This window comes from Salmo salar, chromosome 06 (assembly GCF_965601325.2).
Source record: "Salmo salar chromosome 06, fSalSal1, whole genome shotgun sequence".
Classification (NCBI taxonomy): Eukaryota; Metazoa; Chordata; class Actinopteri; order Salmoniformes; family Salmonidae; genus Salmo; species Salmo salar.
The window spans coordinates 81148256-81436613 of NC_138296.1; the positions used below are offsets into that span (position 1 = coordinate 81148256).

The 288358-nt window shown below is 43.8% G+C and overlaps 5 protein-coding genes across 18 annotated transcripts in view; 2 read left to right on the top strand and 3 right to left on the bottom strand.

Annotated features, from left to right (window-relative positions):
• The window catches only part of LOC106608119 (heterogeneous nuclear ribonucleoprotein U), a 12086-nt gene extending 5222 nt beyond the window's left edge, over window positions 1-6864 (top strand). Inside the window, exons 6-14 of the mRNA XM_014205850.3 lie at window positions 1-52; window positions 360-623; window positions 856-975; window positions 2404-2532; window positions 2783-2951; window positions 3378-3653; window positions 3936-4414; window positions 4672-4935; window positions 6218-6864. The exon at window positions 1-52 is cut by the window's left edge and continues 61 nt beyond it. Of these exons, the coding sequence (XP_014061325.1) occupies window positions 1-52; window positions 360-623; window positions 856-975; window positions 2404-2532; window positions 2783-2951; window positions 3378-3653; window positions 3936-4414; window positions 4672-4935; window positions 6218-6268 (1804 nt within the window). The 3' untranslated portion in view covers window positions 6269-6864. The remainder of the gene's footprint in view (window positions 53-359; window positions 624-855; window positions 976-2403; window positions 2533-2782; window positions 2952-3377; window positions 3654-3935; window positions 4415-4671; window positions 4936-6217) is intronic.
• Window positions 6865-11213: 4349 nt separating this feature from the next.
• On the bottom strand, window positions 11214-12819 carry LOC106608128 (left-right determination factor 2). The gene is made up of 4 exons (XM_014205871.3): window positions 12552-12819; window positions 12058-12304; window positions 11696-11935; window positions 11214-11562 (listed from the first exon to the last, which is right to left on the bottom strand). Exons 1-4 carry the CDS (start codon window positions 12817-12819, stop codon window positions 11238-11240), a joined length of 1080 nt encoding a protein of 359 aa, XP_014061346.1. The 3' UTR covers window positions 11214-11237.
• Window positions 12820-19516: 6697 nt separating this feature from the next.
• LOC106608118 (serine/threonine-protein kinase MRCK alpha) lies at window positions 19517-137090 on the top strand. Of its 9 annotated transcripts, XM_045721029.2 has the most exons (43): window positions 19517-20264; window positions 20547-20748; window positions 62101-62192; window positions 65753-65836; window positions 67007-67102; window positions 69277-69425; window positions 83638-83731; window positions 85004-85204; window positions 85623-85640; window positions 87541-87679; window positions 87896-88005; window positions 88164-88243; window positions 88990-89156; window positions 89246-89371; window positions 89713-89846; window positions 90890-91132; window positions 91361-91471; window positions 92060-92304; window positions 95214-95319; window positions 97515-97639; window positions 100572-100677; window positions 102176-102327; window positions 102573-102664; window positions 102876-102952; window positions 110265-110303; window positions 111745-111855; window positions 111968-112051; window positions 112213-112318; window positions 112595-112731; window positions 113061-113200; window positions 113327-113408; window positions 113581-113800; window positions 114035-114097; window positions 116612-116865; window positions 117081-117420; window positions 120286-120383; window positions 120483-120567; window positions 120733-120856; window positions 122642-122759; window positions 123001-123121; window positions 123412-123575; window positions 126906-126980; window positions 133645-137090. In XM_045721029.2, exons 2-43 carry the CDS (start codon window positions 20571-20573, stop codon window positions 133777-133779), a joined length of 5421 nt encoding a protein of 1806 aa, XP_045576985.1. In that variant the 5' UTR covers window positions 19517-20264; window positions 20547-20570; the 3' UTR covers window positions 133780-137090. The 9 variants fall into 9 exon arrangements, with proteins under 9 accessions (XP_045576985.1, XP_014061320.2, XP_045576986.1 ...); XM_014205845.3 differs by having other exon boundaries at window positions 19517-20748; XM_045721030.2 differs by having other exon boundaries at window positions 19517-20748; window positions 102179-102327.
• A 159-nt stretch (window positions 137091-137249) lies between these two features.
• Window positions 137250-184035, bottom strand: LOC106608120 (frizzled-3). 4 transcript variants are annotated; one of them, XM_045721035.2, is made up of 9 exons: window positions 183569-184035; window positions 180826-181087; window positions 158029-158225; window positions 153927-154389; window positions 153153-153452; window positions 152565-152816; window positions 139978-140126; window positions 139062-139289; window positions 137250-138960 (listed from the first exon to the last, which is right to left on the bottom strand). In XM_045721035.2, the coding sequence occupies exons 1-9, from the start codon at window positions 183709-183711 to the stop codon at window positions 138702-138704; spliced, it is 2253 nt and encodes a 750-aa protein (XP_045576991.2). In that variant the 5' UTR covers window positions 183712-184035; the 3' UTR covers window positions 137250-138701. The 4 variants fall into 4 exon arrangements, with proteins under 4 accessions (XP_045576991.2, XP_082833141.1, XP_045576993.2 ...); XM_082977015.1 differs by having other exon boundaries at window positions 180826-181422; window positions 183569-183662; XM_045721037.2 differs by having other exon boundaries at window positions 180826-181047; window positions 183569-183661.
• A 12257-nt stretch (window positions 184036-196292) lies between these two features.
• LOC106608122 (CYFIP-related Rac1 interactor A) lies at window positions 196293-238603 on the bottom strand. Of its 3 annotated transcripts, XM_014205860.3 has the most exons (13): window positions 238457-238603; window positions 211726-211780; window positions 205545-205624; window positions 205272-205351; window positions 203524-203645; window positions 203125-203230; window positions 202778-202914; window positions 202566-202643; window positions 202180-202296; window positions 201866-201945; window positions 201592-201718; window positions 201243-201313; window positions 196293-200854 (listed from the first exon to the last, which is right to left on the bottom strand). In XM_014205860.3, the coding sequence occupies exons 4-13, from the start codon at window positions 205342-205344 to the stop codon at window positions 200791-200793; spliced, it is 975 nt and encodes a 324-aa protein (XP_014061335.1). In that variant the 5' UTR covers window positions 205345-205351; window positions 205545-205624; window positions 211726-211780; window positions 238457-238603; the 3' UTR covers window positions 196293-200790. The 3 variants fall into 3 exon arrangements, with proteins under 3 accessions (XP_014061335.1, XP_014061336.1, XP_014061337.1); XM_014205861.3 differs by lacking the exon at window positions 205545-205624; XM_014205862.3 differs by lacking the exon at window positions 205272-205351.
• Between the last annotated feature and the right edge of the window lie 49755 nt (window positions 238604-288358).

Here is a 288358-nt window from a genome sequence, read left to right on the forward strand (position 1 = left end):
TGAAGATTTTGGAGAGACTTACGATGAGAATGACGTTATCTGCTGCTTCATCGTAAGTAGCCTGCCTTCATTTATCCGTAATAGTTGCCATAATGTAATATTCTCAAAATGGACAGGCCGATTTTTAAATTAATATTCAGACTTTCTGTGATGTCAAGAATTCCTCATCAATGAGGCAAACACACACACAATATTTATATGAAAACATGATTTGTCTGCCTGTTCATAAAGTAAAACATTTCCACCTAAACCGGTTTGACGACTTCCTTGTTGGTACCTAACATTTTGACCTGTCAATGTTCCATTGAAACTACAAGCTTAAAATATATATATTTAGGTAAAATTATTTTTTATTGCAGAACTTTGAGGGCGAGGAGGTGGAGATTTCCTTTTCTAAGAATGGTAAGGAGCCAGTTGTGGCCTTCCAGGTCAGTAAGGAGTCCCTGGCAGGGAGAGCTCTCTTCCCCCACGTCATCTGCCACAACTGTTCCGTGGAGTTCAACTTTGGCCAAATGGAAACGCCCTACTTCCCCCAGCCAGAGGGCTACACCTTCCTGCAGCAGGTCGCCATGGACGACCGTGTCCGCGGACCCAAGGGACCCAACACCAAGAAGGAGTGTGAGGTAACTATGGGAACCCATAATGTCACTGGCAGTGACTTGATTGAGACAAAGGCCTCCATAGCAATGGGATCTATCCTTGGGTTCAACCAATATTTCTGAATAAACGGCTAGCAAAATGTATCAGATAAAAAAAATAAAAAAAAAACATTCAGAGGGACTTTTTCTCACTTGTATGTGCATAACTCCTTCTACCATTGTTACTGATCAGTTGTGTATATGTGTGTTGTTTTAGGTGATTGCTATGGTAGGACTGCCCGGCTCAGGAAAGACCACCTGGGTGAACAAGCACATCCAGGAGAACCCTGGGAAATATTACATCCTGGGCAGCGACACCATTGTGGAGAAGATGATGGTCAGTGTTATACTAACTCATAGTGTTTGGAGCCTCCAGTATTTTAGAATGTGTTCTCTCTGCACTCTTCTGAGAATGAGGTTCTAGTTCGGTCAATTTAGTTTGTGAAATTAACTTCCAGTCCTATCCAATGTTCCCTAAAAAACATTTAGGCACTGAACAAATTTCAGGTCTGAGCGCGAACTTGAATGTTGTGAAAATTCTTTGCAACTTCAGCGAGTGTTTACTGTGATCACTGAGGCTGTACCTGCTTTAAGCTAGTTTCAGACAGTGGTCAAGTAGGCTGCTATAGCTATTTTATTATAATGTAGACCAGAGAACCATCAAAAACAATGTAGAGAATGCATCCATAACATTTTAACATGGAAATAATGTTCAATCATTCAGCCTACATTAACCTGTTTATCCACTTGTCTATCAGACAAGGTGACTGAATGTTGTTTGATGCAAGCAACCACTTTACAAATAAAATTCATTATTAATCCCATACCATTATTACAGAGAATCAGACAAATTGTGATACCCTCTGCCTATTGGCTACATAGATTATTCAAATTATTCAAAATACAACACTGCCCTTTAAGACAAAGACGTATACATGTTTTGTTCTCTTCAAATCAAATGTATTTATATAGCCCTTCTTACATCAGCTGATATATCAAAGTGCTGTACAGAAACCCAGCCTAAAACCCCAAACAGCAAGCAATGCAGGTGTAGAAGCACGTAGGGTGCAATCACTCCACCATTGCTGACTACAAATGATCTATAACTGGGCGAATAACTCACTAACTAGCAAAGGATGTGAACAAAATGTTCATACGTGGCTACGTGCAGCTCTCACTTTGATCTCAAAACAAGCGCATCTACTCACGACCACTCATGCTGTAAACGCAGTCCAGCTCAAAGTGAGTGGCACAGATCCATATGTGGCAATGGTCTATTTGCCTATAGGCCTGCTGCAGCTCTGATTTGTTATGCTGCACTGGTTTGTGTAGAGTATGGTTTGATTCGTGCATGTCAATACAATAGAATCCTACTCCGATGCGTTCTGCCTACAACAAAGTCTCTTGCGTAGTTAGTTTTGCATACCAAGTCTTGCATAGTTCATTTTGTTTCTGTATGCTGCTTTGAAAGTGAGTCTTGCGTTGATTTGAACACAATTCCCAAAGTAAAGGGATAGGTTGATAGTGTTAACTAAAGGGGAGAACTCTGAACTTCACTCAAATTTCTAATCCCGTGCTTCTCTGTGCGGGCTGATATTTCTTCTGCGTGGCAGTCCTGGGGGAGCTGCGCACAGCTTAGAGGGAACATTGGTCTGATCCTAATGGTTCTATAAGCAGTCCCTGGTCATTTGGCACCGTAGGCCTATAACCTGTCCTATGTATATATGGTATCTTGGGGCACAGCTATTCATTTTTCTCTATGTAGATTGGCAGCTTGAAGCGTCAGGCGAAGGACACAACTAAGCTCACGGCCATTTCCCAGCGTGCTCCTCTCTTCCTGGGCAAGTTCATTGAGATCGCTGCTCGGAAGAAGAGGAACTATATCCTGGACCACGTAAGACTTCATATTCTATACAATCACAGCCAATGATTTCATACACGTTAAACTGACCTTTTAGTCCGTCTTATTGTGAATAAAGTATTAATCTTTGATTAAACATGGAACATGAGACGTAGGCTAGTATGAGCCGTAGTCTAGCACTGGCCTATATAAAGTGCCAACAAAGCAGCCCAAATCCTTTTTATTTATACTCCCACGATCAGTCAACATTATTAGTAATTTCCCCCATCCTTCCTCTCCCCAGACCAACCTGTCTGCCCCGGGCCAGAAGAGGAAGATGTGTCTGTTTGCTGGGTACCAGCGGAAGGCTGTGGTGGTCTGCCCCTCAGACGACGACTACAAGGAGAGGGCCCAGAAGAAGGCAGAGAGCGACGGCAAAGACGTGCCCGAGCATGCTCTCCTCAAAATGAAAGGTAACGACGTGAGCTACTATACTAATAAAAGTGTTAAAAGTAGACTTGCCTTCTGTGCTAAAAAGCTGGCTATCGTTATCACTAATCCAGAAGCCTTCAGAAAGTTGTAGTAATACGGTAAGGACACGCACACCCAGATTTTAACCTCCCAAAAAACGGACTCGTTTTGTTTTCATATAAGCATGGCTAGCCCCTCGACGCTTTGCCCAGTCGTGGCCACATCAGGATGGGCAGAGTGACCCTCCTAAACTCTGGGTCAGGGGCACTGCCTCTGGACCTGGTGGGAAGAACACAGCGCTTTCCATGATCCTTCATCACTACAAATCTAGTTTTGTTATGGTGGACATCATAAGCTATTATTCATATGCTAGTCTTTCATTGGGGCTGTTATTTTGACCATCATTTAATGGCTCTCTTCCCATATAGGATTCTTCACCCTGCCAGAGGAGGGCGACAGCTTCGCTGAGGTGAGCTACGCTGAGCTGCAGAAGGAGGAGTCCTCCAAGCTAGTGGAGCAATACAAGGAGGAGAGCAAGGCGGCCCTGCCGGCTGAGAAGAAGCCCAACCAGGGGGCCTTGACCCCCAATAGAGGTGTTGTCCGGGGCGGAGGCAGAGGCAAGAACCAGTTCAACCGCGGAGGAGGACCCGGCCAGAGAGGAGTTGTACGGGGAGGCTTCCAACAGAGGGGCAACTTCAGAGGAGGTGGGTTGTTGGCCATATTGGTCAGATTAAGGATTTGCATGGCAGGTTTTGATCCAGTTTTAGCCTCGCAACCAATTGCTAAAATGTTCATTGTTTTGTGTGCCCTGATCTGGTAGAACTGGAAAGGTGAAGTCCAATCAAACCACTTTTTCCAATCAAAGGCTTCTGCCCTTTCACTTTAATTTCTCCTCTAATTATTGAGTAGAAGAGAAATGGCTTCCTAATCATTAAATATGCACCGCCGGTCTAATGTGTGTGTCCAACATGTCTGCCCCCACCCAGCTCCAGGTCCACGTGGTGGGTTCACTCGCCCCCCTCGAGGCTTCATGCCCCCTCCAGCCTTCAGAGGTGGATTTGCCAACCGGGGCAACTTCAACAGGGGCGGCGGCCTCATGGCCCCCCAGCGAGGGGCCCCAAGAGGAGGACCAATTAGGGGCAACATGGGCTACAGGGGTGGAGCCATGAACAGAGGCGGTCCACCAATGAACAGAGGCGGAGCCAACATGAGCCGGGGAGGTGGAGCCAACATGAGCCGGGGAGGTGGAGCCAACATGAGCCGGGGAGGTGGAGCCAACATGAGCCGGGGAGGTGGAGCCAACATGAGCCGGGGAGGTGGAGCCAACATGAGCCGGGGAGGTGGAGCCAACATGAGCCGGGGAGGTGGAGCCAACATGAGCCGGGGAGGTGGAGCCAACATGAGCCGGGGAGGTGGAGCCAGCATGAGCCGGGGAGGCGGAGCCAACAGGGTCAACTTTAACCAGGTGAGTTGGGTCGACGCAGTAGAGAAATACAAGTTGGTCCTGCTTTATTTGAATATTCCCCTATAGAGGGTGTGTAGATGCTCAAACGATCAACTGCAACTTGTTGATATTAGCAACTTGCTAGGATTAGGATTGGTGGATAGTTGAACATTTTATAAACCATCTTTAGGAGACTATCTAAATAGTGTTATAAAAAGTTAATGTTACCGTAGTGAATTGAATAGGGAGATATTAATACGCGTGTTCTCTCTCCCCAGGGGTTCCAGCCCAGAGGCGGCAGCAGCCGTGGAAACTTTGGCAACAAGAGCAGCGGATTTGGTGATGGCAGGAATGCTGGAGGTCGTGGTGGCGGATTTGGGGACAGTAGAAACTCTGGAGGACGTGGCGGAGGATTTGGAGACAACAGGAACGCTGGTGGACGTGGCAGAGGATTTGGGGACAGCAGGAACGCTGGAGGACGTGGAGGCTTTGGATTCGGCATGGACAAGGCTCAGGCCTTCAACCAGAGCTGGCAGCAAGGGGTGAGTCTCCATTTGAGGTCGAAGGGCAAATCCTAACTTGTTAGCCTTGTACTACAATTGATACCATTGACTTTGCTGGTAACTGCTTTGAGGGAAAATGTGCGTGCTGTGACTGTGGTTCTCACCTAGTTACACTACAAAAGTATGTGGACACCTGCTCATTGAACATGTCATTCCAAAATCATGGGCATTGATATGGAGTTGGTCCCCCCTTTGCTGCTATAATAGCCTCCACTCTTCTGGGAAGGCTTTCCACTAGATGTTGGAACATTGCTGCGGGGCCTTGCTTTCATTCAGCCACGAGCGTTAGTGAGGTCGGGGACTCATGTTGGACGATTAGGCCTGGCTCACAGTCGGCATTCCAATTAATACTAAAGGTTTCCGAGGGGATTGAGGTCTGTTCTCTGCGCAGGCCACTCAAGTTCTTCTACACTGATCTTAACAAACCATTTCTGTATGGACCACGGTTTGTGCACAGAGGCATTGTCATGCTGAAACAGGAAAGGGCCTTACCCAAACTGTTGCCACAAACTCAGAGGCCTAGCCCGAACCATGAAAAATGGCCCCAGACAATTATTCCTCATCCACCAGACGTTACAGTTTGCACTATGCATTCGGGCAGGTAGTGTTCTCCTAACATCCGCCAAACCCAGATTCGTCCGTCAGACTGCTAGATGGTGATCCGTGATTCATCACTCCAGAGAATGCATTTCCACAGCTCCAGAGTCCAATGTCTTTACACCACTCCAGCTGATGCTTGGCATTGCACAGGCATTTAGGCTTGTGTGCAGCACCTCGGCCATGGAAACCCATTTCATGAAGCTCCCGACAAACCGTTCTTGTGCTGACGTTGCTTCCAGAGGCAGTTTTGGAACTTGGTGATGAGTGTTTCAATCGAGGAGCTTGTGTGGCCTACCACTTCGCTGCTGAGCCATTGTTGCTCCTAGATGTTTCCTCTTCACAATAACAGCACTCGGTTGACAGGGGCGGCTCTAGCAGGGCAGACATTTGCCGAACTGACTAGTTGGAAGGGTGGCATCTTATGACTGTGCCACGTTGACAGTCACTGAGTTCTCAGTAAGGCCATTCTACTGCCAATGTTTGTCTCTGGAGATTGCATGGCTGTATGCTTGATTTTATACACCTGTCATCAATGGGTGTGGCAGAAATAGCCAAATCCACTCATTTGAAGGGTGTCCACATACTTTTCTGTGTATGTTTATTTTTTTTTTATTTTTTTTTATTTCTGTCTGCGTCTAACTCCCTGTATCTCTGTCCCCAGTTATGGAACCAGAAGCCATGGAGACAGCAGTATCAGCCAGGATACTATTAAAGACTTTCTGATCAAAAGGACTGGTGGAAAATAATGGAAACCCACCACTAGCCACAGACGTCCGTCTCGCCCACCACCTGTTTTTTTCTAGAACCAACTTTTAAATTAAAAACAAAAAATACGACAAGACTATGGAGCAACATTCCACATGAGGAAAGGAGTCTCTTTGAAGCTTTATGGGTTTTTTCATTTGATTTTGTACATTTTATGATATTTTTCCAAATTTTAAAGAAATCCCATGCTTTTAAAAATCCCATGTTTGAGAAATATACCACAACATTTTTGCTCTGCTTTAGTGACCTGTTTGAAAGATTTTCATGGTTGTGCTTTTTCTTTTCTTTTTTTTACTAAATGTAAATATTGTTTGTTGTATAAGGAGTGAGAACACTTACTAACTGAAAGGAACCATCTTTTGAGGCATGGTAGCAATATTATTGTTAGTGATTGTATATGTAGTCCGTAAGCAACAAACAGTTATTTCGCGTCAAACGCCATTATTAGATTTGTCTATTGTTATTTTTCATTATAACGTCAAGCATGTAATCTAAACTCCATAGATCTACAATAAACAACATATTTGCTTTTTTACAAACTTCTATGGCCTATGACTTTTAATTGAGTTCAAAGGTTACCTAAAGTACCTTTTGAATGGGCATTGGCCTGGTTTGCTACTTCAAACAACAAGGACATCCGCCCTCATCTCACCACAGTTGGCGCTTCACATTATGCTACTTATTGATGTAATTCATCCATCGTTGATGCACAACTAGTTTTTCTTTTCATCTTCGATGATAGTTTATTCCTATTGAGTATCTTTTGCAAGGGCGACTAGGGGTGTATTCCCTAGGGGGCAAATTAAACGGGGAGGGACCTATAGAAACCGGAGTTCCTCCAATAGAAACTAGTTTTTCGTTGCGAAAGTTTTCCGTTTTTGATGACACTCCTGTTCATCTGGATGCATTGTACTTTAAATAACTATTTTGAGCCAAGTCATTTCTATAGGACTGTTTCCGTAGGATATTGGAAGCCATTTTAGCACTACATTATGCCTTTTTGATATTGTCATTTTGTGATTTGTATATGTCTTGATATTTAGGGCACGTTACTGATTGTGGAACCTGACGAGGCTTGCTTCTCGGGTGTAGATTGAAGTGTGCTTCCTTTTTTATTTAATTTTCCCATACGTTTATTTGGTGTTGTGGCATTTTTATAACCTGGTTAAGCTTTTATTGCTGCGTTGTAAATAAGACTACACATTAGGCTAGTCCTACATGACCAAACACATTTTCCCATTGTTTACATTTAATGTTCTGTGCTATTTGAACCTAGCCTGAGTGCCAGTCTGTGCTATCATGCCAACTCCTTGTCACTCATTGTCAATGGGAGATGGCAAGAGCACAAACATCTGGGGCCAGGCTAATTTAAACCACTGTTTTAATGGAAGAGTATAAATTATGTGGCTGGTTTAGCACATGTTCAACACTCAGTTGTATGCTATATTGAAAATGGGTGGTGGTAAAAACTACAGTTTGCATTTACACCAGCAAATAAAGGGCTACGTAATGTCAGTGTATACCCACCAATACCCTCACTGACACTAGATGTGAGCGACATTCAAAACTCTCCTTCTGTAGTGTGTGTGTGTGTGTGTGTGTGTGTGTGTGTGTGTAATGGAGGTTCCAGAGACCTGAAGACTTGCGTTAACTCCCGAATGCTACTGCGTTGGCTTAAGATCAGTGGGCTAACAGTCTTGTCACAGACGATCTAGGTGCAAACCAAGTCAGTCAAATGGTAAAGTTGTGTGAACCCTCTGATCAAATGAATTGGTGGCGGTGTAGCTGGACAATGGCAGCTCTTACATTTAACCTCATACAGCTCAGGCCGAGTAGCCTACCAGCAGTGTTAAAGTGATGTGTGTTCCACTATAATAACATTGTGTTTCTAGATCACTGAAAACAAACAATTGTATTGCGAGTCCATTTTGTGCTTGTTTCATTAGCTTATTTAAAATTTTCTGAACATGGTGTACTGTATATAGTTGACCACCTTTTTTCTTCTCTATCATTCCAAATTGTATGGATGACCATGAACTGATTTCCGTTATGCTTCGTGATAATGCAAGTGAAAAATAACTCAACCAAACATACATTTTTCATTAAAGTAATTTGTTTCAGCAATGTGTATTACTTAACTGAGTACTATTCAATTTAATATACTCATTAAGTTGTAGGTAACTTTTGGCTTATCTCCCTGCTGAGATCTCTCTTTTTATTGAAAAATGTTTTGATATTTTGTGTTTCAGTTATGGTTTTCAAGTATTTTTTTTTTTGATTATACAAACTACAGATTCTCCCTCAATCTCCAAGGGGAGGTTTCCCGGACATAGTTAATCCTAGTTCTGGACTAAAAATATCAATTTAGAATCTCTCCATTAAAAGTACTTTTTAGTCTAAGATCAGGCTTAATCGGTGTCTGAGAAACCTGCCCTAAAGGTTACCTTTATATCTGAACGTGATGTAAAAGGAAACCTAGCTGCCTATTGCTGCTGAATCTAACATTTCAGAAGTCTGGATGACACCAGCTGCTTTTTCAAACCAGGAGCACACAACAGGGTGCCTGGGATTGTCTCTTGGTATTGACTTCGAGATGTGTACCCAGACTGCCCTCAGCTCTAAAGCCTTATGTACCCCCATTAAAATGACAAGACCCCCCTCGCAGGCTGCAAATTGAGCCTTGATATTGTCTATAGAGATCTCTCCGCAGGACTATGTCTGGGGCCTATTTATCTGCTAAACCAGATGTAAATATACGCTCTGAGATGTGACAGTGTCTGCTCCCTATTGGAAGCAAACAGCCAGCACACTCTGATGTGAATGACGCTCACCAAATCTGTTTAACCATGCCAGCGCATACCTAATGCTCCTTCACTGAAAGAAGTTATTAGTCATTAGATCTGTTATTGACTTAGTACCAACTAAATACAGTGCTAAATAGGGAGACAAGGTGTAGGCTTAGCTGGAGACAAGTGTACTGTATGTGTGATGGGTGTAAGGATGCCTTGATGGCTATAGCCTGACATAGTGATATTGGTGTAAGAATGCCTTGATGGCTATAGCCTGACATAGCGATGGTGGGTGTAAGGATGCCTTGATGGATATAGCCTGACATAGCGATGGTGGGTGTAAGGATGCCTTGATGGCTATAGCCTGACATAGTGATATTGGTGTAAGAATGCCTTGATGGCTATAGCCTGACAGTATGATGGGTGTAAGGATGCCTTGAGGTCTATAGCCTGACATAGTATGATGGGTGTAAGGATGCCTTAAGGTCTATAGCCTGACATAGTATGATGGGTGTAAGGATGCCTTGAGGTCTATAGCCTGACATAGTATGATGGGTGTAAGGATGCCTTGAGGTCTATAGCCTGACATAGTATGATGGGTGTAAGGATGCCTTGAGGTCTATAGCCTGACAGTATGATGGGTGTAAGGATGCCTTGAGGTCTATAGCCTGACATAGTATGATGGGTGTAAGGATGCCTTGAGGTCTATAGCCTGACATAGTATGATGGGTGTAAGGATGCCTTGAGGTCTATAGCCTGACAGTATGATGGGTGTAAGGATGCCTTGAGGTCTATAGCCTGACATAGTGATATTAATTTAAGGATGCCTTGAGGTCTATAGCCTGACAGTATGATGGGTGTAAGGATGCCTTGAGGTCTATAGCCTGACATAGTATGATGGGTGTAAGGATGCCTTGATGTCTATAGCCTGACATAGTGATATTAATTTAAGGATGCCTTGAGGTCTATAGCCTGACATTGTGATATTGGTGTAAGAATGCATTGATGGCTATAGCCTGACATATAGTGATGGGAATAAGGATGCCTTGATGTCTATAGCCTGACATAGTATGATGGGTGTAAGGATGCCTTGATGGATATAGCCTGACATTGTGATATTGGTGTAAGGATGCCTTGATGTCTATAGCCTGACATAGTATGATGGGTGTAAGGATGCCTTGATGGCTATAGCCTGACATAGCGTGGTGGGTGTAAGGATGCCTTGATGTCTATAGCCTGACATAGTATGATGGATGTAAGGATGCCTTGAGGTCTATAGCCTGACATAGTATGATGGGTGTAAGGATGCCTTGAGGTCTATAGCCTGACATAGTATGATGGATGTAAGGATGCCTTGAGGTCTATAGCCTGACATAGTATGATGGATGTAAGGATGCCTTGAGGTCTATAGCCTGACATAGTATGATGGGTGTAAGAATGCATTGATGTCTATAGCCTGACATAGTATGATGGGTGTAAGGATGCTTGAGGTCTATAGCCTGACAGTATGATGGATGTAAGGATGCCTTGATGTCTATAGCCTGACAGTATGATGGGTCTAAAGATGCCTTAAGGTCTATAGCCTGACAGTATGATAGGTGTAAGGATGCCTTGAGGTCTATAGCCTGACAGTATGATGGGTGTAAGGATGCCTTGAGGTCTATAGCCTGACATAGTATGATGGGTGTAAGGATGCCTTGAGGTCTATAGCCTGACAGTATGATGGGTGTAAGGATGCCTTGAGGTCTATAGCCTGACAGTATGATAGGTGTAAGGATGCCTTGAGGTCTATAGCCTGACAGTGGGATTTTCCCAATCGTGCCTTGTGGAAAATAATAACAAAATCAGACTTCTTAATAAAAAAAGATATATATTTAATTCTGAAATCATCCATAGTATTTACAGCTTAAAAATATAACATTTGAGACAAAATCAGACCGTTTCTTCTGAGTAATACAGTATACAACTCATAAAGTCAAAATTATGAATTAATTATTTACAAAGTGCTTGTGAATAGAATATGTCTCAAGAGATCTGTCATGCTCCCTCTTATTATATTCCCATTTTCAATAGAAAAGTACTTGGAGTTAATTTGGAGGTGCCCTGCCCAGTCCACAACGCTTGACTTCAAACTATGGATATGTTGTCCATAGTGCAGGCACACGACTCCACGATCATGTTGGGGAACTCGGCCACTTCTATCTCCGTGTAGTCGCCCTTCTTGACCAGGTACATCATGGGCAGCGGGGCGCTCTCCGCGATGGTACACTTCCGCTCCCCGTAGCCGTAGTTGCGCTTGGGCTGCTTGCACCCCCCAGCGCATCGGTAGGCCTGGTAGCCCGCGGGTTCGATTATCCAATACTGGGTCCACGTGAGCGCGCGGAAATTGATGAAGTATTTTTCTCTGCAGCACGTGTCCTTATCTGGATTGATTTCACAGTCACCTCGAGACCTAAGCAGAAAATGAATAGGGAGTCGTTAATTAACTTGCACTAATTGATGCGTAAAGGTAGGGTAATTGTTACTGGATCGACGTAACAATATTTAAAAAATATTCTGAATCTGCATAACAAAGCGCGCCTTACCCAAACTCTTCGAGGTTGAGTGTGTAGAGGATCAGTTCAGGTTTTCCCAAGGTGTTTTCCGTCTGGTCCTGGGTGGTAAAGTGGACACTCTTGGCCATTTCTGCCGCGTAGCTGCCAGGTCTCTCGCCCTCGATCCACACCTCCAGGTTCATAGGTGTTTTCTGCTGCGTCTTTGACCAATAGTGCACACCCTGGGTGACATCAAAGCTTATCCAGCCTGTCTCGTGGATGGGGATCAACCTACGGGAAATAAATGGTTGATTAAAAACCTTGCACATAGGTTCTACATTATAAGAACAAAGAACAACACATTGCCTAAAGGAAATGATCTGGACATGACATGGCTTTGCGTAAAATCTTACCTTGAGTCCACCAGAGATGTTGTGTTGGAGCCGTTCTCCAGCATCTCTACCCAGTAGATGGAGACTCTGGCGTTATTAACCGGACGGTGGTTCCTCTTCTCCGGCATGGAGCGCTTGTGAGGAGGGGCTTTCTTGTACAGTTTCAGTTCGGCCATGGTCACCTCGCTATTATGGGGGATGCGGGTGTCCATGTCAAAGACCATCCGTTGCCGAGTGGTGTCCGAGTACACAAACTCCCCATAGATGTCTAATGGAACAGAACATAGAAGTTATTAAGTATTGAGTCTAAAATTCTCACTAACATGAATGGGTTGAAACTATATGTGCACACAAAATGCGAGTAGACAAAACAGTAATTTGTGCACCTGTGCCAAACTCGGTCTGCAACAAGTATGTATAACATCCAAGCAATATATAGCTATTTTTTATATATATAAAAATATATAATCAGATGTATTTATGTCTCAAGCAGGCCTACTAGAAAATGATCTTACCTGCATTTCCTGGGATTCCCCTCAGAATCCCCGCCAAGCTTGGCAGAGACCTGCGCCGCCTTTCGTGGTGCAGCTTCAGCATTGACAGGTATTTATTCTTAATGTGCGCAGGCATTACAAGATTGTCCAAATCCCTTTTGTGAATTTTCGGAACTTCATCCAGTCCAAGTTTTTGAAGCAGTGCATCCTTCATGTCCTTGTGCGTGAAAGCTTTGGAGACGGTGAATAAAGCAGCAGCACACAAAACGCAAGCACGGAGAAAATCCATCATAAATCTTCCAAAAGCGTGTCTTGTCCAGCAAGGAGAAGACAACTACAGTAGCAGAGAAGCTCAGAGCGAGAAAGTGGTCCACTGACATCAGGGGGCCCTTATAAACACCTGGCCCTCCCAGTCAGTCATTGCATATTGAGAATGAGGGGGTTGGGCAGGGGGAACGATAGACTATCTCAACAATAGTGTGACATTAAAAGACACGTCCCCGTCAGGACATCAGAAGTGCCATACTTTCAACGGAAACTATTTCACCAGATTATATTGTATCAGTTTAATTTATAGATGAATTTAAACACCATTCCTCTAAAATCATAAAGGGATTTTATACAACTTATATCCTTCAATTTTAATCAAAGCATTTGTAAAATTCAGTCTCCATATCATTGGGAAGTCTAGTGATGTTTGTGGGAGAAAAAAATAATAAGTTGCAGTAAGAAAACTCATAAACACAGCATAGTTATTGGATTGTTATGGGTTGAGAATATTGAATTGATCCAGAGGCATACATGTAGTAGCCTATTTGTAGTATAGTTCTAAGTAATTTTTGTTTGCAGGATGAGATGATTACAAATTGGTTGGTATTAAATGTTCCTATATGTTAAAATCATCCCAAAGGATGGACACTTGATTGATCAAATATTTTGATCAATACTTAAGTACATTTAATATATATTTATTTATAACAAATGCCTTCCCATTGACTCTTCTTCTTGTTGTCTACATCTGCACAGGTGTTCCAGACAGCCCCTGCCCATGCTGTACCCTCTCAGCCTACACACCCTAATGTGTACATTCCACTGGACAATATAAAGCAAGCCCAGTCTGGCAACTGTCTGTCAGTGTTTATTTCTGTCTGTCTAGCAGCCATTTTAGTTGATCAGGGGCTCCATGTATGGCCCATCACTGGGAGGGGGAGGAGGGGCCAAGGGGATTAGATGTTTATTCCAAACCCATCACCCCTTCTGCCCCTCGGGCAGATTAAAATGATTAGCCAAACAGACAGTTAATCCAAGGGCCGGAGTGAGGATGTGGATTGGGAGGCTCTTCACATGTTGATGATGATCTGATTCCACTGCAGGATTTTCCTTGCCTATTTTGTCACACAAACATTAGAAGAGGGGCTGGTTTTCCTAGAGCGGGCCCTAGTCTGTGTTTGTGTATTGGGGCTTATTTGTTGGGAGATGTCAGACAGACTAAAGGAGGACACAGGAAGAGTAAATGACAGATGCCGGTCAGGGGGACATTGTTAGCCGCATCTGAAGACCACACTCAATGCCCTCTTCTGGAACTACTGTTTTCAAGGCTGTTACAAAATGTTTATTCTACTGAGCCATTTACCTTATGTTCATATTCTTAGATTTTATTATTGTTGTTGCATTGTCGAGAAGGAACCTGCAAGTAAACATTGCGTTGGATGATGTATACCATGTGTATCTTGTACAGTATATACGACTAATAAAAGCTTGAAACTTGTTTCTCCATTTATTAGTTAAAGTGCCTGAAATGTATGGCTGCATACATCCACATCTGGGTCAAATAGACTTGTAAAATACCTAAACTATACATGATTTACTTTACCTGGTACACTGCCTATGGAATGTGCACCAAATGATATGACATACAGTATGTATTTGACCCAAGTCTGCATACATCAATCACTACATCCTAAAGTCTACATAAACATGTGAAACAATTATTTACATTTTAAGAAATATTAAAATCAATACTACTTATATACATTATAGGGTACAATAATTTCCACACCAGTGAACGTGTGATCCTTTCACTAACAAAGTAGTTTGTAATGTAAAGTTGGAATATGCAATAAGATTGTCTGATGATTAGAAACACCACAGGAGACGTGAATTCAGACCAAATGCATTGGGTCAGCCTATACATAGCCTATGGATCTCAGTGACCTCTTGAAAGCACAAAACTAATTTAGTAAATTAAAATACCCCGTGTGATATTTGGCAGTCTTTCCCCCTTCCCTTTTCAATCACAGACAAGACAGGGCGCTGGTTCAAAGCATGGATGCATCTGATTCTCCCAATGTGCCATTCCTCTTCAATCAGAGGCCTGCCAGCTCCTACAATCAACAACAGAAGTGGTAGTTAACATCTCACATCTGCATTAGAAAAGCTGTCCAATTGATCTGTGATCCGCTTCCTTTTGTGAAACATAAAATCCCCCTCCCTATGCATCTGAACATTCCAAAATGGTGTAATGATGCACATGACTGTAAAATCAAACACCCGTTCTCCTTCCATGGTTTGAATTGATTATAGAGAAAGAGATTAAAATTACATTTATCAAAATGTAAAGTGTATGAGTTTCTGTACATTTGCATGGACTTCACTTCAGCACAAAATCAGCAGGCTCGGCCTATTATTTTGAGCATCTCAAATGAGAGAATGAAGCTGTGTGTAAAAATCAATATTGAAGTTGTAGCCCACATTATTTAAATGACATTACATTATTGTCACTAACTTCCTAATTATGCTATATCCTGCCTGATCTCAACATCAACTATTGAAGAAATGCAATGTTTGCACGTGAATTGCTCTACTTGTAGGCTAATTACCCAGTGTTCAAGTGGCCAATGTTGGCCAATAATCCTGTGCAGGGACCAACAGACCAGGCTGGACAGTCAGTTGTATGGGCTATTTAACTGACAAGGCTATAGCCTAATTGTGTATATTTAATATTTTATCACAGTTAATAGGGTCTCCAAAGGAATATGACTACTTGCTTTTATCATAGTAGTTTATTTCTGTCTGTTCAGAGACTATTGGAGACGTATTATCTTGAAAAGGAATATTGTATCAAATTGCCTCTATGCTCTACCTAGGCTACAATAGTATACATCTATCTACTGTAGATGCTTACTTGACAGGTGAGATTCCATATTTGTCATTGTTAAGAAATTATTGACAAACGTGATGTAAATCAATTGAAGTAACTTTTAATTACCTTGTGGATGATTGTCAAATCTACAATCGGTATCTGTATGCAACTCGTTTCGATTCAAAACATCAGTAAAAGGAGTCGGTCAAGTTCCAGGGCTCTCCAATCCTGTTCCTGGAGAGCTATCCTCCTATAGGTTTTCAATCCAACCCCAGTTGTAAACTAACTAACCTGGTTCCGTTTATCAACCAGCTATGTATTAGAATCAGGTGGGCTAGATTAGGGTTGGAGCAAAAACCTACAGGACGGTAGCTCTCCAGGAACAGAGTTCGAGAGCCCCGCGGTAAACGAATGAACATACGTAAGTAATGTCCTTGAATCAAACCTACCGGTACCCCATCCAATAATTATACAGAATTGATTCGCCAGGGGGCGCGGTTGTTCCAAGATATGTCATCAGATCCAATTTGCCACTTCCTTGGCCAAGTACTAGCCTGTGTTGAAAATATAATAAACATGTTTGCTTTATTATGTCAACCCCGATACGCATATTTAATGGAAACAGAATATAACACAATGGTTTTATACCTTCTAGATCATAGGGGTGGTGGAATATTTTTAAACAAAATAAAATACAGCTTTTGAACACTATTTTCAACTGTTAAACCCATAACATGTTTGAACTATTGTCTTTCAAATGTAAATGCCTTTCATGTTGATAGCTCGACATCACCATATTATGCTAGCAGTACTTTTATTTCTGATAATAAGCTGCAAGAATACCAACATTGGTTGATACGCTGGAAGATAATCGTCTAAAGGAGACCAAAATGCGGCATGTGAATGAAGTGCTCATATTACTTTTAATGAAAACACTTTGCAAAATAACAAAACGACCAACAGTCCCGTCAGGTACAAACAACGAAACGGAAAACAACCACCCACAAAACCCCATGAAAAACAGGCTGCCTAAGTATGGCTTCCAATCAGAGACAACGAAAAACACCTGCCTCTGATTGGAAACCATACCCGGCCACAACATAGAACGACAATCTAGACAACCCACATAGAAAACAGAAAACCCAAAATACATAGACAAAAACACCCCCCTGTCACGCCCTGACCAATCTGCTATGGAAAAATGACCTCATGCTAAGGTCAGAACGTGACATAATGTGGAGATAATGAATATTATTGTCAATCAATGAAGTCAATAGTTCACATATTTGACATCTGGTGAGGTCCATTGAAAAATGAAAATCTATTAGATTATTCAAATTTTCCTGGCTGGTAACTGAAGAAAAAAGCTAGCCATGTAAGCTACTTTGTGGCCTATCCCAAAATGATTTAGTGTTTGTTGCTTGCTAATGCTACAACATCTTGTAATTTCATTTAAAAAAAAAGTGAAAGCAGCTCTGGATATACATTTTAATGACCTCCATGTTTGATTGTATTGTCCAGTTCATAACGTGATGTACACCACCCCTATATACACGATTTCACAAATGGTAATTACCACCTTCCCACTTGGTTATGAATGCAGCATTACTTAATGTAATGTGCAGATACAAAAATAAATTATGTTAAGCAATTAAAGGGCCTGTTCTCATTATTAAATGTGTCATTCCATTCTATACCGATCAAATGAAATGCTGAATAATGCACTGAATACAACAGGTGTAGTAGACCTTACTGTGAAATGCTTATTTATGAGCCCTTAAATAAACTAAGTAAAAAAAATCTATAAAAACTACACACAATAAAATTACATGTGGGGGATGGCAGTGGGGGGAATGGCAGTGGGGCAGCGAAGCAAAACCATCATGCATTTTGTGATAAAAGCACCACATTTGTAACAGAGGTAGATTCATGGGTCCCAGCTAGAAGGGATCCAGCTTTTGTCAGATATTACTTTTCGTAGCAGGTTAAGATAATTAACTTAGCAGGTTATGATAATTAGGTTAAGGTTAGGAAAAGGGTTAGGGTTAGGTAAAATGCAAAAAAAACACCCCAAATCTTTTTATGTAAATTTGACAAAAGCTGGATCCCTTCTAGCCATGACCAGATGTATGTACCCTTAAAAGATTTAGATATGGAGCCACCCCAGATTTGGTCCCTGGTGGCATGAATCTAAAGTAAAAGAGTTAAAAGGGCCGTGGCTGCCATATTCCAAAATGGCCACTGTCGGTTATACAATGTTACAATTCTAAAGGCCTTTCGTACTCCTTGTAATATACTATGTGTTACTGTTAAACCTTTTGGTTTTCAGGAGATCCAGGGCAAAAGGTATAGGCCAGAATATGTGATTTAAAAAAATCTAAGAAGTATAGGCGGTTACTTTCTATAGATTTAATGTTTGTAAAATAGTTGTACAGTCTGCAGCCTTTTAGTAAAATGGCTGCCATGGCCCCCAGGGGCCAAATCTGTGGTGGCTCCATATTTTAATATTTCATCAGCAAATCTCCAAATAAAATCTCAGTCCATTTCATAAATTGACTGTCATGGCCCCCAGGGGCAAACTCTGTGGTGGCTTCATATCTCAATCTTTTGAGGGTACATGAATCTACCTCTGTGACAAATTTTGTGTGTTTATCTCTAAATAGTCTTTCTGAATTGTACAATAGTGTTATCCTATGCAGCCATTTTGGGGTGGCTCCATATCTAAATATTTTTCGGGTCCATAAATGTATCTCTGTTCTAAATCTGGAGCCGTTATCTTAAAGCTGCAATATGTAATACATTTTTTGGGTGACTGACCAAATTCACATAGAAATGTGAGTTATAGATCTGTCATTTCACAGGAGGTTGGTGGAACCTTAATTGGGGAGGATGGAGTGGAATAGGAGGAATGGTATCAAATACAGCAAACACATGGTTTTGATGTGTTTGATGCCATTCCATTTTCTTCACTTAGGCCTGTTCAGCTGGGGTTTCTGTGGTAGCAGGACATGGGGACAGGATCCAGAGTGCTTCCAGTAGGATGCATGTGTCTGTTAAGCAGGGTTGGGATCAATTCTATTTCAATTCCATTTGCTGTCATTCTCATTGAAAGCAAGTCCAAGAAGCGGTAGATCAGTTCTATGTGTGCTACTTCTATGCTTCTCTTTCTTAAGTTGTATTTTTGTGTCTTTTACTTTTGGTTTTGTACACCAGCTTCAAACAGCCAAAAATTCACTATTTTTCATTATGGAAAATATATTTCACAGTATATTTCACACTATACATATATTTCACACTACACATGCTTGTTTTGCCACATAGACTGAAATTAGGCTAACTATTATTTTAGCAACCAGGAAATGGCAGAGCGATTTCTGCATAATCTATAAAACAGTCTTTCTGAAGGGTGGGTATGATTTGTGGAACACTTCAACAGGAATATGTTCCAAAAACTTGTAAATAACAAGGTTGCCAACAAACAATGCATACAAAGTTGTATAGCGGCAGAATAAGATACTGGGTAGGGAGTGGGCTGTTTAATGACTTTTTTCAATCACCAATGTCTGTCCTCACTCTGGTAGCCTATGGACAAACATTAAGAATAAGCTACGTGCTGAGTTGATGCCTGTTTGGCAGCTAGTTAGCTAGGTGAATTAATCATGCTACTTTGTATGCGTTTTTTGTTGGCAACCTTGTACTTTACGAAGTTTTTGGAACAGATTACTGTTGGAACTTCTGCAAATTATACCCACCCCTTCTGAATTCCATAATAATGTTACCATCGGTGGCCAATTTGAAAAATGGTTGCCACGCCCCCCTAGGGGCGGCTCCATATCTAAATATTTTCAGGGTACATCAATCTACCTCTGTGCCAGATTTTGTGCTTTTATCACAATATGCACGATAGTGCCTATTTCTTTCAGTTTCGCCACCTAGCTACAACGACCACAGTTTCCATTCACAATATTGTCCGCTATCCTTCCAGTATACCCTCGCGTCCCACAGGACAGCAGATGCTGTGACGGCAGTGTGTGACGGTCGCCATGATGAGCTGGGGTTTTGCCTGCAGCAAGCTGTAGTTCGAGAACCGCAAGCGACCGACGTGGGAAGCAAGGGGGAAGGCAGTGTACTGGATTGGTATGAGCAAGAATGCAGCTTTTTTCTTGACGGGAAAAAGCTCAACCCCTCAGAGAAACCGCATTTTCGACGGATACAGCAATGGACATATATTCGAACCATAGTTTTAAACTGTGAAGAGGGCCAGGCAGATGATTTTAAAATAATTGGATTTAAACGAAAAAACTAGCTAGTTAAGCCTTGCGCCCTTCCATTCTCAGACTCAACAGAGGAGGGGCATTGCATTCAGGCTTTGTAGCATTGCAGATCTAGTGTTGATGCATTTTTTGTCGCTGCAGTTTGGATAACCACATCTCAACAACTCATGGGATTGCTATAACTGCATTCTCACGGGTAATATTTTCATTGGGGGTATTTTTGCCAGGAGACGACTGGAAAAAATACGTAAGGAAATACTACAAGCGGCTTTCATTAGCCTACGTCAAAATCTGCTGGCCAGGGCAGGGTCTGCAATTGTGAGTTCTCCTTTGTGTTTTGGGGGAATAGGATAAATAAAATGAGGAAATATTACATGGCTCACTCACCTCCGAGATACTCTATATATACCTTTGTGAGAGGTGGATCATGATAGTTCTATTTTAGCTCGCTATTAGCTTGCTTGCCTCAAAGTTTTTATTCATTTTGCTACAAGGTGAGACAGAGACAAGCTAAGCGAACTTCTTCTGTTCGTCCCTGGTCAGCCTGCATATAAGGCTTAGCTAACTATTTAAGTGAGTTAATATAATTTCCTCTACTAGCATCACCTGACTACAGTTTGAATCATGTCGGGAGAGGTCCGTTTGAAGAAACTGGAAAAGCTGATCCTTGACGGCCCAGCTCAGTCAAATGACCAATGCCTTAGCGTGGAAACGCTATTGGATATCCTTATCTGCCTGTATGACGAGTGCAACAACTCACCCCTCAGAAGGGAGAAAAACATCTTGGAGTTTCTGGATTGGGGTAAGTTCCCCCCCCCCCCCTTTTTTTTTATGTAAAATGATAATGGTGGTGCAATGTGGCCCCCCTTTTACCACATACCTTTTTATAGTTGTAGAGACCTCAGCACAAGGCCTGGTCATGAAGGAGCTGCTGTCCTCTTAGCCTAGGCCACCTCCACACCTCCGTTTTTAACTTCAAGGCAATTGTGCTTTTTTAGTGTATGACTGCTTTTGGGGTACTTTATATCCAACTTGAGTCGTGTCCCATAACAAATTGACTTTACACACCAACAGCCAATGTTACCATTTGTTGTAGTGGCAGTAGCCAGGCAGTGGCCTAGCACGAGCCCCAAATGTCATGGAACGTTTGCAATTGTGTGTGTAACCTCTCCCCCACTCACGGTCATTGAAAAGCAAAGCACAGGACCACACACAACTTAATCATTTGTTGAAAAAGCGAACTGTGTGTGACGACATTGGTGGTTTAGTTCGAGCACTAATGGAATGCGAACGACCTTTTATCTGACTGGTCCGGTGGTAACTCTGTATGGGTATGCCTTACCGAGATGCCCAAGGGCCAAGTGGGATTTCATTTGGACATTTACCCCGTGTTAACACACAGACCCAGCCAGAGGCCAGGGGAAACACTGCAATATTTACTGCAATTAGGTGCTTTTATTCAGGACTCAGCCATTTCACTTACAGTAGCTGCAAACAATGGAAATCATTTCATCTTTACAAACACCATAGAAACACTATCAAAATAAGTGTATGCTTCATTTAGGCTAAGGTGTTGTAATGTATTGCGAGTACATGTAGCCTACTAAAATAAAGCATATTTCAACACCTTTGGTGGTGTCCTCCTTTTGACCTCTGAGCTTACCACAAGGTTTGATGACATGATTTAACAAATGCTTCATAACATAATTAATCGTGCTTATACCCAGGCCTGTCACATAAAACACCATTCCCCAAAGATGGATGAGACACTTAAATTCAAAATACACCTTTCACTTGGACTTTAATCTTCACAAAACATAATGCTCAAAACATTGCCATTATAAAACACCATCATGTTATAAAGTATTGGACTAGCTATGACTTATGTCATCCCTGATATCCCTTTCATGCTCAGCCCACAACAGTAGACAAACATTACTATAAGGTTTGCTTTTCGTCACTTAGTTTGGTGACCTCATTTTGGTTGATATGGCAACAGACCCTTGTATAACCTGCAGCCATCAGTGAATGGACCAGGCTTAGTTCACCATATCCTTCTGTTACGACCTTATAACACTAACTACCTAGTAGTAAGCAGAAGATTGGAAGAGGTGTTGACCTGAATTACACTATTTTTAAGGCTCAATTATGAAATATGTAACAATTGTTTTAGCTGCTTTGTTTATTTGCTATTAATGGAACATTATGTTCAGCACAATGCTACAGCACTAGCCTTTATTATACACTAATAACAATGTTATAGGCCTAAAACACTATACTGTACTTTATGATACTATACTATAGGCCTACTATCTATGTAGCCTGAGAAGTTGAAGTCCAGATATGAGGAGGATCAGAACAGAAGAAACAACTATCTGTTTTGAGAATGAACTTTTGGTGTGGTTCTGGTGTGGTTCTGGTGAGATGTGGATCTGGCAGGATGTGGTGTGATGTAGTGTGGTTCTGGTATGGTGTGATGATGGTGTGGTTCTGGTATGGTGTGGGTATGATGTGGTGTGATTAGAGCTCGACCGATTATGATTTTTCAACGGCGATACCGATTATGGAGGACCATAAAAAGCTGATACCGATTAATTGGCCGAATAATTTTTATTTTATTACATTTTTTTCCTTTTATTATTTTTTACAATTTCATTTTTTTATATAAAAAAAGTGAAATATATAATATATATATACTGCTCAAAAAAATAAAGGGAACACTAAAATAACACATCCTAGATCTATATGAATGAAATAATCTTATTAAATACTTTTTTCTTTACATAGTTGAATGTGCTGACAACAAAATCACACAAAAATAATCAATGGAAATCCAATTTATCAACCCATGGAGGTCTGGATTTGGAGTCACACTCAAAATTAAAGTGGAAAACCACACTACAGGCTGATCCAACTTTGATGTAATGTCCTTAAAACAAGTCAAAATGAGGCTCAGTAGTGTGTGTGGCCTCCACGTGCCTGTATGACCTCCCTACAACGCCTGGGCATGCTCCTGATGAGGTGGCGGATGGTCTCCTGAGCGATCTCCTCCCAGACATGGACTAAAGCATCTGCCAACTCCTGGACAGTCTGTGGTGCAACGTGGCGTTGGTGGATGGAGCGAGACATGATGTCCCAGATGTGCTCAATTGGATTCAGGTCTTTGGAACGGGCGGGCCAGTCCATAGCATCAATGCCTTCCTCTTGCAGGAACTGCTGACACACTCCAGCCATATGAGGTCTAGCACTGTCTTGCATTAGGAGGAACTCAGGGCCAACCGCACCAGCATATGGTCTCACAAGGGGTCTGAGGATCTCATCTCGGTACCTAATGGCAGTCAGGCTACCTCTGGCGAGCACATGGAGGGCTGTGCGGCCCCCCAAAGAAATGCAACCCCACACCATGACTGACCCACCGCCAAACCGGTCATGCTGGAGGATGTTGCAGGCAGCAGAACGTTCTCCACGGCGTCTCCAGACTCTGTCACGTCTGTCACATGTGCTCAGTGTGAACCTGCTTTCATCTGTGAAGGGCACAGGGCGCCAGTGGCGAATTTGCCAATCTTGGTGTTCTCTGGCAAATGCCAAACGTCCTGCACGGTGTTGGGCTGTAAGCACAACCACCACCTGTGGACGTCGGGCCCTCATACCACCCTCATGGAGTCTGTTTCTGACCGTTTGAGCAGACGCATGCACATTTGTGGCCTGCTGGAGGTCATTTTGCAGGGCTCTGGCAGTGCTCCTCCTGCTCCTCCTTGCACAAAGGTGGAGGTAGCGGTCCTCTTGCTGGGTTGTTGCCCTCCTACAGCCTCCTCCACGTCTCCTGATGTACTGGCCTGTCTCCTGGTAGCGCCTCCATGCTCTGGACACTACGCTGACAGACACAGCAAACCTTGCCACAGCTCGCATTGATGTGTCATCCTGGATGAGCTGCACTACCTGAGCCACTTGTGTGGGTTGTAGACTCCGTCTCATGCTACCACTAGAGTGAAAGCACCGCCAGCATTCAAAAGTGACCATAACATCAGCCAGGAAGCATAGGAACTGAGAAGTGGTCTGTGGTCACCACCTGCAGAACCACTCCTTTATTGGGGGTGTCTTGCTAATTGCCTATAATTTCCACCTGTTGTCCATTCCATTTGCACAACAGTATGTGACATTTATTGTCAATCAGTGTTGCTTCCTAAGTGGACAGTTTGATTTCACAGAAGTGTGATTGACTTGGAGTTGCATTGTGTTGTTTAAGTGTTCCCTTTATTTTTGAGCAGTGTGTATGTATATATGTGTGTGTATATATGTATGTATATGTGTTGTGTGTGTGTATATATATATATATATATATGTGTAATTTATTTGTAATCATGACAATTACAACAACACTGAATGAACACTTATATTTTAACTTAATGTAATACATCAATAAAATCAATTTAGTCTCAAATAAATAATGAAACATGTTCAATTCGGTTTAAATAATGCAAAAACAAAGTGTTGGAGAAGAAAGTAAAAGTGCAATATGTGCCATGTAATAAAGCTAACATTTAAGTTCCTTGCTCAGAACATGAGAACATATGAAAGCTGGTGGTTCCTTTTAACACGAGTCTTCAATATTCCCAGGTAAGAAGTTTTAGGTTGTAGGAATTATAGGACTATTTCTCTTTATACATTTGTATTTCATATACCTTTGACTATTGGATGTTCTTATAGGCACTATAGTATTGCCAGCCAAATCTCGGGAGTTGATAGGCTTGAAGTCATAAACAGCACAATGCTTGAAGCACAGCGAAAAGCTGCTGGCAAACGCAGGAAAGTGCTGTTTGAATGAATGCTTACGAGCCTGCTGCTGCCTACCACTGCTCAGTCAGACTGCTCTGTCAAATATCAAATCATAGACTTAATTATAATATAATAACACACAGAAATACGAGACGTAGTTTCCGGATTTTACCATATTAATGACCTATCATTTCGAAATCAAGACGTTTATTCTTTCAGTGAAATACGGAACCGTTCCGTATTTTATCTAACGGGTGGCATCCCTAAGTCTAAATATTGCTGTTACATTGTACAACCTTCAATGTTATGTCATAATTATGTACAATTCTGGCAAATTAATTACGGTCTTTGTTAGGAAGAAATGGTCTTCACACAGTTCGCAACGAGCCAGGCGGCCCAAACTGCTGCATATTTCCTGACTCTGCTTGCACAGAATGCAAGAGAAGTGACACAATTTCCCTAGTTAAAAGAAATTCATGTTAGCAGGCAATATTAACTAAATATGCAAATTTAAAAAATATATACTTGTGTATTGATTTTAAGGCATTGATGAATGGTTAGGTACACATTGGTGCAACGACAGTGCTTTTTTTCGCGAATGCGCTTGTTAAATCATCACCCGTTTGGCGAAGTAGGCTGTGATTTGATGATAAATTAACAGCCACCGCATTGATTATTTGCAACACAGGACAAGCTAGATAACTACACATGGTTGACGATATTACTAGTTTAACTACTGATTATGTTAAGATTGATTGATTGTTTTTTATAAGATAAGTTTAATGCTAGCTAGCAACTTACCTTGGCTCCTTGCTGCACTCACGTAACAGTTAGTCAGCCTGCCACGCAGTCTCCTCGTGGAGCGCAATGTAATCGTCGGCCATTCCGATTAATCGGTCGATCTCTAGGTGTGATGATGGTGTGGTTCTGGTATGGTATTTTTATTTTATTTCACCTTTATTTAACTTCTCTAGGGCCAGTGGGACGATTTCGTCCCACCTACGTAACAGCCAGTGGAATCCCATGGCGCATTATTCAAATACCTTAGAAATGCTATTACTTCAATTTCTCAAACGTATGACTATTTTACACCATTTTAAAGACAAGACTCTCGTTAATCTAACCACACTGTCCGATTTCAAAAAGGCTTTACAGCGAAAGCAAAACATTAGATTATGTCAGCAGAGTACCCAGCCAGAAATAATCAGACACCCATTTTTCAAGCTAGCATATAATGTCACATAAACCCAAACCACAGCAAAATGCAGCACTAACCTTTGATGGTCTTCATCAGATGACACACCTAGGACATTATGTTATACAATACATGCATGTTTTGTTCAATCAAGTTCATATTTATATCAAAAAACAGCTTTTTACATTAGCATGTGACGTTCAGAACTAGCATACCCCCCGCAAACTTACGGTGAATTTACTAAATTACTCACGATAAACGTTGACAAAAAACATAACAATTATTTTAAGAATTATAGATACAGAACTCCTCTATGCACTCGCTATGTCCGATTTTAAAATAGCTTTTCGGTGAAAGCACATTTTGCAATATTCTCAGTAGATAGCCCGGCATCACAGGGCTAGCTATTTAGACACCCAGCAAGTTTAGCACTCACCAAAGTCAGATTTACTATAAGAAAAATGTTATTACCTTTGCTGTTCTTAGTCAGAATGCACTCCCAGGACTTCTACTTCAATAACAAATGTTGGTTTGGTTCAAAATAAAAGCAGTGCGACAGAAACAACAACACAGAGTTACACATGGAATAAACAAGCGTACAGTCAATAACACAATAGAAAAAAAATAAAGTCTATATACACTGTGTGCAAATGGCATGAGGAGGTAAGGCAATAAATAGGCCATAGTAGCAAAGTAATTACAATTTAGCAGATTAACACTGGAGTGATAGATGAGCAGATGATGATGATGATGAGCAGATGATGGTGTGTAAGTAGTGATATTGGTGTGCAAAAGAGCAGCAAAGTAAATAAAAACAATATGGGGATGAGATAGGTAGATTAGGTGGGCTATTTACAGATGGACTATGTACAGCTGCAGCCATCGGTTAGCTGCTCAGATAGCTGATGTTTAAAGTTAGTAGGGGAAATATAAGTCTCCAGCTTCAGCCATTTTTGCAATTTGTTCCAGTCACTGACAGCAGAGAATTGGAAGGAAAGGCGGCCAAAGGAGATGTTGGCTTTGGGGATGACCAGTGAGATATACCTGCTGGAGTGCGTGCTACGGGTGGATGTTGTTATTGTGACCAGTGAACTGAGATAAGGCGGAGCTTTACCTAGCATAGACTTATAGATGACCTGGGGCCAGTGGGTCTGGCGATGAATATGTAGCGAGGGCCAGGTGTGGGTATGATGTGGTGTGGATATGATGTGGTGTGATGATGGTGTGGTTCTGGTATGGTGTGGATATGATGTGGTGTGATGATGGTGTGGTTCTGGTATGGTGTGGGTATGTGATGTTGTGGTGTGGTTCTGGTATGGTGTGGAGATGTGATGATGTGTGCGTATGATGTGGTGTGATGTTATGATGTGGTTATGATGTAGTGTGATGATGGTGTGGTTCTGGTATGGTGTGGGTGTTGTGTGATGATGTTGTGGTGTGGTTCTGGTGTGGATATGATGTGGTGTGATGTTGTGGTGTGGTTCTGGTATGATATGGTGTGGTGTGGGTATGATGTGGTGTGGTTCTGGTATGGTGTGGGTGTGATGGTGTGGTGGGGTTCTGGTATGATGGGGTTCTGGTATGGTGTGGTTCTGGTATGGTGTGGTTCTGGTATGGTTCTGGTATGGTGTGGTTCTGGTATGGTGTGGTTCTGGTATGGTTCTGGTATGGTTCTGGTATGATGTGGTTCTGGTATGGTGTGGTTCTGGTATGGTTCTGGTATGGTGTGGTTCTGGTATGGTGTGGTTCTGGTATGGTTCTGGTATGATGTGGTTCTGGTATGATGTGGCTAACTGTTGAACTCCAGTAGAAGACATCCACCCCACTGGGTCTCTGATTGGTTATATCGGCAGCCTGTCCTCTCATACCCCTGCTTCTTTTCATACATTGGTTGTGGTGGTGAGGATATCTTAAACACACCATACACCTCGCTTAGTTACTCAGAGTCCTACCCAGGCCAGGTGTTGATGGGCATGGTAGAAGCTAGGAGGGTCCGTGGGTGCTGATGATGGGGTTGATTGTGATGTGAAGGGTCAGGACATCCTTGTCACGATGCTGGATGTTCTACTTTTCCCTGTGATGATTCCAGAGGGGCAGCTAACAGGAAACACAGGAACTGGCTGCTTGGCTCTTTGGGCACATGATGTCATACCAGGAAGTGGCTCAGCTGTGTATTGTTGGTCACTGCTGTCCTGAAGCCTTTGACTATAAAGCTGGCAGTGGTCAGGTCACTCACTCACACTCTCATTTATTAATTAATACACACACACACACACACACACACACACACACACACACACACACACACACACACACACACACACACACACACACACACACACACACATTTAGTGGGTGAAAGGTTCCTTTTCCATTGCCCTGAGAGGGATCACCATCGTGAAGGGGTACTATGGAGTCAGAGGGTGGCCGTGTCATGTCACAGTGGATGTCTTCCCTGAACCCTCACTCCACATCAGACCATTGAAGTGGCCTAAACATAGCAGACCAACAGTCGGTTACATTTTCATGCCCTCCCCCAAATCCTTACATAGCACACATACCCATTTCTAACAGTTTCCCAGCTCAACCAAACAAACCACCTAACCAAAAGAGGGTGAAGCTGAGAATGAATCCTATTTTCTAGCTGCAGGAAGCTGAACCTCCTATATATGAATGACTGGCCCTGGTTTTCTCACCACTCTCTCCCAGAGAGTAGCCGACAACTCGGTTTATTAGCAGCCTCTGAGGACCAAGAGATTTGTAAATGTCCCTCATCTGTCGCTGGGATGACGCCTCTCTCCCGGCTGTGGATCCAGCAGGCCAGGCAGTACTTACAGAACATTTTGGGGTGAATATGAACACATTTGCAGGCACACAGGCTGAATAAGGACCATTACTCTACTCATAAATGACTTCTAAATTAGTCAAACCCAGAGGAACAATTAGCCGCTCTTCTCCCCCCATCCAAGTCTAGACCAATGACACAGTGTGACATTATTTCTCACTTGTGAAAGGATGAAATTAAAATCCCAAGTGGTAGTCTGTCTGAGCTAGATACTGGAACTGTTAAAAAAGGGCCATCTACTCAATGTGTCTGGAAAACACACTGTAAACAAAATATTTGTGTTATTATTTCAGTCCGGTATCATATTGGATTATTATTATTTGACCCTGCTGGTCATTTATGAACATTTTAACATCTTGGCCATGTTCTGTTATAGTCTCCACCCGGCATAGCCAGAAGAGGACTGGCCACCCCTCATAGCCTGGTTTCTTTCTAGGGAGTTTTCCCTAGCCACCGTGCTTCTACACCTGCATTGCTTGCTGTTTGGGGTTTTAGGCTGGGTTTCTGTACAGCACTTTGATATATCAGCTGATGTAAGAAGGGCTATATAAATACATTTGATTTGATCAGTGCCCAGATTTCTGGCTTCAACCGGGAAAACTATTAACAGGCCCAGCAGAACAGGCCCGGCGGAACAGGCCCGGCGGAACAGGCCCGGCGGAACAGGCCCAGCAGAACAGGCCCGTCAGAACAGGTCCAGCGGAACAGGTCCAGCAGAACAGGCCCGTCGGAACAGGCCCGTCGGAACAGGCCCAGCGGAACAGGCCCAGCAGAACAGGTCCAGCATCTTAGTGGTGCTGACCTAGTATCAGTATAGCCTTTTAGATTATAATGAATATAATTCAAATCAAATTTGATTTGTCACATGCGGCGAATACAACAGGTGTAGACCTTACAGTGAAATGCTTACTTACAAGACCTTAACTTACAATGCAGTTTTAAAATAGTAACTAAATAAACTAAAGTACCATAAAAAAAAAAGGAACACAATAAAATAACAAGAGGCTATATACAGGAGGTACCGGTACCGAGTCAATGTGTGAGGGTACAGGTTAGTAATGAGGCTATATACAGGGGGTACCGGTACCGAGTCAATGAGTGAGGGTACAGGTTAGTAATGAGGCTATATACAGGGGGTACCGGTACCGAGTCAATGTGTGAGGGTACAGGTTAGTAATGAGGCTATATACAGGGGGTACCGGTACCGAGTCAATGAGTGAGGGTACAGGTTAGTAATGAGGCTATATACAGGGGGTACCGGTACCGAGTCAATGAGTGAGGGTACAGGTTAGTAATGAGGCTATATACAGGGGGTACCGGTACCGAGTCAATGAGTGAGGGTACAGGTTAGTAATGAGGCTATATACAGGGGGTACCGGTACCGAGTCAATGAGTGAGGGTACAGGTTAGTAATGAGGCTATATACAGGGGGTACCGGTACCGAGTCAATGAGTGAGGGTACAGGTTAGTAATGAGGCTATATACAGGGGGTACCGGTACCGAGTCAATGAGTGAGGGTACAGGTTAGTAATGAGGCTATATACAGGGGGTACCGGTACCGAGTCAATGAGTGAGGGTACAGGTTAGTAATGAGGCTATATACAGGGGGTACCGGTACCGAGTCAATGAGTGAGGGTACAGGTTAGTAATGAGGCTATATACAGGGGGTACCGGTACCGAGTCAATGAGTGAGGGTACAGGTTAGTAATGAGGCTATATACAGGGGGTACCGGTACCGAGTCAATGAGTGAGGGTACAGGTTAGTAATGAGGCTATATACAGGGGGTACCGGTACCGAGTCAATGAGTGAGGGTACAGGTTAGTAATGAGGCTATATACAGGGGGTACCGGTACCGAGTCAATGAGTGAGGGTACAGGTTAGTAATGAGGCTATATACAGGGGGTACCGGTACCGAGTCAATGAGTGAGGGTACAGGTTAGTAATGAGGCTATATACAGGGGGTACCGGTACCGAGTCAATGTGTGAGGGTACAGGTTAGTAATGAGGCTATATACAGGAGGTACCGGTACCGAGTCAATGAGTGAGGGTACAGGTTAGTAATGAGGCTATATACAGGAGGTACCGGTACCGAGTCAATGAGTGAGGGTACAGGTTAGTAATGAGGCTATATACAGGAGGTACCGGTACCGAGTCAATGAGTGAGGGTACAGGTTAGTAATGAGGCTATATACAGGGGGTACCGGTACCGAGTCAATGTGTGAGGGTACAGGTTAGTAATGAGGCTATATACAGGAGGTACCGGTACCGAGTCAATGAGTGAGGGTACAGGTTAGTAATGAGGCTATATACAGGAGGTACCGGTACCGAGTCAATGAGTGAGGGTACAGGTTAGTAATGAGGCTATATACAGGGGGTACCGGTACCGAGTCAATGAGTGAGGGTACAGGTTAGTAATGAGGCTATATACAGGGGGTACCGGTACCGAGTCAATGAGTGAGGGTACAGGTTAGTAATGAGGCTATATTCCAATGGTACCGGTACCCATTCAATGTGTGAGGGTACAGGTTAGTAATGAGGCTATATACAGGAGGTACCGGTACCGAGTCAATGAGTGAGGGTACAGGTTAGTAATGAGGCTATATACAGGGGGTACCGGTACCGAGTCAATGAGTGAGGGTACAGGTTAGTAATGAGGCTATATACAGGAGGTACCGGTACCGAGTCAATGAGTGAGGGTACAGGTTAGTAATGAGGCTATATACAGGGGGTACCGGTACCGAGTCAATGAGTGAGGGTACAGGTTAGTAATGAGGCTATATACAGGGGGTACCGGTACCGAGTCAATGAGTGAGGGTACAGGTTAGTAATGAGGCTATATACAAGGAGGTACCGGTACCGAGTCAATGTGTGAGGGTACAGGTTAGTAATGAGGCTATATACAGGAGGTACCGGTACCGAGTCAATGAGTGAGGGTACAGGTTAGTAATGAGGCTATATACAGGAGGTACCGGTACCGAGTCAATGAGTGAGGGTACAGGTTAGTAATGAGGCTATATACAGGGGGTACCGGTACCGAGTCAATGAGTGAGGGTACAGGTTAGTAATGAGGCTATATACAGGGGGTACCGGTACCGAGTCAATGAGTGAGGGTACAGGTTAGTAATGAGGCTATATTCCAATGGTACCGGTTACCCATTCAATGTGTGAGGGTACAGGTTAGTAATGAGGCTATATACAGGAGGTACCGGTACCGAGTCAATGAGTGAGGGTACAGGTTAGTAATGAGGCTATATACAGGAGGTACCGGTACCGAGTCAATGAGTGAGGGTACAGGTTAGTAATGAGGCTATATACAGGAGGTACCGGTACCGAGTCAATGAGTGAGGGTACAGGTTAGTAATGAGGCTATATACAGGAGGTACCGGTACCGAGTCAATGAGTGAGGGTACAGGTTAGTAATGAGGCTATATACAGGAGGTACCGGTACCGAGTCAATGAGTGAGGGTACAGGTTAGTAATGAGGCTATATACAGGAGGTACCGGTACCGAGTCAATGAGTGAGGGTACAGGTTAGTAATGAGGCTATATACAGGAGGTACCGGTACCGAGTCAATGAGTGAGGGTACAGGTTAGTAATGAGGCTATATACAGGAGGTACCGGTACCGAGTCAATGAGTGAGGGTACAGGTTAGTAATGAGGCTATATACAGGAGGTACCGGTACCGAGTCAATGAGTGAGGGTACAGGTTAGTAATGAGGCTATATACAGGAGGTACCGGTACCGAGTCAATGAGTGAGGGTACAGGTTAGTAATGAGGCTATATACAGGAGGTACCGGTACCGAGTCAATGAGTGAGGGTACAGGTTAGTAATGAGGCTATATACAGGGGGTACCGGTACCGAGTCAATGAGTGAGGGTACAGGTTAGTAATGAGGCTATATACAGGAGGTACCGGTACCGAGTCAATGAGTGAGGGTACAGGTTAGTAATGAGGCTATATACAGGAGGTACCGGTACCGAGTCAATGTGTGAGGGTACAGGTTAGTCAAGGTAATTTGTAGGCAGGGGTAAAGTGACTGTGCATAGATGATTAACAGTGAGTAGCAGCAGTGTAGAAACAAAGGAGGGGGAGGGTGGAGGGGTCAATGTAAATAGTCCGCGTGGCCATTTGATTAATTGTTCAGCAAGCTATTAAGGAGCCTTTTGGACCTAGACTTGGCACTCTTGTACTGCTTGCCGTGCGGTAGCAGAGAGAACAGTCTATGACTTGGGTGACAGGGGTCTTTGACACTTTTCTGGGCCTTCCCTGACCAGTAGGGGACCTGATCCCAGATCAGCACTCCTTCATGGCTAAGAAGCTGGGTCAGAGTTAATAAATAACATGCAGAAACACCAGGATATCTCTGCCTTTAATTTGTTCCCCCTCTCTACCACAGGATGTTGCTTCCACACAGAGGGCTTGGCATGGAACAGCTGTAATAGTAGTAGTATGCCAAATCATTTACCTCTGCCTGCTCCCAGGCCAGGTTTTCTCTCTCTCCTTCTCCCTCACTCGCTTGTGCCCTCTGTATGCATGTGTGCCTTACTGGGTGTGGCTGGGAAGTAGCCCCACAGACAGACATATACACACACACACACACACACACACACACACACACACACACACACACACACACACACACACACACGAATATAGGAAGCATACAGACGGTGCATTGCAATCATTCTTTCAACACAACAGGACCAAGAAAAGAAACATTGCCACATACTAAGTCCCCCAAATTATGCTATTAGATAGCAATAAACAATGTATTTTGTGGTGAGATGTTGAGCGTCAAATGTCTTGTGATGATGGGTTAATTATGTGGCCGGGTGCAGGCAGGCCAGTGAAAGCCTGTGGTAGCTAGATAGTGAAGGAGAAGGGAGTGAGTGCTTTGTGACCCTGTGTGTGTTCCGTAGCCAGAGCATCCCTGTATTTTGTGGAGGCTCAGCTGTGTGTAAAAACGCTGACTAAGCCAGGCCCCAGCCCTTCACAGCTCAGCTGTGGAATTTGGAGTGGAGGCGCAAATTTAGGAATACAAAACCTGTTTAGGGGATAGGTTTTTGTCCATAATTTTTTGTTGTTGTAAATTAGCAGACGCTCTTATCCAGAGTGACTTAGTGCATTCATCTTAAGATGGCTAGGGAAGACAACCATATCAGTCTGTTGTTTTTGTTGATGGGGGTGAATAGCCTACTCTTTGAAGAGGTAGTGTTTTAGACCCTCTCTCATCTCTCTCTGCGCCATGCTTTCTGTCATTCTTTTTCTCTCCATTGCAATCTCTTTCCACATCCATCTTCCATATCATCTTTCTCTTTCTCTATCCATCTCTTTCTCTTCCATATCATCTTTCTCTATCCATCTCTTTCTCTTCCATATCATCTTTCTCTTTCCACATCCATCTCTTTCTCTTCCATATCATCTTTCTCTTTCCATCTCTTTCTCTTCCATATCATCTTTCTCTTTCCATCTCTTTCTCTTCCATATCATCTTTCTCTTTCCATCTCTTTCTCTTCCATATCATCTTTCTCTTTCCACATCCATCTCTTTCTCTTCCATATCATCTTTCTCTTCCATATCATCTTTCTCTTTCCATCTCTTTCTCTTCCATATCATCTTTCTCTTCCCTCCATCTCTTTCTCTTCCATATCATCTTTCTCTTTCCACATCCATCTCTTTCTCTTCCATATCATCTTTCTCTTTCCATCTCTTTCTCTTCCATATCATCTTTCTCTTTCCACATCCATCTCTTTCTCTTCCATATCTTTCTCTATCCATCTCTTTCTCTTCCATATCATCTTTCTCTTTCTCTTCCATATCATCTTTCTCTTTCCATCTCTTTCTCTTCCATATCATCTTTCTCTTTCCATCTCTTTCTCTTCCATATCATCTTTCTCTTTCCATCTCTTTCTCTTCCATATCATCTTTCTCTTTCCACATCCATCTCTTTCTCTTCCATATCATCTTTCTCTTTCTCTTCCATATCATCTTTCTCTTTCTCTTCCATATCATCTTTCTCTTTCTCTTCCATATCATCTTTCTCTTTCTCTTCCATATCATCTTTCTCTTTCCATCTCTTTCTCTTCCATATCATCTTTCTCTTTCCATCTCTTTCTCTTCCATATCATCTTTCTCTTTCCATCTCTTTCTCTTCCATATCATCTTTCTCTTTCCATCTCTTTCTCTTCCATATCATCTTTCTCTTTCCATCTCTTTCTCTTCCATATCATCTTTCTCTTTCCATCTCTTTCTCTTCCATATCATCTTTCTCTTTCCATCTCTTTCTCTTCCATATCATCTTTCTCTTTCCATCTCTTTCTCTTCCATATCATCTTTCTCTTTCCATCTCTTTCTCTTCCATATCATCTTTCTCTATCCATCTCTTTCTCTTCCATATCATCTTTCTCTATCCATCTCTTTCTCTTCCATATCATCTTTCTCTTTCCATCTCTTTCTCTTCCATATCATCTTTCTCTTTCCATCTCTTTCTCTTCCATATCATCTTTCTCTATCCATCTCTTTCTCTTCCATATCATCTTTCTCTTTCCATCTCTTTCTTGCACCCTCCCTCTCCCGTGACTCGATCTCTGTTCCAGTCTTGCCCCTCCCCTTTTCTCTCCATCCATAACTCCATCCATCCCCCCTTTTCCTCCTCTCTACTCCTCCATCCCCCACCCCCTTTTCCTCCTCTCTTAGGCCCTGTGTTCTGGTATGGTGACCAGTCAGTGTGTTTTGGTATGGCGACCAGTCAGTGTGTTTTGGTATGGCGACCAGTCAGTGTGTTCTGGTATGGCGACCAGTCAGTGTGTTTTGGTATGGCGACCAGTCAGTGTGTTTTGGTATGGCGACCAGTCAGTGTGTTTTGGTATGGCGACCAGTCAGTGTGTTTTGGTATGGCGACCAGTCAGTGGGTTTTGGTATGGCGACCAGTCAGTGGGTTTTGGTATGGCGACCAGTCAGTGGGTTTTGGTATGGCGACCAGTCAGTGGGTTTTGGTATGGCGACCAGTCAGTGGGTTTTGGTATGGCGACCAGTCAGTGGGTTTTGGTATGGCGACCAGTCAGTGGGTTTTGGTAAGGCGACCAGTCAGTAGAGAAACGCTAGGCGACCAGTCAGTGGGTTTTGGTATGGCGACCAGTCAGTGGGTTTTGGTAAGGCGACCAGTCAGTAGAGAAACGCTAGGCGACCAGTCAGTGGGTTTTGGTATGGCGACCAGTCAGTGTGTTTTGGTATGGCGACCAGTCAGTGTGTTTTGGTATGGCGACCAGTCAGTGGGTTTTGGTATGGTGACCAGTCAGTGGGTTTTGGTATGGCGACCAGTCAGTGGGTTTTGGTATGGCGACCAGTCAGTAGAGAAACGCTAGGCGACCAGTCAGTGTGTTTTGGTATGGCGACCAGTCAGTGTGTTTTGGTATATTGCTTTGAGTTTGGAATGTCCGTGGTTCTTCTCCTGATTCTATATTACCACCTAGCGGTTCTCTAGTCGAGGGTAGAGTAACCTTGGCTTTTGGTGTGTTATGATTTTGAGGATGACCTTCTCTATTTTCAGGTCTACACTGGGCAGTGTGCAGCAGTGGATGTTAAGGCCTTTTTACTGGTACTTTAGAATGACTAATAATCAACAGGCTGGACTACCTCTATATGTAAAGCAGTGAATGCCTATCTGAGGCCTCATATGATGAAATGGATCTGGTGGTGACTAACCTCCCTCAATGTTGTCGTCAACTAGATTTCACTCATAAAATGAGGCTTCTCTCCTTAGCAGACTAATCAGATCTGTTTGTCTGTGCCTTTTCTACACGCAGTCACACTGTATGAGGTCATGTGGTGTAGTGAAGGTTTTTGGGGGTTCCTCTTTTTCGTGTGTGTGTGTGTGTGTGTGTGCGCGTGTGTGTGTGCGCGTGTGTGTGTGCGCGTGCGGATCCTGTTGTTATGGTGGAGTGTTCTCTGACCTCTTCCTCCTTGCCGAGTCACAGGAAGCTGTAGCTAGATGAGCAGTCCAGTGACGCTGCCTTCCCTTGCATGCCACCACATCATCGGGAAATCCTGTGGTCGCTCTGATTGTCATCTCAATTGTCTGTGGGAAGGGACATCTCTGCTGCTGCCCCTATATATAGACCAGTACTTCATCCCTGCTTTCCCCCTAGTGGAAGAGCTGAGAGTGCTGCAGGGACAGGACCATGTCTCTTAGGCTGTCTGTGGATTGGTCAGGTTCTGTCTGTGGATTGGTCAGGTTCTGTCTGTGGATCGGTCAGGTTCTGTCTGTGGATTGGTCAGGTTCTGTCTGTGGATCGGTCAGGTTCTGTCTGTGGATTGGTCAGGTTCTGTCTGTGGATTGGTCAGGTTCTGTCAGGGTGGGAGATTTATTTGACATGAACGTGCCTCTTAGGTCTTAGGGCTGTCTGTGGCTCCGTCAGGTTCTGTCCCTGGTTCTCTGTGGATCTGTCAGGGTGAATGGAAGGGCCTCAGGACTGTGTGCCCGACAGCTCTGCTCATCTGCTACTTTGTTGTGTGTTTTCCTCTTTATCCTCAGAAGACTTGCTGGATGACCTGCTTTAAAGAGACACTTCCTGATTTGGCCTCGTTTTTCATCAACGTTCATTTAGACATGCTAGCGGCTATGACTGAAGGCAAACAAATGTTTCCACTGCTCCGCTGTCCTACAGCACAATATTCTATAACTGGATAGTTTTGTCTCGTCTTTCTGGGAGACAGATCCCAGAAGTAATATCCATACAGGTCTAGGTTACATGTGGGCATATCACAAACATCTCCCAGCTTCACTGTAGATACATCAGCAGAGAATCTATGGATGTGTTCGTATTACAAAGACAAAACATTTTCTGCTGTAAATATCATATTGATGTGCTTTTAAAGACCGTATGCCTACACTTTAACTAACACATCTCAATCAGTTGTGTGTAGAGAACAACTTCAGCTGTCTAACCAGAACTAGAATGACATTCTATTTGTCTATTTGCCCAAATCTAAGGATTTGGGTGTTTAATACACTGACATGCACAGCTCTCTATCTTTCTCTGAAATTCTGCCTTCAAATTTGAATTATCACATGCTTTGTAAACAACAGGTGTAGACTTACTCACAGGCCCTTCCCTACAATGTAGAATACAGTCAAATTATAACAATAGAAAAAAAGAAAATAGTAACACAAGGAATAAATACACAATGAGCAATGATAGCTTGGCTATATTTCATATTATTTAACCTTTTATTTAACTAGGCAAGTTATAAGTTTACTGAGTTGATGTGCAGGGGTACGAAGAAATTGAGGTAGATATGTACATATAGGTAGTGGTAAAGTGACTAGGCAACAGGATAGATAATAGACGGTAGCAGCAGTGTATATGATGAGTGTGGAAGTGTGTGTGTGACGATGGTGTGTGTGTGTTGGAGTGTAAGTATGTGTGTGTCAGTGTGTGTGTGTGTGTGTGTGTGTGTGTGTGTGTGTGTGTGTGTGTGTGTGTGTGTGTGTGTGTGTGTGTGTGTGTGTGTGTGTGTGTGTGTGTGTGTGTGTGTGTGTGTGTGTGTAGAGTCCAGTGTGTGTGTGTGTGTAGAGTCCTGTGTGTGTGTGTGTAGAGTCCAGTGTGTGTGTGTGTAGAGTCCAGTGTGTTGGAGTGTCAGTGTGTGTGGGTAGAGTCCAGTGTGTGTGTGGGTAGAGTCCAGTGTGTGTGTGTCAGTATGTGTGGGTAGAGTCCAGTGTGTGTGTGTGTGTGTGGTGTGTGTGTCAGTATGTGTGGGTAGAGTCCAGTGTGTTGGAGTGTCAGTATGTGTGGGTAGAGTCCAGTGTGTGTTGGAGTGTCGGTGTGTCAGTATGTGTGGGTAGAGTCCAGTGTGTGTTGGAGTGTCGGTGTGTCAGTATGTGTGGGTAGAGTCCAGTGTGTGTGTGGGTAGAGTCCAGGGTGTGTGTGTGTGTGTGTGTGTGTGTGTGTGTCAGTATGTGTGGGTAGAGTCCAGTGTGTGTGTGTGTGTGTGTGTCAGTATGTGTGGGTAGAGTCCAGTGTGTGTGTGAGTAAGTGGGTAGAGTCCAGTGTGTGTTGGAGTGTCGGTGTGTCAGTATGTGTGGGTAGAGTCCAGTGTGTGTTGGAGTGTCGGTGTGTCAGTATGTGTGGGTAGAGTCCAGTGTGTGTCGGTGTGTCAGTATGTGTGGGTAGAGTCCAGTGTGTGTCGGTGTGTCAGTATGTGTGGGTAGAGTCCAGTGTGTGTGTGTGTGTCAGTATGTGTGGGTAGAGTCCAGTGTGTGTGTGAGTAAGTGGGTAGAGTCCAGTGTGTGTTGGAGTGTCGGTGTGTCAGTATGTGTGGGTAGAGTCCAGTGTGTGTTGGAGTGTCGGTGTGTCAGTATGTGTGGGTAGAGTCCAGTGTGTGTCGGTGTGTCAGTATGTGTGGGTAGAGTCCAGTGTGTGTTGGAGTGTCGGTGTGTCAGTATGTGTGGGTAGAGTCCAGTGTGTGTTGGAGTGTCGGTGTGTCAGTATGTGTGGGTAGAGTCCAGTGTGTGTTGGAGTGTCGGTGTGTCAGTATGTGTGGGTATGTGGGTAGCGTCCAGTGTGTTGGAGTGTCAGTGTGTGTGGGTAGAGTCCAGTGTGTGTTTGTGTTGGAGTGCCAGTGTGTGGGGGTAGAGTCCAGTATGTGTGGGTAGAGTCCTGTGTGTGTGTGTGTGTGTGTGTGTGTGTGTGTGTGTGTGTGTGTGTGTGTGTGTGTGTCAGTATGTGTGAGTATGTGGGTAGCGTCCAGTGTGTGTGTGTGTGTCAGTATGTGGGTAGAGTCCTGTGTGTGTGTGTGTGTGTGTGTCAGTATGTGTGAGTGTGTGGGTAGAGTCCAGTATGTGTGGGTAGAGTCCTGTGTGTGTGTGTGTGTCAGTATGTGTGAGTATGTGGGTAGCGTCCAGTGTGTGTGTGTGTGTCAGTATGTGGGTAGAGTCCAGTGTGTGTGTGTGTGTGTCAGTATGTGTGAGTGTGTGGGTAGAGTCCAGTGTGTGTGCATAGAGTTAAAAAGAGTTAGTGCAAAAAGGGTCAATGCAGATAGTCCAGGCAGCTATTTGGTTAACTATTTAGCAGTCTTATGGCTTGGGGACAGAAGCTGTTCAGGAGCTTTTTGGTCCCAGACTTAGTGCTCTGGTACTGCTTGCCGTGCGGTAGCAGAGAGAACAGTTCATGACTTGGGTGGGTGGAGTCTTATTTTTTTTAGGGCCTTCCTCTGACACTGCCTGGTATAGAGGTCCTGGGTGGCAGGGAGTTCAGCCCCAGTGATGTACTGGGCCTTACGCACTGCCCTCTGTAGTGCCTTGCGGTCAGATGCCAAGCAGTTGCCATACCAAGCGGTGATGCAGCCAGTCAAGATGCTATAGAATTTTTTGAGGATCTGAGGGCCCATGCCACAACCTTTCAGCCTCCTGAGGGGGAAGAGCTGTTGTCCTGCCCTCTTCACTACTGTGTTGGTGTGTTTGGACCATGATGGGTTCAAACGTGGACATTGAGGAACTTGAAGCTCTCGATCTGCTCCACTACAGCCCCGTTGTTGTGAATGGGGGCGTGTTCTGCCCTCCTTTTCCTGTAGTCCACGATCTGAAGTCTATGAACAGCCTTCTCATGTAGGTGTTCCTTTTGTTAAGGTGGGAAAGGGCAGTGTGGAGTGCAATAGAGATTGTGTCATCTGTGGATCTGTTTGGGCGGTATGCAAATTGGAGTGGGTCCAAGGTTTCTGGGATAATGGTGTTGATGTGAGCCATGACCAGCATTTCATAGCTACAGACGTGAGTGCTACGGGGCGGTAGTCATTTAGAAAGGTTACCTTGGTGTTCTTGGGTGCAGGGACCTTGGTGGTCTGCTTGTAGGTACTACAGACTGGGTTAGGGAGAGGTAGAAAATGTCAGGGAAGACACTCGGCGCATGCTCTGAGTATGCGTCCTGGTAATCCTTGTGAATGTTAACCTGTTTACAGGTCTTACTCACATCGGATATGGAGAGCGTGATCACACAGTCATCCGGAATATCAGGTGCTCTCACGCATGGTTCAGTATTGCTTGCCTCGAAGCAAGCATAGAAGGCATTTAGCTGGTTTGGTAGGCTTGCGTCACTGGGCAGCTCTCGGCTGGGTTTCCCTTTGTAATCTGTGATAGTTTGTAAACCCTGCCACATCCGACGAGCGTCCGAGCCGGTTTAGTAGGATTCGACCTCCGTACTGTATTGCCGCTTTGCGGGATTTCTTCCGGATTAGTGTACCGCTCCTTGAAGGCGGTAGCTCTAGCCTTTAGCTCAGTACGGATGTTGCCTGTAATCCATGGCTTCTGGTTGGGATGTGTATGTACTGTCACTGTAGGTACGATGTCGACAATGCACTTATTAATGAAGCCGGTGGCTGATGTGGTAAACTCCTCAATGCCATCGGATGAATCCAGGAACACATTCCAGTATGTGCTAGCGAAACAGTCCTGTAGTTTAGCATCCGTCTACGGTGGATCAAGTCTACAGTGGGTGATGAAGTCCCTTCCATGTATGTAATATATTACAGGTTATAGACATGTGCAGTCAGGTGGCAGGAGGGGTGGAGTACATGACACTCCATCCTGGATATGACTTGAGTTTTACTCAACCCATGAGTCCAGCAGGCGGAGTTCAATAACTACAGGCAGATGTAAGATGCAGGAGGATTGCACTCTTCTCATACTAAGTAGCTTACAGAATTATATGAGAAGAATGCAATATGTTAACTTATATAGATATTCTAAACGAAGTGTTTACATTATCTATACTGATCAAAAAATATGAATGCAACATGCAACAATTTCAAAGATTCAACAATTTCAAAGAGTTACAATTAATTTAAGTAAATCAGTTCAATTGAAATGCATTCATTAGGTCCTAATCTATGGATTTCACATGACTGGGAATACAGATATGCATATGTTGGTCACAAAAAAAATTGTATGGGCATGGATCAGAAATTCAGTCAGTATCTGGTGTGTGACCACCATTTGCCTTATGCAGTGTGACACATCTCCTTTACATAGAGTTGATCAAGCTGTTGATTGTGGCCTGTGGAATGTTGTCCCACTCCTCTTCAATGGCAGTGCAAAGTTTTTGGATATTGGAGGGAGCCAGAACATGCTCTCGTACACGTTGATCCAGAGCATCCCAAACATGCTCAATGGGTGACATGTCTGGTGAGTGTACCGGCCATAGAAGAATTGGGACATTTAAGTGCTTCCAGAAATTCTGTACAGATTCTTGTAACATGGGGCTGTGCATTATCATGCTGAAACATGAGGTGATGGGAGCGGATGAATGGCATGACAATGGGCCACAGGATCTCGTCACAGTAGATCTGTGCATTCAAATTTCCATCGATAAAGTGCAATTGTGTTTGTTGTCCATAGCTTATGCCTGCCCATACCATAACCCCACTGCCACCATGGTGAACTCTGTTCACAACATTTATATCAGCAACCGCTCGCCCACACAAAGACATACACATGGTCTGCGGTTGTGAGGCCGGTTGGACGTACTGCCAAATTCTCTAAAACTAACATTAAATTCTCTGGCAACGGCAGTAGTGGACATTCCTGCAGTCAGCATGCCAATTACACGCCCCCTCAAAACTTGAGACATCTGTGGCATTGTGTTGTGTGACAAAACGGCACATTTTAGAGGGGCCTTTATTGTCCCCAGCACAAGCTGCATCTGTGTAATGTGTAATGATCATGCTGTTTTTATCAGCTTTGTGATATGCCACACCTGTCAGGTGCATAGATTATCTTGGCAAAGGAGAAATGCTCACTAACAGGGATGTAAAAAAATGTGCCCAACATTTTTGAGAAATAAGCTTTTTGTGCATGTGGAACAATTCTGACATATTTTATTTCAGCTCATGAAACATGGGACCAACACTTTACATGTTGTGTTGATGTTCAGTATACATATATTTACTTTCAAGTGTAACAGTTGAAGCCCTCGTTACTCACCCTGGCCCAGGAGTAGTCCATTGCGACACCATGGATGAGGGGCACCTCCTTACGACATACAAGACACAAACGCACACAGCACTCACGGGCCTCCTGAGTTGCACAGCAGTCTAAGGCACTGCATCGCAGTGCTAGAGGCATCAGTACAGAACCGGGTTCAATCCCAGGCAGTGTTGCAGCCGGCCACAACCGGGAGACCCATGAGGTGGTGCACAATTGGCCCAGCGTCGTCCGGGTTATGGGAGGGTGATCTGGTGATCTGTCATCATTAGCTTTGCCCTAGAAAATACACAATGTTGTTGTTGCTTGGTGGCATCTTTTATGGGGTTAGCTGAAGCCCTCAAATGCTAGCTAGCTAGTTTGCTTGATTAGTTAGCAGGGCTCATACAGTAGCTAGCCAGTTCAAAACATTATTGAAAGCAAGCTGGCATCATGCATCAAACATGTCAAGTTTGCTTGATTACCGGCCTCCCGGGTTGCGCAGTGGTCTAAGGCACTGCATCGCAGTGCTAGCTGTGCCACTAGCGATTCTGGGTTTGAGTCCAGGCTCTGTCGCAGCCGGCGGTGACTGGGAGACCATGGGGCAGCACACAATTGGCCCAGCGTCGTCCTTGTTAGGGGAGGGTTTGGCCGGCAGGGATGTCCTTGTCCCATCGCGTTCTAGCGAGTCCTGTGGCGGGCCGGGCGCAGTACACGCTGACACAGTCGCCAGGTGTAAATGTTTCCTCCGACACATTGGTGCGGCTGGCTTCCGGGTTAAGTAGGCGTTGTGTCAAGAAGCAGTGCGGTTGGGTTGTGTTTCGGAGGACGCACGCCTCTCGACCTTTGCCTCTCCCGAGTCCGTACGGGAGTTGCAGCGATGAGACGACTGTAACTACCAATTGGATACCGTGAAAAAGGGGTAAAAAAAGAAATAAAAGTTTGCTTGATTATGAGTTAGCTAGCAGGGATCAAACCTGTCTTCAGGTGCAACGTTAGCTATGCAAGTCTTCCTCTCACATTACTTGTTAGGGAGGGGCTACTTACATCACAGTATCATAGCCTAGTATTGGTTCCGGAGCATCGGCTCTCGGACCAACCCAACCGGCTACGAGACAGCTTCTACCCCCAAGCCGTAAGACTGCCAAATGGTTACACAGACTATCTGTATTGACCCTATGGACACTCACAAGACTAGACTGTACAGTGCCTTGCAAAAGTATTCAACCCCTTGGCGTTTTTCCTATTTTGTTGCATTTCAACCTGTAATTTGAATTGATTTTTATTTGAATTTCATGTAATGGACATACACAAAATAGTCCAAATTGGTGAAGTGAAATAAAAAAAGTATTGTTTGTATATGTATTCACCCCCTTTGCTATGAAGCCCCTAAATAAGATCTGGTGCAACCAATTACCTTCAGAAGTCACATAATTAGTTAGATTGCACACAGGTGGACTTTATTTAAGTGTCACATGATCTTTCACATGATTTCAGTATATATACACCTGTTCTGAAAGGCCCCAGAGTCTGCAACACCACTAAGCAAGGACACCACCAAGCAAGTGGCACCATGAAGACCAAGGAGCTCTCCAAACAGGTCAGGGACAAAGTTGTGGAGAAGTACAGATCAGGGTTGGGTTACAAAAAATATCCGGAACTTTGAACATCCCACGGAGCACAATTAAATACATTATAAAATGTTTGAAAGAATATGGCACCACAACAAACCTGCCAAGAGAGGGCAGCCCACCAAAGCTCACGGACCAGGCATGGAGGGAAGTTATCAGAGGCGCAACAGAGACCAAAGATAACCCTGAAGGAGCTGCAAAGCTCCACAGCGGAGATTGGAGTATCTGTCCATAGGACCACTTTAAGCTGTATACACTCCACAGAGCCATTGCTTAAAGGAAAAAAATAAGCAAACACATTTGGTGTTCGCCAAAAGGCATTTGGGAGACTCCCCAAACATATGGAAGAAGGTACTCTGGTCAGATGAGACTAAAATTTAGCTTTTTGGCTATCAAGGAAACCGCTATGTCTGGTGCAAACCCAACACCTCATCACCCCGAGAACACCATCCCCACAGTGAAGCATGGTGGTGGCAGCATCATACCTGTGGGGATGTTTTTCATCGGCAGGGACTGGGAAACTGGTCAGGATTTAAAGAATGATAGATGGCGCTAAATACAGAAATTCTTGAGGGAAACCTGTTTCAGTCTTCCAGAGATTTGAGACTGGGATGAAGGTTCACCTTCCAGCAGGACAATGACCCTAAGCATACTGCTAAAGCAACAACGAGTGGTTTAAGGGGAAACATTTAAATGTCTTGGAATGGCCTAGTCAAAGCCCAGCCCAGAGAATCTGTGGTATGACTGAAAGATTGCTGTACACCAGCAGACCCCATCCAACTTGAAGGAGCTGGAGCGGTTTTGCCTTGAAGAATATGCAAAAATCCCAGTGGTTAGATGTGCCAAGCTTATAGAGGCATACCCCAAGAGACTTGCAGCTGTAATTGCTGCAAAAGGTGCCTCTACAAAGTATTGACTTTGGGGGGTTGAATAGTTATGCACACTTAAGTTTTCAGTTTCCTTGTTTGTTTCAAAATAAAAAAGATTTTGTATTTTCAAAGTGGTAGGCATGTTGTGTAAATCAAATGATACAAACCCCCCAAAAATCCATTTTAATTCCAGGTTGTAAGGCAACAAAATAGGAAAAATACCAAGGGGGGTGAATACTTTCACAAGCCACTGTATATACTCAGTATATTCACACTCACTCACACACACTGCACTGACATTTACACAAAACCCACACACATTCACATACCCTATATACAGTGCCTTCAGAGAGTGTTCATACCCCATGACTTATTCCACATTTTGTTGTTACAGCCTGAATTCAAAATGGATTCAACAAAAAAAATCGCCCATCTGCAACATTTGCCCATTAATCTTTTCAGAATTCTTCAAGGTCTGTCAAATTGGTTGTTGGTCATTGCTAACCATTTGCAGGTCTTGCCATTGATTTTCAAGTATGCAACTTATTATGTGACTTGCCATAACAAAGGCGTTGAATACTTATTGACGCAAGACATTTCAGCTTTTCATTTTTTATAATTTGTAAACATTCTACAACAGAATTTCTCTGACATTATAGGGTATTGTGTGTAGGCCATTTACAAAAACATCTATTTAATCCATTTTAAATTCAGGCTGTATCACAACAAAATGTGGAAAAAGCCAAGAGGTGTGACTAGTTTCTGAAGGTACTGTACACATGCGCACTCATGCCGAGACAGCGCTTACACACACACACACACACACACACACACACACTTTCACACTCATCATATGCTGCTGCTCTGTTCTTTATTATTACTGTTATTCTTGTCTATCCTGATGCTTAGTCACTTTACCATGGCTTTATGTACAAATCTACCTCAAATACTCTTGTCTGGGGAAGATGTTCCAGTGGGCGAGTTCATTTTGTGCGACCCGGTGCCCTGGGTGGGAGGGGTTTACTAATTTTTGACCGTTCCATTGGTCCTCCTAAGGAGAGGTCTCAAGTACTTACTCGTACTATTGGAGACGGTCCCGTAACACACATTTCCTAGGTGGCAAAGGTCCTGATGGAGAATGTAATTTACGGCGTAGTAACAAACCCCCACCTCACAACCCATGCGACCCCAAACTGTTCACACCCCTCTTGTTGGCGGAGATAAAATGTTGCAGTTTTAAAGCAAATTTCCCACAATTCTACACATTTTGCATTGGGCAAAGATTTTTTGTTGTTGCTGTTCTTAAAGCTCATTACCTGCAATTCTATGCATTCTTCCATGTCTTGTGTGTGTTTATGATACCATGGGTCGATGCCCGATCGAGTCATTTTTACATATATAATATTTTGAGGTGAGGGGATCTGCAGTCCGTATTGACTCCGTTTTGGTTCCGGATCTGGTCCGCGGTCCGCCAGTTAAGGGTTGAGGTCCTAGTGCATGGTTCTGACTGTCTGCCTGGTGGCCGACTTGCATACTGTGCCCCTCCCCTCTGCCTCCGTCCTCGCTAACTCGCTATGAAAGATGCAAGTGTTTTGTTCCTGGAAGTACAGTAACTAATCAGTCCCCTCCCGTTACAAAAATGCTGACTCTTAGGAGTCGATTCCTTGCGGAATCGAATCTTGACACTCGGAAGGAGTCCAGGAATCAAACATTTGAGTCGGCTCTTCACCACTACGTCATCGTCTTTAACAATTGGAAATTGTTAGGCAAGTGACAGCATGGCAAGACTTTGAGAACTTACAGAGCATTCGGAAAGTATTCAGACCCCTCAACTTTTTCAAACATTTGTTACATTAGAGCCATATTCTAAAATTGAGTAAAAACATTTATTTAATCAATCTACACACAATACCCCACAATAACAAGGCTAAAACAGGTTTTAGAATTTTTTGCAAATGTATTAAAAAAAAAAATACTATTTTTATTTAAATAAGTATTCAGACCCTTTGCTATTAGACTCGAAGTTGAGCTCAGGTGCATCCTGTTTCCACTGATCATCATTGATGTTTCTACAACTTGATTGGAGTCCACCTGTGGTAAATTCAGTTGATTGGACATGATTTGGAAATTCACACACCTGTTTATGTAAGGTCCCACAGTTGGCAGTGCATGTCAGAGCAAAAACCAAGCCATGAGGTCGAAGGAATTTTCCATAGAGCTCCGAGACAGGATTGTGTGTCGAGGCACAGATCTGGGGAAGGGTACCAAAAAATGTCTGCAGCATTGAAGGTCCCCAAGAACACAGTGGACGGAGCAAAGTACAGAGAGATCCTTGATGAAAACCAGGACCTCAGACTGGAGCGAAGGTTCACCTTCCAACAGGACGACCCTAAGCACACAGTCTTGACAATGCAGGAGTGGCTTTTGGACAAGTCTCAATGTCCTTGAGTGGCCCAGCCAGAGTCCGTATTTGAATCCCGATTGAACAACTCTGGAGAGACCTGAAAATAGCTTTGCAGCGACGCTCCCCATCCAACCTGACAGAGTTTGAGAATCTGCAGAGAAGAATGGTAGAAACTCCCGAAATACAGCTGTGCCAAGCTTGTAGCGTCAGAAGATTCAAGGCTGTAATTGCTACCAAAGGTGCTTCAACAAGGTAAAGGGTCTGAATACTTGTGTAAATGTGATATTTTTATTTATTTATATGTAATACATTTGCGAAAACTTCTAAACCTGTTTTGTGTGTAGATTGATGAGAATAAACAAATTCTATCAATTTTAGAATAAGTCTAACGTAACAAAATGTGGGAAAAGTCAAGGGGTCTGAATACTTCCTGAATGCACCGTAAATGAAAAAAATGCTAACTTTGCAACGTGGAAATGAGGTTCAGTAATGGTAGAACAGGTGCAATGCTTCACCATCTGAAAGGGACACGCCGTGAGACCAACATCATTGCTGGGAGCAGTGCGGATTCTAATTGAAATATTGTTTTAACGGAAATACGATACATTTTGTTCTCCATTTCACATCCCTAGTTTTAGGGGCAGTTGCTCTTTAATACTCCCATAACATGCGCATACACACACCTCATTTATAGTCTCACACATTTTAGGTCTCTCTTTATGTTGTGTGTGTGTGTGTGTGTGTGTGTGTGTGTGTGTGTGTGTGTGTGTGTGTGTGTGTGTTCCTATATTTTTGTATTTCATCCCAGACCCCGTCCCTGCAGGGGGCCTTTTGGTAGGCCGTCATTGTAAATAAGAATTTGTTATTAACTGACTTGCTTAGTTAAATAAAAAATAGTCCCATGTTCCTTCTGGCTACAGATTAGAAAATCACGTCACACTTAAAAAATGGTATTGTTGAATTCCTGTTAAAAGCTTTTCCAGACGTAAATGCTTAGGTATCTTAATGATAATTACCGTCCATATGCTCTGTTTTAATTTAGACCCTTCAGCCAGATTCGTACCCTTAATTGCTTGGTGAATAATATCTTTATGTAAAAAATAAATGCGTGGTCCAGGTTTGTGCAAATTTGTGTCTCCCAAGTGGTCCTCGATAAGCCTGTCTGATATAGTGAGCCAAGTAGGGGGCCTGTAATGCTATTCAAAAAGCTGTGCAATTTAGCCGGGCAATAAATTGACTAAAAGTACAGAGAACTGTTGGTAGCATTTTGCCATTATAGCACAGACTAAAGTGGTAACAATAACACCTGCAATATCCTGGTTATAGTATGGTGATAAGTTATAACCTGGTTATAGTATGGTGATAAGTTATAACCTGGTTATAGTATGGTGGTAAGTTATAACCTGGTTATAGTGTGGTGGTAAGTTATAACCTGGTTATAGTGTGGTGGTAAGTTATAACCTGGTTATAGTGTGGTGGTAAGTTATAACCTGGTTATAGTGTGGTGGTAAGTTATAACCTGGTTATAGTGTGGTGGTAAGTTATAACCTGGTTATAGTGTGGTGGTAAGTTATAACCTGGTTATAGTGTGGTGATAAGTTATAACCTGGTTATAGTGTGGTGGTAAGTTATAACCTGGTTATAGTGTGGTGATAAGTTATACGCAGACAAACCACTTCCCTTGTGATGTCAGTCACTGTGTTGTGAAAAAAGATTAGCCTATTTATGATAATCTGATTTTGTCCTCTTGTTAGACCACATCTACATAAACATGTCTGTCCTGTCCTCAGGAGAATAGGAGGAATGGGCAGGGTATGATGGGCTGTTGTTGTGGACTGCTCACATACTGTTGGCTTACATCACAGATTGGCTTGTTACTCAGTCATTTGATTGTTATGTCAGAAACAAGAACCGAACAACTCCTGGCCTTCAAATCAACCTGGTTACAACCACTGACTGCAGTCAAGACTTCTTCACCTCGGGCACTCATCTAATAGAAGCAATTTTGAAATATCTTCTCTTTGAAATATAATTAATTTATGAGCAGTTACATTTGTCTTTTGTCTTCCTCCTGAGCGAGGTGCACGTTGAGACACGTCCGGGCTGTAGCCAGATGCATATTTCCGGGGATGCTTGCTGCTTATGGTTACAAGTTTCAGAATTGACACCTTAGTTCCTTCAGAGAGATATAATTAGTAGTGTTCTCTGCCATAGGGATTGGCTGTGGCCTAGAAAGTGTCTGCTCTGCTGTGAACCGAAGGACTGCGGAGGAGTGTATATATAGGTTTTTGTCCCCCTCGTTTATTCTTGTAGGCAGAACGTGGTAATGTTGTAGGATTCTTCAGAGTTTCAACTGCGCGGCACCTCTTTTGTACACATTGCATCCTTGTTCGGAACCTAAGGCACCTGCAATGGATAACTGAAAAAGCAGACTAGGCCCAAGAGAAAGGCCTAGCTTACATCTGTCATGTCACTGTCCTTAAACACTGTCTGGTCTAAAACCCCTTCTTCCTATCAGTAACAGAAGACAGCTTACAGGTCAGTACTATGTAATACTTCCTTCCAATATTCCCTGGGTTAGGTCATGATGGTGGAACCAGCACATCCTGTTATTAGCCTGTAGTGTAGTACTCTGATTAGTGTAGTACTCTGTGATGATGTAGTCAGTATAGAGGTCAGCTCAGTACCAGATATGGTGTTAAGGCACTCGCACATCACATTTCACACCATTCTACATGTAAAATCGATGTGCACTAGTTTCACAAGTTACATTCAGAGGTGCTAAGTACTCTCGGCCACCAAACGCTATTGCTGTGTCTGAGCCCTTACGCTGTCCTCCGCTATCCCCAGGTAGTGATCTAGGGTCAGTTTGGCCATTTGATTCATAATGAATAATATTCTATGGATGGGGGAAAAGATGTGCAACATGAAAATATTCTCCCATTTACATTGTAATTTCTTGATGGTCCCTAACTAAACCCCGAGATAAGCTTTCCAATGTGAAACCAACTTTGCCATGGTCGCAGACCAGCTGGCAGAATGTAATTGGCGAAAGAAGTTGACTAGCACTAGCTAGTAGAGGTCGGCCGATTATGATTTTTCAACACCGATACCGATTTATTGGAGGACCCAAAAAAGCCGATACCGATTAATCGGCCATAAAAAAAAAAAAAACAACTTGTAATTATTATTTTTTTATTTTTAATGTTTCTTTTTATTTGTAATAATGACAATTACAACAATACTGAATGAACACTTATTTTAACTTAATATAATACATCAATAAAATCAATTTAGCCTCAAATAAATAATGAAACATGTTCAATTTGGTTTAAATAATGCAAAAACAAAGTGTTGGAGAAGAAAGTAAAAGTGCAATATGTGCCATGTAAGAAAGCTAACGTTTAAGTGCCTTGCTGAGAACATATGAAAGCTGGTGGTTCCTTTTAACATGAGTCTTCAATATTCCCAGGTAAGAAGTTTTAGGTTGTAGTTATTATAGGAATTATAGCACTATTTCTCTCTATACGATTTGTATTTCATATACCTTTGACCATTGGATGTTCTTATAGGCACTTTAGTATTGCCAGTGTAACAGTATAGCTTCCGTCCCTCCCCTCGCTCCTACCTGGGCTCGAACCAGGAACACATCGACAACAGCCACCCTCAAAGCAGCGTTACCCATGTAGAGCAAGGGGAACAACTACTCCAAGTCTCAGAGCGAGTGACGTTTGAAACGCTTGATAGGCTTGAAGTCAAACAGCGCAATGTTTGAAGCATTGCGAAGAGCTGCTGGCAAAACGCACGAAAGTGCTGTTTGAATGAATGAATGCTTACGAGCCTGCTGGTGCCTACCACCGCTCAGTCAGACTGCTCTATCAAATCATAGACTTAATTATAATATAATAAACACACAGAAATACGAGCCGTAGGTCATTAATATGGTCGAATCCGGAAACTATCATCTCGAAAACAAAACGTTTATTCTTTCAGTGAAATACGGAACCGTTCCGTATTTTATCTAACGGGTGGCATCCCTAAGTCTAAATATACCTGTTACATTGCACAACCTTCAATGGTATGTCATAATTACATAAAATTCTGGCAAATTAGTTCGCAACGAGCCAGGCGGCCCAAACTGTTGCATATACCCTGACTCTGCGTGCAATGAACGCAAGAGAAGTGACACAATTTAACCTGGTTAATATTGCCTGCTAACCTGGATTTCTTTTAGCTAAATATGCAGGTTTAAAAATATATACTTCTGTGTATTGATTTTAAAGAAAGGCATTGATGTTTATGGTTAGGTACAGTCGTGCAACGATTGTGCTTTTTTCGCAAATGCGCTTTTGTTAAATCATCCCCCGTTTGGCGAAGTTGGCTGTCTTTGTTAGGAAGAAATAGTCTTCACGCTGCATATACCCTGAATCTGTTGCAAGAGGTGACACATTTTCCCTAGTTAACCTCTCTGGGCTAGGTGGGACGCTGGCGATATTCAAATACCTTAGAAATGCTATTACTTCAATTTCTCAAACATATGACTATTTTACACCATTTTAAAGACAAGACTCTCGTTAATCTAACCACACTGTCCGATTTCAAAAAGGCTTTACAACGAAAGCAAAACATTAGATTATGTCAGCAGAGTACCCAGCCAGAAATAATCAGACACCCATTTTTCAAGCTAGCATATAATGTCACATAAACCCAAACCACAGCTAAATGCAGCACTAACCTTTGATGATCTTCATCAGATGACACCCCTAGGACATTATGTTATACAATACATGCATGTTTTGTTCAATCAAGTTCATATTTATATCAAAAAACTGCTTTTTACATTAGCATGTGACGTTCAGAACTAGCATTCCCACCGAACACTTCCGGTGAATTTACTAAATTACTCACGATAAACGTTCACAAAAAACATAATTATTTTAAGAATTATAGATACAGAACTCCTCTATGCAATCGCTATGTCCGATTTTAAAATAGCTTTTCGGTGAAAGCACATTTTGCAATATTCTGAGTAGATAGCCCAGCCATCACGGCTAGCTATTTAGACACCCACCAAGTTTAGCCCTGGCCAAACTCCGATTTACTATTAGAAAAGTTTGATTACCTTTGGTGTTCTTCGTCAGAATGCACTCCCAGGACTGCTACTTCAATAACAAATGTTGGTTTGGTTCAAAATAATCCATAGTTATATCCAAATAGCGGCGTTTTGTTCGTGCGTTCAAGACACTATCCGAAGTGTAAATAAGGGTCACGCGCACGACGCACATCTTTGAAGGTCAGCATTACCCTTAGCTGTTGGCCTTATTGTGTTCTATCCAATTCATTCCATCATGGGGCATGTTATAAGGACTGGGACTGAGGAACCCCCTTCGTCACCTCCAAGAGCAATCTGATATGCACGTGGCAAGCGTTTGTATATTCACTCTGCCAAAACAGTACACAGGCCCCGGGGCCGGCTCTGGCCTTGGAGTACTCATAGAGACCAGTAAACTCATGTGTTCGTTCATTTGAGAAATGGGCACTTGTGTTCTACTATCAGTAAAACCAGCAGATTCCCTCACAGCTGTATCTCTCTCTCTCTCTCACACTCCTGCATGGTCCACATGTCTCAAGATGTCCCCCCTAGACGGTTAAGTCCCCTCTAAACTAATCTCTCTGTGAAGTTAAGTTTCAACTTTTAATGTCATGTGCACAACTACAGTGAAATGTCTTTCTTGCCATCTCTAACCCCAACAATGCAGTAATCAACAACAATGTAATAGTAAAAATAACAAGGTTGAACAAAAAACACACAAGATTAGGAAATAAGAACACAAAGTAAGTTAGCTGTGTTCAGTGGGGTTTGTAATGACAGACGATCAAATCAAATTCTATTAGTCACATGCGCCGAATACAACAAGTGTAGACCTTACAGTGAAATTCTTACTTACGAGCCCGTGCAGTTAAAAAAAAAAAATATGGATAAGAATAAGAAATAAAAGTAACAAGTAATTAAAGAGCAGAAGGAAAATAATAATAGGGAGACTATACACAGGGGGGTACCGGTACAGAGTCAATGTGCGGGGTCACCGGTTAGTTGAGGTACTATGTAGGTAGAGTTATTAAAGTGACTATGCATCTGTGTGGCAGTAGGTAGGATCCCGCTTCTGACACCAGTAGGGAGACATTCCTGACCATGTTTACTGCTTAGTCTACATTATCTTACATAATTTATCTCTGAAATGAATATGTACTGTCAGAACTTCTCTACCATGGCCCACATAGTCTAGACCTTGATGTCTCCAGATGTTTAAAAAAAAAAAAACATTATGCCCAAAGGGTTTGTGTAGCCTCCAAATGATACAATTGTGTAACTAAACAGTGTATCTGTCAATCTAGGCTGAACTCTGCCAGACAGTTCATGTTGAGCTGAGGTGTCATGTGTTTCACATTACACTAAACAGAAACTCCAGTAAGCCGATGTTCTCATCATGCTGGCATTTTGCTTGATGCGTAGCCTTACAGTAGTCATGACCCAACGCACATCTAATCAGTTTGTCTAGTCCCCACCCGCCTCTCCTCAGCTTTCTTCATATTTGAAGTATCCTGTTTGTGTGTTAACCACAGCGAAAGTGAGGCACTTCCTGTTCCATTTCCAAAACGGCTCGGACTACGCCTACGTCCCTGCGACGCATCGGACAAAATGTGAACAAGATGAGAACATCAACTTACTGGAGTTTTTGCGTAATCGTGTGGTCAAAAGTAGTGCATTTTAAAGGGTACCATTTGGGACATGCCCCATTTCATGCCCTGGTCTCCTAGTACTTTGGAGGGCTTGGGGGGGACGGTGGACGACATAGCTCTTGGACTTCTGGTGTGCAGTGCAGCATTAAAGTCAATTTAGTGCTCCGATGAATGTTTACGTGCTATGTAAGTGATTCCCAGGATTCCAGACATGTTTATGTATTTAGGTACTTGTTAATGATTTAATGGTTGCACCCTCCTCTCGATGATGGGCTGACATATGGCATATATATCACACATGACAAAATACATGCTTTGGATTCTATTGTAGTCCCCTTGGCTTATTCACATCAGTGGAGACATGGAGACTGCGACTTGAAGGGGTACATTTTCACTTGTAATTTGGGTCATTTACAGCATGTTTTTAAGCTATTCGCGATTTACTGGCTAAAAGGTTTTGTTTTTTAAGTTGCCCGGCTGGTTGACACTTGTTGTAAACCGTATATATTTTTACCTCCAGTTTCAGGAAGAGATGTCACTGAGCACTGCCCCTATATATAGGATCTTCCAACCCCATCTGGGATATGGATGCCTGATGAAGACCTAAGGGTCGAAACGTTGTATAAAATCACCTGGGAGCATGAACAATAGTGTGCAGCGTTTTCCTTAAAACATTTCATGGTTGACGCTTGGGTCCCTCTCGTTAGAAGCAGCTTGGGTCCCTCTCGTTAGAAGCAGCTTGGGTCCCTCTCGTTAGAAGCAGCTTGGGTCCCTCTCGTTAGAAGCAGCTTGGGTCCCTCTCGTTAGAAGCAGCTTGGGTAGTAGCCTATTGGAAAGTACACGTGTTATTTTTGTCAACGGCAACGCTGACTGTGCAGCGGTTTCCCCGGACGACAGCACCGCTGACTGTGCAGCGGTTTCCCCGGACGACGGCACCGCTGACTGTGCAGCGGTTTCCCCGGACGACGGCACCGCTGACTGTGCAGCGGTTTCCCTTGCTAAATTTGTTGCCTAATTTGATCATTTATTTAACGAGGAGGTCCAGTTGAAGTAAAGAATCTCCTATTCAATAGAGACTGAGAAGGCAGCTTTAGTACAAATGTGTTAGAACTGCTGACACCGTCAAGTCCTGATGTCATACAGCCATTTTGAGTTTGAGGGGAAAGGTAGAAGTCTGGATACAGATCCCTTATTAGGTGACTAGTGAAAGGCTAGAACTATCACCCTATATTTTATATTGTGCCAATACAAGATATTTTGTAATACAATGGAGGAGGAGGGAAGCAGAAGGCCATTCTTTCCCGGTCAGGTAATGTAGTCAGGAAAAACTCTTGGTCCTAGATAATATCATTGCTACACAACTCTGGTCACGTGGCCATGCAGGGAAAACAAATCTAACTTGAGGAATATCCTTCCAATAGTGCTGTGAAAACCCATTCCCAGGTCTGACCTAGTGTAACAATACAAGGTATCTCTCTGTCTGTCTCTCCTGGAGACAGCATTTTTTTGTTGTTACCTCACTGTGGCCATAAATATTCCCTCTCATAGCTTCCAGATGTCCCCTCTCTCTGTAATGGATGTAGGATGTTGTCTCTCTTCTGTTCAAGTACAGAGAGGGTAGAGCAAATTTACATTGGCACATGTATGCAGGCCAGCACATATGGAGAGGGACTCGTTCAAAAGAACACGCACACCTGCTTACGCACGCAGGCCTAGGCCTAAACACACAGTATTGAAAGCACAGAACACTGCGGTGACGCCTGGTTACCATATTGACCATGACATTAGGTGAATGAACACCCTTGTCTACGCTCTACAGAAGTACAACATTTTCATTCAGCTGCATCGTAGTGTCTGTGGATAATAAACTTCTTCTAATGGACCTGGATCTGGCTGAGGAGCAACATCTGGGCTGAACCAGTCCGTCTGTGGATTAGTCGGGCCTACTCATGTTTTTCTAGTTGTGCTGCATACAGTCACTCACAAATCATGTGGTGTTTCTGACCACCGAAACACTCATATTGGCTCATATTAGTGACATTGTCAGTCTCTCTCTAGTAACAGTGAACTCCGTTGCAAAGCTTTCGCAAAACCATCAAAGAAAAGAAAGACCTCCAGACAAAGTCACGGTTTGGTTGGATAGTCACGTTTAAAGCACTACAAACTGACTCGCGCCACACCTTGACATAGCAACTGTTGCTATGTTTGGCCGACCTGTATATTTTGATAGTGAAGATAAATATGTAGAACAGGAAGACCTTTGTCTGAAGCTCGGAGTAAAAAGGGTGTGATGTCACAGTACATTTCTTCACTGTTGGACGAATCGGCACATGATCGTTGGGTAAATCTGAGCGAAACTGGGGCTGTGTGCGTTTGTGTGTATGAAACTGCACGTGTTCAAGTTCACTACATCCACAAAAAATGGTTTCCATTTATAAATCACAGACTGATCAACACTCTCGCAAGGTGGCTGTGGGCTTGTCTTTGTAGTAAACCTTTCTGCATCGGAATGTAGGCTAGGCTCGTTCTGTGGATATTGACTGCTGTTATTTATTTCTTAGGAAGTAACTGATATCGTCAGTCCTGGGCTGGCATTTGCTCTGTACATTCCTAGTGAGACACCCTTTAACTACGAGCACAACTGTGCATGTCAGCTTTAAGGAAAGGGAGTTGGGCTACAGTGTCTCTCTTCAGGGCCTTTGTAGTGGTAGTGACCTGGCTAGTTTTCGGGGCTTTCAGATAAGACTTTCTCATCATCTTGGTGGTTTTTCCAATGTCTGCCTCACTTTACCCACTCATCAGTGAAGTGCAGTAAGTACTTACCCTACTCTCCTCCCGTACTCTCCTCGCCTACCCCTCTCCGTTAGTAGCCCCTACACATCGTAGCAGACTTGGGATCAGTTGAAGCAAGTCTGAGCGACTACCTACATATTAGAAGCTGATCTACGGTCAGTTGTCTTCAATTTCATGACTTTCAGGTACAGTGTTTATAAACAGTGCCTTCAGAAAGTATTCAGACCTCTTGACTTTTTCCACATTTTGTTACATTACAACCTTATTCTAAAATGGATTAAATAAAACAATTTCCTCAGCAATCTACACACAGTACCCCATAAGTACAAAACAAAAACAGGTTTTTATAAATGTATTAAAAACAAAAATACCTTATTTACATAAGTATTCAGACCCTTTGCTATGAGACTCGAAATTGAGCTCAGGTTCATCCTGTTTCCATTTCTCATCCTTGAGATGTTTCTACAACTTGATTGCAGTCTGTGGTAAATTCAATTGATTGGACATGATTTGGAAAGGCACACACCTGTCTATATAAGGTTCCATAGTTGACAGTGCATGTCAGAGCAAAAACGAAGCCACGAGGTCGAAGGAATTGTCCGTAGAGCTCCGAGACAAGATTGTGTCAAGGCACAGATCTGGGAGAAGGGTACAAAAACAATTATGCAACATTGAAGGTCCCCAAGAACACATCATTCGTAAATGGAAGAAGTTTGGAACAACCAAGACTCTTCCTAGAGCTGGCCACCCAGCCAAACTGAGCTATCGGGGGAGAAGGGCCTTGGTCAGGGAGGTGACCAAGAACCCGATGGTCACTCTGACAGAGCTCCAGAGTTCCTCTGTGAAGGTGGGAGAACCTTCCAGAAGGACAACCATCTCTGCAGCTCTCCTCCAATTAGGCCTTTATGGTAGACTGACCAGACGGAAGCCACTCCTCAGTAAAACGCACATGACAGGCCATTTGGAATTTGCCAAAAGGCACCTAAAGACTCTCAGACCATGAGAAACAAGAATCTCTGGTCTGATGAAACCAAGATTGAACTCTTTGGCCTGAATGCCTGAGCGTCACGTCTAGGCTAGGAAACCTGGCACCATCCCAATGGTGAAGCATGGTGGTGGCAGCATCATGCTGTGGGGATGTTTTTCAGCAGCAGGAACTGGGAGACTAGTTAGGATCGAGGCAAAGATGAACGAGCAAAGTACAGAGAGATCCTTGATGAAAACCTGCTCCAGAGTGCTAAGGACCTCAGACTGGGGCGACGGTTCACCTTCCAACAGGACAACAACCCTAGCACACAGCCAGGACAATGCAGGAGTGGCTTCGGGACAAGTCTCTGAATATTCTTGAGTGGCCCAGCCAGAGCCCGGACTTGAACCCAATCAAACATCTCTGGAGAGACCTGAAAATAGCTGTGCAGCGATGCTCCCCATCCAACCTGACCAGAGCTTGAGAGGGTCTGCAGAGAAGAATGGGAGAAACTCCCCAAATACAAGTGTGCCAAGCTTGTAGAGTCATAGCCATGAAGAATTGAGGCTGTAATCGCTGACAAGGGTGCTTCAACAAAGTACTGAGGAAAGGGTCTGACTACTTCATATTTATTTTATTTTTCAATAAATTAGCAAAAATGTAAATAATTTTTTGCTTTGTCATTATGCGGTATGGTGTGTAGATTGAGAATAAAAAAAATATAAAGTTTAGTTAAGGGTGTAACCGAACAATGTGGGAAAGAGTCAAGGCGTCTGAATACTTTCTGAAGGCATTGTCGGCCAGTGGTTTGCACCAGCCAGTGGTTTGTACCGGCCAGTGATTGGAGTGTGATAGCAGAGCTGTGTGCCAGGTAGGGCAGACTGGCTGTCTCCCTGCCATGCCAACTAGGCCTAACTGGCTGGCTGGGAGAAGAGTGGGGGAATAAGGGAGAGGTTGAGCTCTCTGGATGTTTGTTTTATTTCAGCAGGCATTTCCCTTTTTCACAGGGGCCTATGTTTGGAGAATATTTTTCCTGAACAGAGCCAGACTGAATGTGTGTGAAGTCATGGCAACAAGTAAAGTGAGATGTGTGTGCCAAGCTAAGCGTCGGCTCGTTTTACTTCCAACAATGTGGACGCCGGACATCAGGAAAATGTCAGGCTCTTGTGAAATATTTGTTGAAAACCCAGTAATTGTAATGCCATTTCCCAAATTCTTTTCAGTTGTTGAAAACCCAGTAATTGTAATGCCATTTCCCAAATTCTTTTCAGTTGTTGAAAACCCAGTAATTGTAATGCCATTTCCCAAATTCTTTTCAGTTGTTGAAAACCCAGTAATTGTAATGCCATTTCCCAAATTCTTTTCAGTTGTTGGAAAACCCAGTAATTGTAATGCCATTTCCCAAATTCTTTTCAGTTGTTGAAAACCCAGTAATTGTAATGCCATTTCCCAAATTCTTTTCAGTTGTTGAAAACCCAGTAATTGTAATGCCATTTCCCAAATTCTTTTCAGTTGTTGAAAACCCAGTAATTGTAATGCCATTTCCCAAATTCTTTTCAGTTGTTGAAAAACGCGCACTCTTACAATACAAATAAACACGGAAGGGACATCGATATTCGTCATACCACACAGCAACTGAAGCCCTGCCTTTCCTTTCCCCTGTCTGTGTGTTGTAGTAGCCTGTCTGTGTGTTGTACTAATGAAGTAGTAGCCTGTCTGTGTGTTGTAGTAGCCTGTCTGTGTGTTGTAGTAGCCTGTCTGTGTGTTGTACTAATGAAGTAGTAGCCTGTCTGTGTGTTGTAGTAATGAAGTAGTAGCCTGTCTGTGTGTTGTAGTAGCCTGTCTGTGTGTTGTAGTAATGAAGTAGTAGCCTGTCTGTGTGTTGTAGTAGCCTGTCTGTGTGTTGTAGTAATGAAGTAGTAGCCTGTCTGTGTGTTGTTCTTATGAAGTAGTAGCCTGTCTGTGTGTTGTAGTAGCCTGTCTGTGTGTTGTAGTAGCCTGTCTGTGTGTTGTAGTAATGAAGTGGTAGCCTGTCTGTGTGTTGTAGTAGCTTGTCTGTGTGTTGTTCTTATGAAGTAGTAGGCTGTCTGTGTGTTGTAGTAGCCTGTCTGTGTGTTGTAGTAATGAAGTAGTAGCCTGTCTGTGTGTTGTAGTAGCCTGTCTGTGTGTTGTAGTAATGAAGTAGTAGCCTGTCTGTGTGTTGTTCTTATGAAGTAGTAGCCTGTCTGTGTGTTGTAGTAGCCTGTCTGTGTGTTGTAGTAGCCTGTCTGTGTGTTGTAGTAATGAAGTAGTAGCCTGTCTGTGTGTTGTAGTAGCCTGTCTGTGTGTTGTAGTAATGAAGTAGTAGCCTGTCTGTGTGTTGTAGTAGCCTGTCTGTGTGTTGTAGTAGCCTGTCTGTGTGTTGTAGTAATGAAGTAGTAGCCTGTCTGTGTGTTGTAGTAATGAAGTAGTAGCCTGTCTGTGTGTTGTAGTAGCCTGTCTGTGTGTTGTAGTAATGAAGTAGTAGCCTGTCTGTGTGTTGTTCTTATGAAGTAGTAGCCTGTCTGTGTGTTGTAGTAGCCTGTCTGTGTGTTGTAGTAGCCTGTCTGTGTTGTAGTAGCCTGTCTGTGTGTTGTAGTAATGAAGTTGTAGCCTGTCTGTGTGTTGTAGTAGCTTGTCTGTGTGTTGTTCTTATGAAGTAGTAGGCTGTCTGTGTGTTGTAGTAGCCTGTCTGTGTGTTGTAGTAGCCTGTCTGTGTTGTAGTAGCCTGTCTGTGTGTTGTAGTAATGAAGTAGTAGCCTGTCTGTGTGTTGTAGTAGCCTGTCTGTGTGTTGTACTAATGAAGTAGTAGCCTGTCTGTGTGTTGTTCTTATGAAGTAGTAGCCTGACTGTGTGTTGTACTAATGAAGTAGTAGCCTGTCTGTGTGTTGTACTAATGAAGTAGTAGCCTGACTGTGTGTTGTTCTTATGAAGTAGTAGCATATCAGTAAAGGTTGTTGTGGGGCGGTGTTTTGGTCTCGTCTGTTCTCTGTGGATGGTGAGAAAATCAAGGGACTTCCCCTGGCTAGCTGTGACCTTTGCAGGGCCTCTGACAGGGGAGCCAGGGACCTCTGGATCAGCCTGGATTTTGATAACTGGACCAGGCTGGAAGACTAACAAGTAGATGGATGGAATGAATGAATGAATTACAATTTGATGTGAACCAGGTGTTCTGCTTACAAGTGCAAAAGGGTTGACCTAAGCAAAGTGCTCCACAGATCTGTAGGCCTAGGCCATATCCTAGCAACTAGACCTATAGCCATTAAATATATCTTTATTATGTTAAATAGAGATTTACAATCTCCTACTCCTACAGTATTCCTACCCTGGTGAGCCAACCAACCAACTGGCAGTCTACCTCAGGTTTATTGGAGGATCAATCCAGTAAACAAGGAAGTGGATGAATGGCATTTCTCCACAAAGTAGGGAAATGCTGCTTGTGTTTTGGCTCCAGCTTACCTTTGTGAGTCACATCGGTGACCCACATTGGTCCATAACCGCCCGGAGTGCTAGGCTAGGGTAAATGTGAGGGTAACGATAGACAATTTTATCACTGCCCTCTGTACATCCGGACCACTGTCATTTACTATAAGATCTTAGCAGTCATAATAATAGATTGACCATATATCAACCTTATCTCAATAGGTTAACCCTATATTAACCCCTCAGCATACCAGGCTGACAGCCAGGAAGAGACCCACCTGAAATCACTAGTAGTGACACTTGCTTTGTCACATTTTAAATATCCAGCAGTTTTTTTTATTCTCAGTTTTATGAATTTAATCTTGATGATGCACAATTGTTTGAGTTTGCTTATTCTCAGGTCAAGTAACCTTTTGTATAAATGCCAACTTTTGTATGAAAACCGGCATAGCCTACACAATATTTACCTACACTACGCACCATTTATAAATGAGTTCCCAGAATGCTAACCTCTCTCTCTCTCCCCCTCCTGCAGCCAAACCCTTCACCTCCATGGTCAAACAGATGCGCCTACACAAGGAGGACTTTGAGATCCTCAAGGTGATTGGACGAGGAGCCTTTGGAGAGGTAAGCCTTTTTTGTGCCTTTTTAGTGTACTTTAAAAAATATATATATATTTCACCAGGAAGTTTATTTGATATAAAAAATCTTGCAAGACATCAGCAAAGACAAAGCATTTTAAGTGTAGCCTACTTACGGCTTAGAAACAAATACAACAACCGAACAATGCATGCAAATACAATATAGTCAGGAATTCAGTCTAAACATTTTGTAATTTAGGAAATCTGTTCCCAAGTATTCACACAAATAAAATGTATGTGATGGTGTCTCAATGTAATATAGGTATGACATGATTGTTATTTTCAAATACAATAAAAAAAATTATTTCAATCTGCAGTGTACGAATAATTATCAATATTTTCTGAGTTGTCTACCCTGCTCTGTGATTTCAGCAGCAAGGCTGGCCGCTAGGCTACATGCTATCTGCATGACTCAACATGTAACAGAATGCTTTGATCTCTTCTTCACCAGAAGAAAATAATTATTTAAAAAAATGGAACCTAAACCAACCCTTTATTTTTCTTATTCGCAGCTTGGGGGCCTGAGTTGTAATATAGTTTTTATTACGTCTTCTACTGTGAGTGATGTCAAACCTAGGGAATGTTGGTGAGCTAGGCAGGTAGCTAGCGATGGCAGCAGAAACTCAGCTATGTAAGGTTACATGATGTGTGACACATGGTCGTTGTATATTATAGTTTGTTAGGCTAGCTGCTGTGCTGCTGGCAGACCTGGGACCAAATACTATTTGAAATCATTTCAAATACTTTATCTGTGGTTGATTGAGCTTGCCTGGCTTCATACACCAATGGAATAGTTCCAAACCGGCAAACTCCGCCATCTGGCACTCCAGGCAGGCTAGAGCAAACGCTCAAAGTATTGGAATATTGTTTGAACCCAGGTGTGGTGGAGCGGTTGGTTGGAGCTATGCCCAGTGCTGAGGCCCCTATGGCCTGTTTCGGACCCTTTTTATTGGGGTTTTATTTCACGGTGAGTGGAAGAACAACATGGTTGTGCCCCAGCCCTGGTCCCTAGCCCAGTGCCAGGCTAGCAGCGGTGCCCACTGACGTTAGCTAGGCTACAGCCTCACGGTTGATTGCCTCTACTTATTGTATTTATGATATAGGCCCCCGTGTTTACTGTGTCTCCTCAAGCAGCTTGTGTTGAAGTAGGCCTAAGTCTCTGTGCCTTCTGTGCTGTGTCAACAGGCCCAGGTCTGCCAGTTTATTTCATATAGCCTAGTATCTGTAGCCTACATGCTAATCAAAGCTTTTGAGTTAGCTAGAAAAAGTGGCTGCATTTGTGTTATTAATTAGTTAATTCAGTTTAAAAGTATTTACAATCACAGGCCTATTCACAACAACAGTTTCCAGTCGTCGGCAGGCAAAGACTGTAGGCTTACATCTACTTAATGATAATGAGGTCATTATGATTTAAAAGGTCTCTGGCCAGAGGTCCCTCTCATGTCATTCCAGTGGAAAGCCATCATAGTCTAACTAACTGAAAGGTTATCTACCATTTTATTTATTTTTTATTTAACCTTTATTTAACTAGGCAAGTCAGTTAATAAGAACAAATTCGTATTTACAATGACGGCCACCCAAAAGGCAAAAGGCCTCCTGCAGGGACGGTGGCTGGGATTATAATAATAAATACAATTTAAATATAAGACAAAACACACATCACAACAAGAGAGACACTACACTACATAAAGAGACGTAAGACGACAACATAACAGCAAAACATGACAACAGCATGGTAGCAACACAACATGACAACAACATGGTTGCAGCACAAAAACATGGTACAAACATTATTGGGCAAAGTCAACAGAACAAAGGTCAAGAAGGTAGAGACAACAATAAATCACGCAAAGCAGCCACAGCCGTTAGTAACCGTGTCCATGATTGAGTCTTTGAATGAAGAGATTGAGATAAAACTGTCCAGTTTGAGTGTTTGTTGGAGCTCGTTCCAGTTGCTAGCTGCAGCAAACTGAAAAGAGGAGCGACCCAGGGATGTGTGTGCTTTGGGGACCTTTAACAGAATGTGACTGGCAGAACGGGTGTTGTATGTGGAGGATGAGGGCTGCAGTAGATATCTCAGATAGGGGGGAGTGAGACCATTCACATCTACTGATGACCGCCTTTTCCCAGGGAGGAGTTTAGCAGAATTCCAGAAAATGGCCCAGGTTTTTCATAAATCCCATTTTGAGGCTGTTTATTCTCTTCTGTTTAAGGAATCCTTCTACTGGTATTTCTGAAAAATGTTCCCAAAGTTCCCAGTTTTTTGCTCAGAAATACCAGTTGGAGAATTCCGGAAGGTAATAAGCAGGGAGGGAATTCTCATAATGGGATTTCTGGAAAACCTGGGATATTCGGGAAAGGTTCAGGAAAAATGGTCAACTCCACGGAAGAGTAAGAAGTGGGAAGCTGTGTGAACTGAAAATGGAGGTGAAAGAGGACATTTATGAGCAGGGTCTTCTCATAGTCAGCTGGGAGAGAGACCGCGTCTGTCTGTTCGTTGGGAGAGAGATTTAGGTGTCTGTGCGTGATGTTTCGGCTCTCCTGATTAATTGCTTTTATAACACTACAGCTGTCGTACATGTCAAGAGTGGTGAAAGCTCTGAAAACAGGGTGGGGGGATTACTCACGCTATACACAGGGACACTGCCAAGAAGCTTCCCCTCCTCTCCTCCCCCACCCACATCAGACCAGCAGGAGAAACCCAAACAGCGGAGGAATGTTGTCATTGCGTTGAATTTAGCGTTCTCCTTATTTTTCTTCATCTCAGACTCCAATGTGTTTTTTTTATTGTGTGTGTTGCGTGTGTGTGTGTGTGTGTGTGTGTGTGTGTGTGTGTGTGTGTGTGTGTGTGTGTGTGTGTGTGTGACTGTGGGGATGATTGGCGGTTTAAATTCCTCCCGTGGTGGAGGAGGGAGTTGTGGGGAAGCTGAAGTGAAGAAGGCTTTCTCTTGTGTCCTCTGGCTGGCAGACAGGCAGGCAGGAGGGAAGAATCCTGCTAGCTGAAGTCCTCTGGCCTCGCTACAGTTGCAACTCAACTCGTTTTAGGAATGCTCTTTACTACACTCAGGTCTAACAATGGGGGCTGACTGGGGTTGTGTTAGAGACGTTATCACTTAACAGTAGTTTAGCCAGCTAGCTTTCCTATCCTCCTGCAAACCCATTGTAATGAGTGTTATCTGTGCTGCCGTGCGGCTATGGCACGTTGAGGCCCTTGAGCTGAAAGATCCCAGCTGTGTGTGCCTCAGGGGTCATTACCTTCATGTCCTAGGTCACTTCCTGTCCGCCTTCCTTTCTCTTCCCTTCCTCCTCTGACTCTATGGCCGTGTTTCATTCCACAAAGATGCTCACTTCCCTTCTGCCCTCGTTCACTCCCCTTCCCTGATCTAACAGGAGTGGGTCATGTTCAGTAGGGAGAAAACGTTCTGGAACTGAGTGGATTTATTTCCCTTGGTTTGCCCTATTGAACATGACAGGAAAGATGTAATTAATATGGTGGATGGAAACTTTCTCTCCTCAAACTCTCCTTCTCTCCCATGCTTCCTGTAGGTTGCTGTGGTTAAGGTGAAGAATGCAGACAAGGTGTTCGCCATGAAGATCCTCAATAAGTGGGAGATGCTGAAGAGAGCTGAGGTGAGTTTTGGCTAGTAACAGCAACCGCCATAGCATTACAGCAGTGTTAAATGCTAACAACCGCCATAGCATTACACCGTTACAGCAGCGCTAAATGCTAACAACCGCCGTAGCATTACAGCAGAGCCAAATGCTAACAACTGCCATAACGTTACAGCAGCGCTAAATGCTAACAATCGTGATAGCATTAGAGCAGGGCTAAATGCTAACAACAGCAATAGTATTATAGCATTTGCTACTCTGGGCTAAATACTAACAGCCATAGCATTACAGCACTACTCAGGGCTGGATACTAAGTTGAGTTAGCATTATGTAACTCCTTGGCTATTCCATAAAACATTGCATTAAACATGCAATGCAAAATGTTCATATAATTGTCAGTTACATGTGCATGTCTCAAGTTTAGAATATTAAATGTGATTTTGAGTACATAACTTAATTAAACTTTAGAACCTATTTGCAGTATGAGAGAGCGATCATGTGGTGTGTGTTCAGTGTATTTACCTTTTAGTCATTTAGCAGACGCTCTTATCCAGAGAGACTACAGCAGCAATTAGGGTTAAGCGCCTTGCTCAAGGGCACATAGGCAGATTTTTCACCTAGTTGGCTTGGGGATTCGAACCAGTGAACTCAGTATATCTGTTGCTGCTGTGCTTTTCTTTTAATCGGGCGCTGTTCACAGTGGTCTGTGTGTGTGTCTGTGTAGGCGTCCCCAGTGGTCCCCTGGGCTTGCAGTTTTCATACCTCGGCCTCATAGAACCCAACTCCCCACTGTGTCTGGCTGTCTCTGGACATGGAAAACTGTCTGCAATATAAACGCTACTCTCAAACCCATGTCCTCATTAATGTACCATATGACATAGACTAGCTACAGATTGTTCATACAGATGGAAATAGATGAATTTGACTATTTTATAAGTTTGTTAGAAAGTGTAATTGAATTGAAAATACTTAATTGACCCCTAAAGGATCTGAAATGATGTTTCCCACATAAAGATAGAATTAATAGATTGTATTTCTATGGTTGTCCACCACTAGCAGACACAGGAATTCAGTACACACATAGGTTGGACCGAAGTGTGATGGACTGAAGTGTGTGCCAATGAGAGTAGCTCCAGTACATTCCATTCATTCGTTTATATAATGGTTACCCTTTGACCTGTCCCTCAGACGGCGTGTTTCCGGGAGGAGCGGGACGTGCTGGTGAACGGGGACAGCCAGTGGATCACCACCCTACACTACGCCTTCCAGGACGACAACTTCCTGGTAAGATCTCCACTAACTTCCCCTCTATTCATATGGGTTTCAATATATGGTATTTCTGCATCCCAAATGGTAACCTATTGCCAATAGGAGTGATCAAAATTATGACCACTGATTTTAAGGGGTGTAAAGGGTTGCTTCCAAATGGCATAGGGCACTGGTCAAAAGTAGTGCAATATATAGGGAAGAGGGTTCCATTTGGGCTGTACACAAGCTGTGAAGAAGCCGGAATGAAATTAATAATATGATGACGGTTGACGGTAAAGGAGGGAGGGATGGATGGTTGACGGTAAAGGAGGGATGGATGGGTGGTTGACGGTAAAGGAGGGATGGATGGGTGGTTGACGGTAGAGGAGGGATGGATGGGTGGTTGACTGTAAAGGAGGGATGGATGGATGGTTGACGGTAGAGGAGGGATGGATGGGTGGTTGACGGTAAAGGAGGGATGGATGGGTGGTTGACGGTAGAGGAGGGATGGATGGGTGGTTGACGGTAAAGGAGGGAGGGATGGATGGTTGACGGTAGAGGAGGGATGGATGGGTGGTTGACGGTAAAGGAGGGAGGGATGGATGGTTGACTGTAAAGGAGGGATGGATGGGTGGTTGACGGTAGAGGAGGGATGGATGGGTGGTTGACGGTAGAGGAGGGATGGATGGGTGGTTGACTGTAAAGGAGGGATGGATGGGTGGTTGACGGTAAAGGAGGGAGGGATGGATGGTTGACTGTAAAGGAGGGATGGATGGATGGTTGACTGTAAAGGAGGGATGGATGGGTGGTTGACGGTAAAGGAGGGATGGATGGATGGTTGACGGTAAAGGAGGGATGGATGGATGGTTGACTGTAAAGGAGGGATGGATGGGTGGTTGACGGTAAAGGAGGGATGGATGGATGGTTGACTGTAAAGGAGGGATGGATGGGTGGTTGACGGTAAAGGAGGGAGGGATGGGTGGTTGACGGTAAAGGAGGGAGGGATGGGTGGTTGACGGTAAAGGAGGGAGGGATGGGTGGTTGACGGTAAAGGAGGGAGGGGTGGGTGGTTGACGGTAAAGGAGGGAGGGATGGGTGGTTGACGGTAAAGGAGGGAGGGATGGGTGGTTGACGGTAAAGGAGGGATGGATGGGTGGTTGACGGTAAAGGAGGGATGGATGGGTGGTTGACGGTAAAGGAGGGATGGATGGGTGGTTGACGGTAAAGGAGGGATGGATGGGTGGTTGACGGTAAAGGAGGGAGGGATGGGTGGTTGACGGTAAAGGAGGGAGGGATGGGTGGTTGACTGTAAAGGAGGGATGGATGGGTGGTTGACGGTAAAGGAGGGAGGGATGGGTGGTTGACGGTAAAGGAGGGATGGATGGGTGGTTGACGGTAAAGGAGGGATGGATGGGTGGTTGACGGTAAAGGAGGGAGGGATGGGTGGTTGACGGTAAAGGAGGGAGGGATGGGTGGTTGACGGTAAAGGAGGGAGGGATGGGTGGTTGACGGTAAAGGAGGGAGGGATGGGTGGTTGACGGTAAAGGAGGGAGGGATGGGTGGTTGACGGTAAAGGAGGGAGGGATGGGTGGTTGACGGTAAAGGAGGGAGGGATGGATGGTTGACTGTAAAGGAGGGATGGATGGGTGGTTGACGGTAAAGGAGGGAGGGATGGGTGGTTGACGGTAAAGGAGGGATGGATGGGTGGTTGACGGTAAAGGAGGGATGGATGGGTGGTTGACGGTAAAGGAGGGATGGATGGGTGGTTGACGGTAAGGGAGGGATGGGTGGTTGACGGTAAAGGAGGGAGGGATGGGTGGTTGACGGTAAAGGAGGGAGGGATGGGTGGTTGACGGTAAAGGAGGGATGGATGGGTGGTTGACGGTAAAGGAGGGAGGGATGGGTGGTTGACGGTAAAGGAGGGAGGGATGGGTGGTTGACGGTAAAGGAGGGAGGGATGGGTGGTTGACGGTAAAGGAGGGAGGGATGGGTGGTTGACGGTAAAGGAGGGAGGGATGGGTGGTTGCCAAAAAATACTAAGACTAAGGAGAAAGAGGGAGGCCTGAAGAAAGTAAAGTTGGAAGATGGAGGGAGGAAGTGGGGGAACACTAGAGGAATACAGAGAATGTTACTTGTACACTATTATACAGTAGTATTATTACTACTACTGTGTCAGAGATTTATTCTCTTCTCCCCTCCTCTCTCCACAGTACCTGGTGATGGATTATTATGTGGGTGGGGACCTTCTCACCCTGCTTAGTAAGTTTGAAGACAGGTTGCCGGAGGACATGGCAAGATTCTACCTGGCTGAGATGGTGCTGGCCATCGACTCAGTGCACCAACTGCATTACGTCCACAGGTGACACACACACACAAACGCGCACACACGTACACGTTAACGAGTATTGTATTAATGACTCAATAGTCCAAGCCACCTGTATGACCACTGAAATAGTTGGTTCCTTTGTGGCTCTAAATAAGTATTCCAAATATTTCCTCCTTAATGAAGCAGAGAGAAGTGTCCCTCCTTAATGAAGCAGAGAGAAGTGTCCCTCCTTAATGAAGCAGAGAGAAGTGTCCCTCCTTAATGAAGCAGAGAGAAGTGTCCCTCCTTAATGAAGCAGAGAGAAGTGTCCCTCCTTAATGAAGCAGAGAGAAGTGTCCCTCCTTAATGAAGCAGAGAGAAGTGTCCCTCCTTAATGAAGCAGAGAGAAGTGTCCCTCCTTAATGAAGCAGAGAGAAGTGTCCCTCCTTAATGAAGCAGAGAGAAGTGTCCCTCCTTAATGAAGCAGAGAGAAGTGTCCCTCCTTAATGAAGCAGAGAGAAGTGTTTCCTTTTTTTTTTTTTTTTTAACTACCGTAATTTCCGGATTATTAAGTGCACCTGAATATAAGCCGCACCCACTGAATAAAAAAAAGATATATATTTTGAACATAAATAAGCCGCACATGTCTATAAGCCGCAGGTGCCTACCAGTACATTGAAACAAATTAACTTTACACAGGCTTTAACGAAACACGGCTTGTAACAAAAATAAATGGGCTTTAACGAAACACGGCTTGTAACAAAAATAAATGGGCTTTAACGAAACATGGCTTGTAACAAAAATAAATGGGCTTTAACGAAACATGGCTTGTAACAAAAAATAAAAAATTAGCAGTAAGCTTTTAGTTGTCTTTTTGCACTGAGTCAATTTCTCACGCTGCTGTTTCCAACATCTTATCGACTCATTAAGACCAAGCTCCCGTGCAGCAACTCTATTTCCTTTTCCAACAGCCAGATCAATCGCCTTCAACTTGAAAGCTGCATCATACGCATTTCTCCGCGTCTTTGCCATGATGAGGGTGACAAAATGACTACCGTAATCAGAATGATGGGAAGTTTGAGAGCGCTCGATTTAATCTAAACAGTAAACAAAAAAGTTGTTTGACCTTAACCCGTTCGGCAATTTCATTGGTCTAATGAAAGCTTCATGCCGCCAAAAAACTGAGCACGTCACAGAATGTGTTTAAAAAAAACTTTAAAAAATTGAAAGCGGGAAAAATCCATATATTAGCCGCGTCATTGTTTAAGCCGCGATGCTCAAAGCCTGGGAAAAAAGTTGCGGCTTATAGTCCGGAATTTACGGTAGGCAAGTCAGTTAAGAACAAATTCTTATTTACAATGACGGCCTACCCCGGCCAAACCCTGATGACGCTGGGCCAATTGTGCGCCACCCTATGGGACTCCCAATCACGGCCGGTTGTGATACAGTCGGGAATCAAACAAGGGTCTATAGTGACGCCTCTACCACTGAGATGCAGTGCCTTAGACGGCTGCACCACTCGGGAGCCCATAACCTTACATACACTACCGGTTAATGGTTTGGACACTCATTCAAGGGTTTTTCTTTATTTTTACTATTTTCTACATTGTAGAATAATAGTGAAGACATCAAAACTATGAAATAACACACATGGACTCATGTAGAAACCAAAAAAGTGTTAAACAAATCAAAATATATCCTTTATTTCAGATTCTTCAAGCCACCCTTTGCCTTGATGACAGCTTTGCACACTCTTGGCATTCTCTCAATCAGCTTCACCTGGAATGCTTTTCCCACTGTCTGGGAGTTCCTACATATGTTGAGCACTTCTGTCTGCTTTTCCTTCATTCTGCTGTCCGACTCATCCCAAACCATCTCAATTGGGTTGAGGTCAGGTGATTGTGGAGGCCAGGTTATCTAATGCAGCACTCCTTCACTCTCCTTCTTATTCAAATAGCCCTTACACAGCCTGGAGGTGTGTTGGGTCATTGTCCTGTTGAAAAAGCCCAAACCAGATGGGAGGGTGTATCGCTGTAGAATGCTGGGGTACCCATGCTGGTTAAGTGTGCCTTGAATTCTAAATAAATCGCTGACAGTGTCACCAGCAAGCACCCCCACACCATAACACATCCACCTCCATGCTTTACGGTGGGAAATACACATGCGGAGATCATCCGTTCACCCACACGCGTCTCACAAAGACATGGAGGTTGGAACCAAAAATCTCCAATTTGGACTCCAGACTAAAGGACAGATTTCCGGTCTAATGTCCATTGCTTGGGATTCTTGGCCCAAACAAATCTCTTCTTATTGTTGGTGTCCTTTAGTAGTGGTTTCTTTGCGGCAATTCGACCATGAAGGCCTGATTCACGCAGTCTCCGCTGAACAGTTGATGTTGAGATGTGTTTGTTACCTGAACTCTGAAGTATTTATTTGGGCTGCAATTTCGGAGGCTGGAAACTCAAATGAACTTATCCTCTGCATCAGAGGTAACTCTGGGTCTTCCATTCCTGTGGCGGTCCTCATGAGACCCAGTTTCATCATAGCACTTGATGGTTTTTGCGATTAAACATGAAGAAACTTTCAAAGTTCTTGAAATTTTACGGATTGTCTGACCTTGATGTCTTAAAGTAATGATGGACTGTCGTTTCTCTTTGCTTATTTGATCTCTTCATGCCATAATATGGACTTGGTCTTTTACCAAATAGGGCTGTCTTCTGTATACCTCCCTACCTTGTCACAACACAACTGATTGGCTCAAACGCATTAAGAAGGGAAGAAATTCTACAAATTAACTTTTAAGAAGGCACACCTGTTAATTGAAATGCATTCCAGGTGACTACCTCATGAAGCTGGTTGAGAGAATGTCAAGAGTGTGCAAAGCTGTCATCAAGGCAAAGGGTGGCTAGTTTGAAGAATCTCAAATATAAAATATATTTTGATTTGTTGAACACTTTTTTTGGTTACTAAATGATTCCATATGTGTTATTTCATAGTTTCATTATTCTACAATGTTGAAAATAGTCAAAATAAAGAAAAACCCTTGAATGAGTAGATGTTATAAAACTTTTAGTGTATGTAAGGTCACATTCACTGGGTTCTATGAAAGAAAATAACTCTAAAAATAAATGTTTTGTGGTGGTCCCCTGACTGACGCCCTGGCTGTGAAGGAGTTTTGTCATAAGGGACGTGACAGCCAATAGGAGAAGGCCTCTGCCTCAAAGGCTGTGTGGTAGGAACCACTCTTCCCTCTGACACACAGGAAGTGGTCACCAGGCCTCATCTACATAATGACAGTGTTGACGCTGAAGAAGCCTCAGATGAACGATTTGAGAGAGAAGGAACCCAGGGGCTAGGGTGTGCCTGGCTGGCCTTATAGTAACATTGATTGTCCCATAGCACAGCAGCAGTATAGACTCAGTGTGGAGATGGGGACCCACTAATTGTATGGTGTTTTACGTGGAGTCGGGGCGGAGGGGCGGCGGTGGTCGTCTCGTTCCCCTTTGAGTCCTTCTGAGACATTTTGGGCTGGTAATGACAGGGTGTATGTATGGGGGTTGTGGTGGGTTCCCCCTCTCGGGAGAGATTGGCACGCTTGGTTTGTGCAGGGTGGAGACATTAAAGAAGGTCCCCTGAGGAGGGTGTGTTCTCTGTGTGTGTGTTTTGGTGTGGGTGTGACTGAAAGGACAATGCATTAACCCTGTAATTTCTCCAATATAAGGCCAATTAGAATAGCTTGAATCAGTGCATATAGGCCACATTTGTGAAGTAAGGAGGGCCTAGTTATAGAAATGGTCTCTGTCAGTCAAGAGGTTCAGTCGTGGAGATGCTTGTGCCGCTGTAAGCATAATGCCTTGTCAGTACCACAAACATAGCTCACTGCTTTATGTTGAAGACAATACCCTGCCAAGGAGAATTAAAGGTTCAATTAACTAAGAAAATAGTGTAGTGGCTGTCCCCTCCTCATTAGGGTGTGTGTGAAGCTGATCAGGGTCAGTGATCTGCATGGCCTCCCCCAGAGACTAACAGACCAACTCAGCATGGCCCAGCTCTGTTAGCAGGGCCCTCATCTGGCCTGTGTGTGTCTCATTGTGTGTGTGTTTGTGTCTCATTGTGTGTGTGTCTCATTGTGTGTGCGTGTTGACATCTATTGATCAGGGCCATGTGTGTGTGTGTGTGTGTGTGTGTGTGTGTGTGTGTGTGTGTGTGTGTGTTATTACTGATCAGAACCATGTGGGCTCCACGGCCCTGTTTCCACCTCCTGATCTAAGAGCCCAATCGCTTTCATCAGACCGACCACTGACCACAGACATCTCTTTACCTGTTAATGTGATCTATCAAAGACCCTGCAGCCACCATGTTAACAGTGGCAGGAACAATGCCCTGTTGTAGAAATGGTCATGAATGGCACCTGAATTAGCAACGGCCAATGGTGAGTATATACGGTATCTGTATGCGTCCAAATAGTGGTGATGAGGTCCCATAGAGCCCTGTGTGTGTGTGTCCTTATCTCGGTCCATGTCTCTGTGAGGAGACACAGTGTGTGTGTTGTCTTGGCGGCCAGATGGCCCTTACAGATGGATGCTGGTGAGGTCTTAAAGGAGATTACCTCCCTCTATTCTCAGCCTTAAGACTTCAGGAGCCCTGCCCTGCCTGGGACAGAGCAGACCAATTAGCCGTGCCCCCAACAGTCACGTCACCGCAGCCCTACTGGAAGGGAGGGAGGAAGAGAGGGAGAGAGGGTGGGAGAGACAGAGAGGGAAGGAGGGAGGGTAGGAGAGGAAGGGTGTCTGTCACAGCAGTAAGATGTGACCTGTTGCCACAAGAAAGGGCAACAAGTGAAGAACAAACACCATTGTAAATACATCCCATATTTATGTTAATTTATTTTCGCTTTTGTACTTTAACTATTTGCACATCGTTACAACACCTTATTAGCCATAATGACATTTCAAATGTCTCTATTCCTTTGGAACTTTTGTGAGTCTGTTTACTGTTCATTTTTTATTCTTTATTTCACTTTGGTTTATCTATTTCACTTGCTTTGGCAGTGTAAACATATGTTTCCCAATAAAGTCCTTTGAATTGAAAAGGGGGGTTGGATAAAGACACGGGTGACAGAGGGAGGTAGAGATGAGGCAAGAGAAAGAGACAGCGGGAGGGGAAGAGGGGTGGTAGCCATGTTCTTTGTTTGATCTCTGCTCAGGGTTTCACTGGGTTTTAATTGGTTTATCTGGAGGAGGAACTCATGACGGCATGCTGGATGACAGGACACACACACACACTCACACTCACACTCACACACACAGGCTAGGGCCAGGTCTGAGCCTATCAGGAAAGTGAGAGGTTAAAAGACTCCCACAGAGGTGTTAAGTAGAGGTTAGCGCAGGTGCACACTGGGAAAAGAGTTTGTTCTGAAGAGAATGCATGTCAGTATTGGGTCAAATCAATTTAGATTGGTCACATACACATATTTAACAGATGTTATTGCGGGTGTAGCGAAGTGTGTGTTATTTGACCATATTCCTAGTTACCTTGCCATGGTTAAATACGGCGTTTCGCGCTTTAAGTTTTGTGCAAATGCTGCCGTCTTTCCATGGTTTCTGGTTTGGGTAGGTTTTAATAGTCACAGTGGGAACACTCACATGGTTGGTGGAGAAGGAACTAAACAGAAATGACTTCATTGTATCATTTTAGCTAGACTTGAGCCGACTGTTAGTAGGTCTACTTTGTAGGGGGTGTCCCGTTGGTCTACCTTTTATCCCATTGACTTGATTCAACATGAAAAGAAAAGCTCCTTCTCTCTTTGTCTCTCGGGTCAAGTCCCAAATGCCACCAGGCGCTATTCCCTATTTCGTGCACTACTTTTGACCAGGCCCTATTGGGCTCTGGTCAAAAGTAGAGCACCATGTAGGGAATAGTGTGTCATTTGGGCCGTTACCTCATTATCCTGCTGTCCAGAGAGAAGCCTTTGTTCTTTGGGTTCAGGGAACCTCCCCTCTCTCCCTTCTCCCCTCCAAATCCTCATGCAGCCAGAGCTTCTGTTTAACTCTGTGTGGCTGCTTATCAGCAGGAGGTACACCCCTACAACCCATCCCTCCCAAGGCAGGGTGTACCCCCATACTCCCCCCTACACCCCATCCCTCCCAAGGCAGGGTGTACCCCCATACTCCCCCCTACACCCCATCCCTCCCAAGGCAGGGTGTACCCCCATACTCCCCCCTACACCCCATCCCTCCCAAGGCAGGGTGTACCCCCATTCTCCCCCCTACACCCCATCCCTCCCAAGGCAGGGTGTACCCCCATACTCCCCCCTACACCCCATCCCTCCCAAGGCAGGGTGTACCCCCATTCTCCCCCCTACACCCCATCCCTCCCAAGGCAGGGTGTACCCCCATTCTCCCCCCTACACCCCATCCCTCCCAAGGCAGGGTGTACCCCCATACTCCCCCCTACACCCCATCCCTCCCAAGGCAGGGTGTACCCCCATTCTCCCCCCTACACCCCATCCCTCCCAAGGCAGGGTGTACCCCCATTCTCCCCCCTACACCCCATCCCTCCCAAGGCAGGGTGTACCCCCATTCTCCCCCCTACACCCCATCCCTCCCAAGGCAGGGTGTACCCCCATACTCCCCCCTACACCCCATCCCTCCCAAGGCAGGGTGTACCCCCATTCTCCCCCCTACACCCCATCCCTCCCAAGGCAGGGTGTACCCCCATACTCCCCCCTACACCCCATCCCTCCCGAGGCAGGGTGTACCCCCATACTCCCCCCTACACCCCATCCCTCCCAAGGCAGGGTGTACCCCCATACCTCCCGAGGCAGGGTGTACCCCCATACTCCCCCCTACACCCCATCCCTCCCGAGGCAGGGTGTACCCCCATACTCCCCCCTACACCCCATCCCTCCCAAGGCAGGGTGTACCCCCATACTCCCCCCTACACCCCATCCCTCCCAAGGCAGGGTGTACCCCCATACTCCCCCCTACACCCCATCCCTCCCAAGGCAGGGTGTACCCCCATACTCCCCCCTACACCCCATCCCTCCCAAGGCAGGGTGTACCCCCATACTCCCCCCTACACCCCATCCCTCCCAAGGCAGGGTGTACCCCCATACTCCCCCCTACACCCCATCCCTCCCAAGGCAGGGTGTACCCCCATACCTCCCGAGGCAGGGTGTACCCCCATACTCCCCCCTACACCCCATCCCTCCCGAGGCAGGGTGTACCCCCATACTCCCCCCTACACCCCATCCCTCCCAAGGCAGGGTGTACCCCCATACTCCCCCCTACACCCCATCCCTCCCAAGGCAGGGTGTACCCCCATACTCCCCCCTACAACCCATCCCTCCCAAGGCAGGGTGTACCCCCATACTCCCCCCTACACCCCATCCCTCCCAAGGCAGGGTGTACCCCCATACTCCCCCCTACACCCCATCCCTCCCAAGGCAGGGTGTACCCCCATACTCCCCCCTACACCCCATCCCTCCCAAGGCAGGGTGTACCCCCATAGTCCCCCCTACACCCCATCCCTCCCAACTAGAGTCCCCTCACCACTTCCATCAGGCACTGCTCTGACTCCCCCACGCTTCTAAACCAAACCCTTATAAATGGGAAAGATGGGCAGTCTAAAAATATAACTTTAATAGGAAGCTGATTCAGTGGTAAATATGATCATCAGGCACTGTCTAAATGTGTAACTTTAATAGGAAGCTGATTCAGTTAGAAGCTGCTATAAAGTAGGAGCAGGCCCTTCATGTGATGTTGACTGTTAACAGTTGAGGAAGGACCTGTCAATAGCTTCTACAGTGCTTTTATGTGCTGCTCTGTACTGAAGATGAACATTCATAGAACATGTGGAGTCATTTGAGTTTGTTAGAGATGCTGGGTATCAGAGAATGTCTGTCTGTGTGTATGGTCTTGGGCGGCAGGTAGCCTAGTGGTTAGAGCGTTGGGCCAGTAACTGAAAGGTTGCTGGATCGAATCCCCCGAGCTGACAAGGTAAAGATCTGTCGTTCCCCCTGTAGGCCGTCATTGTAAATAAGAATTTGTTCTTAACTGACTTGCCTAGTTAAATAAGGGTAAAAAAATATATACAGTGGCAAGAAAAAGTATGTGAACCCTTTGGAATTACCTGGATTTCTACATAAATTGGTCGTCAAATTTGATCTGATCTTCATCTAAGTCACAACAATAGACAAACATAGTGTGCTTAAACTATATTAAATACATCATTTAAACATTCACAGTGTAGGTTGGAAAAAGTAGGTGAACCCCTAGGCTAATGACATCTTCCAATGCTAATTGGAGTCAGGAGTCAGCTAACCTGGATTCCAACCAATGAGACGAGATTGGAGATTTTGGTTAGTGCTGCCTTGCCCTATTAAAAACACTCACAAAATTTGAATTTGCTATTCACAAGAAGCATTGCCTGATGTGAACCATGCCTCGAACAAAAGAAATCTCAGAAGACCTAAGATAAAGAGTTGTTGACTTGCATAAAGCTGGAAAGGGTTACAAAAGTATCTCTAAAAGCCTTGATGTACATCAGTCCACGGTAAGACAAATTGTCTATAAATGGAGAAAGTTAAGCGCTGTTGCTACTCTCCCTAGGAGTGGCCGTCCTGTAAAGATGCCTGCAAGAGCACAGCGCAGAATGCTCAATGAGGTTAAGAAGAATCCTGAAGTGCCAGCTAAAGACTTACAGAAATCTCTGGAACATGCTAACATCTCTGTTGACGAGTGTACAATATGTAAAACACTAAACAAGAATGGTGTTCATGGGAGGACATCATGGAAGAAGCCATTGCTGTCCAAAAAAAAACATTTCTCCACGTCTGAAGTTTGCAAAAGAGCACATGGCTACTGGCAAAATATTATATGAACAGATGAAACTACAGTGGAGTTGTTTGGAAGGAACACACAACAGTGTGGAGAAAAAAAGGCACAGCACACCAACATCAAAACCTCATCCCAACTGTAAAGTATGGTGGAGAGAGCATCATGGTTTGCGGCTGCTTTGATGCCTCAGGGCCTGGACAGCTTGCGATCATCGGCGGAAAAATGAATTCCAAAGTTTATCAAGACATTTTGCAGGAGAATGTTAGGCTATCTGTCTGTCAATTGAAGCTCAACAGAAGTTTGATGCAACAGGACAACGACCCAAAACACAGAAGTAAATCAATAACAGAATGGCTTCAACAGAAGAAAATATGCCTTCAGGAGTGGCCCAGTCAGAGTCCTGACCTCAACCCGATTTGAGATGCTGTGGCATGACCTCAAGAGAGCAGTTCACACCAGACATCCCAAGAATATTGCTGAACTGAAACAGTTTTGTAAAATTCCTCCCGACCGTTGTGCAGGTCTGATCCGCAACTACAGAAAACATTTGTTTGAGGTTATTGCTGCCAAAGGAGGGTCAACCACTTATTAAAACCAAGGGTTCACATACTTTTTCCACCCTGCATTGTGAATGTTTACACGGTGTGTTCAATAAAGACATGAAAATGTATAATTGTTTGTGTTATTAGTTTAAGCAGACTGTCTATTGTTGTGAATTAGATGAAGATCAGATTTTATGACCAATTTATGCAGAAATCCAGGTATTTCCAAAGGGTTCACATACTTTTTGTGTGTGTGTGTATATAGGTCTTGAAATATATATTTGAAGACCTCACAAGGATAGTAAAACAAGGAAAAATGCTTTTTTTTTTTAGGCATAGCGTTTAGGGTTAGGTTAAGGTTAGGCATAGAGGTTAGGGTTAGAATTAGGGTTAGGTTTAGGGTTACAATAGGGGCTAGGAGTTTTTATTTTATTTATTTATTTAACCTTTATTTAACTAGGCAAGTCACTTAAGAACAAATTCTTATTTACAATGACGGCCTACCAAAAGGCAAAAGGCCTCCTGCAGGGACAGGGGCTGGGATTAAAAAAATAAATACAATATAAATATAGGACAAAACACACATCACAACAAGAGAGACACTACATAAAGAGAGACAACATAGCAAGGCAGCAACACATGACAACACAGCGTTTGTGTGTACTTACTCGGTTTGATTTGGCAGTGCCTTTGCATCACAACTCATAGTACAGTGGTGTGTAAAATCCTGTCACAGAAACTACGCCGCTATGAGACGATGCAGCATTTGATGTGTGTTTGTGTCACTGGGGTTTGTCTCAGCAACCCTGGTATTTATTTGTGTATCGACCATGTGTTGATAAGGCCTGTGGTTATTTATTTTTTTAGATGGCAGATCTAAAAACGACTCCACCATCATTAAGTTTGCTGATGACAGAACAGGCCTGATTACCGACAACGATGAGACAGCATGTAGGAAGGAGGTCAGAGACCTAACATGGTCCATGCGTCCTCAGATCCTCAAAAGGTTTTACAGCTGCACCATCGAGAGCATCCTGATGGGTTGCATCACTGCCTGGTATGGCAACTGCTCGGCCTCTGACCGCAAGGCACTACAGAGCATAGTGCATACGGTCCAGTACATCACTGGGACCAAGCTTCCTGCCATCCAGGATCTCTATACCAGGCGGTGTCAGAGGAAGGCCCTAAAAATTGTCAGACTCCAGCCACTCTAGTCATAGACTGTTCTCACTGCTACCGTACGGCAAGCAGTACCAGAGCGCTAAGTCTAGGTCCAAGAGGCTTCTAAACAGCTTCTACCCCCAAGTCCTAAGACTCCTGAACAGCTAATCAAATGGCTACACAGACTATTTGCATTGCTACAAAGGGTGGGTCAAAATCAAAAGTAACAGTCAGTATCTGGTGTGGCCGCCAGCTGCATTAAGTACTGCAGTGCATCTCCTCATGGACTGCACCAGATTTACCAGTTCTTGCTGTGAGATGTTACCCCACTCTTCCACCAAGGCACCTGCAAGTTCCTGGACATTTCTGGGGGGAATGGCCCCAGCCCTCACCCTCCGATCCAACAGGTCCCTGACGTGCTCAATGGGATTGAGATCCTAGCTCTTCGCTGGCCATGGCAGAACACTGACATTCCTGTCTTGCAGGAAATCACACACAGAACGAGCAGTATGGTTGGTGGCATTGTCATGCTGGAGGGTCATGTCAGGATGAGCCTGCAGGAAGGGTACCACATGAGGGAGGAGGATGTCTTCCCTGTAACGCACAGTGTTGAGATTGCCTGCAATGACAACAAGCTCAGTCCGATGATGCTGTGACACACCGCCCCAGACCATGACGGACCCTCCACATCCAAATCAATCCCGCTCCAGAGTACAGGCCTCGGTGTAACCCTCATTCCTTCGATGATAAACATGAATCCGACCATCACCCCTGTTGAGACAAAACCGCGACTCGTCAGCGAAGAGCACTTTTTGCCAGTCCTGTCTGGTCCAGCGACGGTGGGTTTGTGCCCATAGGCGACGTTGCTGCCGGTGATGTCTGGTGAGGACCTGCCTTACAACAGGCCTACAAGCCCTCAGTCCAGGCTCTCTAAGCCTATTGCGGATGTGATGTTCGGATGTACCGAACTTGTTACACGTGGTCTGCCACTGCAAGGACAATCAGCTGTCCATCCTGTCTCCCTGTAGCGCTGTCTTAGGCTTCTTACAGTACAGACATTGCAATTTATTTCTCTGGCCACATCTGCAGTCCTCATGCCTCCTTGCAGCATGCCTAAGGCACATTCGCGCAGATGAGCAGGTACCCTGGGAATCTTTCTTTTGGTGTTTTTCAGAGTCAGTAGAAAGGCCTCTTTAGTGTCCTAAGTTTACATCACTGTGACCTTAATTGCCTATGGTCTGTAAGCTGTTAGTGTCTTAATGACCGTTCCACAGGTACATGTTCATTCATTGTTTATGGTTCATTGAACAAGAATGGGAAACAGTGTTTAAACCCTTTACAATGAATATCTGGGAAGCTATTAGGATTTTTACGAATTATCTTTGAAAGACAGGGTCCTGAAAAAGGGACGTTTCTTTTTTTGCTGAGTTTAGTCTCTCCATGAGGAGATGCACTGCAGTACTTAATGCAGCTGGTGGTCACACCAGATACTGACTGTTACTGAGTTTATATATACTGAGTTTCTATATACATGGGCAGAACGACAGATTTGTACCTTGTCGGCTTGGGGATTTGATCCAGCAACCTTTCGGTTACCGGCCCAATGCTCTAACCACTAGGCTACCTGCCGCCCCATGTCTTTTAAAAAATATATATATTTTCCTTTATTATTTTCCCCTAACCCTACCACGCCTCCCCTAATTGGAGTAAACTAATGGACGACAACACTTAGGCTTCTACTTCCAGCTTATACAGTACACACTATACACATTTTAGAGACACAATATATTTTACAATAGTTATCTTTTGTTTGTTTTTAATCCCGTCCTTCAGCTACCATGTAATGTCAAGTGTATAATATATCGTTGTGTATTGATGATTTATTGTTGCTATACTGTTAGTGTATTGTTACTATACTGTTAGTGTATTGATGTATTAACTGTTAGTGCATTGTTACTATACTGTTAGTGTATTGATGTATTCATGTATTGTTACTATACGGTTAGTGTATTGTTACTATACTGTTAGTGTATTGATGATGTATTGTTACTATACTGTTAGTGTATTGATGTATTAACTGTTAGTGCATTGTTACTATACTGTTAGTGTATTGATGTATTCATGTATTGTTACTATACGGTTAGTGTATTGTTACTTTACTGTTAGTGTATTGATGTATTGTTACTATACTGTTAGTGTATTGATGTATTGTTACTATACTGTTAGTGTATTGATGATGTATTGTTACTATACTGTTAGTGTATTGATGTATTAACTGTTAGTGCATTGTTACTATACTGTTAGTGTATTGATGTATTCATGTATTGTTACTATACGGTTAGTGTATTGTTACTATACTGTTAGTGTATTGATGATGTATTGTTACTATACTGCTGGTGTATTGATGTATTAACTGTTAGTGCATTGTTACTATACTGTTAGTGTATTGATGTATTCATGTATTGTTACTATACGGTTAGTGTATTGTTACTTTACTGTTAGTGTAATGTTAGTGTATTGATGTATTGTTACTATACTGTTAGTGTATTGATGTATTGTTACTATACGGTTAGTGTATTGATGTATTGTTACTGGGGCGGCAAGGAGCCTAGTGGTTAGAGCGTTGGGCCAGTAACTGAAAGGTTGCTGGATCGAATCCCCGAGTTGACAAGGTAAAAATCTGTCGTTCTGCCCCTGAACAAGGCAGTAGGCCGTTTTTGTAAATAAGAATTTGTTCTTAACTGACTTGCCTCGTTAAATAAAGGTTACACTGTTAGTGTATTGATGATGTATTGTTACTATACTGTTAGTGTATTGTTACTATACTGTTAGTGTATTGATGATGTATTGTTACTGTACTGTTAGTGTTTTGATGATGTCCTTTAGTGTGTTGTATTGTTACTGTACTGTTACTATTAGTGCAGTATTGTTACTGTACTGTTAGTGTATTGTTAGTGTATTGATGGGTTGTTACTATACTGTTAGTATATTGTTACTATACTGTACTATGTATCAATAGTGTAGAGATATGGAGACTAGTGAAGACAAGGGCTTGACATTGTCTGCATTAAGTGAGATGTAATATCAGAATAGTGGTCGGGACAGGGTCAGGGGGGGCTGGTCGGGACAGGGTCAGGGGGGGCTGGTCGGGACAGGGTCAGGGGGGGCTGGTCGGGACAGGGGTAGGGGGGGCTGGTCGGGACAGGGACAGGGTGTTCTGGTCGGGACAGGGTCAGGGGGGGCTGGTCGGGACAGGGTCGGGGGGGCTGGTCGGGACAGGATAACCAAGCCTCTGTCTGCCTTGTGGGGGGTAACCTTGTGAGGGGTCTGCCCCATTGGCAGTAGAGGCTGCAAGGGCAATGAACTGCCCAAATTAACACAAGACTTCATGAGGGGAGACTAAAGGCATCCAGGAGCAAACAAACTCTCTCTCTCTCGCTCCCTCTCTCGCTCCCTCTCTCGCTCCCTCTCTCGCTCCCTCTCGCCCTCTCTAGCGCTCTCTCTAGAAGCAAAATCTACTTTTCGCTCTCTCTCACCAAACACTAGTGTTGCGTTAAAGTTGTTTTGCTCTCTTTCATTCTCTCTCCCTCCCTGTCTCCCCCTCTGAGATGTGTTTTTCATTTTATTCCACTCCCCCTCTCTCCCTCTTCCTCCATTCCTAGTTCTCTTTCTCAGAGTCATCAGTATATTTACTTTGGTCTCTCTGTCTTCTGTCACCTTCAGGGACATCAAGCCAGACAACATCTTGATGGACATGAACGGTCACATTCGCCTGGCTGACTTTGGTTCCTGCCTCAAACTCATGGAGGACGGCACGGTGAGTAGGCCGACATATACCAGCCAAAAGTTTGGACAACTACTCATTCAAGGGTTTTTCTTTATTTTCACTATTTTCTACATTGTATAATAGTAGTGACGACACCAAAACTATGAAATAACACACATGCAATCATGTAGTAACCAAAAAAGTGTTAAACAAATAAAAATAGATTTAATATTTTAGATTCTTCAAAGTAGCCACCCTTTGCCTTGATTAGAGCTTTGTACACTCGGCATTTTCTCAACCAGCTTCATGAGGTAGTCACCTGGAATGCTTTTCCAACAGTCTTGGAGTTCCCACATATGTGTGCAAAGCTGTCATCAAGGCAAAGCGTGGCTAGTTTGAAGAATCACAAATAAAAATACATGTTTATATTTGTTTTAACACTTCTTTGGTTACTACATGATTCCATATGTGTTATTTCATAGTTTTGATGTCTTCACTAATATCCTACAATGTAGAAAATAGGAAAAATAAGGAAAAACTCTGGAATGAGTAGCTGTGTCCAAACTATATATATATGCACACAACCCAAACCACCTCCAAAAACCACCAACCACCACCCCATCAAACCCTGGGCCCCTCTAGGCCTCCCCTGTGGCTGAAGCCCCGGCCCCCTTTAGGCCTTCTCTGTGTCTGATTTCATGGCTGTGCCTGTGGTTAAGACTCTTCCGCTAATTAAGCTGCTCTGAGGTGGTTGGCTATGTGGCTTTGATGAATAAGTTGAGACCTTAGAGGATCCGCCTCTCTAAAGCTGCGGTGACCGGCGCTTCTTTGGCCTAGTCTCAGGGAAGTTTGATTTATTTAGTATGTGCTCTATGGCATGGCCTTGTTTAGGTTTGGTGGACGTATTTGACTCCAAACACACTGTAGACGTGCAATTAACAACACCAGATTACAGATTATTTCTCTAACATTAAAGGGATTTGTGCAGTTTGAAGGAAGTTAGAGGTAGATTCACGCGCCAATGCTATGCGTATGCTACCATACCTGTAGACTTCCAGTCATTGCACTAATGCTAGTTAGCATTGGCTCGCAAAAGACTTCCTTCATACTGCACGCAGAGACATAAAAATGGTATTCACAAGTTCGTCTGACTCTGGGCAAGTGGAAAATTGTCTTAGGCCTAACTGCCAGAATCACACAGTATCCCTTTATTAAGTATGAAATTATTTCTATGGTTTGTCCCCCATGCCATCCATCGAACCATCTATGCCTCTATCCATCCACTCACTAATCCATTCATCTCCTGGGCCTGGTCTCCCTCAGGTCCAGTCGTCAGTTGCCGTGGGGACCCCGGACTACATCTCTCCGGAGATCCTGCAGGCGATGGAGGATGGGAAGGGGAAGTACGGTCCAGAGTGTGACTGGTGGTCCCTGGGGGTCTGCATGTACGAGATGCTGTACGGGGAAACTCCCTTCTACGCCGAGTCACTAGTGGAGACCTACGGCAAGATCATGAACCACAAGGTGAGAGGGTGGGTGGTAAGACTGGACAGAGGAGGCTGACTGTAGCTACCCTGGGATTTATCATTTGATTTATTTGATCATTCAAAACCACAGCTCTACCACACGTGTAGCCTATACAATGCATTGAAAATCCTAGAGGACCACCCAAAAAGTTGTACAGCCTATTTCCTTTGCGGTCCTCTTTTTTGAGGCTGTCAGGCAGGTTAAGGCTTACTGGTAGTCACATTGTACTTACTGTACTAAAACCCGTCTTGACAAAGACACATTTTTTATTCAATGGTTCAAGACGAGCGGGATTGTTCAGGTGTTGTTGGGCTCTTTGGTGTTAGGCTGAAGTACTTTCTGTACATAGTTAGTTTTATTCTTTCTGACTCCTCCTCTACCCTTCTTCTTCTGGTTCCTTTCCATCGACCGACAGGAGGAGTTAGGTGCTGCTGTGAGTGTTTCTTTTTGGAGTCTGATTGCCCAGTCCCAAATGGACCCCTATTCCCTACCACCTATGCACTTGTAGATTCCTCTCAGATCTCCACAAGTGCATAGGAAGTAGGGGCTAGGGGTTGATTTGGGACTGGGTCTGAGTGTTAGTTGTTAAAGTTTGAGTATGTTCTGTTCAAGGGCTGAATGTATCAAGCTTTTTAGAGTAGGAGTGCTGATCTAGGCTCAGTTCAGCTTTTTAGATCATATAAATGAGATTAAATGGACCTGATCCTAGATCAGCACTGCTAAGAGGAATACTCTGAGACAATTGATACTTACAGTGCATTCGGAAAGTGTTCATTCCCCTTGACTTTTTCCACATTTTATTACGTTACTGCTATATTATGAAATCTGTTAAGTAAAAAATGTCAATCTACACACAATACCCCATAATGACAAAGTGAAAAGTTTTTTTGAAATTTGAGCAGTTTTATTAAAAATAACAAACAGAAATACCTTATTTACATATGTATTCAGACCCTTTGCTATGAGACTCGAAATTGAGCTCAGATCTGGGGATTCTCTGGTCTGATGAAACCAAGATTGAACTCTTTGGCCTCAATGCCAAGCGTCATATCTGGACGAAACCTATCACCATACCTACAGTGAAGCATGGTGGTGGCAGCATCATGCTGTGGGGATGTTTTTCAGCGGCAGGGACTGGGAGACTAGTCAGGATCGAGGCAAAGATGAACGGAGCAAAGTACAGAGAGATTCTTGATGGAAACCTGCTCCAGAGTGCTAAGGATCTCAGACTGGGGTTCAGACTGGGGTGAAGGTTCACCTTCCAACAGGACAATGACCCTAAGCACACAGCCAAGACAACACAGGAGTGGCTTCAGGACAAGTCTCTGAATGTCCTTGAGTGGCCCAGCTAGAGGCCGGACTTGAACCCGATCTAACATCTCTGGAGAGACCTGAAAATAGCTGTGCAGCAACCCTCCCCATCCAACCTGACAGAGCTTGAGAGGATCTGCAGAGAAGAATGGGAGAAACTCCCCAAATACAGATGTGCCATGCTTGTAGCATCATACCCAAGAAGATTCAATGCTGTAATCGCTGCCAAAGGTGCTTCAACAAAGTACTGAGTAAAGGATCTGAATACTTATGTAAATGTGATATTTCAGTTTATATTGTAATTAATTAGCAAAAATTGCTAAAAACCTTTTTGTTTTGTCATTATGGGGTATTGTGTGTAGATTGAGAGAAAACAACAACAATTTAATCAATTTTAGAACAAGGCTGTAACCTAACAAAATGTGGAAAAAGTCAAGGGGTCTGAATACTTTCTGAATGAACTGTACAACCCCAGGTCTGTTCATACTTCAGCCCATCCTGACTCCAAACCACACCCTTCTACCTTCATAACTCTCCCCCCTCTCCCTTCCCGTCACCTTTCAACTATACCATCTAGTTCACCCAGCCATATTGACTGAACAGATGCCTTATGTGTGCACATTAAACCATTAAATGTTTGCTAGAACTATGCTGCTTTCTGCTGCAACAGGATAAACATGCATGGGCCATATACCATTTTTATTTATTTTTACATTTCTTTGTCAGGGGCCATGTACACAAATAAATACATGAAATGTGAAAAAATGTGTACGAAGATTATTCTGCAAACAGTATAGAACTATTCTGCTGTCGACTGCAACGGGTACGTTGCGTTATCAGTAAAAATAAATTAGAAATACAAATATTTGACCAAACGACGCGAACAGTATATCGAGGCTGCGTCCCAAATGGTCAAAAGTAGTGCAGTAAATAAATAAGGAATAGGGAACCATTTGGGACGTAGGGTATCTTCATTATTCAGACTCCTTTCCCTCTCCTCTTACCCTCCGCCGGGTGCCCAGGAGCGTTTCCAGTTCCCCCTGCAGATGACAGACGTGTCCGAAGACGCCAAGGACCTGATCCGACGCCTCATCTGCAGCCGGGAGCACCGTCTGGGCCAGAACGGCATCGACGACTTCAAATCTCACCCCTTCTTCTCTGGTAGGGCCTGATGTTTTAAAACAGTATGTGCGTGCTAGGGTTTGTCTATCAATTATTCTCTGGCGCCATTTCCAGGAGTTGATGTAGATAACCTCTTATCTTGTTAATTGGTGTTGAAGTTAGGCTGGACAGTAGACGATGATATGATGATCGTTACAATATCATACCATGATCACAGTTTGCCAGTCATATCATGTTTAATGTCATTCCTTTCAGGCATTGACTGGGACAACATCCGTACGTGCGAGGCCCCCTACATCCCAGAGGTCAGCAGCCCCACAGACACCTCTAACTTTGACGTGGATGACGACTGTCTCAAGAACTCAGTAAGTCTGTCTTTCTCTATGGGACTACATCAAGACATAGACTCTCTTACTCTCATCTTTCAGTCTCTCTCTGTTTCCATCTTTTATCTGTCCATCTCTTTCATCTGTCTGTAATGTTGTCAAGGTTGACGTGTTTGTGTTATTTTGTGTTATTTCAGGAGACGATGCCCCCTCCCTCACATACTGCCTTCTCTGGACACCACCTGCCCTTTGTAGGTTTCACCTACACCAGTAAATGGTGAGTGGTCGCTAAGCAACAACCCCAGTTTAGTTTCCAAATAAACTTCCACATCTTCGTCAATACATACAGCATACAGAAAAATACATCTTAGCCTGTTCCCAGATCTGTTTGTGCTGTCTTGCCAACTCCTATGGTCATTGTCATGTTTGGCATAACAATGAGGATAGGCTATACAGCACAATCAGATCTGTGACCAGTCTACTTCGCTCCTACTTCTCTATCGTCTGATCTAACCTCAGCCACACTTCCACTAGCACTCAGTTTCCACCGTTGAGAAAGCATTGAATGGTCTAATTGTTTATCTTAGCCTGAAGGCTAATGGTGGTTGCACTCTTGCTCTCTCTCGCTCTAATTTCAATATAAGGGGCTTTTTTTGGCATGGGAAACATGTTTATTTGTATTTATTTATTTAACCAGGTAGGCCAGTTGAGAACAAGTTCTCATTTACAACTGCGACCTGGCCAAGATAAACATTTCCAAAGCAAGTGAAATAGATAATAAACAAAAGTTGCCTGGTTGCCCTTTTCTTGTGGCAACAGGCCACAAATCTTGCTGCCAATAGAAATGGGAGTTTTTCAAAATTGGATTTGTTTATGAATTCTTTGGGGGTCTGTCTATTCTGAGGTAAATATGTGTCTCTAATATGGTATGCATCTCTTTCTCTTCCCCATCTCCCCCCCCTCTTCCCTATCTCTCCCCCCTCTTCCCTATCCCCCCCCCCCTTCCCTATCTCTCCTCTCCAGTACCCTGTCTGACCGGGGCTGTCTGAGGGAGGCAGGCAGTAGCAGTCAGACACAGATGGATGTATGTGTCCAGCGCAGTCTGGAGGAGAGTCTGGCCACCGAGGCCTACGAGAGGAGGATACGACGACTAGAACAGGAGAAGACTGAGCTCAGCCGCAAGCTACAAGGTACACACACTCGCACCTCTCCTCTCCCTCTCCTTTCCTCCTCCCCCTCTCCTCTCCTTCTCATCCTCTCCCTGTGTGTTGTGTTCCAGAGTCCACCCAGACAGTCCAGGCTCTGCAGCATGTATCAGAAGGACCAGCACCCGTCCCCTCTAACAAGGAGGTGGAGATCAGGAGTCTGAAGACTGAGATTGACATCCTCAAGAAAAAGATTGCAGGTAAACATTCAACATTTTACTGTAAAGTTTTACTGCTGTGTAGTAGAACACAAACATATTCCATCCAGGTCAGCATTTACCATACCGGGGGACCAGTACAAAAGCATGAAAATGTATGTTCTTATCCAGAGTGTACATTTAGCATCTGCTAAATGACTACAATTTGAAATGTACACTATAATGGAACATACATCATAGTGAAATGTAATTTATGTTGGCCAAAGTTGTTTAACAACCCTGACCCACTGTAATGTGTGTGTGTGTGTGTGTGTGTGTGTGTGTGTGTGTGTGTGTGTGTGTGTGTGTGTGTGTGTGTGTGTGTGTGTGTGTGTGTGTGTTAGACTCAGGTCAACAGGAACATGAGTTGGAAGAAGCTTCGTCAGTCCGTAGAGAAATGGAGGATTCATCTAAACACATCAGGAACCTGGAGAAACAGATGAAGAGTCTCAACCTGGAGAAGGACAACCTGCACAAGGTGTGTTTCCCTGCATATAGCACCACCTGGGTGTGTTTCCCTGCATATAGCACCACCTGGGGGTGTTTCCCTGCATATAGCACCACCTGGGGGTGTTTCCCTGCATATAGCACCACCTGGGGGTGTTTCCCTGCATATAGCACCACCTGGGGGTGTTTCCCTGCATATAGCACCACCTGGGGGTGTTTCCCTGTATATAGCACCACCTGGGGGTGTTTCCCTGTATATAGCACCACCTGGGGGTGTTTCCCTGTATATAGCACCACCTGGGGGTGTTTCCCTGTATATAGCACCACCTGGGGGTGTTTCCCTGTATATAGCACCACCTGGGGGTGTTTCCCTGTATATAGCACCACCTGGGGGTGTTTCCCTGTATATAGCACCACCTGGGGGTGTTTCCCTGTATATAGCACCACCTGGGGGTGTTTCCCTGTATATAGCACCACCTGGGTGTTTTTCCCTGTATATAGCACCACCTGTTGGTGTTTCCCTGTATATAGCACCACCTGGGGGTGTTTCCCTGTATATAGCACCACCTGGGGGTGTTTCCCTGTATATAGCACCACCTGGGGGTGTTTCCCTGTATATAGCACCACCTGGGGGTGTTTCCCTGTCTATAGCACCACCTGGGGGTGTTTCCCTGTCTATAGAACCACCTGGGGGTGTTGACTTCAGTGTGTTAACTCATAGTCACTCCCAATATTATCCTATTTTCACACTATCGTGCTGATCTGTACTGGCTTGGAGATATTTTATTTTCACATATTATGCGTCAAGGTGGTATATTGGCTCAGCTCTGCTCTGCAGTATGAAAAGGGTATAAAACTACCCCGGACCCTGAGTCTATCTGTAATATATACCATTAAGCAGATGCATATATCCAAAACGACAATGAGTGCATACATTTTCGTAAGGGTGGCCCCAGCAGGAATCGAATTGACAACCCTGGCATTGCAAGTGCCATTCTCTACCAGCTGAGCGCCATTGGACCGACTGTCACCCAGTCTGACCAATCAATCTGTACACGTCTTCCCTCCCTTTAGGACTTAATGGAGGCCAGTGGCAAGATGAAGAGTCAGTCTAAGGAGTTGAAAGAGGCCCACAGCCAGAGGAAGCTGGCCATGCAGGAGTTCTCCGAGCTCAACGAGCGTCTGACTGACCTCAGATCAGCCAAGCAGCGCCTGGGCCGTCAGCTCCGGGACAAGGAGGAGGAGATGGAGGGTTGGTCCCAGAAGGTGGAGGCTCTACGGCTGGAGGTGCGCAAGGCCGAGAGGGCCAAGAAGGAGGTAGAGTAGTCACGTGGGTCCTGTGGTATTTGTGTGTGTGTGTGTGTCTCTACTTTGTGTGTGTGTGTGTGTGTGTGTGTGTGTGTGTGTGTGTGTGTGTGTGTGTGTGGTGTGTGTGTGTGTGTGTGTGTGTGTGTGTGTGTGTGTGTGTGTGTGTGTGTGTGTGTGTGTGTGTGTGTGTGTGTGTGTGTGTGTGTGTGTGTGCATTAACCCCTTACTGTCTCTCAGATGGAGTCCCAGTCTGAGGAGCAGACAGCTGATGCTCAGAAGGAGAGGAAGCTGAGAGAACGCTCAGAGCAGTACAGCAGACTGCTAGAGGAGGAGCTGGACGGACTCAAGGTAACACACACACACAGAGAGAAACACACGTACTAACACACACTTTTTTTTATATTTCCTTCTCTCACACACACACACACACACACACACACACACACACACACACACACACACACACACACACTACATCTCAGATTTTAGCTGACGCTGCATAGCGACTTGTAGTCAGGTGCTTATTTAAGCCATGTGAAATGGCTAGCTAGTTAGCAGTGTGCTAGTACTGTTGGATCGGTGACGTCACTCGCTCTGCGGCCCAGGTGTTTTGTGGCCTGACTGATAACGCTACTTCATGGCTGACACTGGTAGATGTGTTCAGAGGGTCCCCGGTTCGAGCCCAGTCTGGGACAGCGGCGGGAGCAATGCTCTTACACACACACAAGACACACACACCTGGGGTGTATTCTCTAGGAACCAACGTGAGGCAAACGGGCCGAAATGGGGAGGGACTATTCTGAACTTGTCCAATAACAAAACGCTTTCCATTGCAAACTATTTTTACTATGGCGTTCACTAATTAATACACTCCTGTAATTTCTCTGTTTTCTTGGTTGTGTGAATGTGGCCAACTCCTCTCTTCCTCTGAACCAGAAGCAGTTGGGGCCGTCAGCCTCGGTGGTGGGCTCGGACCAGAGCCAGGAGGTGGGGAAGCTGCGGGCTGACCTGGAGAAGAAGACGGGGTTCTACGAGGAGGAGTTGAGCAGGAGGGAAGCGCAGCACGCCAACGAACTCAAGGTCCTCCGCAAGGAGCTCCGCGACGCTGAGGGACAGCAGCTCACCCTGCAGAAAGAGATCCTGGTCCTCAAAGACAAACTGGAGAAGACACGCAGGGAGAGGTGTGTGTCTGTCTACATGTTTATGTCTTATGTGTGGTAGGGCCTTCCTAGGTTTAGATGTCCACAACACTAGAAAGCACTCATAAAGACATATAGGACAGTTTATCCAGAGATGTAGACATGGCATTCAGACATGCTTCTGGTCTCTGTAGTAGCTATATAGAGCCTGTCCTCTTCCTCCTCTTCCCAGCGAGGGTTATACGAGGTCAGCATGGTTACCGTTACTTCACCATGGCCTCCACTGTGCTGTACTCGCAGTGTATTTTGATCTTAGATAACTGCTGATACTACGATAGCTGATTTTCCACAGCAAACAAGGAAAACCCAAACTAAACTCTTTCCTCCTCTAAGAACCTTCTTGATGTCAGACATGGTCACCTATAGCTTGGGAAATAAACAATGTGACAACATAAGACAGTTTAGTTTCCCTAAAGAAATTGTCTGTGTCATGTTGCTTGCCAAGATTCTTCTGATTATCACGGTACTGTGGCTCAGTTGGTAGAGCATGGTGTTTGCAACGGCAGCATAGTGTGTGCAACGCCAGGGTTGTGGGTTTGATTCCCACGGGGGGCCAGTACAAAAAAAAAATGCATGAAATGAAATGTATGCATTCACTACTGTAAGTCGCTCTGGATAAGAGCGTCTGCTAAATGACTAAAATGTACAAAAGAAAATGGTGACAACCTTACCTTCTATTGTAACCTTTCTCCTGAGAAGACCCTTTTTCATCTCTTAGTTCCTTACAGTGAGGGAAAAAAGTATTTCATCCCCTGCTGATTTTGTACGTTTGCCCACTGACAAAGAAATGATCAGTCTATAATTTTAATGATAGGTTTATTTGAACAGTGAGAGACAGAATAACAACAAAAAAATCCAGAAAAACGCATGTCATAAATGTTATAAATTGATTTGCATTTTAATGAGGGAAATTAGTATTTGACCCCCTCTCAATCAGAAAGATTTCTGGCTCCCAGGTGTCTTTTATACAGGTAACGAGCTGAGATTAGGAGCACACTCTTAAAGGGAGTGCTCCTAATCTCAGTTTGTTACCTGTATAAAAGACCCCTGTCCACAGAAGCAATCAATCAATCAGATTCCAAACTCTCCACCATGGCCAAGACCAAAGAGCTCTCCAATGATATCAGGGACAAGACTGTAGACCTACACAAGGCCAAAGCCAAGCAGCTTGGTGAGAAGGTGACAACAGTTGGTGCGAATGGAAGAAATTATTCGCAAATGGAAGAAACACAAAAGAACTGTCAATCTCCCTCGGCCTGGGGCTCCATGCAAGATCTCACCTCGTGGAGTTGCAATGATCATGAGAACGGTGAGTAATCAGCCCAGAACTACACGGGAGGATCTTGTCAATGATCTCAAGGCAGCTGGGACCATAGTCACCAAGAAAACAATTGTTAACACACTACGCCGTGAAGGACTGAAATCCTGCAGCACCCGCAAGGTCCCCTTGCTCAAGAAGGAAACATATACATGCCCGTCTGAAGTTTGCCAATGAACATCTGAATGATTCAGAGGACAACTGGTGAAAGTGTTGTGGTCAGATGAGACCAAAATGGAGCTCTTTGGCATCAACTCAACTCGCCGTGTTTGGAGGAGGAGGAATGCTGCCTATGACCCCAAGAACACACCATCCCCACCGTCAAACATGGAGGTGGAAACATTATGCTTTGGGGGTGTTTTTCTGCTAAGGGGACAGGACAACTTCACCGCATCAAAGGGACGATGGACGAGGCCATGTACCGTCAAATCTTGGGTGAGAACCTCCTTCCCTCAGCCAGGGCATTGAAAATGGGTCGTGGATGAGTATTCCAGCATGACAATGGCCCAAAACACACGGCCAAGGCAACAAAGGAGTGGCTCAAGAAGAAGCACATTAAGGTCCTGGAGTGGCCTAGCCAGTCTCCAGACCTTAATCCCATAGAAGATCTGTGGAGGGAGCTGAAGGTTTGAGTTGCCAAACGTCAGCCTCGAAACCTTAATGACTTGGAGAAGATCTGCAAAGAGGAGTGGGACAAAATCCCTCCTGAGATGTGTGCAAACCTGGTGGCCAACTACAAGAAACGTCTGACCTCTGATTTCCAACAAGGGTTTTGCCACCAAGTACTAAGTCATGTTTTGCAGAGGGGTCAAATACTTATTTCCCTCATTAAAATGCAAATCATTTTATAACATTTTTGACATGTTTTTCAGGATTTTTTTGTTTGTTGTTATTCTGTCTCTCACTGTTCAAGTAAACCTACCATTAAAATTAAAGACTGATTATTTCTTTGTCAGTGGGCAAACGTACAAAATCAGCAGGGGATCAAATACTTTTTTCTCTCACTGTAGCTCTAACTGCCGTTGTTGGTCTGTTTACTTGAATATTGTCATTCAAATAGATTTTTAGTCCAGGAATAGATATATGAAATGAATCTGGCACCGGGAAACCGGTCAATAGAGTTGACATACACAGTTACTCTCTCTTCCTGTAATATTATAGAGATTACCTACCTAACTGTCCTCTTCCTCTTCTTCCCAGCGAGGGTTATACGAGGTAAACATGGTTATAGTTACTTCACCCTGGCCTCTACTGTTGTACTCAGTGAGGTTTAACTTGAGTTACCTTCTCTCCCCTGACCTAGCTCCCGAGAAGACCCTCGTTCCTGTGTTAGTCCCTTAGATCTAACTGGTGTTATCTGCCTCTGTCCCTGTCCAGGTCGAAGAAGCAACATTGCTCTAACGATCTCTCATACAGTCTGGAAGCTATCAGGATGTGCTTTTCTACCCTCTAGTTTAGCATCCCTGGCTAGCCTCATTCATACAGATGTTTGGATACTCTCTTTGAATAGCAGGTTCAGTGTGTTATTGGTGTGTGTGTGTGGTGATGGCTCATATCTGTGTGTGTGAGACAGCCAAGGCGAGCGGGAGGAGTTTGAGATGGAGTACAAGCAGAAGTATGAGCGGGAGAGAGTCATTCTGACCGAGGAAAACAGGAAGCTCTCCAACGAACTGGACAAGGTGAGATGTTATACACACACACACCCTGACCTGAGGTAACCCCCTCTCTCTCACACACCACACACACACACACACACACACACACACACACACACACACACACACACACACACACACACACACACCCACCCTGACCTGAGGTAACCGCCGCCACCAACCTTCTCTCCTGATAAAGCCAATATAATCACTGTTCAATATCGACCTTCAAAACAGACCGCGGTATCCTAAACAGGCAAATGCAACGTCCTGTTGGATCCCAAACGATTGACTTTGGAAGCCGGAAATATGGGAATGAGAAATGGAATTTCCCAAGCTAAATATTTTTCTAGGAGTTGTGATATATTGGACTAAAGTGCTGTTTGTTTTTGTGGTATTTCCTATTAAATATGAAGAAAAGACTGAGCGCCTTGAAGTTGATAGCAGCCATGGAAAACAGGGAGCATTCCCCTTCCTGAACACAACCTGCCAGGGAGGGATAGTGAGAACAACATTCCCCAAGCCTTCCTGAACACAACCTGCCAGGGAGGGATAGTGAGAACAACATTCCCCAAGCCTTCCTGAACACAACCTGCCAGGGAGGGATAGTGAGAACAACATTCCCCAAGCCTTCCTGAACACAACCTGCCAGGGAGGGATAGTGAGAACAACATTCCCCAAGCCTTCCTGAACACAACCTGCCAGGGAGGGATAGTGAGAACAACATTCCCCAAGCCTTCCTGAACACAACCTGCCAGGGAGGGATAGTGAGAACAACATTCCCCAAGCCTTCCTGAACACAACCTGCCAGGGAGGGATAGTGAGAACAACATCTGGTATGCAGACAAAATGGCACCCTATTTACTTCTTCTCAACAGGGCCCATAAGGGTTTGTTCAAAAGTAGTGCACAATATAGGGAATGGGGTGCCATTTGGGACGCTGACCCATTTGATTCTGTTCTTTCACATACAGTACCTTCAGTATGAAAGCCAGAATACAAGGATCAGATGATTTATGGAGGTTGTATATCCTTCTAAAGGTAGCTGTTTCCATTTGGAGAGATCCTATAAATGTGAGGTTAAAAAATAGAATCTTACCTTGCAAATATTATGTTTAGCCTGATTAAATTATCCTTCAAACTGTTTTACTACCAACAACCATCTTGCCAGTTATCTGATAGTAGCAATATGAACCGGAATGAATTTCCTACTGTCAAACCATTACAGGAAAACACACTCCCTCTGCAACTGTCAAGAAGCTTTTCTCTCCCCCTGCCCTCCTCCCCCCCTCTCTCGCTCTGCCCTCCCCTACTCCCCCACTCTTCCTCTGCCCTACCTTTCCTTACCCTGTCATCAATCAATCAATCAAATGTATTTTATAAAGCCCTTTCAGCAGTTGTCACAGATGCTTTACAGATACCCAGCCTTAAACACCAAAGACCAAGCAATGCAGAGGCAGAAGCACAGTGGCTAGGAAAACCTCCCTAGAAAGGCAGGAACGTAGGAAGAATCCTAGAGGAACCAGGCTCTGAGGGGTGGCAGGTCCTCCTCTGACTGTGCTGGTGGAGATAAGAGTACATGGCCATTTAGGCCAGATCGTTCTTCAATATGTTCAGATATTCATAGATGACCAGCAGGGTCAAATAATAACCATAATAACCATAGAGGGTGCAACAGGTCAGCACCTCAGGTGTAAATGTCAGTTGGCTTTTCATAGCCGAGCATTCAGAGGTCGAGACAGCATTTCTGTGAGAGACATAATTAGTAGGTCCGGGACCAAGTAGCATGTCCAGTGAAACTAGTCAGGGTTCCATAACCACAGCAGAACTAGATCAGCAGCACTACTGGTTTGACTAGGGACAGCCAGGCGTCGTCAGGCCGGGTAGTCTTGAGGCATGATCCTAGGGCTCAGGTCTAGGCACATAGACTATTGCAGCATAAATACTGGAGACTGAGACTGAGACGGGGGGGGGGACATTGGCCCCGTCCAAAGTTACCCCCTGGGCCAAACTACACTCAATCCTAGGACTTTCTGAAGAGATGAGACTGAGTCTGTCTCACATGGACGGCAGACCGTTCTATAATAGAGGAGCTCTATAAGATGCCCTTGAAACTTCGCTGCAAATTACCATACTCTGTATAATATCTATGGCTCTGATTGACTCTGTCCTCTCTCTCCTCTCCTCTGTCCTCTCCTCTGTCCTCTCCTCTCCCTCTAGCTGACGCCTATGTTTGAGAAGCTGAGCAGCAGCAACAGACAGCTGGAGGAGGAGATGAGGGATCTGGCTGACAAGAAGGAGAGTGCTGCTCACTGGGAGGCCCAGATCACTGAGATTATCCAGTGGTGAGTGACAGACATGTACACAGGGCATACATTCACTCTCAAACACGTCCGCGCATGCTTGCTTTCACACACGTACTCTATTTACATACATACAGGCACATTTTGAATACTTCATTTGGATCCACAATCCAGCAATGAGGTGCAAAGGACCCAAATATTTCAAAGGTCATACAGATGATTTATTGGTCTTTACAATCTCTTCTCCATTCAGAGAAGCTGATAGAGAGCGACAGAAAGAAAGAGAGAGAGGAGACCGAGGGCAATACCTAGCTGCTGCTGCTTGGCTCGCTTGCCTGACAGGCAATTTGCACATATCACACATACATGCACACTGTACCAGTGAACTGAAGCAGCGATGAGTGGTGCCCCCTGCCTGCCACTCCAGGCCACTGCAGTAGGAGAAACAGGAAGAGTGTGTCTCAGAGCTCCTTTATGGACCAATAGGAGGAGACCTAGTCAGTTGTACAACTGAATGCATTCAACTGAAATGTGTCTTCCACATTTAACTCAACCCCTCTGAATCTGTTCAGGGGCAGAACAACAGATTTTTACCTTGTCAGCTCAGGGATTTGATCCAGCAACCTTTCGGTGACTGGGCCAACACTCCTACCCGCCAGCCCAATAGGAGGCGCTTATATTTGACCTGTTTCACTGCAAGTACAAGTGGGTAAACTGTACGAGTGAGAGGTGTGAAATGGAAATGTATTCACTCCCCCTGAGACTCCCTCTGAGAGTGGGGTCATGGACAGGGATCTGAGAGTGGGGTCATGGACAGGGATCTGAGAGTGGGGTCATGGACAGGGATCTGAGAGTGGAGTCATGGACAGGGATCTGAGACTTCCTCTGAGGGTGGAGTCATGGACAGGGATCTGAGAGTGGGGTCATGGACAGGGATCTGAGACTCCCTCTGAGGGTGGGGTCATGGACAGGGATCTGAGAGTGGGGTCATGGACAGGGATCTGAGAGTGGGGTCATGGACAGGGATCTGAGAGTGGGGTCATGGACAGGGATCTGAGAGTGGAGTCATGGACAGGGATCTGAGACTCCCTCTGAGGGTGGAGTCATGGACAGGGATCTGAGAGTGGAGTCATGGACAGGGATCTGAGAGTGGGGTCATGGACAGGGATCTGAGAGTGGGGTCATGGACAGGGATCTGAGAGTGGAGTCATGGACAGGGATCTGAGAGTGGAGTCATGGACAGGGATCTGAGAGTGGAGTCATGGACAGGGATCTGAGAGTGGGGTCATGGACAGGGATCTGAGAGTGGGGTCATGGACAGGGATCTGAGAGTGGAGTCATGGACAGGGATCTGAGACTCCCTCTGAGAGTGGGAGTCATGGACAGGGATCTGAGAGTGGGAGTCATGGACAGGGATCTGAGAGTGGAGTCATGGACAGGGATCTGAGAGTGGAGTCATGGACAGGGATCTGAGAGTGGGGTCATGGACAGGGATCTGAGAGTGGAGTCATGGACAGGGATCTGAGACTTCCTCTGAGGGTGGAGTCATGGACAGGGATCTGAGAGTGGAGTCATGGACAGGGATCTGAGAGTGGGGTCATGGACAGGGATCTGAGAGTGGAGTCATGGACAGGGATCTGAGAGTGGAGTCATGGACAGGGATCTGAGACTTCCTCTGAGGGTGGAGTCATGGACAGGGATCTGAGAGTGGAGTCATGGACAGGGATCTGAGACTTCCTCTGAGAGTGGGGTCATGGACAGGGATCTGAGACTCCCTCTGAGAGTGGGGGTCATGGACAGGGATCTGAGAGTGGAGTCATGGACAGGGATCTGAGAGTGGGGGTCATGGACAGGGATCTGAGACTCCCTCTGAGAGTGGGGGTCATGGACAGGGATCTGAGAGTGGAGTCATGGACAGGGATCTGAGAGTGGAGTCATGGACAGGGATCTGAGACTCCCTCTGAGAGTGGGGTCATGGACAGGGATCTGAGACTCCCTCTGAGAGTGGGGTCATGGACAGGGATCTGAGACTCCCTCTGAGAGTGGGGGTCATGGACAGGGATCTGAGACTCCCTCGGAGAGTGGGGGTCATGGACAGGGATCTGAGACTCCCTCTGAGAGTGGGGGTCATGGACAGGGATCTGAGACTCCCTCTGAGAGTGGGGGTCATGGACAGGGATCTGAGACTCCCTCTGAGAGTGGGGGTCATGGACAGGGATCTGAGACTCCCTCTGAGAGTGGGGGTCATGGACAGGGATCTGAGACTCCCTCTGAGAGTGGGGGTCATGGACAGGGATCTGAGACTCCCTCAGAGAGTGGGGGTCATGGACAGAGACTGAACCATTCTGAATCTGCCCAGGGTCAGAAGCAAGGCTACCTGCCGGACCACAGGGACCCCTAGTGGGGGAAATGTGTATGTACAGACCAGGGAGGTTGTTACTGGGACTGGAGGAAGCCTATTCACAACCATGCATGTATTTACACAGAAGCTGTACCAAATGGCACCCTATTGCCTATTCAGGTCACTACTTTTGACCAGAGCCCAGACCCACAGGGCTCTGTTCAAACGCAGAGCACTATATAGGGATAGGGTGCCATTTGGTACACGTTCTTAGTATAAAACTCAAGAGGGTAATGGTGAGTTATTGTGACCTTAGCTGGCATGTAGTTTGTGTTAGGGAGGCCCAGTTAAAGTCACAGGTTTGATGATGATATATGTAACGTATGCTGCCGTTAGTTGTGAGGGCTGTTCATATACCGATAGCTGTATTTATTGACTGTGTGACAGGGTCATCCTGAGTTCATGTATAAGGTCTGGTACATGGAGTGATTACTGTGATGCCTAGGGCTAACTATAGGGTGTGTGTTTCTGTGTGTGTGCGCCAAACGGGATTGTATAATAATGTGAGTGTATGCTATGGAAAGGTTTGTTTGTGCATAATGTGGATTATGTGTGTGTGTCTGTGTGTTCCAGGGTGAGCGATGAGAAGGATACGCGAGGCTACCTCCAGGCTCTGGCCAGTAAGATGACTGAAGAACTGGAGGGACTGAGGAACACCAGCCTGGGAGCCAGGGCTACGGTGAGACGGATACTTATATATACGTACACAGTGCCTTCGTAAAGTATTCAGAACCCTTGGCTTTCTACATTTTGATAGGTTACAGCCTAATTCTAAAAACATGAACTCCTCAATCTACACACAATACCCCATAATGACAATGCACAAACAGCTTGGCACACCTGTACTGGGGGAGTTTCTCCCATTCTTCTCTGCAGATCCTCTCACGCTCTGACAAGTTGGATGGGGAGTGTCGCTGCACAGCTCTTTTCAGGTCTCTCCAAGAGATGTTAGATCGGGTTCAAGTCCAGGCTCTGGCTGAGCCACTCAAGGACATTCAGAGACTTGTTACGAAGCCACTCCTGCATTGTCTTGGCTGTGTGCTTAGGGTTGTTGTCCTATTGGAAGGTGAGCCTTTGCGCCAGTCTGAGGTCCTGAGTGCTCTGGAGCAGGTTTTCATCAAGAATCTCTCTGTACTTTGCTTCGTTCATCTTTGCCGTGACCCTGCCACTGAAAAACATCCCCACAGCATGATGCTGCCACCACCATGCTTCACCGAATGGATGGTGCCTGGTGTCCTACAGAGTTGCCGCTTGGCATTCAGGCCAAATATTTCAATTTCTTGTGTCTCATGGTCTGAGAGTCTTTAGGTGCATTTTTGGCAAACTCCATGTGCCTTTTACTGAGGAGTGGCTTACGTCTGGCCATTCTACCATAAAGGCCTGATTGGTGGAGGGCTGCAAAGATGGTTGTCCTTCTGGAAGGTTCTCCCATCTCCACAGAGGAACTCTGGAGCTCTGTCAGAGTGACCTTTGGGTTCTTGGTCACCTCCCTGACCAAGGCCCTTCTTCTCCGATTGCTCAGTTTGGTCTGGTGGCTCTCAGAAGAGTCTTGGTGGTTCCAAACTTCTTCCATTTAGGAATTATTGAGGCCACTGTGTTTTTGGGGACCTTCAACTGTTCCCCAGATCCTGTCTTTGAGATCTACGGACAATTCCTTTGACCTCATAGCTTGGTTTTTGCTCTGACATGCACTGTCAACTGTGGGACCTTATATAGACAGATGTGTGCTTTCCAAATCATGCCCAATCAATGGAATTTACCACAGGTGGACTCCCAAGTTGTAGAGACATCTCAAGGATGATCAATGGAAACAGGATGCACCTGAGCTCAATTTCGAGTCTCATAGCAAAGGGTCTGAATGCTTATGTAAATAAGATATTTCAGTTTTTTATTTTTAATACATTTGCAAAAATGTCTATCATTATGTGTAGATTGATAAGGATATTTTTTTTTAATAAGGCTGTAACGTAACAAAAAGTGGAAAATGTCAAGGGGTCTGAATACTTTACGAATGCACTGTACACACACACACACACACACACACACACACACACACACACACACACACACACACACACACACACACACACACACACACCTCACATCTGCATTGAACTTTCCCTTATTTCTTTACCTCTTTCTCACGCTCTCTCTCGCTCTCTCCCCTCCCACTACAGCAGGACATGCCGTGGAAGGTGCGGAGGTTCGCTAAGCTGGACATGTCGGCCCGTCTGGAGCTGCAGTCTGCACTGGACGCTGAGATCAGAGCCAAACAGACCATCCAAGACGAACTGAACAAAGTCAAGGCCTCCAACATCTCCACTGAGTGGTACGTCCACTGCTGCTCTTACTTAGTTACTTCTACTTTTAAGCTCTTACTTAGTCGAATAACTACACTGAGAATATACTGAACCTTTATTTTTCCAATAGGGAACATGGGATGCCAGGCACATTAAAGCGCAGTACATTGCAATCTGTCAAGAAAGTCTGAACCACCATTGCTCTGTTACGCTTGCATGATCTGATTTGACCTGGTTGACATTCTCTTGTCCCTCCATCCTCCTCTCTCCTCAGTAAACTGCAGGAGTCCGAGACTAAGAACCAGGACCTGCTGGCTGAGATGGAGAGGCTGAAGAAGGATACAGAGGAGTTCCGCCTGCGTAGGGGTGAGACTGGAGCCATCACCTCTGACCTGTGTTACTCCTCTCCACCCCATGTATTCTATTTGAGTGACAACCTTTTAGTTTTTCTATGGAATAACTGGACCAACTAAGAAATGGGAGAGCGGGAGCCGGGAGAGCACAACAGTTTTCCATTTTCTCTGTGCTAAAGCCACTTCACCGTACAGCATGCTGATGTTATGGTTGTCTTGTGTAGGTGTGAAACACCAGGACTCCCAGAACTCTTTCCTGGCCTTCCTGAACGCCCCCACCTCCGCCCTGGACCAGTTCGATGTAAGTAACCTAAATAATCTCTTCTGAATTCCATTGTCTCTGATTCATTTAAATATTAGATGAATTCTTTAATAAACCTTTATTTTTATGTGGCTGTTCCTTCACTTAAAAAAAACAACATTGATTTTGTTCAGAACATTCATTTTCTTTTATTGATTTAGTTTCTTTCATTTGTATGAATATTTCACATCTTGTTTTTATTTGGTTCTCCATGCTTCCATGTTCTGCTACTTCAGGACTCTTTCTCCTCATCCTCATCCTCTTTAATTGGGTTTTGGGAAGACGTAAGTTTCTGTTGAGCAGTGGGCGACGTGTGTGTGTGTGTGTGTGTGGAGCTTTAGACTGTAGATAGACTATAAGCTAACTAGCTGTCTTGTAAAGAGTGGTGATGTCATTTCATCCAGTGTTTGTGTGAGTTCGTGACCCATACTCCTCTGTGTCCGTCTGTGTGCGTGTCTGTGAGCATCATTTGAGAAGGTGTGCAAGTGCACACTTCAGGAAAAGGGTGGATAATTGTGAGGTAGCCATTGAGTGAGGGTTTGGGCTCCTTGGCTTTTAGCTAAGACTTAAAGTGGAACTGACACCGTGTCATATATGAAACAAACAGATATCAGTCAAAAAGATCAAATTCCCAGTTTATGCTACAAAACCAACTTTATAAGAGGTTTTAAAAGTAGGTTCTATTTGACTCAACATTCCATGACGTAGAGTTTTACATTTATATATGGATACAGTTTAATGCATGATCAATGTACTGTAAGTCAGCAATACATTTCTTGGTTGTCCAACAAATATTGTTATCAGGTTGTAAATCTCAGCTTGCCTGGTACATTATTTGCTGCCTCCAGCCATTTGGGATTCAGTTTTAATGACTCAATATTTTTAACAAAAAAGGACGGGTGTAACCAAGGCTGGGAATGTTAATACAATGAAACTAGCAAGGGCAGTGATCACAAGTCAGTCATAACGTGGCTAATAGGCTAGCTTATCTATTTATGTAGCTATTTATTTAGCAAGCTTAAAACATGCAGCCTAATGTTGGCTAGCTTCTGGGAGGATGACGTGTCATTGGGTGAGTGACCGACATTTTACCCTCATATCTTTTTCTGTTGCCACAGCTAGAGTTCTAGGTGTCATTTGGTTAGCTAATAAGAAATGTGAATCACTTTGCTAGGTAGCTATTCTGAACTTGAATGATTGTTATCCACAGTTAGCATATCTCTTAGTTGTCAATCAAATGTATTTGGCATAGATCAAATGGGCAGGGAAGCAGGCAAGTTCCCATTCAATTATTACAAGTGGGTTGGGACAAGCATGCATTGGCAGGCAAGCTGCAGAAGGGCAAGCCGGCTACTCTTTCCCCATCGTTTATCAGTGCGATTTTGGTGAAAAAGTTTGAGAGGGTTTATCTACTATTCCCTCATTAGATTTGAGCTCCTCTCGTTCTGGCTAACATTAGTTGTTGATCTTGTTGATGTGCATAGGCAACTGAGGGAGAGCGAGCCTACCTTGTCATGGTTGTTTGACTGTAAAGTTCCCAAATGTAACAGAACTCCTGTGGTATTTACATATTTGCAGAAATCCATTCAGTTGTATTTTGTGGCTTTTTGGCAAATGCTGCCTAAAGATCTAATGTCATGCTGTTGCTACTGCCTGTAAACACACAGTCAAAGTGAATGATGGCAGGCCCTTGTGACAAATAGTCTGGGTAGCCATTTGATTAGATGTTCAGGAGTCTTAGGGCTTGGGGGTTGAAGCTGTTTAGAAGCCTCTTGGACCTAGACCTAGCGCTCCGGTACTGATTGCTGTGCGGTAGCAGAGAGAACAGTCTATGACTAGGGTGGCTGGAGTCTTTTAGGGCCTTCCTCTGACACCGCCTGGTATAGAGGTCCTGGATGGCAGGAAGCTTGGCCCCGGTGATGTACTGGGCCGTACGCACTACCCTCTGTAGTGCCTTGCGGTCGGAGGCAGAGTAGTTGCCATACCAGGAAGTGATGCAACCTGTCAGGATGCTCTCGATGGTGCAGCTGAGGACCCATGCCACATCTTTTCAGTCTCCTGTGTGGGAATATGTTTTGTCGTGCCCTCTTCACGACTGTCTTGGTGTGCTTGGACCATGTTAGTTTGTTGGTGATGTGGACGCCAAGGAACTTGAAGCTCTCAACCTGCTCCACTACAGCTCCGTCGATGAGAATGGGGGCGTGCTCGGTCCTCCTTTTCCTGTAGTCCACAATCATCTCCTTTAGTCTTGATCACGTTGAGGGAGAGGTTGTTCTCTTTGCTCCACACGGTCAGGTCTCTGACCTCCTCCCTATAGGCTGTCTCATTGTTGTTGGTGATCAGGCCTACCACTGTTGTGTCATCAGCAAACCTAATGATGGTTTTGGAGCTGTGCCTGGCCATGCAGTCATGAGTGAACAGGGAGTACAGGAGGGGACTGAGCACGCACCCCTGAGGGGCCCCCGTGTTGAGAATCAGCGTGGGGGATGTGTTGTTACCTACCTTTACCACCTGGGGGCGGCCCATCAGGAAGTCTAGGATCAAGTTGCAGAGGGAGGTGTTTAGTCCCAGGGTCCTTAGCTTAGTGATGAGCTTTGAGGGCACTATGGTGTTGAACGCTGAGCTGTAGTCAATGAATAGCATTCTCACATAGTTGTTCCCTTTGTGCAGGTGGGAAAGGGCAGTGTGGAGTGCAACAGAGATTGCATCATCTATGGATCTGTTGGTGCGGTATGCAAATTGGAGTGGGTCTGAGCCTTGACCAGCCTTTCAAAGCATTTCATGGCTACAGACGTGAGTGCTACAGGTCGGTAGTCAATTACCTTAGTGTTCTTGGGCACAGGGACTATGGTGGCCTGCTTGAAACATGTTGGTGTTATAGACTCAGACAGGTTAAGGTTGAAAATGTCAGTGAAGACACTTGCCAGTTGGTCAGCACATGCTCAGAGTATACGTCCTGGCAATCTGTCTGGCCCAGCATCCTTGTAAATGTTGAACTGTTTAAAGATCTTACTCACATCGGCTGCGGAGAGCGTGATCACACTGTCATCCGGAACAGCTGATGCTCTCATGCATGTTTCAGTGTTACTTGCCTCGACGCGAGCATAGAAGTTATTTAGCTCGTCTGGTAGGCTCGGGTCACTGGGCAGCTCCCGGCTGTGCTTCACTTTGTAGTCTGTAATACAATGCAAAAAATGCAAAAAAAAAAAAAAAAAAATAGCATGATTGGTTGAGAGCCGATAAGACGGCAGCCCTACCCTCCGGTACCATCATTAGTTCATATGTAGACATAATTGAAAATTATTTAAAAACAATTTAGTTACGAAATTAACTTTAATTAAATGAGTTGACTCTTCACATGGGCTGATTTCACTGAACAACAAAAGAAAGGGAATTTTGAATGATCCCCAATGATCCATCACATCTCCCTAAAATGTTTTCAACATACATCTGTAAAATGATAGTCTAGAAACTAAAACTTTGGGAGTCTTCCTCTCAGGCTTCCATGTCTTCTCCCTGGACCTCCTCAATGTCAACCTCTTGAACATCAGACTCTGAGGCCTCATTTTCACTGTCACTTTCCAACCTTGAGGATGGCTCGTTGTCAGGCTCAAAAAGCCAAAAATTTGCACAGATGGCCACCAATTTTTCAACACTTGTATTGTTCAGCCTGTTGCATGCTTGTGTGTGTGTGTGTGTGTGTGTGTGTGTGTGTGTGTGTGTGTGTGTGTGTGTGTGTGTGTGTGTGTGTGTGTGTGTGTGTGTGTGTGTGTGTGTGTGTGTGTTCCCAAACAAGGACCAGTTGCGCTCTGAGGCAGCTGATGTTTGTGGGATTTGGAGGATGATGGAGGCAACAGGGGAAAGAGCCTCAGATCCACAAAGTCCCTTCCACCAGGTGGCTGATGAGATATGTTGGCATGACTGCCATATTGCATCTCCATCCCAAAGCCCTTGCTTGGAAGTGTACTTCGCCAGACTGCCAAGAACCTTGCCCTCATCCAGGCCAAAGTGGCGAGACACGGTAGTGATGACACCATAGGCCTTGTTGATCTCTGCACCAGACAGGATGCTCTTGCCAGCATACTTGGGGTCCAACATGTACACTGCGGCATGTATGGGCTTCAGGCAGAAGTCTTCACGCTTATTGATGTATTTCAGAACTGCAGTTTCCTCAGATTGGAGCAACAGTGAAGTGGGTCGGGCAGTACAGATTTCTTCTCTTACATCTGCAAGCAGAGTCTGAACATCAGACAGGATGGCATTGTCTCCCTCAATCCGTGCAATGGCTACTGCTATAGGTTTCAGGCTGCTTACCACTCTCTCCCATAATACATAATCCAGGAGGATCCTCTTGATGGGGCTGTCCATATCGGCAGACTGAAATGCCAATTTCTTGGAGAGACTCCTTCCCCTCCAGGAGACTGTCAAACATGATGACAACACCACCCCAACAGGTGCTTCTGGGCAGCTTCAATGTGGTGCTCTTATTCTTCTCACTTTGCTTGGTGAAATAGATTGCCGCTATAACTTGATGACCCTTCACATACCTAACCATTCCTTGGCTCTCTTGTAGAGTGTATCCATTGTTTTCAGTGCCATGATGTCCTTGAGGAGCAGATTCAATGCATGAGCAGCACAGCCAATGGATGTGATGTGAGGGTAGGACTCCTCCACTTCAGACAAAGCATACTTCTGGTTGGAGGGGTGTATGCTGGGCGAAGAACATTCAGAAATCTCTTCCAAAACACATTGCCTGTGAGCATCAGAGGTGAACAAGTTGCATACACAGCTCGAGCAAGACATTCATCAGCATTTCTCTGACTACGTTCCCCCATTGAGTCAAAAAAAACTTCTGATTCCAGGAGGACCATTAGCTGTTGCTATCAATAAGTTGTCTGATTCATCATTTTCACCTCGAATAGAGGTAGAGGGACTTTTGTCAGAGGTTGCTTGTTGTGATCGCTGAGGGAACTTTATGGACTTGGCCAGATGATTCTGCATCTTTGTTGCATTCTTCACATATGATTTGGCACAGTATTTGCAAATGTACACAGCTTTTCCTTTTACATTAGCTGCAGTGAAATGTCTCCACACATCAGATAGTGCCCGTGGCATTTTCCTGTAAAGATTCAATTTTTTTGGGTAAAAAACAACAAATACAGTTCCATGTACAGATAAATAGTTAAGCAGTTAGATTAAACAACTCCTTTGTAAGATAAATGTTTTAAAATTAAACGTGTGTTAACAGGTGAATTAACACTCAGTTAGCAGGCTCAAGCAAGCTAAAACCCACATGGTAGCAAAAACTAAGTAGCAGAAATTGTTAAGTTAGAAATGATTTAAACACACTTTGCTGTAGGCTACTATTTACTAGTTAACAAAAAATCATGTATGTCATAAAATATATTCACCCCACCCATTATTGTATCAAAACTTAACCAGAAAGCATGTAGTCCTTGGCGCAGACAGTGTAGTAGTGTGGGATCAATAGCATCTCATTAGTGTGCAAGATCTTGAGAATCAGCTGTACATGTGATGGAAGAATGCACTGTGCATGCAGAGGGTTACAATTCCATTGAATTGGGGATAGTTTATCCAAAATATGCCACGAGACCTAGAATTGCCTTGTGTATCCCACAAAAAAAGGTTCACTGTTATAAGCTAACTTCTAGACAACTGCTTTTCATGGTCGTCTCAAATAACTAATCTATGTAAAGATAATAATAATATTAAAACAGATTCAAATAAAATCAAAATCAAACTTCTTTGATGAATTTAAGAAACATTCCAGGGCATGGAAAATGTCAGGAAATTTCCCGGAAAGTTTCGACCCTCTGCAACCGTAACCACTATTATTGAAGACGGAATGAGTCCATGCAACTTATTATGCCATTTGTTAAGCACATTTTTAGACTTTTAAAACTCACCTCACTGTGATTGATCAATTTGAAAAAAGAAGTTCAACAGCAGGTTGAAACTGAGTGTAAAACATGGTCATTGTGGATGTTCAATTATATTCTTCTTACTATAAAATCATATAAAATAATGGCATGGGACTTATAAGCATATCTTGTCAGCTAATTAACTAGCCTACAGCCTATGGCATGGAGCATAGCCAGATAACATACAGTAGGCCAACTCATTCTGTTCTTCTGAAATACATTTTCTTCATAACATAATGTTTCTTTAGACCTGACTAAAATAAATAACGGATTTATAGTGATGGTGTATATTCAATTGATTTATTATACATTTTTACATGTAGATGTTCCACAGGCGTCATCAGCGGCTTGTATTCTGTTTGCTTGGAGGCCTGGAGATACTAAACATGTTTATGATAATTAACTGTCAATTACCGTGACACCGGCAGTCTTTTGCATAACCGCCACAGCCCTAATTGTGTGTACATTTTGAATTCAAGTTGTAACACAACAAAATGTGGAAAAAGTAAAAGGGTGTGAATACTTTCTGAAGGCACTGTTTAAGAACAGATTTTAATAAGATTTCATGTTGCTAAAACGCTGTCAATTCGACTTTAACATTTTTTTTGTGGACTGAGAGGATTCCTTCCATTTTGTATTTGTATTTATTAAGGATCCCCATTAGTTCCTGCTAAGACAGCAGCTACTCTTCCTGGGTTCCAGCAAAAATTATGGCTGTAATATACTTTCTAATACAAAAAATGTTTCTCATTAAAATACATTTTACAACCGATTTCACAATTCATTAAATGTGTGTCCTTAGGCCACTACTCTACTACAACACACAATCCAGGTGTACGTGTGTATAGTGTGTTTGTACCTGTGTGTGTGACTCTTCATAGTCCTCGCTGTTCCATTTATATTAGTATTTTTTAAATCTGATTCTACTGCTTGGGTCAGTTACTTGATGTAGAATAGAGTTCCATGTAGACATTCACGATACAGACATTCTTTAAAGTCATACATGGCTACTTGGCTTTGAGTCCAGACACTGCAGAACATACCTCTGTTTAATACCCTGTAGTGAGCTTCCCTTCCACACGGTAGTACCATCATGAGTTCCCCTATTAGACCTAGAGTCTACGTCCCAAAACGGCACCCTATTCCCCACAGTGCACTGGGGCTCTGGTGAAAAATAGTGCACTGTGTAGGCACTAGGTTGGCGTTTTGGGACGTTACCAGAGATTACCCAACCCAGTCCTTCAGTTCAATGTGGACGTCTTCAACAAATAGATAGGACACAAAAAAGCAATGCTAGCCTATTTAATGTTTACATCTCTCCATTTCTCCATCCCTCTCTCTCTTTCTGTCTCTCTCTCCCCCCACTGAAGCGCTCTCCATCAGTTGGGCCAACTAGCAAAGGCAGACGTGTAAGCTAAGCAGCAGCTCTGTGCTTGTTATTTTGTCTGTGCCCAATCATCTTCTGAATCTCAATCCGGTCTTTTGCATGAATGGGAATACATTGTCTGTGTTGTGTTGATTGTGTGCATGGGAAAAAGCAACCTTGGACTTTCAAATAAGTTATATCAAATGCTTCCTTATAAGGAGTCTGTTACTGCACTGGCCTGCACTGTAGTCCCCCAATTAGCTACAGTAGCCTAACCTATATGTTGTTGTCCTCCAAGATTTCCCCAAACCAAAAGCATGGTGTATGGTGGTGCTGTTCTCTCTCGTGGTACAGTCAGCATGGTCAATGGGTTATGTGTAGCGTTCCTGTCATGTGCATGGTTCATGCGTTTGTGGTCCAACCTCTAGGCTTCCTAATGACCATTGACCAATGGGATGGTCAGTCCTATATCTACTATGACCACAATCCCCATTTACCTTTATAGTACTGTGCATCTACCTGGTTCAATGGATTTCTTGCTTTTCCCTCTAAGCATGGATGGTGCTTTTTGGTCCCTCTTGATTTCCTTACTTTCTACCAACTCCCTAACACCATGGCTGCATTCCAGCTGAGATATCAGCTGATGTAAGAAGGGCTATATAAATACATTTGATTTGATTTAACAGACATACCCTGTCCCCTCAGCCCCCAAATGAAGTGGAACCTTCTGATGATGCATCATGACGTCTGACGAGTTTACACTTGCAGGGCGAGGGCGAGGGAGGAAGGAATGATTTTTAAATTGACCACCCTTAGCCGGAAATTCGTCACTCGTTCGTCCCGCGACGATTGTGTTTTCAGCCACCGGTAGCTTGTGGGTGCTTTATATGCGCTACAGTCAATTATGATTGCGTGTCTACTTATATTAACTATATCATTATTAATATACGCTTACTGTATGATAGCTAGCAAATGAATTAGCTAACTAACATTAGCCTGTCTAGCTGGAACTTCTGATGAAGGAAAATGTTTTATTTCTACAATTTCCAAAAGATAACCAAACAAAAACATTACTTTTACGAGAAGTGTTTGTGCATTAGTAGCACAATTTCTAACTTATTTACATTTGTTTTTACTTACACTTGTATGTTGATTCCATATTGATGTTGAGGTTTTAAGTTTTGGCAGACTTTTCTTAGCGGATGTACAATCGTCGCAAATTGAATTATGGGGCCCCGAAGTGAACATAATTGTACACCTGCAAACTCCATTGAAAATGAAGGCTGCGTGGCTTACGTTGCAAACTTCCCTTGCTTGGCTAATCATTTGGACCGACGACAAATATGGCCGCGGGGATTTTCCCCCAAGGGCATTAGGCGAGGGTAAGTGGAGGAGGGTGTGTCTTTGAGTTTGAAACACAGCCCTTGTTTTCCATGTCCTGTAACTCCTTTTATTCTTTCTTTTTACCTCTCTCTTTTCTCCAGGGGGACTCGGTGGATAACTTCACTCCCTCCAACACCCCATCCAGGGACGAGGACTCCAAAAAGTCTCGCTCACGGTCGCCCTCCATGGCCAGCGACGTAGAGCCCATTGAGGTGAACGCTGACCTCTGAACTTTGACCACTATGCTGGTTTCCCGGCCATATATTAAATACAAGGTATATATTTTGCTGTACTCAAATCTATCTCTCTTCTCCCACACTCCAGTTGATAGACCACCCCCCACGCACAGTCCATACCCCCACCTTGCGACCAGGAGGCTATGGAAGTATCGGCCGCTCATCACCCAAGGTAAGACCTGACATCCTTCTTGACTTCCCAAATATTGTTGTACTGTTTTAACCACAGTCAATACTTAAATAAAATGTGTGTGTGTGCGTGTACGCAGCCTTTCTGTATTTGTCCTATGTGTTTTGACCGGCTGTCTGTTCTCCTCTGTTTGTCCCCTGCAGCCCAAAGCCCACCAGTTTGTGGTGAAATCCTTCAATGCTCCCACCAAGTGTAACCAGTGCACTTCTCTGATGGTGGGACTCATTCGCCAGGGCTGCACCTGTGAAGGTAGGAGAACAGGGGAGAAGGGGATTGATAAACGGGGGAGGAGGAGAAGAGAGGGAGGAGACAGATGGGAGAATGGGGATAAAGGGAGGAAGACTGGGATTTGAGAAAAGGGAGTGAAGGAAAACGAAATGGAAGGAGGAGAAGAAGGCAGGCTGCTAGGATGGAAGCAGGAAGAGTGAAGTGGGACTAGACCGACGTGGCAGTACATTCTCTTTTAATGCTTGACGTGGTTATAAATGGATAAAACCCCTCATTCTCTCCTGTCTCGTCCTGTAGTGTGTAACTTCTCGTGCCACGTGACGTGTGCTGACAAGGCTCCAGCGGTGTGCCCCGTGCCACACGACCAGACCAGGGGACCGCTGGGCATCGACCCTCAGAGGGGCATTGGCACCGCCTACGAGGGACACGTCAGAGTACGTATGACACAGAAGATTGTTTTTGTTTATGCACTCTTTCAAAAACTTTTGGTTGAAATGTCCTGCTGGAATAACTCTCTACATGTGAATTAAAGTGGACATTTAAAAACGTCTATCTTACCTTGTATGTATAGCCTCTCTATCTCAGGGGCTGACCTAGGTGTGTTTGTGAGGTTTGCCTGTTAACGGTGTGTGTGTGTGTAATAAAATATGTCTCTGTAGTACTGGGATGGAAAAAAACCCTGCACAACCAATAGCTCCCCAAAAAAAGGGTTGGGTCTATGTGGGAGACTAAAGTGTTTGTCTGTCCCTGTGTGTGTTCCCAGGTGCCCAAGCCCACAGGGGTGAAGAAGGGTTGGCAGCGGGCGGTGGCCGTGGTGTGTGATTTCAAGCTCTTCCTGTACGAGCTGGGAGAGGGCAAGACCACGACGCCCAGTGTGGTCGTCAGTCAGGTCATAGACATGAGGTAAGGACTACAACCTGAGCTCTGTCTGAACTACAACTCCCATTGATGGGAGAGAAATGGCTGCTTATCATAATTACCTCTGGGTTTAGTTCTTTAGTTCACTCTCTCTCCTTTTTTGAATTCCAGGGATGAGGAGTTTTCAGTCAGCTCTGTTCTGGCGTCGGACGTCATTCATGCCAGTCGCAAGGACATCCCATGTATATTCAGGGTTAGCCTTTTATTAATGAATACATGCATTTATACATTCATACGTTTACTCCCCCACCTTGTTCCACAGTCTTCAGATTTCTCAGATTTTAACAATACTTTTGCTTTTGTTGTGGGAGGCCGTTCTGAAAGCTGTCTCCTCTCTTAGTACCTCTGACCTCTTACCCCTCCAGGTGACGGCATCCCAGCTCTCCCCCTCCTCCAGTCACAAGCCTTCCATCCTGATCCTGGCCGACAGCGACCACGAGAGGAACAAGTGGGTGGGGCTTCTCAACGAGCTGCAGCGCATCCTCAAGAAGAACAAGCTGAAGGAGCGCTTCGTCTACATGCCCAAAGAGGCCTACGACAGCACGCTACCGCTCATCAAGACCACACAGTCTGCCGCTATTATAGGTTGGTGGAGGACACACACACACACACAGCCTCTTTATTTTGGCCATGTAGTACTGAAGTCAATATAGGAACATGAACAAAACTCTATCTGACTTTAGTTTGTAGTGTAGATCCATTACATGTTGAGCTGCAGTCTCCCTCTGTCATTACCATGGTTCTAAAGACTGCAGAACAGGTGCACCTTTGGCCATGCAGTAGACTGAATCAAATGTCCTCTTGTTGTTTTCTCTTCAGATCACGAGCGTGTTGCCCTGGGCAACGAGGAAGGCCTTTATGTCATCCATGTCACCAAAGATGGTAAGACTTTAGTACCCACCTGGAGATGAGACTTTAGGACCCACCTGGAGATGAGACTTTAGGACCCACCTGGAGATGGTGAGACTTTAGTACCCACCTGGAGATGAGACTTTAGGACCCACCTGGAGATGAGACTTTAGGACCCACCTGGAGATGAGACTTTAGGACCCACCTGGAGATGAGACTTTAGGACCCACCTGGAGAGGTGAGACTTTAGGACCCACCTGGAGATGGTGAGACTTTAGGACCCACCTGGAGATGGTGAGACTTTAGGACCCACCTGGAGATGAGACTTTAGGACCCACCTGGAGATGAGACTTTAGGACCCACCTGGAGATGAGACTTTAGGACCCACCTGGAGATGGTGAGACTTTAGGACCCACCTGGAGATGGTGAGACTTTAGTACCCACCTGGAGATGAGACTTTAGGACCCACAGGGAGATGGTGAGACTTTAGGACCCACCGGGAGATGGTGAGACTTTAGGACCCACCGGGAGATGGTGAGACTTTAGGACCCACCTGGAGATGGTGAGACTTTAGGACCCACCTGGAGATGGTGAGACTTTAGGACCCACCTGGAGATGGTGAGACTTTAGGACCCACCTGGAGATGGTGAGACTTTAGGACCCACCTGGAGATGGTGAGACTTTAGGACCCACCTGGAGATGAGACTTTAGGACCCACCTGGAGATGAGACTTTAGGACCCACCTGGAGATGGTGAGACTTTAGGACCCACCTGGAGATGGTGAGACTTTAGGACCCACCTGGAGATGGTGAGACTTTAGGACCCACCTGGAGATGAGACTTTAGGACCCACCTGGAGATGAGACTTTAGGACCCACCTGGAGATGAGACTTTAGTACCCACCTGGAGATGAGACTTTAGGACCCACAGGGAGATGGTGAGACTTTAGGACCCACCGGGAGATGGTGAGACTTTAGGACCCACCGGGAGATGGTGAGACTTTAGGACCCACCTGGAGATGGTGAGACTTTAGGACCCACCTGGAGATGGTGAGACTTTAGGACCCACCTGGAGATGGTGAGACTTTAGGACCCACCGGGAGATGGTGAGACTTTAGGACCCACCTGGAGATGAGACTTTAGGACCCACCTGGAGATGGTGAGACTTTAGGACCCACCTGGAGATGGTGAGACTTTAGGACCCACCTGGAGATGGTGAGACTTTAGGACCCACCTGGAGATGGTGAGACTTTAGGACCCACCTGGAGATGGTGAGACTTTAGTACCCACCTGGAGATGGTGAGACTTTAGTACCCACCTGGAGATGGTGAGACTTTAGTACCCACCTGGAGATGGTGAGACTTTAGGACCCACCTGGAGATGGTGAGACTTTAGGACCCACCTGGAGATGGTGAGACTTTAGGACCCACCTGGAGATGGTGAGACTTTAGGACCCACCTGGAGATGGTGAGACTTTAGGACCCACCTGGAGATGGTGAGACTTTAGGACCCACCGGGAGATGGTGAGACTTTAGTACCCACCTGGAGATGGTGAGACTTTAGTACCCACCTGGAGATGGTGAGACTTTAGTACCCACCTGGAGATGGTGAGACTTTAGGACCCACCTGGAGATGGTGAGACTTTAGGACCCACCTGGAGATGGTGAGACTTTAGGACCCACCTGGAGATGGTGAGACTTTAGGACCCACCTGGAGATGGTGAGACTTTAGGACCCACCTGGAGATGGTGAGACTTTAGGACCCACCTGGAGATGGTGAGACTTTAGGACCCACCGGGAGATGGTGAGACTTTAGTACCCACCTGGAGATGGTGAGACTTTAGGACCCACCTGGAGATGGTGAGACTTTAGGACCCACCTGGAGATGGTGAGACTTTAGGACCCACCTGGAGATGGTGAGACTTTAGGACCCACCTGGAGATGGTGAGACTTTAGGACCCACCTGGAGATGGTGAGACTTTAGGACCCACCTGGAGATGGTGAGACTTTAGGACCCACCTGGAGATGGTGAGACTTTAGGACCCACCTGGAGATGAGACTTTAGGACCCACCTGGAGATGGTGAGACTTTAGGACCCACCTGGAGATGGTGAGACTTTAGTACCCACCTGGAGATGGTGAGACTTTAGGACCCACCTGGAGATGGTGAGACTTTAGGACCCACCTGGAGATGGTGAGACTTTAGGACCCACCTGGAGATGGTGAGACTTTAGGACCCACCTGGAGATGGTGAGACTTTAGTACCCACCTGGAGATGGTGAGACTTTAGGACCCACCTGGAGATGGTGAGACTTTAGGACCCACCTGGAGATGGTGAGACTTTAGGACCCACCTGGAGATGGTGATGCACTTCACCCATTATGCAGTTGAATTCTCACCACATGTTAGCCATCACAGTGGAGAAGTTTTTGACAACTCTCTGCCCCCTCTCTTCTCCTCTCCCCCCTCCTGACTTTCTCCCTCTCCTCTCCACCCGTCCTCTTTCCCTTCCTCTTCTCCTTCCCTCCTCTCACCTCTCCTGACCTAACAGAGATGATCCGTGTTGGGGACAATAAGAAGGTCCACCACATTGACCTGGTCCCCCAGGAGCAGCTCCTAGCGGTCATCTCCGGCCGTAACCGCCACGTCCGTCTCTTCCCCATGGCCGCGCTGGACGGACGGGAGATGGACTCCTACAAGCTGGCCGAGACCAAGGGCTGCACGGCGCTGGTGTCCGGCTCCATCCGAAACAACTCCTTCACCTGTCTGTGTGTGGCCATGAAGAGACAGGTCATCTGTTACGAGGTGGGTGGTGTGTGCAGGAAGGATGGGGTTGGTGGGACTTTTACAAGCCGTTTTACTCTTTCGTGTGTTACAAATTATGTAATATAACTTTGCTCATAAAATATATTTTAAACAACTTTATAGGCTCTTTATGGGATTATGAAGGGTTGATTAAGCCTAAAAATATTAAAGAATTAACTCATAAAATAACAATATGGTGGTTCTATGTCTCCCAGGTGAACAAGAGCAAGGCACGTCACCGCCGGCTGCAGGAGCTCCAAACCCCAGGTCCCGTCCAGTGGATGGGTCTCCTGAGCGAACGGCTATGTGTGGGCTACCAGGCTGGCTTCACGCGCTACAGCATCCACGGGGACTGTGCCCCGGTCAGCCTGTTGCACCCCGAGGACCACACCCTAGCCTTCATATCCCAGCAGGCCCTGGATGCGCTGTGTGCCGTGGAGATCTCCTCCAAGGAACTGCTGCTCTGCTTCTCAGCCATAGGGGTCTACGTGGACTCGCAGGGCCGCCGCTCGCGCCAGCAGGAGTTGATGTGGCCCGCCGTGCCCAACTCCGCCTGTGAGTTCTGAACCAGCACAACTGTGCTAGAGGCCAATTCTGCCACTTTTCAACCTCGTATTCACTATCCAGCACCATACCAGTGTCTTCATGTGTGAAACAGTGTGTTTTTATGATCTGTGGTTAAAAAGAGAAGAAGAAAGGTCCTAAAAAAAATGCTTCTCTGTGACATCACTGGGTAGGATTAAAAGTAAAAAGAATGTTAATATTCAAAACCTGCAGTGAGTTTCTAGCCCAAGGGAAGGTATTGTCTTGCTCACCACGTCACCACACATTTCATAGCGTTTGAAAATCACTTTTTAAAATGTTTCAACTTTTGATGATGTAATCGGGTATAACTTTGTAACTATGTTGACACTGGGATTGTGCTGGAGATAATCAAAATGAGGTTGAAAAGTGGTGGAGTTGCCCTTTAACCTTTTCATAAACCAAGTGTTTTATATAAGGTTTTATTTATTTTTTTTTTTAGTTTTATTTCTCCACTGTTTACAAACAACAGGAACAAAATCAAACAATGCATATTGCCTGTGAATATGTTGAAAAATATGGTGTGGATGTGATGGACTGTCAGTCCTTGCTTCTAGAGTGTCTGTCAGTGAATTTGTGAGGGGTTACATTTCACAAGCTCCACCCCAAAGCACCCTGGGGTCTGCCGTTTTGCTGAAAAACCAATCCCAGAATGCACACTACCGTTCAAAAGTTTGGGGTCACTTAGAAATGTCCTTGTTTTTGAAAGAAAAGCACTTTTTTTTTGTCCATTTAAAATAACATCAAATTGATCAGAAATACAGTGTAGACATTGTTAACAATACAGCTGATTTTTTTAATGGAATATCTACATAGGTGCACAGAGGCCCATTATCAGCAACCATCACTAATGTGTTCCAATGGCACGTTGTGTTAGCTAATTCAAGTTTATCATTTTATAAGGCTAATTGATCATTAGAAAACCCTTTTGCAATTTTGTTAGCACAGCTGAAAACTGTTGTCCTGGTTTAAAGAAGCAATAAAACTGTCCTTCTTTAGACTAGTTGAATATCTGGAGCATCAGCATTTGTGGGTTCGATTACAGACTCAAAATGGCCAGAAACGAATAACTTTCTTCTGAAACTCGTCAGTCTATTCTTGTTCTGCGAAATGAATGCTATTCCATGCGAGAAATTGCCAAGAAACTGAAGATCTCGTACAACGCTGTGTACTACTCCCTTCATAGAACAGCGCAAACTGGCTCTAACCAGAATAGAAAGAGGAGTGGGAGGCACCAGTGCACAACTGAGCAAGAGGACAAGTACATTAGAGTGTCTAGTTTGAGAAACAGACGCCTCACAAGTCCAACTTCATTAAATAGTACCCGCAAAACACCAGTCTCAACGTCAACAGTGAAGAGGCGACTCCGGGATGCTGGCCTTCTAGGCAGAGTTGCAAAGAAAAAGCCATATCTCTGACTGGCCAATAAAAAGAAAAGATTAAGATGGGCGAAAGAACACAGACTCTGGACAGAGGAAGATTGGAAAAAGTGTTATGGACAGATGAATTTAAATATGAGGTGTTCGGATCACAAAGAAGAACATTGGTGAGATGCAGAAAAAATGACAAGATGCTGGAGGGGTGCTTGACTCCATCTGTCAAGCATGGTGGAGGCAATGTGATGGTCTGGGGGTGCCTTGGTGGTGGTAATGTGATGGTGTGGGGGTGCCTTGGTGGTGGTAATGTGATGGTCTGGGGGTGCCTTGGTGGTGGTAATGTGATGGTGTGGGGGTGCCTTGGTGGTGGTAATGTGATGGTCTGGGGGTGCCTTGGTGGTGGTAATGTGATGGTCTGGGGGTGCCTTGGTGGTGGTAATGTGATGGTCTGGGGGTGCCTTGGTGGTGGTAATGTGATGGTCTGGGGGTGCCTTGGTGGTGGTAATGTGATGGTCTGGGGGTGCCTTGGTGGTGGTAATGTGATGGTCTGGGGGTGCCTTGGTGGTGGTAATGTGATGGTCTGGGGGTGCCTTGGTGGTGGTAATGTGATGGTCTGGGGGTGCCTTGGTGGTGGTAATGTGATGGTCTGGGGGTGCCTTGGTGGTGGTAATGTGATGGTCTGGGGGTGCCTTGGTGGTGGTAATGTGATGGTCTGGGGGTGCCTTGGTGGTGGTAATGTGATGGTCTGGGGGTGCCTTGGTGGTGGTAATGTGATGGTCTGGGGGTGCCTTGGTGGTGGTAATGTGATGGTCTGGGGGTGCCTTGGTGGTGGTAATGTGATGGTCTGGGGGTGCCTTGGTGGTGGTAATGTGATGGTCTGGGGGTGCCTTGGTGGTGGTAATGTGGGAGATTTGTACAGGGTAAAAGGAGTCTTGAAGAAGGAAGGTTATCACTCCATTTTGCAACGCCGTGCCATACCCTGTGGACGGCGCTTAATTGGAACCAATTTCCTCCTACAACAGGACAATGACCCAAAGCACAGCTCCAAACTATGCAATAACTATTTAAGGAAGAAGCCATCAGCTGGTATTCTGTGTATAATGGAGTGGCCAGCACAGTCACCGGATCTCAACCCTATTGAGGTGTTGTGGGAGCAGCTTGACCGTATGGTATGTAAGAAGTGCCCATCAAGCCAATCCAACTTGTGGGAGGTGCTTCAGGAAGCATGGGGGGAAATCTCTTCAGATTAACTCAACAAATTCACAACTAGAATGCCGAAGGTCTGCAAGGCTGTAATTGCTGCAAATTGAGGATTCTTTGACGAAAGCAAAGTTTGAAGGACACAACTCATTTCATGTATGTTTTCATGGAATACAAGGACATTTCTAAGTGACCCTAAACTTTTGAACTGTAGTGTAGCTTTAAGCCTGAAGCTGACGTTGGCCTTCTTTCTCCTCACCAGGTTACAACGCCCCCTACCTGTCAGTGTACAGTGAGAATGCTGTGGATGTGTTTGATGTCAACACCATGGAGTGGATTCAGACCATACCATTGAAGAAGGTGAGAGTATAGGACTGCAGATGTAGCGGAGGGCCGTTAGTCGAATTGGTGTGTGCGCATGGTAGGTTTAACCTTTGACCCCGTTGTATCTTCCTGAAGGTGCGACCTCTGAACCCTGATGGATCCCTGAACCTCCTGGGTCTTGAGACAGTGAGGCTCATCTACTTCAGAAACAAGACGGCAGGTCAGTGACACACAGGATAGGCATCTAGACTGCAGGTCAGTTAGGAGAGGTACACATCTCAATGATTGTAATTCTCATTCTAATGGTCGTATTCCACAATAGGATTGTCGTGATTTTATGGTGTTGCTGTTGTTGACGACGGGGTCCATCTTGTTAATATTCCAGAGGGTGACGAGTTGGTGGTTCCTGAGACGTCGGACAACAGCAGGAAGCAGATGGTTCGCAGCATGAACAACAAGAGACACTTCTCCTTCAGAGTCCCTGAGGAGGAGAGGATGCAGCAGAGGAGGTACACTACATAGTACATACTACACGGGGCACACTATGTACAGTGCATTCGGAAATTATTCAGAAATTTCAGACCCCTTGACTTTTCCCACATTTTGTTACGTTACAGCCTTATTCTAAACTGGATTAAATACATTTTTTCCCTTATCATTCTACACACAATACCCCAAAATGACAAAGCCAAAACAGGTTAGTAAAAATGTTGGCACATTTACTAAAATAAAAAACAGATACCTTATTTACATAAGTATTTAGACCATTTGATATGAGGCTCAAAATTGAGCTCAGGTGCATCCTGTTTCCATTGATCATCCTTGAGATGTTTCTACAACTTGGAGTCCACCTGTGGTAAATTCAATTGATTGGACATGATTTGGAAAGGCACACACCTGTTTTATATAAGATCCCTCAGTTGACAGTGTCAGAGCAAAAAGCAAGCCATGAGGTCGAAGGAAATGTCCGTAGAGTCACAAGACAGGATTGTGTCAAGGCACAGGTCTGGGGAAGGGTACCAAACATTTTTTGCAGCAGTGAAGGTCCCCAAGAACACAGTGGCCTCCATCATTCTTAAATGGAAGAAGTTTGGAACCACCAAGACTCTTCCTAGAGCTGGCGGTGTGGCCAACTGCGCAATCGGGGGAGATGGGCCTTAGTCAGGGAAGTGACCAAGAATCCAATGGTCACTCTGACAGAGTTCCTCTGTGGAGATAGGAAAACCTTCCAGAAGGACAATCATCTCTGCAGCACTCCACCAATCAGGCCTTTATGGTAGAGTGGCCAGACGGAAGCCACTCCACAGTAAAACGCACAACATTCTGCTTTATTGCCAAAAGGAACCTAAAGACTCTCAGACCATGAGAAATAAAGATTCTCTGGTCTGATGAAACCAAGATTGAACTCTTTGGCCTGAATACCAAGCGTCACATCTGGAAGAAACCTGGCACCATCCCTACGGTGAAGCATGGTGGTGGCAGCATCATGCTGTGGGGATGTTTTTCAGTGGCAGGGACTGGGAGACTAGTCAGGATTGAGGGAAAGATGAACGGAGCAAAGTACAGAGATATCCTTGATGAAAACCTGCTCCAGAGCTGTGGACCTCAGACTGGGGCGAAGGTTCACCTTCCAACAGGACAACGACCCTAAGCACACAGCCAAGACAATGCAGGAATGGCTTCGTGACAAGTTTCTGAATGTCCTTGAGTGGCCCAGCCAGAGCCTGAACCCGATCGAACATCTCTGGAGAGATCTGAAAATAGCTGTGCAGCGACGCCCCCCATCCAACATGACAGAGCTGGAGAGTATCTGCAGAGAGGAATCTGAGAAACTCCCCAAATACAGGTGTACCAAGCTTCTAGAGCCATACCCAAGAAGTCTCGAGGCTGTAATCGCTGCCAAAGGTGCTTCAACGATATTATTTCATTTTTTGGTCTAAAACCTTTTTTTTTGTTTTTTTTTTCATTATGGGGTATTGTGTGTAGATTGAGGGGGGGGGGGGAAATTTCATCCATTTTAGAATAAGACTGTAAAGTAACAAAATGTGGAAAAGGTCAAGGGGTCTGAATATTTTCTGAATGCACAGTAGTAAACACTACATAGTGCACACTACATAGTAGACACTGCATTGTACACACTACATAGTACACACTATAGATGCTTCTTATTCAGAGACCCAGAGGATGAGAGACAGCAGCAGAGGATATACACTGCTACACCCTACGTAGTACACTTCTCCTTCACTCTCCACAGGGACATTCAGTGAGCTGATCTGTATGTGTGTCTTGTGTAGGGAGATGCTGAGAGACCCAGAGATGAGGAACAAGCTGATCTCCAACCCCACCAACTTCAACCACGTGGCCCACATGGGACCTGGGGACGGCATCCAGATCCTCAAAGACCTGCCCATGGTAAGACCACTACAGTCCATATCAGTCTGCTTTAGTCTATACCAGATCCTCAGTAAAGACTAGAGGTCGACCGACTATGATTTTTCAACACCGATGCCGATTATTGGATGACCCAAAAAAGCCGATACCGATTAATCGGCCAGTTTTTATATATATATATTTGTAATAATGACATCCGCCCCCGTCTTTCTCTCTCCTCATCCGTCCCTGTCGGTCTCTGTCCTCTCTTGTCTTAACGCAGAACGTGCGTGTTCAGGAGAGTCGTGCTGCAGGCTTCAGTGGCTCCGTGTCCATCCCCTCCATCACTAAGAACAGAGCCGAGCCGGGACGGTCCATGAGCGCCAGCAGTGGACTGGGCATCCGTAAGTGCCACACTACCAAACACACTAGGCTAGTAGGCTTGATAAATAACAAAATATTGTATAATAAAAAGGGGATTAAAAAAGCATTGTAAAATATAGGCCTGGGTAGTGAAATGGAAGTGCTTGTTACTTGTGAAAAATGGAAAGTAGATTTAAATGCATTTGTATTGTATTGACTGATACAAATGATTCTCTTCCATTCCTACCTCCCCCTCTCCCCTTCTCTGTCCCTCTCTCTCCCCAATCCTCTCTTTCTTCCCCCATCCCTTTTTATTTTTCTCTCTCTCCAGGTTCATCATCTCAGAATGGCAGTGCGTTGAGGAGAGAGCTGTCTGGGGGTAGCTACAGCTCTAAGCGCCAGACCATGACCTCTCCCTCCGAGAGCTCCTTGTCCTCCGGAGGGGGTATGGACGGCTGCAGCAGCGACGCACCCCTCTCCCAGTTCGACAGAGAGGTACGTGACCAGCCTAGCGTACTCCCTCCCTAGGGTGCCTGGGTGAAGTGCACTTGATTAAGGCTAATAAAACTCAACTACTAACAATTGGGTAGAATTGTGTTGAATCAGCTGAATGTCTCAGATGATAGACCATTAGGACTTGAAGTTGTTCTCATATCTCGTAGTGTACTGAGTTGTATTTTGGTTGTGATAGTTAAATGGATGGGTCTGAAACCACGTTTTAATGAATCATTTGAGCACAGTTGCTCTAAATATGACAAGGATCTCTCAGGTGAGAAATCGTGCCATATCAATACACAGAGAGTAAAAATACTCTAGCTGGTGACCAATGACGTGGAAGACCTATAATATAGAATATATCAAACATATACATATCAAAGTGTTCCCCATAACTCTGCCACCACCACCCAGCCTCCGTGTTCTCGTGCCTCTCGCCCTTCGCCTCATCCCATCCCTTCCTCAATCCGATTGGTTCCTGGCACCGGCATGCTAGCCCCACCACAGCCCCTCACAGGGAACTCAATCGGCCCCCTACCCAACCCTGACCCCAGCCACCCCCAATGGTTATCTGCACATGGACTCCCTTCTCCCACCCGCAGCCTCAACCACCCACCCAGCCAGGTGGAGCTACAATTCACCCTTAACTACTGATTCAGGATCAGATAGTTCTTCATCCCCCTAATGGTTCAGGTTAGATTTGGGGTCTAATAATCTGATCCTAGATCTGTGGTTAAGAGCAATTTTTACCTCCAGCATCTAGCCATCCTCCAGCAGTGATTCTAGCCTTAGATAGCCATCCTGCCTTTGGTTCCCTCTTCTGGCCTGGCTGTCTACCATACCAACCCCCTCCCTCTGACCTGGCCTGGCTGTCTACCATACCAACCCCCTCCCTCTGACCTGGCCTGGCTGTCTACCATACCAACCCCCTCCCTCTGACCTGGCCTAGCTGTCTACCATACCAACCCCCTCCCTCTGACCTGGCCTGGCTGTCTACCATACCAACCCCCTCCCTCTGACCTGGCCTAGCTGTCTACCATACCAACCCCCTCCCTCTGACCTGGCCTGGCTGTCTACCATACCAACCCCCTCCCTCTGACCTGGCCTGGCTGTCTACCATACCAACCCCCTCCCTCTGACCTGGCCTGGCTGTCTACCGTACCAACCCCCTCCCTCTGACCTGGCCTGGCTGTCTACCGTACCAACCCCCTCCCTCTGACCTGGCTTGACTGTCTACCATACCAACCCCCTCCCTCAGACCTGGCCTGGCTGTCTACCATACCAACCCCCTCCCTCTGACCTGGCCTGGCTGTCTACCATACCAACCCCCTCCCTCAGACCTGGTTGACTGTCTACCATACCAACCCCCTCCCTCAGACCTGGCCTGGCTGTCTACCATACCAACCCCCTCCCTCTGACCTGGCCTGGCTGTATACCATACCAACCCCCTCCCTCAGACCTGGCCTGGCTGTCTACCATACCAACCCCCTCCCTCTGACCTGGCCTGGCTGTCTACCATACCAACCCCCTCCCTCTGACCTGGCCTGGCTGTCTACCATACCAACCCCCTCCCTCAGACCTGGCCTGGCTGTCTACCATACCAACCCCCTCCCTCTGACCTGGCCTGGCTGTCTACCATACCAACCCCCTCCCTCTGACCTGGCCTGGCTGTCTACCATACCAACCCCCTCCCTCAGACCTGGCCTGGCTGTCTACCATACCAACCCCCTCCCTCTGACCTGGCCTGGCTGTCTACCATACCAACCCCCTCCCTCAGACCTGGCCTGGCTGTCTACCATACCAACCCCCTCCCTCAGACCTGGCCTGGCTGTCTACCATACCAACCCCCTCCCTCTGACCTGGCCTGGCTGTCTACCATACCAACCCCCTCCCTCAGACCTGGCCTGGCTGTCTACCATACCAACCCCCTCCCTCAGACCTGGCCTGGCTGTCTACCGTACCAACCCCCTCCCTCAGACCTGGTTGACTGTCTACCATACCAACCCCCTCCCTCTGACCTGGCCTGGCTGTCTACCATACCAACCCCCTCCCTCAGACCTGGCCTGGCTGTCTACCGTACCAACCCCCTCCCTCTGACCTGGCCTGGCTGTCTACCGTACCAACCCCCTCCCTCAGACCTGGCTGACTGTCTACCATACCAACCCCCTCCCTCAGACCTGGCCTGGCTGTCTACCATACCAACCCCCTCCCTCTGACCTGGCCTGGCTGTCTACCATACCAACCCCCTCCCTCAGACCTGGCCTGGCTGTCTACCGTACCAACCCCCTCCCTCTGACCTGGCCTGGCTGTCTACCATACCAACCCCCTCCCTCAGACCTGGCCTGGCTGTCTACCGTACCAACCCCCTCCCTCTGACCTGGCCTGGCTGTCTACCATACCAACCCCCTCCCTCAGACCTGGCCTGGCTGTCTACCGTACCAACCCCCTCCCTCTGACCTGGCCTGGCTGTCTACCATACCAACCCCCTCCCTCAGACCTGGTTGACTGTCTACCATACCAACCCCCTCCCTCTGACCTGGCCTGGCTGTCTACCATACCAACCCCCTCCCTCTGACCTGGCCTGGCTGTCTACCATACCAACCCCCTCCCTCTGACCTGGCCTGGCTGTCTACCATACCAACCCCCTCCCTCAGACCTGGTTGACTGTCTACCATACCAACCCCCTCCCTCAGACCTGGCCTGGCTGTCTACCATACCAACCCCCTCCCTCAGACCTGGTTGACTGTCTACCGTACCCCCCCCCTCAGACCTGGCCTGGCTGTCTACCGTACCCCCCCCCCCCAGACCTGGTTGACTGTCTACCGTACCCCCCCCTCCCTCAGACCTGGCCGGGCTGTCTACCGTACCCCCCCCAGACCTGGTTGACTGTCTACCGTACCCCCCCTTCCCTCAGACCTGGCCTGGCTGTCTACCGTACCCCCCCCTCCCTCAGACCTGGCCTGGCTGTCTACCGTACCTCCCCCTCCCTCCGACCTGGCTGACTGTCTACTGTCCCCCCCCTCCGACCTGGCTGACTGTCTACCGTTACCCCCCCCCTCAGACCTGGCTGACTGTCTACCGTTACCCCCTCCCTCAGACCTGGCTGACTGTCTACCGTTACCCCCCCCCCCTCCCTCAGACCTGGCTGACTGTCTACCGTACCCCCCCCCACTGTTCCTCATACCTGGCTGGCTCCATCGTGATTTGCGCCTGCCCCCATCTCACCCCCCCCCCCCCCCCCCCCCCCCAGCTCTCTCCTCTACGCACCTCCAGCCCCAGCATGTTGTTCTCTGGGCTGGGCCGCTGAGTCTGTAACTCTTACCTCTCCAGTGGCAGGCGGTCTCGCCATCGGAGAAGACCCCTGATCTGAAAAGGGCTTTAAGGACCCTGCTTAGTAAGATGAAGGTAATGTCAGCACACACACATATACAACCAACCCAGACACACTGTATCCTCAACCATACACACACACACACACACACACACACACACACACACACACACACACACACACACACACACACACACAGTTGTGAAGCTTTGCCCCAAAGCCACCATCAGTCCCCCTCCTGTCCACTGCCCTATTTCAGCCCTAATAGCATCTGATGGCTATGTCACAGATGCCCTGCCCCCCCCTTGTCTCTGGCTAGAGGGGCGTTGCTCGTCCCCCTCTCCCCTGGCCTGCTCTAGTGTGGCTCCGCTCTTAAGTTCCTGATTTGGTTTTCAGAATAGTGTGTCACCATCCTACCCTGCATGTGTTTGTCTGTCTGTTTCCATATTGTCCCCCTGGGGCCTAACCCTGTGGCCTAACCCTAACCCTGTGGTCTAACCCTAACCCTGTGGTCTAACCCTAACCCTGTGGCCTAACCCTAACCCTGTGGCCTAACCCTGTGGTCTAACCCTGTGGTCTAACCGTAACCCTGTGGCCTAACCCTAACCCTGTGGCCTAACCCTAACCCTGTGGCCTAACCCTGTGGCCTAACCCAAACCCTGTAGCCTGCACGTTACCCAAACCCTGTGGCCTTACCCAAACCCTGTGGCCTAACCGTAACCCTGTGGCCTAACCGTAACCCTGTGGCCTAACCGTAACCCTGTGGCCTAACCCTGTGGCCTAACCCTGTGGCCTAACCCTGTGGCCTAACCCTGTGGCCTAACCCTGTGGCCTAACCCTGTGGCCTGCACGTTACCCAAACCCTGTGGCCTTACCCAAACCCTGTGGCCTTACCCAAACCCTGTGGCCTTACCCAAACCCTGTGGCCTTACCCAAACCCTGTGGCCTTACCCAAACCCTGTGGCCTTACCCTAACCCCATGGCCTAACCCTGTGGCCTAACCCTGTGGCATAACCCTGTGGCCTGCACGTTACCCAAACCCTGTGGCCTTACCCAAACCCTGTGGCCTTACCCAAACCCTGTGGCCTTACCCAAACCCTGTGGCCTTACCCTAACCCCATGGCCTAACCCTGTGGCCTAACCCTGTGGCATAACCCTGTGGCCTGCACGTTACCCAAACCCTGTGGCCTTACCCAAACCCTGTGGCCTTACCCAAACCCTGTGGCCTTACCCTAACCCCATGGCCTAACCCTGTGGCCTTACCCTAACCCCATGGCCTAACCCTGTGGCCTTACCCTAACCCCATGGCCTAACCCTGTGGCCTTACCCTAACCCCATGGCCTAACCCTGTGGCCTTACCCTAACCCCATGGCCTAACCCTGTGGCCTTACCCTAACCCCATGGCCTAACCCTGTGGCCTTACCCTAACCCCATGGCCTAACCCTGTGGCCTTACCCTAACCCCATGGCCTAACCCTGTGGCCTTACCCTAACCCCATGGCCTAACCCTGTGGCCTTACCCTAACCCCATGGCCTAACCCTGTGGCCTTACCCTAACCCCATGGCCTAACCCTGTGGCCTTACCCTAACCCCATGGCCTAACCCTGTGGCCTTACCCTAACCCCATGGCCTAACCCTGTGGCCTTACCCTAACCCCGTGGCCTAACCCTGTGGCCTTACCCTAACCCCATGGCCTAACCCTGTGGCCTTACCCTAACCCCGTGGCATAACCCTGTGGCCTTACCCTAACCCCATGGCCTAACCCTGTGGCCTTACCCTAACCCCATGGCCTAACCCTGTGGCCTTACCCTAACCCCATGGCCTAACCCTGTGGCCTTACCCTAACCCCATGGCCTAACCCTGTGGCCTTACCCTAACCCCATGGCCTAACCCTGTGGCCTTACCCTGTGGCCTGCCCATAACCTTAACCCTCCTGTTGTTTGTTTCCCCGTTATAGCTGATTATAAATCCATAATAATCCATATATTATCAACTAATGTTGTTAGATATTTTTATCAGTTCTATATATTATTGAAACAATGTTGCGATTGTTTGTGAGAATGCCAACAGGTGTGGTTCCCGTAGGGGAAAGATTCTGTTGGGGAAAGGTTCCCGTGGGGGTTGCCATGGAAGCCAAGAAGGGTGTGTGTGTGTGTGTGTGTGTGTGTGTGTGTGTGTGTGTGTGTGTGTGTGTGTGTGTGTGTGTGTGTGTGTGTGTGTGTGTGTGTGTGTGTGTGTGTGTGTGTGTGTGCTCAAACACACATGCATGTGGGAGTCTGGGAGAGGAAGTGTCCGTCTGATGAATGGGCATGTGCCTGAATTCAATATTATACACTAATTGTAGTCACACCGCAGGTGTACAAAAGTTAAATAAAACACCCAAAATGTAATGAAAATCATCATTTATTTTGTGTGTTCAGATGCCCTGTGTGGACAAAGTCATGGAACCTTATGACAATCAGGTTAAATTAACTACATTTTTCAGAGAGAAAAACGTGTAAATCGGTCCAATTTGACCGGAACAAAGCAGGAGGGTTAACCCTGAGGCCTAACCCTAATCATGTGCCATAATCCTTAACTCTGTGGCCTTCCCCTAACTCTGTGGCCTTCCCCTAACTCTGTGGCCTTCCCCTAACTCTGTGGCCTTCCCCTAACTCTGTGGCCTTCCCCTAACTCTGTGGCCTTCCCCTAACTCCCTGTGGCCTTCCCCTTATACAAACCCTGTGGCCTGCCCCTTATACAAACCCTGTGGCCTGCCCCTTATACAAACCCTGTGGCCTGCCCCTTATACAAACCCTGTGGCCTGCCCCTTATACAAACCCTGTGGCCTGCCCCTTATACAAACCCTGTGGCCTGCCCCTTATACAAACCCTGTGGCCTGCCCCTTATACAAACCCTGTGGCCTGCCCCTTATACAAACCCTGTGGCCTGCCCCTTACACAAACCCTGTGGCCTGCCCCTTACACAAACCCTGTGGCCTGCCCCTTACACAAACCCTGTGGCCTGCCCCTTACACAAACCCTGTGGCCTGCCCCTTACACAAACCCTGTGGCCTGCCCCTTACACAAACCCTGTGGCCTGCCCCTTACACAAACCCTGTGGCCTGCCCCTTACACAAACCCTGTGGCCTGCCCCTTACACAAACCCTGTGGCCTGCCCCTTACACAAACCCTGTGGCCTGCCCCTTACACAAACCCTGTGGCCTGCCCCTTACACAAACCCTGTGGCCTGCCCTTTACACAAACCCTGTGGCCTGCCCCTTACACAAACCCTGTGGCCTGCCCCTTACACAAACCCTGTGGCCTGCCCCTTACACAAACCCTGTGGCCTGCCCCTTACCCAAACCCTGTGGCCTGCCCCTTACCCAAACCCTGTGGCCTGCCCCTTACCCAAACCCTGTGGCCTGCCCCTTACCCAAACCCTGTGGCCTGCCCCTTACCCTAACCCTGTGGCCTGCCCCTTACCCTAACCCTGTGGCCTTACCCTAACCCTGTGGCCTGCCCCTTACCCTAACCCTGTGGCCTTACCCTAACCCTGTGGCCTTACCCTAACCTGTGGCCTTACCCTAACCCTGTGGCCTTACCCTAACCCTGTGGCCTTACCCTAACCCTGTGGCCTTACCCTAACCCTGTGGCCTTACCCTAACCCTGTGGCCTTACCCTAACCCTGTGGCCTTACCCTAACCCTGTGGCCTGCCCAACCCATGTTTCTGATAATAACCATTACTGTCTGTTCTGACTGATTTGATTCATTGAAAGATTATCAGGAATATACTATGGATACTGTGGCTCTCCTCTCTCATAGGTCATTATAGTACCTCTGTGCCAGCTACAGTAGTGCTGTGGTGGACAGTTGTAGCGCCCACAGCCGAAGCCTACTGTAGAAATAGCCATAGAAGTGAAACATTGTTTGTGAAACAACTGTTTTCTCTGTGAGAAACATCTCCCTCACTCTACCGCCCTTAAAGTTGTGAAAAATTCCCTTAACTATCCTAAAATTGCCAGGTTTTCCAGAAATCCTAGTTGGAAGATTCCCGGAATCAGGATGAAATGAGCAGGACATTTCTGGAAAACCTGGCAATTTTGGAAAGTTACTGGAATATTGAAACCCTACTACCTCCCTTCAATGAAGGAGGGAGACGCTCTCAAACCTGGTTTCCCTAACTAGTGTCTCAATGCTGTCCACTACATTACACTGTACTATAGTAGGCATGGCATATCATTTTGGAGGACCAACAATGTATGCAGGCTTTTGTTCCACCCCAGCACTCCCCACACACACACACACACACACACAATCTTGATAAACTAATTGTGGTATAGCTTCAAGACCAAGCTTCAGAAAGTATTCAGATCCCTTGACTTTGTTATATTACAGCCTTATTCTAAAATGGATTAAATGTGTGTATATATATATATTTTCAGCAATCTACACACAATACCCCATAATGACAAAGCAAAAACAGGTTTTTAGAAACATTTGCAAATTATTCAAATTAAAAAACAAATACCTTATTTACATAAGTATTCAGACCCTTTGCTATGAGACTTGAAATTGAGCTCAGGTGCATCCTGTTTCCATTGATCATCCTTAAAGTTCTACAACTTGATTGCAGTCTGTGGTAAATTCAATTGATTGGACATGATTTGGAAAGGCACACACCTGTCTATATAAGGTTCCACAGTTGACAGTGCATGTCAGAGCAAAAACCAAGCCATGAGGTCGAAGGAATTGTCCGTAGAGCTCCGAGATAGGATTGTGTCGAGGCACAGATCTGGGGAAGGGTACCAAAAAAATGTCTGCAGCATTGAAGGTGCCCAAGAACAAAGTGGCCTCCATCATTCTTAAATGGAAGAAGTTTGGAACCACCAATACTCTTCCTAGAGCTGGCCGCCCGGGCCAAACAGCAATCGGGGGAGAAGGGCCTTGGTCAGGGAGGTGACCAAGAACCTGACGGTCACTCTGATAGAGCCTTCCAGAATGACAACCATCTCTGCAGCACTCCACCAATCAGGCCTTTATGGTAGACTGGCCAGACGGAAGCCACTCCTCAGTAAATGGCACATGACAGCCCGCATGGAGTTTGCCAAAAGGCACCTTAAAGACTCTCAGACCATGAGAAACAAGATTCTCTGGTCTGATGAAACCAAGATGAAACTTTTTGGCCTGAATGCCAAGCGTCATATCTGGACGAAACCTATCACCATACCTACAGTGAAGCATGGTGGTGACAGCATCATGCTGTGGGGATGTTTTTCAGCGGCAGGGACTGGGAGACTAGTCAGGATCGAGGGAAAGATGAATGGCGCAAAGTACTGAGAGATCCTTGACGAAAACCTGCTCCAGACCGCTCAGGACCTCAGACTGGGGCAAAGGTTCATCTTTCAACAGGACAACTTTCCACAGGACAACGACACTAAGCACACAGCCAAGGCAACACAGGAGTGGCTTCGGGACAAGTCTCAATGTCCTTGAGTGGCCCAGCCAGAGCCGGACTTGAACCCGATCGAACATCTCTGGAGAGACCTGAAAATAGCTATGCAGCAACGCTCCCCATCCAACCTGACAGAGCTTGATAGGATCTGCAGAGAAGAATGGGAGAAACTCCTCAAATACAGATGTGACAAGCTTGTAGCGTCATACCCAAGAAGAATTGATGCTGTAAGGCTCCCGAGTGGCGCAGCAGTCTAAGGCACTGCATCTCAGTGCTAGAGGCGTCACTACAGACCCTGGTTTGATCCCGGGCTGTATGCCAACCGACCGTGATCAGGAATCTCATAGGGCGGTGCACAATTGGCCCAGCGTCATCCGGGTTAGGGGAGGGTTTGGCACGGGTAGGCTATCATTGTAAGAATTTGTTCTTAACTGACTTGCCTAGTTAAATAAATGTCTATAAAAAATTCATTTTTTTCCCCCCGCTGCCAAAGGTTTTTCAACAAAGTACTGAGGAAAGGGTCTGAATACTTGTGATATTTCAGTTTTTAATTTTTAATTAATTAGCAAGAAATTCTAAACTTGTTTTTGCTTTGTCATTTGGGGGTATTGTGTGTAGATTGATGAGGGGAAAAAACAATGTAATACATTTTTGAATAAGGCTGTAACGTAACAAAATGTAGATAAAGTCAAGGGGTCTGAATATTTTTCGAAGGCACTGTATGTGTTGATTATTTGAACCAGGTGCGTTTTGAGCTGGGCTGGAACTTAATGGGTCCACGGCCACTGACTGCTGAGTACTGTAGTAGTAGACAGCAGACCAGACCTCATGTAGGCGCTTTGCTCCAACTAGTCACTTCCGGTCAATCGAGCTGCTCATTGTCTGTTGATGTGGAAGGTTTCCAGCGCTTTAAGTCCTTGTTGCCTAGCGCTCCATGTGATTGATGGGATATGAAGTGACGTCACCATGTCCACACCAGCAGACACACACACACAGGTCCCTGAGGACTTGTTGACCAGCCTCAATCTACTGGAACTCATTGGAGAGATCAGTTGTGTTCAGTAGACATGAATTGGAGAAAACCACATTTTTTTTAAACGAGAAACTATTGGCCTTCTTTTTCTCAGATAAGTTCAGGTAGTATCCCATCCAATGTTTCACAGCATTACATGCCTACTGATTGTGACCCTAGCCTGTTCTGTGGTTAGCTGTGAGAAGAGTATGACATCTAAGTGCCTCTCTCTCTCTCTCCCTTCCTCCCTTACTGTCTTTCTCCCTGTTCTCCTATTCCCTTTCTCTCTCCAGGACTCTGACTCACCCCGTCACTCGACGGCGTCCAACAGTTCTACATTCAGCAGTCCCCCCAGCCCGGCCTCACCCCACAAGACCAAGTCCCTCTCTCTGGAGAGCACAGACCGCATGACCGGCTGGGACACATGAGTGACAGACAGCACACCGCTCCAATCCCTGACCCTCAGCGAGCCCTGGACTCACCCCCCTCACCTGGCTCCACCTATCCCCTGCCCACGGAACTGCACCTGCTGCCACAGGCCCTTCCCACTTACTCCACCTTTGACTGGAACTGAGATCTACAAACAAACACAGGGAAAGGAAGTGTTTGACCAAGAAGGAAATACTAGGAGAAGATATGTTAGATAATGCGTGGATGAGTGTGTGCGAAGTGTGTGTGTGCGTGCTTGCGAATGTGTGTGTGTGTGTTTTGTTGAGGGGGGCATACAATATAGGAATGAAAATTGACACCCCCTTCCATCTGCTTTGTAGCTGATAGCTAGAATAAGCGAAGCGCTAAGTTTAATTGAAAGTACTTTTGATTACAGCACTACTAGCCCCGTGTTGAGTATCTCCCCATGTAATTGGCAACTCCTGTAAAGAGACACAAACCTCAAGTAGCGACAAGAAGAAGAGGATGAATATGGAACAATAACAGATCATTTGATATGTGTACATAGCAGCCTTTGGGTTTGGGGGACCACCTTTTATTTATTAATCAGAACAGGGTGTTTCACAGAGGAGAAAGAGAGGATGTTTCCTCTTTCTTCCGGAACGGTAGTTAATATCAGGAGAAGAGGGGGCATTCCATTGACAATACAAGGCTCACAAAAAAAAAGAAAGCAATGATGTTATTTTTATCATGAAAGTGAAATATGTGCAGTGACTTCATTTGTTTGTACCATCAGTGAAACGCTACAGTAAAGCAGTGCAAAAAATACAACTATGATGAGGGGTATTTTAACTCTAGGTTGACCCCTGACCTTGCGTGCTTCACGTTCTAGAATTCTTAGGGACAGCAGCGTTTAGAAGTAGACCGAATATTCTATGATGACATCACGGCTCCTTCTGCCACTTCCTCATGACATGGCCAGTGACCTCATCCACTGAACTGGGACCATTCTCTGTGTAGTGTAGACCTAGTACCGTAATAGACCAACCACCGACCAATTACAAAAAGCTGATTCCCATCACAACAATGTACATAAGTTAAAAGTAGAGAATAATATATAAGGGAAATACTATAGAGAAATACATGATGGGAGAAGATCCGGGATTCCTTTTTATTTTTTGAGAATGATTTGGGGTTATATTCACACGAAAGCCATTTTAAACCACAGTTCTTTTTATGATTGCTTTTAGATTTTTTTTTTTTACAAATTATTTTTATTTCATGTATGAGACAAACCGTCGAGTGTTATTTGGGTTTGAGGAAACTTATGGGTCACATGGACCCGTGCTGTTGAGTGAATATGTGCATTTATTTTAAGCGATAGGCCTATCACAGATGCATTCACACTTACATACAGACACACAGGTGTTTCCCCCTCCACTCTTTCCACTATGATCCACAGTTAATCAGTTGAGGTGGGATGTATATTTCCAAACTGACAGTGATTCCCTGTGGTACCGACCCGTGAACCTCAAATATGTTCCTTTGACTTCTAAGAGAGATTTTGGAAAGCTTGTTATAACCAAAAAAGAATGACTTGAATCTTGAGTCATCATTATTTTTCAGATATCCTTGTTTATTTTTCAGAATGTTTTGATAGATTAGGGGAAAAAAGAGACCAATACAATTATAAAGAGATGTTGATTTGACTACACACACCGCTGGGCTGAAATGGAGGTTTAAAAAAGTGAAAGAAAGTAAAAGAATTCTAGGGTGACAAGGCCAACGTGTCATTTCTGTTACAAATTGTCTTTGTTATGTTCTTACTGGTAATCTGTGTATTGCTGTCTGCTAATGCAATCACCTTCATGTAGACCAAAACTGGGGTCCATTACATTTTAATTCGGTCAACTGAAGTTCCATTCTAATTCTCCTCAATGCTTCTCGGAGACAAATTTGGAATTTCTGTTTACTTACCTGAATTGAAATGGAATTGACCCCAATCCTAATGCAAACCACACCACAGTGGTGTTGGTCGTATTTATGTGTAGAACGGAAACAATAATTGACTTGATATTGTTTCTGAGTATTGGTCATGTGCTTAGATCAACTGCCTCTTCTCTCTCAAGAGGAAGGGAGGGGCTCTTATTCTGGAAAGGGTACTCTTATTCTGGAAAATAAATATTTTCATGTCTAATGAGGAATTGTTTCTATGTTACAGACCATTTAATGAATTGCCATTGTTACTTACTGCTGAAATGGACCTTCTGTTTAGGAGTGTTTGGGTGGGTTGAGGTGTACCAAGTAGTATATATGGCAGGTTATCTTCAGCTATCCTATTAAGTGTATAAAAAGATGACACACAAATTCCTGCCATTGGAGTCCTAAATCTTAACCCTAAACCACAATTCTATTCTGTTCCCTTGTAAAATACAGCCATGTGTTTTTGAAAACCATTTTATATTGAGGTTGAAAAATAAGAATTTTCTCTGGAAGAGTCAGTCTCGCTAAACTAGTTTTACTCAAGCGTCTCAACTGAACTTATTCACCTCTCTTAAGATTTCCTTTTAAACTACCAAGTCTCACTATTCATATCTGCTGGACCTTATCTGTAGAATGTATTTGCTGAGAAAGAGGAAATATCTTAGTCTGAGTATTTTAGACCAGGCTTTAAATTGTACATCCCACTTCTTTAAAAAAAACTCAGGAATGTCACGACCAATGATTATTTTCATCCTAACAATTAAAATGAGTGTGACAGAACAGTCTACACTTGGGAAATAAGAGCTCAATTTAGTCGTAGTGTAGTTAACTGTGACTAGGTGTAAGGGTCGAACAATTCAGCTGGAAGAAAAGAGTACAACAGAAAAAAGGAGGAAGAAATCAGAGAAGTGTTTTGAATCGAGGATGAGAAGAGGGGTGAAAGGCCAGAGGGTGGTAGTTTGAGTCTGAGGTGCCACCATGCGAACCATATTTTTGTTGTTGAAGAAAACGCCTTTGCATTTCAGTGAGGTCTTAAGTTCCTTCTATATTATTTAGCTCTTTCATATCATATTACACTTTCTTTTTTATAGGATAGCTTTGTAATAATTTGTACAGTTTTGCATGTTATAGATGTAATCATTTTTTTGTTTTTGGATTAGTTTTTCATTTTGACTTGTTCATTTTATTTGAACGGTTTGGGAGTTTTACTGAGGATACCCACTACAGGTGATGTAGATTATTTTTGCACAGAAATATTTAAGGTGTAAGGTCAAACAAATAATGTATGGAAACTGGCTCATTATATTAACCTGACTCCGATGTATTTCAATAAAACGGAGGGCTGTTACAAATACGGCTTCACTGAGTTTCGTGTCCTGATTTCATTTCTTTCCTTGGGAGGGGACATATAGCCTGGATCCATTCTGAATCGCTATTGATTCACCATTGTTTCACTTTTGAAAGTGAGAAATTCTGTTTTGGATTCCAGGCTAGGGCACAGATCCACTTACAGATTTCCCAGATGTATTTTGAGAAGAGTTTATTAAAAATGTCACAAATGACCCTCCCTCCCCAATTAAAAAAAACAAAACAAATGTACATCTATTCACATTGCCAATACTAGAAGAAGTTCTGGCTAACATGTATCTATGCAAGTAAGTATACAATTCATAGAAGGGGAGGAACAATACAACTGATTGTAATTCTGAGGGGAAAGAACACTATCCTATTCTACCTACTAAGGCTGGAGTTTGGAAGTCTGCTTTTATCCTGTTATACAATACAGCCTTTCACTTCACAACTGCTCATTCATCGATTAATCGTCAATTGATTAACAATAGGACAGACACTCCCTATCTCCTTCACGTCATCACTAGGACCCTGAGTTTCCCCTGGGAAGTTCACAGTCCGGAAAGACTCCTGGCCCTACTCCTCAAATACAGTACCTCTAATTGCCTCCATCAGAAGTGCAATGAAAACAATAGACGTATAAAAGTATAACCGTGGTTTTTGAGACCAGTCTACAATAGTTCTCGTACAGGTAAACAATGTGGTCTATAGGAATAGTCTTGGCTTTTGAAGAGGAGTGCTTTGGCAGCATTTGCTTGTGTGACCGATTTTTATTTTTAATTTTTTTACCTTTATTTAACTAGGCAAGTCAGTTAAGAACAAATTCTTATTTTCAATGACGGCCTAGGAACAGTGGGTTAACTGCCTTGTTCAGGGGCAGAACGACAGATTTGTACCTTGTCAGCTTGTCAGATTTGTACCACTAGGCTACGCTGCCGCCCCATAATGGGGCGATCTAGATTCTAAAGTCCTTAGATTTATCCCTTTTCACCCGCCTGAGTAGTGGAACATGCCGATAGATAAGAAGCTCTTAAAACGTATTTCACGTGAAACTGATCCCTGCGCTCCGCCTTTCGAGTAGTGTCTTTCACATAGTGCTGACTCCAGAACAGTGTCTTTCACATAGTGCTGACTCCAGAACAGTGTCTTTCACATAGTGCTGACTCCAGAACAGTGTCTTTCACATAGTGCTGACTCCAGAACAGTGTCTTTCACATAGTGCTGACTCCAGAACAGTGTCTTTCACATAGTGCTGACTCCAGAACAGAGAACAAAACGCATTGGAGAGATTACTCTGTATTCAAGAATATTGTTTCTTCTTCCAAGTCAGTGTTATTGGTTCAGCTCTCACACCTGCAGGTCCATGTTACACTGTCTGCTGAATCCAAGTTGTCTGCTATCTTCATTTATCAGTTCTGTTTAGTGAGGCTGAGTGAGGGGACATGTTGAGGTATGATTATCAAACAACCATGCAGTATGTCCTGTTTCCAGTCTCCTTACTCTCAAACTGTCACACAAAAATCTAGTATGCCCAGTCCCAAATCAACATCCACCTCTAGGCCTAGACACTTGTGTATCTTAAAGGATGGCATGGGTTTTAGCTACAGGGTCGTGTCTAGAGGGTAGTTCAGGCAGTGGCTCCATTCTCCTCTAGGACTCTGTGGATTCTGTTTCCAGGGGCACTCTGAATGGCCTGGGTGATGTTGCTAAGGTCCCTGATGCTGCTGTGCTGCGATTTGCTCTCCAGGCGCTGGGTGGAGCCGTGCTTTGATATGCTGTCCAGATGGTTGGTGCTGCAGTGTCTGGAACCTGATTGGTTGTTGAGGCGGAGCATGCTGTCGTAGGGGAGGCGATCCTCGACTCCGCGGAAACTACACGCCGTGTACCTGACAGGAGAGGAGAGACGGTTGGTCAGGTATCTGGGACTATACATAACATACTGATGCCCCATGTTGTTCTTACTCCCCTTATCCCCGTCCATCCCTACCTGCCGTCTCTGGATCTATAAAGACTTCCATGGAAGCTGCTTGCCCGGCTGGTGCTCCCGCTGGGGGGCTCGTCCAGCATGGCCAGGTAGGTGGAAGACGCGTTGGTGGAGGTGCCCTGTGTGGACGTCCCTCTGGACTTCCTCACGATGGGGGTGTTGGGATCGTGCAGGAGCAGCTGGGCAAAATCTGGCTCCTGGAGCACCTGTCTACTCTCGTTCACCACACTACTGGAGAAGGGAGAGAGGGATGAGACAGAGGGGGGAAGTGGAAGGGAGGGTTGGAGGGGAGGCCAGGCAGAGGAGGGAGGGGAGAGAGAAAGGGAAGGCAGAGCAGTAGATGAGGAAGGAGGAGTGTATGGAACAGGGGGTGGGAGAGGGGGTTAATGCTTTGATCACAGGGGAGGGGGTTGAGCGCAGAGAAGGGGCCTATCACTACCACTACTATACAGCAGCCACACCACTACACATCACCTGCACCACTACACATCACCCACACCATTACACATCACCCACACCATCACCCACACCATTACACATCACCCACACCATTACACATCACCCACACCATTACACATCACCCACACCACTACACATCACCCACACCACTACACATCACCCACAGTTGTTCATTTGAATTTTAAATCTCCACTTTACATAAAGCCAGTAGTTATAATACATTCAGGCCCTTTAACTTTCTATTGTAGAATTGAATAGAGCCCTTTGACTTCTCTTAAACTAAAGAAAAGGTGTAGTGGCGTCATTCCATATACAGCATCTCTCTATTTGATTGAAATAATCTTTGCCAAATGAGTACTACCAGTAATAGTGCAAGTCATTAGAAAAACATTGCTGTTCATGACAGTTATATAGTGCAAATCCACTTATGTTATGGAAATAACACGTTTTAGCAACTTACTCTTTGCGTCTCTGTCCGTGTAAGAAGCTGGCCCATTCGAAGCAGGTCTTCTTGCTGCCCACCCAGAACACTGAAGGGATCCCGACAACCAACATCATCAAGTACTTAATGAGGAACAGAGACAGGTTTGGTCTGTTGGTCTGCTCAATCTAGGACACACAGAGAGAGGTGTGAGTGTCTGCCATAAGGGAGTACTCTACTAGCAATCAGTGCTGGATTGAAGCAGTGTGTGTATGAGTGATTGTACATGTACAGTACCAGTCAAAAGTATGGACACACCTAGTCATTCAAGGGTTTTTCTTTATTGTAACTATTTTCTACATTATACAATAATGGTGGAGACATCAAAACTATGAAATAAAACATATGGAATCATGTAGTAACCAAAAAAGTGTTAAACAAATCAAAATATATTTTAGATTTAAGATTCTTCAAAGTAGCCACCCTTTGCCTTGATGACAGCTTTGCACACTCTTGCCATTCTCTCAACCAGCTTCACCTGAAATGCTTTTCCAACAGTCTTGGAGTTCCCACATATGCTGAGCACTTGTTGTCTGCTTTTCCTTCACTCTGCGGTCCAACTCATCCCAAACCATCTCAATTGGGTTGTTGTCGGGTGATTGTTTTCGGCCAGGTCATCTGATGCAGCACTTTATATATTTTGATTTGTTTAACTCTTTTTTGGTTACTACATGATTCCATATGTATTTCATAGTTTTGTTGTCTTCACTATTATTCTACAATGTAGAAAAATAACAAATACAACCCTTGAATGAGTAGGTGTGTCCAAACTTATGACTGGTACTGTATGTCTGCAAGGCTCCGTGGGTGGGAATGTAGATCTCAGTGAGTATGACCCTATGGTATGGTTGTGTCTGCAAGTAAGGTGTGTGTGTGTGTGTGTGTGTGTGTGTGTGTGTGTGTGTGTGTGTGTGTGTGTGTGTGTGTGTGTGTGTGTGTGTGTGTGTGTGTGTGTGTGTGTGTGTGTGTGTGTGTGTGTGTGTGTGTGTGTGTGTGTGTGTGTGTGTGTGTGTGTGTGTGTGTGTGTGTGTGTGTGTGTGTGTGTGTGTGTGTTTCTAACAGACTGAGCAGCTTATCGCTTAAGGCATAAACAAATCAACAGCCAGCACAATGTCATGTCTCTCTTCCCCCCTCTCTTTTTCCCTCTCTCCTCCCCCTTCTCTCTTTCCCCCTCTCTTTTTCCCTCCCTCTACCCTCTCTCATTTTCTCTCCTCCTCCTGCCTCCATCCCCTCACTCGTTCCCTTTCTCTCTACCTCCCCTCTGTCATTTTTTTCCTCCTCCTTCCATCCCCCTCTCTCAATCTCCCTCTTCCCTGCTCCCCTGTAGATAGTCAGTTCAGCAGAACACAGTCTTAGTAAGAGCACACACACTATCTCCCCCTCTCCCGGTCAGAAACACACACACACACCGCAGTCCTGATGGCAGCATTATGAGTGGAGCAGGCAGAGCAACCTGGGGTTCAGAGAGACTAATTACAACAGACTGAAATAAGAGGAGAGAGACTGAATCACTGCAGTCATACATCCCTCCCTTCAGTTAAGATGTTTTATCTTGTAAACTCCTCTAGATGGGCACATCATTGTTGGCCAACTGTTCTAATCAGAAAGGCTCTCTCTGGAGGAAGCAAAATGACCAGCAGGACTGAACCTTTCTATTCAAGTCAATGTAGGCCAACATGTTGTACAGTTCTTGTAATTATATTTCTGTGGGAATAACCCTACTGTAGCCCTGTTTAGTCATAGCTGAGTCCTTTCTCTTTGCCATTTAGCAGACGCTTTTATCCAAAAGCATCTTACAGTCAGTCGTGCATTCATCTTCCAATACAGTGCCTTGCAAAAGTATTCAACCACTTGGCGTTTTTCCTATTTTGTTGCATTTCAACCTGTAATTTAAATGGATTTTTATTTGGATTTCATGTAATGGACATACACAAAATAGTCCAAATTGGAGAAGTGAAATGAAAAAATGAACTTGTTTAAAAAAATACAAGTAAAACATGTAAAACGTAAAAGTGTGCATGCATATGTATTCACTCCCTTTGCTATGAAGCCTCTAAATAAAATCTGGTGCAACCAATTACCTTCAGAAGTCACATAATTAGTTAAATAAAGTCCACCTGTGTGCAATCTGAGTGTCACATGATCTGTCACATGATCTCAGTATATATACACCTGTTCTGAAAGACCCCCAGAGTCTGCAACACCACTAAGCAAGGGGCACCACCAAGCAAGTGGTACTATGAAGACCAAGGAGCTCTCCAAACAGGTCAGGGACAAAGTTGTGGAGAAGTACAGATCAGGGTTGGGTTACAAAAAAATATTCCAAACTTTGAACATCCGGAGCACCATTAAATCCATTATTAAAAAATGGAAAGAATAGGGCACCACAACAAACCTGCTAAGAGATGGCTGCCCACAAAAACTCAAGTACCAGGCAAGGAGGGAATTAATCAGAGAGGCAACAAGGAGACCAAAGATAACCCTGGAGGAGCTACAAAGCTCCACAGCGGAGATTGGAGTATCTGTCCATAGGACCACTTTAAGCAGTACACGCCACAGAGCTGGGCTTTACGACAGAGTGTCCAGAAAATGTTTTTCTGGGGATGTTTTTCATCGGCAGGGACTGGTAAACTGGTCAGAATTGAAGGAATGATGGATGGCGCTAAATACAGGGAAATTCTTGAGGGAAACCTGTTTCAGTCTTCCAGAGATTTGAGACTGGGACGAAGGTTCACCTTCCAGCAGGACAATGACACTAAGCATACTGCTAAAGCAACAATGAGTGGTTTTAGGGGAAACATTTAAATGTCTTGGAATGGACTAGTCAAAGCCCAGACCTCAATCCAATTGAGAATCTGTGGTATGACTTAAAGATTGCTGTACACCAGCGGAACCCATCCAACTTGAAGGAGCTGAAGCAGTTTTGCCTTGAAGAATGGGCAAAAATCCCAGTGGCTAGATGTGCCAAGCTTATAGAGACATACCCCAAGGGACTTGCAGCTGTAATTTCTGCAAAAAGTGCCTCTACAAAGTATTGACTATGGGGGGTGAATAGTTATGCACACTCAAATTTTCATATTTTTTTTGTTATTTCTTGTTTCACAATAAAAAAATATTTTTCATCTTCAAAGTGGTAGGCATGTTGTATAAATCAAATGATACAAACCCCCAAAAATCAATTTTAATTCCAGGTTGTAAGGCAACAAAATAGGAAAAGTGCCAAAAGTGGGTGAATACTTTCGCAAGCCACTGTAGATGGCTCCAGCGGGAATCAAACCAACAATCCTGACATTGCAAGCGCCACACTCTACCAACTGAGCTATGCAGGACCTCTCTTTCTCTCTGGCTCTGTTTACATACTGATATAGAGAGGTCCCTGCTGAACCATAGCTCTTTAAGTGCTCTGAGGAAGCAGAATCCTCCCTCCACACATCAAACAGCTCTGAAGGGCGGTCAGCAGTCCTACATGTATGCATGTTGCGTTTATATTTTTGTTCAGTATACATGACTCAAATGTAAATGTAAATTACGCTGGTTGGTGATTACGCTGCTTTTACGAGAATAAAAAAAAACACTATACACTGCATGACCAAAAGGGGTCTGAATCCTTTCTGAATGCACTGTAGCTGCATATGACATAGCATAGCCCCTCTCTCTGCCCCATTTTTCTCCCAGCAACAGAACCTCAGAGAGAGAGATTAACTCACCGCTCTATAGTGTTTCCCCCCCCCCCCCCCGCTGTAACTCATCAAAAAGGCCTCTAATGCCACCATAAGCCATCTCTGTTGGAGGCCCCCCCCCCCCCCCCACACACACACACACACACACACACACACACACACACACACACACACACACCACACACACACACACACACACACCACACACACACACACACACACACACACACCACACACACACACACACACACACACACGGGGCCCAACGGTATTCCAGGGCACGTTCTCAGCATTTTTTTTTTTCGTGGGTGAACACGACTCCAACACCTTCATTAAGTTTGCTGACGACACGATGGTGGGAGGCCACGGTGAGACAGCCTACAGGAAGGAGGTCAATGACCTGGCAGTGTGGTGCCGGAACAACAACCTCTCCCTCAACATCAGTAAGACCAAGGAGCTGATCGTGGACTACAGGAAACTGGGGGGTGAGCACGCCCCCATCCACATCGACGAGGCTGTGTGGAGTGTATAGAGAGCTTCATGTTTCTCGGTGTCCACTAAGGACTTAAAACACACGCACAGTCGTGAAGAGGGTTAGAAGGCTAAAAAGGTTTGGCATGGGCCCTCAAATACTCAAAAGGTTATGCAGCTGTACCATTGAGAGCATCTTAACTGGCTGCATCACTGTATGGTATGGCAATGGCACCAGCCTCGATCGCACGGCGCTACAGACGGTGGTGCGGACAGCCCAGTACGATGTGAAAGAGAGGCCTGGAAAATCATTAAAGACTCCAGCCATTGACTGGTTTCTCTGCTTCTGCACGGCAAGCGGTACCGGTGCATCAAGTCTGACACCAACAGGCTCCTGAACAGCTTCTATCTCCAAGCAATAAGATGGCTAGATGGCTAACAAAATGGCTATACGGACTATCTGAGTTGACCCTTGTATTTTAGTCTTATATTGGACTGCCTCTATGCACACTCACAGGGCCATACACACTACACACACTGACACACTGACACTCACTCCATCATTTGCTCACACACACACATAATACGCACATACACTTCTACTGACTCTACACACACCCACTCACATACAATCATCATATATGCTGCTTCTACTCTGTTTATCATATATATCCTAATATCCTGATACCTAGTTACCTTACCCTTATACATACATGACCAAAAGTATGTGAACACCTGCTTGTTGAACATCTCATTCCAAAATCGTGGGCATTAATATGGAGTTGGTCCCCCTTTTGGTGCTATACAGCCTCCATTCTTCTGGGAAGGCTTTCCATTAGATGTTGGAAGATTTCTGCGGGGACTTGCATCCATTCAGCCACAAGAGCATTAGTGAGGTCGGGCACTGATGTTGGATGATTAGGCCTTGCTCGCAATCGGTGTCCCAATTCATCACAAAGGTGTTCGATGGGGTTGAGGTCAGGGCTCTGTGCAGGCCAGTCAAGTTCTTCCACACCGAGCTCAACAAACCATTTCTGTATGGACCTCACTTTGTGCCCGGGGGCATTGTCATGCTGAAACAGGAAAAGTCCTTCTCCAAACTTTTGCCACAAAGTTGGAAGCACATAATCGTCTAGAATGTCATTGTATGCTGTAGCTTTAAGATTTGCCTTCACTACGCGCTTCAGCACTCGGCGGTCCCATTCTGTGAGCTTCTGTGGCCTATCACTTCGCTGCTGAGCCATTGTTGCTCCTATACGTTTCCACTTCACAATAACAGCACTTACAGTTGACGGGGCAGCTCTATCAGGGCAGAAATTTTATGAACTGACTTGTTGGAAAGGTGGAACCCTCTGATGGTGCCACGTTGAAAGTCACTGAGCTCGTCAGTAAGGCCATTCTACTGCCAATGTTTGTCCATGGAGATTGCATGGCGGTGTGCTCGATTTTATACACCTGTCAGCAATGGGTGTGGCTAAAATAGCCAAATCCAATAATTTGAAGTGGTGTCCACATACACTATATATACAAAAGTATCTACCTCTATCACTCCAGTATCCCTGCACATTGTAAATGTGGCATTTATTATTTGTATATCTTGTGGGTTTTTGTTCTACCTTGTTATGTTTAGTATTACATTGTTATTTATTACTGCATTGTTTGGGTTAGATCTGGCAAGAAACGCATTTCACTGTATTTGTGCATGTGACATTAAAACTTGACACAAACACCACACACTAAGTCCACTAGGTCAGTTTGTAGGCAGATCTCTGTGCCAACCAAACCAAGGTCATTGGATGGTCTCAGTACCAAATCTCCACTGTGTGCCAACCGCTTTACCACTAATTAAAAGGCAAGAGATTACACACAATCAATGTGGTATTGGAGCTGTTTGGACAAATTGACAGCACTGACAGACAGAGTCCCCCCGTGACTGAGGTGAGCAGCAGACTATAACTAACCCTGTTATCTGAACTACAACAATAACTACTAACACAAACCCTGTTATCTGAACTACAACAATAACTACTAACACAAACCCTGTTATCTGAACTACAACAATAACTACTAACACAAACCCTGTTATCTGAACTACAACAATAACTACTAACACAAACCCTGTTATCTGAACTACAACAATAACTACTAACACAAACCCTGTTATCTGAACTACAACAATAACTACTAACACAAACCCTGTTATCTGAACTACAACAATAACTACTAACACAAACCCTGTTATCTGAACTACAACAATAACTACTAACACAAACCCTGTTATCTGAACTACAACAATAACTACTAACACAAACCCTGTTATCTGAACTACAACAATAACTACTAACACAAACCCTGTTATCTGAACTACAACAATAACTACTAACACAAACCCTGTTATCTGAAACACAACAATAACTACTAACACAAACCCTGTTATCTGAACTACAACAATAACTACTAACACAAACCCTGTTATCTGAACTACAACAATAACTACTAACACAAACCCTGTTATCTGAACTACAACAATAACTACTAACACAAACCCTGTTATCTGAACTACAACAATAACTACTAACACAAACCCTGTTATCTGAACTACAACAATAACTACTAACACAAACCCTGTTATCTGAACTACAACAATAACTACTAACACAAACCCTGTTATCTGAACCACAACAATAACTACTAACACAAACCCTGTTATCTGAACTACAACAATAACTACTAACACAAACCCTGTTATCTGAACTACAACAATAACTACTAACACAAACCCTGTTATCTGAAACACAACAATAACTACTAACACAAACCCTGTTATCTGAACTACAACAATAACTACTAACACAAACCCTGTTATCTGAACTACAACAATAACTACTAACACAAACCCTGTTATCTGAAACACAACAATAACTACTAACACAAACCCTGTTATCTGAACTACAACAATAACTACTAACACAAACCCTGTTATCTGAACTACAACAATAACTACTAACACAAACCCTGTTATCTGAACTACAACAATAACTACTAACACAAACCCTGTTATCTGAACTACAACAATAACTACTAACACAAACCCTGTTATCTGAAACACAACTACTAACCCTGCTAACACAAACCCTGTTATCTGAAACACAACAATAACTACTAACACAAACCCTGTTATCTGAACTACAACAATAACTACTAACACAAACCCTGTTATCTGAACTACAACAATAACTACTAACAAACCCTGTTATCTGAACTACAACAATAACTACTAACACAAACCCTGTTATCTGAACTACAACAATAACTACTAACACAAACCCTGTTATCTGAAACACAACAATAACTACTAACACAAACCCTGTTATCTGAACTACAACAATAACTACTAACACAAACCCTGTTATCTGAACTACAACAATAACTACTAACACAAACCCTGTTATCTGAACTACAACAATAACTACTAACACAAACCCTGTTATCTGAACTACAACAATAACTACTAACACAAACCCTGTTATCTGAACTACAACAATAACTACTAACACAAACCCTGTTATCTGAACTACAACAATAACTACTAACAAACCCTGTTATCTGAACTACAACAATAACTACTAACACAAACCCTGTTATCTGAACTACAACAATAACTACTAACACAAACCCTGTTATCTGAAACACAACTACTAACCCTGCTAACACAAACCCTGTTATCTGAACTACAACAATAACTACTAACACAAACCCTGTTATCTGAACTACAACAATAACTACTAACACAAACCCTGTTATCTGAACTACAACAATAACTACTAACACAAACCCTGTTATCTGAACTACAACAATAACTACTAACACAAACCCTGTTATCTGAAACACAACTACTAACCCTGCTAACACAAACCCTGTTATCTGAAACACAACAATAACTACTAACACAAACCCTGTTATCTGAACTACAACAATAACTACTAACACAAACCCTGTTATCTGAACTACAACAATAACTACTAACAAACCCTGTTATCTGAACTACAACAATAAATACTAACACAAACCCTGTTATCTGAACTACAACAATAACTACTAACACAAACCCTGTTATCTGAACTACAACAATAACTACTAACACAAACCCTGTTATCTGAACTACAACAATAACTACTAACACAAACCCTGTTATCTGAACTACAACAATAACTACTAACACAAACCCTGTTATCTGAACTACAACAATAACTACTAACACAAACCCTGTTATCTGAACCACAACAATAACTACTAACACAAACCCTGTTATCTGAACTACAACAATAACTACTAACACAAACCCTGTTATCTGAACTACAACAATAACTACTAACACAAACCCTGTTATCTGAACCACAACAATAACTACTAACACAAACCCTGTTATCTGAACTACAACAATAACTACTAACACAAACCCTGTTATCTGAACTACAACAATAACTACTAACACAAACCCTGTTATCTGAACTACAACAATAACTACTAACACAAACCCTGTTATCTGAAACACAACAATAACTACTAACACAAACCCTGTTATCTGAAACACAACAATAACTACTAACACAAACCCTGTTATCTGAACTACAACAATAACTACTAACACAAACCCTTTTATCTGAACTACAACAACAACTACTAACACAAACCCTGTTATCTGAACTACAACAATAACTACTAACAAACCCTGTTATCTGAACTACAACAATAACTACTAACACAAACCCTGTTATCTGAACTACAACAATAACTACTAACACAAACCCTGTTATCTGAAACACAACTACTAACCCTGCTAACACAAACCCTGTTACCTGAAACACAACTACTAACCCTGCTAACACAAAACCTCTTAAAGGTGGACAGAAAATTAAGAGCAGTACAGGTGCACTCATGTGTGAACAATACACACTGTTACAAATGTACACACACTAAAACCCTACAGTAGCAAGGAGGAAGTGTTTGAATTATTAATATTCTCCAGATGAGTGGGGATGTGTTCCACAGCTCCAGGCAGAGAGGAGCTTCTCTGAAGTGCTTCATCTATTAGAAACAACCAATCTGAGAGGTCTCCTGTGTCTGTTTGACCTGGAGCACTGGAGCACTGGAGCTAGGTGTGTTGGGAATACAACTATTGTGTGAGACCAATATATACTGTATTCTCTGTTGTTTTTCTTTCCTGTATTACATTTTGCACCAAAATTCAAAATAGATATTTCCAGTTTTTTCACGGGACCCCATGAAAGCTCGCTGAGGTCCCCGGGTCCTATGTTAAGAATTACTGTTGTAGTGTTTAAAATAATATTTCAGTGCAGTTGATTGTAGTTTCTATAAATGGTGACAGTAGGTATATAATCTGGTATAGCCTGGTACGGACAGGTATATGGTATAGTGGTCAGAGTAGGTGTAATGTTTCATAGTGGTTAAAGTATGGGGAGTGTACAAAACATTAGGAACACCTTCCTGCAGTGGTGTGAACTACTTAAGTAAAAATACTTTCAAGTACTACCTAAGTAGTTTTTTTGGGGTATCTGTCATTTACTTTACTATTTATATTTTAGACAACTTTTACTCCACTACATTCCTAAAGAAAATAATGTACTTTTTACTCCTTAAAATTTCCCTGACACCCAAAAGTACTTTATTTTGAATGCTTAGTAGGACAGTAAAATTGTCTAATTCACGCACCTATCAAGAGAACATCCCTGGTCATCCCTACTGCCTCTGATCTGGCAGACTCACTAAACACAAATGCTTCGTTTGTAAATTATGTCTGAGTGTTGAACTGTGCCCCTGGCTATCCGTAAATTTAAAAAACAAGAATATTGTGTTGTTTGGTTTGCTTAATATAAGACATTTAAAATTATTTATATTTTCACTTTTGATTCTTAAGTACATTGAAAACCAAATACTTTTAGACTTTTACTCAAGTCGTATTTTACTAGGTGACTCATTTTCTTTTAAGGTATCTTTACTTTTACTCAAATATGAAAATTGGGTACTTTTTCGCCCACTGCCCTCCTGCAACCAATGCTATATATCAAATTTGTAGATTTTGTTTCATATTGCATTATTATCACTAAAGCATTTGTGATTGTTAATCTGTGTTTTGTAGTTTTTAGCTACATAAAAATGTGGTTAACAAAAGTAGCTAGCTAGCTAAGTTTCGGAAGAGATTACTCATGTTTACATTATATGCATTAACTCGCAACATACTTTAACATAACGTTAGCATAGCTAAAACAGCATAGATAATGACCCTACTTGTCTACTAGCATAAGGTAAGATTAACTTGCTAGTGCAGTAGCTATAGGTCATCCCTCATCATGATCCATGGTTATTTAGCAAGCTGCCCAAGTTAGCTGGCTAGCTAAGCTAGCTATCACTCGTCATGATCCATGGCTACATGGGCTACTACACAGCCTGCAAGTACTCTGTCAACCCCAGGAAAACATGCCAATATAGCCTGGTACTAGCTACGCTACAAATAAACATCCCCCAAGAACATATCCCTGGATTTTATTTTTTTTTAAATAAAAGGGCGGGATTCGGGAGAAGTGCATGCCTCATAGTCACCTCAGCACAACTATGCCCTGTAACGTGTTACTGCCTGTAAGACTCAATCTGCTGCGAACCAGCCAGTCTAATGACAATACAGATGACACAAGAGTACATAAACAAACGTTTAACTTCAAAATGATCAGCTAGCTATATGTGAATTGTAATAATCTATCTAGCCAGCGAGTTTAACTGGCAAAAACAACAGAAAACAAATGTTTTGCAAGGTAGATGATTACAGGAGCTGTTAATTCTTTGTGACTAGCTAGCTACTAATTCTTCTTGGCTAGCCAGTTAGTCCTATTGACTTACTATGGGGTTGTAATCTACTACAGTGGGTATTGTAGGCAGGTAAACATGCCAAAATTAATACAGTATGCATTTATTCATGTATCAAGATACAGTATTGTAGTCAGGCAACATATGATATGTGAATGGGCAACATTTCATTCTGATGTCTGAGTTTATTTTCTCTTGCTTCAGCCCAAATAATGGTTTTCAATAAATATTGTGTTGTTTTTACTTGGTTGCGTCATATTTCTGTGCATACTTTCCGTTGAAGCTTTCATCGATGCATGCTTCAAAATGTGTACAAGCGGAGTACACATCTGAGAAGTGCCCTCCGTGCTACGTTTCACATACTTTGATTTGGACTCATACTCTGACTGATGCGTGCTCCAATTTGTGTGCTCAGAGCACGGTAGTACGCACATTGAGAAACACTCAGGGGATGTGGTGTTGTGGTTCCAGTATAGATCTCACCTGGTATAGACAGGGGATGTGGTGTAGTGGTATAGATCTCACCTGGTATAGACAGGGGATGTGGTGTAGGGGTATAGATCTCACCTGGTATAGACAGGGGATGTGGTGTAGTGGTATAGATCTCACCTGGTATAGACAGGGGATGTGGTGTAGGGGTATAGATCTCACCTGGTATAGACAGGGGATGTGGTGTAGGGGTATAGATCTCACCTGGTATAGACAGGGGATGTGGTGTAGTGGTATGGATCTCACCTGGTATAGACAGGGGATGTGGTGTAGTGGTATGGATCTCACCTGGTATAGACAGGGGATGTGGTGTAGTGGTATGGATCTCACCTGGTATAGACAGGGGATGTGGTGTAGTGGTATAGATCTCACCTGGTATAGACAGGGGATGTGGTGTAGTGGTATTGATCTCACCTGGTATGGACAGGGGGTGTGGTGTAGTGGTATGGATCTCACCTGGTATAGACAGGGGATGTGGTGTAGGGGTATAGATCTCACCTGGTATGGACAGGGGATGTGGTGTAGTGGTATGGATCTCACCTGGTATGGACAGGGGATGTGGTGTAGTGGTATGGATCTCACCTGGTATGGACAGGGGATGTGGTGTAGTGGTATGGATCTCACCTGGTATGGACAGGGGATGTGGTGTAGGGGTATGGATCTCACCTGGTATAGACAGGGGATGTGGTGTAGGGGTATAGATCTCACCTGGTATGGACAGGGGATGTGGTGTAGTGGTATGGATCTCACCTGGTATGGACAGGGGATGTGGTGTAGGGGTATGGATCTCACCTGGTATAGACAGGGGATATGGTGTAGTGGTATGGATCTCACCTGGTATGGACAGGGGATGTGGTGTAGGGGTATAGATCTCACCTGGTATGGACAGGGGATGTGGTGTAGTGGTATGGATCTCACCTGGTATAGACAGGGGATGTGGTGTAGGGGTATAGATCTCACCTGGTATGGACAGGGGATGTGGTGTAGTGGTATGGATCTCACCTGGTATAGACAGGGGATGTGGTGTAGGGGTATAGATCTCACCTGGTATGGACAGGGGATGTGGTACTCTCTGCAGCGCTCCTGTACCCAGGTAGTCTCCCAGACAGTCCTATAGCGGTTCTCATAAAGGTAGCAGGTTATGACCGTCAGCAGAGGGACCAGGTAGAGCACAGAGAACACCCCGATACGGATCATAAACTTCACCAGCTTGTCCTGGTTCTCCTTCTCCAGAGGGATCTCCATACGCACGCGGTTCAAAGCAAGGATTCCCGCTAACAGTAATGCCACGCCCACCTAGAATCAGACAGAGTTGATATTGAAGGAATAGACAAAAGATGATGTCATAAGAAAGACCAGGAAGTAAATACGGTATATTGGTTGAGTAACAAGCAGTTCCATTCAGATCCACTTTTTAATGAATGATGAGATGTGTATGTCTGTGGTATAATCAAAGGAGCAGGCACAAACAGTGTCAACATGTTTGCTGAACTTTGTGCAAACGTAAACTTTGTGCACACATGAATTACCTAGGCTGTGTCCCAAATGTCACCCTAATGCCTACATATAGGGAATAGTCTGCCAATTGTGACACACACCTACTTCCTCTGTGACTCATTCCAGCCCACTCACCAAAACATCCAGACCCAGTGGAGCCAGCAGAAACCATCTCAGCGCTGTGCGGTCATACAGCCCCACGAAACACACCCCGCTGACACTATCCCCTTCTATCTTGTTCATAGCTATTAAAGTGACGGTGAGACAACCAGGTAGGCCCCAGGCACAGGCATGGAAGATCAGGGCCTTCTTCTCTATGGCCTCGCTGCCCCACTTAGGCACGGCAGCCAGGAACCAGGTGAGGGTGAGGATGACCCACCACACACTGCCTGCCATAGTGAAAAAGTAGAGCATCATAAAGAACAACGTGCACGCCTGGATGGAGAGGAGAGGAGGAGGAGGAGCAGGAGGAGGAGGAGAGAGGGAGGGGGGGGGGGGAGGGGAGGAGGGGAGAGAGGAAGGGGAGGGGAGGAGTGGAGGAGGGGAGAGAGGAGGGGAGAGAGGAGGCAGAGGGGGAGAGGAGAGGGGAGTGGAGGAGGGGAGGGGAGAGAGGGAGAGGAGATTGAGAGGGAGAGGAGGGGAGGGGAGAGAGAGAGGAGTGGGAGGGGAGAGAGGGAGAGGAGGGGGAGGGGAGGAAGGGAGAGAGGAGGGGGAGGGTAGAGAAGAGAAGGAGAAGAGAACGAGGTTTAGAGAAGACTGAAGAAATAGAAAATCCAAGAACATAAAAAATATAAAACATATAATTTTAGTTTTTTTGTTACAATAGCCCTGAATGTCAAAGAGAAAATAGAAAATCATTCAATAAATTAGTTAATCAATCAATCAATCACTAAGCCAACGGATGGTCACCTTGTTATGTGAGCCCAGGGTGACGGTGGGCGCCCGGAAAAGGCCGGGGCTCGCCACGTTGCACGCCACACGGTCCTCCAGCAGGAAGCCCAGCAAGAACACCAGCGACACCATCATGTAGCACATGGCGTAGAAGATGATTGGTCGCTCCGGGTAGCGGAACCTGGACACGTCGATGAGGAAGGTGAGGAAGGTGAAGAGGGTTGCCGAGAGACAGACAACGGACACCACGCCGATGAAGTAGCGGGCAAACACCAGCTCGTCCCGCTGGAAATACATGTTGGGGCAGGGGGGCGAGCAGTCCGTCACACCCAGGAAGGAGTAGCCCAGGTCGGGGTCGATCTTGAGCTCACGGGGGCACCAGAAGCCATAGTCGCGCTGGACGGAGATGGGCGACTCAGTGGAGTCTGCGCTGGAGAGCAGGTCTACAGGACGGGGGTATGGCTCGTCACAGTCTGGGAACCTGGTGAACGGAGAGGAAACAGCTTATGTTAGACACATTTACCTTACGGGACAGTTTCCTCAGATTCTACCTTGTATTTTCTAGGAAATTATGTGTTACTATTGTGTAATTAACATTTTGCCATGTCATTCTTAAGGATGTTATGGTACAGAAATTAGCATTTTCTGAGAAATGTGTGGTAAAAGGATTAAACAAAAATTGTATTTGTCTCAGGTGTGTACATTTACACTGTGTAAAAGTGTACACTTCACATTTTCAAACAGTACATTTATATTTTCCAACGGGGCAATACATTTGGGCGAGTTTTTTTCTAGCCTGAGTAGCCTCGTTTCACAGCCAAAAATAAAATGAAACCATCTAGTGTTCAGCGAAATAACAACACAATGTCAAATACAGGTAGCCTAGTCAAATAATTAACATCCAATCACATTAACCGTTACTCTCTCGTGGGAAACCTTCACTCTTGCGCAGACATTTAGAAACGAAACATGACCATTTAAAAATAAGCCACGGGAGTTTTTTGAGTGGGAATAAATATGACTTTCGAGTAGTAAGACGTATAAAAGCAACAGATAACATTAATAAGAAGGGGCTAGAAGAGTCTTATATGGTGAGCTACCGAGTGGCTAGGACAGGCAAGCCCCATACTATTGTAGAGGACTTCATTCTTCCTGCTGCAGCGGATATGGCTGGGACAATGCTGGGGGAAAAGGCCAAAAAAACAATGCTGGGGGAAAAGGCCCAAAAAAACAATGCTGGGGGAAAAGGCCAAAAAACAATGCTGGGGGAAAAGGCCAAAAAACAATGCTGGGGGAAAAGGCCCAAAAACAATGCTGGGGGAAAAGGCCCCAAAAAAATGCTGGGGGAAAAGGCCCAAAAAAACAATGCTGGGGGAAAAGGCCAAAAAACAATGCTGGGGGAAAAGGCCAAAAAACAATGCTGGGGAAAAGGCCAAAAAAACAATGCTGGGGGAAAAGGCCAAAAAACAATGCTGGGGGAAAAGGCCAAAAAACAATGCTGGGGGAAAAGGCCAAAAAACAATGCTGGGGGAAAAGGCCAAAAAACAATGCTGGGGGAAAAGGCCAAAAAACAATGCTGGGGGAAAAGGCCAAAAAACAATGCTGGGGGAAAAGGCCAAAAAAACAATGCTGGGGGAAAAGGCCAAAAAAACAATGCTGGGGGAAAAGGCCAAAAAAACAATGCTAGGGGAAAAGGCCAAAAAACAATGCTAGGGGAAAAGGCCAAAAAAACAATGCTGGGGGAAAAGGCCAAAAAAACAATGCTGGGGGAAAAGGCCAAAAAACAATGCTGGGGGAAAAGGCCAAAAAAACAATGCTGGGGGAAAAGGCCCAAAAAAACAATGCTGGGGGAAAAGGCCCAAAAAAACAATGCTGGGGGAAAAGGCCCAAAAAAACAATGCTGGGGGAAAAGGCCAAAAAAACAATGCTGGGGGAAAAGGCCAAAAAAACAATGCTGGGGGAAAAGGCCAAAAAACAATGCTGGGGGAAAAGGCCCAAAAAAACAATGCTGGGGGAAAAGGCCAAAAAAACAATGCTGGGGGAAAAGGCCAAAAAAACAATGCTGGGGGAAAAGGCCCAAAAAACAATGCTGGGGGAAAAGGCCCAAAAAACAATGCTGGGGGAAAAGGCCCAAAAAAACAATGCTGGGGGAAAAGGCCCAAAAAAACAATGCTGGGGGAAAAGGCCCAAAAAAACAATGCTGGGGGAAAAGGCCAAAAAAACAATGCTGGGGGAAAAGGCCAAAAAACAATGCTGGGGGAAAAGGCCCAAAAAAACAATGCTGGGGGAAAAGGCCCAAAAAAACAATGCTGGGGGAAAAGGCCAAAAAACAATGCTGGGGGAAAAGGCCCAAAAAAACAATGCTGGGGGAAAAGGCCCAAAAAAACAATGCTGGGGGAAAAGGCCCAAAAAAACAATGCTGGGGGAAAAGGCCAAAAAAACAATGCTGGGGGAAAAGGCCCCAAAAAAAATGCTGGGGGAAAAGGCCAAAAAAACTATACAGACAATTCTTCATCAAACAACACTGTTTCACGACGCATCAGTGACATGGCAGGAGATGTTTTGAAACAATTACTGCTTCGCAAGCCAGTGAATTCTATGCGTTACAGCTGGATGAGTCAACAGACGTGGCGGGCCTGGCTTAGCTCCTGGTATATGTCTGTTACGTTTATGGGGGTCAATTAAGGAAGACATCCTCTTCTGCAAACCAGGACAACAGGAGAGGATATTTTTAAAGTACTGGACAGATTTATGACATAAAATGGACTTTGATGGTGAAGATGTGTTGCTATCTGTACTGATGACAGGGAGACATAGTGGAGTAGTAACGCATGTGCAAGCTCTTGTTGCCAAGGGAACGCCTGACAGCTTGAAAGACGTTTTGGACACTACAGTGAAAATGGTTCACTTTGTTAAAGCAAGGCCCCTGAACTCTCGTGTATCATATGCAATGATATGGGCAGAGACCATGTAACGCTTTTACAAAATACAGAAGTGCGCTTGTTATCAAGGGGCAAAGTATTGACACGTTTTATTGAATTGAGAGACGAGCTTCAAGTTTTCTTTACTGACCATCATTTTCACTTGACGAGTTTCTCACAGGACTGGCCTATCTGGGTGATGTTTTTTCTCTCCTGAATGATATGAATCTCGGATTACAGGGACTCTCCGCAACTATATTCAATGTGCGGGACGAAATTGAGGCTATGAATAAGAAGTTGGAGCTCTTTTCTGTCTGCATTAAAAAGGACAACACACAGGTCTTTCCATCATTGTATGATTATTTGTGTGCAAATGAAGTCAAGCTTATGGACAATGTCAAATGTGATATAACGAAGCACCTGAGTGAGTTGGGTGTGCAATTACACAGGTACTTTCCCAAAACGGATAACACAAACCACTGAATTTGTTATCCCTTTCATGCCCTGCCTGCAGTCCACTTACCGATATCTGAACAAGAGAGCCTCATCGAAATTGCAACAAGTGGTTCTGTGAAAATTGAATTGAATCAGAAGCCACTGACAGATTTCTGGATAGGGCTGCGCTCAGTTTCATGCCTTGGCAAATCGCGCTGTTAAGACACTGATGCCCTTTGCAACCACGTACCTACGTGAGAGGTGATTCTTGGCCCTCACTAGAACGAAAACTAAATACAGGCAGAGACTGTTTGTGGGAAATTATTTAAGACTGAGACTCTCTCCAATACAACCCAACATTGCAGAGTTATGTGCATCCTTTCAAACACACCCTTCTCATTAACCTGTGGTGAGTTATTCACAATGTTTGATGAACAAATAAAGCTTTATATGTAAGATGGCTAAATAAAGAGAAATATTTTTGATTATTATTATTATACTATTATTTGTGCCCTGGTTCTATAAGAGCTCTTTGTCACTTCCCATGAGCCGGGTTGTGACAAAAACTCACTCTCATTCTTATGTTTAATAAATGTATCGTATAGTGTGTGTGTTGCAGGCTTACAATGATGGCAAAAAACAACATTTGAGTGTGCTGTCCCTGGTGCTAGAGGGGGTACGCAGCTGGAGGTTGAATGTTTGAAGGGGTACGGGACTATAAAAAGTTTGGGAACCACTGCCCTAGAGTACAGTAGACTACTAACCTGTTACAGTCCATCTCTTCTGGCCAGGTGACTCCGAACATGTCCATGAGTTTGTAGCAGTCTCCCTTGGCTCTCTGGCACGGCCGTCGGCAGGGCAGTGTCATGCGTCCGTACTCAGTACACACCGGAGCATAGAGGGCACACAGGAACATCCTCAGCTCTGAGGAACACTGCAGGTTCACAATGGGGTGGAAGGGCTGCGGAGGGGAACAGTGTATATTAATGCAGTGTTTTGTGTGTGGGGGATTAAAATAGATTTAATTGTCATTTTTTGTCAACGATCTACACAAAATAATCTGTAATGTCAAAGTGGAAGATTCTAACATTTGTAAAAAAATATATATATAATGCATTTTTTTATGATATATCGTGATTAGATAAGCATTCAACCCCTGAATCAATACATGTTAGAACCACCTTTGGCAGCGATTACAGCTGTGAGTCTTTCTGGGTAAGTCTCAAACAAACTCAAACATATACTTGGGCAGTACACCGTATATACCATATACTGGGGTATTTGGAGAAAGCCATGGGATGGTTTTTCAATACCTGCAGTAACATCAAACCTATTTATTTGAAGTATTTCAATAAATTGTAATATTTGTAGCAACTTGTTAATACTTGCAGTCAACTTGTGCAGTATGTTAGGAGATTTATTTTTCATTTCACCTGCCACATTATTTTACGTTATGAAGCGTACCGTAGTTCACCAGAACAGTTGAGCCAGTTTGTTTGTAAATAACACAATGGGAGAAAGCTGGAGCTGGTGAATCCATCATGTTCTATATCTATCAGTGAATCTCTGCTGTGCACATGATGTGATGACGTTACACTTATATGTAACTCACTACTAAATGTTTGTCATCAGATATCTTATATTGTGTTTGACAAGTGTGTGATAAACAAAGAGGTGTAATGGGTTCGCACTCAGCAAGATGTCGCATAAAGCTTACTTCATTATTCAATGTTTTTCATTATTTTCACTGCATCAGCGTTCCCTGTGTTTCCTACTAGCGTTTTTTTCTCCTCAGTTCTTCTCCCCTCTGCTCCTTGTGCTCTTCCTTTAGAAAAGCACTTTGTTCATTTGCACAATTTCTCTCATTCACTTTCGCTTGTAAATGTCCACACTCACCGAAAATGACATATGGTAGCTACTAGCTATGCTTGTATAACTTTATGAGCTGGATTTGCCTGTCTTTGCAATTAGCTTATGTTCATTTTCGCTCATTAGCATTTAGCTAACGGTGTCTATGTGATTTTGCTATTATGTGGTATTTTTGTTAGCATTCTGGTAATAGATGCTCAATGGCCTTTTTTGTGTGTTTTAAGCGCCCCCTTGTGTGCTATACCGGTAATACCATAAATCCCGGGATGGCAGAAGAACAGTATGGCAGTATGAAAATCTGGATAACGCCCAAGTCTACTAGATTGTACAATATTTGACATTCTTCAAGCTCTGTCAAATTGGCTGTTGATCATTGCTAGACAGCCATTTTCAAGTCTTGCCATAGATTTTCAAGCTGATTTAAGTCAAAACTGTAACTTGGCCACTCAGGAACATTCAGTGTCATCTTGGTAAGCAACTCCAGTGTATATGAATTTGTCTCCCAGTGTCTGTTGGAAAGCAGACTAAGCAGGTTTGCCTTTTCTTACCTCTATTCAATTTATTTGAATCCTAAAAAAAACTCCCTACTCCTTGCCAATGACAAGCATACCAATAACATGATGCAGCCATCACCATGCTTGAAAATATGAGGAGTGGTACTCAGTGATGTGTTGTGTTTGCCCCAAACATTACACTTTGTATTCAGGACATGAAGTTGATTTCTTAGCCAAATTGTCTGAAATGTTACGTTAGTGCCTTATTGCAAACAGGATGCACATTATGGAATCTTTTTATTTTGTACAGGCTGTGTTGGGTGTTGATCCATCCTCAGTTTTCTCCTATCACAGCCACTAAACTCTGTAACTGTTTTAACCTGTTTAGGATAGGGGGCAGTATTTTCACGGTCGGATAAAAAACGTACCCGATTTAATCTGGTTATTACTCCTGCCCAGAAACTAGAATATGCATATAATTATTTGATTTGGATAGGAAATACCCTAAAGTTTCTAAAACTGTTTGAATGGTGTCTGTGAGTATAACAGAACTCATATGGCAGGCCAAAACCTGAGAAGATTCTATATGGGAAGTGCCCTGTCTGACCATTTCTTGGCCTTCTGTAGCCTCTTTATCAAAAATAGAGGATCTCTGCTGTAACGTGACATTTTCTAAGGCTCCCATAGGCTCTCAGAAAGCGCCAGAACGGGGAATGATAACTCTGCAGTCCCTGGGCGAAAAACAGTAGGGGTTTTGGAAAGTGGTCGTTCTGAGAACAATGACACTGGTGCGCGCGTGCATGTGAAGACTCCATTTTCTATTTTCAGTGTTTGAACAAAAACAAGGTCTCCCGGTTGGAATATTATCGCTATTTCACGAGAAAAATCGCATAAAAAATGATTTTAAACAGCGTTTGACATGCTTCGAAGTACGGTAATGGAATATTTTGACATTTTTTGTCACGATACGCACCGGCGCGTCACCCTTCGGATAGTGTCTTGAACGCAAGAACAAAACGCAGCTATTTGGATATAACTATGGATTATTTGGAACCAAAACAACATTGGGTGTTGAAGTCCTGGGAGTGCATTCTGATGAAGAAGAGCAAAGGTAATCCAATTTTTCTTATAGTAAATCTGAGTTTGGTGAGTGCCAAACTTGGTGGGTGTCAAAATAGCTAGCCATGATGGCCGGGCTATCTACTCAGAATATTGCAAAATGTGCTTTCACCGAAAAGCTATTTTAAAATCGGACACCGCGATTGCATAAAGGAGTTCTGTATCTATAATTCTTAAAATAATTGTTGTGTTTTTTGTGAACGTTTATCGTGAGTAATTTAGTAAATTCACCGGAAGTTTTCGGTGGGTATGCTAGTTCTGAACGTCACATGCTATTGTAAAAAGCTGGTTTTTGATATAAATATGAACTTGATTGAACAAAACATGCATGTATTGTATAACATAATTTCCTAGGAGTGTCATCTGATGAAGATCATCAAAGGTTAGTGCTGCATTTAGCTGTGGTTTTGGTTTTTGTGACATTATATGCTAGCTTGAAAATGGCTGTGTGATTATTTCTGGCTGGGTACTCTCCTGACATAATCTAATGTTTTGCTTTCATTGTAAAGCCTTTTTGAAATCAGACAATGTGGTTAGATAAAGGAGAGTCTTGTCTTTAAAATGGTGTAAAATAGTCATATGTTTGAAAAATTGAAGTTTTGGTATTTTTGAGGTGTTTGTAATTCGCGCCACGCTCTATCATTGGATATTGGTGAGGCGTTCCGTTTGCGGAACATCTAGATGTAAGATTAAAGTCACCATTGGCCTTATGGTGAAATCCCTGAGTGGTTTCCTTCCTCTCTGGCAACTGTGTTAGGAAGGATACCTGTATCTTTGTAGTGACTGGGTATATTGATACACTATCCAAAGTGTAATTAATAACTTCACCATGTTCAAAGGGATATTCAATGTCTTTTTTTTACCATTCGCCAATAGGTACCCTTCTTTGCAAGGCATTGGAAAAACTCCCTGGCCTTTGTGGATGAATTTGTGTTTGAAATTCACTGCTCAACTTAGAGACCTTATAGATAATTGTACACTGAGTGTACAAAACATCAAGAACACCTTCCTAATATTGAGTTGGACAGCCTCAATTCGTCAGCGCATGGACTCTACAAATTTTCGAAAATGTTCCACAAGGATGCTGGCCCATGTTGACTCCAATGCTTCCCACAGTTGTGTTAAGTTGGCTGGATGTCCTTTGGGTGCTGGACCATTCTTGATACTCACGGGAAACAGTTTATTTTTTATTTAATTTTTTTTATTGAATATCCGAAACATACAATATACTTGCAGTGAAGCCACTCAACAACTACACCATACCAGTCATCCAACAGACTCCCATTCAGAAGCGACACACAAGCAAGCATCCAGGGTCAATGCCCTGCTCAAGGGCACGTTGATAGATCTCCCACCAGGCAAAAAAAATGTGAACCTGAACCCTCCAAGATCCTCCTACAGTTCCCCAATAGCTGTCCCTCAACCATTCGAGACCCCTCCCAAGAATAAAAATAAAAATGTAAAATAAAATAAATTCCATTCCCCACCCCCAAGAACCCCCAATGCACCAACAACCAAGACAATGAACTAAAGACAAAAAAGAAGAAAACAGCAAACGACAAATAAAAAATAAAACACAATGGACATCAAGGACAACTAAAATCATAACAGCAATGCCAACTGTATATGTTTGTATACATGTCTGGCACTATTACATGTATGTGTGTGTTCTTGTATGCGTTTATTTGAATGAGAGTGTGTGTATATGCATATGTACAAACACCTGCATGGCATCAACCTCAGGCAAACCGACATTAGCTGTAAAAACACTGCCCCTCAGTGTCATTCAAACATACTTTTTATTATGTTTTATTTTGACTTTATTTTTTACTTTTATCTTTGACCATATTTCTGTCTCCCGCACAGCAACTCCACTCCCACTTGTCTCCAATTCCACATCCCAACCCTCAGTTTCTCTCAGCCCATCCCATGGCCACCCTCTTCTGATTTCTATGCAACATATATCTTTCAACTATGCTGTGATGTTTAACGTACAATTTCAATCTATCTAATCGAATAGAATCCACAGATTGCGAGTTGAAGATAAATATTTTTACTGAGTATTAGTATATTAGTAATTTACTGACCCCGTTTCTCCAGATCTCCTAACAGTACTATTTCTAGGGTCAATTTTAGATCAATGCTATGCATTTTCAGCCATTTCTGAACCTGAGACCAGAAATAAGCTACATGGGCAATACCAAAATAAATGGTCTATTGATTCTGTATCCTCACAACAAAATCTGCAGAGCTTCAATGATTTTATGTGCCATATATTCAAGATTTTGTAGGTTGCAAGAATTCTAAATAATAATTTTAGCTGAAAAGCACGAAGTCTTGAATCTTGCATTGTTTTATATATCAACTCATACACCCTGTACCATGGTATCGGTACATCAAAAATCTCTTCCCAACTATTTTGCAATTTGTATGGCACAGTTGTTAACATCCTGGTCCTCAAATGAAACTGGTATACTTTCCTATTTATGCTATTTTTATTCCTCCACAAGTTTTGATCCTTTACATTGGGCAGACAGACCAGTTCCGTACCTCCTCGCGCTGCCACCTGCCTCCTCCATTTTTGGGGTAATGCTGTAATCAATTGGTTGTACTCTTGGATTGAACAGACCTTCCTGTACAATTCTGATAACTCCATGAAGGACATAAGTCTACCATTCCAATTTACAATATAATTTAAGAACAAAATACCCCTTTCAAACATCTTTCCCATAAATACAGGTATTTTATCAACCAGCACATTAATTCAGCCATAATATTTGTTGTAATATTTGTTCTATCTTTTCAGGTGGCTGAAATTGAAATTGTAGCTAGCTCTGCAAAGCTTGTTTGAAAAAGAGAGATACTTTGAAAAAAGTATCATTTTCAATTAATCGAAAATGAGACATGGCAATCTGCTCAAATGCAAAAAGTAAATTTATATACAATGGATGAGTTTTTGTTAGTAATCTACTTGAGAACCATTTAGGGTTCACATAAAACTTTGAATAAGTGAAGATTTTAGAGAGAGGTTTAGTGCTTTTATATTTAATAATCTCAACCCACCCAATCCATATTGATTATATAGATAGGCACGCTTTATTTTGTCTGGTTTAGCATTCCAGATAAAGCAAAATATTTTTTGCTCATATGATTTGAAAAACAAATCATCAGGAGTAGGCAGCGCCATAAGTAAATGAGTAAACTGAGATATGACTAAGGAGTTAATCAGGGCAATTTTTCCATAAATAGACAGGTATTTACCTCTCCATGGTTGCAGGGCCTTGTCTATTTTTACAAGTTTTTTATTGAAATTCATTGTGGAGAGCTTATTTAAATCTTTTGTGATATGAATACCAAGTATGTCTACTTCACATCAGCCCATTTTATAGGTAAACTACAGGGTAATGTAAAAGCTGTATTTTTTAAAGATCCAATAAGTAATATTGTACACTTATCATAATTAGCTTTTAGTCCAGAGTACAAAAAAGTTATCTAGATCGTCAATGAGACATTGCAGGGATCTAGCTTTCAGACTTAATATAAAACTTGAGTCATCGGTATACATGGACAACTTTGCTTTTAAGCCTTGGATTTCTAACCCTCTAATGTTGTTATTGGATCTGATTTTAATAGCTAGCATTTTGATGGCCATAAGGAATAGATATGGTGACAGAGGACACCCTTGTTTAACTCCACTTGACAATTCAAAACTCTCTGATAAGTAGCCGTTATTTACCACTTTACACCTGGGGTTGCTATACATTATTTTTACCCATTTTATAAGAGGATCAATGAAATTGAAAAAATCCAGGCATTTATAAATTAAGTCCAGTCTTACTTTATCAAATGCCTTTTCAAAATCCACTATAAATACTAGGCCTGGCTTCTTAGATGATTCATGATGTTCTATTATTTCTAGTAGTTGTAGTATATTATCTCCAATGTATCGCCCATGTAAAAAACCTATCTGATCAGGATGAACAATACCTGGTAAAACCCTTTTAATTCTGAGTGCTGTGCATTTCGCTAGCATTTTTGCATCACAATAGTCCCGTGTGGCTAAGTTGGTAGAGCATGGTGTTTGCAACGCCAGGGTTGTGGGTTCGTTTCCCACAGGGGACCAGTACGAAAAACTATGTATGAAATGTATGCATTCACTACTGTAAGTTGCTCTGGATAAGAGCGTCTGCTAAATTACTAAAATGTAAATAGTGAAGTGTAAGGGGCCTCCAGTTTTTTAGATAGACTAGGTCTTTATATTTGCCATCTGGGTCTTGTTTTAATAATAGAGAAATCAAACCTTCCCGCGGAGTACCTGACAGACTACCATTTCTATAGAAGTAGTTAAAACAATCTAACAATGGAGCTTTTAGTATATCGAAAAAGGCTTGATATACCTCTACCGGTATGCCATCAAGCCCTGGGGTTTTTTCAGACTGAAAGGATTTAATAGCCTCAAAAAGTTATTCCTCTGTAATTTGGCTTTCGCACTGATCTTTCTTCACATTTGTTAATTTTCCATTTTTTATATTATTTGGAAAGAATTCCTTACCGTAATCTTCATTCAGCGGGAAAGGATGAGACGGAAAAGAGAACATCTGCCTAAAATAATTAGCTTCCTCTTTTAAAATATAATTCGGAGAATCATAGATGACTCCGTCTTCAGTAACAAGTTTCAGCAAATTATTTTTGTTAGCGTTCCTGTATTGGAGATTCAGGAAGAATTTTGTGCATTTTTCTCCATATTCCATCCAGTTTGCTTTATTTTTATAATAGATTACATTAGATCGTTCTTGAATAAGTTCCTCAAGTTCTTTTTGTTTTTCCTCTAACTTATTTTGTATCTCTGTAGTATCGTTTTTATTGCTATCTACCTGTACTATTAGTTCATGGATTTCCCTTGGTAGTCTTGTCTCTTTACCCAGAAAATGCTGATGAATATTGAATTGAATGACCTCTGAAGGTACATTTAAAGGTATCCCAAACAATAAGGGGATTGCTGAACCTATATTATACTGGAAAAATTCTGTTATAAATGATTTTGTCTTAATTAAAAATAAGTTGTCCTCCAGTAAACTTTGATTAAATTTCCAATATCCCCATCCACGTGGAAAATCTATAAGAGTTATGTGAATGCCAATTAGATGATAATCCAATCGCATTCTGTCTCCTATTAAAACTTTTTTAACCTTTGATGCAAGAGAGAAAGAGACAAGAAAGTAGTCAAGACGACTAGCTTGATTAAGTCTCCTCCATGTATATCTCACTAGGTCAGGGTTTTTTAGTCTCCAAATATCCACTATTTCTAATGTGTCCATAATATTTGTGATTTCCTTAAGGGCACAGTGATAATAGTTTGTAGAGTGATTACCTTTACGGTCCATTGAGGTACTTAACACTGTGTTATAGTCTCCTACCATAATGATTTCATCATTTGTTGCTTGTAAGTTCAATAAATTGGTATAAATCTTTTCGAAGAAGTATGGATCATCCTGATTTAGACCATATAGATGAGCCAAATCTCTTTTTCGTCCACTTTCATATTTTCATGATGTAGCTTTCTTTGGGTATATCGTGCCTTCCCCCTCTCTCTCTCTCCTACACCCAGGCTGCTGTTATCTCAGGTCATATATTCCTGGAGGAGATTCTCTGCTAAACCATTACAATTTATAATCTGCTAAACCATTACAATTATAACTGGCTATACTTATTTCACCCCTTACCATAACTAGATACTATTCTCAGTCTAAATTGACCATAATTAGAGCTTGTACTGCCATCAGAGGTATTATGACGGTCAAAATTAGAGCTTTCAAATGTCTGATATTTAGAATTCAAGAAATAGGTTCTAGCAATATTTGTTTTATTCCCTTGCCTGTTTGCCTGTGAGCCAATGCCACAGATGTTGGAAAATTGAGACAAGACATTACGTGTGAAGTAAATCTGAGTAGGTTGATGTGTATGATATTGGATGTGATTTAGTGAGAGTGTGTACGATGCCTGTATAAGAGTAAGACTATAATGTGTGATGTCCAAATAAATAATACCTTCGCCAATTTGCATGGTTGAGTGTCTATGTGTGTAACATCTAGTGTGTATAGCCTTAATAATCATGATGATAATTGTAATCCATATCGTATCACCGTCATAGTTGTATCATAATTACCTTTAACATCATTGAAAAACACATCCCAGCATTTCCATAGCAATTGATGTTTCACATGATCATGAGAGACCTTGCATTACTCTAGAGACGGCTTCACTACAGTACAAATGTATTCCGTACAATATGTTATTATTCTCCAATGCCCCTATTCTGATATCTTCCCCTTGCTTGTTGTAAACATATATAAACTTGTAGACAAATACATAAAAAGATAGACAAACAAGAAACATATTAAATTATAAAACAGTTCTCGACAGTAGAGAGAGAGAGAAGAGAAAAGAGAGCGAGAGAAGAGAGCGAGATCAGGTGTGTGTGTGTATGTATAAGTCTGAATGTGTAAGCGAGCATGTAACGGGAAACTGTTGAGCGTGAAAAACCTAGCAACGTTGCAGTTCTTGACACAAACCGGTGCGCCTTGCACCTACTACCATACCCCATTCAAAGGCACTTGCATCTTTTGTCTTCACCCTCTGAATGACATACATACACAATCCAAGTCTCAACTGTCTCAAGGCTTAAAAATCCTTCTTTAACTTGTCTCCTCCCTTGAGCTACACTGATTGAAGTGGATTTAACACGTGACATCAATAGGGGATCATACCTTTCACCTACATTCACCTGGTCAGTCTATGTCATGGAAAGATCAGGTGTTCTTAATGTTTGTACACACAGAGAAACTCACACACACTTTATGTCAAACACACTGTGCATCTACCACAGAACATGTTAAACACACAACCCCTCAGCCTTAAAGAGACACACACAGACAGCAGAACAGTCCTCTAAAGCAGAGTAATATTCATGTGCAGCCAAAAGAAGAGCTCAAACAGACAGGAACATCTTGTCGGACATAGTTTGGAGATAACTCAAAAAAACAACCCTACCCCCATCCTCATGATACTCCTCCCCCCTTTCTCTCTCCTTCCTCCCTACGCCTGGCACAATAAGACAGAGGGAGGAGGGAGGAGTAGGACAAGCTTGGTAACCCAACCCCCCCACTTCATCTGACTCCAGGCACAGGGAGGGGCTCTGGAGAGTCCTTTGTGTTTGGAGGAGGACCAAGCTGTTAGACACACACACACACACACACACACACACACACACACACACACACACACACACACACACACACACACACACACAGTTCCCTATCTGCCAACATGCATTCTGGGAGAGAACAGTAGCTAGGCAGCAGCTGTGGGGTATGGCTTTAGTATGCAAATCCCCAGGGGGAGTGAAGAAAGGGCCCCCACCAGCCCCCAGAGGGGGGCGGGGGACAAGACAGGTGAGCTCTTGGAATTTCATTAAAAGAGCCAGAGGGAATACTAGTGGTGGGTATTGGAACAGAACAGAACATGATAGAACAGAACAGGATAGAACAGAACAGGCCAGAACAAAACAGGCCAGAACAAAACAGGTAAGATCAGAACAGGATAGAACAGAACAGGATAGATCAGAACAGGCTTCGTTTTCAGTGGATATCTTAAATGTATAAGGACAAGGGGTGTATTAGAGACTGTGGGTCATGATTGTGTCATGACGTGGCCCTTTCTGGGTATAGATGGTGGCACCCCCCCCCCCCCCCCCCCCCCCCCCCCCCCCTCTGTCCTACACCAGGTTTTGTTATCTCAGGTCATAAATTCCTGGAGAAGACTCTCTCTCCCTGGTCATGCAGAAAGAGACGCATAGAGAGAACAAAGGATTTCACATGTCGAACTCCTAAATCCTCAAAATGGGGATTTGATACAAAATGTCCACTTGTGAGAAGGTGGGAATGGTTTGTGGACACTTAAGGGTATGTTTCATTTGGTGACCTCAGAGAGGACTGGAAACACACGTAACTATATCTCTGAATATATTAATTTCTCAATTATGGGGGTTGCATCTAATTCTTGTATAAAATGAGTAAAGATGAAACTATTTGTGAAATGATGTAATATGATGTTAAACCTTTAATGTGAAAGAATTGTATTCCCTTTAAAGTTTAACTAAGTCATTGGCCCGCCCCTGTGAGCACAGACATGATCTGGCGTCATAGACCCGCCTTTTCTATTGTTACGAATAAAACCCCTCCTGTGGAAATCCTCTTCAGACTAAGCAAACCCACAGCGTGAGCTGTGATTGCGAATAGCTATTGTATTCCTAACCATACCACGTGGAGCATGGGCTGCACGGCTGGAAATGGTTAAACTCTGAGACTATCGATCCCTACAGAATAAGAGCAAATCTTAGATAATAATTACTAGTCTGCAGCTAGAAATGATGTCAACCTGGGATGCGAAGACCGACAACCGCAGAAACATCTATCTATGAGAACATTTCTGAAGGGTACTCTGAAGTATCCATTCTAACCACGAAAGACTTTGATATTCAGGGAAGCAGAGAGAGAGAGACGCTCGGACGAACTCTCCAACAGACAGACAGACGATCCAACAGAGATCACGACGACACACTGGGCGTAAATATATATTGATTGCAATTAATTCCCGAAAGAGTGAGCGTTCATGTGCAAAGGATTAGCATTTCAATTAATATAATTATCAACTGTGTAGTGACTCCTTTTGTCTTTTCCGCCCTCTTCAGTCCACACCCACTTCCCTTTGTCCACCAAGCCGTCATATCGGCTTAGCCCAATAGGGAACCTCCCCTATCATTTCCTTGTAACCATAACTGTTGTTTGTTTATGCATTTCTGTGATTAGTTAGTTAGTTAGTAAATAAATGATTAAGACAATTGGTGTATGGATGATTCATAGTAAAGGCTGGGTTCGTGCAGATAACCAACAATTTACGACGTTTGGAATGAAAATAACGTGAGGTATAGAATAATTCATTAATTAGATGACTAATTCATCAGATATTAAAATATCTGAAGAGTTATATTAGGAAAATTATAACTTTGTAATCTGAAGATTTTCCTTGGTGCCCCGACTTCCTAGTTAATTACATTAACATGATACGTTTAATCACGTAATAATATTTACAGAGAATTGATTTAATAAAATAACAGTCTTCACTTTAATGATGCCAAAGACACAACAATTGTTTTGGGTCATGAGAAATGTGATTTATTAAACAACGGGAAGTTGTGTGACTAAACATAACCTATATTAACTTAACCTATAATAACAGAACCTATATTAACATAACCTATAACCTTTATTAACTTCACCTATATTAACTTCACCTATGTTAACATAACTTATAACCTTTATTAACTTCATCTATATTAACTTCACCTATATTAACTTCACCTATAACCTTTATTAAATTAACCTACAGTTGAAGTTGGAAGTTTACATACACCTTAGCCAAATACATTTAAACTCAGTTCTTCACAATTCCTGATCACCACTTTATTTTAATAATGTGGAATGTCAGAATAATATTAGAGAAGGATTATTTATTTCAGCTTTTATATCTTTTATCACATTCCCAGTGGGTCAGAAGTTTACATACACTCACTTAGTATTTGGTAGCATTGCCTTTCAATTGTTTAACTTGGGTCAAACGTTTCGGATAGCCTTCCACAAGCTTCCCACAATAAGTTGGATGAATTTTGGCCCATTCCTCTTGACAGAGCTGGTGTAACTGAGTCAGGTTTGCAGGCCTCCTTGCTCGCACATGCTTTTTCAGTTCTGCCAACAAATTTTCAATGGGATTGAGGTCAGGGCTTTGTGATGGCCACTCCAACACCTTGACGTGTTGTCCTTAAGCCATTTTGTCACAACTTTGGAAGTATGCTTGGGGTCAATGTCCATTTGGAAGACCCATTTGCGACCAAGCTTTAACTTCCTGACTGATGTCTTGAGATGTTGCTTCAATATAGCCACATAATTTTCCTTAATCATGATGCAATCTATTTTGGGAAGTGCACCAGACCCTCCTGCAGCAAAGCACCCCCACAACATGATGCTGCCACCCCCGTGCTTCACAGTTGGGATGGTGTTTTTTGGCTTGCAAGCCTCCCTCTTTTTCCTCCAAACATAACGATGGTGATTATGGTCAAACAGTTCTATTTTTGTTTCATCAGACCAGAGGACATTTCTCCAAAAAGTACGATCTTTGTTCCCATGTGCAGTTGCAAACCTTAGTCTGGCTTTTTTATGACGGTTTTGGAGCAGTGGCTTCTTCCTTGCTGAGCGGCCTTTCAGGTTATGTTGATATAGGACTCATTTTACTCTGGATATAGGTACTTTGTACCGGTTTCCTCCAGCATCATCACAAGGTCCTTTGCTGTTGTTCTGGGTTTGATTTTCACTTTTCGCACCAAAGTACGTTCATCTCTAGGAGACAGAACACATCTCCTTCCTGAGCGGTATGACGGCTGCGTGGTCCCATGGTGTTTATACTTGCGTACTATTGTTTGTACAGATGAACGTGGTACCTTCAGGCGTTTGGAAATAGCTCCCAAGGATGAACCAGACTTGTGGAGGTCTAACATTTTTTTCTGAGATCTTGGCTGATTTCTTTTAATTTTGCCATGATGTCAAGCAAAGAGGCACTGAGTTTGAAGGTAGGCCTTGAAATACATCCACAGGTACACCTCCAATTGACTCAAATGATGTCAATTAGCCTATCAGAAGCTTCTAAAGCCATTACATAATTTTCTGGAATTTTCCAAGCTGTTTAGAGGCACAGTCAACTTAGTGTATGTAAACTTCTGACCCACTGGAATTGTGGAACAGTGAATTATTAGTGAAATAATCTGTCTGTAAACAATTGTTGGAAAAATTACTTGTGACAGGTATAAAGTAGATGTCCTAACCGACTTGCCAAACTATAGTTTGTTAACAAGAAATTTGAGGAGTGGTTGAAAAACGAGTTTTAATGACTCCAAACTAAGTGTATGTAAACTTCCGACTTCAACCGTATATTAACTTCACCTATATTAACTTAACCTATAACCTTTATTAACTTAACCTATAACCTTTATTAACTTAACCTATAACCTTTATTAACTTAACCTATATTAACTTAACCTTTATTAATGTCACCTATATTAACATAACCTATATTAACATAACCTATATTAACGTCACCTATATTAACATAACCTTTATTAACTTCACCTATATTAACTTCACCTATATTAACTTCACCTATATTAACTTCACCTATATTAACTTCACCTATATTAACATAACCCATATTAACTTAACCTATATTAACATAACCCATATTAACTTAGCCTATAACCTTTATTAACTTAACCTATATTAACATAACCTATATTAACTTCACCTATATTAACATAACCCATATTAACTTAACCTATAACCTATATTAACATAACCTATAATAACATAACCTATAATAACATAACCTATATTAACATAACCTATATTAACATAATCCATATTATCTTCACCTATATTAACTTCACCTATATTAACTTCACCTATATTAACTTCACCTATATTAACTTCACCTATATTAACTTCACCTATATTAACTTCACCTATATTAACTTCACCTATATTCAGTCTCCAAGAAAGAGAATTACACCGCAGCACTATTCATTACACACACACACACACAAAAACGCACGCACGCATGCACACACACACACACACACACACACACACACACACACACACTCTTCTTATGACTAAGATAGGAGGCACATCCACCAGTCATTCATCATCACCATAGCTTAGCCTACATACTGTATTACACCATCATGATGTATAAATGTAGATCCAGTAGACAGGATCTCATTTCTGTTCAGTCTGGGCTGCCTCCCAGACGCCTGGCTGTATTTAAAGGGATTAGGACGGCTGTTAGGCTTGCTGATTCCCACACAAAGCAACCACATCACATTTACATCCAGACAGCTTTTGTAAATGCCTTGTACATATCAAATGCAATATTTCTGCTTTCAGATTTTCTATCCACCATATCATAAATGTGGTGACGTTGATGTGTCATTTTATTATGGTTTAGTGACTGTTGGAACGTGAGGCACAGACATCTTTGATGACTGACATCATCTGGACAAAATAATGTATGAATTCAACCCTCACATACAGTTTTTGAGTGTAGAAATGCCGTTGTTTTGTGTGCTTCCCAGCAAGTCAAACTCGCCTGGAAAAAAATATTTTACTGCATTAAATTGGAATATCAAATGCCATGCGTCCTCATCACCAGGGAAAGGACATTACTTTGTGTAGGCTTGATCACTTTCTACTGTATCTGTACTAGTCTGGTTCATTCTGTTGTTTCTGTGTCTTTCAGTAGACTGGTTCACGTACACACCTGTCAGCAACATATCCATCAACCTCTCAAATCAATCATGAACTTATCCATCAACCTGTCAAATCAATCATGAACTGATCCATCAACCTGTCAAATCAATCAAGAACTGATCCATCAACCTGTCAAATCAATCATGAACTGATCCATCAACCTGTCAAATCAATCATGAACTGATCCATCAACCTGTCAAATCAATCATGAACTGATCCATCAACCTGTCAAATCAATCATGAACTGATCCATCAACCTGTCAAATCAATTATGAACGGATCCATCAACCTGTCAAATCAATTATGAACGGATCCATCAACCTGTCAAATCAATTATGAACTGATCCATCAACCTGTCAAATCAATCAAGAACTGATCCATCAACCTGTCAAATCAATCATGAACTGATCCATCAACCTGTCAAATCAATCAACAACATATCCATCAACCTGTCAAATCAATCATGAACTGATCCATCAACCTGTCAAATCAATCATGAACTGATCCATCAACCTGTCAAATCAATCAACAACATATCCATCAACCTGTCAAATCAATCATGAACTGATCCATCAACCTGTCAAATCAATCATGAACTGATCCATCAACCTGTCAAATCAATCATGAACTGATCCATCAACCTGTCAAATCAATCAACAACATATCCATCAACCTGTCAAATCAATCAACAACATATCCATCAACCTGTCAAATCAATTATGAACTGATCCATCAACCTGTCAAATCAATCATGAACTGATCCATCAACCTGTCAAATCAATCATGAACTGATCCATCAACCTGTCAAATCAATCATGAACTGATCCATCAACCTGTCAAATCAATCAACAACATATCCATCAACCTGTCAAATCAATTATGAACTGATCCATCAACCTGTCAAATCAATCATGTCTGAATAGAAGGCCCTGAGGTCCCTCACTGTAAAGGGGGAAGAACAACAGATTTAGGGCAGTTTCGTGGAAAATCTGCAAAAAAAAAGGTAATTTCCAATTAACAGACATACAGTATGTACTGTATGGCGTGAATGCATTCTCTGCAATGCGTGAACATTGCCTATAAATTTCAATCACACTATAGTCCGTTACTTCGGCAATACGGTTTGAATCCAAACCTTAGAGCGTATTATAGGATCTCTGTGGGAATAACTTCCTTTATAGTGACCAATCTGTCTTTTACACCAAACCGGCAGCATTCCTTTTCATTAAACCAACATCTTATGACACGCCTGGCATCATCTTCTTAATCAAATCTTTTAGATCAAGCCAGCAGGCAAAAACATCATCCACATGTATCTGCTCTGTATAGAATAAAACAGGGTGCCAGTCTCCAGTCTGGTGACATGCATTAACTCATTAGAGCCATGTTATGGTGTGTTACAGAGACAGAGAGACAGAGAGACAGAGAGACAGAGAGACAGACAGACAGACAGACAGACAGGACAGACAGACAAACAGACAGGACAGCGACTCCTTCATCCTCCTCCCTCTTCCCTCCCTCTTCCTCCTTCTCTGCTCCTTCCTTCCTTTCCACGTCTCTGCTCAATTCTCTACATTACCACCCTAACTGCCATGGCAACGGCCGGAGGGACTAGTTTAAGGGTGGGCCATGGTGTGTTCAGCAGAGGTCAGAGGGTGGCGAGCGGGGACCACCTCCTGAAAGCCACAGAAAGCCTGCTCCTTTGTTAAAAACACAATTGGGACCTGTTTCCCAGGCAACCATGCAGTGTATCTCGCATGGGGGAAGGGGAGGGAGTGAAAGACAAAAGACAGATACGGAAGAGGAGAGAGAAGGATAGGCCACCTCCTCCTTCAGATAGCCAGCCCTGTCATTCACATAACTGTTAAAAATAACACACACACAAGTTGTTGTTTAGCCAGAGAGTGAGATAGAGAGATTGCAAAATAACATTACATTTGTAATGTCTTTATTCTTTTGGAACTGTAATGTTTACTGTACATTTTTATTGTTTATTATCTAGTTCACTTGCTTTGGCAATGTAAACATATGTTTCCCATGCCAATAGAGCCCTTAAATTGAATTTTGAGAGAGAGAGAGAGAGAGAGAGAGAGAGAGAGAGAGAGAGAGAGAGAGAGAGAGAGAGAGAGAGAGAGAGAGAGAGAGAGAGAGAGAGAGAGAGAGAGAGAGAGGACCCTCCATTCAGTTTAGCGTTGTAAGCAGTATATTTGACACTGTTTTATGAGGGTTTGGGTCAGATTGAGCTGAGATTATCAAACCATGACATGGAACATATATTCCGCGCTAGCTACTAGCTATATGTTATCTGCACACTGTGCATGTCTGTCTGACGGTCATCAGAGACCACAGTCTTTTACATGGATTCACAGCGAATGGGTGTGTAAACCTTATCTGTAGAGGATACAAATGTATGTAAAATAAGGCATAAGGGTATTAAATGGGAATTAAAATAATTCATAATTATATTCAACTATTATTTGTTCATTATTGCTACATGACCGTTGCATAAATACAGAAAGTATTACATTCAGTCAGCTATACTGTCTATTCCACCAAACATTCAATAATCTAATGGTAAAGGCTAGCCAATACAAGACAAGCAGAAAACTAGAATCAGCCACCATCCATCCCTATGGCCCCCATACTTGATGGTTATACCACCATTACCAGATTTCTGGCACACTCTAAAAATGCTGGGTTGTTTGGATGTCCCAACTGCTGGGTTGTTTGGATGTCCCAACTGCTGGGTTGCAGGCATTGGCTCACTTAGTTGGGTTGTTGATGCTGGGTTATTGACTTATGACCCAGCAGGTCAGCTCAGAAGACTGGAAACACAGCTTAGTAGAGGCATGGCTTTCATAAAGTTTGTTTTGGCCATCTGTGAGAGTAAATGTCATTCCGGTTCATCTGTTCTGTTGTATTGATATCACATGTAAAGGTTGAACACTGAAACCTTTGTAGCTTTAATGAGACTTACACAAGTGTATGAGTTGGGGCCTAGTGGTTAGAGCGGTGGGCCAGTAACCAAAAGGTTGCCGGATCGATTCCCCGAGCTGACAAGGTAAAAATCTGTCATTCTGCCCCTGGGCAAGGCAGTTAACTCACTGTTCCCCGGGTGCTGTGGATGTCGATTAAGGCAACCCCCTGCACCTCTCTGATTCAGAGGGGCTGGGTTAAATGGCATTCAGTTGTACAACTGACTAGGTATCCCCTTTTCCTCAAGAGCCTATGTATATCCCAATGTTGGGATAGTTACCACTTTGTTACAATATGTAAATAATAATGATGTTAATTTTATATTAAAATATGTAACGTGCAAAAATAATCAAGGAAAATGTAAATTTGCAGTGGACAAACTTGGGTAGGGGGCAGTATTTTCACCTCCGGATGAAAATTGTGCCCAAAGTAAACCGCCTGTTACTCAGGCCCAGAAGCTGGGATATGCATATAATTGCTAGATGTGGATAGAAAATACTCTAAAGTTACTAAAACTGTTAAAATATTGTCTGTGAGTATAACAGAACTGATATGGCAAGCGAAACCCCGAGGACAAACCATCCGGGGGGAAAAAAATTGAGGTCATTGGATTTTCCAATGGGTTTCTATGGGATACCCTTATTATTAGGAACCTGGTTGCAGTTCCTATGGCTTCCACTAGATGTCAACAGTCTTTAGAAATTGTTCGATGTTTTTCTTTTGAGAAATGAAGAAGTAGTCCTATTTATTGTAAGTGTCACTCCAGGTGGACTCTACTGTTTTGGTGCGCGTGAACTGGAGCGCGCCTCATGTTGTTTTTATCCGGTATTAGAAACAGTTTATTCCATCTTAAATTTGATCGATTATTTACGTTTTAGGGTACCTGAGGTTGGATTAGGAACGTGGTTTGAAATGTTTGGACCAAGTTTACAGGTAACTTATTAGATACTTTGTATGCATGTTGAAACCGGTGTATTTCTGAATCAAATGCGCCAAATAAATTGACATTTTTGGGACATAAAGAAGGACATTATCGAACAAAAGGACCATTTGTGATGTTTCTGGGACATTTTGGAGTGCCAATAGAAGACGATCTTCAAAGGTAAGGCATTAATTATATCGCTATTTCTGACTTTTGTGGCACACCTGCCTGGTTGAAATATGATTTTCATGTGTTTGTATGCGGGGCGCTGTCCTCAGATAATCGCATGGTTTGCTTTCGCCGTAAAGCCTTTTTGAAATCTGACACAGCGGCTGGATTAACAAGAAGTTAAGCTTTATTTTGATGAATAACACATATATTTTCAAGAATGTTAAATATTTGAATTTGATATTTTTGAATTTCGTGCTCTGCAGTTTCACCGGATGTTGGCCAGGTGGGACGCTACCGCCCCACCTGCCCATAAGAAGTTAACATTATGAACTCTGACATGTTGCCAAAAAAAGTGATCTGAAAACCACGCCCCTAATAGAACATGCCTCCTGGAAATAACCTGTGGATTACATTTAAAAAGACCCAGCTGCTGGGTCAGCTCCGCATGAAAGTGAATAAAAAGCCAACTGATGGTTAAATTAACCTATGTTTGGGTAATCCAAACAACCCAACGTGTTGGGTTATTTACGCATGTGTTCTGGCCAATATTTACCCAGTGCTGGGTTACCGAATAACCCAAATTGGGTTGTTTTTATCCCAACATTTTTTAGAGTGCATGTTTACATCACTATGTAATCTATCTATCTCCTTTCTCTGTTCTACCCATGCCAGTCAGATCTACCACAGAGTCTCACTGACTGACTGACTGACTGATTATTTATTTTGAGAGACACTTTTTGGTCCAAAATGGTCAGCTACCGAAGAGCCAAAAACCGAAAGGCAAAATGAAAGACACTATATTTGAGGATGGTTTATTAAATTAGGGTTGGGGGCTGTAGACACAGAGTGTTCTCCTCCAGAGACAAGTGCTAGCCAGTGATGGTACTAATGTCCCAGCCATGAAGGTTTTTAAAGAAATACCACTTCAGAGGGGTATCTCTCCAGACAGGGATGAAAGGAAGCCATTTGTTCTCATCCAAGTCACAATTTCTCCATGCTATAAGACATTAAATACATAAAAAATGAATCATCATTATCATGGCTATTGAGTGGATCTAATTCCCTTTCAAATCAACCGTCAATCCTCATTTGACTTTTCTCTTCCTAAAGGCTCTAGTGTTCTCCCATCGACCAGTCGGCCATGCCGAAGCTAGTAGACAACATGGTGTGTTGTCATCATCATCTACTGGGATTCATGTGTTTTCCAAACATCAAACTAGCTTTTGAATGCGCTAACAGAGACATGCTTGTGTGAAAGCATGTCTAATCAAACTGAACAGTTGTGTCTAACCAAAAGCCTCTAGTGTACATTCAAACAAAACAAGTGTAAAAACCATGGGCTGAAAGACAACAGTGAAGATTCACTCACCTGGCTTGTAATATAGTAGTTACAAAAGTTGGTTGGTTCATAGGGAACTAGGGCCGTTTTGTACTTTGTAAATTTATGCTAGTCATTTTAAGGACAAATACAATGACTGCTATGGGTTATGAATCACAACCGACTAAACCCCTCTAACCTTGGTTGGGATCTCAGGAATGGCATCATGGGAATGTGGTGGGATATTTAAAAGGGATAAGCTGTGTTGATTCAGAGCAGATGTGATGCCTCTATCTCCTGAGGCTAGGGCACATTTAGAGCAGAGGTCTCTCTCTCTCTCTCTCTCTCATTTCACCTTTATTTAACCAGGTAGGCTAGTTGAGAACAACTAGCCTCTCATTTACAACTTTTTTTCATTTACAAAAGATGAACCTAAGAGGCAATGCATCTGCTCTCTGATTGAGTTCATATGCCAACAATCAAGCCGGTTACATAAAATGGGGTTCATAGTCTTTAAAGCAGATATGACTTGAAATTGTCTCTAGTTGCTGTTGGCCTGTCTGTCACAACAGAAACAGCAGGTTGCTGGTGGCCTGTCTGTCACAACAGAAACAGCAGGTTGCTGTTGGCCTGTCTGTCACAACAGAAACAGCAGGTTGCTGTTGGCCTGTCTGTCACAACAGAAACAGCAGGTTGCTGTTGGCCTGTCTCCCACAACAGAAACAGCAGGTTGCTGGTGGCCTGTCTCCCACAACAGAAACAGCAGGTTGCTGGTGGCCTGTCTGTCACAACAGAAACAGCAGGTTGCTGGTGGCCTGTCTCCCACAACAGAAACAGCAGGTTGCTGTTGGCCTGTCTGTCACAACAGAAACAGCAGGTTGCTGTTGGCCTGTCTGTCACAACAGAAACAGCAGGTTGCTGGTGGCCTGTCTCCCACAACAGAAACAGCAGGTTGCTGGTGGCCTGTCTCCCACAACAGAAACAGCAGGTTGCTGGTGGCCTGTCTCCCACAACAGAAACAGCAGGTTGCTGGTGGCCTGTCTCCCACAACAGAAACAGCAGGTTGCTGGTGGCCTGTCTGTCACAACAGAAACAGCAGGTTGCTGTTGGCCTGTCTGTCACAACAGAAACAGCAGGTTGCTGGTGGCCTGTCTCCCACAACAGAAACAGCAGGTTGCTGTTGGCCTGTCTCCCACAACAGAAACAGCAGGTTGCTGTTGGCCTGTCTCCCACAACAGAAACAGCAGGTTGCTGTTGGCCTGTCTCCCACAACAGAAACAGCAGGTTGCTGGTGGCCTGTCTCCCACAACAGAAACAGCAGGTTGCTGTTGGCCTGTCTCCCACAACAGAAACAGCAGGTTGCTGTTGGCCTGTCTCCCACAACAGAAACAGCAGGTTGCTGTTGGCCTGTCTCCCACAACAGAAACAGCAGGTTGCTGTTGGCCTGTCTCCCACAACAGAAACAGCAGGTTGCTGTTGGCCTGTCTCCCACAACAGAAACAGCAGGTTGCTGTTGGCCTGTCTCCCACAACAGAAACAGCAGGTTGCTGTTGGCCTGTCTCCCACAACAGAAACAGCAGGTTGCTGTTGGCCTGTTTCCCACAACAGAAACAGCAGGTTGCTGTTGGCCTGTCTCCCACAACAGAAACAGCAGGTTGCTGTTGGCCTGTCTCCCACAACAGAAACAGCAGGTTGCTGGTGGCCTGTCTGTCACAACAGAAACAGCAGGTTGCTGGTGGCCTGTCTGTCACAACAGAAACAGCAGGTTGCTGGTGGCCTGTCTCCCACAACAGAAACAGCAGGTTTCTGAGAGGAACCATTTAAAGTTGCAGCTGACTACTAGACCAGCACGCAATTCACTTCACAGCCTCACTTAATAGTTGATGGTTTTAAAAATGGTCTCAAAATAAATGTTAAAAGTTCATTTATCCCATAATGTTTTGGTAATACGTTCTCAGTCCCCTGGGTTAGAGGAGTCGACTGAACGTAGGCTACCGCTTTGACATTATCAACAATGATTACCAGTTACCCATGGCAGCGCTGTCTGCTACTGTTACCATGTCCATGGGGCAGACAGACAGACCACTGAGTCTGGCACTGATAAGGACAGTACAGTTACAGTCTCTTCATCCAGACACACAGTACTCCTCAAGCACTTGATTAAACCCAGCAGCAATAATCTTACTATCCCAACTAAATGCCTGAAATGAGAGAGAGAGAGAGAGAGAGAGAGAGAGAGAGAGAGAGAGAGCGATGAAAAACAGTGAGTCAGTGTTTACCTCCATGGCGAGCGCGGCGGTCTGCTGGTCGTAGTGGTTGAGGTGGTTGGGCATGAAGGTGGAGTTATAGGGCAGCCCCTGACACAGACGCAGGGTGATAGGTTCACAGGTGAACATGCTGTGGCTCCCAGCTGCAGACTCCATGGGGATGGCCTCCACCACCGCTGGAGCCATCAGCATGGACACACACAGCACCCACAGCAGCTCCATGGTCCCCGCAGGCTGGTGCACGGACAGGGACAGGGTTAGGGAAGAACCCAGGCTGCGGACAGGGACAGGCTGAATCATCAGCCTCATTCACAAAGCAGTAGGTTGTTGACGGAGAGCAAAGGGTTGGGATACAGGTAAGTGGCGATCAGGGGAGAGACTGAGCAAGTTCCTGGTCTCAGAGTGTACCAGTCTGTGTGTGTAAAAAGATGGCCGCCATGGCTGAGGCTGACTGTCTCCATCACCCTCTTGAATCATAATCACCTGAGCATGAGGCCTGGCTTTGGGTTGTCTGACCACAGGAGTCCCCTTCTCACCACATACACACTTTATAAACAATGATTTAGATCAGAGAGTGGATCCCTGCAATAGGTGTAGATGTCAAGGGATCTGGGGCAAAAATAGACAGAAACAATTAAGTACATTGTAGCCTGAATAATACCTGATTCCAAATGTCAATAATTGCACTCGATCTGACTAAAATTATTTATACATCTTTGCACAATATTTTAAGAGGCTCTTTACAAAAAAAGTATCCATTATTGTCCTTTCATGACAATTAGAATATGGTATGTGGATATAGAATAAATTCATTAGTAAAATTTGTACACTAATTCTATCTATGTAGTAACAGTAGGCTACCATAATAGTCAGTGCTTTACTTGCGCCGGAGCAGTCCGGAGCGCCATACAAGCACTTCACAGTTTTGGGGAATTGTGTACCAGCTCCTCTATAAAACAAAGTAGACTATCGCCAGCCCAGGTTTACAGACTGAGGCAAAAAAGGTTGAAAGCAGAATGAAGGCGGGATCTGCATTAAATAGCAATGAGGAGTAGGCATTCATTTCCTGATGATGCTTTGTTCAAGTTTATTTACCGCTAATCTGTGAATCTGTTTGCCAACCTGAATGCGCGTGGTCCGCTGTTCCGAACTGTCAAATGAGGGTTTGTAAAGTCATGAAAAGATTATGGAAAGGTGTTGAAATATTTTTGTTAATGAAATTCATGAAGGCATACAATTGTAATAGTATCAATCATTTAAAGATCTACCTATCAGCCATTATCGAAATGACCCTTTAGTGATTGTATGTGTGTGTGCCAGTGAGGAGAGAGAGCGCGACATTTCAGCAGCAGGTATAAAATAATGGCAAACTAAACAGCCAATTCAAAACATAACTTGTAGCAGTTATCACGCTAGTTAACCATAGCTAACTAAGCATTAATGTGGTTGTGGCCTTTCCACTGGCACTAAATAAATCTGCACCATTGGAAAGCTATGATTCCCCTCTATTAAACGGTAGCCTTGTAATTACGAAAACGTACAAAATATTCTAAGAATAAACTAATTGACAAATAACTTGCTGTGCATAGATCTCCCCTGAAACATGAACATTTGAACCTTATAAACATGTTTAGATAGATACCTTGCTTTGAAGTAGCCAACCGTATCCATTTGATCCCTGATTCATTGAATGAGGGAATTATTTTATAAAGACAAACGTATTTGGTTCTAATGTTGCAACATGTTATATCAAGGGTGTCAACCATCCTCCAGGACAGCTCATGTGTGTGCAGCCCAAACATCAACCGCCCAACAGGACCTCACATGCATGCGGAGGACCTTGATAAACAGACGTGGGTGTTTCAGGGCTGGATCAAAAGACAAAGCTGCATGGGTTCAGACACAGCAGCCTTCCAGTGTCAATAATGCTTACGTTTCGTGTAGGCTGTAATGATAGTCATGAGCAGTTGGTTAAAAGTCATGGAAAATGTGTATGAACCGTTAACAGTGAATGATCAGAGGTCTCTATCATAATTGAATGTGAACTTCAGTGAACATTGTTTAATGGACCGACATAGAAAAAGACAGCAGCACTTCTTTCATCCCAAATCAAGCACTTATAATAACATAGTTATAGCACAGAAATGTGCATTAAATCTTGTCTCTGTGGATATGCACACACGCTGTAGGAAGATAATTATTCCCAAAAGCTCTTTTCCACAGCATTCTTTAAAGAACAGCCAACTGATCATGCACTTTCAAATATGACACGTAAGATGACCAAAATGTTGACACAATATGTGATATAAAAAAAAATTATATACCGGTAGTGTAGTCAAATTACCGTGCGTAATAGCATTTACTCACGCCTTCGGCTGGCTTTTCGTGGATTACATGCTTAGAACAATGTTACAAAACTACCGGTAGACACAACAGTGATGACATAAAAGTGTAGTAGTTTTTATTTGTCAAAGCCAGCTGGCCACTCCACCGACAACGCGTAATGGCCAAACCAATATGATCCATTCCGACAAATAAAATGTCATGAAGCAGAACAAAAGATGACGGTTGAGCTTCTTCATCTCAACTGATGTTTAATGTATGAAGGCTAGTCTACATAAACTGAATCACTACAGGCGTATCCCGATGGTAAATTGTTACCACCATCCCGCCAGCTGTATTGGCAATACATGTGTTTGCAATAAACATACAATATTTAGGCGAGTGACAGAAAATATAATCAAATAAGGTTTACCTTTCTCTTGGTAGTTTTTTTCTACGTGTAGGGGTTTTCGCCGCTCCCGGAGCCCGTAACAATGAGTGAATAGCCCACTCCTCTACTCCTCTCCTATCAGGTTTACGAATGCGATAATGTTGTCGAAGAGGGAGAGCGCGCATTAAACGCGGACGCGCCAATTGAAACCAATGCCTTTTCTATCTTGCAGTAGTTGTGTGTAGCCCTATGAATATGTTCTAATATATACGCTAGCCTACTGAAAACAAAATACTATTTCAGTTTTGAAATTACAAAATTACTTTTTGAATTGGTTTTACACATTTGTGTGACCCACTGAAGGCCTATACCTGGAATAAAATAAAAACTATGTGGAGAACATATTTCTCTATTTTTTACGTTTTTATTTTATTCCAGGAAGAGGCCTTTAATGGGGCACACACACGTGTAAATAGTATAAGCTATTACTTCATATTGCAACACGATGCACATGCATGGGGCTCCTTGTGTGTGAGTGTGTGTGGATTGTATTTCGGTCGGTGGCAACAGCGCCACCCTTGTGTGTCAAGCGGTGTTTGTGCCGCTCATGTCATTGCTCTTGACGACGCAAAGCGGCGACGGTGACAGGGCTGGATAGAAAGGGGGAGGTGAACCCTAGGCAGGGACGCTGCCAGGGATTTTGGGCCCCATGAAAAGATATCACATTGGGCCTCACCACCACAGTCCACATCAACCCTGCACATTTGCTGTAACCACACTCCTCCAGAACCCAATCGACCCATTCAAAGCTTCTAATAACTCTAATTTTGCAGGCTTGCAACTCTCTTGTAGTCCAATATTTACTGTATGATATTTACTGACAGTGAGCTGTGAAAATATAACACTGTGCAGACATGCATGTAACATTCTGCATACAGTGGAATTCACTATTTGATGCAAGACTGATACCCTCTATAAGAAATGTGCTAAAAGCCATCTTTTACTGTCTAAATGTCATTTTAATGGTACAATTCTTGAATGGAAAATTCTCTTAACATTAATGAATAACTTAAAATAAATATAACTTAAATATACATTAACCTTTTCAATTAAAATAAATTAACATGATCATCTATAGAATGATGTAACAAACAAAATAATAAAATCAGCAGCAAATTTCCAGAACTAAGTATACATACCAACTAGAAAATAAGCAGCTGTAAAAGTGGAAATGGAAAATGGAAATGAAAAGGCCTGCTGGTGGCGCTAGAAGAAAGGTCAAGAGGTCACTAAATCAATAGGTTTCTTTCACTTGGGGTCTTGAATGTGCACAACAAATTTTATGGCAATCCAGACTGCAAAGCCTGTCCTGGGACATAGCGGACCTCAAATCGTTTAAAAAAAAATCCGTTTTAGTTTACTGAAAGCTCTCTCGCCACCAGCAACAGTCACAGGCAGTGTGCAAAATATATGTAAAGCAATGCACACTTCTCCAAAAATGCTTTGCAGCTGCATCTTACAAATTGCATTCAGGAGACCAAGCAGGGACAAGTTAGGGGGGAAAGTGGCACCATATCCAGTGTTCAGGTGTATTACTTCATGTTGAAACTCAGGTGTAAGATCTCTGGAACACTTCATGATCACTGGTTGGCACACAGAAGGGACTTTATCCTCACTAATCTGTCCAACTTTCAGAACAGCAGAAAATGATTCTACCATTTTTGCAGTGGTGTGGAACCTAGTGTCCAAGTCACTTATGATGTTGTCCATAGCAGTAAAAACAGTGTTCCGAAACACTGTTGCTGCACTGTCCTGAGCTGTCTCCTCTTGAGAGGTCACATCATGGAATCTCTTCCTTTTCCTCTGGCGGCTGTGTTCCTTGCTAAATTGAGGTGCAACATCCATTTGTGTAGCAGTCACTGTTGCCTCAGACAGGAGAGACTCCCATCCATCTCTAAGAGCCTGCATCTTTTCCTTTAAGGCTCTGATATTGGCTGCCTCCTGGTCAAGTGCAATTTTTCCTGACTGGAGAATCACATTCCTGTCCTCAATGCATTTCAGTACCTGCAATTATGCCAACTGGCATGTCATTCAACACAATGCTGCTCACCTCCTTCTTCAGTTGGGAGTAGGGCTGGTTCAGGGCTATGGGGATGGGGAGACAGGGCTGGTTCAGGGCTATGGGGATGGGGAGACAGGGCTGGTTCAGGGCTATGGGGATGGGGAGACAGGGCTGGTTCAGGGCTATGGGGATGGGGAGACAGGGCTGGTTCAGGGCTATGGGGATGGGGAGACAGGGCTGGTTCAAGGCTATGGGGATGGGGAGACAGGGCTGGTTCAAGGCTATGGGGATGGGGAGACAGGGCTGGTTCAGGGGTATGGGGATGGGGAGACAGGGCTGATTCAGGGGCATGGGGAGACAGGGCTGGTTCTGGGGGATGGGGAGACAGGGCTGGTTCAGGGCTATGGGAATGGGGAGACAGGGCTGGTTCAGGGCTATGGGGATGGGGAGATGGCTGGTTCAGGGGGATGGGGAGACAGGGCTGGTTCAGGGCTATGGGGATGGGGAGACAGGACTGGTTCAGGGCAATGGGGATGGGGAGACAGGGCTGGTTCAGGGCTATGGGGATGGGGAGGAAAAAAATGTACCTAATGTTCTAATATTTTTTTTAGGGCCCCTGTCAGTCACAGGCCCTTAGAATCTTCCCAACTTTTCCCCCCCATACGGCGCCCCTGCCCCTAGGTACAGGGGCGGAGCCAGAGGTGTGTCCGGGGTGGCACTGGACACCCCTGACATCTGATTGGCCACCCCGGGTGGCAGCCCAAAATGTAATTTGCTACTGGCAGTTTGAGGCTGATTGACATCTCATTTCAACTCTTATTGAAAGAGTCATTTATTTTGACGTTCGGCGACACATTTTCCAAATCGAGGAAGAGGGAATATTAACGTTGGTTGTGAGATACAGGAGAATAAGAAGAACATACAGAAGAAGAAGAGAGAAGAATTCCACAGCTCCACAAGCTCTTTTCGCAATTAGCGAAAGCATCATATTTGAAGTAAGTTTTAAGGTTTAGCATCAGGTTATTTAATTGTTTTTACCTTTATTTATACAGGTTTTTTCTCATTGAGATAACATCTCTTTTCCAAGAGAGACCTGGTCCAATAGCAGCAGAGGGAACAACGTTTCAGACAAAACAACTTACATACACTAACACAACATTAAACACAACTAGAAACACAGTGCTGTGGCCAGACCTAAAACCTGATTACATTCCATTTAAGATGTTGTTTTCTTGGAAGTAGGTCTTTAGCTGCCTACTAACTAAGGACTCCAGTACCTTAGACAGTACAGACAATTTTGATGTTTCCTGAACAACTTTTACGAAAGTTGAGTCGCTATGTAAATTAACGTTAGACCTTTGGCTCCATTAACAGACAGTTGATCAGGTAAGAGAGCTCGGTTCCCAATTTAGCCTAACATTATGTTTACATCTGTGCTAGTTATACACGCATATACAGCGCAGTGTCATAAGTTACAGTATACAAATGTGTTCAGCAAGTTAACATTCAGCAATTTGAAATCCATTAACTCAGTTATATTTAAGTACTTGAACTCAAAACGAACAATTGTTATAACGTTACTCAAAAGATTACCACAATTTGCAGATAGCCTGTCTGATATCTTAAAGGTGCAAGAAATTATAGCTAGCTAAGTTACTTGCTGCAGAGTAGGGCTAGCCATGATCTAACTAGTAATTTAGGCTGGTAGTTTATTGTACAGGTATGATAATGGGGATTTGTAATTAAGATTGAGATTGCACTAAAATGTGGGTAATTGGATGCTTATATGTAACCATAGACTGTCTTATTTTTGTATAGGGTCAATTAAACATGAAAAGAAAGGGAGATATCAGACTTCTTTTTAAAGAAGAACAAACAGGCAGATCAGGTGCAAACAGACCCCAGAGCAGCTCCCTACCTGAGGCTAGTCAGAATCAGTGTGGTCAGACTTCACAAGGACCCAGTCTATCACCACCAGGTCAGAGCAGCTCCCTACCTGAGGCTAGTCAGAGTCAGTGTGGTCAGACTTCACAAGGACCCAGTCTACCACCACCAGGTCAGAGCAGCTCCCTACCTGAGGCTAGTCAGAGTCAGTGTGGTCAGACTTCACAAGGACCCAGTCTACCACCACCAGGTCAGAGCAGCTCCCTACCTGAGGCTAGTCAGAGTCAGTGTGGTCAGACTTCACAAGGACCCAGTCTATCACCACCAGGTCAGAGCAGCTCCCTACCTGAGGCTAGTCAGAGTCAGTGTGGTCAGACTTCACAAGGACCCAGTCTACCACCACCAGGTCAGAGCAGCTCCCTACCTGAGGCTAGTCAGAGTCAGTGTGGTCAGACTTCACAAGGACCCAGTCTATCACCACCAGGTCAGAGCAGCTCCCTACCTGAGGCTAGTCAGAATCAGTGTGGTCAGACTTCACAAGGACCCAGTCTATCACCACCAGGTCAGAGCAGCTCCCTACCTGAGGCTAGTCAGAGTCAGTGTGGTCAGACTTCACAAGGACCCAGTCTACCACCACCAGGTCAGAGCAGCTCCCTACCTGAGGCTAGTCAGAATCAGTGTGGTCAGACTTCACAAAGACCCAGTCTACCACCACCAGGTCAGAGCAGCTCCCTACCTAAGGCTAGTCAGAATCAGTGTGGTCAGACTTCACAAGGACCCCGTCTACCACCACCAGGTCAGAGCAGCTCCCTACCTAAGGCTAGTCAGAATCAGTGTGGTCAGACTTCACAAGGACCCCGTCTACCACCACCAGGTCAGAGCATCTACCAGGCAGTCAGTCACATACCCAGTTCACAATTTAAGTTTAGCTTCAGCTTGTAATAGATGATTTTGTTAGATTAAGCTTCACTTTAAAATGTTGGTTGTTGATTCATGTATGTTCTTGTTTTGATGGCTGTGGCATTTTTATTGTGTTCAGACAGTAATGGTTCTTGTGTTATTTTAATGTAATAGATGTATCAAGGGAGATGTCATCGAGCCCCTACCAACTGCATCAAGCACCAGATATGCTGTTCCAAAAGGACCCAATGGTAGGCCAGGCCTATACTTTAAACTACACATTTTAGTTAGCAGCTGTTAGTATCTAATCTTGTGGATCCCTTAATTATACATTTCCATGGAGATATGACACATTATTTAACGTGTATTTCAGACATTTCAAGATCCAGAGAAGAGGGTCCTGTACTGCCGTGTTTGAAAACATTTCCCAGAACTCAGCATGGTACTAGGAAAAAGGCTTTCAACAGCTCCTGCTATAAGGACAATTCATGGCTTGAATATTCTGTAAGTCAAGATTCAACTTATTGTTTCGCCTGTAGGCATTTTTCTCTGCCCAATGCACCTGAATCTGCCTTCACATCACAGTCAGGTTGTTGTAACTGGAAAAAGGCGCTGTTTTTTTAGATTCTGGGTTTAAGCTCCATTCGAAGGCAGAGCATCATATCAATGCTATGTATGATTGGAATCAGCATAAAAGGGCTATTGACAGCAACTCATCAATGTTAATGTCATAACTGACGACCGGAAAAAGAAAGTGGAGGAAAACTGTACTTACAGTTGAAGTCGGAAGTTTACATACACCTTAGCCAAATACATTTCAACTCAGTTTTTCACAATTCCTGACATTTAATCCTAAGTATAAATTCCTTGTCTTAGGATCACCACTTTATTTTAAGAATGTGAAATGTCAGAATAATAGTAGAGAGAATGATTTATTTCAGCTTTTATATCTTTCATCACATTCCCAGTGGGTCAGAAGTTTACATACACTCAATTAGTATTTGGTAGCATTGCCTTTAAATTGTTTAACTTGGGTCAAATGTTTTGTGTAGCCTTCCACAAGCTTCCCACAATAAGTTGGGTGACTGAGTCAGGTTTGTAGGCCTCCTTGCTCGCACACATTTTCTATAGGATTGAGGTCAGGGCTTTGTGATGGCCATTCCAATACCTTGACTTTGTTGTCCTTAATCCATTTTGCCACAACTTTGGAACTATGCTTGGGGTCATTGTCCATTTGGAAGACCCATTTGCGACCAAGCTTTAACTTCCTGACTGATGTCTTGAGATGTTGCTTCAATATGTCCACATCATTTTCCCTCCTCATGATGTCAACTATTTTGTGAAGTGCACCAGTCCCTCCTGCAGCAAAGCACTCCCACAACATGATGCTGCCACCCCGTGCTTCACGGTTGGGTTGGTGTTCTTCGGCATGCAAGCCTCCCCCTTTTTCCTCCAAACATAACGATGGTCATTATGGCCAAACAGTTCTATTTTGTTTCATCAGACCAGAGGACATTTCTCCAAAAAGTACGATCTTTGTTCCCATGTGCAGTTGCAAACCGTAGTCTGGCTTTTTTATTGTGGTTTTGGAGCAGTGGCTTCTTCCTTGCTGAGCAACCTTTCAGGTTATGTCAATATAGCACTCATTTTACTGTGGATATAGATACTTTTGTACCTGTTTCCTCCAGCATCTTCACAAGGTCCTTTGCTGTTGTTCTGGGATTGATTTGCACTTTTCGCACCAAAGTACGTTCATCTCTAGGAGACAGAATGCGTCTCCTTCCTGAGCGGTATGACAGCTGCGTGGTCCCATGGTGTTTATACTTGCGTACTATTGTTTGTGCAGATGAACGTGGTACCTTCAGGCGTTTGGAAATTGCTCCCAAGGATGAACCAGACTTTCTCTAAGGTCTTGGCTGATTTCTTTTGATTTTGCCATGATGTCAAGCGAAGAGACACTGAGTTTGAAGGTAGGCCTTTGAAATACATCCACAGGTACACCTCCAATTGACTCAAATGATGTCAATTAGCCTATCAGAAGCTTCTAAAGCCATTACATCATTTTCTGGAATTTTCCAAGCTGTTTAAAAAGGCACAGTCAACTTAGTGTATGTAAACTTCTGACCCACTGGAATTGTGATACAGTGAATTATGAGTGGTTGGAAAAACTGACTTGTGTCATGCACAATGTAATGTCCTAACAGACTTACCAAAATGATAGTTTGTTAACAAGAAATTTGTGGAGTGGTTGAAAAACAAGTTTTAATGACTCCAACCTAAGTGTATGTAAACTTCCGACTTCAACTGCATCTACCGCTTCATGTTTTCTGATCTGATGTAAATTTTGTTGGAAGTGGTTTTATACTCTGTGGAAGAAGGGGTGGCTCTATGACGACGATGTAAACGTCTGTACTCACGGGGGCGTGGCCACTAACTAGGTAAACTTCATATGAAAATCCATACTCCCATTTAGAAGTCTAACATCACATTTCATCTTTTCACAAATAGTTTCATATGCGATCATATACGTTTCATAACATTTAGATGTAAACCCCAGAATTGAGAAGTGTACACAACCAGAGACACAGTAATGTGTGTTTCCTGTCCTTCATGAGAACACCAAATGAACCACACTCGACATGACTGTCCCTTAAGTGTCCATGGACCACTCCCACATTCTCAAAAACATACATTTGTTTAATTATTTAAACTTGATGTCCAAGTGTCTCTCTGTGTTCCACAGTTTACATTCCAATCTCAAACACTACAGAGAATAGAGGCAGCGTATTTTCCAACCGCCATAAAACAGCCGACTTCCCGCTCTCCCCCTCTACGAGAGAGCATGCTGTAGAGCTGACCCACTGTAACCTGATCCTTCAGATCGTCACAGGAGATTTATGACGAATACATACGAAACCACACTTTAATATACTGTATTATGCCATGCCCCATGTTAGTGGTATCTGTATACCTGTGTTGGCAGGTGAGTTGGCACTGGGAGGGTATAGTTGAATTGGACCAGCTGTGGATGCCCAAGTGTCTCAGACTGGGCTGGTGCATCAACTTTGTCCCGACACCGTTTGAACAGGGAGTCTGGAAGAGACACTACATAGAGACAGTACTGGAGCTCCACATCAGCAAACCTAAGGTGAGTGATTGGGGGCCTGGACAGTGTTTAAAACGACTTGTAAGGAACAGACAGTTCCTGTGACAATGTGTGTGTTCAGACTCCCTCAAAGCAGTAGTTCATCATCCCAGAGGTGACGCCCATAAACACTGTGACCTTAAACCAATAATAAAGTATCCTCAGAGAGATGGGCGATGTTCAGTGAGAGATGGGCGATGGCAGCACCACGAGGGGGTCCCAGCTGAAGGGGCTGCCCACTTGGAGGGGTACAGACATACACCCCAATGACACTGGGATTGAACTATCTAGAGAATCTGGACCCCATATAGCAATGTTCAGGTGAATGGCATTGGTCTACTAGATACGAAATTCAACAATCGTTAATTAAGGGATACTTTCTACAGGAAATCTATTCCCTCTGTGATATTTTGTTGGGCTTCATCGTTTGATGTAAACTGGCGCCGTGCTTGGCTCATTCCACACAAATTTATGGTGACCAATAAAGTGAAGGAGATCTCCTTTAAGATAATCCATAGATTCTATCCGTGTAATAGTTTGATTTCTAAATACATACTTGATGTTACTAGTGAATGCAGTTTTTGTGAACTAGAAACTGAATCTATTGAACACTTATTCTGTAATTGTTTATATAGTGAAGTGTTCTGGACTGATGTAAAACTATATCTTGGCCTCAAATTGCATACAACCATTGAAATTTCTAAGTTTGACATTTTTACTACACCGATTCCACAATTGAACCTGAGTATGTCATAAATGTCTTTATTTTATTAGGAAAATGTTTCATACACAAATCAAAATGTATGAAGAAAAAGCCCCTTTTCTGAATTTTTTTAATCTGATGTGGAAAACTATTTAGTTTTTAAAACGTGTACAAAACAAAATGTCAAAAATGTATTCGCTATGTCTGTATTTGATTTGACATAATGTGGAATATTTTTTTTTCTTTCTCAATTCTTTGGAATCCCTCTGGCTGTTTTGTTTATGTTTTGCATGTTACTGTTAATAAAAAAAAAACAAAAAAAATAAAAGTTAAAAATAAATAAATAAAATCTGGACCCCATAGAGCATGACTTAAGACCACTTCCTCTGGTAGTTTGTGTGTGTGTGTAAAGGGAAATTTACATCAGTCTTAAAATACAAAGCATTTACCATACCATTGCATTCATTCCCAAATGAAAGCACAACCTATTATGCACTGCCCCTGTGGCCTGGGATACAGTGAGGGAAAAAAAGTATTTGATCCCCTGCTGATTTTGTATGTTTGCCCACTGACAAAGAAATGATCAGTCTATAATTTTAATGGTAGGTTTATTTGAACAGTGAGACAGAATAACAAGAAAAAAATGTCTTTGTCAGTGGGCAAATGTACAAAATCAGCAGGGGATCAAATACTTTCCCCCCCTCACTGTAAATTCAGTTGTATTGAATTGAACAATCAGCACATCGGATTAATTAGGCTAAGAATTCTCATGTAACTTGACCTGGTGTTCCTGTGACATGATCTAAGTACAGATCAGCGGGGTGATCACCACCAACCAGGCCAAGCCAATCAACACAAAGAATAAAGAGCTGTCCAAATCAAATTATAAACTACATGAGGCCAAGCCAATCAACACAAAGAATAAAGAGCTGTCCAAATCAAATTATAAACTACATGAGGCCAAGCCAATCAACACAAAGAATAAAGAGCTGTCCAAATCAAATTATAAACTACATGAGGCCAAGCCAATCAACACAAAGAATAAAGAGCTGTCCAAATCAAATTATAAACTACATGAGGCCAAGCCAATCAACACAAAGAATAAAGAGCTGTCCAAATCAAATTATAAACTACATGAGGCCAAGCCAATCAACACAAAGAATAAAGAGCTGTCCAAATCAAATTATAAACTACATGAGGCCAAGCCAATCAACACAAAGAATAAAGAGCTGTCCAAATCAAATTATAAACTACACGAGGCCAAGCCAATCAACACAAAGAATAAGAGCTGTCTGCAAAGCCATTTATAAACTACACGAGGCCAAGCCAGATCAACACAAAGAATAAAGAGCTGTCCGCAGCCATTTATAAACTACACGAGGCCAAGCCAGATCAACACAAAGAATAAAGAGCTGTCCGCAGCCAATTATAAACTACACGAGGCCAAGCCAGATCAACACAAAGAAGAGCTGTCTGCAGCCATTTATAAACTACACAAGGCCAAGCCAGACAACATAAAGAAGAGCTGTCTGCAGCCATTTATAAACTACACAAGACCAAGCCAGACAACATAAAGAAGAGCTGTCTGCAGCCATTTATAAACTACACAAGACCAAGCCAGACAACATAAAGAAGAGCTGTCTGCAGCCATTTATAAACTACACAAGACCAAGCCAGACAACATAAAGAAGAGCTGTCTGCAGCCATTTATAAACTACACAAGACCAAGCCAGACAACATAAAGAAGAGCTGTCTGCAGCCATTTATAAACTACACAAGACCAAGCCAGACAACATAAAGAAGAGCTGTCTGCAGCCATTTATAAACTACACAAGACCAAGCCAGACAACATAAAGAAGAGCTGTCTGCAGCCATTTATAAACTACACAAGACCAAGCCAGACAACATAGAAGAGCTGTCTGCAGCCATTTATAAACTACACAAGACCAAGCCAGACAACATAAAGAAGAGCTGTCTGCAGCCATTTATAAACTACACAAGGCCAAGCCAGACAACATAAAGAAGAGCTGTCTGCAGCCATTTATAAACTACACAAGACCAAGCCAGACAACATAAAGAAGAGCTGTCTGCAGCCATTTATAAACTACACAAGACCAAGCCAGACAACATAAAGAAGAGCTGTCTGCAGCCATTTATAAACTACACAAGGCCAAGCCAGACAACATAAAGAAGAGCTGTCTGCAGCCATTTATAAACTACACAAGACCAAGCCACTAGTAGGCACCTTTTAATAGAATGTGACAAACAGTTTTGCTCTTCTATCCTCGTGGGGACCTAAAATGATTTTCCATTAAATCCTATTTTCCGTAACCCATAACCCTAAACACTAACCCTGATTCTAACCGTAACCCTAAACCCTAAGCTTAAAATGATTTTGTCCTCATGATGGCATGGGAAATGACCCCACAAGAGAGAATTTTCCTTGTTTTACTATCCTTGTGGGGAATTTTGGTTATTTGAGGTCCCCCACAAGGATAGACGAACCAACCCACACACCAAGAGGCATCATGCATATGGAAATGTATGTTAATACACTACCCAGGGGACTGTGTGTGTGTCAGTGAGGACAAAAACACTGATGCTGCTTCAGGGGAGGGGTAGAGGAAAATTCTAAGTGTTTCCTTCTACAGAAATACCAAACTAAAAGATAAAACACCTAAATATATTAGTAAATAAAAGTACAATAAAAGTAGTTTACTAATTCTCTCATTTGACAGCTTGGACATGGACAATACAGACACTATAACATGTAGACATACAGTACACCATACAGTACGGCATACAGTAGGGCATACAGTACACCATACAGTACGGCATACAGTAGGGCATACAGTACACCATACAGTACGGCATACAGTAGGGCATACAGTACACCATACAGTCCACCACAGCACGCCATACAGCACGGTAAGCCATACAGCACCCCATATAGTACAGTACCCCGTACAGTCCACCATACAATCCAGTACACCATACAGTACAGAACACCATACAGTCCAGTACCCCGTACAGTCCATACAATCCAGTACACCATACAGTACACCATAGAACACCAAACAGTACACCATACAGTCATACAGTCCAGTACATCTTACAGTCCACCATATCATACAGTACACCATACAGTCCACCATATCATACAGTACACCATACAGTCCAGCTTACAGTCCACCATACAGTACATCACGCCATACAGTACATCACACCATAGTCCACCATAGAGAGACGGATAGAGAGTTCAGTTGAAGTGTTTAGCTGAGGGGGAGGGGCTTTAACATTACATACATTCCCACACCCACCACCATACAGTCCTAGTCCGGTGAGGTCAGCGGTGCCCAGGCTCAGACAGGAAGGACGGAGGGCATCAACAAGGACACACAGGATCACATCAGTACGAAACATGTTTAAAATGCATCTTTCCTTCCGCCCTTACTTCTTTCCTTCCTTCCACCTTCTTTGGCTCCTTCCTTCATTCCTTCATTCCCTCCTTTTCATCACAGACACAGGATCACGCCTAGTAAGACCAATTCCTTCAATGCACATTCTTGGTGGAACTATAACAGAATGATAGAGCTCTCCATCAAATAAGAATCCTTTGTCTCTGTGCTGAAGTCTCTCTGTCCAAGGCAACATGTGACATTACATTCTTACTCAATCAAAGCTTTCTTTCTTATTGTGCATCTACTGTATCACATATTATTCACGTACATGTTTTGGAGGTTTTAGCAACACCACAACTACCAGCTTCCAGTGGTGGATCCTCATATCGCCACCCTGTGGAGCACTTAAGTACTGCAGTACTCAGACGCCAAACAGCACTGCAGACTGCAGGGACAGAGGCAATGGGGAGGAGGGAGAATCAGAAAATAAGCTTTTCAACCAACACAGTACTGGGACGATGGACTGATAGTGTTCTCTTGACATGGGATTTACATCAAATCATGTTTACCTTCACTTCCACTAAGTTTCATTATGACAGAAATACAAAATATATAAACATATGGCTACATCTGGAAAATGTAAATACAATATTCATTAGAACAAACCCAGGTGCAGGAAATGTACCAGTTTTATTTTCAGTTCAAACCCATTCAATATGCAATATAAAGCAAAAGCCATTTAGAAACATTGAACCAGCGTTCCAAACTATCAAACAGTTGTCAGCGAACTTCTTTTCCTTCTTTATATTGAAATATCTCAATAATATTCAATACAGCTTGCATTCAACACACAATAATCATAATAGCATATATTGGGCTGAAAAAGGCATTTTGGAGTTCAATACTGACAGAGGTTTGACAGAAATCGGTTTTGGAATTAAACCTTTAAAACAACCTCAGTATATGTATCAATATCATACTGTATGTACAGTTAACTGAATGTCTTGTCCATGTACAGTATTCATTCATTGCATATACAAATTGTCCTTCACACAAAAAGTATGTCTCAATTGTCAATGTATTCTGGATTACCAGAAAATATAGAAAATAAACAATTAACATGAACGTTAAAATCCACGGAGGACATTTTTTGGTGGTTCAACAGATTTTTGTTACTAGTATTTTATGTTACGATGAGTACACAGATGCAGTGTGCATCAAGTATTAAAATTGATACGGTAAGATATAGCTACATATTTAGATTTTGCATGGATTTCAAAATCCATAGCCCTTTGTCTCATTTCACATTAGCACTGTAAATCCTATTTACTGTCTAATTAAATAGATTTAATTCATAATTATCTGAGGTTGGTGTCTATACTGCTGACTTAGCGACAAGTAAAGGCACAAGCTACTTCAGTCTAGTGAAAAAGCCCATTTTAAAAATGGCCCTAGGGTTGTCTCTCTCTGATAAGGAAACATGTGAACAGGACAGTGAACAGGATACATTTGTAAAAGCTTAGCTAGTATTTAGTAGTCAGTCTTTAGTGCCAGTCTGTCTGTCACATCATGCCAACTCCCTGTCACTCATTGACTGCGTTCAGACAGGCAGCCTTATTCTGATCTTGTTTTCACTAATTGGATCTTTGACCAATCAGATCAGATCCTTTGACAATAATTGGGCAAAAGATCAGAATTGGGCTCCCTATGTAAACGCAGAAATGGAATGGGCAGGAGCAGGCTAATTGTTTGGATGCTGCTCAACATGACAATGGCCTATTAGTCTAGTGGTTCCCAACCAGGGGTACTAGGACCCATGGGGGTACTAGGACTATCCATATGGGGTACTTGAGAAGACCCATTATACCATAGGCGTACTGGTAAATGCACGAGGGGGTACTTTAGTGGTAGTCCGGACAGAGCAGTCGGTGGTACGGTAACCCAAAAAGGTAGTCCATCTTAAAACAGCTTAAATTCCACGTTCGCCTGGACAGACGAGATCGAGACCGCAGCACACCACAGGATTTCTACAAGTCATTAACCCTAACATGCGATTGTCTGACCTATATGTTAAGTCAGATCACCAAACAACGGTTTTCTCCAATTCATAGAACACCATGTATTTTCATTACAGACGCAACTCACAATCCTGTCGTTTTGTACATAACTTTCCAATATTGTTCTCCAGTTAATAATTATATTAATTCAATTGACCACTGAACCAAGTCAAATATACATACACACACACACACACACACCATTGTATACAAGCTGAATGAGTTTAGAGAACTCCACTATAATGCCCCTTTGGTCAACATTCATTAGCATGAAACAATGGTCTACACAAAGAACAGCTCAAAAGAAAACAAAAGTTACAGGTTTAACAACAGTCTGACATTTATATATTTCATCTAACATCGAATCAAGACTCCAGATTTAATCAGAGTCATTCCAAACAAAATCAGGTGACAAATATCTTTGTATTCTGGATGAAAGAAAAAAAATGAAAAAATTGAGACAAGGCTGTATTCTTCAGAATGGCACTTTGTATACCGAAATGATACATTTTCAGGGATTTATTTTTCCACCGCAGTCCAATTCCCAACCCTACTTCTCAAAGTGTGTACTTGTTCACACACCTTCATGGAAAGGACAGGTGTGAAAACTCCCTGTACTCAATACACTTCAGGTATAAAGTCCCACAGCGGAGGTGTCATAACATCCATAGAACCTAGAGGTCAAACAAGGAAATGGTTCCAATCGTTTTCCCACCATTCATTTTTCCCCATAGGGGATTTTAGAAACACTTAAAATAAGAGCTGTCTTTCGTGTAGGCTTACTCTGGTGTGGCATTTTGATAACCGTGAAAATCGTTCTCGGACAAGGTGACTTTATATCAATATATTCGGCTCCATTTACGCTCAGATTTGAAAATGCTAATTTGAATCAAAATAGACATCATACAAGACTACAAATCCCTGCAAGCTCCTGCACGTCATCTCTAGCTGACACCTTTGCTAACAGGTATTGTGTCAATTTCAGTGGTGGAAAAAGTACCCAATTGTCATACTTGAGTAAAAGTAAAGAAACCATAATAGAAAATGAAAAAGTGAGTCACCCAGTAAAATACGTAAGGAAAAGTCTAAAAGTATTTGGTTTTAAATATACTTAAGTATCAAAGTAAAAGTATAAATAATTTCAAATTCCTTATATTAAACAAACCCGACAAAACATTATTATTATTTTTTTATGGACAGTCAGGGGCACTCTCCAAACTTAGACATAATTTCCAAATGAACTATTCGTGCTTAATGAGTCCGCCAGATCAGAGGCAGTAGGGATGACCAGGGATGTTCTCTTGATAAGTGTGTGAATTGGACAAAATTCCTGTCCTGCTAAGCATTGAAAATGTAATGAGTACTTTTGGGTGTCAGGGAAAATGTTTGGAGTAAAAAGTACATTATTTTCTTTAGGAATTTAGTGAAGTAAAATTAAAAGTTGTCAAAAATATAAATAGTAAAAGTACAGATACTTTAAAGTACTACTTAAGTAGTTTTTAGGGTATTTGTACGCCACCGGTCAATATAAACATTCAAAAGACAGTTCACAGAATTGTCAATTTAAAGAAATGTAGCCAATTTATTTATTACTAAATTTAGCTAACATTACATAGTTAATCCAGAGATTGCCTGAATTTGGTAGTCTAGTCCAGATCATCATGGCATTTGTAGTTCTTTCTGATAGCAACAAATTTGCATTTAATTTTGGGGGATTAAATAGAGGTGAATATATTGATAAAAGTCACCTTGTCCTAGGAGAGATTTACACTGTCATCAAAACCTCACACCAAGGTAAGCCTACATGAAAGACAGCCCTTATTTTAAGTGTTTCTAAAATCACCTACAGGAAAAATGAATGGTGGAAAAACAATTGGAACCATTTCCTTATTTGACCGCTAGGTTTTATGGGTATTATGACTCATACTGTGGTACTCTATAGGGGTAGAGAATGGGACAACAGTCTGACTGGTCTTACAGTATAAAGGAGAACGACTAGGAGAGAAGGTTCATCACCGCCATCCTACTACAGGAGTAGAGATCACAAAAGCGGTGGAAGGAATTGTTTTTGCCACTCCGTGTCACTTAAATATAACCTGACAGTTTTTATTTAAAGCTGCTTTTTTGAACAATAGATTTCTGTTAGATACAGAGCCCCAAATACAGACAAGAAAAACCCCTCATGAAAAATAAAGAACTAAAATCACACTGTGTCCCAATCCTCCTGTCATACAGGTAAAAAAATAAACATTTGGTTGATCTGTTTATCTCTTAGGCACGTACTGCCTTTTCTGTCATTTTCTTGCCAACAAAGCACAAAGTCCACCAACTCACTGAGAACATGTTATATGAAAGCCATCACTTTTCCCCCTCAACGCTTCCCTTGCTAAATTCCAAACCAGCCCCTAGCTAGCCCCTACTCCCTAGGCACCTTGTAGATGGAGAAGATTGAACAATCTTCACCTTGCCATCCACATGAGTTGGGAAGACAGGACAAACAGATCTGGAACATGGGGTGTATTCATTAGTCGGATTCCTTTGCAATGGAAAACGTTTATTTCAAATCGTAAAACATTTTGCAACAGAAACAAGAGTTTATTGGACACATGCAGGTAGGTCCCTACACGTTTGGTTCCGTTTGCTCTGTTTGTTTCCATTTAGTTGCTGCAGTAAACGATTTCTGTTGCAAACGGAATCCGACTAATTAATACACCCCGGGCTAGGAGTTGATTTGGAATTCATCTTTTGTTGACAAACAACAAATGAAGCTCCTTTAATTCGCACACTCAGTCACAGGAACCAACCAGAGTGCTTGGCTCAGTCACAGGAACCAACCAGAGTGCTTGGCTCAGTCACAAGAACCAACCAGAGTGCTTATTTCTCCAAATGCTACTTGCCAAGCTCAGTTTGTAAGGCTGAAAGGTATGTTAACATAATAACAGTAAAAAGCAATTCATTTTTCGAAGAAAAAAGGTATATGTTCTATACGTTTCAGTAACTTGCAGGGAATGACTATGTAAATACACAAGTATTAACATCCAGTCTTTTAAATTATGTAAACATATACATCTTTCGTTGAGGTCAGTACATTGATCCTCTTCATATAAAAACATTACTGAAGCATGGAGCGGATGTTTTTTGGAGTGGACTCGTCGTGCAGGTGTTTGGTGGTGAACCTGAAAGACAGCAGGATGAAGGCATAGGGCTGAAAAACCTAGGTGACGGTTGTTTTTAACCTTTATCAAAATAAGCCAATTTAATAAAGGTTTTTAAAAGATATACAGAAGTGCCTTCGGATAGTTTGCTGTATTGCTGTGGAAACGATCCAGAGACCACCCTCTACCATTCAGTAATATTGGAAGCTAAGGAGCACTCCTACCACAATACCATTTATAAATCATCTGGCATTTCAACTGAATAAGGTGCGTCATCAGAGAAGTACCATCTCATCAGAGAAGTACCATCTCATCAGAGAAGTACCATCTCATCAGAGAAGTACCATCTCATCAGAGAAGTACCATCTCATCAGAGAAGTACTAAACTAAAGCGAGGATAGAGACTTACTTGAGGGCGTTCAGGAGACCTTCAACATTATCTGCTGGCTGTTCTTTGAGGACCTTTATGCATCCCTTCATCTGATGAAAAACAAAAAAATGCACAATTACTCTGGATACACGTGTAAAACATTCAGACATTCACACACATTTTCCATTGGCATGACTTGGAGAAAACAGCGAGATAGCATCGTGTGTTTCAGTAGCCACTGTATGTATAGAAGATGTACTTTATTATTCAATACGGGATGGGAAGTCCTCAGGACTGGGATTGGAACGGGGAGCCTTCTCTAACTTCGAGGTTACCGTTCCCTGTAAACGGCCCAGTAGTATCAGTATAGGTGAGAGGAGGTTCTCACGTCTATCTTGGAGGACTTGTTGAAGGCTCCGTTGGGATGGACGTGGTCGTACAGGATGATGACTCCAACCATCACTCTCATACAGAACAGCAGCGTGTCCTCACTGTTGAACCGGCACGTGTAGTCTCTGAAGGGAGAGAGAGACGCACACACACGCACGCCAAATCACAGTACACCTTGAACAGTTGTTTATAGCGCGGCATTGATAAACAGACTCACTCTGAATAGTCTCTCTGCTAAATGTCTACAGGTAAAGCAAATCAAGTCAACTCACGGTGTCTCCAGCATGACTTTACAGACACTGGCCATTGTACTGAGAACGTCAGTGGTGTTCTCCAGAGGTAATGTCTTGTTCTGGAGATATAACAAGGTAACAACACAAACCATCAGACTGAAAATGATGAAGAAATGAGGGAACCAGACTTAACTTACAACTATCAACACAACACCCACCTGCTTCACAATCTGACTGAACAGGGAGTAACAACTGAACTCTAATAGACAGTGCTGCTATTAACTTAAGTTAACACAAATCTAACCATCAACTCTTTTCACAGAGCAGCTAACAATAAGAAGGAAGTCTCTTACCTCTGTTACGAAGTTTGTCGTAGCTGTGCTTAAGGTTTTCAGCATGGGCGTCGCCTCAGCGTAGAACAGTGACATTCTGTTGGCCATCTCATTGTTGACCTCTCTCTCTATATCCAACTGAAGACAAAACAGGAAGAGGGTCAACATCTGATCCATCTTTAGCTTAAAGGCAGAGTGGATGTCAACAGAGGACTGCTAACCAGGCCAAACACAGACAAGCTATTCTGTCACATTCAGACTAAAACGGACATGACTAGGGTCACAAAATTCTGGTAACTTTCCAAAAATTACCAGGTTTTTCAGAAATCCCTGTTGGAAGATTGGTCAAGTTACATGATTTTTTGCAACCCTAGACATGACCGTCATAACAGTTCTCTCTGACTCACATTCATGTTGTTTATCCTGTTTCGGCTGATGGTCCTCCTGTAATAACTGAAGTCATTCTGGATGGCAGGAATTCTCATCTGAAAGTCAAGAGGACAATCATTTAGTTCCAACAGACAACATGGGAACTGTCAATTGTCAAGAGGGAATAAAATCGTTGCTAACTTTGCACTTGTGTACAGAAATTAACAGTTTGAAATGACGTGTGTGTGACCTTGAGTTCGTCGAAGCGCAGGGTAAAGTGAAGGATCTCAGCAAACTGTTTGGCCAGAGCCTGCTCCTTCTCTAGGTGCTGGGTGGGGGTGTACGGGGGGCATGTCAGGGACTCCAGCAGGCTCTGTAGGGCCCGCTCTACAGGAGAAGAAACACAGTTAATACATTACAAACATGCGTTAAGTTTTAAACACGCCAGGCTCTCCAGCAGGCTATGGAGGGCCCTCTTCAAACACCTGAAGAAGGAAAATGGTGAGGTTGTATTTTTTTTATTTTTAATTAGTAATTAAAATGTCATCCCCCGGCACGCTAAGTGCTTCTTCGTGGAGGAATAAAGGTTGGACTTACCTAGTCTCAGCGAGAAGCCGTACAACTTTTTGAGTCGTATGACTAAGGGACAGACTGAGTTCCAGGCTCTCTCCTGTAGGATCATGTCATTGGGGTTCTGAATGGCCTGGGCGGAAACAGTGACAGACGCCATGGTTAAATATACATCATCTATACGGAATATAAAAAAAATGGGTAATGGAAACCATTCTGAGATGCCTGGTATGAAATCATCAATTGAGCTTTATATTTATAGATTTGTTTGAGTGCGTGTGTACGCACATTTGTGAGTGTGAATATGCATAGCCTGTGCCTACGACTGTGTGTGTGTGTGTGTGTGTGTGTGTGTGTGTGTGTGTGTGTGTGTGTGTGTGTGTGTGTGTGTGTGTGTGTGTAAGCATATCCAGTAGATATACATACCTCTCGTATCTCCTGTCCGGCTCCCTTGTAGGCCTGTAGGCCAGAGAGGATGCTCTCAGAATCCTGGAGCACCGCGTTCACCTGGTTCCATACATCTCTCTCACAGTCTGTGGGCTGTGCATCTGACACACACCACAACAACAGTTAGCCTGGCTAGCTAGCAGGCAGCATATAGACAACATAACAACAGTTAGCCTGGCTAGCTAGCAGGCAGCATATAGACAACATAACAGTTAGCCTGGCTAGCTAGCAGGCAGCATATAGACAACATAACAGTTAGCCTGGCTAGCTAGCAGGCAGCATATAGACAACATAACAACGGTTAGCCTGGCTAGCTAGCAGGCAGCATATAGACAACATAACAACGGTTAGCCTGGCTAGCTAGCAGGCAGCATATAGACAACACAACAGTTAGCCTGGCTAGCTAGCAGGCAGCATATAGACAACACAACAACACTGTACTGGGGTGGACATTAAACTCATACACATTCTGACAATTTGGTTTTCAATGATTATGTGATACAAACTGTCCTTTAACAGGAATTGGGAACTATGTGTATACCTTTATTTGGTTGTCAAAAACCAATCATGCATGTATGCATAGGGCATTTTCTTACACCGTAATACAACTTCTAAGGCTTAGAATAGAATCTCAGCAACGAATAGCATGATACAATATACTTTAGTGAGGGAATTGTAAAACATTCAGCAAGCATGACATAAACATTAATATCTCTAGGTTCAAAGATCATCTAAGCATGAGACAGGGAAAGGCTACTCTGTGGTAAACAGAAGAGCAGCATGGGATCTGCCAGGATAATAGCAGCACAAAGAGCTGCTCCCTACAAGGCAGCGGCTAATAGCTCTGCCCTTTAGATGGCAAGCTCTTAATCATACTCAAGGCATTTTCATATTAGAAGCTGCAGCTAACACACAGTCAGTCAGTAACCTACATTATTTCCCGACAGAACATCAGTTGATGTCAAAATACTATGACTGTGGAGAGTAAATGCATTGTAAAACATTCCCTTTCTCTATGACAACGAGAGTGAATTAGGATACTACTAAGGAATATGCTTAGTGTGAGTGTTTCTCCCATTTCTCTGTGTCATTTAAGCCAAGAGTATCTTTTATTATGATAACAGTTCAGCTGCTGTCTCGAGCCTATATCATGTGTAGGAAGAGTGCAAGGCAATGAAGCAACAGACATACAGCTTAGCCACATCCAGATGTTACATGATATACAATAACATGACTATGGCTTACGATCACTATGTTAGCTCTAACTAAATCTGGGCCTAGTTCTGCTTTCTACTCCAGGACAACTAAATCAGGGAAAAGCACAGCACTGAAAGGTCAGGACATCAGGACATATTAAACATCAAATAGGATAACATCAGTTTTAGTTTTTTTTGTTGATAATGCATAATTTGCTGCCATTAGACATGAAGAAATGGTGCATGCTAAAAAACTGCGTGAAAACATGCATCTTGATTAGACGATAGACAAGCAATGGGCCGTTCTAGGAGCATAGACTATGAAGCATGCAGGTAGCTTAGTAACAGGGTCAGAATTAATTCCAGTTCAATTCGGCCAATGAAAAAATTATCCTAATTGAAAATAATTGTTACTTCGCAGTTATGCAATTGGAAGCGTATTGAAATGGAACTGTCCCCAAACCCTGGTTAGTAAAGGAGCTCTACTGAAGTAAAACTCTAGAGAAGGAAGAAGAACTCAGCTGTGCTCACTTTCAAAGTCAAGGAAAAAGTTTGGTCCCTGCTCAAGTTCAGTGCAAGTGAGCACTTTTAACAGATTCCCCATTTGGTTTCTGAAAGAGAGGAAAGCCAGAGAAGAAAGAGGTGTGGTGTGTTAGAGAGATAGAGACAGGTACAGACAGACACCTACACAGCTTTATGTCCAGAGGGGACCCATAGATATAAACCACTTGCTGACTGACTGGGGGAAGCGTTTCATGGTTACACCTCCAGTCAAACTCCTGCACACTCCTCCTTCAGACTTACTTTCAAAGTCCAGGAAAAAATGTGGATAGTTCTCTATTTCCCTTGTAAGGACTTTTAGAAGATTACCCATTCCAGCAAACCTGATCAAAAATGATAAAAACAAAAATAAATACTTTTAGACACATTTAAATATATTCACAAATGCAATGTGTCAAATGATTCAAGAGAACTACAGTAGAAATAACATTCAACGATTAAAAAGAATGAATTTATTTGTAATCCCCTTTGAATACATTTCACAGTACTACAAAGCACACCAACAAAAGGTTATTTCAACTTGTTTCTCCCTTTTATAGAGACTTGGATAACCACAGTGACAATAATTGTGTAAAGTGAAAAAGTGACTACATCTCAGAGGCAGGACTGGTAATATTGGTTTCCTCAGAGACAGGCTGCTGTCAAACATTCAGTCCACTAGCATTTTCCAACCCAGGGTTTCCCAAACTTGGTCCTTGGGACACGTTTTGGTTTTTGCCCTAGCACTACACAGCTGATTCAAATAAAAATCAACTAATCATCAAGCTTTGATAGTTTGCATGAGCTGTGTATTGCCTTGGGGTCCCAAGGACAGAGTTTGGGAAACCCTGCTCTCACCAACGCGCGGCAACGCTCCAGTACTAGGTTCCCTCGGCGCGCGCGGCAACGCTCCAGTACTAGGTTCCCTCGGCGCGCGCGGCAACGCTCCAGTACTAGGTTCCCTCGGCGCGCGCGGCAACGCTCCAGTACTAGGTTCCCTCGGCGCGCGCGGCAACGCTCCAGTACTAGGTTCCCTCGGCGCGCGCGGCAACGCTCCAGTACTAGGTTCCCTCGGTGCGTGTGGTAACGTTCCAGTATTAGGTTCCCTCAGTGCGTGTGGTAACGTTCCAGTATTAGGTTCCCTCAGTGCGTGTGGTAACGTTCCAGTATTAGGTTCCCTCAGTGCGTGTGGTAACGTTCCAGTATTAGGTTCCCTCAGTGCGTGTGGTAACGCTCCAGTATTAACCGAGGGTGTCCTCTACACAACATCAAGATATAGGCCTAGTGATGTGATTTAGCTAGTTCTGAATTGTGTGGTTAGGTGTTCATGGAACACATGTACTAGGCATGTGTAATGGAATAACAGTGGCTCCTCCATGTCTCACAGTGTGTGCGTGGCTGTGCATGTGTATTTAAAGGCCTAAGGAAATGAAACAGAGGGTAGAATAACATTCTGATCAAGTCATTAGAAGATAAAGTCCTTTAAGATCCCAGAAAGGGCTAGTTAAGTCTTAAACGCCGGTTGAACTACTCTTTAAACCGTTTCATTGGAGGCAACAAGACGGTAGTAATTTCCAGAGGATAGGCAATGTTAAGCACTGCTTAGCGGGTGGTCACTGTAACAAATAATTACACAGCGGCCTAGCTACAGAGGCTAGTGAACATGATTACTGCTTTAAGAGAGGGTGATCTGATGCAGTCCCTGCTGGACCAAACAGAACAGGGAGAGTAAATGAGTGCCAGATTTAGGGAGATGATCACAATTGGCCTATTGGCTGTGTGTCTACTTATGCCGGTGTTTTGATTAGTCCAAAAGCTAAGGGTGTCAGTAAAACAGATATAATTTTCTATATTGTACTATTGTATATTTCCAGGTGTTGAATTCTAGAGAATTTACACAATACAGTCACAAATTAATGCTGCTCTTTCCAGATTCCTGATGGTTAGATTGGTGATACAAAGAGCCACGGTTACAGTCTGCTCAGCATATGATCATCACAGCACACGTCTCCCTCATCTCTTACGGTTAGATCTTTACAGTGATAGTCTAACACTTACACAGAATGCACACCTACACTGCCTTCAGAAAGTATTCATACCCCTTCACTTATTCCACATTTGGTTGTGTTACAGCCCAAATTCAAAATGAAAAAAAATACTCACGCATCCAAATACAATACTGCAAATTAACAAACTGAAAACATGTTTCTTAATTTTGTAAAAAGTATTCACACCCCAGAGGGTCAATACTTTATAGAAGCACCTTGGGCGGCAATTAAAGATTTGAGTCGTCGTGGGTATATCTGGATCAGTTTTGCACATCTGGATTTGGGGATTTTTCAATGGGATTCAAATCTGGGTTTCGGCTTGACCACTCAGACTTTTACATTCTTGTTTTGAAGCCATTCCAGAGTTGATTGGGCTGTATGCTTGGGGTCATTGCCCTGTTGGAACGTAAATCTTTGCTTGCAGTCTGAAGCAGGTTCTCATCAAGGATTTAGCTCCATTCCTTGTTCCCTCTATCCTTACCAGTCTCCCAGTCTACCTCCGAAAAGCATCCCCATACCATGATGCTGCCAACGGCATGCTTCATGGTAGGATGACTGCAACTCGCTGCTGGCGGGGCTCCCTGCCTGTGCCATTAAATCCTTACAACTCATCCAGAAAGCCGCAGCCCGTCTGGTGTTCAACCTTCCCAAGTTCTCACGTCACCCCGCTCCACCGCACACTCCACTGGCTTCCAGTTGAAGCTCGCATCTGCTACAAGACCATGGTGCTTGCCTACGGAGCTGTGAGGGGAACGGCACATCCGTACCTTCAGGCTCTGATCAGTCCCTACACCCAAAGAAGGGCACTGCGCTCATCCACCTCTGGCCTGCTCGCATCCCTACCTCTGCGGAAGCACAGTTCCCGCTCAGCCCAGTCAAAGCTGTTCGCTGCTCTGGCACCCCAATGGTGGAACAAGCTCCCTCACGACGCCAGGACAGCGGGGTCAATCACCACCTTCCGGAGACACCTGAAACCCCACCTCTTTAAGGAATACCTGGGGTAATCCTTCTAACCCCCCCCCCCCCCCCCAAAAAAAGATGTACTATTGTAAGTGGTTGTTCCACTGGACATCATAAGGTGAATGCAACAATTTGTAAGTCGCTCTGGATAAGAGCGTCTGCTAAATGACGTAAATGTAATGTATTAGACGGATGATGAGCTGTGCCAGGTTTTCTCCAGAATAGCGCTTTGCATTCAGGCCAAAGTTTGTCTCATCAGACCACAGAATCGTTCACATACTTTTGTTTCAAACTTGGGTGTGCTGTCATGTGCCTTTTTCTCAGGAGTGGCTTCCGTCTGGCCACGCGTCCATTAAGCCCAGATTGGTGAAGTGCTGTATAGACTTGTCCTTCTGGCATGTTCTCCCATCTCAGCCAAGGAACTCTGTATTTCTGTCATAGTGGTAATTAGGTTCTTGGTCAACTCCCTGACTAAGGTCCTTCTTGCCCGGTTGCTCAGTTTGGTCGGTCGTCCAGCTCTAGGCAGAGTCTGGGTCGTTCCATATTTTTTTGCTCTTGGAAACTTTCATCATTCTAGAAATGGATTCATCACCTTCCCCATATATATATATCTAGGAGAGCTATGGAAAGTTCCTTGGACTATAATTTCTGCTATGACATACACTCATCTGTGGGACCTTATATAGACAGGTGTTTCTTTCTAAATCATGTCTAAACAACTGAATTGGTCACAGGTGGAATTCAATCAAGTTGTAGTGACATCAAGGATGATCAAAGGAAATTGGATGCACCTGAGCTCAATTTGGAGTGTCATAGCAAAGGGGTGTGAGTACTTATATAAAGATTTATTTCTGTATATTTTTTTTTTCAATATATGTACAAACATTTCTAAAAACATGTTTTCACTTTGTCATTATGGGGTAGTGTGTGTAGATGGGTGCATTCAGGCTGTAACAAAATGTGGAATAAGTCAAGGGGTATGAATACTTTCTGAAGGCAGTGTAAGTCAACCGGTCAACAAACTCCATTTGCCATCTTTAGCCTCTCACATATTCCTGGGAATGTAATCCACAGAAAATATGGAAATAATGCACATATCTGCATGTGAGCCATCATACTACAATTCAAAAACAGAGCACCACTTTTGCTGCTAGGGGGTGGTGTTGCATCATGGTGCTTATACCCAGTACAATCCTCCCGTGAATAGGCAGGATATACTAGAGTATACCACTAGGTTTGCTTCTCTCCACCATCCATACCTTAATTCATCCAATAATGGTCTCAATTGTAGAGATTCTTGACAACATGATTAGACGAATCAGTCGTGTTAGTGCAGGGCTGGAACAAAAGCCCGTACCCTCTGTTTCCTCTCTGGGACTAGAGTTAGAGCCCTGCAGTCATCCCAGCGAGGCCTGGTAAAGAGGCAGAGGAGGACGTGGAACACAATGGGGGTTCTGCCTTGGCTTGGCTGGCTGGTTATCAGTTAGACGGTGGATATTCACTAGCGTTTCCTGTCTCAGTCTCATGTGTCGCACAGAGAAATGAAGAATCAACAAGTCCAGGCCCAGGGCCAGTCTAAACAAGCACAAGCTAATAATTCAGAGAAGGAGGGGGATAGTGGGTATCACCATAGTAACAACAATGTGCTGACTAGCTGTATTATTAGTGTACTATTAATCATCTTTATGGTGCCTAGTTTCACGTTTCAAAGTCTGTCACATGAACAGGATACAGCAGGTGTAAAACAGTACAGAGAAATGCTGACTTGCATGCTATTTCCCAACAATGCAGAATAAAAGTGTTAAAATAGATTCTTATCTAATGAGAATCCAATAAAGTTATATACAGGTCAGTGGCTGTACCATTATTCCAATGTGCAGGGATACTGGAGTGGCGGAGGTAGGTGTACATGTAAACAGGGGTAAAAAGTGGCTGGTAGCAGGATAAATACCAATGGTAATTGGCCTCAATACCACCTGAAATGTTCTGCATAGAAGGCCTAAAGTCAGGAACACTGACTACAAACAAACATGTTCCTATTAAAATTCCTTTGAAAATCAGGGACTATGACATGTTTAAACACACACTCTCCCTCCCCCTCTTGACCTGCCTCTGCAGTGAGCTGACAGTGATAATGAACGAGGACTCCTTGGTGGTCGGGATGTGTCTGTGGTTGTGTTCAGAAGACCTCCTGCTACCAGACAAGGCCTTCCCAGTGTAACCCTATGAAGCCTCTCACTGACAGAATGGTACGTATGTAGAGGGGGATTCAGAACGGCTTGGTTCCACTGTCATAACTCTTTATCTGCGTGTTTTAACCTGAAAACCAATGATTGAATCTCTCTTTCCTGTCTTGGACTGGGTCAACCTGGAAACATAATACCTCAATAAAGAGGTCTTATTTCACCAGCTTTATGAAAAGAGCCATTGTGTAACATCGTAACCCATATTTTAAAGTTAAGTCTTTTAGAAAGACAGAAATGAATACTGCTTTAAGTCTGTCTTAATGCAAAAGTCTAAATGTTTGTTTTACTTCATTTCTCTGCTGTGACAGAGTTGTTGTCCTCAGTAAAGAGGTGCTGAATACATTCCACAATACTGTACTGTTGTGGAAACGGGGACAAAGGCGTCACGCATTGTGCTTTGTAATTAAACCCGCTCAGTGCAATTAAAGTACAAACGAGCAGCATGCTAAAACCACTTTTCTCGCTGCGTTAAGATTTGAAACAACCTCCGTTGGGGAAAAGAGCGAGTCCAGAGAAAACAAACACAAACCACAACATATTCTGCTCTGGGTTGAAACCAGGAAATCATTTTGGTGTACATATTTCATAACGGTCTTAAATTACTAACTAAATCCTGAAGGGTGGTTGCCCAGACCAACATTAAGTCCTACTCCCATGTTGTGTTATAGAACTGAGGATGTGCAACAGTAAACTTGTGCAATAAGAACCTAGATTCATATTCTACTGTTGCAAAACTGCTCTACTGAACCTGACCCTGGCCTTAAACATTACATGGACTCTAAAGTGGGTTTTACTGCAGGAGTAAGCCTCACCTGGGTCTGATCAACCACCTCAAACATGTTTCGGTCTTCATTACCCTAAAGCTGTGACAACATGGCAACAGACTGAAAGAGAAAGTCCTGTACTTTAAATAACAAATGGAGGCTAATCTTAGACTAGCGGTAAGTACCATGTTATCATGATAACCACAGTAGCATTGTTACAGGGTTGTTAGGCATCACTGAATGAGTAAAGTGCGGTGATGTGGTTAGGGCCAGGTTTCACCAAGCCTCAGAGGAGCAGTGCTAATCTAGGATACCATGTCATCTTTCTGATCTAAAAGGCAAAACGGATCCTAGATCTGCATACCTACTACTCTGACACTATGAATCCAGGAATGTCTAAACAATGTGATGAAATGTGTTACTGTACCGTATCTGGAGGAGGACTTTGCTTCCCTTCTAGAGCATCCACTTCTTCTTGGTTTCTGAAAAACAATCCAGAACACTTTTGTCACCATCTCATTGTCTTGCCTTATACAGAGTTCTGAACATCCAAAAGTAAGCACTGTCAATGAGCGTTCCATCAACAGTGAAGGGTACGTATGACCACATATTGTTCTCGTTGTGCCTCTGACTAGGTGTGTATGTCTGTGTGTCCCAACAACGAACAGTACTAGGAATCCGTTTATCAACTTTCTCCTGGGTTGTACCTAAATGATTCAGGAGTGAAAGTGACAGCGTCATTCTAAAACAACAAAGCAGCTGTCGGAGGCACGATAATTAATAACGCATCTCTCGGCTGTCCCATGTTCACTGGGCTATTAAATATCCAGCAGCGACATCTTCCAAGTCCTAGCCCACTGAAAACCCAGACCGCAGGGCAGGAGCACACGTGCCCACACACACACTCACGATAAGGCCTATCACGACTACAGGGACTGCCACAGAGCACATGTCAGATGGAACAGTTTGCCTCTGTGTAATGACTCAAATGTGTAGAGCAACAATGTCACTCTGTATTTGTCCCACATACTGCAGGCCTGTATGGCTTACTGTAAATAGAGGCATGGCATAGGCTTACTGTAAAAAGACACTTCAAAACAAAAAGGTCCTGTGTTGCGCAGGGCAGTGATGATATCAGTATCGCAATATGTTTTCCATGGCAAAAAGGAAAACACGAAGCAGACTCGTCCTTTAAAAACCTTCTGTATGTAAAATTGTGTGCTATAGATTGGAAAATAAGTCAAATGTGACTCTGGATGACAACATGACGTTTGTTTTCAACATTAGGGCTGTTGTCCTGAATAAGTTAAATCCGCTTTGTGATGTGTTTTTGTTTCCTTGCCACGATACTAACGGGCATCGTGATACTGGTATTTTCCCAGCCCTAGTGGTATGACAGTGTCGTGCATCTAGACTAGTAACACACAGCAGTAATGTGCCAGGAAAGATCAATCGGATCATTCCAGGAAAGATCAAGATTCTGAATTCCATGACTGTTTGTCTTGTTCACCATCAGATCTGCCAAATGTAATATTGAGGAATTTTAATGGAAATCAGACTAGACTAAAAGACAGATGTACAAGAGTAGCTAAATGTGGAAGTACAAAATGTTTTAAAAAAATCCTCAATACCCACAAAGGCCATTTATATGTAATGTAGCTGACATTTGTCAGAAATCCTCAAAAGCAGTCAAACAAGCAACCATTTTCTCCCACCACTGTGTGCCAATGTGTCGGCAGGGAAGTCACCAGAAGAGAGGAGCTGCAAATCAACTGGACAACCCTGAAGACTGTCCACACAGCCCAGCCAAGGAGAGACGTGCTGACCTGGTTTCAATGAGACGACAAAAAACACCAATCCTTTGTTGACTTGCATTGTTCATGCAAGTGCGCGTGCACCCACACACACCCACCCACCTCAATCTACTGGGTTTCCCTTAGACCAGCTCCTGTCCTAAGGCGGCCCCAGATGATAGCTCTGCTTTAGGGCCTCTGGTCCTAATGACAGCCCCTTAGCCTCCAAAGCTCTGGTGGGTCACAATACACCTTTATCACTCTGGAGTGGACAGAAAGAGACATCTGCTCCCTCTACGTCGATTCCCATCTGTCACAGAAAATATTCCTCACTCCCTCCACCAAACCTGCCTGGCTGTGGAGTGCGGGAAGAGAGGATGAATGGATGGATGGGGAGGGCTGAGCAGCACTCCTTATATGGTCATAGTGGAGCGCAGGAGAATCCCCATGGTTTCACACCACACACACTAGTGTCGCACAGTATACCAAAACTTCAGAAAAACGGTTTGGTACTAGTAATTTTGTTCCTTTCGGTACTTCTGTCAAATGTCTCACGGATCAACTCTGTCTATTAGCATAGCCGATGTGTCTCTTATAGCGTGTATGAAACCAGAAAGAAAATAAGCCAATTTCAAAGCTAATTGCCAGCAAAACATATACATATATTTTTTTAATCGGTCTCTCTCGCATCACTCCCATAGGTTATTTAAGCAATAAGGCCCGAGGTGTGGTGGTATATGGCCAATATACCACGGCTAAGGGTTGTTCTTTGGCATGACACAACACCCTTTGCCGTGGTATATTGGCCATACAGTATACCAAACCCCGAGGTTCCTTATTGCTATTATAAACTGGTTACCAACGTAATTAGACTAGTAAAAAATGTGTCTTACCCGTGGTATATGCTCTGATATACCACAGCTGTCAGCCAATCAGCATTCAGGGCTCGAACCACTCAGAGTATAACTATCTATAGACAGGTTGGTTGCAACAAAACCAACACATGCGCAACTATGAGGCAAAACAGACGGGGTTGGCTTAGATTGTTGACCACATGTAAGTTATATTGTCTTCAATGTTTATTGAAAACAAATGCATTTGCAAAATGAGCACTTGTCTCAAATACATTGTTACAGCTGTTGGTTAGCTAGCTAGCAAATGCTTTGCAATATTAGCATAGATATGAAATCAGTCAAAACAGGACATGATGAAACGAGTCACGATTCCCCACATGGCAGTTTGTCATTCTTGTAGCAATCTGGCCATCACAACATGCTGACTTCTGCCCCATGGAAGCGTGCACATCGTTTTAGTGACGTTGTCAGCTAACCCATCTATTGCCTCAGCAAACTGACTACCTCCTGAATGAAGCCATGACTGGTTAAAGAGACAGCGCACACTTTTAGAAAATAAGCGTCCTTCATGCAAAGGTTGTTGATCAGTTCAATAAAATAAGTCCCAAATGGAAGGGAAACAAATTGTATGTCATCTGTAGCCCAATGAAATCAGGCAAAACAAGCTCAATAACTCAACGCATGCACACACTCCTATTGAATATGCATTCACCTGTATTGTGAATAGACCTAGGCTACTTCTTCATTTACCCAGTTTATCAATTGAGATGTACCATTCAAATAAATTATTACCATTATATTGTTATGTAGTTTGTTTTTACAAATCTAAGTGAAATGTATTATATAATTGATTCATGAGTACATACATGTCTGATGTAGAAAATGTCTAATGTAATGATATTGAATTCAAAACATGCCCGACGATTGAACAGTAGCCGAGTTTCTGTCTGGATCATGTGCCATATTACACTTTGGCTAATATGATTTCATTTTTTGCAGTATATCAGGGACGTCTTTAGGCCTAAAATATTCATTAGCCCCCCCTAAATAAATCAATATATTAGTCAATATATTTTCTGTGTGATTTTTTCCCCCGTCAACCGTTCCATCGCATCTTAACATGAAATGGCACAAACACAGAGACAGTGTTGTGGCATGGCAAGCTACCAGGCAACTAGCAGTGATGGGAACATTGCTCAGATTTTAACATCTGCCCATGCTAGTGATATTGCAGAGAGAAGGAAGTATATCTGAGGAGAATTGTTGCGGTCACATCAATGTTAGGAAGACAGGGACTCTTTCCGTGTCAATGATGAATCTAGTGAAAGCACAAATAGAGGGAACTTTCTTAAATGTATGGAGCTTTTGAAGGAGTTTGACCCTTTCCTGCAAAGGTACAATACTCCAACAAATGCGACATCTCTCTCTCCAGAATCTCAGAATGACATGATCGAATGCTGTGCTCAAGAGATTATGGACACCATGGTCTCAGATGTCAAAATCTGGAATGTATGCCATTATGGCGGATGAGGCCAGGGATGGGCAGTCTGAACAGTTTGTGTTAGGTATGTGACAGAGGGGACAGTTAAGGTGCGTTAACTAGTACTAGCAGAAATCAAGTCATTTGATGCCGAATCGATAGCAAATGAGTTGCAACAGCAGCTCCAAATGAGAGGGGTAGCAGGCCTAAAGTGCGTTGCACAGACCTATGATGGTGCAGCTGTCATGAGTGGGTCCAAATGAGGTGTAGAAGCACATTTCAGAGTGCTGCATCCGGAGGCTATTTATGTACATTGCTTTGCTCATGAGCTTAATGTAGTGTTGTGTCATACTTGCAGGGCTATTCCAGAGGCTGCTGAGTTAAGTTTCTTGGAGAATGTGTATTCGTTTTTCAGTACATCCCTAGTTAACCCCAACAAGCTCAAGCTCAAAGAAGCTCAGTCCAAACTTGGAATAGCATCAGCTGAACTTGTACAGCTCTCAAAACACTCTGGGCATGCCAGTTACGGTCCATAAATGCAGTCCTGGACACTAACTGCTATTTTTTATTGTCTGCCATTGGATTCCTCATGGCTGTTGGTCTGAGAGCAAAGCTTCATAAGTTCTCCACCGTGTATTTGCTACTGATGTTTCAGTCCCTTCTTTCTATAACTGAGGGACTACATAAGTACCTCCAGAAAGAGACTTTAGACCTGGCAGAAGTTTGTTTCGGCAAACAAGCTGTATGCGACACACTGATAGGCAAACGCACAGATGCATTTGCCACAGAACTTTATGACCGAACCAAATCACTGAAGTTCACAATATTCCAGATGCAGCAAGAAAGCACAAACAAAGGAAAAATGGGAGATTGTGGTGGAGACCTCCTTGGGTTTAGAAACAGAATTTTCATGTTCCCAAACAATGAAAACAAAGTTGTTGCTCCCCTGCTTGGACAGGATGGTTTGTGAGCTTGACCAGCGATTCGACTGTAGATGCAGGTCTGCTCAAAGGCATGCAGCCCCAACTCAAAAGACTTCCTAGAAACATCATGCTTAACCGAGTTTGCCAAGCACTACAGTATTGATGTTAAAACAGAAGAGATGTTTGTGGTCAGTAACTTTCCTGACCAGAAAAGAGAGGCTGGATGTCCTCCAAAAGATATGTTTGTTGTGCATAACAACCTGGATGATGATGTGTTTCCTTCTTTGAAGGAGATCATTCAGGTTGCCCTCACCAATCCTGTGAGCAGCTGCTCCTGTGAAAGGTCCTTTAGTGAACTGCGCCGGCCGCACTCCTGGTTGCATAAGACAATGGGTCAGAAAAGGCTTGCAAGTCCTGCAGCCATGTCCATTGAGGGAGAAGTGCTTGGGCCACAATAGTGTTATTGACCGCTTTGCCACCTTTAAAAATAGGAGGTACACTGATGTCCACCCACAAAATAGGCATCAAGAGAGAGAAGCAGGAGGAGCAGTTCTGTAATATTTGTTTGGGATCTTACTTTTTTTTTTTTAAATCAGATTTTATTCCTAATTCTTTCAGTTAACATTTTATTTCGCTCATTAGTTGAATTTAGTTTTGCCCCATTGTGGATGATACTGTTTAAGATGTTCCATGTGTCTGAATTACTGGGTTAATTTTGAGCAACAATTAACAAAAGGGTGAAATTTAAATAAAGATTTTTGCTAATGGTATAATATGACCTGCATGTCTTCACATCTCTCCCTCTCAAAATAACATCCAAAAAGTATTTTGGCTCGATAGTACAGCCATTTTTGTGCCTTTTGTTGGATGGATGGGGACAGAGTGGACTTTAATATCTTTATTTGGATAGAATTTAAGTAAGTCATATTAGATCAGTGTCTAACACAAACTATGAGACAGGTACACTTTTAGCCAACCTTGACCAAAAATAACCTTATTTTGATAGATTTTACATTCATTGTTACTCTAAAAAAACATGATGAAGAGACATTTTGGGGGAGTATGCCCAAACCCCCCTAAAAGAGGCTTAGACCCCCTACCCATGAATCTCTAGTGACGTCCCTGAGTGGTATCATTTTGATACTAAACCTGGTATCATGACACACACGAGGATCCCCATGGTTTAACACGAGTGGTCTTCTCTAGTCACCGCACACACACACTTCACTGACCAAACAGCCTCTCTTCCTCTCCCTCTCACTTTTTCTGGAATGATAATGGAGAGATTCAGTCTGCGTTTCCGCTGACAGACACAGAAGGTACTGGAATCAGCAAGAGACATTGGTAGCGTCCCAAATGACATCCTATTCCCTTTTAAGTGCACTACATTTGACCAGATCCATAGAGCCCTGGGGGAAAAAAGTACTGCACTAAATAGGGAGACATTTGGGACGCATACAGAGTTCTAGAAAATAAACATGTTTTTCCAGCAGAGAGGAATTTTCCAGCCCAGTGACCCTAATACAGTAATAACACAAGCACCAGTGTTGCACCTCGCCAGAAGAGATAGGATAGTGTCTCTCCATCAGAGGGTCTGAAAGGCTTTGGTCATTCAATGGAGGCCGAATAATGGCCAGTCCCTTAACAGTGATATGGTGTTGCTCATAGCATGATGAAGTGGCGTCTACAGGAAAAGCCTGCTTAGACATACAGACTAGTGCTATGCAGGGTGTAGGCTAAGGCTACATCACAAGAAAGGCTACTATCTAGATAAAAAAACATGCAGAAAAACTTCCAGCGCGTGTGTGTGCGCGCGTGTGAGTCTGGTGATAATGCGATGCTGATTGATCGGTCAGTATGGAGCTGTGGTAGTGTCATGGTGAAGAATGGTGTTCCCCTTGACCTCTAACTTTCAGGTGTCCCATCCTGTCAGGAATTAGGGACAACGTGATCCATCTAGTCTCCTCAGTCCTTCTGAACACACCACTTGCTAACCGCCTGCAGCCTCCTACTGGCTGGCCACTAAACTGTTGCCATGGATACCACGGGTTGTTGGACAGTGGGGGAAGCACATGCAGATGGTACTTCTGTAGTGGAACCCCACAGGGCTTCCTCACTGCCACAGTGACTGTTAACAAAAAGGGAAGGTTCATTGGTGTTAAGTGTTAAGTGAATTGTCACTTGTGGCCAGGATTCCTGCTAACAGTATTTTCAACGACTGCTGTGAAATTCTGTAGAGACCAAAGAGTCAGTGCCATAGTGTAAGACAAGTCACCCGCTTCTGTGAGAGATGACATTCACAGACCAATGGATTCCTAGCCAACGTTTACATAAGAAAACACCCAAGACCACACTGCTCATTGAAATGGAAGCAGGACATTCAGTCAGATATTCTACTCAATTCTGATTCTACTGTAGGTGTTAAGCCAGCCAGACAGACAGAACCCCTCTTATCTTGCTTCTAATTCAGACCAGGGGGAACTTCCTTTCAGTCATCCCAGAAGCAGAAGACAATTGAGGAACATCTTTCTCTATCACTTTCAGTGAGGATCTAGAGTGAATGTGTGAGAGACAATTCTCTTAGAGAGTGAGAACGGCTGGGGCTGTGTCGTCTAGGCCTAGTAAGTACTTCAAAGGCTCTGTCAGAGTCAAGACGACGATTTCTTGACATGGCAGGACTTTATTATCATAGTCATAGCAAATGTGAAAATGCACGTTAAATATTGGCCATACTAATGACCTGAATGACTAGCATATCAGCCAGGCAGTCTGTTGATGACGATCTAACTGATTTGACCTGGGAATCCAATCCATTAGGAGAAAGTGACAGATTCTCAGAGTGGAGGAAAGCCCCATGTGATGCTACCTCCCTGCTGCCTCAGGATTCCTAGATGTATGCGTGCGTGCGTGTTGGGGGGGGGCTCAGCTCTCAGCCAGGCCATCTAGCAAATCTCAAAACTGCATTGAAACAGCATGGAAGTCTAGCCCGTCTCCTCTCAGTCCACTGAAACAGTAGATTAGATTTAGTGTGAAAGGAAAAATTTTCTTCAGGAACATTATTTGTTATTTGACCAATGGTTTACCAGACACATTGACAGAGAACATATTCTGAGCCATTCGGAAACTGGGGATTAATAGGGGTTTAGGGTCAATTCCAATTCAATTGAGTTTTCCAGATTAGAAAAAGAACCTGCCTACCCACCCAACCACCATGGTTGCCTTGCTTCTGACCGACTGACCAACCGCCACATAGCCTGGGCCTCCTCTGTAGGCCACTCAGATACTCACACTCCACTTAAATGAAAGGCTGGAGCTGAACTCATACACCTTCACTGACTGTAGCCCCCACATGTGGTTCTGTAGTCCGTGAGAGAGATATCTGATGAAAACTGACTAGAAGCTAAAGGGTCATGGCATTGGCATCAAAGGAAACCTTAGAATTTTAGACTTCACCTCCCTTTGTTTACCAAACAGTGCAGGCCTTAAAGTTAAAGCACACCGTGTAGGGCATTCACTTACAGCTCTAGAATCTACATCCGACATTATAGTAATTTAGCAGGACTTACAGTAGTGAGTATTTACATTTTCGTACTGCTCCCCCATGGGAATTGAACCCACAACCCTGGCGTTGCAAACGCCATGCTCTACCGACTGAGCCACAAGGGACCAGTAGTGAAATACGATTCATTTCAAGAGGGAGCTACTAAATGAACGTCTAAGCCTAGTTCTTTAGCCAATGTCATTATGAATCACATAGAATTTATCATTCAATTGTTCTCTACAATATTACAGCCTTAAATTGCTTGCACTTAACAGTGTTGATTAAATAAGAACGTTAGTTTGTGACAGTTGATAGTTTAGACCGCACAGTTCTTGGATGCATCTCTCCCATATTTTGGGAAGGTGGTAACATTGAGGATATTCTGTGCTTTGGACCAATCAAAATCAACTTGCTACCCTCGCCATTTTCATCTCCAATTCTGTGGCGTTCTATTCCCCTAGCCCTGGTCAATCAATATTGAGGGGCAGTTTCTATGGCAATTTAAAAAAGGGGAAGACTCAGAAATTCACAGTGAAAACTGGAACAGATTTTTATTATGGAGGGTAGATACAGCTGAAGTTTACATACACTTCGGTTGGAGTCATTAAAACTCGTTCTTCAACCACTCCACAAATTTCTTGTTAACAAACTATAGTTTTGGCAAGTCGGTTAGGATATCTACTTTGTGCATGACAAGTAATTTTTCCAACAATTGTTTAAATACAGATTATTTCACTGTATCACAACTCAAGAGGGTCACAAGTTAACATACACCAAGTTGACTGTGCCTATAAACAGCTTGGAAAATCCCAGAAAAAGTAATGGCTTTAAAAGACCATTTGAGTCAATTGGAGGTGTACCTGTGGATGTGTTTCAAGGCCTACCTTCAAACTCAGTGCCTCTTTGCTTGACATCATGGGAGAATCAAAAGAAATCAGCCAAGACCTTAAAAAAGTTGTTGACCTCCACAAGTCTGGTTCATCCTTGGGAGCAATTTCCAAAACGCCTGAAGGTACCACATTCATCTGTACAAACAATAGTACGCAAGTATAAACACCATGGGACTACGCAGCCGTCTTACCGCTCAAGAAGGAGACGTGTTGTCTCCTAGAGATGAACGTACTTTGGTGTGAAAAGTGCAAATCAATCCCAGAACAACAGCAAAGGACCTTGTGAACAGGTACAGAAGTATCTATATCCACAGTAAAACAAGTCCTACGTCGACATAACCGGAAAGGCTGCTCAGCAAGGAAGAAGCCACTGCTCCAAAACCGCTATAAAAAAATCCAGACCACAGTTTGCAACTGCACATGGGGACAAAGATTATACTTTTTGGAGAAATGTTCTCTGGTCTGATGAAACAAAAATAGAACTGTTTGGCCATAATGACCATCGTTATGTTTGGAGAAAAAAAAGGGGGAGGCTTGCATGCCGAAGAACACCATCCCAACCGTGAAGCACGGGGGTGGCAGCATCATGTTGTGGGGGTGTTCTGCTGCAGGAGGGACTGGTGCACTTCACAAAATAGATGGCATCATGAGGCAGGAAAATTAGGTGGATATATTGAAGCAACATCAAGACATCAGTCAGGAAGTTAAAGCTTGATTGCAAATGGGTCTTCCAAATGGACAATGACCCCAAGCATACTCCAAAGTTGTGGCAAAATAGCTTAAGGACAACAAAGTCAAGGTATTGGAGTGGCCATCACAAATCCCTGACCTCAATCCTATAGAAGTTTTGTGGGCAGAACTGAAAAGGCGTGTGTGAGCAAGGAGGCCGACAAACCTGACTCAGTTACACCAGCTCTGTCAGGAGAAATGGGCCAAAAACCCAAGTTAATCTTACATCTAGACGTTCCGCTAGCTGAACACCTGCTCCAATATCCAATGATGGGCGTGGCGCGAAATACAAACTCCTCGAAAATCCGAAAACTTCAATTTTTCAAACATATGACTATTTTACACCATTTTAAAAGACTCTCCTTTATCTAACCACACTGTCCGATTTCAAAAAGGCTTTACAACGAAAGCAAAACATTAGATTATGTCAGGAGAGTACCCAGCCAGAAATAATCAGACACCCATTTTTCAAGCTAGCATATAATGTCACAAAAAACAAAACCACAGCTAAATGCAGCATTAACCTTTGATGATCTTCATCAGATGACACTCCTAGGACATTATGTTATACAATACATGCATGTTTTGTTCAATCAAGTTCATATTTATATCAAAAAACAGCTTTTTACATTAGCATGTGACGTTCAGAACTAGCATTCCCACCGAACACTTCCGGTGAATTTACTAAATTACTCACGATAAACGTTCACAAAAGACATAATTATATATACCGAACTCCTTTATGCAATCGCTATGTCCGATTTTAAAATAACTTTTCGGTGAAAGCACATTTTGCAATATTCTGAGTAGATAACCCAGCCATCATGGCTAGCTATTTTGACACCCACCAAGTTTGGCACTCACCAAACTCAGATTTACTATAAGAAAAATTGGATTACCTTTGCTGTTCTTCGTCAGAATGCACTCCCAGGACTTCTACTTCAATAACAAATGTTGGTTTGGTTCCAAATAATCCATAGTTATATCCAAATAGCGGCGTTTTGTTGTGCGTTCAAGACACTATCCGAAGGGTAACGCGCCCGGTGCGTATCGTGACAAAATGTCAAAATATTCCATTACCGTACTTCGAAGCATGTCAAACGCTGTTTAAAATCAATTTATGCAAAGTCATCATTCAACGTTCTGGCGCCTTCTGAGAGCCTATGGGAGCATTAGAAAATGTCACGTTACAGCAGAGATCCCCTGTTTTGGATAGAGATGGCAAAGAAGGCCAAGAAATCTTCTCAGGTTTTGGCCTGCCATTTGAGTTCTGTTATACTCATACACCATTCAAACAGTTTTAGAAACTTTGGAGTGTTTTCTATCCAAAGCTAATAATTATATGCATATTCTAGTTTCTGGGCAGGAGTAATAATCAGATTAAATCGGGTACGTTTTTTATCCGGCCGTGAAAATACTGCCCCCTATCCATAACAAGTTAAACAATTTAAAGTCAAGGCTACCAAATACTAATTGAGTGTATGTAAACTTCTGACCCACTGAAAATGTGATAAAAGAAATAAAAAGCTGAAATAAATCACTCTACTATTATTCTGACATTTCACATTCTTAAAATAAAGTGGTGATCCTAACTGACTTAAGACAGGGGTTTGTACTAGGATTAAATGTCAGGAATTGTGAAAAACTGAGTTTAAATGTATTTGGCTAAGGTGTATGTAAACTTCTGACTTCAACTGTATGTAAGGGATAATCAACAAGGGACTATGAGTTCTAGGAAAAGAATGAAGGTGGAAGGTGTGTTCCACGACGAGCTAGCGAGGAGGAAATGACCTTCCACAGAGATGCATTATTTTCCAGAGAACGCATGGAGCCGAGCTGATTATCCCTTTAATATCATGGCTGTAATTTAACACATTTGCCAGTAGAAATGTGTTCAACATCCACTGAAGTAGCTGGAAAATGTACTAGATAGTAACAGTAGTTGCCTTGGTAACCAAACAAACAGACTTGCTAGTTTAGCTAACCAAACCATCAGTCCTAGGTTGCTATTATGAAAAACTAATTCAACAATGTCAGTAATGTTTTCAAATCAACTTTTTCCTTTCCAAAGCACCTCAAAACATAGAACATGTAAGATTGAACTATTGCCATTGAATTGTACCATGCGGATAAACCGTGTGTCATTAGGGAATCAGGTACTCAACAATACATTTCAGTCCGTTAGCTTTGAGAGAGATCTATATACACACAATTTTGATTTGTATTCCGCAGATTTAATTTAGAAAGCGCCTGTTAATCACACAAACCTGCAGCCACTAGCTGTCAGTTGATGTTCAAAGTTATGAGTTCTGCCGACGGAGCAGCGACAGCTCTATTGCACAGCAACCACTTTTTGACCATGGCCGTTATGACATTCTGTTCACTCTAATCATGCTAAATTCTAAGTAAATCGTCTAACTTTTAAACTAAATAATGGTAGAGACATAGGGCTTGGACTAATTGTTTTTCTCGTGCATTTCTTTATTGAATGAATCATGTTATGGATGAACACCCTACACAGAGAGAGAAGATATTTTGTGGATGAAAGAGGAAGTGGCGGTCAGGAAAGCAGTACTCAGATGACATAACTTGGTCAGTAATCTCCCTTGGCTGTATTCAATTGCTGTTATGAAACGCTGTATATTCCCCAACTACTGAAGAAATGGAAGTAGCATCTAGCAAGACACACACCAACAACAAAATCAAGTGTTTTTCCATTTTTCAAACCAAGGCTACAAAACCTGTTATAAGGCCAAGGAAGAGCACATAAAATCAACACTAGTTAAAAATAACTTCTGTTAGGAAGAGTGTCGTAGAAGGCCTGGCAAGAGCAACTACAACTATTCAGACCATATTCAAACATCTTGTCTTTGGACAACCATCACATACAGTGAGTAGATCTTTGTTGGAGGGGAATTCATGCCCCGAATCCCCAGTAAGTTAAATTCCACATTTGGCCCATTCTAAGAACCCAAAAAGTAAACCACCCTCAAGCCAAACCCCCCAATCAGGGTCAAATTTCAGCTTCATAATGACAGAAGAACCATAACAGTCCTTCTGAATCAGACTTTTTATAGCAACTACGTAGGCCTAACATTTGGCCTTGGTTTACATGTCTAACCTCAGAAGTCAATGTTACATGAGGACAGCAACAAATACTACTCACTGTAGTACAACAGTAGTAGAGTACTGTAAGTAGACTGTGGATCTGATTCTGTAGCAAGGCAAGTGTGTTTCGGGTTCTGTGCGACAATGCCTATCCTACTCATCCTCTATTACGGTAACCTTTAAAAACAGTGGTCTCATCACCTTTTACTGGACATAAGTCATAAGCCTTACTTATAAAGTAGAACATTGACATATACAGTGCCTTCAGAAAGTACTCAGACATTTTGTTATGTTACAGCCTGAATTCAAAATGGATGAGAGATAGATATATAGATATATCTATATATCTTTTTCTTCACCCATCTACACACAACCCCATAATGACAAAGTGAAAACATGTTTAGAAATCTCTAGAAATGTATTGAAAATTAAATACAGAAAGGTTATCAATGAACATCGATTCTGGAAAATGAATGCTCGGGGGCATTGCGCTACCACTAGCAGCATTTTTTGCCAAAGACTTATACTAGAAACCCTTTTTCAGGACCATGTCTTTCAAAGATAATTCATAAAAAAATCAAAATAACTTGACAGATCTTCATTGTTTCCAATGCTTCACCTGTGGAACGGTCGTTAAGACACAGCTTACAGAAGGTAGGCAGTTAAGGTCACAGTTATGAAGAAAAAACTTAGGACACTAAAGAGGCCTTTCTACTGACTCTGAAAAACACCAAAAGAAAGATGCCCAGGGTCCCTGCTCATCTGCATGAACATGCCTTAGGCATGCTGCAAAGAGGCATGAGGACTGCAGATGTGGCCAGAGAAATAAATTGCAATGTCCGTACTGTGAGACGCCTATGACAGCGCTACAGGACGGACAGCTGATCATCCTCGCAGTGGCAGACCACGTGTAACAACAACTGCCCGAGTTACACCAGGAACGCACAATCCCTACAGAGACTGGACTGAGGGCTTGTAGGCCTGTTGTAAGGCAGGTCCTCACCAGACATCACCGGCAACAACGTCACCTATGGGCACAAACCCACCGTCGCTGGACCAGACAGGACTGGCAAAAAAGTGCTCTTCACTGATGAGCCGCGGTTGTGTCTCACCAGTGGTGATGGTCGGATTCACGTTTATCATCGAAGGAATGAGCGTTACACCGAGGCCTGTACTCTGGAGCGGGATCGATTTGGATGGACCGTCATGGTCTGGGGCGGTGTGTCACAGCATCATCGGACTGAGCTTGTTGTCATTGCAGGCAATCTCAACGCTGTGCGTTACAGGGAAGACATCCTCCCTCATGTGGTACCCTTCCTGCAGGCTCATCCTGACCCTCCAGCATGACAATGCCTCCAACCATACTGCTAGTTCTGTGTGTGATTTCCTGCAAGACAGAAGGTCAGTGTTCTGCCATGGCCAGCGAAGAGCCCGGATCTTAATCCCATTGAGCACGTCTGAGACCTGTTGGATCGGAGGGTGAGGACTAGGGCCATTCCCCCCAGAAATGTCCAGGAACTTGCAGGTGCCTTGGCGGAAAAGTGGGGTAACATCTCACAGCAAGAACTGGCAAATCTGTTGCAGTCAAAGAGGAGATGCACTGCAGTACTTAATGCAGCTGGTGGCCACACCAGATACTGTTACTTTTGATTTTGACCCCCCCCCCCTTTGTTCAGGGACACATTATTCAATTTCTGTCAGTCACATGTCTGTGGAACTTGTTCAGTTTAAGTCTCAGTTGTTGAATCTTGTTATGTTCATACAAATATTTACACATGTTAAGTTTGCTGTAAATAAACACAGTTGACAGTGAGAGGACGTTTCTTTTTTTTGTTGTTGCTGAGTTTAGCTGTCTAGTCTGCGTTTTATAAAATGTGCAATAAGCATAAAACAATTATATAAGGAATCAGCAACTTGTTCTCATTCTGAGAAATAAGGTAGGCCATTTGATTTCAACATCTAAACAAAGTGGACAGGCTAGCATGCTGTTTAAACAGTTGGGAGAGAGAAGGGTGTGTTCATAACTCAACTGTTCTACCTTGTTATCTAGCAAAAAGATCCAAGGTGGCTAAATATAAAAGATTAGTTGGCTATTCATTGGCACGTGGGCTTCTGGTTGAGAGACTGCTGACTGTTAGAAATGCACTGTATTTGACCTTTAATTGTGATTGTGAGAACAGTGTACAAAACATTAAGAAGACCTGCTCTTTCCATGACAGACTGACCAGATGAATCCAGGTGAAAGCTATGATCCCTTAAAAATGTATCCTGTTAAATCCATGACAACTTGAACCATTGGAGTCAACATGGGCCAGCATCCCTTGACACCTTGTAGAGCCCACACCAACAAATTGTGGCTGTTCTGAGGGCAAATGGGGGGGGGGGGTGCAACTCAATATTAGTATACTCAGTGTATAATTTTAGACATCGCCCCACAATTTTTTGAAGAACTTTGCTTACCAAAATGGTGCCAGCCTTAAAATGAAAGCACGCCATGTGTGGGGAGGGACAAGAAGTAAAGAGTTCTTTAGTCAGCCCAGCCAGTGACAGAGAGACTGAGGGTTGCTGTGGTATTCAGAGCCAGATAGGACAGAGAGGAGTGCACTGCCCAGCCGTACCCACCCTTACTACCAGTTTATTACCGCGTGGGACTCCAGGCGTAGAATTCCTCCAACATTGACCTCAATAGCACCTCTGTTCTGGTGGTGTTTGAATGTCAAACGCACTGCGATACAAAGGAGCCATGTCTAAGTATGTGTGTGAGGGGGGAGAGGCTTCTACACTATTAGGCATCTTCTTGTGTGGGGGCTACTATGGCTATGCTATGCTAGCTAGGCCCAACATAAGCACAGAAATGCTAGGCCTATTCGTTGTAAGCTTTCGATTAGATGTGAAGCCTAACATGGTGATTTAACATGGTGATCTACTCCCAGTAGATAATGTGGCCCATGTAATAATCAGACCAATCCGATTTGTGATATGACATTTCCCATCAGGGATGAATAAAGTACTGTACCTATCTGGTTTTAGCAGTACGAAACAGTATGCACTCACTACTGTAAGTCACTCTGGATAAGAGCATCTGCTAAATTACTAAAATGTAAGCAGCAGCGACAGCGATTTAAACCACTTCGCATCACTGTATATTACTAGTACAGTATGGTCTGAGGGGACAATGAATGACCCTCACAGTGTGTTGACTAAATGAGCTATAGCCTAGGTCTGATGTCACAGGTCCCGACTCCTGCCTGTCTATTTATGGTTCAGAGACATGGTTATGGAGGAGAGGTAATGGACCTGCCGTTTTGGCTGTGGTCCATATCAGGCTGTCAAACATATCTAGGCCTCCTCACCTCGTTACTTCCTCCTCAACATGGGCCGAATTCCTCGTTTTTGCACTGCGGCTGCTGGCCAGCAGGTTGTTCTCAGTAACACAGTTATATACACTACCATTCAAAGGTTTGGGGTCACTTAGAAATGTCCTTGTTTTTGAAAGAAAAGTACATTTTAGGTCCATTAAAATATGACATTGATCAGAAACACAGTGTAGACATTGTTAATGTTGTAAATTACTATTGTAGCTGGAAACAGCAGATTTTTCATGGAATATGTACATAGGCGTACAGAAGTCCATTATCAGCAACCATCACTTGTGTTCCAATGGTACGTTGTGTTAGCTAATCCAAGTTTATCATTTTAAAAAGGCTAATTGACCACTAGAAAACCCTTTTGCAGTTATGTTAGCACAGCTGAAAACTGTGCTCATTAAAGAAGAAATAAAACTGGCCTTCTTTACACTAGTTGAGTATCTGGACCATCAGCATTTGTGGGTTCAATTACAGGAATGTTACAACCTCTGATGTCTCTCTGGAAGGCAACTCTTGCTCGAATTTCATCTACCTTGTTGTCAAGAGACTGGACATGGGCGAATAGTATACTCGGGAGCGGTGGGCAATGTGCACGTCTACGGAGCCTGACCAGGAGGCCGCTCCATTTCCATTTACGTCATTTAGCAGACGCTCTTACCCAGAGCGACTTACAAATTGGTGCATTCACCTTATGATATCCAGTGGAACAACTACTTTACAATAGTACATCTATATCTTTTTTGGGGGGGGTTAGAAGGATTACTTTGTCCTATCCCAGGTATTCCTTAAAGAGGTGGGGTTTCAGGTGTCTCCGGAAGGTGGTGATTAACTCCGCTGTCCTGGCGTCGTGAGGGAGCTTGTTCCACCATTGGGGTGCCAGAGCAGCGAACAGTTTTGACTGGGCTGAGCGGGAACTGTGCTTCCGCAGAGGTAGGTAGGCGAGCAGGCCAGAGGTGGATGAACGCAGTGCCCTTGTTTGGGTGTAGGGACTGATCAGAGCCTGAAGGTACGGAGGTGCCGTTCCCCTCACAGCTCCGTAGGCAAGCACCATGGTCTTGTAGCAGATGCAAGCTTCAACTGGAAGCCAGTGGAGTGTGCGGAGGAGCAGGGTGACGTGAGAGAACTTGGGAAGGTTGAACACCAGACGGGCTGCGGCGTTCTGGATGAGTTGTAGGGGTTTAATGGCACAGGCAGGGAGCCCCGCCAACAGCGAGTTGCAGTAATCCAGACGGGCGATGACAAGTGGACCTGCGCCGCTTCCTGTGTAAGGCAGGGTCGTACTCTGCGGATGTTGTAGAGCATGAACCTACAGGATCGGGTCACCGCCTTGATTTTAGCGGCGAACGACAGGGTGTTGTCTAGGGTCACGCCAAGGCTCTTAGCACTCTGGGAGGAGGACACAATGGAGTTGTCAACCGTGATGGCGAGATCATGGAATGGGCAGTCCTTCCCCGGGAGGAAGAGCAGCTCCGTCTTGCCGAGGTTCAGCTTGAGGTGGTGGCTCCGTCTGCAGCGCCGTTGTTTAGGATTGGCTTCTGGGATTAGATCCATGTCCTGGGTGGTGGTCCAGAGGATCCGCTTCAGGAAAGTCATATTCCTGGTCATAATGTTGGTAAGTTGACATCGCTCTTATATCCAATAGTTCTTCCAGGCTGTATGTCATAAGACTTAAGATTTCCTGGGGTAACAATGTTAGAAATAATACAAATAAAATGGTTCCTAAGGACTTGAAGCGAGGCGACTATTTCTGTCGGCACCATTTTGCACCAAAATAGTGTTTACAGAGCGTATACCGGGTATACGGTCTGATATACCACGGCACAACGCAACGCAGAGTGCTAGGACACAGCCTTAGCCGTGGTATATTGGCAATACATTACAAATCCCTGTGGTGCCTTATTACTATTATAAACTGGTTACCAACGTAATTAGAGTAAAAGTACATGTTGTCGTCATACCCATGGTATACGGTCTGATATACCACGGCTGTCAGCCAAGCAACACTCAGGGCTTCGAATCACCCAGTTTATAATAGAAGTCATGGAAAAAGTATGAAGGAGGAGTCAAATCAAAACATAAGATATCTGCAAAAGAGGAAGAGAGTCAAACAATAACGCTTAATGAGTGTCATGGTCCTAGAATCAGGATCTCTGTGGTCATGTTATGATTTCTTCTTAACGCTGTAGTTAGTTTCAGGACCTCTTTCACACTACTGTCAAAGCGCACATGCTCGCTCACTAGATGAATTCCTGGTCTTTTTTGGCTCTACTCTGTTACTAAAGTGATAATACTCAGAAGCGTGACTGCGCTTCTTTCCTGCCCAAATAATATCCCCAGTGCTTTCAAAGACTGTTCCCATGGACAAAAAAAAAAGCAAAAATCTCCCTCCTATTCCAGCAGCTGCTGAAATCAATGAGCACGCTGCGGAGCTCAGCTAGCCAGCCATGCAGGCAGCCAGCCATGCAGGCAGCCAGCCATGCAGGCAGCCAGCCATGCAGGCAGCCAGCCAGCCAGGCAGCCAGCCAGCCAGGCAGCCAGCCAGCCATGCAGCCAGCCAGCCATGCAGGCAGCCAGCCATGCAGGCAGCCAGCCATGCAGGCAGCCAGCCATGCAGCCATGCAGGCAGAGGAAAACAGGCGGCAGCGTGCCAACTGTACAGGATTATGTCTAGACTATATCACTGACCCGTCTATTAAAATCATACGGACGCTAATGAGTGAACTGTTTGACATTATTTGGCAGAGTGCAGGGCTAACTGACATGCCTGAATAAACCAGGGTTTTGAGTCATCATTGACATGTCATCATTTAAAAACACTAGGGACTAACGACTGAACAGTTCCTGTGTATACGGCAGGTGAGATGGATTAGAAGTCAAGCCTAGGTCTATGACTAGGATAAGGAAACTGGCATTTGAAAACATTGAGGCTTACAGAGAAATAGGATCTATAAATATATGACAAAGACTGTTTAGAGGCGTTTTCAACCAGAGATGTGCAAATTGATATGAGTTCAGTATAGGCCTAGTTTTTCCCAACATCATGATTCATGCCTCAGCTCTGGCTTCAACTTCATTGCAGAATGTGTCATTTTATTTTAAAATAGGCTACTATTGTGAGTAGTAGGCCAAATGTTTGTCCATTTCTTCACATTTCTAGGACAACTTCCTTCCACACAACACACTGGAACCTCCCTCTTAGATTTCAACACAAAGCCTTACAGTCTTCTACTCTCCGGATATGAATAAGAAAAATAAAACCGGAGCAGGAAGTGTGTGTGCTAACAGAGAGCAGCCATAGAACCGGGGCAGTTCAGTTCAAAACACTTGTTTCCCAGACAGAAAGGTTGGGTGCAACAGGAACTGCCAGATTATGATTTGCATAGCAGCAGTACAGGTCATACACAAATAATTTCTCTCCCAGACAGGAAATTAGTTAAGTGGAAAAATAAAATCTTGGAATGCCAATATTGAAAACAAACAAAAATCTGAAAAATGGCTACTATAGCATGTAGGCAAAGGCTAGTCGACTGCTTTAGGGACACTTCCCAGCATTAATCACCTAATGTCACAGTTTGACATGCTTTAGGGACACTTCCCAGGATTCATCACCTAATGTAACAGTTTGACATGCTTTAGGGACACTTCCCAGCATTACCAACATTAATCACCTAATGTCACAGTTTGACATGCTTTAGGGACACTTCCCAGGATTCATCACCTAATGTAACAGTTTGACATGCTTTAGGGACACTTCCCAGGATTCATCACCTAATGTCAGTTTGACATGCTTTAGGGACACTTCCCAGGATTCATCACCTAATGTAACAGTTTGACATGCTTTAGGGACACTTCCCAGGATTCATCACCAAATGTCACAGTTTGACATGCTTTAGGGACACTTCCCAGGATTCATCACCTAATGTAACAGTTTGACATTGAACAATGTGGATGATTAAATTCAACCCCACAACTTACGATGGAGTTGAGCGGCGACTAGAGTGGGCGGACAGGAGCACCGGCGTAACAAAATAAAGTTATCAAAAACAACTGATTTCAGTATCCAAAGAACAGCCCATAATTAAACATGACATTGGTCTACTGATTTCAGCATTGGTCTGTGTAATTGTGGGCTATTCTTTGGGTGCTGAAATAAAACAAATTTTGTCGCCACTCAACTCCATCGTAAATGGTAGATATGGGGTTTAATTGTCTACGAACAAGGTAGCCATAGAGCTATACAGATCTATATATGTTGGTTCTGAGGTCGTCTAAAGGCTGGTTCACAGATTAAAGTGTTCAGTCAACCTATCTAGGCCTATCCAGAAGGTAACCCAAGCTGCTCATCCCAGTCTGAACAATGAGGCTCTGGTCTGGTCTGTGCTGCTGCTGCTGTCGTCTGAAGAGATTCCAGGTGGCTCTTTAGCTGATTCAGCATGTTGCTGCACCATGGCAAACTGCCTGATCATCTGTAGAGGACATCTGAGAGGGTTTAAAATGCGGGGATGTTGCTAGCCCGTCCTTATGGAAGTCACGCTTTAGGCTAAAGCAGACAACAGTTGCTAGGCTATATGATAAGTTTGTTAGGCAAATATATCGTAGGGTAGGGCCTTATTTGGTATTTCATGAGGATCCCCATTAGCTGTTGCAAAAGCAGCAGCTACTCTTCCTGGGGTCCACACAGAACATTAAGAGACAAGAACAGCTCAAGGACAGAACATTTTTTATTTTTTTTAGGCACACGTAGCCTACACACACTATCTAGGTGAAATAGGGGAGAGGTGTTGTGCCGTGAGGTGTTGCTTTAACTGTTTTTTTGAAACCAGGTTTGATGTTTATTTGAGATGGAACGGAGTTCCATGCAATAATGGCTTTATATAATACTGTATGCTTTCTTGAATGGTGTGTTAACGTGTTACTTAGCAATGCAATGCATAATAGCATTTGTGATGTCTGTCTTTTCGATGTTTGCTTGTAGGGCATAAACGCTGTCAGTGTTGACTGCGTCGGGGAAACATCCCTAGATTGGTATTGATAAACGCCCCTCAAGCACCAGCCAATCTCAAACTTCCTGCGTGTTCCAAAGAGTGATTTTGCTTCAGATGTTGAAAAAGGTTTGTCGTATTACCAGACTTCGTAGCCACCTGTTTACGGCATAATTTGCACCGAACATTGCTCTGCTCTTTGTCGGACTTCAAAATGCCAAACCACTTCCAAATGACTGAAACAGTTTAACCCTTTTTATCAATAATTTCTTCACTGGAAGCTGCTATCACTACCACCGTTTTCACCTACATCACTCATTTTTCGTGCTTAAGTGGCTACTCCATCACCCGAGGTGCTAAGTGGTTTTTAGTGGGTGTATACCTCTCCACGTGCATATTGTCACTTCTCCGCACGTTCCTGCTGCGTCACAGAGGTGAAATGGACTGCAGTACCTAATTATTTTATATCGACATTATCGAAAATGAATCTAAATGTTTTTATATCAATATTGAGGGAAGTAATTACCTCGATAATTATTGATATATCGCTCAGCCCTAGTCAGATGTAGTACAAAACTGAGCGGAGGACGTTTGTGGATTAGCTAAGACTTTTACACACCCCACCCCAGTCCCTTCTCGGCCAGCTGGAGCAGAAAGGGGAGAATTTTGGGCGGGAAAACTATGCCGATATTGTTTGTGATGAGACAATAGTTTACTCAAATTGTCTTTTGCACTCTGTCCGTAAAGCTACATGTTAATAAGGTCAAACATTACTCAGCATAATATATGGCGTCTATGGAATGTTTAACAATGTTCTCACAGTAAGTGATTAGTCATGGTTCAGCAACCCCTCTACAGGAAACAATATCATGCATTGCTCAGCCTACTCAGTTCAGTGGTTTCCAGATACAAATGGTCCATATTCACAAATCCATCTGCTATAACAGTGACCGCACTGACTGAAGAAATGCTGCAACAAGATGCCTTGCGTTCCAACTTTAACAAAGCACACAGGCAGACGTCAAAATGCCCCGCTCCCAGCTGAGCTGTCCACGTATATCTAACAACAGGGATCGTTTCACAATGGATCAGGGACAGTAATGGATCAGGGACAGTAATGGATCAGGGACAGTAATGGATCAGGGACAGTAATGGATCAGGGACAGTAATGGATCAGGCGATGACGGAATATCTCAGGCTGGTCTGGGCCACAACACAAAAATGCCAAGTTTTCAGGTGGTCCAGTCAGCTAGTTATGTTCCCATTTGTACTTCACTATTTATATTTCTGACAAATTTTACTCCACTAAATTCCTCAAGAAAATAATGTACATTTTACTCCATACATTTTCTTCGACACCCAAAAGTACTCATTACATTTTGAATGCTTAGCAGGACAGTAAAATGGTCCAATTCACACACTTATCAGGAGATTATCCCTGGTCACCCCTACTACTTCTGATCTGGGGGACTCACTAAAAACAAATGCTTTTTGTAAAGATGTCTCAGTGTTGGAGTGTGCCCCTGGCTATCCGTAAATGTAATGTATAGGGTGGTAGGTAACCCAGCGTTGGGCCAGTAACCGAAAGGTTGCTGGTTCGAATACCCTAGCTGACAAATCTGTCGATGTGCCCTTGAGCAAGGCATTTTATCCCAATTTGCTCCAGGGACATTTACCATGTATGCCTGACCCTGTAAAACAACACATTTCACTGCACCTATCTGGTGTATGTGACAATAAAACTTTTTGAAAGCAATGGAATTTAAGTCATGAATAAGGGTTAGCGCAATGCCCGGTGAGATGCCTAAGACAGCGCTACAGGGAGACAGGACGGACAGCTGATCGTCCTTGCAGTGGCAGACAATGTGTAACAACACCTGCACAGGATCGGCACATCTGAACATCACCGGTTTTGAGTCGCGGTTTTGTCTCACCAGGGGTGATGGTTGGAGTCGCGTTTATCGTCGGAGGAATGAGCGTTACACCGAGGCCTGTACTCTGGAGCGGGATCGATTTGGAGGGGGAGGGTCCGTCATGGTCTGGTGTGTCACAGCATCAGCAGGCAATCTCAACGCTGTGCGTTACAGGGAAGACATCCTCCTCCCTCATGTGGTACCCTTCCTGCAGGCTCATCCTGACATGACAATGCCATGAGCCATACTGCTCGTTCTGTGAGTGATTTCTTGCAAAACAGGAATGTCAGTGTTCTACCATGGCCAGCGAAGAGCCCGGATCTCAATCGCATTGAGCACGTCTGGGACCTGTTGGATTGGAGGGTGAGGGCTAGGACCATTCCCCCCAGAAATGTCTGGGAACGTGCAGGTGCCTTGGTGGAAGAGTGGGGTAACATCTCACAGAAAGAACTGGCAAATCTGTTGCAGTCCATGAGGAGGAGATTAATGCACTTAACCTCTCTGGGCCAGTGGGTCGCTTGCGTCCCACCTACTCAACAGCCAGTGTAATCCCGTGGCGCGATATTTAAATACCTTAGAAATGCTATTACTTCAATTTCTCAAACATATGACTATTTTACACCATTTTAAAGACAAGACTCTCGTTAATTTAACCACACTGTCCGATTTCAAAAAGGCTTTACAACGAAAGCAAAACATTAGATTATGTCAGCAGAGTACCCAGCCAGAAATAATCAGACACCCATTTTGTCACATAAACCCAAACCACAGCTAAATGCAGCACTAACCTTTGATGATCTTCATCAGATGACAATCCTAGGACATTATGTTATACAATACATGCATGTTTTGTTCAATCAAGTTGATATTTATATCAAAAACCAGCTTTTTACATTAGCATGTGACTAGCATTCCCACCGAACACTTCCGGTGAATTTACTAAATTACTCACGATAAACGTTCACAAAAAACATTAATTATTTTAAGAATTATAGATACAGAACTCCTTTATGCACTCACTATGTCCGATTTTAAAATAGCTTTTCGGTGAAAGCACATTTTGCAATATTCTGAGTAGATGGCCATCACAGGCTAGCTATTTTGACACCCACCAAGTGTGGTACTCACCAAACTCCGATTTACTATTAGAAAAGTTTGATTACCTTTGCTGTTCTTCGTCAGAATGCACTCCCAGGACTTCTACTTCAATAACAAATGTTGGTTTGGTTCCAAATAATCCAGTTATATCCAAATAGCGGCGTTTTGTTCGTGCGTTCAAGACACTATCCGAAGGGTAAAGAAGGGTGACGCGCCCGACGCGTTTCGTGACCAAAAATTCAAAATATTCCATTAACGTACTTCGAAGCATGTCAAACGCTGTTTAAAATCAATTTTTATGCGATTTTTCTCATAAAAAAAACTTTAGGGTGTTTTCTATCCAAATCAAACAATTATATGCATATTCTAGTTACTGGGCAGGAGTAGTAACCAGATTAAATCGGGTACGTTTTTTATCCGGCCGTGCAAATACTGCCCCCTATCCCCAACAGGTTAATGCAGCTGGTGGCCACACCAAATACTGACTTATTTTTTTATTTTGACCCCCCCCTTTTGTTCAGGGACACATTATTCTATTTCTGTTAGTCACATGTCTGTGGAACTTGTTCAGTTTATGTCTCAGTTGTTGAATCTTATGTTCATACAAACATTTACAAATGCTAAGTTTGACAAAAATAAAACTCAGTTGACCATGAGGACGTTTTTTTGTTGTTGCTGAGTTTATGAACATGCAAGGGTCGGATTAAGCAGCCAGCACCTATATCAATTAGCAAATGATCTCGCTAACTACTAGTTAGCACAATAGCTAACTAGTTGTCTGGCTCACTCACTAGTTGCACTTTAGCTTTCGAAAACCTCTCAGTTGTTAGCTTCACCCACGGCAAAGTGTCTATAAAACTGACAGTCAAGTGACCCAACTAACAATATAGTCAAGTGACCCAACTAACAATGGAAATAACCCCTCTAGCAAGGCAAGCAGGAGGAGGCGAGAACAGGTGGGACCCTTCTAGCCAATGAGGGCAGATACGTGTGAACTAGGGTTGGGCAGTATCCAGATTTTCATACCATTTCTGTACCATACCGGAGTATACGGTATTACTGTAAGTACACACGAGAGGCACTATTATTTATTTTATCTTTTTTTTTTTATGCACAAAACAATTTAGGCAGCATGGATCTTGATCCAGGCAGGGATTGATTGGTTACAGCAGAGACAAGAAGCTTGATCTTGTTCACTAACAAAATGAAAAGCTTGAGGCCTGAGCTGGACATAACTACAGATGTGCCAAATAAATTAACTTATAAGCAGTGGAGTAGCATGCACCCCACAAGGCGTGGTGCCCACAACCCCCATAAAGAGAGGAAATCATACCGTTGGTATGTCTAAATACCCCGATGTACAGTATATCACCCAAGCCTAGTTTGAACAACAGGAAAACATTAATATAGGCCTCAAAATATATCACAATATTATTTATGTGCTTAGTTGGCTGTACCTGCACCAATACTCCAGTACTTTTCCTTCATAATGTCTGTAGCGTATGAACGGTTTGGCCTACAAACTTATGAACCACTATGAAAATGGGTGTCACGGGACTCATCTGAAGGTAACCCACACAAATGAATTGAAGTATAATAGAAGTTGTGCCAACAACAATAGAAGTTTAATGGGTAATATATATATATATATATATATATATATATATATATATATATATATTTTTTTTTTTTTCCTGAGCTCTAACATCTAGATATTGGACTCTTCAATATATTATTCCTTGTGATTTATTATTATTTGCCATCTATGAATTTGTTTTTCGATGCTTCTCTATGGGTTATAGTAGTAAGGGCCAAATTCAATATTTTATCAAAGACTTTTGGGGATACCTAAAGGGGTCCTAAAATTCCAAATCAAATAGCCAAATGAGACATGGTATGACCAACTTAATTCCGTACGTTAGCTTAGTACCCCCCGGTGTTGGTTGGTTGTACATTTGTATTTAGACCTTTTTTGGAAGTATATACCGGCCATAACGGGAGTAAATTATGATAGTTGCTCAGCGAAACTCCATATTTGGTGATCAACGAAAGTATTTTGACATTATAACGCTTGCAGAGCTTTCGGGGCGTTACAGCAGGTTCAGTTATCGATGAATGAGTTAGCGGCACTCATGTCAGGCTCATGACCAGAACCATTTCATTGCCGAAAATAACTCTGTATTTGGAAGTTTTATGATTATTATTTGATACATTGAAATTGTAGTTTGGCAAGTGTTAGTTAATGGACTAAGGTAGCGAACTAACTAGCTAACGCACCATGCATGAAATCAGACTTGGGCTAACACGAGTAGGCTAGCTAAGTTAGCAATATCACTACCTGCGGCTTATTCAATCCATGTGAACTCGCTTGGCGGTGAATGATTCTGCGTCGCTAACGTTGGCTACCATTTTCAGTTACTATAGTTTCTTTATTAGCCACAAACCGGGTTTTAAAAGTTGACCGGTCACTTACACTTACCAGTGATTTCTTCGAATACTACTTTTGAATGGGAGATCCGACGTCTTTGCACACCGATAGCGCTACATTCACCACCAACTTTCAATGGTACAACAACAAGTGTACCCCTCCCTCCAACGCAGTAAAAATCCTGTCTTCCATACACAAATGTCATTGGTTAGTATATAGGACCCGTACGATATCGACCAATAAAACAAATTAGCTTCCTCTTTGGCCAATAGTGACGTTGAAACAGTGTTGTGGGCGTGTTTCACTCTACTGCTGAAATTAATCGGGGAAATTGTTTAAAAATAATTACGTGATACTGGAGTGCAAGAGGTTGGAATTCATTTTTAATTTTGTTAAAATCTAGATTTTTCATGTATCTATATTGCCTAGCTGTATATGTGATTAAGGTACTCATAAAATGGCAAGATGTTGACCTATACGAATTATATTTAAAATTTAGCAGTATTATATACGTTTTAAGAAGACACCACATTTCCATGGATTCAGACAGCTCTGGGGAAATTTGAATCCACTGTCCAAAGTAGGACTTCCTTTGTGCAATGCCAGCTCTATAATCAGGCTTTATAAAGAGGGATTGATGTGCTCATGTAACCGATGTGAAATGGCTAGTTAGTTAGCGGTGGTGCGCGCTAATAGCGTTTCAATCGGTGACGTCACCCGCTCTGAGACTTGAAGTAGGGTTGCCCCTTGCGTTGCAAGGGCCGCGGCTTTTGTGGCGCGATGGGTAACGATGCTTCGTGGGGTGTCAGTTGTTGATGTGTGCAAGGGTCCCTGGTTCGAGCCCGGGTTGGGGCGAAGAGAGGGACGGAACCTACACTGTTACACTCACAGGCATGTCAGAACATAGGCAGAGAACATGGCCCCCAGGGTTGCGATTTACAATGCTACATTCTCCACTATGAACATAAAAACTGACATGAACAGCCTTTGAGAAATATCAAGTCCATAGAGCACGTATTAACCTCGTACACCTAATACCATGCATTCATTACAAACCATTATTATATGAGGCATCGGATCCTTGAAGTTGATGGAATTACATGACAGATTTGTAGAGCCAGTATGATGGCCATCCTTGCAATAGAGAGTTGTTAGAGTGAGCTTACAGTGCCCAGGGACTCAAATACAACAGTATGTGTAGTCAGTTGGCGTATGTCTTACCTGGCCTTGAATAGGAGGACATTTCGTTATTTGAATGATGGGACAATGTGCATAGTTCATATCTTATCATACTCTGCTATTTGTCTTGCTGTCCCTGGCACATCTAGTGTCACCTGTGGATAATGCACCAACAGTGGCTCAGACGTTGGCCAGTTGTAGATAAATTCCACCAGAGGGCAGTCATTTAATACATACTGACCGATGGAAGGTGAGGGGTTACTTTGAGGCACAGGCACGGCCTACTAGGCTATGTTTACATCAGTGGCAAATGTAAATCTTGGTGGGGCAAAAAAAAGAAAACTGTTTAAGATGCATGCCAGCTAAGTCATTACACAACACAACACTAAACAATACATTAATTCATTAATGCACTATAACGGTGACAAACAGTGCCCACAAACTATTAGGGCCTACATAAAGCTGTCCCAACAGCAGAGTCCCAACACCTTACCACTGCTACACCTGGCTATCAGCCATTGGTGTAAAGTACTTAAGTAAAAATACTTTAAAGTACTACTTAAGTCGTTTTTTAAGGTATCTGTACTTTACTTTACTATTTATAGTTTTGACTACTTTTACTTGACTACATTCCTAAAGAAAATAATGTACTTTTTACTCTATACATTTTCCCCAACATCCAAAAGTACTCATTACATTTTCAATGCTTAGCAGGACAGGAAAGAGGTCCAATTCCCTTACGAACATCCCTGGTCATCCCTACTGCCTCTGATCTGGAGGACTCACTTAACACAAATGTTTCGGTTGTAAATGATGTCTGAGTGTTGTAGTGTGCCCCTGGCTGTCTGTAAAATATGTCTGTGTGTTGTAGTGTGCGGCTGTCTGTAAAAGATGTCTGCATGTTGTAGTGTGCCCCTGGCTGTCTGTAAATGATGTCTGTGTTGTAGTGTGCCCCTGGCTGTCTGTAAATGATGTCTGTGTTGTAATGTGCCCCTGGCTGTCTGTAAAAGATGTCTGTGTTGTAGTGTGCCCCTGGCTGTCTGTAAATGATGTCTGTGTTGTAATGTGCCCCTGGCTGTCTGTAAAAGATGTCTGTGTTGTAGTGTGCCCCTGGCTGTCTGTAAATGATGTCTGTGTTGTAGTGTGCCCCTGGCTGTCTGTAAAAGATGTCTGTGTTGTAGTGTGCCCCTGGCTGTCTGTAAAAGATGTCTGTGTTGTAGTGTGCTCCTGGCTGTCTGTAAAAGATGTCTGTGTTGTAGTGTGACCCTGGCTGTCTGTAAAATATGTCTGTGTTGTATTGTGCCCCTGGCTGTCTGTAAAAGATGTCTGTGTTGTAGTGTGCCCCTGGCTGTCTGTAAAAGATCTCTGTGTTGTAGTGTGCCCCTGGCTGTCTGTAAAATATGTCTGTGTTGTAGTGTGCCCCTGGCTGTCTGTAAATGATGTCTGTGTTGTAGTGTGCCCCTGGCTGTCTGTAAAATATGTCTGCATGTTGTAGTGTGCCCCTGGCTGTCTGTAAAAGATGTCTGCGTGCCATAGTGTGCCCCTGGCTGTCCGTAAATTTTAAAACAACAATTGTGCCATCTGATTTTATTATTATAAGCAATTTGAAATTATTTATACTTTTACTTTAGATACTTAAGTATATTTTTGCTAATACATTTACTTTTGATACTTAAGTATATATGACTTTCATTTTCAATGAAGGTATCTTTACTTTTACTCAAATATGACAATTGTGTACTTTTTCCAACACTGCTATCAGCGGAGCCTTGTCTGGCAGCGAAACAGTTCATTCAGCCTCATTTACTGCCTTTTGAAAACACATAGCTGATGTGGCTGACTTGCTGAAACAAATGTGATTTCTACTGACAGTTGAGATGTACAAACTATGGCATAAGGGGACAATGAGCAGATAAGAGGCAATTCTTTCGATTAAGACATTAATGAGCGAGCTAGGACGGACGTAGTCAATATAACTATTTGTTCAGGACTTTTGAAATGTACTGCGAGAGAATTCAGAACATGTGACTTCTTACAGTATCCTCCCTGTACACCAAGTCAGAACCGTAGGATAAATAAAGGGGGCATATAAGCAGACAATGAAAGTTCTTACAATGTTCAATGATTACATTTCTATAAAACAGGCTGTACACAACACCACCAAGTCTGAACAGTACACAAAATTATGAGGGGAAAAGGGACCAAATTATTAGGGTGAGACACATGGGCTACTAACAGCTTACAACACAACATACACTTAGTATTACTTTATGAGCTTTTATCCTTGACTTATATCACTCTGAGTTTTTATCCACTTGCTGCTTTCTGGACCCGGTTTTAGCCCTTGCTTTTTTCTCTTCTATTGTTACCTCTATGTCTGATAAACATGCCCCGCATAAGAATCACAGAGTAAGAAACCGAACCAGTTCTTGGTTCTCTCCTGAATTGTCAGGTCTTTTCCTGCAAAAGAATCGGGCCTGGGCCTTGGCGAGGAAAACAGGTACTCCAGCTGATTGGCTGTTTTTTAGGCAATTGAGAAATAAATGTACTGCAGCTGTCAAAAAGGCAAAATAAAATTACTTCCTTAAATGCTATGACAGATTCTGCAGGAGATCCTGCAAAATTCTGGAAAACCGTTAATTCACTGAAACGGGGGAATTCTGCTGTTTCTCTTCCTAAGCAAATTACCTCAGACTCCTGTATTCTAAGTGAAAAAAATATATTTGTGATGCTTTTAATAAGCATTTCATCTCTGCTGGTTTTTTATTTGAATGGAAAAGTATCCATTGTGGTACTGGCCAGCTAGTTGATTTTTCGTCTTGCTTTTCAACCGTTACTCTGAAAAATGGTAACCCTGTTTTTAGTTTCCAGAAAATAACCGAAGCAGAGGTTCTAGCTGCCCTGTGTGCCATTGATACTAAGAAATCCTTAGGCGCTGACAATTTAGACCCGTACTTACTTAAGTGTGCTGCACCTATCATTGCTGGTTCAGTGACACACATTTTTAATCTAACATTAAGCACAGGAAATATCCCTAAGGTGTGGGAAGCAGCTTTTGTTCTGCCATTACATAAGGGAGATGACGGTAGTGATTTGGATAACTATCGACCCATCTCTAGGCTCCCTTCTCTGGCAAAGATCCTAGAATCTATAGTCAACAAACAGTTACAATCTTTTCTTTCTGCTAACAGTATTCTTAGCAACAATCAATCTGGTTTTAGATCTAAACACAATACCACATCGGCCACTATGCTTGTTGTAAATGATATTGCAAATGCCTTAGATGATAGAAAGCACTGTGCTGCGTTGTTTGTAGATTTGTCAAAAGCTTTTGACACTGTAGACCATGCTATCCTTTTGAGTAAGCTGTCATCTATAGGACTGGGCACTGATGCCTACCGATGGTTTTATGACTATCTTAAAGATAGAACTCAGGCCGTCATGGTCGACGGGGTCAAGTCTGACCCCTTACAGTTACTTAAAGGGGTCCCTCAGGGTTCAATAATTGGCCCACTATTGTTCTCACTTTATATAAACAACATTGGTGATGATGTCAGATATTGTAAATTCCATTTATATGCAGATGACACAGTGATGTACTCTATTGCTCCAACAGCGGACCAAGCTTTAATGCAGTTGGAGTCTGATTTTAGGATACTACAGGGGTCTCTTTTACAGCTTAAACTTGTTTTAAACGCTAAGAAAACAAATGTCATGTTTTTTTCTAGGTCTAAACTCTCAGTTAGAAACACTTTTGTAATCACTAGCTTGGATGGTACTCAAATCAAACAGGTCTCTGCATATAAATACTTAGGGGTATGGTTAGATGATAGGCTTTCTTTTAAAAAATGTTACTGAATTGGGAAAAAAAGCTCAAATTCAAGATAGGGTTCCTTTACAGAAACAGGGCTTGTCTGTCCTCCGTAAATAGAAAACAAATTGTGCAGGCTACTTTTATGTCTGTTTTAGATTATGGTGATATTATTTATATGCATGCATCGGCAAACACATTAAAACCACTGGACGCTATTTACCATTTTGCACTCAGGTTTATCACAGGTGATAGTTACAAAACTCATCACTGTATCTTATATCAACATGTGGGTTGGGCCTCTCTATCTGTGAGGCGAGAGCAACATGCTCTCTTGTTGATTTATAAAGCACTTCTTTTAAAACTACCTCCATATATATCATCATTAATTTCCACAAGATATACTAATTTTAAAACCAGATCACAGATGTGGATTACATTAGAGACTCCTGCGGTCTCCACAGAGTTGGGTAGGACTGCCTTTAGTTCCTTTGCACCTTATTTATGGAACAAACTGCAGATCCAACTTAAGTTAGACACTCTGGTGTCCTTTGCCCATTTCAAAAATGTTATGGAGGATCAATATGATGTTGTCTGTGATTGTTTCTGTTAAATTGTGTCTTTGTTGTATGTTTGAAATGTTCTTGTCTGTATGCCTAGAACTGTACATGTCAACATGTTTACACAGGGCACAGCCGTAAAAGAGATCCAGGTCTCAATCTGTTTTCCCTGTTAAAATAAAGATTAAAAAAAAGAGCTGCAGTATACTTATCTCCCTGGCATATGCAGCAGCAAACAATACATTTTTGGACTCACCTTGTTGTGCTGTGCTCACTTGAACAGGAAGGTGGTGATGCAGTCCTTCGTGGGCAAATTTTGTCATGAAACTTTGTCATCAAAGTCTGGCATTCTCTGGATTTATGGTGCTTTCAAAACAACTGGGAACTCGGGAAATAAACAAGGTTGAATCATGATGACGTCAGTGATCTTCAGGTCGGAGCTCTAGAAAGAGACCCGAGTTCCTAACAGATTTTTGTTTTTAATCTGTGTTTGCAAACTGATATGTAACATGTATTAATGCCAAAATAACATGCAAAACAGGCTCTGCCCCACCTGCCTTGAATTACGGGTCACCCCTAGTTTACATTATCCCTAATCATCAGGCTAGATAGTATACTTACATCCTCTACTTTGATTCCGTCAATAATCATTTGGAATTTGTTGTCAATGTCTCTAAATAACAGCATGTTTTTCCATTGCAGATGGAAGACACTTTAATCCTCTGGGGTGCTCAGCATTTACCACAATATGATAAAACATAATTGAGGGCTTCAATTCAGATGGGCTACTGCAATAGTGCATCAATTAGTTCCAATGCAGAAGACTTTGTGGTAAAAACTTGACGTTGACATGTTTTGGCCTCATCAAGAAGAGGTTTTTGTAAAAAAAAAATTGTAACTAGGCAAGCCAGTTAAGAACAAATTCTTATTTACAATGACAGCCTACCCCAGCCAACACTGGGCTGATTGTGTGCTGCCCTATGGGACTCCCAATCACAGCCAGATATGATGCAGCCTGGATTTGAACCAGGGACTGCATTGACACCTCCTGCACTGCGATGCAGTGCCTTAGACTGCTGCGCCACTCGGAAGCCCAGGTTGAGTCAGTTGTGTCCTGGAAAACCTTGCAGAACAGAAGTTATTCTTCAAATCCCAGATAATAAGGTAAGCAAAAAAATTGGCTGAAAATGCTGTCAGCGGGCCTTTTCGGCAGAATTCATCATTCCAGCTAAGCACAGCAGTCTCCAATTTTACTGATTTGAATGGCCTCAAACACAGGGGAAACCTCACCTGTTTTTGGTTGTGAATTAAAGGAAAAATACCAGTGTGCGTTATATTCAGATTACTCCCTGGTACATACTGTCCTTAATGACTTGAATGAGTGATGAATGCAGATATTTTTCTTCTAATGTTTCATTGTTTTCCACTTTGAACATGGGAGCCTTTCACCAAAGTTTCTTGCTTTACTAAAATAAGAAATGTTAAATGATATGTCCACATTTCCATTTGGTGGGTCCGAATATAAATGTTTGTAACGAACTGAGTAATAGGCCAACAAATGTATGCAGTGATCTAAAATGTCACCTTGCTTTGAAAGCTGAATTCACAGCACAAGTGTGTCTCTCTCTCAGCAGCTTGGCAAACGACGGCTGTGCCAGAGGGAGGACACATGACAGGTTGAGAAATGAGAGGATTTTCAATGAGAACGCCCGAAAAGAAAGATTCTTCGCTGGGCCAGGAGGGATCTACAGGGTCATCCATTTGGGTAAATTGCTGCTGTAATTCAACCAAAGTAACAAGAATGCGTAGTGTCTCACACCAATGTGTAGGATAACCGCTGTTCTTTGAAAATAGCATTTCCTGAAATATTGTGTGAATTTATCCACTCAGACACACCAGGCTTCAGCTAGTCTTTTACACACGCACCAGGGTTTCCCTTAGGAAAATGTGAATTTAATTTACCTGCCATTTCAGAAAACTACCAGATTCTTCTACGTTAGGGCGTCCACCCACAGTGTTCAGAATGACAGAAATCACATTTCGATTATGGTAATACATTTAGGGCTAGGCGTCCCGCTAGTGGGACAACTTCCGGTGAAGCTGGAGGGTGCGCAATTCAAATAAATAATCATACAAATAAATAATCATACAAATTATGGATATTAAACATTTAGGTACATGTAAGTGTCTTATATTGGTTGAAAGCTTCAATTCTTGTTAATCTAACTGCACAGTCCGTTTTAAAGTAGCTCTTACAGCGAAAACATGCCATGCGATTGTTTGAGGACGGCGCCCCACATCAAAATATTTTTCCACCGGCAAAGGGTTCATAAATTAACAAATAGCGATGAAATATTCACTTACTTTTTGAAAATCTTCCTCTGATTTGTCATCCAAAGGGTTCCAGCTATAACAGGTAGTGTCGTTTTGTTAGATAAAATCCTTCTTTATATCCCAAAAAGTCAGTTTAGTTGGCGCCATCGATTTGAGTTATCCACTCGTTCAACATGTAGAGAAAGGAATCCGAAAATCTACCCCTAAACTTTGTTTCAACAAGTCAAAATCCATTTCTATTTACTCCTCAGATACCCTAAAATGTAACCAAACTATAATATTTCTTACGGAAAGAAATATGTTCAATAGGAAACCGATTTTAGCAGGTGCGTTCTGTCTTCATGGCACGCACAAACACGAATTTCCAAGACTGTGTCCTTCTACTAAAACTGTTATTTCTTATTCGTTTTTGAAGTTACAAGCCTGAAACCTTGAACATAGACTGCTGACACCCAGTGGAAGCCATAGGAATTGCACCCAGGGAGCTCATTGTCAGTATGACCTTATACTTGCCATTGTAAGAGGATGGTCTCTCAAAAAAAACAAATATCCGTTTGGTTTTTCTCTAGATTTTCTCCTACCATATCTATTGTGTTATATTGTCCTACATTATTTTAACATTTCTACAAACTTCAAAGTGTTTTCTTTCCAATGGTACCAATTATATGCATATCCTGGCTTCAGGGCCTGAGCAACAGGCAGTTTACTTTGGGCACGTCATTCAGGCGGAAATGGCTCCACAATGGCTCAGCTGCCTATTCTTGTGCATTCATCGTTTCATTGTGTGAATGGTTTGCCCTTTGATAAAACATTTAAAAAATATATTCCCCATTACATGTCACCAGTAGTAAATGAATCGTTAATCTCTGTAATTTGGTTACGTTAATTAATGGTTATTTATTAATTAATGGCTTTAAAAAAATATATGGCTAACAGAAACCGGGCTGACGGAAACCCTGACACGCATGCACGCAGGCACACACACACACACACACACACACACACTCACCCGCACACACATGCACACACTATACTACACCCACCCCACACACATACACTATTGTCCAACTAATTGGTTTCTGTTTCTGCATCACATCCTTGACAGAAGACAGCCGTTCTCAGATCTGCCAAGCATTTGAGACTCCAAAGCTCTCGTTAGGTCTTCCTGGGCATCTGATCTCATTAACATTATCATAGCCTCTGCTACTTCATTACCCAGACTCCCTTGGTAAAGAACACTCAGATTGACTGCATTTGTTGTTTGTTTACTTAATGCTTCCTCTCTCACCTCACACATAGAAATGGGAAACTAGAGGTGTGTTTGTGTGTGTATGTGTGCTTGCATTGCATGTGGCTGTGTGTACACGGACTGCACGTGCATGTGTGTATGCATGTGTTTGGGTGTGTGTGTGTGCACCTGTGTATGTGGGTGTATGCACGTTTGTATGCACGTGTGTGTGTGAACCTGCATGTGTTATTGCATAGCGGCACACTTCCTAAGAAAACAGGCTATAAATGGTTGGGGAGGCTGGCTGTAAAGGATTCCTGGGTTATTGATGGCAACACAATCTCCCTTTGTGTCCCGATCGATGGCTGGGCCACAGCCGAATTATTGGCTTGTTGCTCTGTCAGAGATGGCAATAGCTGATGGGACTGGCTGACGTGTCTGTGGTGCAGGAAAAGTGTAGGGAGGTAGAGCGAGAGGGGGAGAGTAGGGAGAAAGAGGAGAGACAGGGAGAGAGAGAGATGACGAGTAGAGACAGTGAGAGAGAGATATGAAGAGGTGAAACAGGGAGAGAGAGAGAGATGAAGAGGAGAGTCAGGGAGAGAGGGAGATGAAGTGGAGAGACAGGGAGAGAGAGAGATGAAGAAGAGAGACAGGGAGAGAGAGGGATGAAGAGGAGAGACAGGGAGAGAGAGAGAGATGAAGAGGAGAGACGGGGAGAGAGAGATGAAGAGGAGAGACGGGGAGAGAGAGATGAAGAGGAGAGACAGGGAGAGAGAGGGATGAAGAGGAGAGACAGGGAGAGAGAGAGGGATGAAGAGGAGACACAGGGAGAGAGAGGGATGAAGAGAAGAGTCAGGGAGAGAGAGGGAGAGATGAAGAGACAGGGAGAGAGAGGGAGTAATAGTGTAAGGATAGAGGTTGAAATGGCACTGCAGTGTCACAGGCCATAATTTAATCTGACTGCACCCCTAATCCTCTGGTAATCTCTAATCAGATTAGTGTCAGACATTAAGGAAAACATTATTGACTTTAATAAGATAGATAGGCTTGGTAGACTTATGAAGCTTTTTAATCTTATGCTGGAAATGAACCCCTAATTTGCGTCACTAAATCCTGTTGGCTATATGTATATTGATCTATTTGTTGTGAGACCTGGATATAATTTGCATATCAAATTGACTGTCAAATCAGAGTAAGACAATAATTACATGAGATTATCAAGATTATAATTTTGAATCAGTTATTTCCTAGCAAGCTGTCTACTCAGACATGATTGTTGTTGTTGTTGTCGTTGTCATGGTGCTTCCCACCGGTGGTGACGGTTACGGAGTTTAGTTTAGCTCATTCATTCGACTATTTTGAAAAGAAGCACACATAAAACTTGTAATAGACATAACATCATTGAGGATACCAGAGGGCAGTCATCAACACATTGAGGATACCAGAGGGCAGTCATCAACACATTGAGGATACCAGAGGGCGGTCGTCAACACATTGAGGATACCAGAGGGCAGTCATCAACACATTGAGGATACCAGAGAGCGGTCGTCAACACATTGAGGATACCAGAGGGCAGTCATCAACACATTGAGGATACCAGAGGGCAGTCATCAACACATTGAGGATACCAGAGGGCAGTCAACAACACATTGAGGATACCAGAGGGCGGTCATCAACACATTGAGGATACCAGAGGGCAGTCATAAACACATTGAGGATACCAGAGGGCAGTCATCAACACATTGAGGATACCAGAGGGCAGTCAACAACACATTGAGGATACCAGAGGGCAGTCATCAACACATTGAGGATACCAGAGGGCAGTCATCAACACATTGAGGATACCAGAGGGCAGTCATCAACACATTGAGGATACCAGAGGGCGGTCATCAACACATTGAGGATACCAGAGGGCAGTCAACAACACATTGAGGATACCAGAGGGCGGTCATCAACACATTGAGGATACCAGAGGGCAGTCATCAACACATTGAGGATACCAGAGAGCGGTCGTCAACACATTGAGGATACCAGAGGGCAGTCATCAACACATTGAGGATACCAGAGGGCGGTCATCAACACATTGAGGATACCAGAGGGCAGTCAACAACACATTGAGGATACCAGAGGGCAGTCATCAACACATTGAGGATACCAGAGGGCGGTCGTCAACACATTGAGGATACCAGAGGGCAGTCATCAACACATTGAGGATACCAGAGGGCAGTCATCAACACATTGAGGATACCAGAGGGCAGTCATCAACACATTGAGGATACCAGAGGGCGGTCATCAACACATTGAGGATACCAGAGGGCAGTCATCAACACATTGAGGATACCAGAGGGCAGTCATCAACACATTGAGGATACCAGAGGGCGGTCATCAACACATTGAGGATACCAGAGGGCGGTCATCAACACATTGAGGATACCAGAGGGCAGTCATCAACACATTGAGGATACCAGAGGGCAGTCATCAACACATTGAGGATACCAGAGGGCAGTCATCAACACATTGAGGATACCAGAGGGCGGTCATCAACACATTGAGGATACCAGAGGGCGGTCATCAACACATTGAGGATACCAGAGGGCAGTCATCAACACATTGAGGATACCAGAGGGCGGTCGTCAACACATTGAGGATACCAGAGGGCAGTCATCAACACATTGAGGATACTACAGGGCAGTCATTAACACAGTGAGTGTACCATTAATACACAGTAAAGTCTGGGATGTGGCAACATGGTTAAAAGATAAGATGTCTGAAAACAAATAGAAGAAAACTTTTTTTTTTCATCATTGTAGTTAAACACGAGGGGACATTCATATGGGCACACAAAACATCAGAAAGTTTTTAACCTTGGCCGCTGACGCCATGTTCTTATGCAATCAGGCGAGGCATTGGAGCGTGGAGGCAGAAATGGAGCGTCAGGTGCCAGCCCGTTCCGCTAGCATCTCTCTCCAGTGTAACCTCCGCACTCACAGAGAGAATGCCTGAGTCCCAGATGGCACCCTATTCCCTGTGAAGCACCCTCAGGTCCTAAGTAGAGCACACCATAGAGAATAGAGTGATATTTGGGACACTGACAAGAAGCCCCGCTGCCTAGGTACAAAGACCTGGCACTGTCTGCGCAGCTCCAAGGACATGTGTCCAGCCCAGCCAACCCAGCACAACATGGCTACACTGCAAGCTTCAGGCTTCAGGTCCTCAGATCCTACAGCTGCAACATCGAGAGCATCCTGACTGTTTACATCACTGCCTGGTACGGCAATTGCTTGGCCTCTGACCGCAAGGCACTACAGAGGGTCAGCTTGTCTTTTACACACGCACCAGGGTTTCCCTTAGGAAAATGTGGCACCGGACAATGTGACCGGGAAGATTTAAATGTATCTGCCATTTGAGAAATGTACCAGATCCGTATGCGTTGGGTGCATAACCCATTAGAGCGACCACACACGTTGCTCAGAATGACAGAAATCACATTTAGACTATAGTAATGCATCTTAATTAACAGAACATGCAACTCATGTAATGAAGCAGACAATAAAACGTCATTTTCAAACATTTGCACAACATAGAGAATAGAGTGATATTTGGGACACTGACAAGAAGCCCCACTGCCTAGGTACAAAGACCTGGCACTGTCTGAGCAGCTCTGGGGACATGCGTACATCCCAGCCGACCCAGCACAACATGGCTACACTGCGGCACTCCTCCGGCCGCCGGGATCTGTCCTGCTTTATTCAGCAGCCCACAGTACTCAGCTAGTAGACTACAATGGTTTGATAAGGTTATCATGATCAAACAGAACATCTTTCTACGGTTACTGTCTATGATGTGTTTCTCATACACACCTAAATGGCTATTCTAAAATTATTTTAAAGGATAAAATGGGGGAAACTACAGAGAGAGGTAGAGAGAGGGAGATTGAGGGAGAGAGAGGTACAGTGAGAGCACAGGAGGCTGTTGAGGAGAGGACGGCTCAGAATAATGGCCATAATGGAGCAAATGGAATGGCATCAAACACCAGGAAGTAACCATGTGTTTGATGTATTTAATACCATTCCACTTATTCTGCTCCAGGCATTACCACGAGCCCATCCTCCCCAATTAAGGTGCCACCAACCTCCTGTGAGTGAGAATGGTGGAGAGAGGTAGAGAGGGAAGGAGAGTGAGAAAAGGTAGAGAGAAAGAAGGAGAAAGAGAGAACTAAAGTTAGAGAGAAATGAGAGGTAGAGGGAAACATAGCTACACCTACCATAATCATATGGGATGAAACACATCTCAATGTGTTTGTAACCCTAGGCATCTTCCTGGTCTGTCTATAAGTGAAACATGTCCAGAAAAGTCCTATGTGTGAAGATGTAAATTACCAAAAGGATGTGGCATTGCATCTTATATTGCCATTGCTTGTATATTAGCACAAGTTGTCTTTGTCATTTAAACCAGAGAGGTAAAGAGAAAGAGGAAGAGAGATAGTGGAAGAGAGAAAAAGAGAGAGAGAGAGAGAGAGAGAGAGAGAGAGAGAGAGAGAGAGAGAGAGTTCAAATGTGCGCCGAATACAACAGGTTACAGTGAAATGCATACTTACAGGCCATAACCATAGGTATTAGGTGCACAATAGATAAGTAAAGAAATAAAAAACAACAGTAAAAAGACAGTGAAAAATAACAGTAGCGAGGCTATATACAGGCACCGGTTAGTCAGGCTAATTGATGTATGTACATGTAGGTACTGAATGGTTAAAGTGACTATGCATATATGATAAACAGAGAGTAGCAGTAGCATAAAAGAGGGGTTGGCGGTGCTGTGTGGCGGGACACAATTCAGATAGTCCAGGTAGCCAATGTGCAGGGGCACCGGTTAGTTGGGCTAATTGAGGAAGTATGTACATGAATGTATAGTTAAAGTGACTATGCATATATGATAAACAGAGAGTAGTAGCAGCGTAAAAGAGGGGTTGGGGGGGGGGGGGGGGCACACAACACAATGCAAATAGTCCGGGTAGCCATTTGGTTACCTGTTCAGGAGTCTTATGGCTTGGGGTAAAAGCTGTTGAGAAGCCTTTTGGTCCTAGACTTGCCATGCGGTAGTAGAAAGAACATTCTATGACTGGTGACTGGGGTGGCTGGGGTCTTTGACAATTTTTAGAGCCTTCCTCTGACAACGCCTGGTGTAGAGGTCCTGGATGGCAGGCAGCTTAGCCCCAGTGATGTACTGGGCGGTACGCACTACCCTCTGTAGTGCCTTGCGGTCAGAGGCCAAGCAATTGCCGTACCAGGCAGTGATGTAAACAGTCAGGATGCTCTCGATGTTGCAGCTGTAGGATCTGTGGACACATGCCAAATCTTTTTAGTTTCCTGAGGGGGAATAGGCTTTGTTGTGCCCTCTTCACGACTGTATTGGTGTGTTTGGACCATTCTAGTTTGTTGGTGATGTGGACACGAAGGAACTTGAAGCTCTCAACATGCTCCACTACAGCCCCGTCAATGAGAATGGGGGTGTGCTCGGTCCTCCTTTTCCTGTAGTCCACAATCATCTCTTTAGTCTTGGTTAAATTGAGGGATAGGTTGTTATTCTGGCACCACCAGGTCTCTAACCAATCAATCAATCAAATGTATTTATAAAGCCCTTCTTACATCAGCTGATGTCACAAAGTGCTGTACAGAAACCCAGCCTAAAACCTCAAACAGCAAGCAATGCAGGTGTAGACCTCCTCCCTATAGGATATCTCGTCGTTGTCGGTGATCAGGCCTACCACTGTTGTATTGTCTGCAAACTTAATGATGGTGTTGGAGTTGTGCCTGGCCACGAAGTCGTGGGTGAACAGGGAGTACAGGAGGGGTCTGAGCACGCACCCCTGAGGGGCTCCAGTGTTGAGGATCAGCGTGGCAGATGTGTTGCTACCTACCCTCACCACCTGGGGGCGGCCCGTCAGGAAGTCCAGGATCCAGTTGCAGAGGGAGGTGTTTAATCCCGGGATCCTTAGCTTAGTGATGAGCTTTGAGGGCACTATGGTGTTGAACGCTGAGCTGTAGTCAATGAATAGCATTTTCACGTAGGTGTTCCTTTTGTCCAGGTGGGAAAGAGCAGTGTGGAGTGCAGTAGAGATTGAATCATCTGTGGATCTGTTTGGGCGGTATGCAAATTGGAGTGGGTCTAGGGTTTCTGGGATAATGGTGTTGATGTGAGCCATTACCAACCTTTCAAAGCACTTCATGGCTACGGACGTGAGTGCTATGGGTCTGTAGTCATTTAGGCAGGTTGCCTTAGTTATCTTCGACCATGGTGGTCTGCTTGAAACATGTTGGTATTACAGACTCAATCAAGGACATGTTGAAAATGTCAGTTGGTCAGCACATGCCTGGAGCACACGTCCTGGTAATCCGTCTGGCCCCGCGGCCTTGTGAATGTTGACCTGTTTAAAGGTCTTACGTCGGCTACGGAGCACTTGATCACACAGTCGTCCGGAACAGCTGATGCTCTCATGCATGCCTCAATGTGACTCCGTTTCTATGTTATCTTTGGTTCCAGCCTATTAAGAATCAAGGCATATGCTTCCTCCCCTCCCAGGCTCTTCGCAGCACTTGTCCCTTTCAGTTTTTCAGGGCTAAATCACATCTAGTGGTGTGTTCCTCTCAAGCACTTCAGTCTTTCTTTTGAAGCGTGAAACTCCAAAAATAAGGAGAACATTTAATTTTGTGTAAAAGATGCAAAATGTAGAAGACGATGTCTGGTTACAAAAATATTTGATTATTTCTTGCCAGAGGTTGCATCAGTATTCTGTAGAGGGGAGAGAGACATGATTGTACTGGTGATTAGGTGTTTGTTTGAGTAACAAAACATGAACTATTGACTTAGTTGAATATTAGTTTGACGAGAACTACTATTTTTTTCACACAGTCATTTTGACTTTCACAAGAGATAATATTGAGCAAATTCTATGACTTCTTAGCTTGCAGTGTCATTATAATTCTGCTCATCTATTTGAAAAGTAAATGTTTTTTTATCTCCATGACATGATGAAACATATAATGGCAGACATTACAGGGAAACACATGAATATTCTCCCTTTTAGTGAATAATACATGAAGGATTTTTATTTTATTTACTTTTCAAGAATGGCAACGGAGGGGACGGCTGCCGTTTTATGGGCTCCTAACCAACTGTGCTATTTTGATATTTTTTTCCACATTGCTTTTAACTTATTTTTTTAACTTATTTTGTACATAATGTTGCTGCTACCATCTCTTATGATCGAAAATAACTTCTGGACATCAGAACAGCGATTACTCACCTCGACTGGACGAAGATTTTTTCTTTAAGAAGTTTGACGCAAAGGATATATTGCTTTCTTGGGAGTGGGCCCAAATCTCCATCATTTGCATGAAGAAAAGATAGAGAACGTGCACTAGATCTAGAACACAATAGATCTGGTAAAAGATAATACAAAGAAAAAAACAACCGTTTTTTTGTACCGTCATCTTTCAAATGCAAGAGAAAGGCCATAATGTATTATTCCAGCCCACGTGCAATTTAGATTTTGGCCACCAGATGGCAGCAGTGTATGTGCAAAGTTTTAGACTGACCCAATGAACCATTGCATTTCGGTTCAAAATGTTGTATCAAGACTGCCCAAATGTGCCTAATTTGTTTATTAACAACTTTTCATGTTCAAAATTGTGCATTCTCAAACAATGGCACGGTATTCTTTCACTGTAATAGCTACTTTAAATTGGCTCGTGCAGTTAGATTAACAAGAATTTGAGCTTTTTGCAATATCAGATATGTCTATGTCCTAGGAAATGTTCTTGTTACTTACAACCTCATGCTAATTGCATTAGCCTAAGTTAGCTCAACCGTCCCGTGGAAGGGACACCGATCCTGAAGAAGTTTTAAATCCATTTTACCTCATTTCTACCAGCATGTCACATGTGCAATCAGAGGGATAAAAACTCTTGACCACCTTTAGTCCACACACAGAGACGTACACAAAGCTCTCCCTCGCCCTCATTTGGCAAATCTGACCATAATTATATCCTCCTGATTACTGCTTACAAGCAAAAACTAAAGCAGGAAGTCCCAGTATCTCGCTCAATACGGAAGTGGTGAGATGATGCGGATGCTACGCTACAGGACTGTTTTGCTAGCACAGACTGGAATATACTCCGGGATTCATCCAATGGCATTGAGGAGTATACCACCTCAGTCGTCTGCTTCATCAATAAGTGCATCAACGACGTCATCCCCACAGTGACCGTACATACATATCTCAACAAGAAGCCATGGATTACAGGCAACATCCGCATTTCAAGGAGTGGGACACTATGCGCTCAGACAAACCATCAAACAAGCAAAGCGTCATTACAGGATTAAGATTGAATCCTACTACACCGGCTCTGACGCTCGTCGGATGTGGCAGGGCTTAAAAACTATTACGGACTACAATGGGAAACCCAGCAGCAAGTTGCCCAATGACGCGAGCCTACAAGATGAGCTAAATGCCTTTTATGCTCGCTTCGAGGCAAGCAACACTGAAGCATGCATGAGAGCTGTTCCGGACGACTGTGTGATAACGCTCTCGGTAGCTAATGTGAGCAAGACCTTTAAACAGGTCAACATTCACAAAGCCGCAGGGCTTGACGGATTACCAGGATGTGTACTCAAAGCATGCGTGGACCAACTGGCAAGTGTCTTCACTGACATGTTCTACCTCTCCCTGACTGAGTCTGTAATACCTATCTGTTTCAAGCAGACCACCATAGTCCCTGTGCCCAAGTAAGCGAAGGTAACCTGCCTAAATGATTTCCACCCCATAGCACTCAAGTCGGTAGCCATGAAGTGCTTTGAAAGGCTGGTCATGGCTCACATCAACAGCATCATCCCGGACACCCTAGACCCACTCCAATTTGCATACCGCCCCAACAGATCCACAGATGACGCAATCTCTATTGCACTCCAACACTGCCCTTTCCCACCTGGACAAATTCTCACCTATGTGAGAATGCTGTTCATTGACTACAGCTCAGCGTTCAACACCATAGTGCCTACAAAGCTCATCACTAAGCTAAGGACTCTGGGACTAAATACCTCCCTTTGCAGCTGGATCCTGGACTTCCTGACGGGCCGCCCCCAGGTGGTAAGGGTAGGCAACAACACGTCTGCCACGCTGATCCTCAACACTGGGACCCCTCACGGGTGTGTGCTTAGTCCCCTCCTTTACTTCCTGTTCACCCACGACTGAGTGGCCAAAAATGACTCCAACATTAAATTTGCTGACGACACAACAATGGAAGGCCTGATTACCGACAACGATGAGACAGCCTATAGGGAGGAGGTCAGAGACCTGGCAGTATGGTGCCAGAACAACAACCTCATCCTCAATGTGAGCAAGACAAAGGAGCTGATCGTGGACAACAGGAAAAGCTGGGCTGAACAGGTGGCGCAGTGGTCTAAGGCACTGCATCTCAGTGCTAGAGGCGTCACTACGGACCCTGGTTCAATCCCGGGCAGTATCACAACTGGTCATGATCTTTCTTGAAATGCATTGTTGTTTAAGGGCTTGTAAGTAAGCATTTCACCTGTTGTATTTGGCGCATGTGACAAATAATGTTTGATTTGATAAGCACTACTGTGTATTATTATGTAACCTGTGGCTCCATTGACCAATGAAACAAATTGAATTCCATCATGTGTTTTGTGTTGCATAACCATCTAGAAGAAGAAGAACCTAGGAGACCTTCGGGCACCCATCTTTGTTTTGATGAAAACAAACAGCTTTTTCTGCGCATTGTTAGGCCGTTCACATCAAGATAAACAGATTACATAAAGCCCCATAATTTCGATTTTATTTTCCGCTCACTGACCGAGCCAGTCCCCAAGTGATTGTCTTTGTTAGGTTGGATTGGGATTTGGACTGGGTGTGTGTGTGTGTGTGTGTGTGTGTGTGTGTGTGTGTGTGTGTGTGTGTGTGTGTGTGTGTGTGTGTGTGTGTGTGTGTGTGTGTGTGTGTGTGTGTGTGTGTGTGTGTGTGTCTGACTCACACAAAGTGGAGTCCTGAGGTGCATCTCTTAATTATGCCAGAGAGTTTAATATTTGCTTATGCCATTTTGTCATGGTCTGACTGGCTCAGACAGTTGTGCTTTTTTTTTTTATTGAACCTTTCCTTTACCAGAGTGAGAGGTTTCAGAAACCGCTGGGGGAGATGGTCCTCTTTTCAGTTGGGTGATTGGTGGTTTTATTGTATGATTGAGCATTAAGATCGAGCATTGTATTAAGAGATGAATCCATAATTTCTTTATGATCAAGCATTACAGATAGCTGTGGTTTTGACCAGTATATAGATGCAAATAATGTCCTAGCCCTGGTTAGCAGGGTTGGGGAGTAACGGATTACATGTAAACCGTTACATGTAAGGGATTACAAAATAACGGTTACTGTAATCCTTTACATAACCATCAAAAATATTGTAATTATATTACAGATACTTTTGAAAATCTAGATGATTACTTCAAGGATTACTTTTAAATTCAGAAAGGAAGTTTTCTGAAAAATAATCTGACATTTCTCTGTTTTCTCAAATCAGCCTTTTTTTTGCTTATATAATACACTTTAATACGCCTTCAACATGGCAAAATATTACACAACTTATCCCTTGCCTGGCCATACAATCCTTTTTTTGTTCTTATTAAAGTTGTATTTATTTTTTTCATTTTTTCCACAAACATACAAACAAATAAAAAATTGCACAGCATAAAAATATTGAGCATGACATCCAGACATATCCTCCAACACAGCACACATACACAGTCAAATAGTATCTCACAAGCTATAATACAGAACTCAATGGATTCACAAGCACCAGTCATCACCCCCCAGTCTTAGAAACATGACAAATAAAATGTGTCCAGCTTCTAGAATTGTCGTTTCTACCAGTGATCCTAGCAAGCATTTGTTCATAAGATGCTACCTCCAACATTAATTCTATCCACTGTTTCAGAGTAGGAGTGGCATGACCCTTCTCTAGCTGCTGTAACCATACCAACAGTGATCATTTGTTACATTAGGTAACTCTGTTCTATCGCCCAAGAGACATATTCTCTGTGAAACTGGAATTGTTAACCCCAACCATTCCTCCAAATATTTCAAAACATCCTTCTAGTAAGGTAGCACTAATGTACATTCCCATATTGTGAGTAAAAAATGTCCCAGTGTCTTTTTGGCATTTCCAACACAGAGAATTGTTGGTCAGTGTCACGCCTTGACCATAGAGAGCCCTTGGTTCTCTATGGTGTTTAGGTCAGAGCGTGACTAGGGGGGTGTTCTAGTCATTGTATTTCTATGTTGGTGAGTTGTATGGCTCCCAATTAGAGGCAACTGGTAATCGTTGCCTCTAATTGGGGATCATATTTAGGTAGCCTTTTTCCCACCTGTGTTTTGTGGGATATTGTTTTGAGTGAGTGCATGTAGCACTACGGTACTTCACGGTTGTTGTTTGTTTCTTGGTTTGTTTAAGTTTCACTAAAATAAAGATGTGGAACTCAAATCACGCTGCGCCTTGGTCCATCTCTCCCAACAGCCGTGACAGTCAGCAACGTCTTCTGAAGCCTTGTTGAGGTCCAATAAAACCTATGTAGTATCTTATATTGAGTAAGTCTCCTCCTGGCTTCCCTTATGTTCCTCCCTGAGCTGGACAAGATCTTCAACCAGGTATCATCCTCAAGTTCACACTTAAGGTCAATTTGCCATATTGTTCTGAGGTTTTTAGTCTTTACTCTGCAGATGACTAAATATTGAGCAAAACATGGCTGCTTTATGTTTGGGTAATTCCAAATACTCTGCTATTGGGTTCTTTCCTGGATGTTGTTGATACCCAGTTTTAACAAACTTTCTCTCAATTGTAAATATTTCCAGAAATATCTGTCTCCCACATTTTTGTACCAAATCTGAGTATGACATTAAAACTTCATTGTTCAGATCAGCTATAGTATGAGTTCCTTTCATTAGCCACTGTTTCCAATACACAGATTTCTTCCTATCCGTAGCCTAGGATTGTGCCACAATGATGTGTATCCTTGGGTTGGGAGTTTCAACAGACCTCTCCCCTGTAAGACTGTGACAGAATATCAACAGGGGTGAAAGGATAACTTAGTTCCCGTTCTATTGTTATCCAATCCAAGCCAGCATCCCTTTTCCCCAATGCTTTGCCAATATAGCCATTTCAAATGATAAATTGTACAGTGTAACATCTGGTAAAGCCTCCTACATCCCTTGGTGAGCACATCTTCATATTTATTAATCCTGGTTTTTTTTCCTGTCCCACCAGGAAGTTTGAAGAGCCAGGCTGAGTGGGCGGGGAGCTTATATTCATGAGCTCGCCTTGACTGACAGCTCTTTGAAATGTCTTTTTTCTTCTTCATACATCTCCCGTTTGGCATGTCTCTTGTGATGCGGTTCACAGCAGCACTGATGGATGTGTTGACATTACTGCGTCAGAGTTTTGAATGACCCTTTCTCCACTTTGTGTTCCATGCTGGATGAAGACCTAGCTAGACAGTAACTAGATAACACCAGTGTCACAAAATCCTTCGTGCTGTTGAAAGGAGGACCAAGGTGCAGCGGGAATATGGATACTCATATTTTAATTTTCAAAAAAAGGAGTAAAGCATCCACTGAAAAAACAATAAACACAACATGGACAGTCTTACAGGCATACAAAACGCAGTGCAAGAACAACCACCCACAAACCCCAGTGACAAACAACTCCTACATATATGACTCCCAATCAGGAACAACGATTCCCAGTTGTTCCTGATCAGGAGTCACAAGACACACAAGACTGCCACGTCCTGACCCCCAAACTACTACAACAGCTCCATCTGCTGGTCAGGACGTGACAGTACCCCCCCCCCCTCAAGGTGCAAGCCCCGGAATGCACCTAACCACAAAAAAAACCACCAACAAACAAAATCCCCAACAAAACCCATAAACACTAACCCTAAACAATAAGGGAGGGAAGGGAGGGTGGCTGCCGTCACCGACGGCACCAACCCACCTCTCCTGGAGGTGGCTCAGGTGCAGGCCGTGGACCTCGCTCCACCTTCGGCGTCCCCCACTTTGATGGCGCCGATAGCTGCGCCGGGCAGACGGGCCACTCGGGCTGACCCTGGCAGACGGACCACTCGGGCTGGGCCGGAGGGCAGGAGGGCCACTCGGGCAGTTCAGGGCAGTCTGGCCGCTTGGGCAGTTCAGGGCAGTCGGGCCGCTCGGGCAGAACCGGGCAGTCGGGCCGCTCTGGCGACTTACGACTGGCGGGCAGCTCTGGCGACTTGCGACTGGCGGGCAGCTCTGGCGACTTGCGACTGGCGGGCAGCTCTGGCGACTTGCGACTGGCGGGCAGCTCTGGCGACTTGCGACTGGCGGGCAGCTCTGGCGACTTGCGACTGGCGGGCAGCTCTGGCGACTTGCGACTGGCGGGCAGCTCTTGCGACTGGCGGGCAGCTCTGGCGACTTGCGACTGGCGGGCAGCTCTGGTGACTGTTGACTGGCGAGGCTGGGCTGACACACTAGACTCCTGATGCGTGGGGCTGGTATAGGACGTGCCAGCCTGGAGACACGCACCTCCATGCTAGTGCGTCTGACGGGAAACACCGGACCGAAAGGGCGCGCTGGCGGTCTTGATTGCAGGGTTGGCATCCCCCCTTCCGGCTCGATGCTCACCTTGCCCTGGCACCTGCGGGGCGCTGGTACTGGGCGAACTGGACTGTGCATCCGTATAGGCGAGATGGTGCGTACCTCAGCGTAACATGGCGCCCTCCACCTCCTATGCACCTCCCTGTAGTCACGGGTAGCTGGCTTACGGCTCTTCCCTGGCCTGGCCAAGCTACCCGTGTGCCCCCCCCCAAAAAAAATCTTGGGGCTGCCTCTCGGGTTTCCTACCCAACCGTGTTCCCGCGTAATGTTCCCGATGGTTCCTCTGTCCAGCTGCCTCCACTCTCCTGAGTGCCTCCACCTGTTCCCATGGGAGGCGATCCCTTCCGGCCAGGATCTCTTTACCAGGTGTAGGCTCCCTTGCCGTCCAGGACGTCCTCCCATGTCCATTCCTCCCTTTTTCTCTCCTGTCGCTGCTCCTTCCTCTTCCGCTGCTTGGTCCTGGTTTGGTGGGTGGTTCTGTCACAAAATCCTTCGTGCTGTTGAAAGGAGGACCAAGGCGCAGCGGGAATATGGATACTCATATTTTAATTTTCAAAAAAAGGAGTAAAGCATCCACTGAAAAAACAATAAACACAACAGGGACAGTCTTACAGGCATACAAAACGCAGTGCAAGAACAACCACCCACAAACCCCAGTGACAAAATACTCCTACATATATGACTCCCAATCAGGAACAACGATTCCCAGCTGTTCCTGATCAGGAGTCACAAGACACATAAGACTGCCACGTCCTGACCCCCAAACTACTACAACAGCTCCATCTGCTGGTCAGGACGTGACAACCAGACTCAGATGCAAGGGGAGACATAAGTATCTTTGCCATAGATTAATAGGGTAAACTTTTAATTATATTTGCTGACACCCTACAGGCACATTTTGTAGCTATATAAATCACGCCCCTCTACAAACACGCCTTCTCCAATGTTGGTTACATGCCGGTACTTATTTAAATTAGGTAAGAGAATATGTTCAAATGGGAGTTGATGTCACCCTATCCCCTTAATAATCCCGCCTCCTGAATCCAAGTGTTTGACATGGGGGAGGAGAACAGTAACTTTATGATGAAACTTTATCAATGTAGAAGTAACAGTAATTTTTCATACTTTGGTCATAATACACTACATGGCCAAAAGTGTGTGCATACCCCTTCAAATCAGTGGATTTGGCTATTTCAGCCATATAGAATTGAGCACACAGCCATGCAATCTCCATAGACAAACATTTGCAGTAGAATGGTCTGTACTGAACAGCTCAATGACGTGGCACTGTCATAGGATGCCACCTTTCCAACAAGGCAGTTTGTCAAATTTCTTCCCTGCTAGAATTGCCCTGGTCGACTGTAAGTGCTGTTATTGTGAAGTGGAAACGTCTAGAAGCAACAACGCCACACAAGTCCACAGAACAGGAGCGCCGAGTGCTGAAGCGCATAGCGCTTAAAATTCATCTGTCCTCGGTTGCAACACTCACTGCTGAATTCCAAAATGCCTCTGGAAGCAACTTCAGCACAATAACTGTTCGTCGGGAGCTTCATGAAGTGGGTTTCCATGGCCGAGGAGCTGCACACAAGCCTAAAATCCCCATGCGCTATGCCAAGCGTCGGCTGGAGTTGTGTAAAGCTTGCCGCCATTGGACTCTGGAGCAGTGAAAACATGTTCTCTGGAGTGATGAATCACGCTTCACCATCTGGCAGTCCAACAGACAAATCTGTGTTTGGCGGATGCCAGGAGAATGCTACCTGCCCCAATGCATAGTGCCAACTGTAAGGTTTGGTGGAATAATGGTCTGGGGCTGTTTTTCATGGTTCGGGCTATGCCTCTTAATTCCAGTGAAGGGAAATCATACAATGACATTCTAGATGATTCTGTGCTTCCAACTGGAGGGAAAGGCCCTTTCCTGTTTCAGCATGACAATGCCCGTGCACAAAGCGAGGTCCATGCAGATGGTTTGTCGAGATCGGTGTGGAAGAACTTGACTAGCATACACAAAGCCCTGACCTCAACCCCATCGAACACCTTTGGAATGCTGACTGCGAGCCAGGCCTAATCACCCAACATCAGTGCCCGACCTCACTAATGCTCTTCTGGCTGAATAGAAGCAAGTCCCCGCAGCAATGTTCCAACATCTAGTGGAATGCTTTCCCAGAAGAGTGGAGGCTGTTATAGCAGCAAAGTTGGACCAATTCCATATTAATGCCCATGATTTTGAAATTAGATGTTCGACAAACAGGTGTACACATACTTTGATCTGGTTTCATCCTAATATCATCAAATCATCAGATTTTGACTGATGGATGCATTTATACATGTTTAAACATACTGTGGATGCATTTATACATGTTTTCTCCAAGGCCCCCTCCTCCTAGCCTGTGTACCAGTCTGTTTAGCTAACATTCCACTCTTTGTACTCTGTATCATATACCAAAGACTGCAGAAAGGCCAGTTTGTTTAGCATGACAAGGAGTGGAATGATAACTTAACAGACTGGTACCCAGTCTACCCTCCAAATGCCAGCAGAGTAACTGGAAACTAAGCTATTTTATTTCACCTCGTTTCCATTCCCACTTAACGCTGTCACCACTGTAATATATCTGAGAGAGAGGATACCCCCGGATTTATCCTAGATCATTTCAAGGACAGCCTTGGGCTCTGCGATTGGCCCAGAGCAGAACACAAGGCTTGTCTGTGACCACACGGCCACACCCACCTATCTTTCTGGAAATGCAGCAGAACGGGAGATGGTGCAGAAGTCCCTGTCCCAGCCTAGCCTGCCCATCCCATCCCATTCCCAGTCAATGACCCTGGGCCCATTTACAGAAAGCAGTTAATCTTATCAAGACAAACAGAAAGAGCTGTCTGCGTCACCTGACTAGAGTGGGTGTGGCAGGCAGCCCCATGTAGGCACAGCTCCACACCTTGAACAGACGACATTGTGTCTTTAGCACCCCGCCTCCCCTCCTTCCCTCCCTCTACCCTTTCACCACAGGGAGAGAAGGAGGATCCCTATTTCTGAACTGTGTGGTTTCTTTCTCTCTCTCTGATTGGTATTCTGGAGCAGTGTGCCTGTTCTGCAGTGTGGGTTTGTGAATGCTGGTGCCTGTCAGGGAGAGGAGAATCGCACTGCAGTGGCCGGTGGAGTGAGGACTGGGGAAGGGAGGGAAGGGGGAAGAGGCGGGAGTGTGAGGAGGTGGGGAACACATACACAGTACTGTGCTTGCCAGGGAACCCTCTCTGGTATGACTATGTCACGCTTTTATTTTAGAGGCAGAACTAATGTTGTACAGAAATGCTTCGGCATAATGAAGATTCTCTGTGATCAAATTCCTCATTAAAAACAAGGAGCATGTGCGACTACATCTATGATACATATAGAAATAGAAGATTGTATTATTGATTACTTTCGTAACACACTAACTGATATGCTATCTGTGAGCCGATACAATGAGAGAGAATGTCCCGACGTCTACTACAGGTAGATGAAAAATATATGTAGTTTGAGAAGGGTCGTTTCCTTGCTTCAGTGTGTTGTGAAATGACATTGATAGAATAATACGGTATGTGAGTACAAAAGTAGCCTTGAATCATGGCTGTGATAAAGATGAGCAATAATGACTGTATAAATAAATAATTCTAAATACTGACCTATATTGTATGCAAAAAAAAGGGGAAATTATATTATTTTATTATAATACAATTGCTCAGAGTCATTGTTTTTTTCTCAAAAAGGTAGGGGTCAAAATTATTGACACCCCTTTTTTTTCTCCTTTATTTAACTAGGCAAGTCAGTCAAGAACAAATTCTTATTTTGAATGACAGCCTAGGAACAGTGGGTTAACTGCCTTGTTCAGGGGCAGAACCACAGATTTTTACCTTGTCAGCTCGGGGATTCGATCTTGCAACGCAAGAGTCCAACGCTCTAACCTCTAACCGCGAAGTCCAACACTCTAACCACTAGGCTACCTGCCGCCCCAGACACCCCTAATGACACCCCTAATGATTCTTATAAACAAAGTAGTCAAAAATGGAGTCTTTGGTCCCATATTCCTAGCATGGATGCTACCATTACTACAGATAATCCTGAATGAATCCTGTTCTTGGTAATAGTGAGAGGTTAGCATGTCTTGGGAATATGATCTTTGACCCTCTGTAATTTTCTCACTCATCATTATTTACAGTTCATGAAGGATTATCGGTAATCATGGAAGCATCCACATTAATGTAGAAGTGTTAAGAAACATTATATTCTTATTTACAGTAAAAGTGACTCCATAATGACCCAATACATTATTTACTATTCATTTCTATTGGGCACAAATCAATCTGAAACACAACCAAAACAAACTGCAAATAGATCCATCGAGTTTGTAGAGTCACAAGCTTGATGTCGTCATTGCGTGCTAGGGATATGGGACCAAATACTAAACCTTTGAGGGCTGGTTGAACCCAATTTCTAAGAATCTTTAGGGTTTCAATCATTTTGACCCCTACCTTTTTGAGAAAAAATTATTACATGTTAAACAAAATGTCGTTCACTGAACAATTAGTATAAAATTATATAATTTCCCATTTATTTTTGAGAATACAGTATAGGTTAGTATTATAATGAATTATTTTATACAGTCATTATTGCTAATCTTTATCAAGGGTGTCAATTTCGGACCTCACTGTATAACTTGGTATAGTTACACAGGGAGTGACTGATAAATATTGCTGCAAATATACAGTACATTACTGTAGCCTATTTTTGCATGTATTTAATGAGTACAAATTGTACAAAAAATATGTAGTTATAATACATGGGACTTACATAGCAATTTTCAAGGACCCAAATTGTAAAAATGAACTGCAGGCATTGTATTCTACCGTGCAAATATACCGTGTGTTATAGGGAAATAATGCATGCTCTAGAATGCCCTTCAAGCCAATCAGAATGGAGTATTCAACAATGCCATGGTATAAGCTAAGATAATACAGTGGTCCAGCTGCAGTAGAGGTGTTCCTGTTATGAACTTGGTCTGTTAATTCCCGTGGGTTAATGAAAATAGAGATGTTTCCTTTGTGTTTCCCCATCACTGTGTCACTAGACAATGCACCAGGCAGGCACCCAGGAACCACAGAATGAACAGCCTGTTCTCAAGAGAACGTTACAGGCAAACCTGGGAAAGACTTCAACGGATTTTCTCTGAGGGCTGGTTGAACCCAATTACACTTGACACAATAAATCCTACCACTGCAATTTCCCTGCCTGGTTTCCCCTTCTCTCTCTCTTATCCCTCTCTCTTTCTCTCTCTCTCTCTCTCTCTCTCTCTCTCTCGCTTGCTTGTTCTTTTTTCCTCTTTCACTCTCTCGTTATAGCACTTTCCACACAACCTTCATCTCCCTACCTTTTCTCCTCCTCCTCAACTCCCGCTCTCCCTTTCCCCTTTCTTCTTCCCCCTCTCAGTAGCTCTCTCTCGCTCTCTCTCGCTCTCTCTCTCCTTACCACCTCTTTCTCAATTCAATTCAAGGGGCTTTATTGGCATGGGAAACATATGTTAACATTGCCAAAGCAAGTGAAGTAGATAACATACAAAAGTGAAATAAACAAAAATGAACATTCCACTCACAGAAGTTCCAAAAGAAAAAAGACATTACAAATGTCATATTATGTATATATACAGTGTTGTAACGATGTACAAATGGTTAAAGTACAAAAGGGAAAATAAATAAGCATAAATATGTGTTGTATTTACAATGGTGTTTGTTCTTCACTGGTTGACCTTTTCTTGTGGCAACAGGTCACACATCTTGCTGCTGTGATGGCACACGGTTGTATTTCACCCAGTAGATATGGGAGTTTATCAAAATCGGATTTGTTTTTGAATTCTTTGTGAATCTGTGTCTCTAATATGGTCATACATTGGGCAGGAGGTTAGGAAGTGCAGCTCAGTTTCCACCTCCTTTTGTGGGAAGTGTGCACATAGCCTGTCTTCTCTTGAGGGCCAGGTCTGCCTACGGTGGCCTTTCTCAATAGCAAGGCTATGCTCACTGAGTCTGTACATAGTCAAAGCTTTAAGTTTGGGTCAGTCACAGTGGTCAGGTATTCTGCCACTGTGTACTCTCTGTTTAGGGCCAAATAGCATTCTAGTTTTCTCTGGGTTTTTTTGTAAATTCCTTCCAATGTGTCAAGTAATTATCTTTTTGTTTTCTCATGATTTGGTTGGGTCTAATTGTGTTGCTGTCCTGGGGGTCTGCTTGCGTTTGTGAACAGAGCCCCAGGACAAGCTTGCTTAGGGGACTCTTCTCCAGCTTCATCTCTCTGTAGGTTATGGCTTTGTTATGGATGGTTTGGGAATTGCTTCCTTTTAGGTGGTTGTAGAATTTAACGGCTATTTTCTGGATTTTGATTATTAGCGGGTATCGGCCTAATTCTGCTCTGCATGCATTATCTGGTGTTCTGCGTTGTACACAGAGGATATTTTTGCAGAATTCTGCATGCAGAGTCTCAATATGGTGTTTGTCCCATTTTGTGAATTCTTGGTAGGTGAGCGGACCCCAGACCTCACAACCATAAAGGGCAATGGGTTCTATAACTGATTTAAGTATTTTTAGCCAGATCCTAATTGGTATATCAAAATGTATGTTCCTTTTTATGGCATAGAAGGGCCTTCTTGCCTTGTCTCTCAGATATTTCACAGCTTTGTGGAAGTTACGTGTGACACTGATGTTTAGGCCAAGGTATGTATAGTTTTTTGTGTGCTCTAGGGCAATGGTGTCTAGATGGAATTTGTATTTGTGGTCCTGGCAACTGGACCTTTTTGGAACACCATTATTTTGGTCTTACTCTCTCTCTCCTTTCCACCTCTCCCCTGGAATCAGCTGAAGGTAAAACCATGCTCATAACAACTCCTCATCATTTTATCAAATCAAATCTATTTATATAGCCCTTCTTACATCAGCTGATATATCAAAGTGCTGTACAGAAACACAGCCTAAAACCCCAAACAGCAAGCAATGGAGGTGTAGAAGCACGGTGGCTAGGAAAAACTCCCTAGACAGGCCAAAACCTAGGAAGAAACCTAGAGAGGAACCAGGCTATGAGGAGTGGCCAGTCTTCTTCTGGCTGTGCCGGATGGAGAACAGGTCAGGGTTCCATAGCCGCAGGCAGAACAGTTGAAACTGGAGCAGCAGCACGGCAAGATGGACTGGGGACAGCAAGGAGTCATCATGCCAGGTAGTCCTGAGGCATGGTCCTAGGGCTCAGGTCCTCTGAGAGAAAGAGAGAGCATACTTAAATTCACACAGGACACCGGATAAGACAGGAGAAATACTCCAGATATAACAGACTGACCCTAGCCCCCCGACACATAAACTACTGCAGCATAAATACTGGAGGCTGAGACAGGAGTGGTCAGGAGACACTGTGGCCCCATCCGATGATACCACCGGACAGGGCCAAACAGGCAGGATATAGCCCCACCCACTTTGCCAAAGCACAGCCCCCACACCACTAGAGGGATATCTTCAACCACCAACTTACCATCCTGAGACAAGGCCGAGTATAGCCCACAAAGGTCTCCGCCACGGCCCAACCCAAGGGGGGCGCCAACCTAGACAGGAAGACCACGTCAGTGACTCAACCCACTCAAGTGACGCACCCCTCCTAGGGACGGCATGGAAGAACACCAGTAAGCCAGTCACTGTAATAGGGTTAGAGGCAGAGAAAGAGAAAGAGGGCCAATTATCTACAAATTCTATCTTTTGGGAGGGGCAGAAAACAGTTTTCAACCAGCGATTGAGTTGCTAGACTTTGCTGTAGAGCTCATCACTCCCCCTAACTGGGAGGCGGCCAGAGACAATTACTCGATGCCGACACATCTTTCTAGCTGATTTACACGCTGAAGCTATGTTGCGCTTGGTGACCTCTGACTGTTTCATCCTAACATCGTTGTGGCCGACGTGGATAACAATATCCCTATACTCTCTACACTTGCCAGTTTTAGCTTTAGCCAGCACCATCTTCAGATTAGCCTTAACGTCGGTAGCCCTGCCCCCTGGTAAACAGTGTATGATCGCTGGATGATTCTTTTTAAGTCTAATACTGCGGGTAATGGAGTCGCCAATGACTAACGTAAACTCACTCACTTTTGTACATCGCCTTGGTCTGTACAATTGACCTTATTTTAGCGCCCAAAAAACGTAATACTTCCAGATCAACTGTAATGTCAATACCATTGTAAAGCACAATTTCTCCCCTTTCCAACAAATTCCATTACGAGACCTCCACGCTGCCCGTTTCTGCATGATTCAAGAAGGCAATGAGCTCCGTCCTTGGCCAGCTCTCTTGCTATCTCTCTCAGAATGACCTTCTTGATCCTAATCAGTCAGGTTTCAAGACTGGGCATTCAACTGAGACTGCTCTTCTCTGTGTCACGGAGGCTCTCCGCACTGCTAAAGCTAACTCTCTCTCCTCTGCTCTCATCCTTCTAGACCTATCTGCTGCCTTTGATACCGTGAACCATCAGATCCTCCTCTCCACCCTCTCCGAGCTGGGCATCTCCGGCACCGCGCACGCTTGGATTGCGTCCTACCTGACAGGTCGCTCCTACCAGGTGGCGTGGCGAGAATCTGTCTCCGCACCACGTGCTCTCACCACTGGTGTCCCCCAGGGCTCTGTTCTTGGCCCACTCCTATTCTCGCTATACACCAAGTCACTTGGCTCTGTCATATCCTCACATGGTCTCTCATATCATTGCTATGCAGATGACACACAATTAATCTTCTCCTTTCCCCCTTCTGACAACCAGGTGGCGAATCGCATCTCTGCATGTCTGGCAGACATATCAGTGTGGATGACGGATCACCACCTCAAGCTGAACCTCGGCAAGACGGAGCTGCTCTTCCTCCCGGGGAAGGACTGCCCGTTCCATGATCTCGCCATCACGGTTGACAACTCCCTTGTGTCCTCCTCCCAGAGTGCAAAGAGCCTTGGCGTGACCCTGGACAACACCCTGTCGTTCTCCACCAACATCAAGGCGGTGACCCGATCCTGTAGGTTCATGCTCTACAACATTCGCAGAGTACGACCCTGCCTCACACAGGAAGCGGCGCAGGTCCTAATCCAGGCACTTGTCATCTCCCGTCTGGATTATTGCAACTCGCTGTTGGCTGGGCTCCCTGCCTGTGCCATTAAACCCCTACAACTCATCCAGAACGCCGCAGCCCGTCTGGTGTTCAACCTTCCCAAGTTCTCTCACGTCACCCCGCTCCTCCGCTCTCTCCACTGGCTTCCAGTCGAAGCTCGCATCCGCTACAAGACCATGGTGCTTGCCTACGGAGCTGTGAGGGGAACGGCACCTCCGTACCTTCAGGCTCTGATCAGGCCCTACACCCAAACAAGGGCACTCCGTTCATCCACCTCTGGCCTGCTCGCCTCCCTACCTCTGAGGAAGCACAGTTCCCGCTCAGCCCAGTCAAAACTGTTCGCTGCTCTGGCACCCCAATGGTGGAACAAGCTCCCTCACGACGCCAGGACAGCGGAGTCAATCACCACCTTCCGGAGACACCTGAAACCCCACCTCTTCAAGGAATACCTGGGATAGGATAAAGTAATCCTTCTAACCCCCCCTTAAAGATTTAGATGCACTATTGTAAAGTGGTTGTTCCACTGGATATTATAGGTGAATGCACCAATTTGTAAGTCGCTCTGGATAAGAGCGTCTGCTAAATGACTAAAATGTAAATGTAAAAATGTTTTTAAAAATGGCGGGTGGGGAAGCGAAACTAATGTGTGATAGTGAGGAGAGATGTCGTGTGGGAAACAGCTTTTTTTCACTCGATCTGTCCAACTTGTAAAAATGTAATTAAAATACTATAAAGAGTTTATATAATGTGTCATTACATACCTATTTGAAGGTTTGTGTCGAATTTGAATCGGGTTTTTAGGGCGGTGCTAAAGTGATCTTCAGAAGTAAACCGTTTTTTTTGAGAGTCATGATCGCTTCCAGTGATGACGCAAAAAATTACTTGGTATCCCCCTTAGCCCCGTCACTGTCCATTTCTTGTTTTTAAACGATGAGAGAAGTGCTACACCTGGTGGAGAGAAATTGTAAGACAGAAATAGTTGCTTTATGCGTGCTGTACGTTACGGCATGACACGTCACGATGTAACGGAGGGTCAGTTTTTTTCATCTTTTCTCCAATACTATAGAACCATTACCATGTCGATCAATGCTTCAATAGAAACGTAGTTCACACCCCAGATTTTGAAGTCAACACAGTCCCGTTAGTTTTCTTTGCAGCCTCGTATGAATGTTGCGGTTGCGGACATTTGTATGGAATGTGGTGAGTTTACGTTAGGGTTTTCAATTTGTCAGAGCTAATGGTGGGAGGCTTCGGCGTCTCAGACCCCGTAACGGGAGGAGTAGAGACCAGAGAAGGCTCGGCCTCTGACTCCGACTCGCTGCTTAATGGGGAGAACCGGTTGAAAGTTTCTGTCGGCTGAATGAGTGACACCGGTTGAGCATTCCTACAGCGTTTCCCTCCAGAAGCCATGAGAAAGTTGTCCAGCTGCGGGGACCGTGCGAGGGGATTTATAATACTATCTGTACTTACTGGTGGCACAGACGCTGTTTCATCCTTTCCAACACTGAAATTACCCTTGCCTAACGATTGCGTCTGATGCTGGGCTTGCAGCACAGCTATCCTCGCTGCAAGGCGATCGTTCTCCTGTATATTATGAGTACAGCGACTGCAATTAGAAGGCATCATGTTAATGTTACAACTTAGCTTCGGCTGTTGGAAGTCCTGACGAACCACGTCCAGATAAAGCGTCCGGAGTGAAAAAGTTGAATGAAAAAAAAAAAAATTGAGTGAGGGAAAAACTAAAAATATAAACGGTAATTAAAAAGTAAAAACTGTAAAGTTGTCAGGTAGCAAAGTAAGGTTAGAAACAAAACGCACAGCAGCACGTAAACAAGTCTGCAAGTTGTGACCTTTGTGTCTTGTGTCTTGTAATGTGTGAGTGTTGTCACAGGTCACACTGTGACATTTCAAAGCGCTGAGAACTCCAATTGATAAAAAAAATGAGGACATATCGTCATATTAGTCATTTGTGTACATTTTAATTAAAAGCGGATAGTGATATAGATGTAATTCTAGTTCTATCTTATATTACTTAAATATGAAGATTTTTTTAAATAATAGTTTGATGAATGGTTCACAATAGATTTGGAAACGATTTGAGCAGTCATCAATCACATATCAACAGGAGAGGGATGGGTAGCTACATCATAAAAATATTTTCGATCAAACTTCCTCTTCATGAGACACTGATGAATCACTGGAGTAAGGATTTAGTATCCATGTTACAGAGGCTCTCCCACACAAACACAGGCAAGCATGCACACACAAACACACACAACCAATTTAATACATTTCTTAATTTCTTGCACTGTGTTATCATTTACACATTGTGTCACGTTTATTTTGCCTCTGTTTTGAGAAAAAAAAAACTTCCTTGACAGAATCATTGTTTTCCTCTTTGACTGTGCATTTGACAGTTCTTACTTTCACCACTAGAGGGCGATCAGACGATTTTTGTCGGGCTGTACTCCCGAAGTTGTTGACTGTTTTTGTGCTTGCCAGTTAGCTAACAGTTCTCAGCTGTTAGCAGCCGACCTCCAGGACCATGGCTAGCCGTTTCTAACATGGTGACCAAACCAGCTCCGCGTGTGCGCATATTGATTTTGACTATCCCCACCAGACTCGTTCATGACACACAGGTTAAAATACCAAAGCCAACTGTGAACCAATTATATTGATTTGGGGACAGGTCAAAACACAAATAAAACATTCATGGACATTTAACTAGCTTGCTGTTGCTAGGGAGATAAACATTGGGTTGTTATTTTACCTGAATTTTGACCTATTTTGAGTCTTACAAAATCCTATGTTTTCTTTTTTGACAATGAATCCACATATAAAAGGGTTAGTTTTCTTTGATTAATCTCTCTTCATTTGTCTTTCTTCTTCTGTGGATTTTATATGGCAGTTGGCAACCAACTTTAAGGTGCATCATTCAATCATCCAGGGGTATATGTGCGTAAAAACAATGAGTAGATGGAAGATGCGGGACTTGCAGCGCGTCAAGCGTTTAAAAATAAATCCAAGTTCTATTTTAGCGCCTGGCTGCACAGATGCCCGTTGATGTGCGCGAGCAGTTTGGATGAAATGATTGAATAACATGCATGCCTACATTTATTATGCAATGCTTGCACACACAACGCGGACAGTGTGGTCAGCATGTTCCTCGATGATTTCCGTAATTTTTTCGAGTCTGAATGATTTAATGTAACAAATCAAACGTTAAACCATGGTCATGGTCATTCATGGTAACCTCGTAGACAATTAATTTAGACCCAGCGTTTATTTGAAACAGGTGTTTATTTGCTGAAATATGTACTGTTGCCCGGCTATTAAAAGGGACGGATGGCTATTTGAGGCTGAGTTTAATTGAAGTTTTACGGTAGTCAGGTCAACACCCAGCTAACCATGCAGCAGTGGAACTATCTTTCGGCTATCACAAATTAGAATAGGTAATGGAAAGCAATCAGGGCAAAAAGGCTAAATACAGACATATGTATTTCTCATAGGGATGCCTCATCAGAGGCTCAGCCTTAGAGCTCAGTATCAGACGTTATTTGGCTAATCCGGATGGTCATTCTATCAACAAACTATCTGTTGATAAGCAACTGCTTGCTAAGGTTAGGGTTTGGTTTAGAATAAGGGCTTGGGGTTAGGACTAGGGTTACTAGATAGAGGCTCTACAGATTATCAGTAACATTTCAACTAACTATCTAAATAAAGTGTTTCCGAGCCCAGTGTCAGAGATCACTAGTTGTTAGGAGCTGCAGCAGCACCACCACCATGTCCTTCTCCTCAACAGGAATACTTAAGAGACTCACTAACGCCTACATATTTAATAGGGCCTCTTTTCAACACCTATTTTTATCAGCTGGGTTGAATAATTCAGTGCATACTTCAACTGTTAAGTTCTGTTCTGTCTGAGCTGTGTGCGTGTGTGTGTGCGTGCATGTGTGCGTACATGAGTGGAGCCCTCCACTGAAAAGAGAGTCAAGAATGAAACCCTCTGTTTTCATCTGTCAGTTATGTACTTCAGTTTACCGCTCTCATCTGTCAGTTATGTACTATAATGCCATGTAAAAAAGCCCTCCTACAATGAAAATAATCTAAGGTTTTTGTGTGGCCATGTTCACTTCAGCTTGTCAAGGGCGTGAGAAAGTATTGTTTTTGAATCTTTCATTTCAGAGTCTTCGTCATCACCCCACAGATTTATGATGAATAGGAGAAATTACTGTGTGTGTGTGTGTGTGTGGTGTGTGCGTGTGCGTGTGTGTGTGCGTGACTCCTGAAGTTGGTCCATTCAAAATTAATTAAACATTACAGTATATTATCATATGCCCTCTTCTAACAACGGTGCATCGCCTCAAATCATTCTCCACAAGGTCAGTTGTTGAATTACAATAACACAGAGAGAGAGAGAGAGAGAGAGAGAGAGCAACAACCAAGACCTCCGAGACCAACACTTGATTTGTAATCAAACAGCACAATCAAGGAAGTAGTCCCTCTTCATCAGCCTATGTTCTTTCATGGCAACAGCTGGCATGACAACAGCTGAGACCTACCTACAGTTGCCAGCAAGTACGTTTCTAGTTGGCACCGCTGCACTTCAAAGTGTTGCCTTGTAACGTTTGATTAAACACCAGTTATGACAGCAGCATCACTGAGCTCCAGAAAGAGGCAGTGAAAAGTCCCATTTACCCAGCAGTGAAGAGTTACGGAAAGAGGCAGTGAACAGTCCCATTTACACAGCAGTGAAGAGTTACGGAAAGAGGCAGTGAACAGTCACATTTACTCTGCAGCTCTTAGCTCCAGAAAGAGGCAGCGAACAGTCACATTTACCATGCAGCTCTGAGCGCCAGAAAGAGGCAGTAAACAGTCCCATTTACCCAGCAGCGAAGAGTTACGGAAAGAGGCAGTGAACAGTCCCATTTACCCAGCAGTGAAGATTTACGGAAAGAGGCAGTGAACAGTCACTGTTACCAGTTTGACTGGGCCTTTGGGTTATTATCTAAGTCACCCTGTTGCTGCCTCAGCTTTGTGTTGCTGTATGACTGTGGAGAAAGCGACACACCATGAATATGTTAAGGAGCTCTGAAATACCTTTATTAGCTTGTGGTGCTAACCGTGAAGACAGGATAGGCCTGTGAAGTGTTAGTGTGCATACAGTGCATTCAGAAAATATTCAGAACCCTTGACTTTTTCTACATTTTGTTACATTACAGCCTTATTCTAAAATGGATTAAATAGTTTTTTCCCCTCTTCAGTCGTTTTGGGTATGACGCTACAAGCTTGGCACACCTGTATTAGGGGAGTTTCTCCCATTCTTCTCTGCAGATCATCTCAAGCTCTGTCAGGTTGAATGGGGAGTGTTGCTGCACAGCTATTTTCAGGTCTCTCCAGAGATGTTCAATCAGGTTCAAGTCCGGGCTCTGGCTGGGCCACTCAAGGACATTCAGAGACTTGTCCCAAAGCCACTCCTGCGTTGTCTTGGCTGTGTGTTTAGGGTCCTTGTCCTGTTGGAAGGTGAACCTTCACCCCAGTCTGAGGTCCTGAGCGCTCAGGAGCAGGTTTTCCTCAAGGATCTCTCAGTACTTTTCTCCTTTCATTTTTCCCTCGATCCTGACTAGTCTCCGGGTCCCTGCCACTGAAAAACATGCCCACAGCATGATGCTGTCACCACCATGCTTCACCGTAGGGATGGTGCCAGGTTTCCTCCAGATGTGACGCTTGGCATTCAGGCCAAAGAGTGCAATCTTGTTTTCATCAGACCAGATAATCTTGTTTCTCGTGGTCTGAGAGTCCTTTAGGTGCCCTTTGGCAAACTCCAAGTGGGCTGTCATGTGCCTTTTACTGAGGAGTGGCTTCCATCTACCATAAAGGTCTGATTGGTGGAGTGCTGCAGAGATGGTTGTCCTTCTGTAAGATTCTCCCATCTCCACAGAGGAACTCTGGAGCTCTGTCAGAGTGACAATCATTGCCAGCAAATGGCTTGGTTTTTGCTCAGACATGCACTTTCAACTGTGGGACCTTATATAGACAGGTGTATGCCTTTCCAAATCATGTCCAATCAATAAAATGTACCACAGGTGGACTCCAATCAAGTTGTAGAAACATTTCAAGGATGATCAATGGAAACAGGATGCACCTGAGTTCAATTACGAGTCTCATAGCAAAGGGTCTGAATACTTATGTAAATAAGGTATTTCTGTTTTTATTTTTCTATAAATTCCTGTTTTGGCTTTGTCAAGTTTGGGTATTGTGTGTAGATTAATAAGGAAAATGTTTTATTTAATCCATTTTAGAATAAGGCTGTAACATAACAATTTGGAAAAAGTCAAGGGGTCGGAATACTTTTCGAATGCACTGTATAATGCATGTGAAGGCCTATCGATATGTATGCCTATGTATGTGTGGATTTGTGTATAAGAGACAGATGGCTCAAGCACTATCTATCATCTGCATGTGTGTGCTGTAGTGTTGGGTTGTTCTCTGCATCACTCCAGGCCTGGCGCTGTGGAACCCAATGGTAAACAGGGTGAAATGCCAAGACAACAGGCCATGTAGTCACTGAGCAACAGAGAGACAGAACAGTAAACCTGTGGCACTGCAGTATCTATCCAATGTAGGCACACGCACACACACCAGCCACACAGTATTTCTGTCATGTTCTGTTACCTCTCAGTCAATCAACCTACATTTCATGCTGTCGTGACTCACTAAACAATAGTACCCATTGCCCACCAAAAAACACTACATCAATATCCCCTATATACAGCAATGCAGCACTCTGGCAATCTACTGTATATCAAACAAACAAATTACATTCAAAACACTTAGTTGGTTTGTGAAATGAGATACTTGTTATGCTGATGTAATGTGAATGTCTCAAGTGGCCACATTGGCTGTTTTAACACATGATCATAAACTGATTAGCAGTCTGACATGGAGAACTACCAATCTGACGTGGGGAACTACCAATCTGACGTGGGGAACTACCAATCTGACGTGGGGAACTACCAATCTGACGTGGGGAACTACCAATCTGACGTGGGGAACTACCAATCTGACGTGGGGAACTACCAATCTGACGTGGGGAACTACCAATCTGACGCGGGGGAACTACCAATCTGACGTGGAGAACTACCAATCTGACGTGGGGAACTACCAATCTGACGTGGGGAACTACCAATCTGACGTGGGGAACTACCAATCTGACGTGGGGAACTACCAATCTGACGTGGGGAACTACCAATCTGACGTGGGGAACTACCAATCTGACGTGGAGAACTACCAATCTGACGTGGAGAACTACCAATCTGACGTGGAGAACTACCAATCTGATGTGGAGAACTACCAATCTGACGTGGAGAACTACCAATCTGATGTGGAGAACTACCAATCTGACGTGGAGAACTACCAATCTGATGTGGAGAACTACCAATCTGACGTGGAGAACTACCAATCTGACGTGGAGAACTACCAATCTGACGTGGAGAACTACCAATCTGACGTGGAGAACTACCAATCTGACGTGGGGAACTACCAATCTGACGTGTGGAACTACCAATCTGCATTTCTGGAGCGCAGTTGATAGAGTGGATCATGGGAGAAGCGGGAATGCAGGTGCGCATGCACACTCACACACACACTCTCACACACACACAAACACACACACACACACACACACACTCTCTCACACACTCACACCACACACTCACTCACTCACCTCACTCACTCACTCACTCACTCACTCACTCACTCACTCACTCACTCACTCACTCACTCACTCACTCACTCACACAGTGGATAGGAGAGAGGGAGGTGAGGGAACACGCAGGATAGCAGTCCACTATAGCACATCATAGAATGGAAATGCTAGTACGCAACAACATACAGTAGTTTATATTTGTATTCATTAAGGATCCCCATTATCTGCTGCCAAGGCAACAGCTACTCTACCTGGGGTCCAGCAACATTAAGGCAGTTGTATACAATTTAAAATATTACATTACATTATATTTCATAACACTTTTCACAACACATTACGTGTGTGTCCTCAGGCTGCTGAGGGGAGGACGGCTCATAATAATGGCCGGAACAGAGCAAATGGAATGGCATCAAACACAAGGAAACCATGTGTTTATGTATTTGATACCGTTCCACTAATTCCGCTCCAGCCATTACCACGAGCCTATCCTCCCCAATTAAGGTGCCACCAACCTCCTGTGAAATCCATGTGTACGTGTGTGTAGAGTATGTGCCTTATCATGTGTAGAGTAGGGGGATAGGTGGGGTAGGAGGGTAGGGGGATAGGGGGTAGGTGGGTAGGAGGGTAAGTGGGTAGGAGGGTAGGGGAGAGGTGGTTAGGAGGGTAGGGGGGTAGGTGGGTAGGAGGGTAAGTGGGTAGGAGGGTAGGGGAGAGGTGGGTAGGAGGGTAGGGGGCTAGGTGGGTTGGAGGGTCGGAGGGTAGGTGGGTTGGAGGGTAGGTTGTTAGGAGGGTAGGTATGGAACGTGAAAATCATAAGAATATTTAATCACTCCATCTAAATCCTAAATGGCACTCAATTCCCTATATAGTGCACTACTTTTGATCAGTTCTCTGCCAAAGCCTATAACTTTCTCCAACTGTCTTGTTCCAATAGTGCATGAGGCCTGAGTCATGTTGATATTGACCCTCTCTTGACGAGGATTCATTAACTACATTAGAACACAGCCAGGGCTCTCTCCTCCATGCTTGACCGTGACAGCCATGGTTCAACTAGTCATGTCTGACTAAGAGCTCTGGATAATTGATGTGTTGCTTTATCTGCACTGTTATGTAGCCTGGAATTTAAAGGTACAATCAGTGATGTTGCTGTACCGATGTTCAATTGGTAATTTTAGTTGATTCTTGAAGAGTTTAATTTATAAATTCATCTGGAGCTTAGTACAACTGTCTTAGCCCATCAACCCAAATATAAGAAGGATATTGAAAACCAAGTGGTGGAGCTACTGTAGAAAAACAAATCACAGATTGTGGCTTTTAGAGATGGAGGATTGTTCTCCTCAGCAATCGGTCGGCGATAAATCAAATCAAATGTTATTCGTCACATGTGCTGAATACAACAGGTGTAGACTTTACCATGAAATGCTTATTTACAAGCCCTTTCCCAACAGGGAAAGGTAATTGAGGTAATATGTACATGTAGGTAGGGGAAAAAGTCACTATAATGATCGATAATAAACAGAATAGCAGCAGTGTGTGTGTGTGTGTTGGAGTGTCAGTGTAGTATTTGTGGGTAGAGTCCAGTGAGAGTGCATAGACCCGGTGCAGGAGAGTCAGTGCAAATAAAAAGGTGGTAGCCATTTTAATAACTGTTCTGCAGTCTTATGGCTTGGGGGTAGAAGCTGTTCACGAGCCTTTTGGTCCCAGACTTGTTGCTCTGGTACCCCTTGCCGTGCGGTAGAAGAGAGAACAGTCTATGACTTGGGTGGTTGGAGTATTTGACAATTTGCAGGGCTTTCCTCTGACACCGCTTGGTATGGAGGTCCTGGATGGCAGGAAGCTCGGCCCCAGTGATCAAATCTAATCAAATCAAAGTTTATTTGTCACGTGCGCCGAATACAACAGGTGTAGACCTTACAGTGAAATGCTTACTTACAGGCTCTAACCAATAGTGCAAAAAAGGTATTAGGTGAACAATAGGTAAGTAAAGAAATAAAAACAACAGCAAAAAGACAATGAAAAATAACAGTAGCAATGTACTGGGCTGTATGCACTACCCTCCTTATGGTCAGATGCCAAGCAGTTGCCATACCAAGCGGTGATGCAGCCAGTCAAGATGCTCTCAATGGTCCAGCTGTAGAACTCTGAGGATCTGAGGGCCCATGCCAAATCTTTTCAAACTCCTGAGGGGGAAGAGTCATTGTCATGCCCTCTTCACTACTGTGTTGGTGTGTTTGGACACAGAGGATCTTGAAGCTCTTGACTCACTCCACTTCAGCCCCGCCGACGTGAATGGGGGCGCCTGACTGACGTGCCCAAAGTAAACTCCTTTTCCTGGAGTCCACAATCAGCTCCTTTGTCTTGCTGACATTGAGGGAGAGGTTGTTGTCCTGGCACCACACTTCCAGGTCTCTGACCCCCTCCCTATAGACTATCTCATTGTTGTCTGTGATCAGGCCTTCCACCATTGTGTTGTTGGCAAACTTAATGATGGTGTTGGAGTCGTGCGCGGCCATGCAGTCGTGGGTGAACAGGGAGTACAGGAGTGGATTAAGCACTTACCCCTGAGGGGCCCCTGTGTTGAAGGTCAGCGTGGCGGATGTGTTGTTGCCTACCCTCAGCACCTGGGGGCAGTCCGTCAGGAAGCCCAGGATCCAGTTGCAGAGGGAAGTGTTCAGTCCCAGGGTCCTTAGGTGTTGAACACTGAGCTGTAGTCAATGAATGCATTCTCACGAAGGTGTTAATTTTGTCCAGGTGGGAAAGGGCAATTTGGAGTACAATAGAGATTGCGTCACTTGTGGATCTGTTAGTTAGTCATTTAGACAAGTTACCTTTGTGTTCTTGGGCACCGGGACTATGGTGGTCTGCTTGAAGCATGTAGGCATTACAGACTGGGTCAGGGAGAGGTTGAAAATATCCTGGTAATCCATCTGGCCCTGAAGCTTTATGAATGTTAACCTGTTTAAAGGTCTCACATTGGCTACGGAGAGCTTGATCACACAGTTGTCCAGAACAGCTTGTGCGCTCATGCATGGTTCAGTGTTGCTAGCCTCGAAGCAAGCATAGAAAGCATTTAGCTTGTCGGGTAGGCTCGCGTCACAGGGCAGCTCGCGGCTGGGTTTCCCTTTGTAATCTGTGATAGTTTGCGAGCCCTGTCACATCCGATGAACGTCAGAGTGGGTGTAGTAGGATTCGATCTTAGTCCTGTATTGGCTCTTTGCTTGTGTGATGGTTCTAATAAGTGTCCCGCTCCTTGAAAGCGGCAGCTCTAGGTATTAGCTCAGTGCGGATGTTACCTGTAATACATGGATTCTGGTTAGGATATGTACATACGGTCACTGTGGGGACGACCTCATCGATACACTTATTAATGAAGCCGGTGACTGATGTGGTGAACTCCTCAATGCCATTGGATGAATCCCGGAACACATTCCAGTCTGTGCTAGCGAAACAGTCCTGCAGCTTAGCTATACCAATGGTGAAAAAAGTACCCAATTGTCATACTTGAGTAAAAGTAAAGATACCTTAAAAGAAAATTACTCAAGTAAAAGTGAAAGTCACCCAGTGAAATACTACTTGAGTAAAAGTATAAAAGTATTTGGTTTTAAATGTACTTAAGATTCAAAAGTAAAAGTATAAATCATTTAAAATGTCTTATAGGCCTTTTTTCTGAATTTCCACCTGACTGACGTGCCCAAAGTAAACTGCCTGTTACTCAGACCTAGAAGCTAGGATATTCATATACTTGGTACCATTGGATAGAAAACACTTTGAAGTTTGTAGAAATGTTAAAATAACGTAGGAGAGTATAAAACAATAGATATGGTAGGAGAAAATCCAAAGAAAAACCAAGAGCCCATGCTCTTACAATGGAAAGTATAGGAGCATATCCAAATCCAGCTCCCAGATTGCAATTCCTATGGCTTCCACTAGATGTCAACAGTCTTTGTTCAAGAATTCAGGCTTGTTTTTTTTCAAACGAGGAAGAATTTTGAGTTTTAGTACTGAGTTGGAAATCAGTCTGTGCGTGCTCAACAAAGAGGACGCGCACCTGCTAATATCGTTTTCCTATTGAACATGCTTCATTCCGTATGAAATATTATAGTTTAATTACATTTTAGGGTACCTGAGGATTAAGTAGAAACGTATTTTGACTTGTTTTAACAGAGTTTAGCGGTAGCTTTTTGGATTCCTTTCTCTGCATGTTGAACGAGTGGATTACTCAAATCGATGGCGCCAACTAAACAGTATTTTTTGGGATATAAAGAAGGATTCTATCTAACAAAACGACACTACATGTTGTAGCTGGAACCCTTTGGATTGCAAATCAGAGGAAGATTTTCAAAAAGTAAGTGAATATTTAATCGCTATTTGTGATTTTATGAAGCCTGTGCCGGTAGAAAAATATGTTGATGTGGGGCGGCGTCCTCAAACAATCGCATGGCATGCTTTCGCTGTAAAGCCTATTGTAAATCAGACAATGCAGTTAGATGAACAAGAATTTAAGCTTTTAACCGATATAAGACACTTGTATGTACCTAAATGTTTAATATCCATAATTTTTATGATTATTTATTTGAATTGCGCGCCCTCCAATTTCATCGGAAGTTGTCGACAGGTTGGCGAACCAGACAACACGATTTTCTTGTTTTTTAAATTTACGGATAGCCAGAGGCACAGTTCAACACTCAGACACAATTTACAAACAAAGCATTTGTGTTTAGTGAGTCTGCCAGATCAGAGGCAGTAGGGATGACCAGGGATGTTCTCTTGATAAGTGCATGAATTGGACCATTTTCCTGCCCTGCTAAGCATTCAAAATGTAAAGAGTACTTTTGGGTGCCAGGGAAAATGTAAGGAGTAAAAAGTACATTATTTTCTTTAGGAATGTAGTGGAGTAAAAGTAAGAGTTGTCAAAAATATAAATAGTAAAGTAAAGTACAGATACCACAAAAAACGACTTAAGTAGTACTTAAAAGTATTTTTACTTAATTACTTTACACCACTGCCCTATACAGCTCGTTGAGTGAGGTCTTTGTGCCTGTATCAGTTTATGGCAGTAAGTAGACAGCTTTGATAAATATAGATGGTAAATAGTATGGTCTACAGCATATCATGAGGTATTCTAACTCAGACGAGCAGATCCTCGAGGCTTCCTTAATATTAGAGATTGCGCACTAGCTTTTAACAAAGAGACACTAAAAGACAGATGTTCTATCCTGACGATGTATAGAAAAACAGCTAGATTTATATTTCCCATGTCCTTGTTCAGCCACGACTCAGAGAAACATAGGATATTACAGTTCTTCAGATCACGTTGATAGGATAGTCTTGCTCGGAGCTCATCCAGCTTATTCTCCAGGGATTGCACGTTCGCCAATAGAACGGAGGGTAGAGGTGGTTTATCCACGCACCGACATAGTCTTGTCAGGTATCCCGCACGCCTACCTCTGGCTCCTCTTCCTGGAATTGGGCCTAATCCGGGATGAGCAAGATGTCATTCGCCTCTGACTCATTGAAGTAGAAATCCTCATCCAAATTGAGGTTGGTGATTGCTGTTCTGATGTCCAGGAGCTCTTTTCGGTCATAGGAAATGATGGCGGAAACATTATGTACAAAAACAGTTAAGATCAGTAGAAAATTTTAATAAAATAGCACAATTGGTCAGGAGCCCGTAAAACGGCTGCTATTCCCTCCAGCACCATTACAATCAAGCAATGTTATGTAACAGAAAAGAGACGTCTTCACTAAAAGCCAAACTGTGTGTGTGTGTGTGTGCAAATGCGTCCATGTGTTACTCTGCAGTAATGAGCCCCGTTATGAAAAGACTTCTAACGGTTGACTACTGTAAAACTGTCTCTGTCTCTCTGGGAGTTTGTGTGGTAGGCTACAAATGGAAGGTAAAATGTATACACCAAAAAGTCATAATTATCCCCACGGTGGTTCCTGTCAAGGAGAGCGAGACAAACGCTTTTTACGCAGTTGAGTACAAAAAAACAGTAGCTCAAAGGAACAACAATTGTTTTTAGAATTATTCATGTTAACAGCATCTATATCATCCAAACTCCTATATTTGCTACTACTAATAATTAATAATAATATGTTCGCTAATATTAATAACATGTTAGCTTCTATTATTAATTAATAATGATGTTAGATATTAATATTAATAATATGAATAGCTAATAATCAAATGTTAGCTGATATTTATAATGAATAATAATTTGTTAGCTCATATTGGGGCATAGTACAGGTCTGTAGTTCAGGTATAACTGTGAGCTTAATTCTAAATCCACTTAAAAACAAATTAGACTGTCACACCCTGACCTTAGAGCCTTTTCATTTCTCTATTTGGTTAGATCAGGGTGTGATTTGGGTGAGCATTCTAGTTTTTCTAGTTCTTTGTTGGCCGGGTATGGTTCCCAATCAGAGACAGCTGTCTATCGTTGTCTCTGATTGGGGATCATACTTAGGCAGCCTTTTTTCCCACCTTTGTTTGTGGGATCTTGATTTTGTATAGCTGCTGTATAGCCTGCAGAACTTCCATTCGTTTTTTGCATTTTGTTGTTTTGTCGGTGTTCATTTTAATAAAGTAAAATGTTCGCCTACCACGCTGCACCTTGGTCCGATCCTTCTAACAACGAGCGTAACATAGACCCTTCATGGGGTGATGTCTCTTTACCAACAGATAAATTGCAGTAATCTCTTTATTACTGTTTCAGTTACTTCTCAAAACACTAAATTACATTTTCATTATCTTAATTTACAATAGGCCTTATTGGTGCCATATTTCACATGTGGTGGATAGATGAAGGCATTGTATGAAAGGTGGCTGTTATGAAACAAACGCACACATGTAGTCCCCTTGCATACATCAGTCAACCAGATGTTACATGCATAGATCTGAACATCATGTAGAATCTAGAGAAATCAATGCTGTCAATGGTGGCATTGCTTAGCAACTGATGCATATGGCGCGGACAAACAAATGCAGGCACACACACAAACACAGATGCATATGGCAGTGAGCGGAATATGGATGGTAAGCTCTGAGACATGTTAGCCGCTAATACTGTATATTCTGGCCTTTGATAAATCGACCCCACAAACATTTTAAGTTAATTCCCATCCGCTATGGATCCAATTTAAAAGTCTGAGTTAACCTATTGTATTACATCGACTGCAATAACCAACAGTTTCACTTTGTCTGCGTATGGTGGTACAGCAATAACTCATTCATCGTATTACTGGCAGTGTCTATGTTCTGTTCTCATGCAATTCATGTTGGCACAACTGTTCACTATGGATAGCTGGCAGAAAAAGACATGCCTACAACAAACTACACTTTCTGCCTCCCTATACTCTCTCTCTCTGTCTCAAATATACACACCAACATACACACACACACACGGTCATATACCAACCTTAATCTCGAGGGACAACCTGTTCCCCTCAATTTAAGGCTCCATTAATTTCAGTACAGTTGATGGAGGCTCCATTCCTTTTAGTACAGTTGATGGAGGCTCTATTCCTTTTAGTACAGTTGATGGAGGCTCTATTCCTTTTAGTACAGTTGATGGAGGCTCCATTCCTTTTAGTACAGTTGATGGAGGCTCCATTCCTTTTAGTACAGTTGATGGAGGCTCTATTCCTTTTAGTACAGTTGATGGAGGCTCCATTCCTTTTAGTACAGTTGATGGAGGCTCTATTCCTTTTAGTACAGTTGATGGAGGCTCTATTCCTTTTAGTACAGTTGATGGAGGCTCAGGTTAATTTCAGTACAGTTGACGGAGGCTCGGTTAATTTCAGTACAGTTGACGGAGGCTCGGTTAATTTCAGTACAGTTGACGGAGGCTCCGTTAATTTCAGTACAGTTGACGGAGGCTCGGTTTAATTTCAGTACAGTTGACGGAGGCTCGGTTAATTTCAGTACAGTTGACAGAGGCTCGGTTAATTTCAGTACAGTTGACGGAGGCTCGGTTAATTTCAGTACAGTTGACGGAGGCTCGGTTAATTTCAGAACAGTTGACGGAGGCTTGGTTAATTTCAGTACAGTTGACGGAGGCTCGGTTAATTTCAGTACAGTTGACGGAGGCTCGGTTAATTTCAGTACAGTTGACGGAGGCTCGGTTAATTTCAGTACAGTTGACAGAGGCTCAGGTTAATTTCAGTACAGTTGACAGAGGCTCAGGTTAATTTCAGTACAGTTGACGGAGGCTCGGTTAATTTCAGTACAGTTGACCGAGGCTCGGTTAATTTCAGTACAGTTGACGGAGGCTTGGTTAATTTCAGTACAGTTGATGGAGGCTCGGTTCATTTCAGTACAGTTGACGGAGGCTCGGTTAATTTCAGTACAGTTGACAGAGGCTCCGTTAATTTCAGTACAGTTGACAGAGGCTCAGTTTAATTTCAGTACAGTTGACGGAGGCTCCGTTAATTTCAGTACAGTTGATGGAGGCTCCATTCCTTTCAGTACAGTTGACGGAGGCTCAGTTTAATTTCAGTACAGTTGACGGAGGCTCGGTTAATTTCAGTACAGTTGATGGAGGCTCGGTTAATTTCAGTACAGTTGACGGAGGCTTGGTTAATTTCAGTACAGTTGATGGAGGCTCGGTTAATTTCAGTACAGTTGATGGAGGCTCGTTTAATTTCAGTACAGTTGATGGAGGCTCCAAGAGCTCCCAGAGCCTCAGTCAGCCACACACCCCAGTCTGTCCGTCCTGCAGAGACCCTGAGAGAGGAGTAGAGACGGAGAAAATAGATCAAAAATAGAGGGAGAGACGGAGGGAGGGAGAGACGGAGGGAGGAAGAGACGGAGGGAGGCAGAGGCAGAGGGAGAGAAAAGGGCGGGAAAGGGGGAGAGGGTGGAAAAAGAGGGAAAGGGAGAGACGGAGAGAGAAGGACAGACAGAGAGGGAGAGGGTGAGACGGAGGGAGAAGGACAGACAGAGAGGGAGAGGGTGAGACAGAGCTCAGCAAGGATGGCAATATACCAAATGGTAGTGCACTATATAGGGAATAGGGTGCCACATGTTTAAGTGATGGAGACGTTGAGCGGCAGAGCCAGGGAGTTTGTGTTGTTTTGTGCTCACAGTGACAAAAACCTTGGTACACAACGCTATCGATTTCAACATCCAATCACATTACACGTCTTGTCTAGCCTCTACCTGTGTGTGTGTGTGTGTGTGTGTGTGTGTGTGTGTGTGTGTGTGTGTGTGTGTGTGTGTGTGTGTGTGTGTGTGTGTGTGTGTGTGTGTGTGTGTGTGTGTGTGTGTGTGTGTGTGTGTGTGTGTGTGTGTGTGTGTGTGCGTGCTTCTTTGTGTGAGGTGATGCCTGTTGGATAGATGAGTTGGGGCGTGAGTGGGAGGATGAATGTATGTGGATATTTCACTGTAGAAAACAACCCCCTAGTGACTTGAAAAATGCATAAAATTCACCCTCCTGTATATACACAACACATCTTGCAGTAAACATGTTGGGTACCATGGAGGCTCAGTCAAACAGCATGTTTTAAATGTAGAGGCCTTCCTCTCCCCTCCAACAGAGGAACTGAAGAGGGGAGGACATCAAAACATATGGCACTGATAGAGTTAAATATTCATTGTGCTGCTGGTTCGGATAAATATAATGAGAGAGAAGGAGGGAGTGTGTGTGTGTGTATGTGGTGTGTACAAGCATGCAATTCTGTGTGTGCCTTTGTGTGTTTCTTTGTGTGTGTGTTTCTGTGTGTTTGTGTGTTTCTATGTTTGTGTGTTTCTTTGTGTGTGTGTTTCTATGTGTTTGTGTGTTTCTATGTTTGTGTGTTTCAATGTGTGTGTGTTTCTATGTGTGTGTTTCTATGTGTGTGTGTTTGAGTGTTTCTATGTGTTTGTGTGTTTCTCTGTGTGTTTATGTGTTTCTGTGTTTTTGTGTGTGTGTTTCTGTGTTTGTTCATTTCTATGTGTCTGTGTGTTTCTATGTGTGTGTGTTTGTGTTTCTATGTGTGTGTGTGTGTGTGTTTCTGTGTTTCTGTGTGTGTGTTTGTGAACCTGTGTTTCTGTGTGTGTGTGTTTGTTCGTTTCTATGTGTTTGTGTGTTTCTATGTGTGTGTGTTTGTGTGTTTCTATGTGTGCCTGCGTACGTGTTCTGCTGCCTCTCCCACTTCTTCAGAGAGGGGCTTCAGTGCAGCACTGCTCTAATGATACATACTGATCTGACTGCCTCCAATGGGAAATACAGCTCCTCTCTTCTCTAACCCCTCACCCATCACAGGCTTCCCTACAGGGAGAGGAAATGCGTTCTATTATCTCTCAGCCATA

What these genes read in the sequence shown, in the direction of transcription:
- LOC106608128 (XM_014205871.3), bottom strand. Translation starts at nt 12,819, where the DNA reads ATGGATTTTCTCCGTGCTTGCGTTTTGTGTGCTGCTGCTTTATTCACC. An exon ending in GGGAATCCCAGGAAATGCAG is followed by an intron (nt 12,305 to 12,551) that starts GTAAGATCATTT and finishes CTGTTCCATTAG; the next exon opens with ACATCTATGGGGAGTTTGTG. An exon ending in CTCAACCTCGAAGAGTTTGG is followed by an intron (nt 11,563 to 11,695) that starts GTAAGGCGCGCT and finishes TTTTCTGCTTAG; the next exon opens with GTCTCGAGGTGACTGTGAAA.
- LOC106608118 (XM_014205845.3), top strand. Translation starts at nt 20,571, where the DNA reads ATGTCGGGAGAGGTCCGTTTGAAGAAACTGGAAAAGCTGATCCTTGAC. An exon ending in ATCACTGAGATTATCCAGTG is followed by an intron (nt 97,640 to 100,571) that starts GTGAGTGACAGA and finishes TGTGTGTTCCAG; the next exon opens with GGTGAGCGATGAGAAGGATA. An exon ending in CTTCAGAAACAAGACGGCAG is followed by an intron (nt 120,568 to 120,732) that starts GTCAGTGACACA and finishes TTAATATTCCAG; the next exon opens with AGGGTGACGAGTTGGTGGTT.
- LOC106608120 (XM_045721035.2), bottom strand. Translation starts at nt 183,711, where the DNA reads ATGCGCGCTCTCCCTCTTCGACAACATTATCGCATTCGTAAACCTGAT. An exon ending in CCGCCGCGCTCGCCATGGAG is followed by an intron (nt 158,226 to 180,825) that starts GTAAACACTGAC and finishes TCCCCTCCGCAG; the next exon opens with CCCTTCCACCCCATTGTGAA. An exon ending in ACATCCCCTGTCCATACCAG is followed by an intron (nt 140,127 to 152,564) that starts GTGAGATCTATA and finishes TGTGTGTCCTAG; the next exon opens with ATTGAGCAGACCAACAGACC.
- LOC106608122 (XM_014205861.3), bottom strand. Translation starts at nt 205,344, where the DNA reads ATGGGGAATCTGTTAAAAGTGCTCACTTGCACTGAACTTGAGCAGGGA. An exon ending in CCGGACAGGAGATACGAGAG is followed by an intron (nt 203,231 to 203,523) that starts GTATGTATATCT and finishes GTTTCCGCCCAG; the next exon opens with GCCATTCAGAACCCCAATGA. An exon ending in ACAAGTCCTCCAAGATAGAC is followed by an intron (nt 201,314 to 201,591) that starts GTGAGAACCTCC and finishes GTTTTTCATCAG; the next exon opens with ATGAAGGGATGCATAAAGGT.